Here is a 232989-nt window from a genome sequence, read left to right on the forward strand (position 1 = left end):
AGTGACTTTGACAAGCACAGAACACAAAATTGCTTTGCAATTGACCAGATCTGGGCTTTCTATGATGCGGATGATGGTATGCCAAGAAGATATGCCCTCATTAAGAATAACAATGCACAATAGATTATACGTTGAAAATCTGAAGAAAACGATTTAATTCTTCTCCTATATGTTATTATAAATGGAAAGCCGCTTAAAGTTGAATACCAATTTGTCCTTGAACATTATTATATGAAAAAAAAAGCATAATATTTTGATTATTTAAAAAATAAATTCACATTTCAATTACAATAATTAGGATAATTGAAAAGACACTGTACATTTAAATCACCATGAATAGGGTAAGTGAAAAGCCAATTCAAAGTAATAAATCCTTTTGAAGTAATAGAATAGTTAAACATCCAAGTGAATAATGACTTTTTTCAGGTTCTTTTTGAAGTAATAGCTTTGTTAAGCATCCAAGTAAGAAACTATATTTTATCTTTAAGAACTTGATGAAACATTTTATCTTCATACACATTTCAAAAGGCATGGAAGATAGGAACACCATTTAAGTTAAGAAACTGAAGACTTCTTCATCCCCGACCCTTCAATTTACTTTTATTTGTGTTCGATAAGTTGTCTCTTAAGGACATGAAAACTTGTAGTTGATCTATAATAGGTTGATCCTCATACTTCTTTATATGTTTAAAATGCCATTAATTTGTTTGTAGTATAAAAATAAATTTTCTTTACTAGAGATTTTGGAATTTTACTTGACATTGAAGATTAATTTGTTCTTTTTTGAAACAGGAAGGTTTCAAACTTCCAAAACTATTTCTTTATTGTTTTCTTCTAACACCGTTCCCCCCCCCCCCTTTTATTATAGAACATGCCTCTTTTTAGATTAATATATGATCCAATTTGCAGTATTCTTGGAATTCAAGGTAAATAGATTGATCCGAGGATTTATATAATGCAGTTTCAATCAGGATACTCACTGGTATTTTTTTCTTTTCTTTATTAATCTTTATTTGTTCATTTCCCTCTTTTTACTTTATTTTTTCTTAGCTTGTTTTTCATTTCTGGAAAGGTGAAATTTCAACAATAAATATGATACATGTAACAATAAAATAGATTTTATCTTTAAAAATCACACATGGTATTTTTCGTAGCTATTATTTTTTTTATGCAATATTCTTGTTCTCTTATTTTCACATATAAGCTTTTAGATTTTATAATTCATCATTTCTCTTATCAGTCTCTTTCCTTCACCTATTTAATTTTTGGGGGATTCTTTGTTTTCATGTTAATTATTCATGAAGATGAAGAATTTAGTTAGAGAACACATTTTAATCCTTTCTATGTCTTAGATATTTTATTTCAAACCTTTATTATTTTCTCTTGAGTTTGAATTTGTAGTTTTTTTTCCTTACAAATTATACATACTCATCACAAACATGTTTATAATGTTATTATTGGTTCGTCTTTTTTTCTTATTTTATTAATTTATTTTCTGTTTATTAAAAATTAAATTTGAAATAAAAAAGAGACTATTACTTTTACTATTATTTTATATGAATACAATAAAATATACTTATACGTAGATCCGTGGACTTATCACAAGTAACTGCATTCTCAAGGCAATCTTATCGTATTAACACTAAACTTCGATGTTTACGTGCTTTATAGAAGAATAAGTTAGTTATTTGCTACATATTTTAGGATCTTTTTTGTAATAAGTCAAATAAGTAGATTTATATTTCTAATAAATTTATCTCGTGCCTTGGTTATTTCATTAAAAACATTATATACGTTTATTATTATTTTTCAATCAAGAATTCATCGACATATTCATACCCTTAGAGACTATATTCTCTTAATTAGTTTCACATATTTTTTGTTTGATATCAAATGTACCACTCTATTTTATGATTATTTTTAATGAATAAAAAAAATAGAAAACATAATATTATTAATTTCTATATTTTTTGATCTTATTACTCACTTTTTAAATAAATAAACAAATTATAATAATAATAAGGAACAAACGTACAAAGCACGTTATTAGAAACTAGTAAGTAGAAAAAAACTTCACATACCCAAACAGGGGTTTTAGCTAAATAACCTCTTTTAGTTAAAATTTAAAACTATCTGTAGCTTTAGAGAAAGAAGAAAAAACTTCTACATATTTTTTTTTTCGTACAACAAAAAATTGAAATTTATCGCTTGGCTGATTTTTCATTCCTATATATCCTGTTTTTAGAATTTGGCTGTTTTTCAAGAACATTTATTTATTTATACTAGTTTTTGAATTCGTGCGTTGCACGTGTATTCATCTAAATTGACATAAACTAACGTATGTGTATTCATCTAAATTGATATAAATTATTTCAAATTATCGGTGTGTTAAAAATAGTTTTATAATTACATTACATGAATATCATTCATTTTCAAACAAAAATAGTTTAAATATTTGGAATCTACTCAATATCTTGGATATCAATAACAAATTTAAATATGATAGCAAAATATCTCTCCTCCAAATGAAATAAAAGATGGTAATAACAATAACACACAAACTCTCATTAAATAGACAACTGAGTCGACAAAAATTACAAAAATAACATTCGGCGTCATTATGACCCTCTCTTGTATCATTGAAAAATCTTCACGTTATTATCATTTCAAGTCAAACCGCCAAATACCACATATATTTTGAAATAATTTAATTTTTAGTTCACCGATTAATAATTAATTATAATTTTAATTCTTATATTTAATTAAATATATTTAATTTTTAACTCACTGAATTCTGCGCTTTTGAATTTTGATCTCTTTATATAGAAAAAGTATATAATAAAAACTATATTTATAATTATACAAGTCTTACTAATTAACCATAACAAGAAAAATCACTATATTTTCATTCCTATATATAGAGAGAAAAATCACTTAGCTCATGATTCATGATTTCATATTCATTTATTTTCTCAATTCTTTTGTTTTTTCCTTTAATTATTATTTCTATAGAACTTTATTTTATACTAAAGAAAAGTTTATACACATAACGACGTAGCCTTTTTCAATTTAGATTTCTAGTCATCTTTTATTTTTTATTTTTTTCTGTTTGAGGTAATTACACTCTTACTAATTAACCATAACAAGAAAAATCTAAGAGGCGTATTTCCAAAAAATAAAATAAAATAAGAAGAACTGAAAAATATTGTTAAAAAAATCTTAAAGGTAGGATCTTAATATTTTTCTTTTTAAAAAATCGAGGTTCTGAGGCTAATAATTGTGTATTTTTTAAAAATATTTTTTTTTTATATTTTTATTCAGCAAGATCACTAATTGCATTTGCATCAGATAATGACATGACATTACCATTTATTTTATTTGTATTTTTTAAATTGTATATTATAAGACTGTTAAAAAGTGTTAGAATTTATTTGAAGATTAAAACTAAAATATTATTTTAAAATATAATTAAGCTAATATGTTTTTCATATCGCGCGAACAGTGGCCACGTTTAGTAGCTAATAGTAATAATAATAATAATAATAATTAAAAAAAATTGTACATGATTAATCAACTTTTCTTCTTTCTCATAACTTTTTCCATAACTCCTCCTATAAGCAATATAATTTATGTTGATAAAGTATTATTCTTTATAATAAATAAAGAAATTTTATAATTTAAAAGGGTGCAAATCTGCAAATTAAAGACATACATTATTCGCTTTAAATATTCATATTCATAACTCATATTTAATTACCTTTTCAATTTTTTATATTTTTGTTATCCATATCTCCCATCTTTTTGTATTTATAACTTCTAAATATTATTCAAAACTTTAAGCTATCTTTTGGTATTCATTCATTTTTTACTTTATAAATTCAACTTTTCATTTCAGACCCTTTAACAAGGTTATCATTTTTATTCTATAGTTTAAGTAGATGAAGAAGACTCTTGAATTTTGATAGGATATTAGAGAAAGAGTCGATAAGAACTCGGAATATTATGTACTAATTTTGTATTATTTTTCCATATCTATATTATTATCGTTCAAAGTCTTATGAAGCATGTATATATTGTATTTTTTTCCTTTTCTATTTTTTTGTGTTTTTTTCTCTATTAAACTTGTTAATTTAGTTTTCTATGAATGCTTTATTGTCGTTAGCCTAAATACTTATTTCAGCTCAAATTAACAATTTGTGACTTTATTGAAAGTTTGCTAACTAATAACCAAAGTTCAAAAGTTATAGCAGGCTGCTTAAAAAGAATTAATTTGAAACATCAAAATATGCTCTTCATTTGTTTGTTTTTTTGTTATATTATTCATTACCTGTTGTTTGCATGTATGTTATCATAACATTTAGATCATTTTAACAAATCTATAAAAATTCAAATGGAACACACGTGCAAAACACGTGTCAAAAATTAGTAATTACAAAAAGAGTTCTTACAAAATTGATTTTGTGACTTTAAGGTTAGAAAATAATAAAATACTATGTAACTTGCAAGTAGCTATAACTTGTTCAATTTGTCCTGTTCAAATTTCGTTTCAGTGCGAGTTTTTATTTCCTCTATTCACCTTGTATTATTTTGGCAATGAACGTTAAGAGAGTAACTTTCGTAAGCTAATTCAAATGGACTCTTAGTTATTGACGAAATAGTATGATGAACCCTTATAAGTTTGTATTCTGAACCCTCTTAATTCTTTGTCTACTCAACACTCAAGTTCAAACAAAATAAGACTTTCAAACCCCTTCAATCATGTGTATAAATCACTCTCTCTTATAAAATGACACGTCATATACACATCAGATATATTAATGTCATGTCATAATGCCACATCAGATATTATCAACCAAAATGTTAAATAATAAATTTTCTATTTAAAAAATAAAAAAATGTATTTCTCAACTTCCCTTCACCTCCACAACCACCATTAGAGATCTCATCACCATCTTCATTCCTCTAATTTCTTTCGTTCATGGAAAAATGACAATAATGTTTTCTTGATCGATAGCATTTGACTAATTAACATGAATTAACAACATTTTTTTTAACATTGGATCTTGTGGAGGATTTTCAAGGCTTATATAGTGGCTAGGAAAGCTCCGGAAATTCTATGGGAAATTGAAAACGTCGAAGTAAGAAGAAGACCACGCAAATCAAACCACAAATTAACACAAAAAAAATAAAATCCATTTGCTCTCCTCTCCATTTCTCTTTCATCGTCTATGCTCTAACCTCTATTGAAAATCTATCACAACTAGAGCAAAATCGTCATTAACTATCTTCTTGTTCAACATCTAATTTTCATTGACACCACTTAAACTCACTTTAACGGAGGTCTAGTGGACAAAATGAGCGAAGATGTAGACGAAAACGACATCGTAAGGGACATCGAAATTCATATCATTACAGAAGAAAAGGGAGAAGTGAACCTCTTTTTTTTTTTTGCAATAACCCAAAAAGTGTATAACTCGATAGTAAAATCATAAATGAATTTTAGAGATCCTTCAACCATAGAAGAAAAATATTGATATCAATAGCACAAGAACAAAGCAAGAACAAGAAAGAAAAGAACAGTCAAATTGGTGATACTATTCTTATTTTGTCTAACCTATGCATATATAAGCCAAGAAAATTATATGGGGTAATCAAAATCGAATAAAATAATTGGTATCAACAAATTACCAATCTCAAATCAATACAAATTTAGTATCCACTTTCGCAATGAATTTGGCTATCAATCCAGATCTGCTCCTCTATAGTTGAACTTCTTAATCGTTCTCTTCCTTGGCTATCAATCGCAACATCAATGTCAACTTTCACCATGGATTCGGGACGGACTAGGGCTTAAGAAAGTGACAACAGCTAGAGTTTTGGGGACGATGATGGAAAGAGGGGTTGGGGATGATAACGATGACGAAAGGAGGGGTTGGAGATGATGTTGATGACGGAAGGAGGGGTTGGGACGATGACGATGAAGGAAGGAGGAGTTGGGGACGATGATGATGACAGAAGGAAGGGTTGGCGATGATGACAATGACAGATGGAAGGGTTGGCGATGATGACAATGATGGAAGGAGGGGTGAAAAGTTTTTGTTTCCTTTTTATCTTTATTATCTAACTAGTTCTCGAACACGTGCAACGCACGTGTATTGCAACAAAAGCTTTGCATAAAAAGATATTATACAAAAAGAAGTAAATATGTTGCTATCTTAGCAATAATACAAAAAGTGTTAGTCAATATTTGTAGCCAAATCAATTATATTGGAATAGATTTACACTCTTTTTGGAGGAGAAATCTAACCAAAGAAGGGAAATGAAATAATTGAATAAAATCACCTTATGATACACTTTATAGAGTATATTATAACGAATGTAAAAAGATTGATTAGATTAAATATCATTGAGAAGATTAAACTATGTACTACCAATAGTAACAAAGAAAATTTATATATTAAAATATGAGTGAAGAATGTAAAAAGAAGTTCCCATTGGAAGATGAAAGAAAGAAAATTTAATGAGTGAAATAAATTGAGAGTTCCGATACACAAGAATTGGAGGAATAGTAAATAAAAGTTTTTCTTGGAAAAGTTAAATTTATAGAACAAAATTACGAAAACATAAATAGATACATTAAGGAATAATTACTCATTTGTATTTTTTTAAAATTTGTGTGAGAAATTTGAAATGTCAAGATTTTGAAATGAAAATAAGATGATTATATATATATATATATATATATATATATATATATGAAAATTATAAAAGTTTTAATTTAGTAGAAAGGCAAAATTCAACTTTTACTTTGAAACTTCTCACTTACAATAATATATGATTAGTTTTCTAAAGCAAATTTATTGTTTAACTCTCCTTTAGCTAACGTTTGGTTATAGATTTTCAAATATATTGAACAAATATTATTTGGGTGAAACTACACCATGTGTTTGGCCATATTAATATTTCACTTTTGTAGAAAAAAAATATTATTTATACCCATAAGTTTTTTTAAAAAATATAAAAACTAACCATAAGTTTGTATTACAAGTCAATTGAATTTTCATTGCAACAAATAATGAGTGCCCATGACTTTGTTACCTAAGTCGATTGTTCATCATTTTCATTAACATACATCATAAAGTAGACCAAGCAGATGACTTTGTGACCTGAACCGACTGCTCATCATTTTCATCAACATTAATCATATCATAACTTTCATATTCACTTAATATTTCATCATTACTTTGGTGTTCACGTAAAAATAATATGTAATACAACGCAAACACTACTATAGAGAGTGTTTTTATAAAAAAATAAAAGTTTGGTGTAAGATTTCAGTTTTCAAAAGATACCAAATAATGAGATTTGACCTAATATTAGAAAAAACTAGTATTTGGAAATTTGTCAAAAATATTTGTCAAATAATGACAAATTGTATGGAGAAACACTATTTGCTAATTTTTTTTCCAAATATTAATTAGAAAAGGAAAAAGGGACAAATATACCCCACAACTATCATAAATGATATGCATATACCGTTCGTTATACTTTTAGTACATCAATAAAAAATCAGAACACATTTGCTCCTCACTCTAATGGAAGAATAATTAGTGACACGTGACGCAATCCTACGGCTCAACCTAATTTGACCAATTAATATACGAAATATTTTATTTCAGGAAGACATTTTTTTTCAAAAGATGATTTTTAATTAGAAAGTGCTTATCCTCTTTCAATTTGAAAAAAAAAATTAAAATATATCCTATTTTAAATATATCTCTAAAACCGATAGAGAGATTTTCTCATTGGTCAATTTAAACAAATAAAACATATAAACTTAAACTAAATTTTCATTTTTTACAATATGGAGGCTCCAAAATCGACGGAGAAATTTTTTCATTGGCCAATTTAAATAAATAAAATATATAAACTTAACTAAATTTAAGTCTTTTACAATGTGAAGACCTTTAAAACCGACGGGCGGATTTTCACATTGCCAAATAACTCCTTTTAACAAAAAATTCATCTTATAAACGGTAAAAAGAATATGGATAAAATAGATCAACCAATTAGTAATAAATGAAAGAAACATGAATTTACAGTACTTATAAAATGAAAAAAAATATATATGGCATCATCAACAGTAAAGAATTAAAAATATATAAATAAAATAAGATCATATATGGAGTGTTCAAGCAATACTAACGAAAAACATTCAACAAATAAGAATCACAAACACCAAAAATATAAACAAAATATAGAGGCAGAAGGGTCACCTAAGGAAGCATTTTCGGCCGGATCTTGTTGGAAACAGAGCTTGGAGCTCGCTAGATTGTTGTTTGGTGTTCTATTCTGTTAAAGAATGACAAAAGTCCCACATCGGTGGTTAATGAGATGGGTGGACTTTTTATGATGCTTAGGCAATCCTCCTCCCTTTGAGCTAACTTTTGCTGTGTGAGTTAGGCCTAAGACCTAATTTCCAGTCATGGGTGGACTCTTTATAAGGCTTGGGCAATCCTTCTCTCTTTGAAGTGTGAGTTAGGCCTAAGACGTAATTTCACATATTCACCGGAGTTGAAGCTCATTGGTGGTGGGGTTTCGTTGTGGTTGGTCGGCACTGCTAGTGCAAGCTGGAGCTTGCTGGTTGGTACATTAGAGCTCTTTACTCGTAGTGATTTGACTGAAAAAGGGACAAGGAGGTTGTTTTGGTTGCTGTTTTTTTGTGAGTTTCGGAGAAAAGGTGGGGTTTTAGAGGTGGTTTTTGGGTCGATTCTGGTTGGTTTTCGCCGGGGAAGGAGATGGGTGTTGGCATCTTGGTTCTTGTTGCCGGAAAAGGGAGAAAATGAACAGAAAAGAGAGGTTGTGGGTCTACTTGTTTGCTGGAAAAAATAATGGGTTTTGGCTTCGACGGAAAATGCTCCACCAATGTGGTGGCTGGAACTGAAGAAACATCTGAACACTTGAAAAATCTGAAAAGAATTACCCTTAGATTTTTATCCACCGCTACAACCCAATGACCCAATTATTCTATATATAGGAAATTATTAAAAACAAATCTAAGTTATGGGCTCGAGATTGTGGCCTAAAAATATTGTTTAATCGTATATTATTATAAGTGGGAAGCTCTATAGTGAAAAATTGAATTACTATTTTGCCCTTTTACTAAATTAAAATTTAATTTATTGTTTAATTAAATATAAATATTTTAATTACACAATGATATATATGTATCATATCCTTCTATTTTATTTTCCTAAGTATTTAAAATTACGCAGAAAGTTTTAATTTATCCAATCAATGACTTTCAATAAGTAAAACAAAGGACTCAATTTTCTAAAGTCTTTTTATTACTCCTATTTATTCATGCATCACTTAATTACTGAAGTTGAAAGGTTTTTTCAGCTTTAAATTTTGAAGACACTATTTAACTTACATTAATTACAATGAATATGGTAAATGAAAAGATGATTTTTTTGAACTTCATATGTTACTTCATCCTTTTTAATTAACTTGAATTATTTTCATCTTCCACATATTATTAAAATGTATAGATATTTAAGACATAGAGAAAGAAAATAACAACACAAATCAAGAGCATTCAAAAGTACAAGAATTCATATTTCCAACCCTTTTTTTGAAAATTTTCTTGGTCTTCTCTACTGCATGAAACTATATGATGGCACAATATGGTTCTAATACATTTGGAAGTGCTATTTTGACATTTAGATGAACGTATTATTAAAAGAGTAAGTCACAATTTAGCTAACATTTTTCCTTGTTGCTTTCCGTTTTAGTTTTGTTAATTATATTATTCTTTCTTCTATATTATTTTTTGTTATATTTAAATAATATATCGATCTATTAATAGAAAAAAAAAGTAAGGTGAACTACAATTTGATATATGTTGTTGATAATATTTTTTATATTTCTTTGATTTCCTGTCATTGTATAAAATAATTTAATTGTGTATGTTCTTTTTGGCTATATATGATAAAATCCTAATGCATAAATTTTCTTTCTGATATGGTGTCTTCTCTTCAATCTTTTGTTATATTACGATGTGTGATAAGATCTCATTGTATTTGTCCCTTTTTTTCCTATGGAGCTTTTTTTGGTTGAAGGATAATTTTTTTTTTTAAACAATAGAGTATAAAATTAGATTATCATTTTATCCTGTGTTAAATCAAAATATTATAAAATATTTATTTATAAATAGTAATCATTCTATATGTCACACTAAATATTAAAAAAATTGGTTAAAGTCAAAAAATTGAAACACAATATTCATAAATAAATATCAGGCATTTCTACCCTTTTAACGACTAAAATAGTTCAAATTTTTTGAATATTTTTCTTTATACTAAAACATAAATTATTTTATTATGAGACTATTGAGTTAAATCAATATATAAAATCCATAATCAATGGTCACTAAAGATTTGCAATGTTTCATAGATAATACTTTTGACAAATTACTTGATGTAACTTTAATTACTACTATTATTTTGAATAATAGTTGCAGTTATTGTATTTTTTCTTTTCATTGTGATAAGGAATAATATATATCTTTATAACTTACACCATCTAATTATCCTATTTTTATTCCATATAAATCTTTATTTGTTTCGAGTATCCCAACTAAGGTTATTTTTTTCATTCTATAGTTTAAATAGTGCCGCTTATATCATTATTGTTTTATTTGATTCATACTTTAACTAAATGAAGAAGTCTCTTGAATTATAATTGTTTATGGGATAAGTGTCTACAAAAATTTCAAAAAAATATATATAGATTTTGTATTTCTTTTTCCATATACATATTGTTATGACTAGAGCCTAAAAAAGAATGTGTATGTTGTCGCATGTTTTTTTCTTTGTTTATTTTATATATGTGTTTTATCTCTATTAAACTTCTTTAATTTGATTTTCCATAAATTTCTGATTGTTTTAATTGTATTTTTATTTAGGCTAAAGTTAATCTTTTGTGACTATATATAATGTGAATTGGCTAATTACAATCAAAAGTTCTAAATTTACGATTTGTTGATAAATTTTATACGTTAAAATAAGATTTCTCATTTGATGTTATTGTGATTAAACTTCTTTAATTTGATTTTCCATAAATTTATGATTGTTTTAATTGTATTTTTATTTAGACTAAAGTTAATCTTTTGTGACTATATATAATGCAAATTGGCTAATTACTATCTAAAGTTCTAAATTTAGAGTTTTTTGATAAATTTATACATTAAAATAAGATTTCTCATTTGATTTTTTGTCACAATTTTATAATTTTATTAGTAATTGTCGCATTTGTTATTCATTACATGCATGTACAAGTAGAATTCTAATTGTTATAATGAATATAAAAAATAACATGAAATACACGTGCAACACACGTATCTGAAACTAGTATATAAAATATATGTATATGCAAATTATATTCACATTTGAATGAATTTTTAAATTGTGCAAAGTATCAAAATTAATATTAGCCGATGTAACACATAAAATGAATTTTAAAAGAAAACATAATGAACGCAACTAATGACATGTAAAATGTAATTTTAAAATTAACGAATGAAACATTCTAAATTTTAATAAATAAGAATAGTTATCGAGAAACTTAATTAAAATTATAAAAAGAATTATTTTGAACCATTAAATAAATAAAGTTACGAATTTTAAAAATGTTAGGTCAAAATTGAGTGTCAACACAGATAACCCATCAAGACTATTTATAATAATTTACTATTTTACACGTACATAAATATTAATATTAGTGCATTATTGGTTATTACATTTGTCATTTAGCTTTTAAATCACACTTTCTAGTGACTTTGAGTTCACAATTTTACATTAATTAGAGTTGGCATTGGAGCGGAATGGGACAAATTTATCCTCAACCCATAAAAGCCCCATCCAGCATAGGATTTTTCATTTTAACTTTTTGGTATATCGAATATCGTTTGGTCATTTTAAAATGGGCGGGGTTTTTTTTATTTTTTTTCATCGTATATCGATTTTTAAATTTGCTAATCCGCTAGCCAATCTATAAGATATTTATTCGTTTGGCAACAAATTAACAATTATAGGGTGGTGTATAGGCAGGGGTGGCTCAAACTCGTTGGTGGCCTAAGGCCAAAATCAAACTAGAGGCCTTAAAAAAATTAAAAAATTATGTATGTTTAATTTTAGATCTATTTTTCTAGCTTTTTGAGATGCAAAGTTATTAATAGGCATAATACATAAACATGACTCTTACCTTGGTGTCAGCAGACAACTATGACCCTTAACTTTAGATGTGCACAAGTAGACACTTAATCTTGTATAAGATTGAACAAATAGACACATTCGTCATACATGACACTCTACATGTCAATTTTGTGTCCTATGTGGTCGTAGATGTATTATGCCATGTAGGACACATGTGTCTATTTGTTCAATTTTATACAAGTTTAAGTGTTTATTTGTGCACACCCAAAGTTGGAGAGCATACTTATCCGTTGAAGTCAAGTTAAGGGTCATGTTTATACATTATGTCTTGTTAATAATGTGTAGTCAATCTTTTCTAATAATTCTTTTTCAATCGATAATATAGCCAAACCACTTAATCTTTCTTGATTTTCTTAGGAATCTATATCCGACTTTTCACCAATTTCCTTTACTTCTTTTGGTTTATATAATTATCTAACTCAACTTCAAACTAAGTTTAATGACTTGTTCTTAAAAGAGCATTTCCCTACTTTTATTTTAACATTGTTTTCCAAAAAATTATCAAGAACATCTTTTTGAGATTTTATCAAATTATCGACTTTACTTTTTCTTTTAAGTTTTAAATGATCGGATTCATATTTTCTAGTTGACATATTAAAATATAACAAATATTTTAAACACTATTTACAATATCAAATAAAAAATATAATAAGCATAAGACACAAATAAAAAATAATATTAGAAATTAAAATGATATTACTTTCAAAAATGAATTGGACTACTACAATATATTTTTCTCCAAATTTAAGACATAATCTATATTTTTAAAAAATTAAAATTACCAATAGAATAAGTAAATTCTTAAGCTTTTAATAAGAGAAAGATGTAAGATTATGATTTTCGTTCATTAACAAGTTGATTTTTGATTTAATCAGTAAAAATATTCGTAAAACTTAACCCTAATTTGGGTGTTTAATTTAGGTCGATTATACTATTTATCGCAAATTCAAATTTTATAAGGAATTGAGTACGGAGAAGAGGAGAAACCAAAAGGGTAGAGATCATAGAACTCAATTTGTGCAAGATTTCTATTTATTGTAATAAAAGGATAGCAAATACTCACAATTCACGACTCTCGTCGCTGCTGTCGCCGCCGCCTTGGTCGTCGCACAGTTTACTAGTTTATCATAGAGAAATAAAGGAATAGGGTTTTTATGTTAGATTTTGACGTTTCGTATAGTGATGACTATGGGGCGGGGCGGTTTTAGGCTTGTGCGATTTGCGGAAGTGAAAAGAAATAGAAGAGATGAAGAGAGGAGTATATAACTTTTCATGGGAAATGTTAAAAGTAATAGTCATATCTATCACTTCATTAATGTTGTTTGAATTTGGAGTCTTAATTGTAATTTTTTTTAAAAAAGTTTAATCTTACCTATTAACTAAAAATTGGGCCCCCTAAAATTGTGAGACTAAGACCAAGATCTTTTTTTCAACTATACCCGTCGCCCATGTGTATAGACTAATTTCTAATCTCTATGATACATTTTTTATAAAAACACCTTACAAAAGAAGATGACGAGCGGTAACAAGATCAAATAGAAAAATTGATCTAGATTTTTCAACTAGTTGTCTCATTTTCATTGTTCCATGGAAGCATCTTTGTCAATGACTCGATATATAGATTCAGACTTCTCATGTACATATCCTCGGTGTTTTTCTAAATTTGCTGATTTTCTCTCTATTCTTTAAAGCATTATAGATAATTATAGAAAAGTAAATAAGTTTTCATGTCTTTACGTCTTTCGTCTTTTGAAGTTAGTTATAACAAAAGAAAAATATATAATTACTATTACCATGGTAAATCATTGAATAAGGCTAAGATGAGTAGAATATGAAATGTAAGTATGATAACTCTTAATGGGTTAATGATATACCAGATAAGGAAATTGAATAGTTAATGATAAAATGTTAATCCATTTCCCAATCATTTATTCTATAATTCAATACTAATAGTCAATTTTGTGGTTGATTTATCAGTTACGTTTCGATTTTGAACACCCTACGCAAACCCGCAAAGAATCTCTTTTAAAAAAATCAACCCACCCTGCCCCGCAAATCGCACAAGCCTAAACCCGCCCCGCCCCGCCCCATAGTCATCCCTATACTAAAATGTCAAAATCTGACATAGAAACCCTATTCCTTTATTTCTCTATGATAAACTAGTAAACTGTGCGACGACCACGGCGACGGCAGCGACGAGAGTCGTGAATTGTGAGTATTTGCTATCCTTTTATTACAATTAATAGAAATCTTGCACAAATTGAACAATTTGTTAACACCTCTTTTAAAAAAGAAAAATTATTTTTCTTCTTCTATGATCTCTACCCTTTTTTGGTTTCTCCTCTTCTCCGTACTTAATTCCTTATAAAATCTGAATTTGCGAAAGTATAATCGACCTAAATTAAACACCCAAATTAGGGTTAAGTTTTACGAATATTTTTACTGATTAAATCAAAAATCAACTTGTTAATGAACGAAAATCATAAATTGAAAACGAGAAGAAATAGTTTATTGATTTAGCATATTTAAATTATAAATCTAAATCAAACCAATCATACACACCCTTTTCTCTAATCACAAATATATGCAGTAGATTGATCCAACTTTTACTAGTACAAATGATGCGTTTTTGAAGTATAATAAGTTCATAAAAGAAGTGAAAAGGTCAAAAAGTATTGTTTGAATTGCTTGTTTCTTTGCTAATTTCATGGTTAACAAATACAAATAGCTTACTTTCCCATTTATATTGTCATGACATAAACTTATTCTATTGAGTCTATTTTGAAATTTTCTGATTGATGATAGTTTGAAACTTTTGCTTTTGTGGGCATAATAATATCTTGACCCTTTTGCACTTGATGAAAGTTTCCTTCTTTGCTAATATAATGTTTCACAACAAAAATAGTTAATATTCTTATGATTTTTTTTTGTATTAGGATTTATTTTGAACTCATTTTGGAAATTTCTGAGTCTTGGTTGAATTTCTCAACTTATTAGATTTGTTAGCAATATCTAATATTATCATTATTAAGATGCTTGTTTTATCCTCATTCTGTTGAGTCCTTTTTATGGATTGTATTTTGGTACATTCAGCTTTGATAAGTGATTTTGTTTTATTTTATTTTATTTGTTGATCAGGTTTTTTGTTTTCAAGATTGTTACCCTTATCTGTGGTCATATACACTAGTTCATGATGGGAATTGAAGACAAAACATTGTTTTGTTTCTGTCACTGGGGCAAAAGGAATAAGGTTCTACCAGATGGATCCATTTCGTATGAGGGAGGTATTACTGATCAGGTTATTGCAAAGACGGGCGTAAAGTATGATGATTTTGTGATTGCAGTTTTTGACCGCTTAGGTATTGATGCTTCAGATAAGATGTTATTTTTTACGGTGAAGTTTGATCGGTCAGAATTGATACAGCTAAGGGACCAAGCAGGTATCGATACTATGCTGCATTTTAACGATAGCTATGTTCACATTTATGCATCAAGTCTGGAGAAGGAGCCTGATTCTAGGCCTCCATCAGGTGGCACGAAAAACATTGGACATACTATTGCTTCTGATAAACAACCAGATTCTACTCCGATAGCTGATGATCCGAATGGTAATAAGTGTGGAGTTTTATCTGAAACTGTTGTAGGAAAGCTACCACCTCATCAAGAACCATTTTTCGGGCAAAACAATATTCAAAACGATCTCAATGATCTGTTCCGCAAAGGGTATTACCTTAGACAGAAACAACTAACTTCATCTGGAAGCCTGGAAACGTTCTGGAGAAAGTGTGACACTTGCGACACTAGGTACTTATGTTACAGGAAAGATGTCAACCATGCTCTGCGCTGCAAGACATGTACTACATTTGAGTTAGATCCCAAGGGTGCAGCTTGTAGACCGAAACAGAGTCAGCCTGGAGGCCAGGATAAGCACCTTGAATCTAAGCTCAACGAGCCTTTAAAGCAGACAGAGCTTCCTAACCAAGAAACCTTGAGAATGACTGGGGGCAGCGCTTGGTTTCAACCTACCCAAGAAACCTTGAGAATGACTGGGGGCAGCACTTGGTTTCAACCTACCCAAACAGGATCCCAACAGGTTGCTGCAACGACAATGGAGGCTTGCAAAAGCAGGAAAAGATATCGGAACCAGACAACTGAACCGAGTGAAAGTGATGATACTTCAATCAATGTGGATACGCAAGGTGCGAAAAGTGAAATAATTCGAGATAGTAAACCTTGAAAGTACAAGGTGGTGGTGGGGTGGGGGCGAGGGTGAAATGGTCCTTTTTTATTTTTTTTCTTTAGTCGACTAGCTATGCAAGTGCATAGAACGAAAGTGACACCAAATGTTTTTATACAGGTTGGGATCTGGAATGGATCATAATCCAGGCCCCTTGGGTTGCAAGGGCGTTCTCTTCTAGACGTGAGTATCTTGATTTGTAGACAAATGATGAGTATAGCTCCTATGTCTACACTCTGTTTTTCTCTGTTCTTTCTATTTAATAAAACGCCTTATCAACTACATTTTTTTTTCTCTTCTCGCTTTTAAGTACATGATAAAACTGCTAGGTAATACAATGCTTAATAAAATTAGAGAAGAGAATGTGAGATGATTCAGATGATTTGTATATGTTCTTCTTCCTTCAATGGCCTTATTACAGTAGTAGTTGAATGCTAAAGGTCTTTTGAGAAGAGCTTATAATTCAAGAGTTCTGATCCTCTGAAAAAAAAGATGATTGATCTTATTTCAAGAATATATAAGGTTGTAGGCTAATCAATCTCAGTGATTTCCATTGCTGCTTCGTTGAATAAAAAATTATATGCATGATTGCTTCCTTGTAGATAACATGCTTTTTTCCTTGAAAAGATTTTCAACTGATGGCCTTCTTTATCTCTTGTATCCTTTGGTGATTCCAACCAATTACAGATCTTAGGTGTTTTTCTTTCATAAGTAGCTCATTTTGATAGTCTTGATTTTGTTTCATTGAAAGGTGTTTTTTTTGTAACGTAGATTTAACATTACCGCTAATGTTGAAGATAATAACACAGAGTACTTTAGAAAAGATTGTTTTGGTGTTTTCTTTCCCCTCCTTCCAAATCTCAACTCAAAAAAGATTTGTCATCCCTCAAAAATGAGGACAACATGATTAACAGTGTCAAATGGAACACACGTGCAAAACACGTGTCAAAAAATTAGTAATTACAAAAAGAGGTTCTTACAAAATTGATTTTGTAACTTTAAGGTTAGAAAAAAATAAAATACTATGTAACTTGCAAGGAGCTATAACTTGTTCAATTTGTCCGTTACAAATTTTGTTTCATTATGAGTTTTTATTTCCTCTATTCACCTTATATTATTTTGGTGATGAACTTTAAGAGAGTAACTTTCCTAAGCTAATCCAAATGGACACTTAGTTATTGACGAAAGGGGGGTTGGGGATGATAACGATGATGAAAGGAGGGGTTGGGGACGGTGTTGATGGCGGAAGGAGGGGTTGGGACGATAACGATGAAGGAAGGAGGGGTTGGGGACGATGATGATGACAGAAGGAAGGTTGGCGATGATGACGATGACAGAAAGAAGGGTTGGCGATGATGACGATGACGGAAGGAGGGGTGAAAAGTTTATTTTCCTTTTTATCTTTATTATTTAACTAGTTCTCGAACACGTGCAACACACGTGTATTGCAACAAAAGATTTGCATAAAAATATATTATACTAAAAGAAGTAAATATGTTGCTAGCTTAGCAATAGTACAAAAAGTGTTAGTCAATATTTGTAGCTAAATCAATTATATTGGAATAGATTTACACTCTTTTTGGAGGAGAAATCTAACTAAATAAGACAATGAAATAATTGATTAAAATCACCTTATGATACACATTATAGAGTATATTATAACGAATGTAAAAAGATCGATCAGATTAAATATCACTCAGAAAATTAAACTATGTACAACCGATAATAACAAATAAATTTTATATATTAGAATATGAAAGAAGAATGTAAAAAGAAGTTAGTATTGGAAGATGAAAGAAAGAAAATTTAATGAGTGAAATAAATTTTAGAATTCCTACACACAAGAACTCTTGGAATACTAAATAAAAAGTTTTTGGAAAGTTAAATTTATAGAACAAAATTACCGAAACATGAATAGACACATGGAAAATTAAAAGGTCAAATACTATTAAAATAAATATAAAAAAGATAGAGATGAAATTTAACTTGAAAAGATACATGAATCTGCTCTAATTTCTTGTCTTTAAGGAATAATTAGTCATTTGTATTTTTTTTTTAAATTTGTGTAAGAAATGTGAAAGGTCAAGATTTTGAATTGAGAATAAGAAGATTAAGTATATATATATATATATATATATATATATATATATATATATATATATGAAAATTATAAAAGTTTTAATTTAGTAGAAGGGCAAAATGGTTATTCAACTTTTTACTTTGGAGTTTCTCACTTATAATAATATATGATGATGATTAGTTTTCTAAAGCAAATTAATTGCTTTACTCTCCTTTTTTTTTTTGGATGACAAGGGAAACCCACAGCCGCTACCCTTTGAGTGCACACATGGTAAAATTCCCGCTCCTATACAATAGCTCGCAAACCACATGGGAGAGGTAATCCGCACTAGGCAAGTATTGTACGACAAGTTCGACCTCCTTTTAGCTAGCCTTTAGTTATAAATTTACAAATATTCTTGACAAATATTATTTGGGTGAAACTACACCATGTATTTGGCCATAATACTTGGAAATATATTTCACTTTTTTAGAAAAAATATAATTTATACCCATATGCTTTAAAAACTATAAAAACTAAAAATAAGTTTATATTACAAATCTATTGAATTTTCGTTGCGACAAATAAATAAGGAGTGTCCGTGACACTAGAGCAATGTGGTAGTTTAGAGCGAGTACACCAAGCATCATTCCATACATCGTGAAGTAGGCAAAACAAATGACTTTGTGACCTGAGCCGATTTCTCATCATTTTCATCAACATTAATCATATCATCATTTTCATATTCATTGAATATTTCATCACTATTTTGGTTCTCACGTAAAAAAATTATGTAATACTATGCAAACACTACTATAGAGAGTGTTTTTGTAAAAGATAAAAATATGGTGTAAAATTTCAGTATTCAAAAGATACCAAATAATGAGAGTTGACCTAATTACTAGAAAAAAACTAGTCTTTGAAAATTTGAGATATTTGTCAAAAATAAATAATGACAAATTGCATGGAAGACACTATTTGCTAATTTTTTTTTTAAAAAAATATTATTTAGGAAATCTATTATCAAAAGGGTCCTTAGATTGTGGATACCACACTTTATACTGATTCAGCAAAGAAAATGTCTCATAAGTTCGTTCAATGGTCAACGGATTTTAAAAGTTTCATTTTAATTTGAGTTAAGCGTTCGATTGACCAAAGATTAAGTATAAGGATCTAAAATACAAAAGTATACAAGTATAAGCGTTCATTAGACCATTGCGCCCTTAGTTATTATGTGATGTTGAAAAAGACATAGAGTATTGCTATATACTTGTCGTCATTTTAAACAATTATTTGTAGGCAAATTTTTCTTCTTTCATAATTTACTTTAGCATTAGTTACATATTTCTCAAATTATTTTGAAAGACCAAACATTAAACTTTAATTAACAGCAATATAGTGCTGAAATAGTCATGACAATAAGTATTATTTTCTAAATAGCTATCATACAACAAAGGCTTGATAGGTTCACTCCCTCAATTAATTGGAAATTTGAATAGTTTATCGATTCTGCAAGGGTATTATTACATGATAAACTAACTTTATTTTTCTTTTTCATATTCTTCATTTATTTACTATTACTTTCTAAATACTTATTTAACTTTTATACACTTAATATTCATAACATCCAAATATTTAAACCAAACTCTTTAAGATATCTTTTGATATTCCTTCTATTCTATCTATATAAATTCAACTACTTTTAGGCTATTATTTTTATTCTATAGTTAAAGTAGATGAAGATAACTCTTGAAGTTTGATAGGATATGGAAAGAGTCGATAAGAACTCAAAGATTTATGTACTAATTTTGTACTAATTATTCATCTATACATACATCATTGTTATAAGAATAACGTCTACCTTGTTTTTTTTTTTAAATGTTTCTTTTTGTCTTTTTTTTTCTCCATTAGACTTTTTAATTTAGTTTTCTATGAATGTTTTATTGCCGTAAGTCTTTGTTCTTAATTGTTACATTTTATTATTCATTACAATTACATATATATATATCCATGAAATTTATTGATTCTAATTTATCTATAAAAATTCACACGAAACACACGTGCTCAGCACGTGCTTAGAAACTAGTTACAAAAGGAGAGGTTACAAAATTGATTGAAGGTTAGAAAATAATTAATGTAGTAATTTGCTGGTCCAAAATAATTTTATGACTTCAATATTAGAAGAAGAACAAATTTAATGGAAAATTGACTGCAGGATTAGATACCAGTAATTTTTCTTGCAGTGTGAGATGAAATTTATTTTGAAGAGCAGTACGCAGTAGTAGTTGATCATCTATTAAATGAAGATATAATGCAATTGAATGGCTTGTGGAAATTCATAAACCAAATTATCCATCTTCTTTGAAAGAAATTTATTATTCTAACTTTTTATTAATGCACAAAGATTATGTGTTGAAAATATGAGAAAAAAAATTAATTCTTTTCCTATATAAGGCCAGAAACTTCACTTAAACAAACAGGGGTTTTAGCTGAATAACCCCTTTTAGTTAAGAAAAAAGAAAAAAATTCTGCAACTCAAGGTAACATATTTTTCCCCTTGCTCTATTCATCAACTACTTGAGTTTTTTTTTTTTTTTGATGACCGTAGTCTCTAAGTCAGCTTTCGCTTACCTTGACTAATTTCCTATATATCCTGTTTTTAGAATTTGGTTGTTTTCCAAGAACATGTATTTATTTATATGTACTTAAACAATAAATGTTTGTAATCTGGTACCTCCCTTGTTATCGTGCTTAACACGTGTATGTTTACCCTTTGAGCCTTTTCAGGTACACTACTTCATGATGGGAGCTGAAAATAAAACACTGTTTTGCTATTGTCGTTGGGGCTGGACGGAGAAGGTGCTTCCAGATGGAACAACTTTATATGTGGGAGGTATTACCCGTCAGGTTACTGTGAAGACACGCATAAAGTATAACGACTTTGTGAACACAGTTTTTGACCGACTAGGCATTGCTGATCCTTCAGATAAAATCTTGCAATTTACTGCAAAGTTTTGTAAGTCTAGATTGATAGATCTGAGAGACCAAAAAGATGTCAATGCTATGTTTCAGTTTAATGATGGTTCTGCGGATGTTTATGTATCAAGTTTGGTTAAGGAGCCTAATTCTAGACCGGCATCAGGTAGTGGGAAAACTGTTGAACTTGCTGTTGTTTCTGAGTCAAAACCAGATACTCACGTGCGCGATGACGAAAATGATTTGGCAACACCTCTGAAGAAGGCGCGGTGCATTCAGTCAGCTGGAGATTCCCTGGAAAGATTAAATCAGAATGGAGCAGATCTTCCTGTAGGGGATGTGCAGAACAACAGTTCCAAACAGGCTTCTATACCGCCATCAGGTGATGGAAACGTTATTGTAATTTCTGATTCAGAACCAGATACAACTCCTGATGTTAACAAACAGGCTTCTATACCGCCTTCATTTGGTACATATTATGTAAATCCAAAAGAACTTTACAAGTTCCCTCATCGAATTCCCTCTTTCAAAATGACTGGAAATGAAGGAAAGGGTGTACCTGCAGGATCGTTTGAACTTTATCCTTATTCTCTTCCCCTCAATCCGAATGATACTTGGTACCCTGGGAAAGTTAAGGAAACTGCAAACTCAAGACCTGTAGAAGATGTTTCATCAGCAGTTCCCTCTGGAAGTAAAGAAAAGTCGAGCACCTCTGAGCATGCTTCGACATCTCAGATGACTGGAAACTTGAACGGTGTCCATGCTGCTAATGAAGAGCTCCCTATGACCTCTGATTTGGAGCTGAAATTATGGTTTGGTGAGACCAAAAAATGATTTGATCCTCATCAGTTTCTTGCTTGTTAAATTGGACTTCAAGTAATTTCGGATAGAGTCTTAGCTTTTGTTAAGATTCCTATTATATAAAAGTACTCAATATTGTATCTTTTAACCAAAAAACAAAAAATACAATAAAATACTATGTAACTTGCAAGGAGCTATAACTTGTTCAATTTGTCCTGTTTCAAATTTCATTTCCGTGCGAGTTTTTATTTCCTCTATTCACCTTGTATTATTTTGGCAATGAACGTTAAGAGAGTAACTTTCCAAAGCTAATCCAAATGGACACTTAGTTATTGACCAAATAGTATGATGAACCCTTATAAGTTGGTATTCTGAACCCTCTTAATTCTTTGTCTACTCAGCACTTAAGTTCAAACAAAATAAGACTTTCAAACCCCTCCAATCATGTGTATAACTCACTCTCTCTTACAAAATGACACGTCATATGCACAACAGATATATTAATGTCATGTCATAATTTCACATCAGATTTTATAAACCAAAATGTTAAATAATAAATTTTCTATTTAAAAAATAAAATAAATATATTTCTCAACTTCCCTTCACCTGCACAACCACCATTAGAGATCTCATCACCATCTTCATTCCTCTAATTCCTTTCGTTCATTGAAAAACGACAATAAAATTTTCTTGATCGATCAACAAAAAAAAAAATCCATTTGCTCTCCTCTCCATTTCTTCTCATCGTCTATGCTCTAACCTCTATAGAAGATCTATCACAACTAGAGCAAAATCGTCATTGATTATCTTCTTGTTCAACATCTAATTTTCATTGACACCACTAAAACTCACTTTAACGGAGGTCTAGTGGACAAAATGAGCGAAGATGTAGACGAAAACAACGTCGTATGGGACATCGAAATCCGTATCATTTCAGAAGAAAAGGGAGAAGTGAACCTCTTTTTTTTTTTTTTTGCAATAACCTAAAAAGTGTATAACTCGAGAGTAAAATCATACATGAATTTTAGAAATCCTTCTTATCAATAGCACAAGAACAAGAAAGAAAAGAACAGTCAAATTGGTGATACTATTATTATTTTGTCTAACCTATGCATATATAAGCCAAGAAAATTATATGGGGTAATCAAAATCGAATAAAATAGTTGGCATCAACAAATTACCAATCTCAAATCAATACAAATTTAGTATCCACTTTCGCCATGAATTCGGCTATCAATCCAGATCTGCTCCTCTATAGTTGAACTTCTTAGTCGTTCTCTTCCTTGGCTATCAATTGCAACATCAACGTCAACTTTCGCCATGGATTCGGGACGGACTAGGGCTTAAGAAAGTGACAACGGCTAGAATTTTGGGGACGATGATGGAAGGAGGGGTTGGGGATGATAACGATGACGAAAGGAGGGGCTGGAGACGATGTTGATGACGGAAGGAGGGGTTGGGATGATGACAATGAAGGAAGGGTTGGCGATGATGACAATGACGGAAGGAGGGGTGAAAGTTTTTGTTTCCTTTTTATCTTTATTATTTAACTAGTTCTCGAACACGTGCAACGCACGTGTATATGTTGCATGTGTATATCATACCATTTTAAACTACACGAATACACAGTCAACTATGAACCTATGTGCTCCAAACATAATCCATATCCACATTTCAATGTTCAAATATATATGCAAAGGCATTCACATATCAATTTATATCTTAGTTTGAGTTTTATTGCAACAAAAGCTTTGCATAAAAAGATATTATACTAAAAGAAGTGAATATGTTGCTAGCTTAGCAATAATACAAAAAGTGTTAGTCAATATTTGTAGCTAAATCAATTATATTGGAATAGATTTACACTCTTTTTGGAGGAGAAATCTAACCAAAGAAGGAAAATGAAATAATTGAATTAATTCACCTTATGATACACTTTATAGAGTATATTATAACGAATGTAAAACGATTGATTAGATTAAATATCATTGAGAAGATTAAACTATGTACAACCAATAATAACGAAGAAATTTTATATATTAAAATATGAGTGAAGAATGTAAAAAAAAAGTTACTATTGGAAGATGAAAGAAAGAAAATTTAATGAGTGAAATAAATTTAGAGTTCCTATATACAAGAATTGGAGGAATAGTAAATAAAAAATTTTCTTGGAAAAACTAAATTTATAGAACAAAATTACGAAAACATGAATAGACACATTGAAAATTGAAAGGTCAAATACTATTAATATAAATATAAAAAAGATGGAGATGAAATTTAACTTGAAAAGATACATGAATCTACTTTAATTTCTTGTCCTCAAGAAATAATTACTCATTTGTATTTTTTTTAAATTTGTGTGAGAAATTTGAAAGGTCAAGATTTTGAAATGAGAATAAGAAGATTATATATATATATATATGAAAATTATAAAAGTTTTAATTTAGTAGAAGGGCAAAATGGTGATTCAACTTTTACTTTGAAGCTTCTCACTTACAATAATATATGATTAGTTTTCTAAAGCAAATTTATTGTTTTACTCTCCTTTAGCTAGCGTTTTGTTATAGATTTTCAAATGTATTGACAAATATTATTTGGGTGAAACTACACCATATGTTTGGCCATAGTACTTGAAAATATATTTCACTTTTGTAAAAAAAAATATGATTTATATCCATAAGTTTTACAAAAATTATAAAAACTAACCATAAGTTTGTATTACAAGTCAATTGAATTTTCATTGCAACAAATAATGAGTGCCCATGACTTTGTTACCTAAGTCGATTGTTCATCATTTTCATTAACATGCATCATAAAGTAGACAAAGCAGATGACTTTGTGACCTGAACCGATTGCTCATCATTTTCATCAACATTAATCATATTATAACTTTCATATTCACTGAATATTTCATCATTACTTTGGTGTTCACGTAAAAAAAATATGTAATACAATGCAAACACTACTATAGAGAGTGTTTTTATAAAAAAAAATAAAAGTTTGGTGTAAAATTTCAGTCTTCAAAAGATACCAAATAATGAGATTTGACAAAATACTAGAAAAAACTAGTATTTGGAAATTTGTCAAATAATGACAAATTGTATGGAGAAACACTATTTGCTAATTTTTTTTCAAATATTAATTAGGAAAGGAAAAAGGGACAAATATACCCCAGAACTATCGTAAATGACATGCATATACCCTTCGTTATACTTTTAGTACATCAATACCCTTACCGTCCAAAAATCAGAACACATTTGCTCCTCACTCTAATAGAAGAATAATTAGTGACACGTGACGCAATCCTACGGCTCAACCTGATTTGACCAATTAATATACGAAATATTTTATTTCAGGAAGACATTTTTTTCAAAAGATGATTTTTAATTAGAAAGTGCTTATCCTCTTTCAATTTGAAAAAAAAATTAAAATATATCCTATTTTAAATATATCTCCAAAACCGACAGAGAGATTTTCTCATTGGTCAATTTAAACAAATAAAACATATAAATTTAAACTAAATTTTCATTTTTTACAATATGGAGGCTCCAAAATCGACGGAGAGATTTTCTCATTGACCAATTTAAATAAATAAAATATATAAACTTAACTAAATTTCCGTCTTTTACAATGTGAAAACCTTTAAAACCGACAGACGGATTTTCACATTGCCAATATAACATAAGACTTTTCAATACAAAATCACAAAAAAGAATTAAAAAAAATATGGAACTACTGACCATCGATAGCCGAAACAAGTCATCAAATAACTCCTTTTAACAAAGAATTCATCTTATAAACGGTAAAAAGAATATGGATAAAATAGATCAACCAATTAGTAATAAATGAACGAAACATGAATTTACAGTAATTATAAAATGGAAAAAAATATATATGGCATCATCAACAGTAAAGAATTAAATAATATATAAATAAGGGAAAAGGGTCAAATATGCCCCTAAACTATTCAAAAAGGTCTAGATATACCCTCCGTTTAAAGTTTGATTCACTTATGCCTTCGTCGTCCAACTTTTGGTCCAAATATTCCCTTATGGACGTTAGTTGCCATGTTGGACATATCTAACTCATTTTTTATTTCTTTAAATGCCACATGCAATTGTCATGTCATTTTGGCCTTACCACATAACATTTATATGAAAATGAAAAGATATTAGGAATCATAAACACCTAATCCGACCCATAAATAACCCCTTTTACATAAACTATCCGACCATTTTTCAACAATTTTGTTTTATTTTTATTTTTTTGATAAATTTCGAAAATGTGTAATTGATGAATAAAAATATAGGAAAATATGAAAAAAATATAAAATTAACGCCAAAAATTCATAAATAATTATAGTAACCTTATATTCAATTTAAACACTTCTTTATGTTTTTTTTTCGATAAATCCTGAAATGAGTAATTTATTAATAAAAAGTATGAAAAAAATATAACATTAATGCAAAAATTAAAAAATAAATACAATAACCCAAAAATGAGTTTATTAACAAAAAATAAAAAAAAATATAAAAATTACGCAAAAAAATCAGAAATAAAAAATAGGAATATATAAAAAAAAATAAAAAAAATTGTTGAAATTATTGAATCTAAGTTAATTATATTTATTTGTGAATTTTGACGTATATTTTTTATTTTGTTTTCATATTTTTCCCTTTTTATTATAAAATTACTCATTTTCGAGATTTGCAGAAAAATATAAAAATTTTATAAAAAATGTAGATTGAAATGTTACTATAATTATTTGTGAACTTTTGGTGTTAATATATATTTTTTTCATACTTTTCATATTTTTTATTAATCAATTACTCATTTTTGAGATTTATTGAAAACTAAAAAATCTAAAAAAAAGTTGAAATGTTAGATTTAAAGTTACTATATTTATTTGTGAATTTTTGGCGTTAATTTTATATTTTTTTCATATTTTTTATTAATCAATTACTCATTTTCGGGATTTATCGCAATAATAAAAATTAAACAAAATTGTTAAAAATATGTCGGATTAGATGTTTATGAATCCGAATATCTTTCCATTTCATATAAATGTTATGTGATAAGATCAAAATGACATGGTAATTCCATGTGGCATTTAAAGAAATGAAAAATGAGTTGGATATGTATAACATGACAATTAATGCCATAAGGACATATTTGGACCAAAAGTTGACGGCAAAGACATGAGTGAACCAAACTTTAAAAGGAGAGTATATCCAAACCTTTTTGAATAGTTTAGAAGCATATTTGACCTTTTTTTTTCTATAAATAAAATAAGATCATATATGAAGTGTTCAAGCAATACTAACGAAAAACATTCAACAAATAAGAAACACAAATATAAACAAAATATAGAGGCAGAAGGGTCACCTAAAGAAGCATTTTCGGCCGGATCTTGTTGGAAACAGAGCTTGGAGCTCGCTAGATTGTTGTTTGGTGTTCTATTCACCGGAGTTGAAGCTCATTGGTGGTGGGGTTTCGTTGTGGTTGGTCGGAGCTGCTAGCGCAAGCTGGAGCTTGCTGGTTGGTACATTAGAGCTCTTTACTCGTAGTGATTTGACTGAAAAAGGGACAAGGAGGTTGTTTCGGTTGCTGGTTTTTTGTGAGATTCGGAGAAAAGGTGGGGTTTTAGAGGTGGTTTTTGGGTCGATTCTGGTTGGTTTTCGCCGGGGAAGGAGATGGGTGTTGGCAGCTTGGTTCTTGTTGCCGGAAAAGGGAGAAAATGAACAGAAAAGAGAGGTTGTGGGTCTACTTGTTTGCTGTAAAAAATTATGGGATTGGCTTCGACGGAAAATGCCCCACCAGTGTGGTGGCTGGAACTGAAGAAACATCTGAACACTTGAAAAATCTGAAAAGAATTATCCCATAAATTTTTATCCACCACTATAACCTAATGACCCAATTATTCTATATATAGAAAATTATTAAAAATAAATCTAAGTTATGAGTTCGAGATTGTGACTTAAAAATTATTGTTTAATATATAAAATATATGTATATGCAAGTTATATTCATATTTGAATGAATTTTTAAATTGTGCAAAGTATCAAAATTAATATTAACCGATGTAACACATAAAATGAATTTTAAAAGAAAACATAATAAACGTAACTAATGACATATAAAATGTAATTTTAAATTAACTAATGAAACATTCTAAATTTTAATAAGGATAGTTATCGAGAAACTTAATTAAAATTATAAAAAGAATTATTTTGAACCATTAAATAAATAAAGTTACAAATTTTAAAAATGTTAGGTCAAAAGTGAGTGTCAACACAGATAACCCATCAAAAATATATATAATAATTTACTATTTTACACCTACATAAATATTAATATTAGTGCATTAGTGGTTATTACATTTGTCATTTGGCTTTTAAATCACACTTTCCAGTGACTTTGAGTTCACAATTTTATATTAATTAGAGTTGGCATTGGAGCGGAATGGGACAAATTTATCCTCAACCCATAAAAGCCCCATCTATCATAGGATTTTTCATTTTAACTTTTTGGTATATCGAATATCGTTTGGTCATTTTAAAAGGGGCGGGTTTTTTTATTTTTTTCATCGTATATCGATTTTTAAATTTGCTAATCCGCTAGTCAATCTATAAGATATTGATTCGTTTGGTAACAAATTAATAATTATAGGGTGGTGTATAGGCAGGGTGGCTCAAACTCGTTGGTGGCCTAAGGCCAAAATCAAACTAGAGGCCTTAAAAAAATTTAAAAATTATATATGTTTTATTTTAGATCTATTTTTCTAGCTTTTTGAGATGCAAAGTAATTAATAGGCATAATACATAAACATGACTCTTACCTTGGTGTCAGCAGACAACTATGACCCTTAACTTTAGATGTGCACAAGTAGACACTTAATCTTGTATAAGATTGAACAAATAAACACATTCATCATACATGACACTCTACATGTCAATTTTGTGTCCTACGTGGTCATAGATGTATTATGTCATGTAGGACACATATGTCTATTTGTTCAATTTTATACAGATTTAAGTGTCTATTTGTGCACACTCAAAGTTGGAGAGCATAGTTATCCGTTGAAGTCAAGTTAAGGGTCATGTTTATGTATTATGCCTTGTTAATAATGTGTAGTTAATATTTTCTAATAATTTTTTTTCAATCGATAATATAGCCAAACCACTTAATCTTTCTTGATTTTGTTAGGAATCTACATCCGACTTTTCACCAATTTCCTTTGCTTCTTCTTTTTGGTTTATATAATTATCTAACTCAACTTCAACTAAGTTTAGTGACTTGTTCTTAAAAGAGCATTTCCCTACTTTTTTTTAATTTAATTTTAACATTGTTTTCCAAAAAATTATCAAGAACATCTTTTTGAGATTTTATCAAATTATCAACTTTACTTTTTCTTTTAAGTTTTAAATGACCAGATTCAAATTTTCTAGTTGACATATTAAAATCTAACAAATATTTTAAACACTATTTACAATATCAAATAAAAAATATAATAAGCATAAGACACAAATCAAAAATAATATTAGAAATTAAAATGATATTACTTTCAAAAATGAATTGGACTACTGCGATATATTTTTCTCCAAATTTAAGACATAATCTATATTTTAGAAAAATTAAAATTATCAATAGAATAAGTGAATTCTTAAGCTTTTAATAAGAGAAAGATGTAAGATTATGATTTTCGTTCATTAACAAGTTGATTTTTGATTTAATCAGTAAAAATATTCGTAAAACTTAACCCTAATTTGGGTGTTTAATTTAGGTCAATTATACTATTTATCGCAAATTCAGATTTTATAAGGAATTGAGTACGGAGAAAAGGAGAAACCAAAAAAGGGTAGAGATCATAGAACTCAATTTGTGCAAGATTTCTATTTATTGTAATAAAAGGATAGCAAATACTCACAATTCACGACTCTCGTCGTTGTGGTCGTAGCACAGTTTACTAGTCTATCATAGAGAAATAAAGGAATAGGGTTTTTATGTTAGATTTTGACGTTTCGTATAGGGATGACTATGGGGCGGGGCGGGTTTAGGCTTGTGCGATTTGCAGAAGTGAAAAGAAATAGAAGAGATGAAGAGAGGAGGATATAAGTTTTCATGGGAAATGTTAAAAGTAATAGTCATATCTATCACTTCATTAATGTTGTTTGAATTTGGAGTCTTAATTGTAATTTTTTTTAAAAAAAGTTTAATCCTACCTATTAACTAAAAATTGGGCCCCCTAAAATTGTGAGCCTAAGACCAAGAACTTTTTTTCAACTATATATGTCGCCCATGTGTATAGACTAACTAGTCATGTACACGTGCGTTGCACGTGTATCTCATGTTAGTCCATGTTGACTCATTTGAATATATATATATATATATATATATACATATATATATATATATAAACCTAAAAAAATTTAGCAAGTTAAGCTAGGCTTGCACAATATTTAGATAGTCTACTTACTGTTTGTATTTTAAAGAATAAATATGTGGTATAGATGCAACAAATATTATAATATATATTTTATATTTAATATAATGTTTATTACGATTATGATTATATTTAATTTGTCTTTCACAAAATTATAATATTAGTATGTAATGAAATGATTATTGCTTTTGAAGGCCCTCAATATGATGATGGATTGCTAGAAATTTGATATTAAAGAATAATATATATACATGTGCATATAAGAATAAACTCTTCTTATCTATAGCAAATTTATAAGTGGTTAGATATCTGAAATGTGATTTCTCGTATACTCAAATATAAGATAATTCCTCATTTTAAATTGTAACCCCCTTCTTCTGTTCACAAAATTAAATCGTTAATGAGTGACACCCATTCAATATTTATGATGTCATAATGATCCAACTCTTGAAAGCGGTAAAATTTATTTAAAACTCTCATCTCAGGTTGCAGATTGTTAATTTGGAGAATCATAGTTAAAGGATGAATTTTAAGAAATTGTTAGACTAATTTAGTTTTTAATTATATTTCTATTTTATAAAGTTTGTATTAAACTACTAATAGATGTTAAAATTGAAACATGATTATCGTGTTAGATTTTGTAAGAACTATATTTAATCAAATAAAATAATTAAAGAATTCTTTATAATGAGAAAAAAGAATAATAGAAAATTTCAAATTGCACTTGAAAAAATCCTTTCTTAATCATGTATACGAGCTTACTATTTAAATCACGAAAGACGATTTCTCATTGCCTATTTAATAATTGATTTCTCAAATAGAAACTAAAACACATTACACAATCTACAAGCTATAATTTTCTTTAAAATGAAAATTGTTGAACCAAAATCAATATAACATGCAACCAAAGCTAAACAAATTAATTAACATTGCATCAAACGGTTAGTTAGATGTGATTTACACTCCTAGCGGTATATTGTGTTAACTGTTGCCTATATATATATTAGATCAAAACATCTACAATTAAAAACTTCGATTGCAATTTCTTAATAATCTCTTTTGATCTCATGACATGTTAAAAACAACAGGAAAAAAAAATATAATATTTAATATGATAACAATGAATTTTTTTAAATAAGAGTAATTATACATAAAAAAAAATAACTTATCTAAAGCATGAATATAATATGGAAATTAAAATTGATTTGAACCTCCGGGAAGACTTGAACATTCCTTCTCTCGTTGTAAACTTCATTAGAGGATCTAACAATTTGTATATATTTCCTTTTTGTAAACAACAAATGAAGATAAGAAGAATTAGTAATCAGTGTTATGAACGGAAGCTAAAAGTGATTTTACTATATACTAAAGGATAAAAACAATACAAATATAGACATTTTTTTTAATTTCTTCCAAACTGTACCTAAATATCTTCAAAGTGTATAGATTGTTGTGTCAAATACCACAATTTATAGGATATCATTGAGTAAAATCAAAAGGTCTCATAATTATGCCATCAACTTCTTAAGTGTGGGAAGATTATAAAGGTGTGAATATTAATGATGAGATAGTGGAGGTGTGGTATTAATACACATTATGACAAAATTACACCTCTAAAACTGATCAGATAGAGAAATGAAAAGTTTCTCTAATACCTTTTCGTAATAAATTTATAATTAATTATTGTTACAACTATTCATTCTCCTACTTTATTTTAACAATAAGTGAATCAAGTTAATTATCAATTTAAGCATATTTAATATTTATTTAATTAGATATTTTATAATATTTTAATTTCGTATAAGGATAAAATAGTAATTCAACTTTTCAACTTGAGGCTTCCCGTTCTAATCTCTATGATACATTTTTTATGAAAACACCTTACAAAAGAAGATGACACTAAGCGGTAACAAGATCAAATAGATAAATCGATCTAGATTTTTCAACTAGTTATCTCATTTTCATTGTCCCATGGAAGCATCTTTATCAATTACTCAATAAATAGATCCAAACTTTTCATGTGCATATCCTCGGTGTTTTTCTAAATTTGCTGATTTGCTCTCTATTCTTTAAAAAGCATTATAGATAATTATTGAAAAGTAAATAGGTTTCATGGCTTTACGTCTTTCGTCTTTTGAAGTTAGTTATAACAAAAGAAAAATATATAATTACTATTACCATGGTAAACCATTGAATAAGGCTAAGATGAGTAGAATATGAAATGTAAGTATGATAATTCTTAACGGGTTAATGATATACCCGATAAGGAAATTGAATAGTTAATGATAAAATGTTAATCCATTTCCCAATCTTTTATTCTATAATTTAATACTAATAGTCAATTTTGTGGTTGATTTATCGATTACGATTCGATTTTGAATACCCTACGCAAACCCGCAAAGAATCTCTTTTACAAAAATCAACCCACCCAGCCCCGCAAATCGCACAAGCCTAAACCCGCCCCGCCCCATAGTCATCCCTATACGAGAATGTCAAAACCTAACATAAAAACCCTATTCCTTTATTTCTCTATGATAAACTAGTAAACTGTGCGACGACCACGGCGACGGCGACAACAGCTACGAGAGTCGTGAATTGTGAGTATTTGCTATCCTTTTATTACAATTAATAGAAATCTTGCACAAAATGAGCAATTTGTTAACACCTTTTTTAAAAAAGAAAAATTATTTTTCTTCTTCTATGATCTCTACCCTTTTTTGGTTTCTCCTCTTCTCTATACTCAATTCCTTATAAAATCTGAATTTGTGATAACTAGTATAATCGTCCTAAATTAAACACCCAAATTAGGGTTAAGTTTTACGAATATTTTTATTGATTAAATAAAAAATCATCTTGTTAATGAACGAAAATCATAATTTGAAAACGAGAAGAAATAGTTTATTAATTTAGCATATTTAAATCATAAATCTAAGTCAAACAATCATACACACCCTTTTCTCTACTCACAAGTATTATTGATCCAACTTTTACTAATGATGTGTTTTTGAAGTATAATAAGTTCACAAAAGAAGTGAAAAGGTCAAAAATTATTGTTTGAATTGCTTGTTTCTTTGCTAATTTCATGGTTAACAAATACAAATAGCTTACTTTCCCATTTATATTGTCATGACATAAACTTATTCTTTTGAGTCTACTTTGAAATTTTCTGATTGGTGATAGTTTGAAACTTTTGATTTTGGGCATAATAATATCTTGACCCTTTTGCATTTGATGAAAGTTTCCTTCTTTGCTAATATAATGTTTCACATCAAAAATAGTTAATATTCTTATGATATTTTTTTTTTGTACTAGGGTTTATTTTGAACTCATTTTGGAAATTTCTGAGTCTTGGTTGAATTTCTCAACTTTTTAGATTTGTTAGCAATATCTAATATTATCATTATTAAGATGCTTGGTTTATCCTCATTCTGTTGAGTCCTTTTTATGGATTGTATTTTGGTACATTTAGCTTTGATAAGTGATTTTGTTTTATTTTATTTGTTGATCAGGTTTTTTGTTTTCAAGATTTTTACCCTTATCTGTGGTCATATACACTAGTTCATGATGGGAATTGAAGACAAAACATTGTTTTGTTTCTGTCACTGGGGCAAAAGGAATAAGGTTCTACCAGATGGATCCATTTCGTATGAGGGAGGTATTACTGATCAGGTTATTGTAAAGACGGGCGTAAAGTATGATGATTTTGTGATTGCGGTTTTTGACCGCTTAGGTATTGATGCTTCAGATAAGATGTTATTTTTTACGGTGAAGTTTGATAGGTCAGAATTGATACGGCTGAGGGACCAAGCAGGTATCGATACTATGCTGCATTTTAATGATAGCTATGTTCATATTTATGCATCAAGTCTGGAGAAGGAGCCTGATTCTAGGCCTCCATCAGGTGGCACGAAAAACATTGGATTTACTATTGCTTCTGATAAACAACCAGATACTACTCCGATAGCTGATGATCCGAATGGTAATAAGTGTGGAGTTTTATCTGAAACTGTTGTAGGAAAGCTACCACCTCATCAAGAACCATTTTTCGGGCAAAACAATATTCAAAATGATGTCAATGCTCTGTTCCGCAGTTGGAATTACCTTAGACAGAAACAACTAACTTCATCTGGAATCCTGAAAACGTTCTGGAGAAAGTGTGACACTTGCGACACTAGCTACTTATGTTACAGGAAAGATGTCAACCATGCTCTGCGCTGCACGACATGTACTACATTTGATTTAGATCCCAAGGGTGCAGCTTGTAGACCGAAACAGAGTCAGCCTGGAGGCCAGGATAAGCACCTTGAATCTAAGCTCAACGAGCCTTTAAAGCAGACAGAGCTTCCTAACCAAGAAACCTTGAGAATGACTGGGGGCAGCGCTTGGTTTCAACCTACCCAAACAGGATCCCAACAGGTTGCTGCAACGACAATGGAGGCTTGCAAAAGCAGGAAAAGATATCGGAACCAGACAACTGAACCGAGTGAAAGTGATGATTCTTCAATCAATGTGGATACGGAAGATGCGGAAAGTGAAATAATTCGTGATAGTAAACCTTGAAAGTACAAGTGGGGGTGGGGTTGGGCGAGGGTGAAATGGTCCTTTTTTATTTTTTTTCTTTAGTCGACTAGCTATGCAAGTGCATAGAACGAAAGTGACACCAAATGTTTTTATACAGGTTGGGATCTGGAATGGATCGTAATCCAGGCCCCTTGGGTTGCAAGGGCATTCTCTTCTAGACGTAAGTATCTTGATTTGTAGACAAATGATGAGTATAGCTCCTATGTCTACACTCTGTTTTTCTCTGTTCTTTCTATTTTGATAAAACGCCTTATCAAGAATATATTTTTTTCTCTTCTCGCTTTTGAGTACATGATAAAACTGCTTGGTAATACAATGCTTAATAAAATTAAAGAAGAGAATGTGAGATGATTTGTATATATTCTTCTTCCTTCAATGGCCTTATTATAGTAGTAGTTGAATGCTAAAGTTCTTCTGAGAAGAGCTTACAACTCAAGAGTTTTGATCCTCGGAAAACAAAGATGATTGATCTTATTTCAAGAATATATAAGGTTGTAGGCTAATCAATCTCAGTGATTTCCATTGCTGCTTCGTTGAATCAAAAATTATATGCATGATTGCTTCCTTGTAGAGAACATGCTTTCTTCCTTAAAAAGATTTTCAACTGATTTCCTTCTTTATCTCTTGTATCCTTAGTTGATTCCAACCGATTACAGATCTTAGGTGTTTTTCTTTCATAACTAGCTCATTTTGATAGTCTTGATTTTGTTTCATTGAAAGGTGTTTTTTTTTTGTAACGTAGATTTGACATTTCCGCTAATGTTGAAGATAATAACATAGAGTACCTTAGAAAAGATTGTTTTGGTGTTTTCTTTCCCCTCCTTCCAAATCTCAACTCAAAAAAGATTTGTCATCCCTCAAAAATGAGGACAACATGATTAACTGTGTCACAAATATAAGAGGATAGGGAACCCCATACTTGTATCCTATTACTGAATGCATTACTTCCTTCGTCCCATAATAACTGATCACTTTCCATTTTACATGCTACTTAGAAAATCATAACTAAAATGATCAATTTGATTAATTTATTCATCTTTTATCCATATTGATGGATATGTTTATATGACATAGGGCATACAAAAGATACAAGTATGAGTGAGAGCAAGAATACAAAAGAGTAATTAAGTATTAAATGAACTCTTTGGAAAGATATATGTTAGGAACTTTAACTTTGTTTAATCTTCTAAAGAGAAATTATTGGAACATTAAACATGATGATGATATTAACTACAGGGGTAAAATGGGAGAATTCAATGATTTTTATTTCGATCTAGTAAGTGATCAAATAATTTGGCACAAATATTTTTTTGAAAGATATCCGTTAATATGTAACAAAGGGAATACATTTTTCAAGAAATTGACAAAGTAACTATAACCGATAATTCATGTAATTATACAAGTTCTGATTGTGATCCTCCTGAGATCATGTATTACTATCCTAATACTGAATTTTGACAAGTATAAAACTGAAAACTGCTGATCAGATCTGGGCTGTGTGTGATAAACTTGACTCTACGCCAAGACTCTATGCCCACATTAGGAAGGTATCCGGTCCTGAATTTAAGATAAAGTTCAGATGGCTCGAACCTCATCCAGAAGAAGATCAAAGGGAGGAGTGCGCGTGGATCAGGTCAGAGCTGCCTGTTGGCGGTGGATAATTTAGAGTTGGGAATACTTATTAGACTAATGATGGACTTATCTTTTCTCATTAAGTGCAGTGCGTGATGGGAGCGAGAGGTATGAACATTGTATATCCTAGGGAAGGCGAGACATGGGCCCTTTTCAAAGATTGGGATATTCGTTGTAGGAAGTCATAGGAAGTACAAGTATGAAATTGTGGAGATTCATTCTGATCGTGTTGGGGATTTTGATATTCAAATTGGTTACCTAGATAAAGTGACCAAATTTCCTAGCCTTTTCCAGCGGACTGAAGTTGGTACATTCTTTGTATGACCAAAAGAAATTTGCATGTTCTCTCATCAAATTCCCTCTTTCAAAATGACTGGAACTGAACGAGAGGGTGTACCTAGTGGATCATTTGAACTTAATCCAGCCTCTTTACCCCTCAGTTCAGATGATATTTGGTACCCGGTGAACGTTAAGGAAGATCACAGGACTACAAATTCTGAACCTGTAGAAAATGTTTTATCTGAGTTTCTGCTGGAACTAGTGGTAAGTCTGATAATGTGAAGACATCTCTGAAGTCAAGGGACTTGGAAGGCATCCATGACTAGTCTTGTATGTTCATTGACTTGGAGCTGAAACTATGGTCTGACGGGGCTCAAAAATCAGAAACTTTCCTTTGTCAGTTTATGATCCATCAACACATTGTTCATATCAGTTTATTGCTAAACGTTGACGTAGCTATAGGCAGGACCAACAAGGCAGCAGACGCAGTAGCAGATATGAATCTATAGTTTTTGGAAGAAGTTGTGTATTATGATAGCCAAAACTATCAGAGGAATGAATTTCATGTTTGCACTAGCAGCTATTATCATAAATTTTCCCTATGCTATAAGTCTGGTGAATGAATCTGTTTCCCAGATGGATACTCAAAGCCTGGAACATGTCATAAGGATATTATAAACTGATAAAATTGGTCTTTTATAAGACATGTCTTACCAATATAAGTTTGGGGACGTATTTAACTTTAATTAGTCTAGTAGATGGTGTTTCAAAACTATCAATAATTTTTAAAAAAACGAATAATTTACCCAAAATTTAAAGAAGTTTTTAATACTTTTCTCAACCCAAAGTATTTAAGTCTTTAAGTTAATTAACAACCCCCCTCCATAATAATAATAATAATAATCATATCAATATATAATAGTAAAGAGAGAAGAAAAACGGCTTTCGAAAAAAAAAGAGGCGGCGGTCAGTAAGAGAATAATAAAAACAACGCTATTGCTCTGTGTTATTTAAGTAGAAGAAAAAACTAAAGCTAAAGACAGAGGTGATACACAAAATAGATACGAAAACAACAAATATATTTTGTGAAATTAGATCCGATAAGGTAGAATATACACAGACTTTAGAGATGGGCTCATATACATTCGTCAATTTTTAAATTTTTTCATATATATAGTCTATAAAACGATATTATATTTAATTGTATAGAAACTTATATAAATATACTATATTAAGAAAATCTTTACCATTCATGACAATAACATTTTTTTTTCATTTAACCATTTTAAATACATTTATAATACAATTTTGATACATATTACAAAAAACAATTTATTATTCACATATAATACAATGCAAGTTTTATAATGATTAATACATTTATCACACATTTTAGTACGATGTGTCAAGCTTTTACAAAACAAACAGAATGTATTTTTAAAAAACAGTTATAACACATATTTACAATATACATATATCATTAACTTTTAATATATATTGCAGATCGCTAAAATCAGTAATTAAAAGTATCAATCCAAGAAACCACCCTTATATCAAAAGCCGTTTGGGAGCACTGGTGGAAGTTTCACTTTAAAATGCGACAACATGGGCTTGAATCCTGCAAAAGGTAGTATTTTTTGGCCTTTAAAATCAGATTTTTCATCGGCCCGGACCCTTTACCTTACCCTTGAGTCGCTCTTAGTGGTGCCCTCATGTCCTTGGTAACCGGAAGTTCTCTTAATCATGTCTGTCTCACTTCTCTCATGTTTTCGACCACGGAAGTCATACTTTACTAACCAGAGAGAAAGAAAGAAAAAAGGAAAGAAAAGAGAGAGAAGTGAAGATAACTATTTTACTTTTTTCTTGGATAAATTAATCAGCAATGATTATGCTTTAGGGTTTAGAATGATAAAAACGATTACATTTTGTATATCAAGGACCATAACCGTTCACACCTCATACATTAATGTAATGAATGACTTAAAAGAATTGAGCTTGGTCTATTTAAATTAAGTTAATATTTAAATTCCTAACGAATTTCCCACTAATTACTTAATATTAAGTTAACATTTAAATTCCTAACTAATTTCCCACTAATTATTATTTAAAAGGAAAGGAAAGCAGCTTTGGCAAAAAGAAGAGGAGTCAATCAGTAGAGTATAAAAACAACGCTGTTGGCTCCAAAGTCCAAACCAAACAAAACAGAAACAGTCGAGGGCAGAATTGTTGGAAGCAAATTGAAATTATTCGGCAAAAGTATTGTGAGTCCAATTTTCAGCTATAGTCTATAGCATGTTTTAGATTTGTTTTTCGCATTGAAATGATTTTATCAACAAATTGTAGTATGATTGAATATTTGAAAAATGTACTGAATCAGTTTTGCCATGACAGTTACATACTGATTACTCTTGATTCTTGAAGTTATGCTATTTCAGAGTTATACACCTTTGGATTCAAATTTAACTCAAGAAGAATACGAATATATGTGGTAGTATGAATAACTATTCAGGAAGTTAACTAACTTATCATTGGATACTTTCTTAGACTTAGTGTTGTTGTTTATCGAATGCTGATAGATTTAGATTTATGGTTTGCTCCTGGTACAGAGGAAACTCTGCCAAATTTAGGCTTAGGCCAGCTGAGCGTCGGTTATGGCCTAAGTGGATTGAGTCATGACAATTAAGGGTATCATTTGGTTCATTCTCTCAAATTTTTTGTACAGAGTTCCCTCTGAACCCATTTTGAAAATTTTCTGTTTTTTGGTTAAAGTTTGAAACTTCCTGAGGATTATATGTTGACTTAGATGAAATCTAATCAGAGTATTTAGTTTCAAGGAAAATGTGCTTTTAATCTGTTATTTGGAGACGCGATCATCCTTTTGTTTCCTTTCTAATGGGTTGTTAAATTCTTTGCATTCAGCCTTGATATGTAACTCCCTTTAGGTTCTTTTTTTTTCTCGATCAGGCTTTTGAGTATTTGAGATTGTTACTCTTCTCAGATAAAGAGAAAAAAAGTTTGTAGATTGTTACTGTTTGAACCTCTGTGTTTGTGTGCACTACAGAACTGAAGATAAAATGCTGCTTTGTCTCTGTCACTGGGGCAGGAAGACAAAGATGCTTCCAGATGGATCCATTTTGTATGCGGGAGGTATTACTGATCAGTTTGTTGTAGAAACAAGCATAAACTACAACGACTTTGTGAAGGCAGTTTTTGATCGATTAGGCATTGATTCTTCCGATAAGATGTTGCATTTTACAGTGAAGTTTGATAGGTCAGAACCGATACGGCTGAGGGATCAACAAGGTGTTGATACCCTGTTACAATTTAATGATGGCTTTGCTCATGTTTATGTGTCAAGTTTGCAGGAGGAGCCTTATTCTATAACGCCATCAGTTGGTGCGAGAAAAGTAGAACTTGATGTTGTATCTTATTCAGGACAAAATACAACTCCTGCAGGTGATGATGAGAATAATTTGGAAAGCGCGTTAGAGAAGGCACGGTTCCAGTCAGCTGGAGATAGTAGTAAACCTCTGAAGGAAGCAATAGCAAACCAGTCAGCTGGAGATCGTGAACCACAGCAGAAAGAAGCTGTTGGTGTTGATGATCAAAAGATTGTTGGTACAACTAGGTCGTGCAGTAGTTCAAAATCAAATACAATTTCTGATAAAGACAATTCAGATTTCCTTCAATGTTGTCATCCTGAATTCAGTGATTTTTTCAAGCATAAAGCTGAAAATTGCTTTGCAGTTGACCAGATATGGGCTGTCTATGATGATGTGCACGATGCTATGCCAAGAAAATACGTCCGCATCAGCAAGGTATTTGGTCCTGAATTTAAGATCATGTTCAGATGGCTCGAGCCTCTTCCAGATGAAGACCAAAGGGAGTGTGCTTGGGTCAAGTCAGGCTGTGGGAAGTTCATTAGTGGGGATATTCATTCCACTTCTGATCGATTTTCTTTTTCTCATCAAATGCATTGTAAAGAGGGGACGAGTGATATGTACATTTTATATCCTCGGAAAGGGGAAATATGGGCGCTTTTCAAAGCTCAGGATATTCTTTGGAGTCCACTGAGTCATAGTGAACCTAAGTATGAAGTTGTGGAGATCCTTTCTGATTTTGTTAAGAATGCTGGTGTCAGAATTGGTTACTTAGATAAAGTTACTGGATTTGCTGGTATTTTCCAGAGAACAAAGCTGTTTGTATCTAGTTCATTCGTTATAAAGCCAAATGAACTTTACAAGTTCTCTCATCGAATTCTTTCTTTCAAGATGATCAGAACTGAAGGAACGGGTGTACCTGTGGGGTCGTTTGAACTTGATACTGCTTCTTTACCCCTTGATCCAAATGATATTTGGTACCCTGGAAAAGTCAAGGAAGAATTAGGACTTGCAAAGTTAGGCATCCGTTGAGTCTACGTTGTACATTGACATGGATGGAACTGAAATTTTCTGTCATTAGTTGCTCGATTAGTGGACTTTGTGATTGCAGTAGCTGCAATAATGGTTATGATTATGATGTTTCATTTGATTTCAGTAGCTCGAATTATGATTTTCGAATTAAAGTGTCTCTTGTGTTTGTAACTTAAAAAAGAGAGAAAAAGAGAAGCAGCTGAAAGACACCAGTAATGCTTTTATCTTTTCTAAAACTCTTCTGTAAAATTGAAGTAATGGTATAAGGATTTCAGTTAAAGCTGAAAATCTTTCTAAGTTTCACTCGCATTCTATTCTAACTGTTAATTGATGCAATGGAGGTCATTATGTTTAACAAAGCTAAAAAGGATTTGACTGCCAACATAATCAAATCTAATACACCATTCATATATTTTCATAGTTCAAAACGAAAAGAAATTATTCAATATTTAATTCTTTGAAACTTCTTTTCATATTTTTAAATAGTCATGATGAAAACTAACATCTTTTTTATGTTCTTAAATGTTTTTCTCAAAGCCATAAAACACCCCGTCTCAATTATAAGAAAGTTAATTGTTTTTTCTCGTTTTATCTTTTGTACTCCTGGTAATTATATTTGAAAAGTATAGACAACATTCACTAAAGTAAATATTCTCTTTTTAGTCTACATCAAGTGAAATTGTTGGGGCACGTAGGATTGTGTTGAAATTAGAAATATTAAAATGGATTGAAACAGAAATTGGATTGGTTTATGATCCACCCAGATTTTATTTGACTCAAATGGGCTAGAAAATGGTTGGGTCATGACCCGTTTAATTTGACCAGCTTAATCTCAATAGTTTCAATATATTGTTATTAAAAGATATAAAATAGATAATAATTCATATATTCAATATAAGAACATATATTATATCAATGCAAATAAAGAATATTAAAACTATTTGAAATTAAAAATTAAATAAGGTTCAATTGAAAATCCTATTAAAATGATTAAAATTTGAATGGTTTAAAATTGTGCCTAATTCAAATTACTTTCAGCCGAATCTATAAAATTTTGGACGGAATATGTTCAACTTTATTTTTGACAGCCCTAGGGCATGAAGCATACTTTAAAAATATATAGTTAAAAGCATAAATGAAATGCAAGCTTTTACAATTAGCCCCTTCTATTATGATCGATTCATTTTTACTTTGATATGTCTAATAATATTTTTTTGATTTATAAAATTAATAAATAATTTATCATTTTGAATAATGTTTTTATCATAGTTATTAAACATTATTTATATTTAAATAACTTATATTTAATAAATATAATTAAATATTTTTTTTATCAAATACGACTTCTTAATTTCAGAAAATTCATTTTAAAAGATTGGGAGATTCAAAACCATCTTCATTTTGAGCTTTATGCTAAAATAGTTTTCCACAATCGTACGTAGCAAAACCCGAAAAACCCTGGCACCTACTTCCTCTCAATTCCAACAAAAAAAAAGTTAAACAAGAAGAGCAGAAATGGATGTTAATGGGTCAGCAATGGAGGTTGATGTTGTCAATGTAAGTCCTTGTTTAACCAGCTTTGTTGATGATGGTACTGTTGAGAGTCACAGGTACTTCCTTGCACGCAAAACTATGCTCGAAATGCTCAAAGATCGTGGTTTTGCAATACCCAATTCTGAAATCGAAACCACCCTTCAAGAATTCAGAGAGAAATATGGTCAAAGACCTGATGTTGAGCGCCTCAGAATCTCCGCCATGCACAGAACTGACCTTACCAATAAGGCTAGTTACCCCTCTTTCCTTTCTTGAATCGCCTGTTTTTAGCTTCTTGTAGTGATAATTTCTCTTAAGTTTCAATATTTTGCCTCCTTAAAGACCGTATTAAGGAACTCTGAGTTCTTTCCTTTTGTTAGTGAGCAAAATTTGGGGAATCAGCGAAAAATATTTAAGTATCTTTGGTCTATGATCCAAGGAAATGGGGAGATCAATGATGATGTCACACATCGTTTTGGTGTGGCATGGATGGAGTGGAGCTTTGTATCCAGAATTTTGTGCGATAAGAAGTTACCATCAAAATTTAAAGATATGTTCTTTAGAGTGTGGTGGTTGGGCGGACTTTGTTGTATACGGCAGAGTGTTGACCCATCAAGAAATCCTATGTTGAGAAGATGCAAATAGCTGAAATGATGATGATGAGATGGATGTATAGGCATACTAAGAGCCATGAGATTAGTAATGAGGATATTCAAGAGAAGTGGGATTGGCCTTTGTGGTGGACAAGATGAGGAAGAGAGACTCAGATGATTTGGACATGTAAAGAGGAGATGTGCCAATTCCTAGTGGGGATGAGGAGAGACAGAGATAGGCCCAAGAAGTATGGGGAGAGGTGATTAGGTAGGATTTGATGCATTTTCAGCTTATCAAGGACATTACCTTAGAAAAGAGGGTGTGGAGGTTGCAGATAAGTGTAGAAGGTTAGTAGATAGTCGAGCGTTGTTGCAGTACTAGCCTATTCATGTAATCTGTGGCTTGGTGGTAGTCTAGAGCACTGGATGTGTCGTAGTATTAGCCTATTCTTGTAGTTTTTTTGACTTTTGGTATCTGATATCATCTGTTGTTTATCATGTTTAGGTGATCTCACCTTGTTGTTGATATGACGGTTCCTTCCTCTGCACTCTTCCCTATTAGTTGTCATGTTTTTTTTTTCGCTGTTTTTTTTTTCTTTGACTTGCTTCACTTGAGTACACTCTATCCTCCAAGACCCCACTTTTGGAAACAACAACCTCTCTACCTCCAATTAGTGGAGGTAAGGTCTGCACTCTCTACCCTCCCAAGACCCCACTTTGTGGGATTCCATTGGGTATGTTGTTGTTAATAAGAAAATGTTTTACCTTTTCAAAAAAAAAAAAAGTTCATCACTCAGCTCCATATCCGAATTTCTCCCTTTGGGGTTCATATATATTCAAATTTCTTGTTGATTATGCTAGAAGTGCATCAATCCTGTTCTGTCTAATGGAAATGTTTTATATGCTCCATAAGTCTTCTTATGGAAACTGGAGGCTCGGCTGAGTTCAATAAAACAAATTTTAAAGAAGTCAAGGAAGTCATTGCATTAACGGGTTAGAATACTCAGCATATTGGAAGATGGTCTCTGATGAAGAGGGACTATCAACATACATTCATGTGCTTCATAGATATACTAACTTCTTACATATTTGAACTTGTTGCAGGTTTTGGTCATCTTCTGTGGGCCAAATTCGGTGAAAATGAATGTCATCCGCAATATTTTATCTCAAATAATGAACAAAGAATCCTTGAGTCGGCTGATATTAATCATTGAAAATCCAATGACTAATCCAGCTATGAAGGTTGTGGAGGACTCCCCATTCAAAACTGAAATTTTCCAGGTAAAGTATGTGTTCTTTTTGGTGTTTTTTGGTGTGAACAGTTCCATTGCGAGGACTAAACATGGTACTTATTTGGCTATTATTAATATGTGTGCTTCATTTGCTTTAGATATGCTTGGCTAGTGAGTTAGATTTCAGAATGAATAAGGATTTGTCATTATTAGCATTTACATAAGACTGAACAAAAGGTGTATGTTCAAAAATGGCTTTCCCCATTTGAAGTCTCTTTTAGTTGCTTGATCATTCAAAAGTTTCTCTTTGGCGAATAAAGCATGCAACCCGTAAAGCGTTGCTGGTTTTCTATGAACTTCCATATCTTTCTACTGTTACCTGTGAAATAAGGAAAAAACTGAAATATTCTTCTGGCTTAAAAGGAACTACATTTACTTGGTTATTTGCTCCCCCTTAATTAATCTTTTGCCAAGACAAGTCCCAAGCTCTCTTTTTTTAAAAAAAAATAATAACAAGTCCCAAGCTCCATTTTTTCCATTTATTGATGGTTTTGTGGTATTGACCATTTGTAAACAATAAATGTTACATCTCAGCAATATGCTAAGTGTCTGGCTCCTCTTTGCAAACTCTTTCAGATCACAGACTTGCTTGTCAACATTACAAAACATGTTTTAAAGCCAAAGCATGAGTTGTTAACCAACGCTGAGAAGGAGCAGCTATTGAAGAAGTATAACTTGGAAGAGAAGCAGGTTTGCCTTTGAATTTGCAGAAACATGCATGTATATCTGTACACTGTGCATTCCTTAATCTATCCGTACAACAGCAAGTCTTTTATGAGTAAATTCATAAGAAAAAACAATGGATTAATTTTTATCTGGCTAAAATCGACCGTCTTGGAATCAAGCTTTAGTACTTGCTGCCATCTACTATGGTTGAGACACCAAGTTATTTGTCACAGTTAGGTAGTAACCCAGATACCATGGCATTTTGAGCCAAGACCTAGAATTCTTTTGCATCTCTTTTTGCATACAGTGTTGTCTTAGACGAGGTTAATAACAGGAACCTTCTAATACTTATCTTTTCATGAAAAAATTGTTAGTTTAATGTAGTAGACCAGTATTAGTGACTTCTATGCAGTACCTTTAAAAGGAGCTTTATGTTAGTCATTATCCCTTTACCGTGAGGGTGAAATGACTCAAATGCTGTTCTAAAGACTGCTGCCATTAGAACTTTACCTTTTTTAATGAATGGGAGACAGTACTTGCCCTGTCTCTCACACACTACTTATCAGACATTAACATCTAGGACCTTAGGTGAAGAGACATATTTCTGCCTTCATCTCATGCAGACCAATGGTATTCTTGCTGTGCATTCTCTCTAATGATCTCAGCAGAAATTCGTAGTTCTTATGTCTATCTATATATGCACTTCAATTGACCACTCTTTCTTCAAAAATTATCAATACAGTTTCATTTATCTATGTTTTTCTGAGTATTGTTCTTGTATTGATATTTTCCAGCTACCGCGGATGTCTCAAAAGGATGCAATAGCTCGGTACTATGGATTGGAGAAAGGGCAAGTTGTGAAGGTCACATACAACAATGAGATCATTGAGACACATGCTACTTATCGCTGTGTCTGGTGATGCGACTATGTAAATCCTATGTAGCAGTGTTGTTCTGTCGTACGTTGAGCGAGTCTGCAGCAGCCTAAATGAAGAACTTGTAGTAGTAATATGTTAAGTACATTATCATTGTTGCTATGTATTTTGTTGTATATCCAGATTGCCTTAACTTCATACTTTTGGGCTAGTAGGGGTGATGGTGGCTACTCTAATTTGCAAAATTTGACCATGTTGCTTTGTTAATCGGAGTTTAATAGCTATTATTGACTTGTGCATTTATCTATCTTCACTAATTTATATATTAGGGAAGAGCTTAACTTCAATACGCTAATATTTTGCACAGATCATTGAATAGGTAATTATGGATAACTTGAACAAGATTTTGTCTCGACTTATGACAGGAAATTAAAGTTCTGCTTGCCTTTATTATATAAGCAAAGCAAAATTTCATATTTAAAAATTATATAAAAGTTAAAAATCATAACATTTCATATTTTAAAATACTAAAGATATAATAGTAAAAGAAAATGTATATTATTGTATTAATTAGAATTCCAAAATAAATTTCGGATCTATTTTTTCATAAAAACATCAAAATAGTTTAGTACATGTACAAATATTATCTGACCGCCAATAAGAAGTCATAATAAAACCACACTAACGATTCAACTCTTCTAATATTTTTATGTAAAGAAAAAGTTTCAGCATTTCCATTGGAAGAGATTTTCCATTATCCAGTAAATGGTGAAGCCCTAGCTGAGAAATTCATCACTGCAACCTTTGGGGTTTTAGTAGAAACCCCCCCAATTTGGGGTTCCACCTGCAGTTCCAACTTTTAAAGGTAACTTTTTTTTTCCTTTTCTCTATTCACTATTCACAATATTTTATAGTATACAATATGATTCTGTAGACTTACAGAGGAACAAAGGCATCATGCAAGTGTTTATTAGTCTATTAAGATGTTTCTGGAGTAGTAAAATAGAAAGTGGAAAGGGTGAAGCTTGGTGCTCTGCATTTTTTTGTGTAAAGAAGTTGTTTGAACCCATATTTAAAATTTTCGAGTTTAAAGTTAAATATATTAGGCCTAAGGTTAGCTCATTAGGGGAGGTTTGTCCAAGTTCACCTAATTCAACCAAATTCTCATCCCCTACCGATGTGGGACATCTTAACCGTCACCAAATATAGAAATATTTTCTTTTTGGGACGGACTAAATGAAGAAAGATCGGCAAATAAATTGGGATGGAGGGAGTAATAATTTGTAAGTATTCAACAAGCAAAGGTATTGGGTTACTCTAGCTCAACCTTGTCCTACAGCCAAAAAATTTATTCACTGGCTGGTTTTTTATTTCTATCCTCTATTTGGAATTTAGTTATAATCCAAGATCATGAAGCTTGAGATGTTTTTATTTTAAATAGAAAAAAATGTTTTTCTTGAGATGCTTGTTATTTGTATTATCACTTTAGTACATTCAGCTACTAACTCTTCAAATTTATCTTCTTTTCTTGATTAGGTTTTTTATTTCAAGATTGTTCCCCTTCCCAGGGAAAAAGGAAGAAAAGTTTTGAAGATTGTTACTGTTTGAACCTCTGGGGCTACTTGCACTACTTCATGATGGCAGCTGAAGATAAAACACTGCACTGGGGCAGGAAGAATAAGGTGATGCCAGATGGATCCATTTCGTATGGGGGAGGTATTACTGATCAGGTTATTGTAAAGACCGGCATAAAGTACAATGATTTTGTGAATGCAGTTTTTGACCGATTAGGCATTGATCCTTCAGGTAGGATTTTGCATTTTACAGTAAAGTTCGATAGCTCCGACTTAATACGGCTGAGGGACCAAAAAAGCGTTGATACCCTGTTACAATTTAATGATGGTTTTGCTCATGTTTATGTATCAAGTTTGGAGGAGGAACTTAATTCTAGACCGCCATCAGGTCATGCGGAAAAAGTTGTAGTTGTTGGTTATTCTGATTCAGAAGCAGATACAACTCCGGCAGGTGATGATTAGAATGAATTGGCAAGCCCTCTGAAGAAGGAACGGTTCCAGTCAGCTGGAGATAGTAAGCTTCTGAAGAAAGCAACAGCTAATCAGTCAGAAGGAGCCAGAGATGGTAAACCTCAGCAGAATGAAGCTGTTCGTGGTGATGATCAAAATCATGCCGGTGTAACTAGGTCATGCAGTAAATCCATGGAAATATTCGATCAAAATGGAGTGGGCCTTCCTGAAGGGAGTGTGCAAAACAACAGTTCCAAGATTAAGACAGTTAATGAACAGGCTCCTTTACCGACATCAGGCTGTGAGAAAAAAGTTAAAGTTGGACTCATTGTTAATTCTGATTCAGGACCAAGTACAATTCCTGATGGTAATCCTCCCAAGGTGTATGATTATCCTGATCCTGAATTCCGTGATTTGGACAAGCATAAATCAGAAATTTACTTTGCAGTTGACCAAATCTGGACTTGCCATTATGCTGATTTCATGCCAAGATTCTATGCCTGTATTAGAAAGGTATCTAGTCCTGAATTTAAGATAAAGCTGAGATGGCTTGAGGCTCATCCAGAAGACGAAAGGGAGCGCGCATGGGTCAGGGCAGACTTGCCTGTTGGCTGTGGGAAATTTAGACGTGGGAGCTCCAAATATAATTCTGATAGACTTGTATTTTCTCATCAAATGCAGTGCGAAAATGACAAGAGAGGCCTGTACATTGTATTTCCCAGAAAAGGGGAAACATGGGCCCTTTTCAAGGATTGGGATTTTCGTTGGAGCTCCGATCCTAAGAGTTATAGGAAGTACAAGTATGAAATAGTGCAAGTTCTTTCTGATTTTGTTGGGGATGCTGGAATCCAAGTTGGTGACTTGGAAAAAGTGACTGGATTTATTAGCATATTTCAGCGAACAAGGCCGACTCCTGTTGGTGCATTCTTTGTAAAGCCAAAAGAACTTTACAAGTTTTCTCATCGAATCCCCTCCAAAATGTCTGGAACTGAACGAGAGGATGTACCCTACAAAGGAACTTGATCCTGCTTCTTTACCCCTCAATCCAAATAATATTTGGTGCCCTGGGAAATAGAACAATAACACAGGGCTGCAAAATCTGCACTGGTAGAAGAAGTTCTAACACACATGATTCTGTAGTTTTTGGAAGAAGTTGTGTATTATGGTATCCGGATAGTCCCTAAGTTTTTGTTTAGACTCTTATCTGTAGACATACAGATTCTGTGTCTTCTGCTTTGATGCAGTGAAAGGTGTTTTCTGCATGTTAATGAAGCTATGTTTTATTTTTAGGTCCCTTGACAAAACTTTTAACTAAAAGCCAAAAGGCTAATCAATTTATCGTTGCGAAAAGGGAAAAGGAGCAAAAATACCGTTAAACAGGCCTGAATCGTTTGGTAGAGTGTGTTGGATAGAATAATGCATGCATCAATTTTGTATATTATTGGTATCTTGTCTGATAAAATTCTCTAGCATATGTATTAGTAATGCTTACATTACTAGTTTACTATTGCATTTTATTTTGTATTGAGGTATATATTATTAATATCATGAATCTCTATACATTAGTAATATATTGAGTTTCAATCTATTCATTAGCATGGTTAAAAACACGATTGTCTCTCAAAAATTTTTATTTTTATAAACAAATATAAAAAAAATATGTATATACAATGCATATTAATTTTTGATCTATTAAATTAAATATTGTATAAGCAAATTTTCATCATAACTAATGAAGGCAAAATTAATACCCTTGACATTAACAATAGGCAAAATTAATACCATTGACATTAACAATATTCCGTATTACTTTTACACAATCAACTTTTAATAAACTCTATCAAACGAGAAAATTGATTCTTATCGGTTAGTCAATGCAATTTGACACAATTTTATTTGACAAAAGCTCGAAAGGATAAAATCATTAACTTTATTAAATTATATTCTCCGTTTCATTTCATATGTCATTATTTTTATAAATAATTGAATTACAATACTCATTATTTTATAACATTTATGTATAAATTATCATATTTTATCAATTATATTATTAATAGAATAATTAATAAATTTTCTCATTTATTGATAAAATTAACCTTAAAAAAAACATTAAATACGGATAAAAGATAAAGTTACATTATACATTGGAAAGTGTAATGTAAGTGTATTCTTTCTTACAAAAAAGAAAAATAGAGAGAGAGAGTACGTGTCCATTCCTCTTCTCTCCTTTCTCAATCTCTCACTCTCTCTTACTAAATCATGGATCTTCTCTCCCTAAAATCCACTGTTTTAGTCTTAAAAAAGCATGGTAGGAACTACCTCCTTGGGTTAAAATTTGACTATCTGCAGCTTCAAGGTAACCCTTTTAACCTACTCAGAGTATGTAGACTTGCAGTGAAACAAGGGGTACCAGAATGAGATGTTTATGAAGAATTGACTTAGAATGTGAAAAGAGTGAATCTTTACTCAAAATCAGTTTGCAATTTTGAGCTCTAATTAGAAAGATTCTGATTGTTGCTTCAAGTTTGAAACTTTTTGCTTTCCTGGGGGGTTTCTGTTTTGATCTTCTTTTTTGCATTTGAATGAAATTTTATGCTTTAGTATGAGCATCTTCTTAGCTAATTTCATGCTTGACAAACTAAAATAGCTAATCTAACTTATTCTTTGAGCTCATTTTGAGATTTTGTGATTAGTTGAAGTTTGAAACTTTTGCTTTCTTTACCTAATCTTTTTGCATTATTTGAAATTCTATAACTTGGTATGCTTTACTTATTTGCTCATTTCAAGTTTTACTGCAAAAGTGTTTAATAGTATCTAGTAAGTTCATGAGAATTTTTGCATAGAGACTTCTCTGAATCCATTTTGAAAATTTCTGATTCTTGGTTTAAGTTTGGAGCTTTATGATTTATTGAGGATTTTGTCTTGACACCCTATTGAATTAGATGAAGTGAATGTTTGGATAAACTTATTGCAAGTGTTTCTGCTTTTAATACTTTTAGGCTAAAAAGGAAAAAAAATAAGCTAAAAGCTAACAGTTGGGTATTTCCAACTTATGACTTTTTGCTTTTAGCTTATAAGCTATTTTTTAAAAGCCAATCCAAACGTCCTCGAAAATCTGTTATCTTATAACGTTGTCATATGTTTAATTTTCTGTTTTATGATGATATGACAGGGATTATTCTGCTTGAGATAAAATGTATAGATGGGTTACTTTTCTTGTTTTGCTGACTTACATGTAAATAGTGTTTTTCTTCCTACAACCAAAAATTTTGTTGATTGGCTGGTTTTAAATTCCTATCTTTATTTGGCAATGTTCCAAGATCATGAAGGTTGAGATATATTTACTTTAACGGAAAAAAAATGTTTTTAATCTTGTATTTGGGGATATGCTTGGTTAATGCTCATGATTTTGTGTCTTTCTTATAGATTATTATGTTAGTACATTTAGCCTTGATAAGTAACTCCCTTTTCTTGATCAGGCTTTTAGTTTTTGAGATTGTTACCCTTCTAGAAGAAAAGAAGAAAGATTTTCAGGATTGTTACTATTTGAACATGTACACTAGTGCATGATGGAAACTGAAGATAAAACACTGTTTTGTTTTTGTCATTGGGGTAAGAAGAATAAGGTGCTTCCAGATGGATCCGCTTCGTATGTGGGAGGTATTACCCGACAGGTTATTGCAAAAACAGGCATAAAGTATGAGGATTTTGTGAATGCAGTTTTTCACCGATTATGCATTGATCCTTCGGATAAGATCTTACATTTTACTGTAAAGTTTGATAGGTCCCAATTGATACAGCTGAGCGACCAAGAAGATGTCAATACTCTCTTGCAATTCAATGATGATTTTGCACATGTTTATGTATCAAGTTCGGAGATGGAGCCTCATTCTAGACTCCCGTCAGTTGGCGCGAAAAAAATAGAACCTGTTGTTTTTGATCTTGAACTAGATACTAATCCTGTACGCAATGATGAGAATGATTTGGCAAGCCCTCTGAAGAAGGCACAGTCTAACCAGTCAGCTGGAGATAGTAATCCTCTGAAGAGATCATGGGCTCACCAGTCAATTAAGGACAGTAAACCTCAGAAGAAAGAAGCTGTGGCCAGTGAACAGGCTTCTAGACTGCCTTCAGGTGGTGCTAAAAAAGTTAAACTTACTATTGATTCAGATTCTGATTCTGGTTCTGATTCAGAGTCAGAATCAGAATCAGATACTGTTCCTGATGGTAATCTTCCAGAGGTGTATGATTATCCTGACCCTGAATTTAGTGTTTTTGACAAGCATAAAGCACAGAATTGCTTTGCAATCGATCAGATCTGGGCGTGTTATGATACGGCTGATGGTATGCCAAGATTCTATGCCCACATTAGGAAGGTATACAGTCCTGAATTTAAGGTGATGTTCAGTTGGCTTGATGCTTATCCAGAAGATGAAAGGAGCAGAGCTTGGGTCGGGGCAGAGTTGCCTGTTGGCTGTGGGAAATTTAGACGTGGAAGTACTGAATTCACTTCTGATCGACTTACATTTTCTCATCAAGTGCAGTGCGGAATGGGGAAGAGAGGTCTATACATTGTATATCCAAGGAAAGGAGAAACGTGGGCCCTTTTCAAAAATTGGGATATGAGTTGGAGCTCTGATCCAGATAATCATAGGAAGTACAAGTATGAAATTGTGGAGATAGTTTCTGATTATGTTGTGGATGTTGGTGTTCTTGTTGGTTATTTAGATAAAGTTTCCAGATTTGTTAGCCTTTTCCAGCGAATGAGGCCGACTGAAGTTGGTACATTCTTTGTAAAGCCAAATGAACTTTACAAGTTCTCTCATCAAATTCCTTCTTTTAAAATGACTGGAACTGAACGAGAGGGTGTACCTGCGGGATCCTTTGAACTTGATCCTGCTTCTTTACCCCTCAGTCCTGATGATATTTGGTACCCTGGAAAAGTTATGGAAGACAGCAGGGCGGTTAATTCTGAACCTGTAGAAAATGATCTACCTGCAGTTCCACTTGGAGCTAGAGATAAATCAAGGAAAGCAACAACATCTCTGAAGTCTGGGGATGACATCCATGCTACTGATGGAGAGTCTTCCAAGGTTCAAATAACTCCTAAAAAAATGAACATCTCTGAGAAAAAGCGAACTCAAATGAGCTCTAGTTCTGCCGATGACAGTCCTTCCACTGACTTTGATGATAATTGTGTTAAAAAAAGCCGTCACTCAAGTCCCCGCATGCCAATTCATTTGTCATGTCAAGGTGATAGAGAGTTGCATTCATGCAGGAAGAGCTTTGGTCTCAGCAACTCCGTTGGAAGTTCCAAAAAAATATCAACTTTTTCAGTTGATAAAGGTTTTGAAGAAACTTTTTGTGATTTCGAGATGGACAGATCTACAGGGAAGTTTCAAGTAAATCAGGTATGGGCTATTTATGGTCAAAATAGTACATTGCCAAATACTTATGCACTGGTTAAGAAGATAGTTCCTGCCCCATTCAAATTGCATGTAGTCCTCCTTGAATCATGTGCAGGGCCTAAAAATGCTGCTCAGTCAGTTTGTGGAACGTTCAAAGTCCAGAATGAAAAACATCAAGCCTATGATTCTAGCTCATTCTCCCATGTGGTGAAAGCAATCTCTACTAAGAACAGGTTTGAAATCTATCCAAGAGAAGGAGAGATTTGGGCACTGTACAAGAGCTTGAGAAAATCAGGTTTGGATCCAGACAAGTTTGAGTACGATATAGTGGAGGTCATTGAGTATTCAAAAGAGTGGATAAAAGTTTCGTCCCTGGTTCGTGTGGATGGTTTAAAGTCTGTCTTTAAACAGCAAACATCGAATTCTGTTACTTTGGAAATACAAAAAGATGAGTTCTGGAGATTCTCTCATCAGATACCTGCATTTCAGCTGACTGGAGAAAAAGGAGGGGTTTTGAGAGGCTGCTGGGAGCTTGATCCTGCTGCAGTACCGTGTTCTCTGTGAAGTGATGCACCAGTTAGTGTGTGATGGGATCAGTTATCCTGGATTAACACACTGATGGCCTATTGTTCTTATCAGTTTCTTGCTAGATGATTACAAGACCGGAATGTAGCTATAGGGAGGGAAACAAGGTCGCACTCATGATTCTGTAGTTTTTGGAAGTTGTATATTATGGTGCCCTGCCCATCCCCCTCCCCCTTTTGTAATGGGTTTATACACCTAACGAAGGACTAAATACGGTAGGTAGTCACCACGTTATTGTAAAGATTAATTATAGAGATTATGTAGGCATGATGAATTCCCTTTTGTGCTTTACTCCAGTGAAAGGTGTTTTTAACCATAACTCACTGGTGGTGAGTTGGTGACGCCATAGTCTAGAAAAGCTGGCCTCCATCAATCGTTCAACTTGATTTGGAAATGAATGACTTCGTGACTTGGGTGAAATTGAAGGTTGATATCATACAAGTTCATTGACTGCATAACGCCACCTTCACAAGACCCCTCTCATTGGGGATCTCACTGGGTGTGTTGTTAATTTCAGTCGAGATTGTGAAACCATTGTATGTTTTCTAAAATGAAGGGTTTGAAGAGACCAAGAACACAACTTGAGCACAGTTCGCCAGCGTCTCTGTGACCTCCGTGATTATATCAATCAAGTCTCATGGTGAAATATCCAAGTTAATGTTAGAACTTCGTAATCTTAAAATATCTATTTGGCTTGTGAATTGTTCAGAAGAAAATCTTAATCTAATACCAATATTAAGTAGTAACATTTCTTGTCGATGAGCTCAAAACTACATATAAATGATAGCTCTGTATCTTTCCTTTCCTTCTTCGAAATGCTGAAACCTCAGTTACTAGACTCTTAATATAACTGTCGTGCAGAAAGCTAACAACCCTGCTTTAAGACACAAGCTATTAGAACAACAAAGGTTATGTCAATTGTTCGAGGGAACTAAACGACAACAGTTAAAAACCGATTACAAGAGACCTCTCCGTTGATATATAAGGGTGTGGTACAGTTTCACCAAGAAGGCACTTCCCCAGCTATATGCAAAGAACTGCAGCTATAATCCAGAAAAACAACAAACATATTTGGCATGGTAACCTGCAACATTAAGCCAGAACATATTTTTAGGTGGCTTAAGCAGGAGAATGATGGGTCCAATTTCAACAGGTGGAGGATATACTATTTCCACCAATTAAATAAACCCTCCATATGCAGATTCACGAAATCGGTGAAGTATAATTTAGGGCAAGCTTTAATGAAGCAAGTTGGCAGTGATTGAGAGCACATTCTCTCAGGCCGTTCCAAGCTAATGATGTCTACGACGATCCTTCTCCCGTGATGAATAAGACAGGTAATCACGATCTGCATACACAGAAAGTTGTCAAATACAGTCCATTAGAAGTCAGGACTAAAGATCAGACAAAAGTATATAGTTGTTTACCTCGAGAAGATTGATGTTTTGGTTTCTCTGAGTGACCTGCAGTATTTAGATTAGCTTGAGTAAGGCAAAGCAGAAAAACTGGCCAATAAGACAGAAAAAACTGGACATTAAACATTCAGAAATCTACATGAATGTCAAGAAGTCCGGAAATTAGACAATTGCAAGTCAACCAGAACTTACCTTTGTCTCTTGAACGATGACTCCTTTCCTTGGATTTTTCTCTGTCCCTTTCGAAGTCGTCTCTGTCCCTTTCCCTGTCAGATTCCCTTCCCCTATCACGTTCACGAGACTTTAGTCTTTCCTTATCCCTCTCCCTCTCCCTATCTCTGCCCCTGTCCTTCTCTCGATCCTTGTTCTTTTCTCCACCAGCATCTATTCTATGGTCAGTTCTTCCTGGCTCTTCTTTTGACTCCCCTTCTGAAGGCATGTTTTTCGAGTCATCATCACTCTTCTTTGAGTCCTTCAACTTATCAAGGACAGCTTTTGTATCTGCCTCCTTAGCGACTTCCTCAGTATCTTCATTCACTGGTGGAGCATCCAACAAACCTTCCTACAAAGAAAAAAAAGGAGGAAAGGGGTTAAATATCGAATCGGGTGTGTTCCATGGCAGATGGATATCAAATTGATAGACAGGTAAGTGCCTTTTACCTTAGATACAGGAAGCGACGGCGAGTCTCTTGATCTGTTTGATGTAGCAAAGGAACCTCCTTCCTTGCACACAGGAATGTATTTTGCTTTTGGAAGACTGTAAAGATGAGCAAGAACTCTGCAAACTTCATCTATACCAGCCTTGTCTGCATCAAATGCTTTCCACCAAGGAGGATTCTCAGGGAGGGGCACTTGAAATCTACGGGCAGCAGCATATACAACTCCACAGGCCACAACCTCACTCTTGAATCTTACACAGAGTGTTGTGCGCAAACTGCTCACAAACAAAAGCACCCAAGAGGGTTTATGGTTCAGAAACATTACAAATTTATAGGCAATGAGCTAACTAGAAGTTTTAGGACAATTAATTATTGATCACTGCCCTATTAGTTAAAGTTTCATCCAAGAGTATCACTACATCAATTAGAAGAAAAAATATACATCCCAAAAAAGATACACGATACCTTGATGAAAGAAGTACCTTCCCACTACATCTCATTACAGGTTTGAAAAAACAGAAGTGATACCATGGGCTGAGCATCAGCTTGGCATTTTAGATAATGATGATGATTGTTTCTGATTTTTCTTGTTGATTTGGTATACACAATATCTCTATGTCACCAAAGAGGTACTGTATAGCAGATACTATCTTATTTACATACTTCAACTATATGTTAATATACAAGGAAAAGGATGTAGGCATCACCTGGTTTAATTAAAACCAGCAATGGCATAATAAAACGAAAGAGATGGCTATATTTCCTTTATTAGGAAAAATGAACTGTGTAAGATGCGATTCCTCACAACATAGAAAGTGGGAACGGATAAGGGAAAGACGTTACAAAAGAAAAATAACCATCACAAAGCTTGTCAAACATATCGTTTTTAATTTAAGTAGGTTCCTTAAAACTCGAACATCTTTTTTTGACATCAGTTACATGACTTTCATTTTAAAGGACAGATATGGACCTTGAAAACTGCTATACATTCATCATGCCACACCAAAGGTATGAACTAAAAAATTTAACTAATTTTCAAGCTAATATCAGAGTTTATGCCGCCCAAAAAATAAAATGGCAAGTGTGATGGCCAAAACACAAATATAACTTAAATAATTTTAAACTACTGAGGCGTTAAATGCCTACATAATACATGACGGTGATCAAGTGCTAATATAACTAGTAGCATAACAAGAAATACTTTCTGTTGTCAACACTCAACACCGACATGAAAGAACATACTCAGATAAACATAACAACACCTAAACAATTTTTTTTTGAGAATGAAAACATAACAACACCTAAACAATACTCACCTGTCATTTGCAAGATTCCAAGCTTCTTGTCTCAACTCTGCAGGTGTTTCAAGAGTTGCAAGGTAGTTTGATATAAATTTATGAGGATGCTCGACATGGCAGATGAAACCCATCTCTTTTAACAGATGCCTCTCTGTTCTGATTAGGTCTGCTTTCAAATCAACATATTTCTGCAAAAAGAGACCAAAAATATTGGAAACGGAAGCACCAATGAAATGTATCAACTTGATGTTGTCACAATAAATAAAAACCCCAAACACCAATGAATGTAAGAAATGCAAACTTGGTGGGCACAAATGCATCTGAAGTAATAGCCCCTTTAAAAAAGCAGGGTAAGAAGGGAAGCTGCAGATAGATGATTTTACTTATGAATTAATAACAGGAGGCTTGCAGCAACACTATCAGCCTCTAATGAAGTCTGGTAACTTGCAATTGTATCGAAACTTTCATCTTACCATACTAGAAATATTATTGCAAACTAACATGTTGATAGAAACAAACTATTTTCTCAGGTAAATGAGACATCTAACCTTCGAAGATGTATCCAGATGTTCTATAGGTAAGTTTTCTCTCCTACATTCCATTCTGTGGAAAACAACAAGCACCTGCCTTGCTTTTCTCGGACTTTCTTCAAGTTTTGATGCAAGCCAAACACAACTAGCAGCAACCCTCTGCAAGTTAACACAGAAGAAGCACACATCAGCATGAATAAACAAAACTTTTGAAGGAAGTAGGAGTTGGAGCAAGAAAGAAACCTTCACATTAAAACGGGCAAATGATTTCTTGCAGTAAAAGCGATGAAATAACACTTGGCCAGTGGCCATTACAGCTTGAGGTCTGCAAATTATCATGTTAAGGAGACACCCAAAGCCAAATGCGATGAACTTTATTTCAGAAAAGTAAAAACAAAAAATCAACCCAGTTGTTATGATTCATATACCTTCATAATAACTCCATAAAAAGAAAAGGATACAATCTGAGCAAAATCCCACATTCTTGAACGAGATCACAACCATAGATTCGAAGCGCTGTTTCTGTAACATCATCGATTCCATCTTTCCTAGAAGGAGATTCTACAAGCTGCTCCTCTGCTAGATAGAATGTGTCTATTGCCGTGTAAATCATAGTTCAACTTCAAGAATCCCCTAAAACTGCAAAAAGAAATAAAAATTCGGTAACCCCACATAACCCAACTGTATAGTCAAACTTTACAGAACATTCACCGAATAAACTTTGAATCTTAATCAAATAAACCTAGATGTATAAACAATTCAGATCAAAAACACCCAACCCAGAAACAAGAAAGAAGTAAATTTTACGCCTATAAGCTGAACAAATCTATAAACAAAAGAACTGATTGTCGAGCCACTATACGATTTGTGATAGAAAAAGAAAATAACAAGATACCCACAAACCCTAGAATGCAAATTGTAAATATATACATACATACAAAGCAGTGTAGTAGAGTTTCAAAGATTCACTTACATGGGGTAACCACGATTGAGGAAGAAGAAGAAGAAATCGTTGAAGCGCTAAAAAATTTCAAACTAATTCTCTACTTCGGTTCCATTTTTTATAGGTTTTTGACTTTGGGGTTATTTGTTTTGTAGGAACATAATATTAGTATTCTTTGGTTCCTTTATTTTAATCCTTAAACACGACAGATTTAAAAATATCTCTTTCCTTTGATGTAGTCTGGTTCAGAAATATAAATGAATTTATTTTTAATAAAAGAAAAATATTAATTAATAAAACTGTAGGAAATAATATTTTTTTTAAAATCTGGTTTATCAACTAAAATAGAAAATTAACTCAAAAGACTAATTATATAGGAAAATTACACCTTTAGTTCACTTTTTAGAAATATTTATTTATTTTAATTTGATTATTATATTTCACATGTAAAGATTAATGAATTTCCCTCTTTTCTTTTTTTTTTTAAAAAAAGCATGTTTTATAGATCCAAGATTTTTTTAAAAAAAATAATGTTCAGATATTTTTGATACTATAGAGTTTGAATGTTATTGCTGATATTTAAAAACACAATTTCAAGTGAATGGTGAAATTTTCTTATTCAATATAAATGCGGATGATAGTTAATTTGATGACTTCATTCTTTCATTTCATTCTATTGATTGGCTCTAGCTCTAAAAAACATATACATGGAGTTATGTCGACTTACGTACGTCTTGTTGACTAAACGATCAGGTACGCCACACCACGTATCATTCACTCGGCTCAATGTACCTTTATTTATCTGATAATATAGGTTATATATCTATGTAAATTCATAGTTAAATTTCGTTTAAATAATGGTAAAAATAACTTCTAACAAAATAGAGAGTTTTATTTCTTAATTTTTTTAATTAATGGATAAGCATTTGCTAACAAAATAAAGTATTTCAAATTGGGCATTCATTTTTAGGAAATATTCGAGGACACTTTTTTGTTCTGTAAACCTTGCATATAGACGTCATTTCTTAATTTGTTTTAACTTTTGAGATAAATATAATGATCAAATATTGAGTTTACGGTAATACTTAATAGATAAGTACTACTAGTTATTAACATGATGATAATGATAATCTGCATTCCCAAACAGACACAGTGATAGCTCTCTGATTTCTTCCTTGCTGATTTCAGTCTGAAGAGCAATAATAAACAATGAATTACAAAAGGATGAAGTGTTCTAATTATGTAAATTTTACTATAATTTTTTATTGGGAAACAATAATAACAACACGAGTAATAAGTTGCTTGTACAAGCATATATTACTAATTATATATATTACAAAAAAGAAAAAGTTAGAAACTAAATTAAAATATTATAAATATTTATTTAATTACATATTTAACTATTAGCAATAATTAATTACTACCTTGAGTAAATGGAGAGATTATATGTTGAAAGAAGGATTGTTTATTCTTCTAGATTTTAATGGAGGCTCATTGCATATATATAATATTTTTAAAATTAATCTTTTTTTTTATTTTGGCTCTTAAAAATTACTGATAGTGGTGATTCACTTAAATATTACTTGCGATACTTTTCTTTATCTACATTTTTAAAAATATTATTGTTTTTGTTTTAAATATTTACCTTCATAACTTATATCTAACTTTCAAGTTCTCTTTTGTTCATACCTATCAAATATTTAATTTAAATCTTTAAGATGTCTTCTTTTGGTCTTCCTCTATTTTTGTCTACATAAATTCTTTTTTTTTTGTCCGACGAAACTCACATATAAGATTATCCTTTTTATTTTATAGTTAAGCTAGTGAAGCTCAACATCTAAAGTATATAATAAATCTACTTTAGTCTAATTATATATCACTTTATGAAAATGAAGTAACTTTTCTATTTAATTCGTGTTTTGATTTGACTCAATGGAGAAGACTTTTGTATTTTGATACAGGAGAAGATGTCGACAAAAACTCAAAAAAAATATATGGATTTTGTATTTCTTTTTTCATTTATTTGTTGTTAATTATGATTGAAGTCTTAAAAAGGTCGTGTATGTTTTTATTTTTTTCTTCTATATTTATTTTTATATTTTCTATCTATTAGTCTTTTTAAATTTAATTTTCTATATAAAAAATTTGTGATAACATTTATCTGAGATTTTTGCACTTTAATGTTCATTACACACATATTCATTAAATTTTAGTTATCCTAATGAATTCATAAAATATTACATTGAATACACGCATGCGCAACACACATGTCCAAAAACTAGTATACTAAAAACAACAATCTGCATGTTTTAAAATTATAAATAACTATTTTCCCAAGCCCATGCTCTAGTGGCATACTCTGACCTCTCTCTTGCTTCATACTTTTGATTTGCAATCTGAATAGCAATGAGTTACATCAGGATATTGTCTACACTTGCTTGATTTATTATTGAAAATCAAACAATCAAACAAATAAAGTTTCAACGTATTGAATAGCTAAGAAAATCTTTTGGGACTAGAGCTTGTGCAATAAAACAAAGTTTCCAATCTCATTAATATTAGGAAAAATATTCAAATATGTCATTTAATTTTCAGAAAAAATTCATTTATGTCATCAGTTAAAAATTTGACTCATTTATACCATTACTGTTAATGCATGCATTATTTCTTTTAATATACTCTGCCAAACAAGTATTGCTAATAAAATGTATGCTTGATTATGTAGACAAGAAAATAATGAATTAGTTATTAGTTATTACCTCAGAGATTTTCAGTGTGAAAATTGTACTATGTATATCATTTCATGAGTGATAGTTTCAAAAGAGTTTATGAACCATCTTGGCCTTTCAAAGAGGTATATGAGATACACTATGCCAAATCCAAATGTCAAGCCACAGCCATACCCGATTAGGACAGATTGCCAAGTCATTTCGCTAAGAAAACACTAAAGTCAAACTAGGTCAATCTTTTAATTATCATGAACTCATCTATTGATTTAAAGAAAACACCATAATTTTTTATTGGGAAACAATAATAAGACTATTGATTAATTATTATGAACTCATTTATTTTCACTGTCTAATTCCTCCTGCGCCTTTTACATGCTCTCTGTACTATGTATATCATTTCATTAATGATAATCTCAAGAGAGTTTATGAACCATCTTGGCCTTTCAAAGCGATATATGAGATACACTATGCCTAGTCCAAATGTCAATCCACAGCCATACCCCATTAGGACAGACTGCCAAGTCATTTCGCTAAGAATACTTGGTTCATCTTCAACTGGTGCTGATGCACTCTTATGCTTCCCACATTCATTTGACAGTGGTAATCCACACAAATCGGAGTTCCCAAAATAGGAATCATTTTGAAATGTATTGAACTGATTACTCTGAGGAATACGTCCAACAAGATGGTTGTGTGACAGATTTAGGACCGCGAGAAATGTAAGACTTGCCAATTCCTCTGGAATTTTGCCGGTAAGCTGGTTAAATGAAAGGTCTAAAGCTTCAAGAGTGCTCATGTTCCTCATTTCAACAGGAATGTGTCCTGTGAGGCTGTTGTGAGATAAATTCAGCAGCAGAAGTGAATTCAAATTCCCAATGAATTTAGGGATTTCTCCTTCCAACTTGTTCCTTGACAAATCGATTGTTGTGAACATCCTCAAGATCTTCTTGGATTCAATCTCTTGATTTTTCATCACTAATAGGATAGATTCCGCATACCATCCGCTATACAAAACCTCGTATATATTACCCAGGATAGAAAAAGTTTCCCCAAGATACTCCAATCCTGATTTGTGTGCGTCCATGTTCATCATGGCTTTGAAACCTTTAAGAACCTCCGTAGGTAAAGAGCCGGTAATTGAATTGTCGGAGAGGTCAAAGATCCTCATACATGGAAAGGGCGATTTCTTTTTAAAACCAACCATTGGTCCATAAAATCTATTAGTTTTCAGCATGAGAACCTCCAACTCTTGCAACGCCTCCAGCCAGGTGGGAAATGTTTCGCGTATCTTATTGTTTTCCAAATCAAGGATTCTTAAGGATGTACAGTTGACTAGTGATGTTGGTAGGGGACCTTCCAATTGATTTTTGCTCAAATCAACATGCACTAGTGTACTATTCTTTGGGAATTTATTTGGGATGGGTCCATGGAAGTTATTAGCTCCTAAGTCTAAGACCATGAGCCAGGAAAGAGTAAGCAAGCAATTGGGAATTTCAGCACTCAAATTATTGCAAGACAAATTCATAATATAAAGTGAAGTTGCTGTGCAAATGGGAGATGGCAAAGGTCCTGTGAGTGAATTTGATTGAAGATCAAGTATCATCATTTTCTCCCAAGGTATATGGTCTAAGCTTGTAAGGTAGTTGTGAGAGATATTAAGGACATATAATGCGCTGAAACCCCCAAACCATTTAGGTAACTGCCCGTGAATTTCATTTTCCGAGAGATCCAAAATCCGTATCTCCTTAGAGTTCAGTAAGAAATTCGGGAAATCTTTCACACGGCAAGAGCTCAAACCTAAAGAATAAAGAAGGGGAAAAGCGGTGTTGTTAATAATAATATTGCTACTCCATGATAAACCACTATGAGAAAGATCAAGATATTGAAGGTTTTTCATGCTTGAAAACGTTTCTGCTCCAATCTCACCGCTCAACTTATTGTGTCCAAAAAAGACATCAGCTAGGTTGAGAAGATGTGTAAGCGATTGAGGTATGGGACCAGAGAATTGATTATGAGACAAATCAAGTCTTTCTAGAGAGTTGGCCTTAAACTCTGGAAGTGGACCACTGAGTGAATTGTTTGTCAAAGTCAACACTTGAAGGTTTGTCAAGTTCACATGAGAAGATGGGAAGGGGCCAGTGAAGTTGTTGTTGTGTAGTAGTAAGTGTGTAAGCATTTGCAAGTTTGAAAAAATATCAGGAATTCTGCCTTGCAAATTGTTGTATGAAAGATCCAGTTGGGTGATTTGTGAAAAATTCCTGATGAATTCTGGAAAAGGACCAATGAGGTTGCACCCAGGAAGTAGCAGAAGCTTTAAGGATTTGTGAGTTCCGAGTGAATTGGGTATCCGTCCAGAAACATTATTATAAGAGAGGTCCAGCTCCGTTAGTGAATGAGTCTTGTTAGAGTACTCGGGTAAAGAAACAGTGAGATGATTTCGTGAGAGTCTGAGCGTTTCCAATTTGGGCAGGAGGAAAATGTTTTTTGGCAAGTCTCCTTGCAAGTTAGTGGTAGCAAGATTTAAATACCTCAAAGAAGAAGAGAATGATACATTCATTGGTATGCTGGATGAAATGTTCACCTCAGAAAGAGAAAGTAGTTCTAACTTGGTTAAGTTGTGAAAGAGCTTATTGAACCCTTCCTGACTGAACTGGACATTGATATTATTAGAGAGATCAACGGAAACCAAATTGGTCAAGTGTGACATTTCTAACGGAATCCTTCCTTTGAACCAACAATAAGAAAGGTTGAGATGAGCTAAGCTGACTAACTGACCAATCCCTTGTGGAAATTGAGAACCCGAAAAGCCATTAAGGGAAAGATCGAGTGTTTGAAGATGACGAAGCTGGAAAAGGCTACTATTTGGATGTAGAGTTCCTCCAAGTCTGCTACAACTGAGGTCCAAACCAATGACATGTCCAGTTAAGAGATTACAGGTAACTCCATCCCACTTACAACAATCCATACTAGTACTATTCCAAGACGTCGTCTTAGAATAGGGGCTACCACAATCATGGTAGTCTGTCAGGCTAAGTGAATGCTTAAACTGTAAAAGTGAAAGGGAATCATGAGAAGAGCAAAGTGGATCACCAAATGAAAAACAAACCACTTCACCTGCATACACAAATTGTAAAATTACAAGAGACAACAGTATTCTCTCCATCTCTCTCTAATTTCTCTTCTATGTCTAATACCAAATGTAACTGATTAATAAAATTGAAAGATGTTATGTCATTTATATAGACAAAAAAAAACATGTAAGTGCATGGTTCCATAGAATCTGTTAAAACTAATGTGAATATAATAATTGGAAACTGTTTATAACCAGGTGTGAATAATTTAGAGTTCAATTTTTATCAAGGAACTTGTTCAACTATAATATGAAAATACAAATTTATAGGTATAAGTCAAACATGGAAATAGTTTTATTTATTTTCAAACTAACCATCAAATATTAAATAATTAACTTATATAAAAGTAATTTATTACTTTAATAACACTATCGAACGATCCCTAAAAGCAGTACAGAGATAACTTTGAGTCTTCATCCTTTTTAGTAGAGCTATCAAAATGGATTTACTCAATCCAACCCAAACGGACTAGAGAGTTAATTGAGTTGGGACAGGCTGACCCTTTTAATTAAAGGATAAAAAAAAAAAAGCAATCCAACTAAGCACTAAGTGGGCCACGAGTTGGTCCTTCAATAAAAAAAGAGACAATATTTTTCTCCTAGAAAGGAAACGAATGTTGATGTCCGATGAACACGACATCAATACATACATAAATTCATTCATGAATTACAAATACTTCAATGAAAAATTTACAAAACAAATATATAATAACCAAGATACAACATTCAGATGATTCATCTGAGCGAAAAAACATTACATGATTACTATTTTCTTAAACAAGACAATAAAGGAGAATTGAAAAAATGAAGCATAAAAACAAAAATAAAAGAGGTCAAAGATTTGTAATTATAATGGAGTAATAGACTTTGGCTAATAAGAAATTTAGTCGGTTAATGACCCCAAAAAAATGTAAAATATATGTAAAAAATATAGTATTTGTTTATATTGATATTTTAAAAAATATTTATTAATAAAATCTTAAGAAGTGCAACACTATCTAAAATATATATAATAAATATTTTTAAAATTAACAGCATTTTTAAAATTCACAGCGAACGTGGCTGGCCTCTGAGACTTGCGAGATAGACCAAATGAGGCTTAACTAAAAAGCATTGTTCCTAAATGGATTGAAAAAATTAAACCCAACCCCATCTAATTCAAGAATTAGATTAAGCCGGCTTAGCGAACCAAATCCATTTTGACAGCTCTATTTTTTAGAGACATTTTCCAGCTCTGTCTAGACAATTCCAGTCAAATAACCTAAACTTAGAATTTTACGTATCAAAGTATGTTTCATGAGCTTTCCTACCGGACTTTGATACTTTTATCATCAAATTAAATGAGTGAAAAGTAAAACGATGACATTAGTAGCCAATGATAATTATATTGTTCCAACCTTTTTGGTTGATTTTTCCAAGTAACTATATTTACGTAGAAAGGGGGAGTGACGTGACATCCGACCCTGATGCTACGCTAGAAATTTCTATACCATCATTTTCTTATTTATCTTGACTAGATTAGATGTATTATATTATATTTTTGCTCCTTTGTTATATCTTCCGAAGAGATAGCCAAAATATTACTCCATTCAATTTGAGTTTAACTTTTTTAAATAATAAAAAAAAAATCTCTAATCTTTACTTGTGTTATTGATATTTATGTTGTCTTGTTTTTCTCTTGTAGAAATATCAATTAGTGGAAAATTGCTTATTACTCTAATTAAATTCAAAAGGGGTAATTCCTTATTTATACATTTATTGAAGAAAATATTTTACATTGAATATGGCCAAAACTTATTTTGGTGTCGTGATCAGTGATATGTATTAATTTATGAAGCAAAAATTTTATAAATTGAATAGAATTTACACAAAACAAAATGAACTGATCGGTTGATCTCTGTAATTAGTAGTAAGTTTACACGAAAAATAGAGATATCAGAACCTTCAAATTTTGAATCCACCTCTAAACTAGAATGCTATGTGTGTTTCTCGTGCCACTCTTAAATTCACATCCAGCATATACGGTGGTAGATTACACTGGCTGTCAAAAATTCAAAGCCTAGGAACTGCAACCAACTATAAAGAAACAAATACATGACAACTTAAGGGAATCAACACCTATAATATTTGGAAAATCAGTCACACTGACAAAATCCTACTCGTTGGATTCAGACTACAATCAAGAAAAGCAAAGCGGATAGAGTCTATAGTCCGCCACAGCAAGTGAATGCTTGAACTGTAAAGCTGAACACTTATCCACCAAAGGTCATCAAGGGTAGAAGAGAAATGGTCATGTAATAATCTCAACAGAAAAATAGAAAAAACTCGATACGTAGTGAATATTTTACTTGTCAAGAACATCGAAAACCTCCCATCTTCTAGTAGTACAAATGTAAAGGGAAGAAAAAGCATACAACAAGAGAAGCACACTCAATGCTTGCATGGAGGCTGGAGCTAAACCTACTAATCATATTATTTTGATTGCTGCATCTTAAGAATCATTCAACTCCAGATCCTAACCAATGGAAGGACAAAATCAAGAAAATTGAACCCACCATTCGTTTCTCTCCACCGACAGGTCTAAATGTTATACATCTTACTACTCCAGCATATGTAACTCAGCTGCTATCGCATGTTGCCCTCTCGCAGCACGTCGATCATGTCATATATCCGCTTCTCTTCTTTCAATTTCACCTATATTAGAATCATACATTGTTATTCTATTCTAACTGATTGTGTTCCTTGAGATACATAGTGAAACGGCAGTAATGAGAAGCTCTTGTAAGTTTGGTTTACCTTCTTAGCAAGGAAAAGTATAGCATCAACTGTTCCCTCTGCATAGATTGATCTACCACAAACATTGTGCTGAAATTCAAAAGAAACACTGAAAGAGAGAAACCAAATTAGTGTCTGTTCAATTATCAAAGACATTGGCAACAGCAAAAAGAAAGCGGATAGAAAGTATTACGTTCCGTCTGGTGAGGTCAAATGGTACATATGGAAAGCATGGCCTAACAAGTACTCTTCTGGTACACCAACCATCTCAACTTGTTGCACGGGGTCTCGTATTAGTTGTACCTGATAGAATATACATGAGGATAACTAGAATATTCTGAAGGGGATTTGAGAATATATTAACTTCAATGCATGTTATAGAAGAAGTCAATTTCAAGGCTTGACAGCAAATTGAATTTCTCTATATGCTCCAACTCCAATTTAATTTAATCTTTATATAATTCGTTTTCATTCTCTTTTCCTCCAAAAAAACAGAAGACCCTGAAAATCTATTAGACCTTTTATCTTCCATTTCATTCTCTTATCCTTCCAAACTTGAAAGATAGATTGGAAATATTCAATAACTGAATTGGCAGTCTGCACCACCACTTCAAGATGGAGAAACCACTCAGACAAGTCTAATGGAACATTTGTGCCATACAGGATATATAATCTACTCTAGACATTTTGCTGATATTGAAATAGTGCAATGGATTTAAGAGAACGTGGTGAGTTCTGCTAAATGAATGTCCATGAAAGAAGGAGAAACATAAATCTGCAAGTTACCTAGAAGAATGTGTGTCCCAAGAAATGGGCCGCAGCAGGGGTAGGTAAACCCAAAGCCAATTGGCACTATGGTAAGATATAGGAATTAGATGGAAAAAGATATTATATAGGAGCAAGAAGAATCACAATAAAGTGCCAGGGACGATGATAGCTTTGGAAGAAAAAATAGTGGATGTTTTTTTTTAACTAAAAGGAAAAAAAATAGTGGATTCTCTATATCTAACAGATCGGGGTCACCTTTTCAGAAATTTGATTCATTATACAGAAAATTTTTAGAGCAATAGCCCCCTTTCTTAAGCAATACACGGGATAGAGAGAGTGGTGATACATATATTGTACTAGTCTGATGGTTTTACCATCAAATCCTTTCGTGAAGTCCATTGCAGTTATTGAAAACATAGTTAAATAACTTATTTGTGGCAGTTATTGCCACTCAACTTGGCTCCAGCCTAGACCTGAAACTCCATCAATGACTATGCATTTAGATGCCTTTCACCTACACTATCAGATTCTTTCCCAGACAACTTATTTACACCGGACACTAAAGTTGAGGATAGTCAAGTTGTGCAAAGATGAACTCATGTTCATAAAAGCATGGAAGACCACAATCAAATTCGTAGAGTAGCATTTTCATAAGAGAGTTCACTATTTAGTGAAAAGGAAAAAGTCCGGACGAACTAAAATAGTAAAACTGGAAGGGGGAATGGAAATTTGAGGGTATGGAAGAACCATGATAGAACAATGTTTTGTCGTTATTGAATAAGCAAAGCAGTAGGCGCACCTTATCCAAATCAAAAGAAACACCTAGGTTCTCAAAGCAAGAGATAACAGCCTTCGCAGTTCCAGAAGTGTCCAGTTTACTTGCTTGATGAGACTCCATCACCTAATAGTTTGATGAAGAGGGTCAAAATTCAGATGACAATCACAAGATACTATAAATCAAACTAAATGTCCTGTTAAAAATTTGAGATGAATAAGACTATAAAATGATCGATAAATAAGGAAATAACAAAGGGTAAGCAAATAAGAAAACAAGATGCACTATGAATGTACAGATATATAGACAATTAGACATGGAAATAAGCATACATTGCATATGTGGTTGGATACCCAGATTTATCTCAATCAGATAAAATATCTTATTGTTAAAAAGCACAATCAGAAAGAATTCAGAATCCAATAATTCTTCGCAGACCAGTTACTTCATATTTCAGTGATATAAGCATGAGGTTTGTCCACTGTATCTCAAATTAGAAAATAGTAAAAGAAACAATCCTAAGAAGACGGTGAATTTGCTATGTTTAATCCAGGAGCATGCAAATAGCCAAACCATAACCTAAAACACAGGCACGATACCTTGTGGACACTAAATGATCTAGTAGGAGGCATTTGGACAATATCTGGTTGAAGTTGAACAAAAAAGAATTTGAAGATGAAGTTGAAAAGGAGTATTTTGAAGTTCAGACATTTGCAAGTCATTTAAGACCCCTTAATGCTCTGCCTATGTCTCTCCATCCATGAACTGCAAGAGGCAAACTGAAACCCCAGTTGTAAAAGGAACAGCTGCTTAAGAGCTCATAATTGAGTGAGAAACAGCCATTTTATTCGCACAGCAGTCTAGATTTAAAAACAACTTCTAGTGGCCCACTGGATCAATCACACAAGCAAACAACTGGTGGTTGGTCAGTCCATTTCTACTGTCCAATTTGCCCAATCACACAAAAAGTCCAATTCTGCTGTCCGCCAAAAAAACTGATTTTGTAGAGCACTTCAAAGAAACAATCAACGAGTTCCAGTTCTTCCTGGTAAAGTGTACTTCAGAAAGTAATTCCCAATAGCTTTAACATCTTCTACAGCAACATTAAATATCAAAAGCCAATATGCAAATATCCGGATGAACAGAATTTATGTTAACCTAGTATACATGTCAAGGAAAACATAAACTGACATATCAATGCAAGTAATGCAACTAAGAGCATTTTAAGGTAAAAGAATGGAAGCATGCACAGAATATAGTCAGCATTTCAAATCACTATGAAATACAAGAGTTTGGAAACCAACGGTCAACTAGCATGGCAAAGGAGACAAACCTGTAAACTGTACCCAGAGAAAGCTCCAGGGAATTGTTCTGCCATGATTTCCATGGCTGCGAGAAAAGCTACCACCTAAAATAGAGCCAATCATACAGGTATACCTCCTGTTAAACTACAGTCTGGCCCACAATAACAACAACAACATACCCAGTGACAAAAGAAGAGCAAAATGTCTAAACCTGCTTTCCCATTTGTGGGGAGATCACAGCATAAACTTTTGAGTCTACCACTGTTTTGTACAGCTTCTCCCTATCTCCACCAGTTGTTCCCATTACAAAAGGCACTCCAACTTTACAGTATAATTCAGCATTATCTGCAGGTTCATGGTGGAAACAAGAACATTACATGGCTATGTCAATGGAATCTCCAGCAAAGAATGCAATATATATCATTTTGGTGCTTTCGTATTTCTATATCTCATTGCACACCCTCTACTGTCCTCCACTAAAGACATGTGTAAAAAATTATCACAGAAGCCTACCTATGCTGGCTAAATTTTATTTATAAGAACCTCAGAATCAAGATGATTGAATTTACAGACAAACTTAAAATTTTAGCATTTTACAGAAAAACATTATAAAACTTCACCGGACACCAAAAATTTTAAGTTGCAAGGAAATCTACATTTTACAAGAGAAATAGTCTATGTTTTCCTCTCAACACAACTGTGGTTTCTTTCTAACAAAATCATCCAAAATATTAATAAAGGAATGGTTCTCCATTTCTGCCCATAATACTTAGCTTCTGTTGGTTCCAGCTAGCCACTGCTTGCTCACAAACATCATTCACTGAATACCATAAAGCTTCCAAAACATACACACAATTTGCTAAGTTACAATGTCGCAAGATATATCATACAGACCCAGCAGAAGCTTCACAAAAGAGTTGCGCAAGCTGCTTTATGTTATTAACCATGCCTCCTCCAAAAGCTAGCCATTAAAAACATCATCTCTGTTAGGGATTAGGCTCTCCAAAGAATTTTCAGTATCCGCTGAGTAGATTGGCCAATTTCGAGTTTCTGCTCTTGTCCACATCATTCAGCCCCCCTCGCCTATTCTTGTGAAGCCACAGTTCTTGTAATTTGTCTACTTCCATTCCCAAGACTAAATATCACTTTGAAAGGATATGTTAAGACTGCACTTGCTTCTTCTAATAAGCTCAACCAATGTTGCTAATCTTTTTTTTTCTCTCTTTTGATAACAGATAAATCCCGAGTCTAGTAGCACACGCTTTGAAACTTGGTGGATAGTGTACCCACTACCTTTCTCCACTTAAATATCATGATTTTGGTTGAGGCAGCGTTCAAAGATGTGATTCGTGTCTAACCAACATACACGTGATGAACGCTGCCACTAGATCAAAGCCCAGGGGCAATGTTGCTAACCTACTGTTTATGATAACACGTGGATATGCTTCTGTCAAGATTGTGATTCCACACCATTAATAACGAAACAACATTTATAAGTAACAAATCCCTCTCGGAAGGTCTAAAGTAGTTCATAGAGAATGGTTGACCTTATTTTCATATGATATGTCCAAAAGTATATGTGCATTGACATCAAACACGAAATATCAAAACAATAAGATCCATAAATCTATAGCATATCATAACAGCCTAAAGATATTGGAAAATGACAAAACTCAGCAGATTCAAACTGAATTGCTGTATGTCATTGGCATATCGCCGTAAAGTATCGAATCCTTGTCTTACCATTCACTGCAGCAGGCAATGTGTAGTCCACTACAATTAGATTAGGGTGTTCCTCAAAGACAGAGGACAAGAGGTTTTCTCTATCCGAAGGACCATGCACAATTATCTCTTTTCCACCCGCCTCCACAGTTTTTCCTTCATCTTGTGGACCACCAAAACATATAGGCACAGGTTGAAGTCCCGCAGCGATGGATGCTTCAAGAACTGCCCTCCCCATTTTGCCAGTACAACCATTCACCTTTACATCAAAATAAAACAAACCTAACTCAAACAGTATTACCTTGATAAAACTAGAAATCAATTAACAACAGTGTAATTTAAAATCATTGGCAAACATATTAATTAAAAAAAAGGAAGGAACCTACCATTATAGGGAGTGGCTCGATTTTTGATTTAACTAAAACCTCAACATTTTGTGCTGGAGCAGAACACATCTTCACCGAATATTTTCGACCTCGAACAAAACTATTGCAGCCATTTTTGCTGCTTGAACTGTAACGCATTCCTCCTCCATTAATGTAAAGTGGAACTTTGATGATAGCCCACATTGTTTTACTGCAATACAATGAGAAAGCGCACACAAATTATAAAGATTTTGACTCGTCAGCAAAGACACTCTAGGGTTTTAAAAATTATCGGCCAAGTGTAGGTGTTATTTTAGTTTTTAGGACATTGCTATAAAATTTGTATAAATGTTGTACTTCATTAAGTTTAATTTTACAAAATGAATAGTATTATGGAAATTGTAAAATATTTTTTGTAAATCAAGTTCTGTAATAAACGATAGTAATAGAATTATTGGAGAAAATTAAATTGATTTTTTTAAAATAATAATATAACAGTCCTTTTGATACTTTAATTTTAGAGATTATAAAAATAAGTACCTTGATTTTATAATCTCAAAGACTTGCTCTTTGATTTATGAATCAATAAACGTAATAAAGATAAAATAATTAGTTTAAAGAAAAGGAAGATGTAAAAGAGGATCTCGAATCATTGTTCTTTAAAATAAAATTAAAATTCATTTTTAAAAAAATGAGTGTGTGTATATATATATATATGGAAAGTGAGAATAAGTATAAAAAGGGAGAGATAAATGCTTTAATTAATTAACAAAAAAAAGGGAAATTTATCTAATTTGCTTATCCACTCTGAAAAATAAACCAAATCCAATTTTTTTTTAAAAAAAAAACAACATAAAATTAGTAGTAGTAACTTAGATTCGTGGGCCTTAATATATTGGGGCCTAAACCCAAGGTTTTAACAGCGTCGTGGTCTGGTTGGCCCGCTATACTTTATAACGGTATATTTTATTTTATTTTTATATGAGATTTTTTTTATAAAAAAAATATATGAGATTTAAAATACTAATTAACAAAAAATATATATAGATAATGTCTCCTTTTAATGAAGATTATCAAAATGCTACATTATATTAATAGTATTCAATATAATTTTTAAAAACAAGGGCTCTAATCATTGATTAGAGCCCTTGTTTTTAAAACTTGTGTTTATTTTGATTCGTGATTAATTCATACAATAGCGATCAAAAACAAATAGGTATTCAAAACAAGTAAATGTTTAATTCAGTTATATTTCTAATTATGCTATTTTTATTCATGAAGTTTGACCTTCTCTAATTTATCTGTTTTCTTTATTATCTTTGCATTTTCTTTGAAGACTTAAATTCAAATTTAATTTGTCTGAAGATCAGAAAAAATTATATCAAATACAGTATTTGAAATGCTGAATTTCATACGAAACAACCAACAAACGGAAACTATTCAACCCTACTCATAATCAACAACCCAAACGACCCCAAAATTGTTGTTTGATATATAGTGATCTTCTTAACATTTTGCAAACAAAAATATGGAATAAATATAAATAAATATGCGACTAATAATTGTAACAAGATTTAATCCCTAATTTATATGGTCTTTCACCATTGGATGTGGTCATTATGATCAAGCACTATTACAAGCTGGGAAAGGGAAAGGGACAATCGATGGATATTTAGTGAAAATATTACTATAAAAAAATATTTTGATATGACAAAAGAAACAACTGGCTAGCCTTATAGTATAATAAAGAAAGTAGATGATTTGACCCTTTCGTCATTTGTTAGCTAGCCCCACAAAGTTACGTAGATATTAATAATGTAGTAATGATAAAAGAAATAACTAGCTAGCCTTATAGTATCATAATAAAAATAGATGATTTGATCTTTCGTCATTCGGTAGTTAATCATATAAGTTATGCATATATTAGTAATGTATATTAAGTATTAGTTATATAGGGTTTAATTATGTAAGATTTATTTATACATACATATTATATAGATATTAGTTATCTAGAGTTTAATTATATGAAATTATTATACATTATTGAGCAATTTTTATTTCTTAATTCCAAAAAAAATTAGCAAGCTAATATTTATTATGACCATTAAAATAATCAACTATATGAATAACACGTTAAAAAAAAGGCAATTTTCACATATAGCAAACAAAAAAATCATATTTGTATAATATAACAAACTTTGCATAATTGCGCTCCATAGCAAACATAAAAACTGTATAATTCGCTATACATATAAAAGTGTATAATTCGCTGGCCTAAATTGTATAATTCGCTGGCCTATTTCGCTGCAATTGTATAATTAGCTTTGCATACAGTTAAATCGAATTAAAATGTATGTATATTGCATAATTATAAGTGTATAGCAAGAAGATATATGTTTCACAATATATACACTTCTGTTGTATAAAGCTAGAAAAAATTGTATTTCACTGCAATTGTATAATTCTTTGCTCTGCAATATTTGAAGTAAAATGTTTGTAAATTATATAATTAAGTGTATAACACGAAGATATACATTTTTGCATGTGGATATACAATTTTCTCTCGCTTTATACAAAAACAGAAACAGAAATTATACACTTCTGTGTATAAAGCGAGAGAGGCGAGAATGGGAGAGTGGCGAGCGAGACTTCTGGGAGAGAGACGCCTGACAAATTTTTGCCAACGTTTGCTATGGGGCACAATTAAATCAAACCCTAACTATTCCATTTAATTTAGGTTATTAGTTTGCTATTTTATACAATTTTCCCTTAAAAAAATACCAATAGCTAAAAATAATAAAAATAAAATGATAAAGGTAATTAAGTAATTGGTATTCAATATGATTAAGTATTTAAGTAATAGGTTATCTAAGTTATTTTTTTTAAAAAAAAAAAGAAACTAAAAAAATTGAAATGTGTATTGATGGTGCGTTGTAAAAAAACTATGCAGAGAAATTAATTACAAATAATAATCACTGCCTTGCCACCAAAGATAACAATTAACAAGAATTTAAGGAGATAAAATTATCAAGCAGAAAAACTCACAGTGCTTTTTTTTTTTACATTCATTAAATATTTGATTTGTTGTAGATTAATACATATTTAAAAGTAAATCGATAGTGATAGATATATTATTTACTATTTTAACACATATATAATTAATACACCATAACTTATTCCATTTTTCATCCCGCATAAGTTATATATAAATTTTTCATAAGTTATACAAATATTAAATATTGATTATGTAGAATTACAAAAAGCGCAAATAAACACCGTATGAAATTAATACATGAATAATTTTTATATAATATTTAAAAAACTACCAACCAAACATTGTATAAAATTAATACATAAATAACTTTTATATAATATTTGAAAACTTACCAACCAAACGTTAAAATTAATTCATGAATAACTTTTGATTCTAGTTGCAAAACAAACATTATATAAAAATAACACATAAATAACAAAGTAATTCATATATTAGATGTAGCTTAAGCCTGCTATCAAATGGCCCTTAATGTCTCCTTAAAATAAAGATATGAACCTTAAAATGGCCTCATTTTATATATATATATATATATATATATATGTTGGAACCAATAAATTTGTGGTGGAGTGATATATTTTTCTTTTATGTGTAATTAAAGATCTCAAGTTTGAGTTCAAGTTTCTCGATGTATGAAGTTGTAGTTACTTGTTTCAATTTTTGCCATTAAATCAATGACTCACCTTGTTAGAAATTTTCAATAAATATCTTTTATATATTTGATGAAATTTTCAATATAAATATAAAATCTACAGAAAAGACATTAATTTTCCAAAAATTCATAACCACTTGGATCCGCCCTTGCCTCATAGTTTTGCTAAGTTATTATAATAGTATTATTAACTTATATCTATACTTAATAAAAATTCATAAAATTCAAACTCCAAATCCATCCTAAAATCATATGCTAAATGGAGATCATAGAGGAGGAAACTTGGTGAGGAGACTAATAATTGGGAAGAAGGCAAGATTGTTTTAGAATGAATGAATGAAGTAAAAAGGATTAGGTGTTTAGTTTTTGTCCACAACATGAAAGACCAATATGAAGTACAGTGAGGTGCAATGCCACAAAAAAAATAAATTGAGTACTCAGTTATTTCCAGCTAGGAGCTTTAATGCCATTTGTACTTATATTCCATCAATCATTTCTACCTACTTCAACACTTATAATGAAACTTGCAACCTGTTTTCTTGTCTACAGGATGTTTCTTTGGCTTTTCCAATTCATTTATATGACATTTTGTTACAAAAAACTACACAAGAATCATATGCACAGAGTAAAAGAACTAGGTCATTTGCAAACAACTGAAAAGATAATTGTGAAGCAAGTTTCAAGTGAATTTACTATGAGATAAACACATGAATTGATAAATACAAATTCATCATGGCAATATTGTTATGCTTGCACAAAAGGAAAGAACTTTGAAATTAGGGAAAATTGTGTGAAAAATCGAAGTAAATAAAGGAGTCTTAGTCTTATTAAATTCGTTGACCAAATTTCAATGAGAGTTGGAGCAAGTCAACAGAATCACAATCATCACTACTCCTATATAAAACATCATTTTGATGCTACTAAACACATGTTATTTCACACAAACAAGGACTTGATCTTGGCAATAACAATTATTGTGAGAGATAGAGCATAATAATTCAAACTCATCAACAAGTTGTTGAGGTTGTTGAATCCATCCCATTTTTTAGTCAACTTTAACTATTCAATTGGCATAAACAATTGTTAAAAAGGAATAGTAATTGGAGTTGAAAAATAAAATATTTGGTAGTTGACAAATTGGTAAGGTTTGCAACAATTCTTGACTTTGTTATATTTACATATGTCATTAGTGACATAAGCATGGTTTTATTCTTCTATAAATAGAGCATTCTTGCTTATTTGTAGAACACACCAAGTTAGAGAGAAAAATCATTTTGAAAACAAAGTGAGGTATTCCATAGATTATACAAATAAATAGTCTATGAAAAAAAAAAATGTGAGCGATATTTTAGTAAGATGGAAATCAAAAGAGTACTGAACTTTTTGAGAGTCTTACCTTCTAGAATAGGAGGAATCATGTTGTCTTGAAAAAGGTTGATGCAATTGGTTAAATTGTAAAGGTAGTCTCTTTGATTATAAAGTTAATGACTTCAATTTAAGTGAATTTTAGAAGTAAATCTTAAGAAAGTAAGTTGTAATTTATACTTTCATAAGTAAAGTATTTTTTTTATCATAATGTTTCTTGTGTTATTTATATTTCATAATTTATTTATTATTTTGTGACGGAAGAGTCCAATTTTTTTTTTTAGCCCACTGAGTGGTTGCTAAAATAACAATATGTTTCCCAACTTGTTGATTAATTTTATTTTCATTTCTAGAGTTGTTAATGTGAACTATCATATTTTATCCAAGTTAGTTTATACATGTTTTAAAATATGATGATTATGTCAAGCTGGTTCATGTTTTTGTATGTCAGAAAATAGTCGGTCTATCTCATCAGTATGTGGATTGTGGGCTATGTCATTTTTTAAAAAAAACATATATTTTTTAATTAAATTATTAACGTAAATATCGATAAGATATTTTCATTTTAATCTATATTTTATATGCAAATTCAATTATTTAAACATTAAAAATACCTAAATTTAAGAACTACATATAATAATTAAATGTACACAACAAATATTAATAAGTTTGAGAAAAATCATATCACCGGTTCCGAGTACCTACAAATATTTGATTATTTTCATGATGAATGCATGGTAAGAACACATCTACCAATGCTGAATGATGATTCTGATGATACAATAGTAATAGAAATAGGTACATCACGTTTGATGATTTTAAATTTCAATATTTCAAACTTTTAATAGCGGTTGAGTTTGAACTTTTGCAATTTTTAATAGTTTATTGTATTTTTAATTTTAATCATCTCTTTATTTAGCTCACAGACCAACTCAACTCATATTACTTAACGCACACACACCAACATAATTATTTGGGTTGAATTAAAAAGTTTCTTTTTTTAAATGAATTCCCAAATTTTAGATCAATTCTATTGAATCACGAGTTAGATCAGATCAACCCAACATATCTTTCCTTTCATATTTATACTGACATATTTCCCCTCCACTTTAACTTAATTATAAAATTAAATTTTGTTAAATGACATAATCATAAAAGACCTATATCGGTCGGCCCCATACGAAGACATATTTAATGCCACACGCATACCCACCCCTCCGTTTCTTGTTTGCGGAAAGGCAAATATTTTTGGTAAAAAACGTAACTAATTTTCTCCCTTTCTTTATCCAATTTAGGCCACACCCACATTTAAGAAAACTCCATGGGTATATGTACTTCATTTTTCTCAAAAGGGATACGTGTACAATAACATACCAAATAATGCATAAAATGTATTGATAAAAATAGTATTTTAAGCCAAAATAACATAAACGTAACAAAAATAAGAAAATAACAAGATGATACACACGTGTCGCATCCGTAGGTCCGTTTGTCGTCACGTGCCTTATGGCGTTCCCCCCACGCTTTTGTCCCTCAAAGGACGCCGTTCACTACTTTTTGTCTTTTTTTTCCAACAATTTTGGCAATAAATCAACACTCTCGGGGCCATCTCATGAATACCCCATACTTTAAGTCCTCATCCCCGAAACCTAGCAATTTGCTAAATATTACTATCTGGGTCCTACATTCCTTACCCAAAACTTTATTACTCCTTTAACCCCTCAATTTGTCGTTTATCTACTCTACCACCCTGTGTGTACTTTAGTGTTCGCCCCTTTCTCATTGCTATTCTGCGCCTCGAATCCTTATCCTTCACCTCCCCCTTCATTTTCTTGTTGGTTCATACCCATTTATTTCTCTCCTTGTTGTTAATGAGCTGAAGGAACAGTGTGTCGAGAGGGAGATGAAAGTACTACTGACAAAGAAAGAAGCTTTATTGTTGTTGGGGTTTTTCATGGAAATGTTCTTTCTTGGTTTTGTTTAATCGCTTGTGCTTTTTTTTTTTTTTTGCTTTTCACCAAATCAAGAAAAAGGAGAAGCGGCTGTCTATGGCAAGAAATAATGAAGCTGTTGCGAATGAATCCAAGAGTGAATCTAAGGTACTCCGCTTTTTTCCTGTTTTCTTTCTCTGATCATCAATTTGATTTCTGTTGATTTATGGGTTGGCTTCAAGATTTTGGGTTTTACAGTATAGCTATGGTTTGGAGTGATTTTGTCATGCAGATTTTGAGGGGTAGGGTTGTGTTTTACTCTGAATTTTGAAATTTGGTACTTTTGAAAGGATGTTTTTTTTTGCTTCTATTTTTGGTCTATCAGTGCCCTGTACCCCACAAATTTTACTTGTTTTTACAGGAAAAATGAGTGCCTATTTGTGTAGATTTTGGATATGTATACCTTGGTGGTGTGGGTCTGGAGTTGCTCTAATTGTTCCCCTAAAATTTGAAAACTTGCCCTTTTGTATGATGGGTCTGAATTATGTTTAGCTATTCTTCTTTTAGTATGCTGCACTGTCTTGTGTTTCATGGCATATGTATAATAGTTTGGCTGATAGCAGCACGTTCTAGTGTTATTTACAGTAGTTCTGCTGTGTGTGTTAGATGTAATTATGTAAATTAAGGTTATCGTTATGCATATATCATGGCTTTTATCACTTCAAATTGTACAATTTCTGAAATTTTACCTCTGTTTTCTTATAGAGAGTGGTTCCGCTCAATACATGGATCCTAATTTCAAACTTCAAGTTGTCTTACAATCTTCTCCGTCGCCCTGATGGGACTTTCAATCGTCACTTGGCAGAGTTCCTTGACCGCAAGGTTCCAGCGAATGCAAATCCAGTTGATGGAGTTTTCTCTTTTGATGTTCTCATTGATCGTGAAATAGGCCTACTTAGCCGTGTCTATCGGCCTTCTTTTGAGGATGGAGCTTCACCGAATATGGCTGAACTTGAAAAGCCTGTGACTGCTGATGTTGTACCTGTCATAATTTTCTTCCATGGTGGAAGTTTTGCACACTCTTCTTTCAATAGTGCCATCTATGACACACTTTGTCGCCGCCTTGTTGGCATTTGCAAGGCAGTTGTTGTGTCAGTTAATTACAGGCGAGCTCCTGAAAACCGTTATCCTTGTGCTTATAATGATGGATGGACAGTTCTTGAGTGGGTTAACTCAAGGGAATGGCTGCGGAGCAAAAAGGACTCGAAGGCTCACATATACTTAGCTGGAGATAGCTCTGGTGGTAATATTGTTCATAATGTGGCTTTCAGGGCAGTAGAATCCAACATAGAAGTGTTGGGAAATATACTGCTGAACCCTATGTTTGGTGGACAAGAGAGAACAGAATCAGAGAAGCGATTGGATGGCAAATATTTTGTCACACTTCAAGACCGAGACTGGTATTGGAGAGCTTATCTTCCTGAAGATTCAGACAGGGACCATCCTGCATGCAACCCTTTTGGTCCAAATGGTATAAACCTCAAAGGCGTCAAGTTCCCAAAGAATCTTGTTGTTGTCGCAGGTTTGGACCTTGTTCAGGATTGGCAGTTGGCTTATGCTGATGGGCTTAAGAAGGCTGGACAAGAGGTTAACCTGATATATTTGGAGAAGGCAACAATAGGGTTCTACCTGTTGCCAAATAATGAACACTTCTACACTGTCATGGATGAGATAAGTAGCTTCGTGAGTTCTGACTCTCAGTAGATTTAACCTTGTCAAAAGTAGGATATGCTTTGAAGACGTTTGATGTTTTGTTGAAGTTAGTTCCTAGCCTGTCAACCGTTTGAAAGATTGTATAGCATCATCAATTACTTCCTTATTGATCATGCTATTGCTTGGATTCTGCTCCATTGGCTGGGTTGGTTATTGGTGGCGGAAAACCTCAATCATGTAGCTGGATCTGTGTTATATTTATTCCAGGTACAGGGAGTGTCTGGATATTGGTTGTATATTTTGGTAGCTTGCGCCAAAGGTTATAATCATCTTGTCTTCGTCTAGCAGATATGCTGATTTACAGCTAACCTTTCCCATGTTAGCCTCCGTAGTAGAGGGGGTAAGTCTGGTGCTGATCCGTCAGGGGACCAGTGCCTTGCTAATGTTATATAGCTGATCATACTATTATGCTTCACGGATGAACATCCTAAATTGTGAAGTTGTATAATATATCTATAATTATATAGAACTATGTTTGCTTCCTCGCGTTATCATGGTGTGTCGCCCTTTGGTTTGTTTTCTTTTTTATGTTCTTTGTCACTTCCTTGACCTTCAATATGTACATCCTTAGATCACTTATATTTAGAAGATATGTTTGCAAGTACTGTTTCTTTTCTCAGGGATGCACAATATGAACATATGTAATTCAACATGCTTCAATTGTTATAAGTGGAATTGTTGTTCTCTTGCACATGAACTGATGTGCTATGAGGTCTTTCTATATTGCAATGTTGGCACTGTCTAATACATGAGGTGACTTTTTTGTTGGTCAACTGGAAAGTGTTACTTATTATGATTAGTGGAGTGTAGTTCTGAAAAAATTATAGTATTTGAATGTAAGTAGCGCGAAGGTGGAACCTATTCATCAATTAAATGAGTGAAAATCATACTAAACTATATGTTTGGCCACAGATTTTGCCTCAACCAAAAAGATCTCAAAGAAGTGTTTGTCTATCAAATTAAACCATTATTTCAAAATATCGTTGGACAGGTTCAAGTCGAGGTTTGTGTAAGCTGATATGTCCTCAACAGAAAAAAGAAAAAGAAAAAAAAGAAGCTTAAATACATGTGTAGAAGCAGTGGTGATTTGAGAATAGAGACAAAATAAGCTGTCTGTCTTTTGGTGACCTTTATGAATCTAGTCCTATAGTGTCAAACTAGTGAAGAACTCACTGGCAAAACTGCTTCTTTGCTCCCTTCCCCTTTCTATTTAGTTTAAATTTAAATAAATTATATATGGCTCAAGATAGTGGCGTTTTCTTTTATATAATTTGAGTAAAACAAAAAGATTTTGCAAATATGTCATGTTTAAAAAATGCTTAAGAGGGATTTAACAAAAAAAAAACAAAAACGAATTGACTGGTCACAGACATAGATTTTGGAAATATGGATACAGATATTGACTTGTTAGGAGAAAGAGTCCAGTTGGCGGTGATTGCTATTTGGATGTATTGAAGGGGACCATTTTTCAAAACCAACAAAATCAATCAGGTGAACTTTTGTTTTTTCTTTTATTTTCTTAGAGACCAAAGTGGGTGAGCTCACTATTTCTTTAAGAAAAAAAAAACGTGAATCTGTACGCGAATCTTACTCTTATCTTAGTGAAGCTAGAGAGGTGATTAAGAAAAATCATGCATCAAAACTCGTATTTGTGTCTAGTCAAACAATGTCATAACACATAATACTCATATTTGTTTTGTCTATTTTTGTGGGTGTCATTTCATGAGGTAAATGTAAATGAATGAAAATTACAGTTTGTAAGAGTGGAAGTCATTGTCATATGGAAGAGAAAAGGTGTCTAATCATGGATAAGGGAATTCGAGTGCTTTTGCGTTAAAATAAAGGGAATAAATAATATTCTGACTATAGAAAAATGTTTGAAATTAGAAATTGAAAAACAGAATAATATTACTATAAAAATAAAAAAAGAACAATATTTGCTACTTCATGAATCATGAACAATAATATATATAACATATAGTATCAAGTTCATTTGATTGAATTGTACAATTTGCCCTTCAAATTGGTTGATGTTTAATTCTTGCCCTTAGCAATCGAGACATAAGTTCTTTAAAAGCGCGCAATAGAACAAGTGGGGAATGACTTTACAAAATCGTGACTATTTTTCAATTATAGACACGTATCGTATTTTTACCCTTTTTCTGGAATGTGGAGTATTTGGGCTGTGAAGATGTGGCCCAAGTATCCTCCACTACATGGTCCTAACTAGATCTAGGCCCAATTCAAAACGCATGAATAAAGGAGAAAATTGTGTATATATAATCAATGAAAAATAAATCAATTTATAATGAATTTTCATAATACATATTAATATACTCATATATCACATGTTATACCAACATGCATGCAGGTATGACGAAAATGACAAAAGGGTTCCATCAATATTCACACTTATATGTATAAAAAATAAATAAATAAGATAATTTCACTAACATCAATGTTCAGATGTATACAAAATAAAAAAAAAGGCCAACAAAGTCATCATTGTTTTGTTATTATTGTTGTTGTTATCGTTCTCCCAGAAAATTATACTAATAGTATAATAGGTAATGGATCACATGCAATTAATATTAGAAAATATATTGTTTGGCTGTACTTTGCACACACACCTAATAGTAGAGTAAGAAATCATCAATAGCCAAATCATAACTTAGTTGACCTTCAATTTTGAAACCACATATGTTCAATGAACCCACAAATAAATAAATAAATAAATATCAACTTTATTTATTTACTTTTAAATAATTTGGAGTAGCAAAATTCAAAGATAAAGAAAAAGAAAGTAGTGTTTCCATGAGTACAAGTGGTCCTAAGAAAAAGACAACATAACTCATAATCGTAAAGTAGAAGAATTAAATTTTATAGTAATGCCAAGGAGCAAGGACGGTGCATCAAATCGAGAATATATCTAATTTATAGCTTGATTTCTCACATTTTAACTGTAATTTTAGCTTAAAAAACTTATTTATAAGTTGATAGTTGTTTAATTATATGCTTAGCACTACAGATTTACAGACAATATTTAAAGAAGATAAAATAGTCTCTCTTTAGACTTTAATAAATAAGATTACTGAAGACATATACTATATCTTATATTTGTCTTCGAACTTGGTTAAGGATATGGTGCACACAATTTTATATTTTGTGTTTAACTATTTTTTTAGAGATGCGGTTTGTTTCTCGATAGAATAATTCGAAAGATTATTATATATCTGTTTTAATTTGACATCTCTAACATTTGAAACTATTCAAAAATTTTAGTGACATCTTAACTCGATATTAAATGTACACTGACCATGCATATAATCAAGCATTATTAAGTAGAGATTTAACTTATTTACAATAATTCTAACAAAATTAAAGATGATAGCTACACATAAACTACATTAATGAAGTCCTTCTCATCTTCACTTTCATTGCTTATACATTTGAAGCCAATATCATGAACACAATCTAAATTAACATATCCAAATAACTTCTAATTAAAGTTGCCATTAATTAAACATAATTAAATTCCATATATCTCATCAATCATTCACACCACTGGAAATGATCCTCCGGCATCCACGAATTGTTTCTCCAGCTACAAATTAATCAATTAATTGCAAAAATGAGTCCAAAACACCTCTTCCTCACTTGTTATACAATTAACTAATCATATATAGATGAAAAATGAAAATCACCTTAAATAAAGTTTCAAGCTTGTTCTTGACAAGGGTGTACTCAATTTTCACTTGTTGCAAACATTTTAAGCACCTGCATTCAAATGATACTATTTAGCTTTATTAATTTCAGTAACAACGTATCTAATACAATTTCATAAATTGAGTCCGCAGAGTGCGATATAAACAGATTTTACTTTTAGATTATATAAAAAATTGAAACGAAAACACCAAAAAAAAAAATTAATTTAAAACCTACCCTTCAACATTGCGTTCATCACAATAATTACGGAAGGAAATGCACACTCTTTGAACTCTTTGTGCCCCAATGCTGTAAATTAAAAATAAGAGTTTAAATTATGTACCCTCAACTAATTAGTTAATATATAAAAAAATTATATTATCAAATTTTATCTAATAGATAATTAGAGATACCGTGAGTTAAAATAGGTTTAATAATAGTAAAAAAAAAAAAAGAAAATCTTAATATACAAAAAAAAATATTTACCTAGAGCTGCTACCTTTCAGCTGATGAACATGAGCATCCAGTTTCTTGAAGTCTACATTAGACTGATTGCTATTTTTACAAACAAAAATTGAAATATTATGTGAGCTTGCTTATATTGTCGATCTTAAATACAAATAAATGCGAAAGCTTACATCTAGCGTAAAACTTGTCAGTTCATAATAAAACAGAGATAATAAGTTCATAAATATGTTTTTCCACCTACATCTCTTCCAGATTTGTATGTAAAAAGGGGAAATTAAACAAATTAATTACTCACAGAGCTTTTGCAAGTTCATTAAGAAGCCTTTCAGAATCTTCAAAGAAAAGGGATACAACTTCCACCACAAAATCAGGATTGCTCTCATCTTGCAGTTGCTGAAGTTGTATAAACTGTTCATCCAGAATTTTCTTCTCACACCCAAAAAATTAAAAAAAAAAAATCAACAAATCATAATAAAACAAAAAATTCAATGCACAGAACATTTCGCACATTGTTTTTTGAAAAGGGAAGTAGTTAAAACAATTTATTTTACTGTTCGAACTCGTAACCTATAGTTCACTCAATCATATGATAAAAAGTTTTATTTACAAATTTAGAGGTTAAGATTATTTTACCTCATTGTACAAGGAAGCAGTGTACTCAGCTAGTTTTCTTTGGATTTGTTCCATGATTTTGCTAAATTCAAGAGTGACTTTCACAAATTAACAGCTTGCTATGCTATTAATGAAAATTGAGAAGTTATATATACTCCTTATTTGTGCATGGAGTAAATTTTTTTTTCCTTGGAAAAGCTACAGCAGGGGCACTCTTTTCTATAACAGAGAAGACTAATATTCAATGAATTTTGCGCATTGATTCACTGTATTTATATTGTCACACTTTATTTTAGTAATTTTTTTTCACCCCCTCACTTTCTGCAATTGTGCTTTTGTTCCTTGTGCATCCTAAATGTCTCCCCTTATTGTTGTTTTTTTGGCAGTTATCTATTTCATTAAAAATATAGTAAAAGCTGTCACAAGATCCAAAATATTTTTTACCATACCCTATTTATTTGTTTCTTCTTTAGTCCTTTTTGTTTTATACTAATTCAATCTCGTATTTCACAGCTTAACTTATTTGAAGTTGAAATTAAAAAAAAAATCGAGAGTACGTCAAGTGAAACATAGTGAGATAATTTAATATTATTAAGTGAAAATCTACAATCAAATACAAATTTCAGATTTTTTATTCTTTTTTCTATTTCAATTTTAAGAGGGTTGATCCTGTTTGTTATTAATTTCTTTATAATTTTAATTAACTATCGAACAACTATCGAACAACTTCTATGTATTTATTTATGTGTATGTTTAGTATTGCTCGATTTGAGACTAATGAGAACGTCTTATATGTACCATCCAAAATTATGGTGAAATAGACAGAATCCCATTTATAACTATCTTTTTTGATGAATCTGAACAATTTGTAAAACATGTACATAGTAAACTATGGATGAATAAATTATTGAAATATGATAAAAGGAAAACTTATTTATTACATATGAAAGTGTAGCAGAATCCAATGTTGCACTGCAAATTGGAATATGTTTAGTTTTTAAGATGGAAAGGTTGCAAGTATGGGCAGGTCAGTATAAGGGGTTGGGGACAGAGAGGTGAAGCTGACCACCCATGTTACATCAATATCTCCAAGATTTAGTTGGTAGATTCTCTCTGCATATTCTCAACTACTATCAATTCTTCGATATTTGAAATTTACTGATTTGATTAATAAAAATATATTATATTAAATTTATTTACATTCAAATAAAAAATTTATGATTTATGATCCTAATCTGCGTCATTTGAAATAATATACTATATTGTGATGATATTGAAAGTTTAAAGTAGCGTGAAATAGCGTACTGTGACAACAAATGTGTCGTGTTTGACATGTGAAAGTGAAAGCCAAATGAAACCATCTTATCTTGGGATCAACTTGTTTCTAGCTAGGTAAAAGTTAAACAACAATCTTATCTAAATCCAAATGAAATATCCCTTACCTACTCTTTTCTTTTTTGTTCTTTTTTAATTATTAATATTCCCTCCGTCCAATATTATTTATCATGTTACGCTTTTTAAAAGTTAATTTGATTAATTTTCACGTTAAATTAGATTGCATTAATTCGATATTTTAGATAAAAAAAAATAGACATTATATGAAAAATACTATAAATTACAAATTTTTTACATGTTAATATGATAAAAAAATACATCTTAAAATATTAATTAAAGTTTTTATAATTTCACTCTAAAAATGAAAATCATGACAAACAATATCAGACGGATAGAATACTAAATAGAGGTGGTGATATAACTATATTAACCTTTGATATATTTCCTGGGCGCAATTTTACTTATTCAATATTGATCCAGCACATTCTCTGAGGAGTAACAAATAGTAGAATGGCAATTGTATTAACTAATGTTTGAGTAGAAAAAGATCAATATATTAAGAAAATAGTATAATTAAGGGATAATGCATAAGTATCCCCTCGACCTATACCCGAAATCTCAGAGACACACTTATATAATACTAACGTCCTATTACCCTCCTGAACTTATTTTATTAATATTTTTCTACCCCTTTTCGACTTACATGGCACTATCTTGTGGGTCCAATGCTAGTTGACTTTTTTTTCAAGTTAGTGCCACGTAGGACGAAAAGGGTAGAAAATTACTTCTAAAATAAGTTCAGGGGGAGAATAAGACCTTAGTATAGTATAAGTGTGTCTCTGAAATTTCGAACACAGATTGAGGGGGTAATTGTGCATTTTCCTATAATTAATAATAAGAATAAATTAAAAACAAAGTAATAAATTTAATTATCACTAGATTTTTTGAACTGGATAAGTAAAAGACAAATATTTATTTTTGGAATATAAAAGATTGGGAGTAGTACATTCGTATTTTTGGAATGATAATGGTAAATAATAAAGATAAATTGAAAAGTAAATGATGATTAAACTATTTCTTATTTTTAATTAAATAATAATAAATTATAATATATCAACAACTATATAAGGATTAAAAGGGAATCTGTTTCTGGTCTTTTTGTTTTGTTATGTTGTTGATATTTGGTTGGTTGGATCATTGTTTACTAACTTATTGTTATTAAAATTATCTTCGAAAGGGATGATTATAATTGGTCCCATATAACTATATGATTGTTGCCTCCACAACAATAAGAAGTTAAAATAATTACCTCTCTTTCTAATATAGTAACCCTCCCCACATATTCTTAGATCAATTTTTTATCGCAAGATCTAGCAAAACAAACAAAGTAACTCAACAGTAAAAAAGACATATTTATAATTTCTAAAACATGAATGCATGGCTCAAGAAAGGAGGGATAATTACGTGGGCTGGTGTTTTAAGTTTGTATAATTTGAAATTTGTATCACTATTATATAATATAAATTTATATAAATATTTAAAGCTTAGATGTTCGTGTTTGTATAAATTTATTTTTTAAAATTTATAAAGAACTAACTCAATTGTACAAACGTACCTGCGAATCATGCGGATATGACAGTTTAAACTAATACTACATTTTATAAATATGCAAACTATATGAGAAAATTCAAAATTCCTCAAAATATTTCATTCACTAAAATTTGAAAAGTTAATTCTCCCTTGAGAAGAGGAAGTAATTAAAAAACTAATATACATTTTCCATAACTCATAAGCCAAAAAATTGGTGTTTCATAGTTTTCAAATGGAGAAATGACATGGATTTTGTTGAAAGAGAATCATTATTTTTGTTATTCCATTAGTTTTTGGGTTTTATGCTATTGTGACGTGGATATTTCTTTGTACACATTTATTTGTGAACAATAAAAACAAAAACTCGTGTCATAAATGTTGATTTTTATTCAGTATTATTAAGGGGAAAAGGGGACAGGTGTCGCCTACACATGCTTGGGACACTACAATATTCTTTCTAGCTCTTAAACATTAATAAATATATTGAATCTAAATTCAAAAAGATTAAATTATCACATGTTGGAAGATAATTTTACATATCATTATCACATAGTTTTAAATATCATATTTTAAGAAAGTTCGTTTAAATGAGTTTATTGTCCAAAATTATTTGCACTAATAGTATAGACATGCTCATTGTTTCTCATTCTTTAATTTTGTTGATATATATTGTTTATGTAGCTTGATGTTGGTATTTTTTTTTTATTATTAATAATACTATTTTGTTACTATATGTTGTTTTGTATATTATGTACTATCTCTTGTATTTTATTACTTATTTTTAAGTATATTTTTATTTTAAATTAATAATTTATTAAAAATAACTTTTTACCTGACCTCTAAAATATATGTAAAATCTGCGTATATTGTTATAGTTTTCCTATAAGGATCTAAATTGTGCCCATATTGTTAGTGAATAATAATAATAATAATAAACCTCTATAATTGGGAGCACTTGCATTTTGTCCAGATCATTATGAAAGCTATATAGCATATTACATGAAGACAATTTTTTGTTCTCATCCGCACCCACCCCTCCTGCAAACTGCTTTTTTTTCTTCCATCAAATTTCTCTTTAACTTGTTCTTTGGATGTTAATGAGCTAACTTGGTTTTGATTAATTACTACTCTCCAAGAAAAATATAATATTGCAAATTATAGGAAAAATAATGTCATGAAATTTAAACTTTGAAGGAAGGTCTTTCAAAATTTACCTTATAAGTATGTAATATTTAATGAGTTCAAGTGATACGTAATAAAATACTTTCAAGTTAGAATGTGACATTTATACTCTTTGAAAATAAATTATACGATCCGCTACAAATATAAAGAAAACCTAACAATGTACAATATTTGTTATGCCAACGAGATATATATATATATATATATATATAGCCAAATCTCATATTTAATTTATCATCATATCACCACTAATTTAATTATTAGTAGTCCCTCATTTCATTTTATATGTCTTCCATTTCTATAAATAGTTGAATTACAATACTTGTCATTTTATAAAATTTAAACATAAATTACTATATTTTACCTATGACAGGGTAGTTAATTAATCAATTGACTTAAGAAAATATTAAATAAGAACAGAAGTGTAAAGTTACATTATTTCTTAATAAAAATTCAAAGTAAAATGTGACATATAAAAATACAAAATAAAACGAAGAGAGTATAAATTATCTAAACGTTGAAAATGTGAACAAGGAAAATCCACATCTACCATAATAAAATATATATGGTACATAGTGAAAGAGAATATTCGATCTCAAACATCTGTAGATAATAGCAATTTATTTTTTACGAAAACTACTAAATTCACCTTAGAAAATCAGGACACAGATAGAGATCAGATGGAGCTGAATATTGTCAGTTGGAGGTAGCACAAATTAAGTAGACATGCAGGAGCAGGACAACATCATATCACGTATGATTTGACCTTTTTCCTTCGAAGACATGTCATATATAAATATATATATATAAAAGTTGATTCGTACTTATCAATCACGTAACAAATTAAATGACATTATAATTTAATCGCACTATTATTTAGGTGTTATTCTCGACACCAAAATGATCCCTTACGGTTGAAAAATGTGACAAATTTTATTTCTAGTGGGATATTAAATCAAGGGACCACTTGGTTGAGGCACTTGCCAATTTGATCTCAATACTTACTCTAATATGCTAGCTAGCTAGCGTTGTCAAGACTGCACATTTTGGGATGATGTAGCTAGGTATCCAAAGCTTTATTCCAATCACAATTACAAATATGGATTTCTTACAAATTCACTCAAAAAGTAGAAATTACATTTAGCAGCCCAAGATCAATTATGAGATTGTAGTGCGTGTAAATAGAGATAGTTTTCTTTATTAGTCTCAAGCTAATTATTGATTGATCTCGATTTATAATTATCTTTTCTTCAAATAATATTTCAACCAAAAAAGTGAATGGTTTTTGTCACGATCCAAATCGGGCCGCGACTGGCATCCACACTTATCCTATTATGTGAGCGAACTAACCAATCTAACCCCAATCGTTTACCAATAATAACAGAAAATAATGCGGAAGACTTAAACTCATTAATGGAAATCAATTAAATAACTTCTAAAAACTCAACAACTATTATTATCCCCAAAATCTGGAAGTCATCTTCACAAGAACATCTATCCTCAAATTACTAAAGCTAAGAGCATCTAAGAAACTAAACATAAATAATAGCTAGTCTATGCCAGAACTTCAAGGCATCAAGACATGAAGAAGAAGATCCAGTCCAAGCTAGAAGCTTTAGCTCACCCTGAAATCTGGTGTGACGAAGACTAGCTAGAGTTGCGGTTGAGTTGAAGACGACGGCAAGTTTGTTGCACTCCACAAATAATCAAAAAGAAAACTTACAATTAGGGTTCAGTACAAAACACAGGTACTGAGTAGATATCATCGGCCAACTCAAAATAGAAAACAGTATATATCAGATAATATCATAAAATCAACTACAATACTCAACATGCGACATTTACAATTACCATAACCCTTGGTCACAACACCAAGCTCATCAATGAGGACTCACGCCTCCCCATCATACTCATTTGGGAATTAGGTTCATTAAATTGAGTATATTAACATATTTCAGGATTCATTCTCTTTGCTAATCCTGGTGCCGAAACGTGGCACTCCGATCCTCACATACTATCCTGGTACCAAAACGTGGCACCCGATCCATATACTATCCTGGTGTCGGAACGTGACACTCCGATCCTCATATATTATCCTGGTACCGGAACGTGGCACCCGATCCCCTAATCTCACTACTTTCGTTTATCAAGTCTTCTTTTATACCAAGACATCATCATTAACAAAGTAGATTAGGGTTTCTTTTTCAAGATTTAGGATTCAATAACTTCATCATGCTTATTTTATCACAATTATATAATCACAACATGCAAACACATAATTAAACATATAGAAGGGTTTACAACACTACCCAATACATATCATTCACTATTAAGAGTTTACTACGAATAGTATAAAAACCATAACCTACCTCCACCGAAGAATTCGTGATCAAGCAAGCAATTTCCCAAAGCTGCGTTCTTCTCTTTCTCTCGCCCGATCGTTTCTCCCTCTCTCCCTCTGTTCTTTTTCTTTTTCTTATTCAAACCCTCTTTCTATTACCCTAATTAACATATAATTAAGTATGGAAGATGACAAAATAACCCACTAATTAATTTAAGGTTATCTCCTTTAACCCTCAAGAAATTGGATTATTAATATTCAACCACCAACTTTATAATTATAAGCAGGAATAGTCCAAAACGTCCCTTAAAACATTTAAATAAATCCGACCCAGCCTGCGACGGTCCGTCCTGCTGGGTCGTCACAGAGTTCAGAGACTGAAATTTACTGAAGGATCTGTGACGGTCCGTCCTGCCATTCCGTCACGAAGTTCAGAGAGTCGATTTCAGTACCCAAATTTCAGAAATCTAAGTGTTTTGGAACGAGACCCCCTCGACGGTCCGTCGTCTCAGCCAATTTTTTCAGAAATAAAATCTGCTGCCCAAAACGACTAAACAGGTCGTTATATTTATGCTTTTTACTTCTTCACGAGTAAAATATGATTAAACTTGACATTTTAACTCTAAAATAAGTAAAGTCAAAGTTTCAAGACGAAGCGGCCACTTGTTTAATGTGGATGGGATACTGTTGAATTGGCACGCGAGACCAAAAATATGGGCTATATGTGACATATGTCGGTCGTACTAATTAAGCAGCATTGAGATTGGACTTGTCCTCAGCATGCATTCATTAGCCCCCACCCCCTACCGTTGAGTTGGCTACAACTCCTCAATTTTATCCTTAATTGTTGTAGTGAAATGATAGAATTGGACTACCTGAGAGACATGTAATGTGTCATGTCAAATGATAGAACCCCAATTCTTACCGTATTAATAGGTGTGTTTATGATAAAATTTAAATCGTTTTTTTAATTTTACAGTAAATTTATTTTAAAAAGGGTTAAAGATAAGTAGGGTAAGATCGCTATATTAAGTTCATATTTTATTGGGCCAACCTTCAAAGTATAAGATTATTATTTGCACAAAAGGAGAAAATAAAACACAAGAAATACCAAAGAGAGAGGTTCGATTGGTAGCACACGTTTTGGCTCAAGGCATGAAGGTTAGCGCTATACTTAAAAAGCAGTTCATCTCGATTACGTTGAGGCAAAATTGAACTTAATCATGTCGTTGATTCCAATTCAACTACATATCACCACTAGTTCTTTTTGTGCTATTTTTTCATAATTATCAGAATTTGATGACTCATATTGAGGGCAAAGGACATAAATCACATATTTTTAAGGAAAAATTATCATTTGTCTCTTATAAGTTTATAATTATAGAAATTACTCAAACTGATACAATAATATAAGCGCCTGATACATTAATCTAATGCTAATGCGTGAGATACATTCATCGTTAATTAAGATACATTACAATTTATACATGATACACTAATCTAATATACATTTTTTTCCATGATACACTAATCTTATGTGTAAAATGCTAATTTGAAGCGTGAAAATAATTTTTTTTAGATATTTATAAAACTAATAAGAGATAATAATAATATGATAACTTAAATATAAAATTCTGTCATTTTTCACTATTTTTAATACTTATTTTGTTTAGTTATGTGAAGTTGGGAAGGTGGTGTAGGTAGTTTAGGGCCGGAGATATGGAATGAGAGATGTCGGCCCATTAATCGCCTGTAAAACCGTATGAGTGTGGGCTTTGCCAATTTTCTCTTATACTCATCTAATCGTTTTTACTAATCCATTATGTTATTTTTAAATATTTAATACTTTTTTCATTTTATATTAATTTAATTTGTAAAGTGTTTTACATTTTTTAGAAAAACAAATTAAAATATAAATTATTAAATTTACTTTTTTATTTTTTTCTTTATTAATTATTATTAAGTTTACAATTAAAATAACTATATTAACAAATGAAAGATAAAATTGGAAGAACGCTTTACCATTATCATTATTATTAAACGTATTCTATATTTTATGTGTTTGATTACAAGCTTATCATTGTATTTAATGCTGACAGAGGCCGCTGGCATCTACTCCTACGATTTCACATTAAATTCTCCTTCATTATACATTGTTGACTTCTAAATTCTAGAGAGTTCTACCATTATTATTAATAAAACATTTTTTTTTCACCAATTCTATTAGTGATAATTTAATTGCATAGAAAAGTCAAAACATTACATCTCAAACAACGAAACACCAAGTAAAGATTTTAATCTCCAGTCTGAAAATAAAGATTTAGCCAAAGATTTTATTCTTTTCTTATTTTTTTCATTCTAATTGGGATTGTATGTCATAATCTCTTAATGTAGTCACCTTTGCTGGCATTTAATTTGGCCACCCAACAAGTCATTTAATTTTCTCTTCCCAACGACACGTCTAATTGCATTTAATTCAGTGCCTTCCCCCAAAAATATCATATGCACATTTCATTTATTTTGCATTTTCTCTTCTTATTAACTATACTTCAAATTAAAAAAATTCGAGAGATATATTTTAAAAATCACTTAATTTTAGTATAAAATTATTATCTATTTTCTTTAGTTCGTAATTATATATTAATTTCTTAAAAAATAATACAAATTAAATACATTAAAAAATATTTCAAATATATTATAATATAAACCATTTAAATAAATTTGATCAAATATGAATTGAACAAAATGATTCTAATCCATTTAAATAAATTTTTTAAAATTTACTCCTCCCCACAGGCACCCCCCTCACCCCCTTCCCCTCATCCCTCACCTTCCACCAACTACTCTTAATTTTTTTTTATTTTCTTAATTTTTTTTTATTTTTCAAAAACAAAAGTTCTATTTTAAAAAAATAATAATAAAAATTTACCCCCTCCTAGGCAACCTCCCCCCCCCCAATTCTTTTTTTTCCAAAAAAAAACATGTTTTTTCAAAAAATAATAAATTTACCCCTTTGCCCCCACATTCCATCAATCGATTTCTACATTTTTTTTATTTTCCAAAAAAAAGAAAACTGTTTCATTTCACCTCATGTTAGCTCATTTTATCTATATTTTTATGAGCTTAAATAAGTTTAAGACCATATATTTCTATTTAATAAAAGAAGAGAAAATATTTATGATCCATTTAATTTAATATGAGCAAAATAATTTTATTTTACTTAATTGTCAAATCTAAAGACATAGGGGTATTAATTTTATTTATCCACGAGTTACATTTAAGTCTCTTATTCGTAGAATTTAAAGGGATTTTCTAACAATTAAACTTTGAGCATCATTAATTAGCAGATGTACTCCGACAAATCAAATGGATATACGGGTCAACCTATTTGGTTATCATTGGTAATGAATCCTTAAACCTTAAATGTCAATATGTCGTATCTGGAAAATGAAGTTCATTTTTTTCTCTTATTGTTTGCTGAGGTAACTTCCTCTTTATTTTTTTCACGTCTGAGATAATGTTTTGATTTGACATATTGGTTGAGTTTTTATACCTTAAAATATTTGCAATCAACCTTTGACATGAGTGTTACTTCTCACAGGGTCAGTGAACACGACAATAAATCATTCTTAAATACGGCGGTCTTTAACACCAAAGAGTCGATAAACTCGTGTAATTCATTAATCCAATCTTTTAAATATTTACGTTCGAGTATTAAATCATGACTATGTTTTATCATAAAATAACATATTATGACGGCGCCGATAAACTATAGAGTTTTAAGGAAATATAAAGACCCTGACAAATGATTAATAGTGGCAGCTGTTTATTTCTGTTTTTGTTTACTTCATCATAAACAGAATATTCAAATGTCAACGTATTGACACTTAAATTGTTTTTATTGGCGGTGATCAACTAATATGAGACGAACGAATTAATTTGTCCAGTTGTTCTACCTAGATAATGAAGTACTTCACCTGCAATCAGTTGCAAAACTACAACCTTTTTTCTTTTTCTTTCAATCTTCAACAGAATGATATTCCTAAGAAGGAGATCAATAACAATCCTAGTCCTGATTTACTTCTTCTCAAATTGCACAACATGTTATTCCACTAGTTGCACAAATGGCTGTGATTTAGCTTTAGCTTCCTTCTTCATCTGGCCCGAATCGAATCTCCCTTTAATAAACCAACTATTTGACAACATCTCATACAGTGATATCCTTGAGTGGAATACTCAAATCACAAGCACGTTTATCCTAACCGAATCCAGAGTTCACGTTCCCTTTCGTTGTGATTGCCTTAATAATGGTGAGTTTCTGGGCCATGTATTTTCGTATAATGTTAGTGCCAATGAGACTTATGATCTCATTGCAACAAGGCGCTATTCAAGTTTGACGAATAAGGAGTTGTTGATGAGGGATAATAGGTATCCGGATAACAATATACCGGATCATGTGACCTTGAATGTGACTGTGAATTGCTCCTGTGGGAATAAACATGTGTCAAAGGATTATGGATTGTTTATCACGTATCCGATGAGGCCGGGGGAAAATTTGAGTTATATCGCGTTGGTGACTAATACTAGCTCCAAGCTGATAGAAATGTACAATCCAATGGTGAATTTCAGTGCTGGCAGCGGGTTGTTGTACATTCCAGGCAGAGGTGAGTTCAAATTAAAGAAAACAAGCATGGTAAAATCCTGTTTTTATGTTGGATTTTCTATTTGTAAATCTTAGTTTTTATTTGTTTTATGCAGATAAACTGGGGAATTATCCACCTATATCAACCAGGTAAAGATTTTCAGATTTTGAAGTAGTTATACATTGAGCACCTTATCTTTCTTAACATATTTGGGCATTCATGTTTCCCCTGGTTTGCAGGAAAGGTGGACTACCCTTTCCTTCTCTTTATTTTGTGTTGATTCCTCCGTCATCGCTTGTAATTGCTCTCAAATCAAGTTGTTGATGGAAGTGTTGTACAACATAAGCATATTGACTCTATTCTGTATGAGTGTCTCATCAGGTTCATCAGGTAAAACAATAGCTGCATTAGCAGTAGCTTCACTAGCTGGAGTTTTGTTATTGGTAGGCATCATTTATGTGGGAATTTATAGAAGAAAGGAACAAAAGGTTGCAGCAAATATCCCAGTATCTTCTGGTCAATGCTATCCACCTAGTCCTGGTAATTGTAAATCTCACTTCTTTTTTCTTCCTCTACTTCTTTGCTCTTCTCAAATTTCGAGTTCAAATCTCCTTCTGAATGAAACCTCCAGTTGAAATGTATATTGGTTTAACAAATAAGCATTTTCGTGATTCACAGCAAAAAAAGATAATTCATCTTCTGTCCTTTAGGATAGCCAATTATTCTAATTCATTATCAAATTTCAACTTCATGGCTGTATCCTATGCTAGATTTATTACTCTCAATGTGCTTGCAATATGTTTGATCCGTGTGAAAAACCCCTAAAACTCGCTAGTTTATTACTCCAAACATATTCTAATGCATGTGGCCCAAGGCACTGACCTTGTTGATGGTGCTTCAGCAGGCCTTTCAGGCATACATGTGGACAAATCAGTAGAGTTTTCATATCAAGAACTTGCTGAATCGACTGATAACTTTAGCATTTCGAACAAGATTGGAGAAGGTGGGTTTGGGGCCGTCTATTATGCTGAGCTGCGAGGAAAGGTCTGTAGTTCATGTTTTTGCTGAAATATATTACAAATTCAGCAAGGTGAAAACAATTTTTGCACTTTGTATCAGTCCTAGATTATAAAAAATGAATTATGAGGGACTTAACAGGAAAAACAAAATCTAGTTATAATTCCTTGTAATAGCTATATGATTTATAGGAAAATTGTTAGTCAAAACTCATAGAAACCAATTTTGATGTATAGATATCTGAGTTGTCTCAACTAAAATAATCGGAAAAAGTTGTTAAAACATTGTATTATTAAGGGTGGCATTGTCTCTGCTAATTCTACATTGAAAACTCTGATACAGAAAGCAGCAATTAAGCGAATGAACAGGGAAGGAAGAACAGAATTTCTCGCTGAACTGAAAATTTTGACGCGTGTTCATCACCTGAACCTGGTATGACCAATATCTTACTATCATTTGATGCATTTTGTTTATAAATTATTATTGTTTCTTTTGAGGAGTATAATAAGTATGAATGCCAGATTTTGAAAGTTTTTACAAAATCTCTTAGGACTTCATCAGCATTCAGCATTCCCATGCCTGGAATAGTTGATTGGTTAGAAGGAAATGTAAAGAGAGTGCTTCTCTCACTCAAAGTCTGTTGTTTTACTGATTTTCACCCCTTTCATTTTAGTCATAGGACTACTACTCTGTGTACATTGAGCTCGTAAAGCTGCAAGTTTAGTTTATCATATGAAGGTATAAACAGATCCGGTAGGAGTTTATTTAGAATTTACAGTGGGAACTGAATTTGAAACTATTTCCATGAAGAGAGGCATACCTAAGAATGTGAAGGATGTTTGCAGTTGGAATTAGAATGCATGTATATCATTTTGTTGATCTGGTGCGGAACTGATATGTAGTATTATGCTTAATTTATTCATGTGATGCTGAATGCATGCAGGTTTCCTTGATAGGGTATTGTGTTGAGAGGTCCCTGTTCCTTGTATACGAATTCATTGAGAACGGTAATCTAAGCCAACATCTTCATGGTACGAGAATTGTGATGGAATAGTTCATTCTTTATGATCTTCTTTTTATTTGTATTTGTGATGTTTATATGCTTACGGATCTATTAATTGTTTGGTAAATCTATTTCCAGGGAGAGACGTATTGACATGGTCAACACGGGTGCAAATTGCAATGGATTCAGCCAGAGGTCTTGAGTATATACACGAGCACACCGTCCCTTTTTACATCCATCGTGATGTTAAATCAGCAAATATTCTGATAAACAAGAACTTTCATGCAAAGGTATCTTTATAGTCCCTATTCTTTGCATTTCAACAACTTCTGCAGTCTCCTAACTGGTTAATCACTCACAGATTGGAGATTTTGGCTTATCAAAACTTGTTGAAAGTGGAAATCCAACTTTGAATACACGTTTTATGGGTACATTTGGATACATGCCACCAGAGTAAGTTTTTCTTCACTGTATTAAGCGTGTCTAAATGTAGGTGTAGCTTCAGCATTTCAAACACTGATTCATGTTTCTATGGTATTATCGACTTGTTATTATCACCACTTATAAATACAAGATAAACAAGCATTTGGCCCTTCAAAGATTTCCTGCGCATAACACAGAGAGCATATCTAATGTGTCATAAAGTAAAAAATAGTAAGGAATGTCAAAATGTGCAGGTATGGTCATTCAGGAGTTATCTCTCGTAAAGTAGATGTCTACGCTTTTGGTGTTGTCCTTTATGAGTTGATTTCATCCAAGGATGCGATAGTCAAGGAAGATGGTGTTGATGAAGCAAGAAGCCTTGTTGCTTTGGTAACTTTTTCTTCACTCAAATGTTACTCATTGGCATTGAGATGACGTTGACATAAACTTTACTCCTCTGCATTTAAAATCTGACACTTTTAGTTTGAACCAGATGATGAGCTAATTGTGATTGTTTCCGTGATAATTGTAGTTTGATGAAGCTCATAGTCATCCAAATCAAATTGAAGCCATTTCCAGATTGATAGACCCTAAACTCTGCGATGACTACCCCCTCGATTCAGTCTACAAGGTACAACTACATCTCTTTAATTACTGCACTAGCTTTTCTTTCTCATCTTCCAATTGAAGCAACACATGGTTTGTCTATTGCAGATGGCACAGCTTGCTAAATCTTGTACAGAGAAAAATCCTGAAATGAGACCTACTATGAAATCAGTAGTGGTGGCTCTTATGGCACTTTCATCGTCACATGCCTGACTATTTGATATGTTGCTTTCACTCTATAGAAATTAAGATCACAAGGCACAAAAACAAGATCTTGTTGCATAATGTTAAGTATTTAAAGGTGTTAGGGCCTCCTCAAAGTAATAGCAATTCCTTGAAATATAAGAGCTTAACTTCATCTTTTTTTTGCTATACGGATCAGTAGTGTCAGAGGAAGCGCGCCAAAACAGTTGTAAATATTAGGTACGTAGATATGTCATGGCAAAATACGTATGTTCTGTATTGTATTGAAGCTTCATGATTTCAATGTATTTCTGTTTGTATACTAAGAATAAGGCATTCTTAAATCTTGATTTTGGTACATGACCCAATGTAATGTGCAGTGCTTGTATGAGTTAGAATAACAACCAGTGATATGTCATGGCAAAAACAGTCTCTGTAAATGTTAGGTATGGGTAAAAAATTGATTAATAGGTTTTCACTTTTCAACAATAATCTTAAAAATAAATAAATTTAATGTCATCCTATATATAGTAAGTCCACATAGAGGATTTTTCTTCTTTTTGTAAAATCTCAAATTGTTGAATGTCATTAGTTTAGTGGTGACTAACCCCGTCAGTCAACAATTAACTTGGACCATTAACGTTCACTTCGAATCGAATTTATAAAGTGGCTTTTACTATCGAGTTGCCCAATATTTTGTACAACGAAAACCAATAATAATTGCTTAAAACTACATTGGATAATGCTAAATGGCCAGAAAATTTGGATTTTTTCCATTCTATGTGAGCGATGCTAAATGACAATGGTAATCTAAGCCAACATCTACGTGGTATGAGCTATAGAGATGTGATGGAATAGTTAATTCCTTGTATTTTTCTTCTTATTTGCATTGGAGATGTTTATAAGCTTAAGCATCTGTTAGTTACTTGATAAATCTATCTCCAGGTAGGGACACACTGTCATGGTCAATGAGGGGTGCAAATTGCACTAGATTCTGCCAGTGGTATGAATATATACATGAACACACCGTTCCTGTCTATATCCATCGTGATATTAAATCAGCAAATATCCTGATAGACAAAAACTTCCATGCAAAGGTCTTATTAAGGCCCCTAGTCTTTGTTCTTTGACAAATATATTTAAGTGCTCTCCTGATGGTAAATCAGTTACTTACAGGTAGGAGATTTTCGCTTGGTTGAAAAATTGAACAAAATGTGTTTAAACATAGGAAATAGCTACTGCTGAATGAGCTTATTTAATAAGCAACCTGGCAATAGGTGGTCTCTATGCCTACCGCTGCCTAGGTAGCGATTTGAATTTTTTTTTCACATTTTGGAAAATCGCTCCAGTAGCAGCGATTTTGCTTTTTCTGGTGGAGTAAATCGTTGTTGTTCCAGTGATTTTGCCGTTTTGGTTAATATAAAATTTTATATACCGTTTTGAAATTTTTGTTAATTTTTTATACCTTTTAGGCTCCGGACTCGCTAAAATAGATGTCTATGTTTTTGGCGTTGTACTTTATGAACTAATTTCTTCAAAGGAAGTGGTAGTCAAGGAAGATGGTATAGATGAAGTAAGAAGCCTTGTAACTTTGCATCAGCATATTTCTCATGGATTTTACTCTTTTCATGCTATCATACAAAAATATGCACCAGTTGATGAGCTAATGGTGATTGTCCTGTGATCATAGTTTGGAGAAGCTCATAATCATCCAAATCCAATTGAAGCCATTTCTAGATTGATAGACCCCAAACTCGAGGATAACTACCCTTTTGATTCAGTCCACAAGGTACAAATTACAACTCTTTGCTGCATTATGTCCCATTTTTTGTTTCTTTGCTTCCCTGAAGCATTAAACACTTGTCTATTACAGATGGTACAGCTTGCTCAAACTTGTACAGAGAAAGATCATGAGATGCGTCCAACTATGAAATCAGTAGTGGTTGCACTTATGGCACTCTCATTATCAACGGAGGGTTGATAATCTCATGTTCTGGTTTGGTCCAGCACTGTTTCTTGAAATCAAGAGCTTGCTTAGTTTGAGACTACTTTTCCTATTAAGATCACTTTCCAGTCTTAATAAAAAAAATCACAGACTACTGGTATCATTTTGTGCTTTAAACTGCATCTCTCATCGTGAAAACATGAAGACAAACATCTTCAATATAAAACAAGTAAAACGCTTAAGGTATTGAAATTTCTCTACCAAGTACTAATGTTGTTTGTTTGTTAAAGGAAGACGTATTTTTTATTTCTATTCCATGTAATGATAGTTCCTGTTGAGGCCTCTCGCGTCTAGTCCATTAAGAAGATAGTTCCATGTATGTTTCTTCCTCCCTTTACAATGTAGCCAAATCGAACAACAAAAATATAACAGAGTACATGAACAATTTAGCAGTGAGACGCAGTATTCAGGTCAATAGAACAACATCACCTAAAAGGGAGAAGTAGCAGTATACTTCGTCATACAATTACCAGTAGTATTGCATAACTACCAAATGCCATAGATTGAAAAATGAGAATTTTCAACATACTTTTTGGGTCAATAATAAGCAACTTCACAAGCCATTCGACATCAAGTAATTTCCCTATCATTCGGCATCATGTTTACACAACTGCCAACTTTGCCAAAATAACCCTGATAACAAATAAACATCGAACGACAAAGTATAGTGTTCCAATCAAAAACGGTATTTGAAACAAAAAAAAAAAAAAACTGTACAATAAATGATGATTTTCTTTTCATTTTGATTTTTTTTATTTTCTTTTTCTTTTTTTCAAAAAAGAACAATAGTTTTACACAGCATAGACTGTCATGTCCACACCAATCATTTGCACCATGAATTTTACTATACACCATATACAGGAGAATCAGACAGAAGAAACCAGGCATCTTCACTCCGGCAAAAAGGAAACACTAAAGTCATATTTCACATATCAGTCAGTAGGTTTCTTCTGAAATGTTCAGCTCTATTCAATGGCATATACGATATGTTCCACTGAATTGGCCAATATCCTACTACCAGCAATACTAAATGTCATCGAAATAAGATTAGGCTGGTATGACGCGGGAATCAGAGTCGGGCATCAACCTGCAACAACCAAAGGTAACTACATTACATACAGAAGAAAAATACCGTAGTTCCTTACCTAAGGTCAATCTGTTCCACTGAAAAAAGGTCATCTTTATACTAAGTTCTATCTGTTCTATTATAATAGACTAAATCTGCTATACAATTTTTTTGGCCTATACAGTAGAAGGCATTGCATGGAATCCACGGATTCATAAAAGCCTATGTTACGTAATAAAAGGAAAAGGATGGAGGGACAAAAAAATAAGCAACTCTACAAGACAAAACCCACTTAATCACGCACCTTCTTCGAAGAAGTCAAACACACCTCCCAGCATATCATCACTTTCCCCATCATCATCAGTTTTCTCTTTGTTGCAAGGACTACTACTGCTATCCATATCAGCAACCAGTTCAGTTACCTCCTGCAATTCATTGGTAGTTGAAGCCTTACAGTAGCCTTCTTGAAAAAATTGACCAAAATCTACAGGGTCGCATATATCTTCATTGACAGTTTGTTCGTCAATTATGTTCATACTCAAGTCGGAACGATTGGAACTTGAGTTTGAAGCTTCACTGGTAATGACACTGTTTGAGGACTGAACCTCCCTTGCACTGGTTCCTCCAGTGGAGAAGGATTCAATTTTGGGAGGAGATGGACTATTTACCACATAGCTTTCCTCAACGGAGCACAAGATATTTGGGGATGATTCCAGACCAGCAGGCATGTTTTTACACACTTGTGGGGCTGCAGTATAACTAGAACTTCTCGACCCATCACTTTCTTCCATAGAGAGTTCAATACATGGATACGAAATTGGCCCCATACCAACTTCATGTATACGGGCAACTTGTGAAGAACCTGGAAGCATATATGTTAGACAAAGCAAAAAAAATCAACCATAAAACAACTATTAATGCTTAAAAGAAAAGTCGAACGGTCCAACCAGAAGGAAAGCTTTTCTCAGAGAGAGAGTCTGCCCTGGATATACCAGTTGTGCCGTCCCCTGACTTCTCTTTACCAATGGAAGAGCTGAAGAATGGAAGGAAAAAAACAAATATTATTTAACTGAACAACACTAGTATAGACTGCATGAAGATGTACCCACTATTAAGAGCAATACTTGATAGAATAATGATCTTTAGGTCCTTCTTAGAAAACAATAGAAGTAAATATAATGATCTATATGTCAAGAGGTCCTAAGAAAATCCTGTATCATTTGCGTATCAGAATCTAAATGTGTCCAGAACGTTACATAACATTAAAAAACATGTGATGATCAGACTGCACAGAAGGTACAGATTCCAACAACCATGACAAACGAGTGAAACAGAGTTGTCAAATGTGGGGACGCACCAAAAGGCACAAAGAAAGAGCAGATGAAGAAAAATATCTGTGACAGAGAAAGTGAGAAGAGCTACAAGAAAGTATATGAACACATTACAATCATATGAACATATGAATTGAAAATCTAAAGATTAAGAGAAATACAGGAAGTAGAATCATGTCAATCAAGTTCCTAAATCAATACAAGTGTGATTCAAGTTCCGTGACAAATCACAATATATATGCATCAAACTTTTTATTCTCAATGAAATGAATGAATAACATATTCGTCTATGATGATTTCATCAACAATTAATATATCTACTATGTTTATCGTTGAGCAAGTCCATTGATGTTGGGAAGCATGTGCTGCACTGACATATTGTTTTAGGCATACCAGAAACCTATCATTTGCATCTAGTTTTAGGGTTTACACAAGCTGCAAACTATTGTTCAGACCACTGAAGAAGAGACCCACATTACTGATCTATGTAAAATCACAGTTCTCTTCAGAACTTTCAGAAAAAAATATTCTGCATACTGCAATTAAATGAGAAAGGCTAAATTGAGAATCATGACTAAGAAAAGCAGAATGCACGCTCTAACAATATGAACCAGTTGGCTCCATTGAGGAAGGACATGGACAGCCATTCAGAAATTTCCCACCAAACTATGTCAATAACAGTCTTCTGAACTTCTATTTTGTTTAAAGGTCTGGACACAATTTTTTAAATAAGAGTTGAAAAAGAGGCTTAATTTTTCGATAACACAGAGAGTGGTTGTAACTTCAATTTTCTCAAAATATGGTGCAGTATTACACAAGCGTGAGAAAGTATTGAACTGCCCCATACAGCTTCCATAATTAAACTAATCAAAAAAGAAACCAAGGGCAACTAGAAGCCCCAAGTTAGGTGTGAATTGAGTCCTAAAAACAGAAGTAATCTGTATAATGCAAGAGACATGGCGACTTATCTCTAAACAATCATCATCAACTTCTGTAGAGTCACTTAAATCACTTCAATACCTATACAACTCTCAGTGATGAATCAGAGGATGAACAGAATTCAAACCCCAACTGCATGCCAGTAGATAGACACTAGATTTCTTCAAAAGCACATGCTACAAAAAAAGTCACCCACTTATTCCCCCTATTATAAAACTTCTTGCACCCAATTAATGGTATCACTAGAATTGGACTCATGAATCAGCCAGCAATCAGGTTATAAACAAAGCCAAATAGAATTAGTTATTTCATGGATAAATCATGGCTGAACCTTAAGGGATAAAGAAAAGAACATTCTTATACACATTAGCAGACTAGTTGCAAGATGGTGGAAATAAATCCAACTTGTATGCACTGATTGGAAAGACAGAAATGCAAAGGGGGGAATTACAGTTGCAAAGAACTCATAGAATCCCATAAAACGGAATACAATATTACACAATCCTAAAGCAGTAGGCCTCAACGCTGGATCAAGCAGATAATGCGAGGTAAAACCCAACTTTCAGACACCTATATCATTAGGTCAGGATCAGAAAAAAACTTAGCAATATTAAAGTGCAAGTGCTACGAAATGAAGGACCCAGAATAGCTGCTGCATTACCTATCCTCTGACCACTTTGATGGAATCCTGTGGAAATGGTCAAACACAGGCAGCAGGTCTTTACGCCTTACTTCGACCTCATTGACAGGAATCTTCTCAATCTCAATCTCACCAGCAGCAGAACTTCTAGAGATATCCTGCTCTTCATATCCAGAAAGACTCATGGTACAGAAGTATATCTAGAACAGATACAAATGACATCAGTACATATTCAGAAGTATAGAGGAACAGACACAATTTCCACAAGAGACGATAACAACCTTGGACTTTTGCCAAATAGGTATCCTCCCAGACTTCAACTGCACCTCAGCATTGGAAAGGTACCAATGAGACCGATCACATAGTTTAGCCAAATCCTTTTCTCCTTTATCATCATCTTCAGAAAGAGAATCTTCCATGACTATGTCTGTAGGTTCACGGCCACCTAGAGTAATGCCATGAATACATTCCTCTCTTTCAGGCCAATCAGCTCTTCGACATACATCCCACCATTGAATGGGGTCAACTTTCACCCCAGTGTCCTCCTCTTGCATTTGAACTACTGAAACAGTCTCTGTTCTCAGATAAGAGTCACCCTTCTCTCCACCAAATGAGGGCATCAATTCATATTGAATTAAGTGACCAGATGGAGTATAAGCTAAAAGATGCTCCAAAGCATTTAAGCTTTTGGGTGCAGGTTGTTCCCGGCGTACGGAACTGTGAAAATCAGCAGCAAGAACACCAGAAGGCACAGAAACCTTTCCTGCTGCAGAAGATGCAGCATTGCTCACTGTATTTAGCCAACCTGAATTCACATTCTTTATCCTGTTGACCACAGAGAGTGTGATAGGTGCAGGCGCTGCCACAAAAGACTGCTGATTGACTAGGAAAGATGATGTAGACCACCATGGTCCTGAAAGAATAGGTTGAAGGATAGGTCCATCAACATAAGAATTTTGTAGTTGAAGACCAGCCTCACCGCCAAAAGGGGATAGTACAAAAAGATGGCAAGTTCCCCTGGATGAAATAATAGCTACCCACTGACTGTAGTGACTAAAACAAATGTCTTGTATCACCTATCAAATTCAGAATTTAGAGAAAAATTTAATGAGAGTAATTATAGGACTGAAACCTCAACGTTGTACTTGAGAAGAAAAATATAACGGATACGCACAGCTGGAGTTACACCCCGATGAAGCTTGTAGAGGTGGACATGTGAAGCTTTCCAGTCGCTGTTTTGACTTCCTGCTCCATTTGAGCAAGAAGGTACAATTCGAAATAGGTTTATATTATTCCCACGAGTAGAGGCAGTAACAAGAAGAGTGCCACTAGGATCAAAACACAGAGCAGATATAGGACTGGTGTGTGCCCTGAATTGTGATATAACTGCTCGAGAAACAAAATCTTTAATAACAACCTGCAGTAAAAAAATTGGAAGAAAAACAGATCTCATCACCACCATACTTTAAACAAAGTTTATGCAGTTACTCTCTTGCTCAAGATTACACCTAGCACAATTACCAATTTAGGAGCTAAAGTAGAGAGATAAATAATAGGGCATTTGAAGCAGTTGAACAAGATTTAGTAAAATCATGAAGTAGTCTTTTGTTCCTAGTTCCTTTTTGGAGTGCCTATGAGGTCCACCCTTCCCCCCATTTATACATCAGATTGGGTTTCTTTTCTTGAGAACGATAATTTGTTGTAGATCCTCTTCTTTTTGTTATACGGCTTGTATAGGTTTTACCCCAACTGTTAATAATATTCACCTCACCAAAAAATCAATTAGGAGCTAAAAAGAGTTTCTTAGATCTTAGTAGGGAACATATGTAGAACAAATTACTCTTGTTCAGAGAGAGAGAGACAGAGAGAGAATTGTCTTGCTTTTGGTTGTCATCTGATAACAGGTAGTATATGCTTCTTAGGAGTATAGAGCTTAATTTGAACAGTCCAAAAACTAAAATGTTATAACCAACAAGTCCGTTGTTTACAGCTCTAGAACTCGAATACAATGAATTGGCCCCACTACCTTCACAACTTAAAGACTTTATTCACCAATAAGGAAGTGCACTAACATCATATCTCTGGTACAACTTCTACATAAAGCTTGGGGGGGTTAAGAAAGGACAACGTACAAACTATTGATGCTTCTTTCGGTTTATTGAATTTACAGATAGAATCCCTCAGGTTCAAGATCTCAACTACAGCACATATTTATGCCCTGGCATCAGCTGAACTTGGAACATTTGAAGCCCCAGCAAAAAATGAATTCACACAGTGTAAAACAGAACCAACAAATAAAAATTGCAGATATCTTGTGCTCAACTATACCACACTTTAATCTTTTTTGGGATTCGGCCATCAAAAATGTAAAAATCAGCAGAAAAATCGACACGGAACCCTTCCTTTCCTTTCCTTATTAACCTTGGTTACAATTTCAACAGAACTGCACAATAAAGTTATTTTTCATTTTCATAAGCATATTAATAATACAAACAAGCTTTAAATAGAATATACCATGCCCGCAGCATCTGTTTCAGTTGAATGTGCTGGAACCCTCCCAACTTTCCAGCTAGCACTCGTTGACACAGGCGAATTACTCCCATCAGGAAGAAGTTCATGACAGTATTTGGACAAAGTTTTGTAGCCCATGTCTCCAAGATTGATCAACCCAGCAGCTAAATGTTTGCTGGACTCCATGGCATACCTAGCTACGAGATTTCCATTACCGGGTGATGTAGAAGGGCTAACACCTGGAGAAGGACTAAGACTTTGGGGACTCAAGCGCCCGGTGTTTGACAACAGTGGATTATTTGAAGCATATGCTAACCATCTCGGTCCTACAGCCATGGGACCATAACCAATGTTGACCCCAGTCACACCTTGCCCACCCAACTGAGGAACAGGATATGTGAGGACGCTAAACTTGTTCTCCAAGGTAAGAGCATCAAAACAGTAGATCTGCCAACACATCAAAAACATACAAGGGAGCATGAAGTTTCAGTGTAATGTTCAGATTTATGGACAACGGCATAATCCATCACTATAAAAATTACAAGATGTTTACCTGAGCTGCAAGACCAACAGCTACTACCTTTGGACTGCATCTAACCATATACACAGTAGATCGGAATCGCAAAACATGCACATAGTTGTGAGACCTTAAGGAGTAAAAACGCACAACTGTAGGTGAGTGTGTGATGCTTCCTGCCTGAGACTCAACGAAACCATCCCTCCCAGTTTGAGCTGGAACAGAATCTTTGGTGTCATCACATGCCACAACCAAGAGCAGTGGATGTGATTTCTTGTATCCTTCATTACCACCAGATTTTGCAGGGATGGGCTGCATCTGTAGAAAAGTTACTGGATCATCCCGCCTCGAAACTAGTTCACAAACATTTGAAGCATCTTCAACATCAAGAACTTGAAATCCATCTGAGTAACCAATAAGGAGCACTCGTTTGAATGAAGACAAACCAAGCTCTAGTCTGTCAAAGCAAGCCCATAAAACCTGTTGACAAAAAGAATAAACAACCGGGTCATGTACAGCTTATATCGACAAACTAGAGAAGTTGTAATGCTGTAATAAAGAAAAGACTACAGTATTCCATATCAGAACACTGTTAGAATATTTAAGTTCACTTGAGTATCTAAAAATTGTCCAGAACCAAAGCACTTCGCCAACAAACTTAGCAGTCAACAATAAACCTTATCCGAATTCCTGCTGCATACCTTTCTTCTATTTTTTTTCGCCTTTTTTTCTTTCTGTTGAACAGATATTTAAGACAGTGAGGGAAGGTAACCCAGAGGAGAAAAATTTCTCAAGGAAGTAAATAAGCTAAGAGAAATGGTACACACTGATACTTATCAAGCTAACATACCCATCGCGAAATTCCTTGGCTGATGAGAACCAACGATAAATAGTAATGGTAACATTTTCCATTCTAGGGTACCAATATCTCTCCTATATGTGGAATAGCTGAGGTGGTCTTCCTTACCAAAAAAAAAAAGGCGATGGAAGCTGAGACGAGGAGCTTCAAGAAGAAGATCTTGTTTGAACACATAAACAGTACCACAGATTTAAATGTCCAGAAGGAGAAGACCATGAACAGCTTCAACTTACAAAGCCCAAAGCAAGACACAACTGTTTATATAGAACCTAACTGCATATAGATTAATTTACTATCTGTTACATAGTTTTTTAATAAAAAAATCAGATCATTAATATGGCTAATTCCTTGGAAATTTACACAAAAAGTAGTTACGGGAGAACTAAAATTCCAATGTTCATCCTATTAAACTCCACCACACTCCGCCTACTACAAAAAATCAACTAAAATGAAGCATAAGCATCCTACGGCGAAGAGATATCCTAACCTAGTAAAATACGTTATATTTCTTTTGAAATTGATAAATTGTATTCCTTCAGCATCAAGGCTATGCTGGCCACCTCCAAAAAGTTTATAAATAAGAGATACTTACAGAAAACCTATAAAATCTATGTATTATGTTATGTAAAATATGTTATATTACTATCTTTCTTTTTTCAAAAAAGAAAAAACTGAATTGCCATTTTGCCACCATTTTATTTGAAACCAGATGCAGTAAAAAGATGTCATTCAATAAAGATGCAAATGGTTTTCTTTTGATATAATGGCTTATATACCATTTGTAGTTTGAAATATGAGCCCAAAATTTTATTTGCATTTCACAGTTCCAGACTGCAATAGGTTAATCGCACATTGTCCTCTAGGAAATCATTTGAGGGGCATACTGGTGATAGTTACACATCATTTACCCTCATGAGAAATTAGTAATCACATCGGCATATATTCCATCAAGAATTTGAATAACATTTTATTAAATGGCGATAACATTTCCTGGTAAGGAATTACAAGTTTATAACTCAGAATCATGCCTATATTTGTTGCATTTCCTTTCCAGGAATGAAGCAGGATAAAGAAAGCATTGGATCGACCATAAATGAAATGTCATTTCTAAAAGGGATTGAGTTATAAACAGGTCTATAAAAATGTGAGGATGGTTCTCAAACCACACTTCCAGTTTTTAAAAAAAAAAAAAAAAAAACCTCCAGGATTTGCATGCCCCATAACGTTGAGCATAAGGAAGAAGCTTAAACTGAAACACAAGATGCCTACAGGACCTTCTCCATAATCAAAATATTATGCACTGCCCTGTCTAGTCAAAAAATAAATAAAACAGCCATAATGATTTGACAATAGAAACAACTGAAATCTATATACTCTTTGGGTTGAATTATCTCCCTGCCAACTTAGATAGCATATATCAAGTCCAAGTCCAAATGAAGAATAAGAAATAGAAAACTGAACATCTAATTGCGTTCATAACCTCTTTAAATCTTACTTCCCCCTAGTAATGTAACACACTCTTCAATCAGATAAAATTAAAAGAGTAGAACACCAAAACATGCAGTACCAAAGCCTATTTAAGCTCCTGTCCTTAGACTGTGACGCCACATAACCTTGGTGGTAGGAGTTCGAGTGCAACATCCATCTGTCTTTTTTCACAAATATATATACACATTTCTAGCTATATAATATTGTCCAAAATATTCCTGAGCTCTCGGAGTAAATGATCTCAACAATAAATGTAGTTCCCAAGCCAGCTCCGTTTCACACAATGCTATATTCAAATCTCAAATCAGTTGATAAATAAAGAAAATACACAGTGAGGATAATAATTTTGAATCCTCATCCTAAAACACGCTCTATAAAAAGAACCAAGTTCAACCTACTGGCGAATCTCATTGTACTCAATACACCAAGCAAATCCTAACTATCAAAACCTTTCTGACAGCCAACAAATCAAGTTGCGTCATGCTAAGAATCAACAAACTAACAACCATCATCTATAAGAATGAAATGATCAACATTCGAAAGCATAAAAAGGAACAAAAACCCAAACCAGACCTGGTCTTTGCGGTGATCGTCGGAGGAGGAACCGGCGACAGAGGCACCAGCGGTCCGGACATTGGACGAAACCGTCTTGATGCAAGATGAGATGAACTTGAGAGAATTAGGGAGAAATCCATGGGTACTGGTCCCATTCTTCACCTTACTTTTGTTATTACTGTTGCTATTGCTGCTGTTTTGGCTTTTCTTCATAATAATATAATTAAATACGAAGTTTCTAGAATCTCACCGGTAACCAGCAAGTAACGACCGGAAAAAAGGATCAATATGCACTTCAACAACTTCCTTCAGTACTCCACCGCTTACTTCGGCGCGGCCACCACAAGCTTCCACCTCCGACACTGCCGCCGAGCGCTTACGTAATTTGACGATCAGATGAAGCATGAATATCGGAAACACTTCACCGGAAAAGAGGAGGAGATAACATCGGCGAAAACTTTTTGATATTGATGTTGTGTTTTGGTTTGACTCTGAGACGGTTCCCTTTCCTCTCTCTCTCTACCCTTTTTAATTTTTCATTGTATTTTCTACATCTACTGTTTCTGTTCTATCTCTCTCTCTCTTCATTGTTAACTGCGGTGTAAGCCAATCCAATTTTTGCTTATTTTTGCAAATGACCAACGACTTTTGTAAAGTGTTACTTGCATCCCACGAACTTTTGTGGTGAGTGAAAAAACTCCAATTGGGAAACAACTACTTCGCTATTTTGAAATATAATAGAACTCTTGTGTGCAAACAAAAGATTACCGTAGTAGCTGAAAAGATTGAAATGTTATACAAAATATGTATCTAATGATGTGAAGTCTTTAAGGAAAAACTAGTGTAGACTAGGCGCAAGATAGATAATATCACATCATGTTAACAGTGTTTTTTTGGTTGATTTAGCTTAGCAAAGCGGGATAAATAAAGTTCATATGGTAGAATAATGGGAGCAACGCTTGACTTTCTTACGATTATGAGTGTGGAGATACGTACGTAATTAGGAGCTAGTTGCAGGCTTCGTTTGCTATAAAAGTTATAATTTTGTAGATACGGATACCATAAATGAAATGAGAGCTCAATTTAAATATCAAATGATATGGGGCACAGTGACACACCGTAAATCTCAAAAATTGATCCATGGATTGTTGTAAATGTGGAATTTACTTTGAGGGAAAGAATGTTGGTATGTGAATAAAAGTTCAGTAGTACTCCCTCAATTCAACAATTATTGTTCATTATTGGCTTTGCACATTTCTTAATTTTTTCTTTATCATCTTTTGAATATAATAAATACTATGTTTTGAAAAATGTAATAGAGGAATGATCTTAATTAATGATTAAGGTAAATTATGAACTAACTGTAAAAGTAACCATTTATTAATATTTAATAAAGTAAACAAATATTATTTTGACATCCTGAAATAATATAGTGGACAACTATTGTTGGACGGATCAATTAGTAGAAAAGATTGAGAAGTTACCTATAAGGTGTAAGTAATCTTAATAGTTGTCCACTATATTATTTCAGGATGTCAAAATAATATTTGTTTACTTTATTAAATATTAATAAATGGTTACTTTTACACTTGTTGGACGGATCAATTAGTAGAAAAGATTGAGAAGCTACCTATAAGGTGTAAGTAATCTTAATAGTGTGATGCCTTGTGGAGAAAATCGTGTAGACTAAATTCAAAATAAATAATATCACATGATATAAAGAAGTAAATTTAAATTAATTCAGCCCAACATATATGATGGGAGGGTCAATTGGCTAATATTAAGTTTATTTTATAAAAGTAAAATAAAAAATACATATAAGAGATGTAAAATAATTTGTACAAGTTAGAATGGCGAAAAATAAAGGATATATACTCCTAGTAATTTTGAAACATTTTGATTTGCATTAATCTCAATTATAGTAGAATTTCAATCAATAGATTATACATATAAAGCAATGTGATGAAACGGAGACATGTGTTATATGGAATAAAATGTATACTTTTACCATGTCCACATATCACTGGAAAGCAAATAACAAAGATTTCAATGTACTTATTATAGAAAAAGTAAGTATATATAATATGCATTATTTGTTACTATAAACTATAGTAGACTCACTCGAAGATAGTTAGTTTCTAAAGGCTGGACCAATCAAACCATATCGTATCGAATCATAGCGGGAGCGAGGAGCACATATTCTTTATTACTAACTTTTCGTCCTTTTTTGTTTTGTGCTATTTCATTATAGGCTGTCGGAACTTGCTTCTTAGCGCTACGTGGGAAGAGAATTTCTCTATTCAGCCCCCCGACTTCAATTACAAACTCCATAAATACAATTGAATATTTACTTTTACCAATATAATTTTGGAGCAATTTAATTTGAGTATTTTTTATTATTATTGTGGTGTATCATCTTAATATTCCAATAATTACAGTCATGCTTTCACTTAAAGGAGAAGACATCAAAGGGATAAAAGTAGCATTGATAGGTTGTCAAACTTCAAACTACATTAAATATGCTCAAATAATCAATTGGTTACAAATATTGTTCCATTTCTCCAATAGATAATAAGGATAACATATATAATATTATCTTTTGACTTTATTAAATTTAATGCTTTGAGAAATATGTTAATTACGGAGATAACTAATTTTAGTATAAAAATTATTGTTGGGCATAGAACATATCAATAAATTAACATGTGTTTTATTTTATTAAATTACGTAATAATAAAAATTTATTTAATTTGATATAAACATTCGATGTGGGTAAATTTTTAATATATATAGAAATGTATTTGTATACATTTAATCTATATTTACCGATTACCCAAAAGAAAAAGGGTCGAGAGAAAATATAAATGACACTTCTACACCTAAAGAAATATTAATTCTACGTTTATTTGTTTCTCTAAGGGGAAAAGGAAAACATATTTTAATAACCATAGTCCATATTAGATAGTATAAGAAATTGTTATTGGTAGTTAAAAGAAAAAAATTATATATAATAGCAAACTAATAACCTAAATTAAATGGAATAGCTAGGGTTTGATTTAATTGTGCTTCATAGCAAACATTAACTAAAATTTGCCAGCGTCTCTCTCCCAAAAATCTCGCTCGCCTCTCTCGCTTTATACACAGAAGTGTATAAATTCTGTTTCTGTTTTGTATAAAACGAGAGAAAATTGTATATACACATGCAAAAATGTTAATCTTCGTGTTATACACTTAATTATATAATTTACAAACATTTTACTTCAAATATTCCAGAGAAAAAGGCCAACGAATTATACAATTGCAGTGAAATACAATTTTCTCTAGCTTTATACAACAGAAGTGTATATATTGTGTTTCTGTTTTTGTATAAAGCGAGAAAAACATATATCTTCTTGCTATACACTTATAATTATGCAATATACATACATTTTAATTCGATTCAACTGTATGCAAAACAAATTATACAATTGCAGCGAAATAGACCAGCGAATTATATAATTGTATATGTATAGCAAATTATACAATTTTATGTTTGCTATGGAGCGCAATTATGCAAAGTTTGTTATAGCATACAAATATAAATTTTTTGTTTGCTATATGTGAAAGTTGCCCTAGTTAAAACAATTTTAAATTCTAAATAGCTCAAAAATAATTTTTTTCCTTAAAATTTTGTCGATATAATACAAGAACTGTTGGGGGTGTTTCAAACATCATGTCAACATATTTACACATATAAATACACTGATTTCATAAAGGAAAAAATATTGTGGGTGAATATAGCATTAGTAAGAAGAATGGGGAGGCAAAGAGAATTAAAGCTAAGTATATAGCCGACAAAATAACAGAGCGAGAAAATAAGTTTACGTCACGACACCCGGATGAGAATATCTTAAATGAGATGCGGAAGCAAACATGGGATTCACGGCGAGTTTTTAGTTTATGCTGACCATGACTTCATCATTTTTCGAAAAATCTTAATAGTTTTGATTTATTATTTAAAATCTAATTAATACAAAATTTGAAATAGCAACGGATCGATTCATGAAAAATAGGTTTTTAATAAAAATGTTAAGTATCTTTCAATCTAAAAATGAATAATTATAATTGTTTGTTTTCTCAATATTTTAAATAGGGCAACTTTCACATATAGCAAACAAAAAATTCATATTTGTATGTTATAACAAAGTTTGCATAATTGCGCTCCATAGCAATCATAAAACTGTATAATTCACTATACATATACAATTATATAATTCGCTGGCCTAAATTGTATAATTTACTAGCCTATTACGCTGTAATTGTATAATGCGCTATCCTATTTCACTGCAATTGTATAATGCACAGTTGTATAATTCGCTGCAATATCTTTTTAAAATTTGCTTTGCATACAATTGAATCGAATTAAAATGTATGTATATTGCATAATTATAAGTGTATAGCAAGAAGATATATGTTTTTCTCTCGCTTTATAAACAAAACAGAAATACAATATATACACTTCTGTCGTATAAAGCTAGAGAAAATTGTATTTCACTGCAATTGTATTATTCGTTGGTCTTTTTCTCTGCAATATTTGTATAAAATTTGCATTTGTCTACAATTGAATTGAAGAAAAGTGTTTGTAAATTGTATAATTAAATGTATAACACGAAGATATATGTTTTTGCATGTGTATATACAATTTTCTCTCGCTTTATACAAAACAAAAACAAAATTTATACACTTCTGTGTATAAAGCGAGAGAGGCGAGCAGAGGGAGAGTGGCGAGTGAGATTTTTGGCACTTGACAAACTTTGGCTAATGTTTGCTATGAAGCACAATTAAATCAAACCTTAACTACTCCATTTATTTTAGGTTATTAGTTTGCTATTATATACAATTTTTCCTTTTAAATATTAAAAAAATTGGTGAAAAACTTATATTTTTGTAAATACAAACGAATTCTCATGATTTTGAAGATAAATAGTTTATACAAATTTTGGTAGATACTGAAAGTGGTAGGTGGCGGTTGAAGAGAAGCAAGGTCAGTTTCTAGCTTATTGCATCGTCATCTTTTTTGGGTGTATTTGGTAATGAGAAGATTATTTTATAATTTTTCATGTTTAATTTTCAAATTTCTTCTCTAATAAAATAATATCTTTAAAAATAGAAGCATTTAAACAACTCTACTTAACAGTTAGTAAATATAAACTAAAAAAAAAAAATCAAAATTTAAATGCGGCTCATAACTTTGACTACCATTAATTTCTCAATTTGGCTTGCATTTATTGATTATAATTTATAATAAATACATATATCAAAATTTAAAATAGTTGCTTGCTTTTAAATTGAACACCTACTATTATACAATTTCAAGCAATCTGTTGCGTCCAAGTTGAAGAGTAGAAAAATGAATGGTAACGTTAATCTATTAATAAAACTATATATTTTAATTTCTATTCTAAAAAAAAAAAAAAAAGATAAAACAAGAAAAAAAATAAAAAATAAAACACGTACTGTATGGTCACAAGTACATGATCTGACGTGTATTTAACATATATTCAGTTTTGTGGACAAGCAAGCTTATAGTAATGAAATCTACAAACACTGACAGGTTGTGGCTTATATGATTTTTGGGTCATACAAATACAAACCAGACATTTTTTACTTTCTTCTTTTGGCACATATATGCTCCTTCAAATATGTTGTAATTAAAACATTTATGATAAAATGAATTTTTAGAAGATCAATCGGAATATTTCATCCTAGAGTTTAGATTTATGTCAGAGTAAAATAAGATTGGTCGATTCTTTTGTTCTTTTTATATATACGTACGAATTTAATATTATATAAGTAATTGATTATAAGATAATTGATAAATATTTTCTTCGTTCTTATTTATATACATGTCAGTATTTTTAGATTTCATTTCTCTTAACAAACTAAGTAAATTTATTATTGTTACCCTTATTTTGTATTTTCTTGAAGTCAATTTAATGAATGAACATGAATTAATTTATTTTGATTAATGAACACAAATAAATATTTAGGAAAATTAATTGCATTATTTTTGTGAAATCATCAATAATTAACGTAATTACTTGTTTCCAATATATTCGAAACATAATGGAAGAATTTAGAGTCTCCAAGAATATATTTAATTTTTAAGTTAAAAGGGGTAAAAAGGTCAAAAAGAAACTATTTTGGTGTAAATTTTTTACCATTCTGATCAAATTATCATCAAATTTGCTGAATAAAAATATTCTTCCTAATAAAAATGACATATTTTATGTGAACGGAAAGAGTAAGGGCCCGTTTGGATGGACTTAATATAAGCAGCTTTAAAAAAAATACTTTTGAAAGTGCTGAAACTTATTTTTAAAATAAGTAGTTATGCGTTTGGATAAAAGTGCTGAAATTGCTATGTCAAACGTGAAAAGGGAAAAATGGAAGAAAGAGATGTTAGGGTTATGTGGGTAATTTGGAGATTGTATAAAAATATTAAGGGCAAAAAAAAAAATGTGATCAACTTAAAACAGCTTATAAGCTAAAAAAAAAAAAGCACCTCTATTCCAGCTTTTAACTTTTGACTTAAAATAAATTTTTTTAAACTTAAAATAAGTTATTTTGAGTATTGCCAAACAACTAAATAAATCAAAAACCAACTTTTAAGTCAATTTGATCAGCTTTTAATCTGAGTCAATCAGACTCGAACTCCTTGTTTTTTAAAAAAATAAGACACTAGTTTCTGACAGAGAGAAACAACACATTCACCTTGTCACATACGCATTCAATTCTATTTTTATTTTTTTTAAAAGAATACATATGTGGTCTAGTATTTTTATTTTTATTTTTCAGATTTTAGAGTAGGAATATTAAATGTGTCAAGGCTGGTAGAGTGTGTATTGCTCAAAAAGGTTTTCTACTACATCAAGCTAAAGAATATTATATGTTAATATGTTTAGTGTATTTCAAACCTAACTAAAACTTTGTTTACGTAATAATATTTGAATTTAAATACTGAATACAGGTTTATAGGATCAGAATTAATCTAATCCTATGTCCCTTAACAATTTTGTTCACGTAGTCTATTTTAAAATTCATACTTAACTAAATCTGTCTTTTGTTATGTCATTTTATATAAGAATTTTCATCGTCAATAATTTTTTTATTGGACATCATGTTCTTGTTTATTGTGTCTTCTAAATAACAACAAACGGCAACCAAAGTGTGACTAATTAGCTTTTTTCTAGTGGTAATATTAGGCTAATTACAATTAGTAAATTAAATTTAGATGTTTTGCTTTGTGGCCCTTGGAGATTTGGTTGCTATCATTTTCAGCACAGAGATGCGTGCAAAAATATCATTAAAAGACCACCTTGAAAATGACATAAAGTTTGATAATCAATTAACACACACATACTTATGCAACTAAAATTTTCTTTTTTTTTTAAAAAAAAACACCAAAGTAAAGTATTGATTCGTTGGTGTCATTGTTCAACTAATTTTAAATGCACTACTTTTTGATATAAATTCTTGGAAATTTCACATCATTAATTGGCATGCACAAATATTTCAAACTACAGTTATATGGATGATGGAACTGATTATAAAATTTCAATTGATATTTAAAAGTCAAAATATTTTAAAATTTTTACTTTAGAACACTATATATACAATATATATGTATTGGATTTTTTTTTGTCAATAGGCTTTTCATATATACACTTCATTATTTCCTTTCATACAATAATATATACACATTATATATATCAGTTTACTTATAATTTCACCCCAAATACTGAATACACTTTTTGTAAGCAATGTGAATATTTACTTCTTCTTTTTTATAAAAGACAAAATCTAGTTTTCCTTTATTTTTTGTACTTGTGATTACTATATTGGGCTTCTCGCAGATCTTAATTATGTTATGAGTTTGACAACAGTTCTTCTTGGGCCTAAGATATTGGTCTTTCATTTTAGCCCAATTGAAAAATAGCCACTATTAAATCTGTCCTTTCCAAAAAACAAGAAAACTGAGAAAAAGGAAAATGCAAATGAAAATGTACTACATAAAAGAAATGGGAAATTGTATATAATAACAAACTAATAACCTAAAATAAATGGAGTAGCTAGGGTTTGATTTAATTGTGCTCCACAGCAAACGTTAGCTAATGTTTGTCAGACGTCTCTCTCCCAAAAATCTCGCTCGCCACTCTCCATTCTCGCTCGCCTCTCTCGCTTTATACACAGAAGTGTATAAATTCTGTTTTTGTTTTGTATAAAGCGAGAGAAAATTGTATATACACATGTAAAAATATATATCTTCGTGTTATACACTTAATTATACAATTTACAAACATTTTACTTCAAATATCGTAGAGAAAAAGGCCAACGAATTATACAATTGCAGTGAAATACAATTTTCTCTAGCTTTATACAACATAAGTGTATATATTGTGTTTCTGTTTTTGTATAATTATGCAATATACATACATTTTAATTCGATTCAACTGTATGCAAAACAATTTTTATAAAAATATTTCAGCGAAATAGGCAGCGAATTATACATTTGTGCATTATACAATCGTAGTGAAATAGGATAACGAATTATACAATTGCAGTGAAATAGGCCAGCGAATTATACAATTGTATATGTATAGCGAATTATACAGTTTTATGTTTGCTATGGAGCGCAATTATGCAAACTTTGCTATAGCATACAAATATGATTTTTTTATTTGTTATTATATACAATTTCTAAAAGAAATTTAACCTCTTTCAAGTTTTATATGTTAGCTACTCCGAGCCGAGGTAGCTAATACCAATAGAATAGTCTAAGTGCGCACAAGTTGGCTTAGAAAACATCAAAACATTTAAAGAATAAATACACACATTGAACCATTTAACTTACAATATAGTTTCCATATGTCTAATATATACAAGCATTACCTAATGAGAGTTTACTCACTTCACTATGTTTCCCATGACATTTGAAAGAGTGAAGCCCTTTCTACCTATTTCCTCAAAATTCCATACAAAAAACAGAGATCATTATTTGAAAGTACATATATATGAGTATTAATAAAAAAATTTTCTCTAAGCTGTAACTAAGTTACCAATTCTAGCTAGGCTGCTGAGGTCTTCATGTTGTTATCAGAAACTGAACTTCTTAGATTAAGCTGTTTAAAATCATTCAGGCATTTCGTTGAGTTGTACTCAGCTGCATCCAAGAGTTCTTCTGAATATGTCCTCTTTCGCTGGAAGTTATGTTTGTAGCAGTCGTCTTCAGTCTTCATTAGGACGATAGCCTGCGATAAGAAAAAAAGATCATTTTTTCAATAGAACCAGGAAAACATGCAAAAATGAGTTGAATTTCCAAACTACAGGAAATCAAGGGTGACAGAAAATAACAACTTGCCTGATTCATTCTAGGCCGCATAAGTGGATTCTGTTCTACACATAAGCCAGCAGTTATTATAACGCGGTTCATCTCTTTTGGATTGTAGTTATCACCAAGAACAGGATCAATTAGTTCTTTGACATTGTGCTTATGGAGTAAAGGCTTTGCCTACATTTGAATACGTGTATGCTCGTGTAGTAAGGATGTATTCGTGAATTAGATAATAAGGAATATATGATGGAAGACGTGACACGAAGAATGTACCCAAATCACAAGGCTCTGCTGTGAATCATCTAGTGCTTGCCTTCCAGTTATTATCTCCAATAGCAGCACACCAAATGAAAATACATCAGTTTTCTCATCCACTGTGCCATGCATAAAATACTCCGGAGCAAAATAACTGACAATATCAAGAAAAAATGCATTAGATCTTCTTGCAAGGTAGATGAAGATATCAGAGAAGTTCTCTATGCTTTTAATGTAAGATTTCAGGACTACAGACCCAAATGTGCCTTCAAACTTGCCCACATTATGATGTGTCCACTCTTTAGGAAGCCACTTTGCAAGGCCAAAGTCACAAATCTGCATTCACAATACACATGCTCAGAATACGTGATAATCAAGAACAATTTGCAGCAAACACACGAATCATCGTGTCTACTATGTACTAATTTATATGGATGATGGAACTCAATCAATACTTTAACAACTAAAAAGAGAAGTAGAACCACTTTGCCTGTAATTTTTCTCTGTCATGATTCTTGGACCTTTCGAACATAATCCACGAGTATTACAACTATGATCGCATATCTCGGAATACCAAATGATGTCATACAACTATGAATATTATTTCCTAAAAACAATAATGAAGATGCAATTTTCTTAGAGAAGTGGACATGTGACCTTTTTCTTAAATGGTAATAATATTTTCCATAAACGACACAATAGTAGTCTAGGAATTTTCTGTACAAGTAAGCAAAACAACGCGTTTTAACCATTATACATGTGAAATATCACATGTATTTGATTTTTTCTTGACCGATAATGTGATTACATTCGTAAAGGACAAAAACGTAGGTGTGGAATTTTATGTGATATAATATGAAATTCCTTTTTCTTAAATGGTAATAATATTTTCCATGAACGACATAATAGTAGTCCTGGAATTTTCTGTACAAGTAAGCAAAATAATGCATTTTGACCATTGTAATTGATTTTTTCTTGACTGGCTATATGACTATATTCATAAACGGCAAAAAGTGAAGTCTTCTTCTCATGTTAGAGAAACCCTATAAATTCTAATGAGTTTCTCACTTATTTGCATATTCCTTCTTACAGAAAAAAGTGAATTACAGTCTTTATCCTCTTGACTGAATTTTGCTTGTCTTCAAAATATCTTGAGTTCTTTTCTCTTCAGATCACCCACCACCTACAAGGAGGAACTGTATGCTACATTTTGTTCCAATTATTGCCTGCACCAACAACTCTATAATCCTATTTATTCCCAGGCATGAAGCTCTTGATTCCAGCAAAGTCGAGACGTAACTAACATAGGTGGTCAGTAAAAGGTCAGTGCAAAACAAAGGGTGTTTAATGTTTTCTATCTGAAAACCATATAAATCGCATCTGTGATGTATACGCGATGTATCTCACATGATACATAAGCATCCATTTCTAACTCTTTCTATCTTGTTCTTTTAAATTTCCCTTCTCCTATATCTGTTTTTGTTGCTTCTCTAACTAGTCTACATCAAAAAGCTTGTTTTTTCTTCAAAAGGATGTTGAAACATGTGACTGAATCTTATACATGATATATCTCAATTCTCACATGATATACATCTATCTAGTATTAACTCTTGTTATCTTTGTTTTTCTCTATTTCGCTTTTACCAAAGATACACTACCTCTATATCCGGCATCTCCTGCTAGTTTCCGTTTAAAAACATGTTTTCCACTGTACATAGGATGTACCGCACATAAATATGTACTCATCCATCATTTACCTCAATTTCTATTTGTTCGTCTTTATATTCGGTTGCTCACTTAATTGCCAATCTTAAATGTAGGTGCTTTGTCCATAAACAAACAGAGAATATATTCTACCAAGAGGTGTCATTGAAGTTTGCATAAGAAGCTGGGTAATGACTCTAATCCTCCTAAACACGAATCCTCGGATTCTCAAATCTGCTTGTCGAATTCTCGGATTCCCTCACTAGGCATAAGTTCTTCAAAATGTTGAAAGGAGTTCCCATCAGAAGACTGCCTTCCGTCCAATCTTTTAGCTGTTCTAAGGATATCAAGAAGGAAAGGCAGAAGCGTGGGGAAAATGCAGCAACTGATTACTATCCCTTCATATCATCCTAGAAGGACTACCCTATTTGGCCGGATTAGTGGTGCCATCAATTTTAGCTAAAGGTATGTGATCTGTTTTAACGTCTCTATTCACAACATTCAGGCTTCTATGTTAAAACATATATATATATATATATATATATATATATATATGCATAACAACTACGACAACTATGTAACGCACCTATCTCAGCGTATATGTTAGATATAATCTTTTCTTCCCTTAATATTCAATCTTAAATGCAAGTGCATTTTAACCATGTTAAGAGAGACGGAGATATGCCCAAATTTGTATTCTTTTGAGTAAGGAGCAGAGGTTAGACAACTGTAGATAGTGTTCTAGCGGCAATCCAACTGAAGGAAGGTATATTGACTTTAAAATACAGTCAGAGAAGACCAGATTATTTCACAAAAATTGTGTAGATTATGGTAGATTTAAAATGCCAGATTGTATAGTACCTGAGGCACAAAATCCTCCGTAAGTAGAATATTATCAGCTTTAATATCTCTGTGTATAATCCGCCTTTGGCAATTCTCGTGAAGGTACATTAGGCCATTTGCTATTCCAAATATTATTTTGTACCTGGCAGCCCAATCTAGTTTTTCTCTTGAGCCTGAAAACAACAAAATACCTCGTGTTATAGAAGAAAAAGGCGGTTCATCAATTACAAACAGAAATATTGTCTTGTAACTAGAAATTTTGAGACAAACCACGAAGAAATGATCCTAAGCTCCCTTGAGAAGATAACTGAAGAACTAGGTATGTCCCTCCTTCCACTCCATAACCAACCATCCTTGCAGTATTAGGATGGTCCACGTGTGCTATAGTACCTATTTCACATAGGAAACTTTGTTCCTGCTGCGCTTCTGTACCCTTATTGAGGCACTTAACCGCGATAAGCTGACCATCAGGTAAACAACCCTTGTAAACTTCAGCATACCCTCCTTTGCCAATCAAGTTATCTGTCAAAGAAGGAGATCAACTCTATAATACACATATACTTCAAAATTTTCCAAAGTTAAAATAGATCAAAGAGTAGTAAAAATAAGCCCTGAATGCAAGAAAGAGAGACGTCAAACACGATTACCCACCTTTGCTAAAATTGTTGGTTGCGCTTTTCAGTTCAGATAGGCTGAAGTTCTTCCAGGATGATGTGAAGTGGTAGATTCCCGCTGCCACATTCTCCCTCGCACTTCGGCTTTTCCTTGTCGACATAGTTGGCACAGCTAACGGTGGAAAAGAAGGTAATCTCTTGACAGAACTTCTCTTCCACATCTTGAAGAACTTATGCCAGCGAGAAGACGTTCGTGGATTTGACAACCTGGTTCGAGAACCTGAAGGTTTGTCTGTAGGAGAAATGGAACCATTCTCTGTGTTTCTGATGCCCACTTCCATAACTCCTCCTGGAGAACCATCATCATGTTTCTCCCTTTCCATCTCGAACATTCTAAGGTCTACAACAAGAACATCATCCATCAAAGGCAAAACATAAAAAAAAAAAAAAGCCATAGTACACAATCTCAACTGATCTCACCTTGAGCAGATGCTGAGGTATGTTCTGCATTCATACTGATTCCCTTAGCAGATTTCCTATAAAATATCAACCAAACTAAATTATTCAAACATATTAAATCACACTTCCCTCTCATACATTCCTCGGCATTGCATCTAGGAAAGTATAACTAATCGCAAAGCATGGAAGAAATTTGGATTTTTTTTGAAATTCTATGATATTGTACCCCTGTTTTTTGTTCTATCATAGTATAGAAATGATCAGCATTCAGCTAGATAGATACTTGTATACCATACAAATCAAAGCTATGTAATAAGCATTTTTAGCAATAATTAGTTTCTTTTTGATAATACACAAGTAACATTTTGTATAAGCAATACAAACTTACATATTACAAGCACCGCAAAAGATGTTTCTAACAACCATCCCCTATGAAACGTCGATAATTTATCCTCTATTTTGGTGTGATGCAGCAGGTACTCGGATAAAATAATCAAAATGCACGCAATTTGGTCTAATCACCACCTTTTATCAATAAAAAAAAATCCTTTTACAACACAAATGCAAAGCCAATATCTCTACACAAGAACAATTTTGTTATCATTGATGAAACTATTTTTTTTTCTTTGACAACAGCAGCATTACACCCTAGCAGAACGAGAGGGGTTGGTGTTTTCTTTAAATTTTGACAAGTGGAGGGAATTTGAGGAAGAAATGAAATTGCTAATCTTGAGGTCCTAAGAATAATCGTAGCCTTAATTTTAGAGAGTCTCCGTAGAAAAAACAGTGATTTCTTTTTTTTTTTTGTAATTGAAAAAACAAGACAGAGTAGGAAGAGTTAGTTTGGATTTTGGGAATTTAAATGCATTTTTCTTTTCATTCTAAAACTTTTTTTGATAAAAGAACATACGTACATGAAAGTAATATATATAATTTTCATACGTAACTTATAATAATGATCAAGTTGTATATACTTTGATTTTATTTATTATTATTATTATTATTAGAGTAACGTTATTTAATTTGATATGAACAGTTCATACATGCCAGTAGGTATTTACCAAACTTTTTTTTTTTTTCATGAATCAAAGCTATCACAAATTTGCAGAAGGAAAAAAAATAGTACTAAAATCATCCTCAGTCAACAGTAAGTTCAATATAAAATAAAATAAAATCTGAAAACTCTAAACTATTCAAAATATTGTCCTATTTCTTTTATTTTTTTTTTATCAAAGGTGTATTTGGGATAGAGAAAATATATTTCAAATTTAGGTGATGGCAGTAGACTTGTAATAATGTCTGCAATGCAAAATTTCTCATTCAGAAATTTAAATTTAAGAAGATTTTCTATTTTTGTGGAAGGCAAAGAAAATCTCAGCTTAGAGTTTGTGTACAAAATCCACAGAGGTGTAGTAGGAGTTTAAAGATTTAATAGGTCATGTTTTAATATATTTAATATAATTTTAATTTTAAAATAAAATTATTTTATTTTATTATTTAAAATTTCGTATAAAATCACTAGATTATTTAATTTTATCACTGAGAACAATATTTTTAGTTGTCATAAAGATTAAATTCAATATATATAGTTAATGAGATATGATAGTTGGACTACTATATTTAGTTCGTTTTGTCCTGTCAAAAGAGAGTCAAATATTTTAAAGGAAAAGAGATGAATTTCAATAAACACGGGCAAATGTGGCAAGTTTTAGTACTTTGCCATTCTTTGTTATTTGTCTCTTATATTAAAATGATATAAAATTATCGTCTATCTTTTTTTTCTTGAGAGTCAATTTAATTAATTATTAAAATTAAATTAATTTAATATTTATAATTAAAATTAAGATATTCTAAACGATTCAACAATAATTTCTTATAATACGATATTGCCCAAGTTTAATTCAATATGCACATTGCTTTTCATTTTTCAAGTTATTTTTTCTTAGTGCCTTTTTATTTGTTTAAATTTAGTCATATCAAAAATTAATCGAAGGGACAAAACAAACAAAAAAAGGTCCTACGCAAGTACATTTTATATGCTTAATTATTTATATGGTGGGATATTTAGGGGAAGAATGTTGGTTATTATTGTCTCATAGTACATAATATTGGTTAAATCCCACTTGCTATTTTATAACAAATGACTTGTGTTTTATATTACTTCGAAAACAACCTTATTATTTTTCATGCAGATTATTTGAAAATTGTTGTCACCCTCATATTCAGTAACAAACTGTCATTATAATTATTGTAACTTAATTATAAATATTAGATATTGGCTAGTAAGTGAGATTTTGTGGACATATTGACTATTACTTTTTTCTAATTAATGCAATATAGACAAGGAACCTTATTTTATGGACAATGTTCCTTGTTCTTTCGTAATCTAATAATAAGCTTATATGGTGATTTATTTATTTCCACTAGTACCATTTTAAATTTCATTTGAATATATATATAAAACTCACACGTGATATCTTGTTATAATAAATTATTAATTTCGTGAACAATTAAGAAAACGAATCAAATATATACATAAATGCAAGTTATATACTAGCTAAACTATTGATGAAAAAACATTTTTTAATTGAATTCATATCACTGGACAAAATGTGTTACGTTATATATTTTTTTGGCCTTAATTAAAAATAAAAAATTTCAAACAAAAATAAATACAGGGTTTTTTTTACAACTATAGACAGGCTATTAGAAGCTCTAAAAAGTAAAACACTAGTGATTATTCAAATAAAAATTGTTAATTTGTGTGATTAAAAAGTCGGCAAAGTAATTAGAAAGACGAAAGTCATTAGATGAATCGTGTTAGGTGTTATTTATTTTCATGTATAGTCTTTTTAATGTCAGACTGAGATATACATAAATATGGGGTCCTTTATTTGCCGGTTGTTAACCATGCATTTTCATTCTTATTTTACTCAATTTGCCATTTGATATGTATAAAAATATGGCCTTTCATAATCGACTTATTAATATTATTTTTATTTAGTCATTTCATATATATTCAAACCGATTGATTCAAAATTAGTGTTAGGTAGGCTGGTCATCTTAGGAGAAATCAAATTGCTCTATGTTGAGAAGTTATATATTTTTAGGAATCAAACTCGAGGGCGAAGGGTTTTTAGCCATAACACCACACTCCTCAATGTTGCATCAAGGGTTATGGTGGTATGGTAAGTGTTTCTTCATTCTTAACCATAAGTCTCGAGTTCGAGTCGTTTTGGATATCAAATGCTGAGTGAGAAAAAAAGAGGTTTAACTTAGTAAGGAGTAAGGGTATAGTCTGTACATTTTATGGATACGACATTATTCAATAGCTTTGATTTTGACTCTACATTTATACTAAAAAAGTTGCTATATCATATGTATAAATAGTGTATCATAGTCCGATAAGCAGCGGTGTAGCCACATATTGGTAAGAGTGTCTACTTGGACACCCTTCGTCGGAAAAAAATACCATATATATAAGTAAAACGATATACGAAATGATTAAATAGCATATTTTGGACACCCTTAACATAACAAATTGTTATTTCTGGACACCCTTTGTTAAATTCCTGGCTCTGCCACTACCGATAAGATGATTTTTCTAAAATTCATAACTCATAAATTCAAGATACTGACTTTATCTTAATAGGGAACTACAACAAATCATTGTTGAAATATGATGGGTGGTTACACATTCTTGATTGAACCTTCCGACCTTTTGTCTCAATTATTTGTATCATGACACCAGAAAAAGCGTATCTTTAACGTATCATTAGCGAGTGTTTAATTTATGAGTCTTGACATACCATAGAAGATACATACATGGCAGACTCGAAAGAAATTAGATTCACAACTCTAATCAAGTGGACTCTTCAAACAAGTGGGCCTACCTATAATGGGGAGGCCAAATTTAGCCCCAAAATTATCAACTGGACTAAATTTTGGCCCATAATCAAGGCCCATAGCAATAATTTTTTTTGGGAAACTTTTATATATAGCCACTTAAAAATAATTAATTACTCTCCATAGCTATAATTTGATAATTACAATTTGTAGCTATATGTTATATGGAGGAGAGAGGCGAGTGAGACTGCGAGAGGGAGGAGATAGGCGAGAGAGAGGGGGAAAAGAGTGGGAGAAAAGTGAATTGTATATATATATATTGGTTAGAAAATTGTATTGTACATATGTATTTGTATATATGGCAAGAGAGATTGGGAGAGGAAGGAGAGAGGCGAGTGAGACTGGGAGAGGCGAGAGAGATCGAGAGAGGAGGAGAGAGGCGAGCGAGACCGAGAGAGGAGGAGAGAGGTGAGCGAGAGAGGGCATGGAGTGGGAGAGAGGTGAATTGTGTATGTATATAATTGTATATAACTGTATATTATACATATGCATTTGTATAAATGACAAGCGAGATTGGAGAGGGAGGAGAGAGGCGAGCGAGATTAAGAGAAGGAGGCGATAGTCGAGCGAGAGAGGGCAGAGAGTGGGAGAGAGGTGAATTGTATATGTATATAGGTTAAAGAATTGTATATTCTTGCGAATTATACATATACAAACGCGACTAATTATACAAATTCGAAGTCAGCCCCGTAATAATGTTAGTCACGAGTGATAATCATAACAAACTATAGCTATGATGAGTAATTAAATAGTATAAGTTTGTTTTGTTGCGTTTTTCCTTTTTTTAGCAATAAAAGTGTCACTAATATGAATTCGTGACATGTAAAGCTTAAAAAAACACTTTAAAAAGACCTGGAATTGTCAAATACTAATAAGGAGAAGTCTTGATTTTTTTCATGTCTGTAATAAATGTATAAAATTAGTATGAAATAAAGGAAAAATTATACAATCAAGCAAATAGAAATAGGTAAAGTAAGATTAATTACATCATGATATGTTTTAAACCTACTTCTATGTGTTTTCATTCATGAATATAAATTAAAAACTCCTCGCTGCCTTCCTCATAGAACAGAATAGCTTCCAAAAAGCTTAACAAATAACTATGTCATCAACATCATCATCGAATTCATTTCAGTTGTTACATCATCATCATCGATGAATTCAGATGTTGGCTGATCAAAGGAACTTTGTTGATTATATATATGATAATTCAGATCCGTAAGATTTGAATTGTGATATAATAAGTAGTAATTATTCGGTTGAGATTGAGGTTGATCAATAAATTTCCCTATTAAACAAATAATCAAATGAATTCACGATCGATAACTCTAAATTATGTATAGTAATCAATAAAAGTGTAGAGAGCAAATATTGTAACAATGAAGTAAGCAGTAGGAGGAATACGAGTTTATGTAGTTTTTTGCTGCTTACTAGGACTAGAAAAAATTATATTACTATATTTTATACAATACAAAGTACTAAATATGGAAACTCTCTAACTCAAAAGTTTAATTTACAATTTTACCACAAAATTAAATAACAATTTAGTCCTTTTACATTCAAACACTATTACCAAATATATCTAATCTCTTGGTTTCTAAATTTGACATTAAAGAACCTTTAAATATGAATTAAGTATTGATGATCTCTTTATGGAATATTATTTTATCTATTTCAAAATAAATGAATTGTTAAAATATTTTTCATAATTCAAATTAATTTAACTGTGCAACATGCAATAATAATTTTAAAATTTTCTTTCAGTTTTATCTTGAATTTGAATTTTCTATGCCATGTGTGGTAAACTTTAATGTCTTAGTTAAATTGGAGGGTAAGTAATATTGATCAATGTTTAGTCATTGTATAGAATAATCTAACAATAAATAAAAAGGTTAAAATTGAAATATTGTCTAATTAATATGTTTATATTTTTTTTTAAAGAGTAATGGAGAGAGACAGAGCAATCAAAAGATCTTTCAAAAAAAAAATTCAAAAGTTTTTATAATTAATTTTAATTACCATTAGACTTGTTAGTGTGACAACGATTGTCTCAAAATTTTGTGATTGCTATAATGAGGTGATGTTGTTATATATGTACAAATATTTGACGTTTGAATCTCATTTAGTTGTTGTAAACAAAACTGCAATTTTTTTTAATGATTTTGTGGATTAAAATGAAGAAATTTATTTGTTAATCAATTAAATAAAAAAAATTAGAATATATATATATATATATATATATATATATATATATATATATATATATATATATATATATATATATATATATGACACTACTTTTTAGATATTCCCACTTAAAATATTTATGATAGACATTATAATATTTAATTTGGATAAAGATGGAGTTTAATTATTGTTCAAAACTAAGAAGGAAATTTATTAATTTTTAAAGCAAACTTGAGGGGTGAAAACGATTGTCACCATTACTTTTATAAGTAAAAATGTTTTTTTTATATAATATTATTACATTATATTTGAGTATTAACTGTTGTAGAGGGGCGACACAAAGTTATTTTTTTAAATAAATGTTTTTACAATAAATGTCACTTTTTTGTTTGATTTATTAACCGATTTGATTTTTGCATATTTTAAAATAATTGATTTAGGAGAGTTAATTTTTTAAAACAATAAGAAATTTGCTATAATGAATGTCAATAGCAGCAAAATATAATATTATTATAGAGAAGTAAAAATAATTAGGAAAATAAATTTTAAAGAAGATCATGCCGTTGTAATAAAATATTTTATTATTACAAGGTTTGACTCCTCTAGATTGCAATTTGATAATTTTATCCCATAAAACATTTACTTCATCTTTTATTGAAATATTTTTGCTCTTTTATAAACTTAAAACTTTTTATGCTCTTATTGAACTTTTTTCTTTCTCCTATTTGGACTCAAACTTGTATTAGAAGATGAAGCTTTCTTTTAGACCTCGACTTGTTTTTAACTTGTTTTAAAATGTAAGTGAAATTGTCAATTTTATATAAGTTTTCAATTCAACAGAAAAATAGAGCAAAAAATATCAAATAATTAAAAGAAATTGCAACGAACTATGTTTACAAAAGTAAAAGCGAAGGTTCTATATAACACATGTGTTTATACTGAAGACCAATAAGTTGGACAATATCTTTTTCCCGTCAACAACCACTGCTTTAAACAATTTACGTGATATTCATGTTGCATAAGTATTAATATCTCTGAATAAGTCTCTCAGATAATCTGTCATCGAAATCATACCCAAGTTCACTTTCATCAATCATGCTCCTTGTTAATCGATAATAATAATCATCATCATAATAATAATTATAATAATAATCATCGTCATAATAATAATAATAGTAGTAATAATAATAACACTTCATGTGATAATTCATCATTGTAACATTGAAATCGCACGAGTATGGATCCTCATACCAATGTGGATGAGTGATGTTGCTTGAAACGTAGTAATTTGGCGGAGTATGATAATGGGGAGGATCATCAGACATGAATTGCCAAAAGTTATGTGAATTTAAACTCATGATAAATAACACTAAAAAAAGAAAAAAACTATGTATTTGCTTCTAAATTCACAGAGGAACTAATTAATTAGTATTACTAATGAATAAAAGTGAGTTAAGCTTTGTTGAGAGCAATTAGTTAGCAGCAACATGAATTTATAGATTAGAAAAGAGGGTTAAGCAACTACCTTTCCTTAACCGAACAGAAATAGGAATATAATATCCAATCGTGTTCAGGTAATTCTTTACTTACTAGAATTAGGAATAATAATAGTAATAATTGTTATAATATTACTATTTTTCACAAACTTTGTTTGGATGGTTGTTACAACCATTTTATATTTGTTTCATAATATATGCATTATTGTATTGTATTATTTTAATAAATATATAATGTATGGATAGATTATATCATTTTGTGTGGTTACATTTTGTTCATACATTCATATATGATAGAGCTATTATGAAAAATTATAGTAAAATATGAAATATAATTATTAAGTAATAAATAAAGACTAGAATGATAAGAAAATATTAAGATAAAAATGTCATTATTCTAAATCATTTGTTACATAAAATAGATTTTTTCATAACTGCCTAACTTTAAATTTAAACGATTATAACAATTAATACATACATTATATGATTGTTATTTTGTTGTCATATATGTACTACTAATATTTGTTGTTTGAATTTTATTTAGCCATTATAATATTAGTTACAAATGCTAATTATAACAAATTATAAATATGATGAGTAATTAAATAGTATAAATTTATTTATCGGCATAATTTCCCTTTTTTTCTTTTCTTCTATTTGGATTCAAACTTGTATTAGGAGAAGCCCTGGGGTACATATAGAATTTTTGAAATTTTCAGTTCTCCCTTTAGTTCTTCCGCTCTCGCCGCCGTTAACTTGCCGGCAAGAAAAAGAACGATGGATTCTTCCGACAAGTGGAAGGCTCTATGGAAAATATGGTCATCCTTTTCCTCGCCACTTCTCCTCTCGAATTCACACGAAGAGTCCTCTTCAAAACGGCGCCGGATTGATAGTCCAATTGGACCTTTGATTTTCAGACCATGTGAAGAAACGCTGACGCCACTCCTTCGCTCGCCATTGTTATCAACTCGGATTCCTTCTCCTGTACCTGACCTCTCTTTACCAAGATTCCTTCAAACTTCAAGTGGTATGCTTTTTTCTACCGCTTCTTCAATTGCTACAGAGTTTAGTCCACAGGTTTCTGACACAATTCACAACTTTAACTCAATCCAGTTTCTTCCTCTTCCTAATTTTGGTGAAAATAGCAAACCCAATTCAATTATAGGAATTTCTCCAACGGGAGAGAACTATGACCAAGTTGGGCTATTTATGCTCTGTTCTGAAGATACCCAATTTGTGGCTAAGAAATTCAAGAATGGTACATCTATTTTAGTGCATAATCACAAGTTGAATTTTAGAATTTTGAGGTTATTAGTGAACCCAGTTAGTGAAATTGATGATTCTTGTTCTTCTAGTTGTATTACTTTTGGGTATTTATTGGTTTGTACTTTGTATTCTGTTCATTGGTATAGTGTAAAGATAGGGGTTAAAGGAGATGAAAATGTTATGTTAGATTATGTGGGTAGTGCTGATAGAAACTTGTTCAAGGGTGGGATTGTTTCTCATGCTTGTTGGAGTCCACATCTGAGAGAAGAGTGTGTGGTGATGTTGAAAAATGGGGAGATGTTTTTGTTTGATATGGGTTCTTGCGGAAAGAGTCAGGCTTTCTGTGCTTCTGATGTATTGCAAGGCAAGAAATTGCAAGTTTTGTGGGATAAGTTGGATAGAGATGAACATTGGGTAACCTGTGAATTTAGCTGGCATCCAAGGATTTTGATTGTTGCAAACTCAAGGACTGTATTTTTGGTGGATTTGAGGTCAGACAAGTGCAAAGTCTGCACCTTGCTAAATATTGAGGCAGTGTCGTCGGGTAGAACTGATAGATTTATTGCACTTTCTAGAGTGGAGGCTGACGTCTTCTGTTTTACTGCTGTTTCTGGACGCTCCCTTCTTCTTTGTGATGTGCGGAAGCCATTGATGCCATTGTTGCAGTGGGTACATGGTCTGAATAATCCAGCTTACGTGACTGTTTTGAGATTGTCTGACCTGAGGCGACGTACTAGAGATGATAAATGGGCTTGGGCTACTGAATCAGGGCGTTGCATTTTGGTAGGATCATTCTGGGACTGTGAATTTGCTCTATTCTGCTATGGGCCGGACTACAATCACAGCCATAAATTTTCAGAAATTGCGAGGCTCAGTAAATCAGTAAATGCTTGGGGGCTACCTTCAGACCTCTCATTGTCTGGTCGTGATTGCTGTTGTGAAAGTTGTCTTATGAGAGCAAATTTCTCTGAAGATTTTCTTTCTGATTGGATTGATTGGAGGCAAAAGAAAGTCATTGTTTTGGGGTTTGGTATTCTCAACAATGGCCTTTCTATCCGATCAGATGATACTGATAGCTCTGCTAGCTTTTCCCTTGTAAGGTTAATGTCCTGTGGCAGTTTAGAAGCTCAGAGATACACTGCAGAATGGGACTCTGAGGAGAAGTCAGACGCACCTTATGGAGGAAATTCTCTGTGTTCTGAAAATAACCTTCTATATGATATGGGTGTTGAAGAATTGGAATTGAAGAAGAGCCACATCTACCTGGGCCTTGACTTTCTTAAAGAGTATCTGAATGGAAGTCTACCTAAATTCATTAGTAGAGTATACAGAGAGAATCTAAAGGATTCTGAAGAAAACCGGTCGGAGTTCCACCAGCAAATATGTCAGAAGATTCAAGAATGTGGCGTCGCAAGACTAAAATCATCTCTAACCGTTTCTGATGTAATCAAAGGTATCAGCTTGCCAGCAAGCATTTATGAGATTGCACTAGAAAGCATTAGCATCAGTTTGCCTAATAATCTTCTGGGGTTCACTTTCTCTGCCTTCTTGAGATTCCCTGAATTTCCCCTGAAACCGAAGAAACTTCCTCTAGAATTTTCTGACATTTTCGACAGACTATGTCCTCTGCCTTTTCCCTTGCATAAATGTTGTATTGATGAGACACCAGAAGAAGTTCCGTCTTGCCGTTCTTCTGGTCCCTTTCTTCCTCCTCCTTTTCTGGTAGCTCTTAATAACCTTCGAATTGCAGAAAGAGATATATTGCCACTTGATGCTGAGTTGAGGCTTCAAAGTGATAAAGTTATGAAGGTGGCCTGTGAAATCGGTTTGTCACACTCTGATAATGAGCCTGATGATGGCTATTCAGTTTCCCTTGATGCAGATACTGAGTGCCCTAGCGATTGGATGGAAAAAATGAGGCCTCTCTGTTTACATGAACCTGTGGCATTCTCAGACTGTTATATCTCAAAAATGGATTTGGGAGTAGAACCTGATAAAAGATTTACAACGTTCATCTATAAAAAACACGAAGAACCTATCTCAAATGCCAGCAAAGAGATGACAGGAGTGGAGTTGTTCGATGAGGGGTGTCCAGTAGAGCTTAAATTCAATGATAGTCTCGCAATGCTGGGGGCGAATGAGCTGCAAACTTTTAGATTGTTGAAACAAAAGGATTTAGGTTTCCAGAAAAAATTTCAGCTGTATCAAGAGTATTTAACTGGATGTCATAAGTGATGACAAGGTCCCGAGTTTTCCTATTTACTTCTTCTAAATTACTTGGCTATTTTATTTGAAATATGATTGTTTCAGTGAAGTACTGTTAGGAGTATCCGGTGTTCTCCAAGAAATACTACTTTCAATGAGGGAACCATGTGTATCAAAGATTGAAATGGAAGAAGCTGAATTGTACTCACTCAAGAATTCAAGACAGAATGGGCCCACGACAGTCAAAATTTCATTTCAAGTAAGAACTTTGTTAAATCTGTAATAATTTTTTCAGCCTTCATTTAGATTGTATGAGAGACAATTTAGCTAACGAAAATCCATAATTTGGCATTTTATGTTGTTTCCTTTATATTTGTGCAGAGATAATGGAACTGTAGTGGGTGATTTGATGGGAAGACCAAACCAATTGCAAGACAAATTATCATCAACTGAACAATCATCCATATCTTGAGCTGCATTTGCATTCTGGTAAGCGGCTTGTGCTCCCCCTCCCAGAACCTCTTTGTATCATTTTAAATTTAATGTTTATATTTTTGTGGCATCAGAAAGGTGCTAGTTAACTTATATTAGTATCAAACTAGGCTCATACTCACGGTTTATACAATTTTTTCAAATCCGGGTTACCTGTTATGGTTATGGCTTGAGGACCAGTAAATACTAGTAACAGAAATGATAAACTTGTCTACATCATCTATTGCAGCATCACCCTTTGTCACTGCCCAACTGAACAATAACCTACTGCCACAACGCCTTGAAAATCATCAAAGTACATCCCCTTTTTAGTTTGAATTCTCCCGACTCCCTACCATATTTATACAGAGTCAAGAGCATTTGGTAAACACAGGAAGACAGACAGAACTCTAAAACAATAAGCGCGTCTATAGAAATTTGATGTTTAGTTGAAAAGAAGCATACTCCTAGTTTATATCTATTAGAATAGGGGTAACTGTCCACTGACTTGCTTGTTGTTTTCTTCAGAAACAATCTGATCATTATGTACTGGATTGGCCATGGAAAATGGTATGGAGAACCAAAGCACACCCATTAAGGTGGCTTGTTTTGGATGGGTGTTATCAGAGAAGCTTGTTTAACTCAAGATAATCTACAGAGATCAGGTTTTCTCCTAAGCCAGAGGTCTCATCTATGTGTAGAAGGGTTCATTGTAAAGTTGCTAAACAGTGTTGGGAACTCTTCCTGAATCTCTGTGGTGTCACTTGGCCTATGTTTACAGATATTAAGAGCCTAAGGGATAGCTGACAAGGACAATATTGTATGACAAGTGTGTGTGTGTGTGTGTATATATATATATATATAGACTATATAAGAAGAGGGAATAACACACACGTGTGCTTCCTTGTAAATAACATTGAATTTGAGGGGCATTTCAGCGCTCATTAAATCTTCCCACTGCATCAGCCTTGACTCATTCTTCCATGTGCAGCACCGCCAAACGCCTCCATTTCCAGGCTCTATTCTCTTCAATTCCGTTTGTCTTTTAGCAGAGTCACCAACTGCATCCTTCACCAATTCTAACAACACCTGCTTCCTCAAACGTCTGCCGTCGCTTTGTCTTTTCTTGTTCTCAATTTGGTACTTCAGTGGCTACTACCTCAGGTAAGTTGTTTATGTTATTGGTTAGACATTTCATTTTTCTGCTTTCCAGAATCCAGCAAATATTATGGTCATCTGTTGCTTGTGCATTTAATTTTATTTTGCAATCGTTTTTTAATTTGTTTATAGCCCATAATTTTTGGGGTTTCTTCACTGCCTATTAAATGCACTTCCAGTTGCCATTGTCATCTTTAAAATATATAAGAGATCATATTTCTTCATCGTCTATCATTTAACTACTGAAAGGTTAAAGAATTTTGTATTTGCATCTCCCTTGAAAAGTCAGTGAAAACAGTTTATAATTTCCGGTAGTCTTTCTCTTATTTAAGAGTATTATTAAATTCTTTCCTTAGGTTTAATTTAAGGTTTTGGAGGAAGGAACTGGTAGGTAAAGCACTAGAGTTTTGTTCTTTCTGTTAAACCTTTCCTCTTGCTATATTTGGTAGTGCTAGTTGGAATATTGTTGCTTGTGAGTTTTGATGGACATGAAAAGCTTGTGACTGAATTAAACCAGTCAAACAGTTGTGCTCTTACCAACTCAACTATGGTTGAAGCCTGTCGAGATCCCAGAAACACCAACTGATTTCATCGATGGTTTGTATACTATATGCAGGGTTGCCAGCTCATATCTCCGACATGGTTTTGCAATTCACGTGTTATTGGTCTTTCAAACTTGCTCTATATTGTCGTCATTATGTCCTTCTGATGCAGTTCGGGACATAATTATTACTTTCTTGTCATGTTTTATTTTGTTAAATTATAGTAATTATGATTGAGATATAGTTGATTGCCTCAACCTATTGATTGTTATGCTCTGGATATAAGCATTGGGTTCAAATTCTGTTGTTATATGCTTTCAAGTCGAGAGTATATCGTATCTCCTTGACATAATGGACTATAAATCTGCTAAAATGAATTTCTCTTGTGAATAGACAACGATGTTTATGGAATATCAACTCGGCACAACACCTATTACAAAGTTCAGTAGATCAGGTGATATCTGTTTGTATTCAACATTGTAGGGCTGTGGATTACTACTGAATGCGGAAGATTGCAGGTTTGTCCTGGTGAAATTGTCATTTTGCCTCAAGCATATTGGTTTGCTATTGATCTCCCGGATGGACCTTCACGTGGTTATGTCGCCGAAACTTTTGGAACTCATCTTCAACTTCCTGATCTGGGGCCAATAGGTGCTTTCGAATGTGCAAAACTACTTGCAATTTAGACAACTGATGGTATGCATTTGAATATGTTATTTGTCTCATTTTGACTTGGCAAAATTTATAGCTAAATATTATGTCAGTTCAATTAATTCAAATAAAATGATTTTTTAAAAAAAAATATTAAGATTTTAAATGGAGAAAATTAAAGTATAATAATTAGTTTTTCTGCTATTTTATTATTGTCGATAAAATATTATAAGTGTAAATTAAATAAACTATAGATATAAAATTAATTTATTGGGCCTGTTATATATATGCAGAGTGTTATGTATCAATCCATTACATACATCAGTTATGTTAGAAGATTCTTTTTTGAAAATGACCAACGTTACATTTACATACACAAGAAAATTGCAGATTTAGAATATCGTTTAGGGTGTATATTGTGTATTATTTTGATTAAATCGAAAAACGATGGAATCGACCAAACCAAATCAACCTGCCACCTATCATCATGCATTAGTTCTAATTGTGATATGCTCACAAGTTCGAATGAAGATAGTGTAATTATTGCCTATGGGCAACAGTTAAGTTCTATTAATTGATTAACTTTGGTTTTAAACTATTCATAATCAAAATTGATATTATTTTTTGAATAATAAATTAGCAAAACACATTTTCAAATTAAAAAGTACTGAATATTATTTGGAAAAATTACATAAATAAACAATTTAGGATGTTAATTTACAAAATCTTTTCTCAAATACATTTTTATTCCCTATAATATATCATTTGCAATAATCAAACAATAAACTCGATAACAATGAAAAACTATCTTTTTTTTAAAAAAAATGAATATATGAAATTTCGGTCCTAAATAAATCACCCGGCCCATAACAGCACCCGACCCGACTTTTCATCAATTATTCAAAACAAAAAATATTCGCAGAGAAGATGGGATTTTGAGTTTTGGTATGCAATGGGGAGCAAGAAGAGGAAGAGAGAGAGAGCCACTACACATCCTCGTAACAAGTACTCTGATAACCCGCCAGATTTCTCCTTATTGGCCTCTAAATACTCTACCTTTGCACCTTACGTTTTCTACTCTGGAGATGGTCGACCTAGAATTGATTGGACCGATTTCAATGCAACACGTGAACTCACCAGAGTCTTGCTCCACCATGATCATGGACTCAATTGGTAAACACCCACTTTTATCTTTTTCCTTTTTCCAGGTTACTCTAATGTAAAAAGGGTATCCGAGTTTTATGTTTTCTTGAATACGGAGCACCTAAACCTTAACGCTACTTTTCTGTTTCTTTTTATAGATTTTTTAAAGATTCTTGATCCTGTGTTACTTCTAAGTTTACTATTCAGTGGATTGGCAATCAATTAGCTTTCTTTTTCTGTCCTTTATTATTCCAGTTATATACCCATTTCCCCTTTCTGGAAAAAAAGGTGTTTGCTTCACTGTATAGTATCCCTTGGTTTAATCTTGCATGAGAAGTTCGATTTTATATGCTCAATTTGATGTTAATTTAGTTTCATTATAATTTTTTACTGTGGAAAGAAAATATCAAATCTTGAATAATGGTTTAATAGATGAAAAACATTGAAATTTGAATAGTTAAGTTATACTCTATTATTCAAGTTTGTGTAAGTAATGCTAAATAGTACTCCGTTAGTAATGGTATTTAAAATTGTATTGTGAAGTTAAAACTTATATTCTTCGAGTTTGTGAAAGTGATTTTTTATAGAATTACTAATTATATAGTCTCAAAACATTTCGGGTTGGTGCTGTCATACATGAGGAATGAAGGAACACTAATAATTTTGAAGATTTTGGTCACTGCGTTTGCTGCTAAGTTTATTGTTAAAAGTATTAGCAATCTGAGAATTTCTAAGACAAGGTAGTTTTTTCCTTTACAGTTCTAAGTTGTTTCTTTAACTTTAGCTTCATTTTAATAGTTTTTTCCCTTTACAATTCTAAGCTGTTTCTTCTTTTAACTTCACCTTGCATGTCACTTTCATTCTATGGTGGCCTGGGAGAATTCAAGTAAAGTTATTTGCTTTAGAGTGTTGTCCACCTACTTGCCAGTGAACCAAGTCCCATATTGTTAAGTGGAGAAGGACAACAGAATGGACCTGTTATCATTGATTTCGAAGCCATAAAAAGCAGATTTCTTAGTTACCCCCAAAAAAGGAAAAGAAGCTGTCCACTTACCAATGATGGAACCAGAACCCTTGGCTTTTTTGATGTCATTTTCTAATCTTTTGATTGCTAAAAGTCCACAGGAGATGTCAAACCATAAATGTTAATCAAATAAATCTTTTTATGAATGAGTTTTAAGCTAGAGGAGCCTAAATATATTACTTAATTACCAGTGGCACTGTGCTTCCAAGCTGAATTGGAGCTTTGATTAGTTTGATACAATATAAGCTTGGGATAGAACCTACCTACAGTTTGGTGTATAAACAGTTAACATAACGTTCCCCAAAAAGGAAAAAAAGAAAAAAAAAGAAGAAAGGAGAAACCCTTTCTTGTCTATGTTTAGTGACCAGCAGACTATAGATGCAGTTTAGATGCAAGTGTATGTTTGTCTTTAGAGACCCCTTACATTCTAAATGATGCCATTCTCCCATCCGCATATGCCTGAACATGTTCTTTATGTAGGTGGATTCCCGATGGACAGCTCTGCCCCACAGTCCCCAACAGATCAAACTATATTCATTGGATTGAAGATCTTTTATCATCGGACATCATTCCTAAAGTTCAAGCTGACAGAAACACTGCTAAAGGTTTTGATATAGGAACTGGGACCAATTGCATTTACCCTCTTCTCGGTGCATCTCTTCTGGGTTGGAAGTTTGTTGGCTCTGGTAGCCCCCTCTAATTTGTAATTTTCTCCCTTAACTTGCATTGTTGCTGGTGTTTCACTAATAGAACTGTGCTACATATTTGCAAAATATTGATTCCTTCAGATCTTGCTGTATACAGATTTTACTGATGTAGCTTTGGAGTGGGCAGAGAAAAATGTCAAAAGTAATCCTCATATTTCTGAATTGATTGAGGTCAGAAGAGTTAATATGGAAAACCCAGCATCTTCCAGTGAGGAGTTGAATGATGAACCAGGAAAATATGGCCAATGTACGGACGCAGACTTCAACAATGGAAAGGCTGTTGTCATTGGGCCTTCACCTCCTGCTCATCTCCAAATGCCCTCAGGTATAGGAAAAGGTTATGGTGGACCACCTATACTTGTTGGTGTAGTCAAGGATGGGGAGAAATTCGACTTTTGTATGTGCAACCCTCCTTTTTTTGAGACGATAGAGGAAGCTGGATTAAATCCAAAGACTTCTTGTGGTGGGACTGTGCAGGAGATGGTTTGTCCTGGGGGAGAGAGTGCTTTTATCACTCGCATTATTGAGGATAGTGTTCAACTAAGGCAATCATTTCGGTAAGGAATCATTCTTAAAATCTGGTTTATTGCATTATGTGTTAGAGAAGTTTATCATGAAGGCGCAATTGTGAAGAGTCCTTATATTTCCTGACCCCATGTTTGCCAGGTGGTACACCTCAATGGTTGGAAGAAAAGCTAACCTAAAGGTACTGATATCAAAGCTTTGGGAGGTTGGAGCAACAATAGTAAAGACAACTGAATTTGTGCAAGGCCAAACATGCCGATGGGGGCTTGCCTGGTCATTTCTCCCTGCTTCCAAGAAGATTTTACCACCTCATGTGGCTGAAAAGAATAACATGTCATTCATGCTTGAGGTCTGATATTTACTAGCCTTTTATTCGGTCATCTGGCAATCATGGGGAAATTGATTATTCTGATAAAACAGAGCTCAAATATCATAAGATTGTCTGTGAAAATTAGAAGTGGACTTTATGTTCCAGGACCCAAGTATTTTCCTTTCATTTGATACTGTCCCTTCTTTCATGTGCAAGTTTTGTGTCTTTTGTTAGAGATGTTGCTGAGTATGATACAACCTGGTTGAAGTCTTTAAGAGTCTGGCGATGTGGCCCATGACTTCAGTTGCAAGTACAATTATTTGCAAATTGAAGTTTTGGATTTCTTAAATTGAAATATTTTTCAGTTGAAACAGTTGGTTTAAGGTGTATTTCAAGTTAAGTTTTTCAAGGCTTCAATTATTTATGAACTATTTTTGCAAGTGAAGTTCATGCCGAAATGCCCAAACACAATTCAACTCCAACAAACGGCTTTCCAACTTCAACTCCAATATTGTGTACGGGTTGAGTTAGTATTTTGAAGGTTTTGACTATTGTAGATGTGGAACTGGTTCTTCTTTAGTAAAACCTTTAAAGTACTAACTCAACTTCAATTGATCTTTTTTATTTTGCCAACTTCAACTCAAAACAAACTCTGTGCTCTGCCCTCCCCTTCCCCTCACCTGGATGCAGAAAAAAAGTCATCTGTCACTTGTGTTGACATTGTTATCCTTTTGCATTATAAATTGATTGTTGACACATTATGCATTCACCAAGGTTTTGAACTTCTACCATACATATGAGGTCATGTGTTCCTTTGGCAGACTAACTAGTTTTGGCACGAAGTGGTTGTACTAGCTCTGTTAATTACTCCATTGCTGGTGGGTCCAAGATTTCTTATTGATCTCCAATGTTTGTTTAGGGTCTGCAGCGCCATCAGAGTGCCTTCGATGTATTGCAATCAGTGGAATCCTACTTCTGCAATATTGGTGCATCCTCTAAATTAGACTCTGCCTCATTCAAAGTTGATGTATGCTCCATTTGTTCTTCTATATGATTATTACTGCACCTATTACATGTTTTTCCTGAATCTAAATGTTTTCTTCAAGGTAACTTTGTCAGCTGAGCAATGTAATACTATCCTGAAGACCCAAACACAGATTGGGACCGACCAGGATATATTGATATCTGCAAATTGTCCCTCTGACCAACTGAATGACATGCATCTCTGCGTTTCTGTAATTTTCTTATTGTAGTGATTTGCCTTTCGAACTAATGCCTCGTTACTCATAAGGTGGCTTGTTAGTCTCCTTATTATTTAGCATGATCTGGTCTAATGCCTGGTTGTATCTGTAGGTCTTCCAGCAGATACCAGGGACACTTCTGGTGAAAGGATTATTGCTCCAGAAAGAGATCCCTGTACCAGGTTTGTCCAAAACCATTTGCTCAGATCCAATCAGTGCAGTGATAGTTCATTTTCTTCTTTTCCCTGCTTCCTGAACTATTTGGTTAGATTTGGTTGTCTCTCATTTCCCTTCGACAGATTCTTTGATAAAGTAATTAGGTTAATAATTTAATTGGTTTAAGAAAACTCATGTATATAAACAGTACGTAAAAAAAATAGAGAGCCTACAGAAGAACCTGTTCCTATAGATAACCAATTTTCTATACAAATGGGAATATCATGGGTACACCAAAAGCTAACTAAAAGTGAGATGTTGGTCCTTGCATATACAGTCATTATCTATCTCCGTAAAAACTCTCCTATTTCTCTACTTCTACTGGACCCACATGACAGGCTAAAGCCGCTTAAAGGGGCAATAATGTCCTACGTCTTCTCTTCTTCAAAAAGGCCCAGCTATGTAGGGCATCATTCTCTAAACACACCTCGTCGGCTACACTCCAGACCAGTTCAATCCCCTAGATCAAGCTGATATCATCAGTCAATAAAAGGAAAGCTTCTTTCAAAGACAGCTTCATGAGACCTGCCTTCAATTACTAATTTCTCATCTTACACCTAGGAGGTGCTCAGTTGTGTACTGGTTGCTTTTTTTTTTTTGTAAAATACTAGTGTCAGCTATAACTTAGATCTCAAATCCCTTTTGGCTTACTAATTCTTCTATCGATGTGATTACCTTGGCAACCTGAATATTTTACTGCAGTATTCTGAAACAGCTAACTTTTTACTCTCTCTGCAAACATTTAGTTCCCTTAGTGATTGTTCATGGAAAATAGTTGTCAAGACTTGTCCCTGTCTCTAGTCATACTTAACTAATTTATTCTTATCTGTTTACTTAGTAGGTTCTATGTCAAAACAGTCTGCCTGGGTTAAGATACTTGGATCAACATATTCTCTTCGCCACCCTTGATGTTTCGTTCTTTTTTGCAGGGGTATTTTCTGTTATATTCCAGCAATTACAGGAAGACCTGAAGAGCAAATTTAGTAAAGGCATCAGATGATGGGTCCTTCTCTTGGTGCAGAAGATAACCTGCGTATGATCTGCAAAACTACTAGTGAGATGATAGCAGTATGACTTATGTGTAACCTTTGCCTTTCTTTGCTCTCCTGTTCTATGATAGAATTTCTTGTTGTTGATTTAGGTCAAAGCAACTTCACTGACAGTAGCACTATTGTGTAGAAAATCTTAAGCTTGAATGCTATCCAAATACTCAATGATCACCTCCCCAAATGATGTTTTACCCACTACTGAGCATTGTCATCATCTCTGTTGAATGACATCTTTATGCAACTGATAAATGTGTCATGTATTTTGCATTTCTCATTTGGGACAGGATTATAGAAGGAAGTTGCTTGATCAATAAGATAAAATAAGCTTTTCTATAAACCGCAACAATCGAAATGTAATCCCACAAGTGAGGAAAAAGAGCTTTTCTATCAAAGAAAAAAAAATGAAGTCATTGGTCTCTATGGAATGGAGATAACAAAAATCAAAATCCAGCAAGATTTAGCCATGATCTTTCAATGCAACAAAATCCAGCAGGGTCCTGAGTACCTTCCGGCTCTAAATCCCTGGTTCTCAATCACTAGGGACTTAGTGTGCTTCTATTTCAGGACTTGACATTGCTGTTGCTTCCAGGCAGGCAGGCATCTTACTGGGGAACGCCCACATCATCAGTCTTTTCCAGGCATAACACAACAAAAAAGTATTCAGTGGCCAAACTAGCACTTTTATCTGTTAACGTTCTTGGTATAGGAACTAACTTCAACCAGTCATTTAAATCTCGAAACAAATTACAGGTGATAATTGTGAAGCCCATGACAGCCAAAAGAGCATATACGAAGTTTAATTTCGGGTATGCTACACTTGAAAGGCTGGCCCTTGTACTTCACAGCAAAGGTTGCTACCCGTAGCATCACTCCCATCATGTATGAATGGATCGACAAAAATGGGTTTGCTACCTGTAGCATCACTACCATCATGTATGAATGAATCGACAGAAATGGGTACAAATCAGAGTCTGGCTGAATTCAGCAGGAGGAAGAGGACGCAGGACCAGAAAATATTAGGATGTGGTCCCTTAGCTGACATGATTGGAAGGGGATGAGCTGTGTTAAACAAAAAGAAATCAAACACGAAGTAGTATTAGCGACGATTGTTTCGAGTTCATTTCCAAAACCTCAATTTAATCTTTCAATCAAGGCATCTTTGCTATCAAATGATCCTCGCTGAAAAGGTATTATTATTCTTGAATGCATCCCAAGTGGAACTGATTCAACAATATTTGAAGTTTCACAAATTGACAGTTAGATGACTTGGTAAAAACAATCTTTTTCCAAGTTTGCAGGTAACATAACAAAAATCAACATCTAAGAACCTGTATTCTAGTATAAGAACTAAGACCAAGAGGGCACTGAAGGAAGAGATTTTGCTAGCAAAGGCTGAGAATGGAGGTCAAGCAGTGGTCAAACGCTGTAATCATGCATTATCTTGAAACAAGAAAAACGAAACATTCAGGTAAACTGAAATATAAAACAGACTATTAATCTAGTTCCTAACTGCAGATATTTAGAACAGACAAAGGTTCAATAAATTTTTGTTAGTGCAGCTAGATACTGTTCACATATTTCCACACAGGAAGATAAAAAGTTATGAGTAACTTGAACAGGCCATATAAAATAACTTCCTGTTTCAATTTTAGCCAAACATTTAGGTAAATGTCATAAATACCGTAACATGTGTTAAACACATTTATTTTGCAAAACAATTCAGTACAAGAAGCAAAAATTGAACAAAATTTACCTTTTACTATCATGTACTAGATCATCAGTGTTTGTCTGTCAGCTAGCAGTTGCAAAATAGTGTTTCCATCTTTCTCTAAAGTATTCAACTTATTGCACCCAAAATAAGGAAGCATTTTATGTTCAATCTCTAACCAACTAACAGCCTGCTCTTTCCTAACATGTCTCTCATTCATAAGCTGTCTCACTTTCTCTACATTTTCCCACATCCCAAGTACACCATAAATACTTGACAACAGCAAATATGCGGCTGGAGACTGTGGGTCCAGCTCTATTAGCAGTTCTGCAGCCATTCTACCCAACTCCACATTTCCATGAATTCTACAAACACCAAGTAAGGCATTCCAAATATGATCATCAGGTTCACAGGGCATCTTCTTTATCTGAGCTAGCACTTCACTAAAATGTCCTGCCCTACCCAAGAGGTCAATTATGCATGCAAAATGTTCTTGATCAGGAAGAACATCATAACTAGAGGTCATTGTCTCGAAAAAGGAAAGCCCTTCTTGCACTAACCCAGAATGACTACAAGCATTGAGAAGGACAACAAAAGTGATACGGTTTGGTTTCACTCCAAACTTCACCATCTTAAAGAACATTTCAGTCGCCTCTTCACCCATGCCATGTTGTGCTAATGCAGACAACATAGTATTCCATAATACTGCATCATGCTTGTTATATGCCGTATCAAATACCCTCCTTGCAACTTCTAAACTTCCACATTTTGAATACATATCAATGAGTGAACTCAAAACAATTGTATTAGGTCTAAAACCAGCATTCACCAGAAATACATGTATTTGCTTACCGTGCTTGAGTGATGCTATACCAGCACAAGCAGATAGGCAACTACTAAATGTAAACTGATCAGGTTGGACCTGAAGCTTCATCATCTTTGCAAATAACTCAAGGGCCTGAATGCTCATGCCACTGTGGGAATAACCAGCAACCAAAGCTGTCCAAGAAACAGGGTTCTTCTCAGGCATTGCTTCAAAAAGCTCCCTGGCTGACACCATATCGCCGCACTTTGAATAGCCTGAAACCAAGGTGGTCCAGGCAAGAACGTCTCTTACTCGCATTGCATCAAACAACCTCCTAGCATCGCTCATCTTCCCACATTTTGCATAAGCATCAACAATTGAACTAGAAAGAACTATATTGGATAAAAACCCAGCTATGAATACTTGACAATGAACCTGCCCTGTGAGAGAAAAATCTCTGGACTTAACACAAGCAGTGATAACCCCAGCAAAGCTATACTCGTTGAACCCAATACTTAACCTCCTAAATTCTCTATACAACTTGAGAGCCTCGTTGAAGTAGCCAGCCTGAGCATGGCCTATCACCATGGTATTCCAAGAAACCACGTCTTTCTCCGGCATTTGCTCAAACAACCTTTTAGCAGCCTTAATGAGACCTGACTTAGTATACCCAGAAAGCATATTATTCCAAGAGTACAAATTTCTCGAAGTCATTTTATCAAACACCTTACGTGCTTCCATGTGATCACCACATTTACTATACATATTAATTAAATGGTTAGCTAGAAATGTAGTGGGGTGTTTCCATCCAGTAGTTTTGAGATGCAAATGGATCCATTTTCCTTCTTCACGTGACCTGGAATTCGCACATTGTTGAATGATAAAAGCAAGAGTTTTACTGTCTAAGCGAATGCCTTTACGTGTTAGGATGTTAAGGTAATTGAAGGCTTGTTTAAGATAGCCTTGCGAAGAGAGATTGAGAATCTTTTGTACTAAGCATGAATTCTTGAGCTTCTTGTTTGTACCAAGAGTGAGAGCTTTGGAAGGTAAATAAGAAGTGGGCATTGCAGAAGGGAAACATGTCAAAATGGTGTTGCTTTATCCGGCAAAATTGGCAGTTTAAGTTGGCGGCGGAGATGGTAGTTCCGGCGTAATCAGCTCGTTGTGATGCATCGTTATATGGTGGACCAGCGTGGGGCCGGACCGGCGGGAGGGAATAAACAGGGTTATCCCAAGTAATTAACTTATTTGTCAAATTAACACCCACGGTTAAATATATTTAAAAAGTCCATATTTTCTAAAAAAATTAAGTTATCTTTTATCTTACCAATCAAATAATTTCTAAATATTTATTTTGCACAAGAGAAAAGATATTTCATGAGTTAAATATTAAATATCGAATATCTCATGGCATTTTCACGTTTCAATTAACATCAATAAGTTATGATTGGAGTTTTTGAATGTTTGATTTTGATGAGAAATAGTAAAGTATGAAAAGACTTTTAAAGTTGAATGTTAATATTTGTTTAATAGATTATAAGTTTTAATTATCAACACATAATTAATACAAGATTTAAAAATACAATTCAAGAACATTAAGAGTAAATATGATGGACTAAATAACTATAATAACTCAATTGCTCTTAAATATGTAATTTTTAGCGGCAATTAACATTTTTTGTAAATGTTTCTAAAGCCTTTACCGATATTGGTCTAATAACAGTTAACTAATGTCGATAAATACTTTAATACTCTTTATTAATACGTCTATTTATTGATGCTAAGTGTTATGTTGGTTGTAGTAAATGTAAGTATGCTAGAGTAATGTTTATTTCTCTTGATCATTCACTGTATGATTTCATAAAAGCTCTTTTGATTACTTCTAAGAAATAATGAGTAAAACCTATTTACTAAATTCTTCTTCTTTCGATTACATAAATTAATGATTAACTCCACAATATAATTCAAACCCCATAAAGTATATTAAGCATGAAACAAGAAAAGAAAAACGTCCACAATTATTATTAATGCACCATACCACTTCGTAATATAAGAAAAAAAGAAGTCAAATATAAAACAATACTACAATCGAATTATTGATGATTGTTTAAAACTATGGTATTGAATCGAATCGTGACGAAAAGTAATGAATTCTAGCTGATATGTCAAAAAATTCTTATCAATTAGTTAGGCTTACGTCCAAGTCAAAGTTAAGATCAATAATTGCCCCTTAATTAAATTAATGGAGAACTTCTAAGTGTTAACGTGCACGCTTTGATCCTTCAATGTCCAATAAATTAAGTTTGTTAAGACTTCAAAATCCCAAAATATTTGTTTTAGCTCCGAATTTGTTATTAGCCAAAGAAAAGTCTTATACAACAAAAACACATAATGAGTAAAAAAATTAGTAATATTTTAGCACAGATTCAATTAAAGTGTGGTAAATAAAAGACGAATTAGTGCATCTATAAACTCGCTTTTAACTTATGGCCTATCATAATAACTAAAATATTTAAAAAGTTAACAAGATTTACAAGAAAGTTACATTGTTTATCATAAATATATGAGGAAATGTAGTATAGTCAAAGAAGATCTAAAAGAAAGCTACATATACCATAAATAACTTACAACAAAAAGACCTCATTTATTACTAGCTTTTATATGTAGTATTATATTATATGGTTATCGTGGTATATCAATTACGTACTCCTACGAGTACAACAATAACTGATTTTTCAATAAAAATAAAAATATAATTAGGTCAAATAATGTTCAACGGCTTTATAGATTCATACTATGTGTATTATATAATAATTTATGGTTGAGATTCATTTATGTAATATACTCATCTTAATAATAAATTTAAATTATATACTAATCTTAATAATACAAATAACAAAGCTGTCAACTATTTTTATTTTTTTTGAAACTATCAAATAAAGCAATTAAGTGTACCCAAGATAATATTTTCAAGATTTTTTAAAAAAAATTGACAGGTATACGGATCGAGATTTGAAGATAAGACTCAATTTGATAATGAAAATACTTTCAATAAGGTATATTAAATTTCTTTTTTAATATTAATCTTTTTTTAAAAATATTAGCTTGGTATACACTTAATTATTTTATTCGATAGTTTTAATAAATAAAACTAGTTAACAACTTTGTTATTTTTATTATTAAGATGAGTATATAATTTAAATAAATCTCAATCATAAATAATCATATAATATATATGACATGAATCTATAAGGTCACCGTACAAATAGAAAAAAAGTCAAAAACTATAAGATGGATGGGTTTGGAGAAAGATTCTGATGGATGGTTGTAATAGTTTTCAATGTTTTAGTTTGGGTGACTAACTAACCATTTTTCCTAGTTAATATCATGTCAGAATATTCAATGAGCGGATTAAATTGCAATTTTAATCAATTAAATGAATTGAATTAATAAATATATTTATTTTACTCGATTTGAAATGGGCTAAGCAACGAGTTAGATGAGTCATACTATTAGCTAATTTTACCAACCCTAGCAGAAACTAATTATAGCCTATAAATGCAATTGCTCCGACTTCCCGTTCTTTTTGTATTTCATGGTAAGTATTTGTTTGAGTTTATTGACTTTTGCTTCTTATTTTTCGGTTGTCAATGATTAGAGATAAATGATAAAAAAAAATTTAATTAAGATTTTATAATAGATTTGTTTATATTAAATTTTTTTATAAATAATAGTACTTTTTTATATATATTTTTACATAAAATATTGAATTAATGTATTTTAATTGTACTAGTCTTTGCTCACATGCAATGCACGTGTACCTTTTTAATTAATATTTTATTTTTTTTAAATGCCACAAGTATAAAATATACAACTTTTGGTCTTTCCTCTTCTTGTAACTATTTCCCAAAAGAATTTGAACATGAATTTAAATAAAAAAAATATTATCTAATATTAAATTAATTATATATTAATATTTATTTAGTTTAGAGATAAAATAAGGGCAAAATAGTAATTCAACTTTTAAATTGAGAGCTTCATGCTTATAATAATATATGATTAAGAGAGTTTCACCTATGCAAACCTAAAGGGTAGTGGCAATGAATTTCCCCATGTCAAAAAAACAATCTTTAGAAATTAATCAAATTAACTTTCATAAAACGGTAACATAATAACTACGAAAAAGGAACAGAGGGGGTAATAATTTGGAATTTGAGGTTTCCTCTGTTCTATTATTGTTTTGAAAATAAGTTCGGCTATTTTGTGTGATGTTGTATCATCAATTATTTTTGGCATCTAAACTTGACTTCAAATTTTAACTTCGACCTCCAACTTTCATAATGCACAAACAGACACTTTGTTTTTCTAACTTTTAAATAAATAAACACATGAGTCCTACATGACACAATACACGTAGAACACCATGTAGGACAAAAAATGACATGTAAAACATATATTTCTATTTATTCAACTTTTTACAAGTTTAAGTGTCTTTTTATGCACATCTAAAATTGAAGTGATTTGAAGCCAAGTTAAAAGACACGCTTATATATTATGCCATTTTTTTTTGGTGTCAAATATGTCAAAGTCCACGACTCAACATAACCTTACATTCTAAATGAGGTATCCAATAAGTCATTGCTGCTACAGATATTGATGTTGATTTATTATGCTCTTACATTTGCAAAAAACACGCGTCGGATTTCGATGCAACAAAATGGAAAACGTATTTAGTGGGAATAAATCTCTACTTTTTTGGCTAAATAACACAATTCTAAAAAAAAAAAGGTGTACATAAACTATGGTGGACTTCTATTTATATGAAATAAAATAATACTCTTTCTACTAAGTCTTATTTTTATGTCATTGTATTCTTTGGTTTGAATTAACTCATTTTTCTCAAATAGCAAGACAGACAACATGGAAGAACAACTTTTAAGTAGTGAAGGAAACAAGTTCCCTATTAGCACCTCCTGTTCAGCGTCTGTTGTTCTAAGCACTTGTGTTGTTATGTGTGGTTCCTTGGCTTATGGATTTGCTGTAAGTATATAATAGGAATGAGAAAAACTCAATAGTTGAAGGAAAAATTCTTTAGACTGTCAGTGTATACGTAGAATCGCAGAGTTGTGGATTTGGAGTTAACAATAATACAAGAATAAAGTAGCAAATGTACTGTAATATAGAATTGGAGCAGTAGATATGATATTATTTGTTTTTTTTTCTCCATCTTAGATAAGTAAATCTTAATGTTGTGATGATTTACTTAATTAAGGTGTTTGATGAATTTTATCTTTAATGTGATGATTGTGTTATAGGTTGGCTACTCTTCTCCTGTCCAGTCAGGTATCATGGCTGACCTGGGGTTGTCCATTGCAGAGGTAAGAGTACACTTAAATCTGCATTTCCCTTATATATACTTGGAGTGTTTGTGTGTGATTGTTGTAGTAACAATTGGAGGCTGCAATAGATAACTAATATGCACTAGCAATGGTTAATTCTGTGGGCTGTGTAGGGGTGGCTTTCTTCAAAGTACGTGTTTGAGGAGTAGATAGTTTTGTGAACTATGCAATAACTAAGTGCTACAATGCCTGCTAATGTTACTGAAGTCCAAAAAGATAGTATTAGTTAGAGCTTTGGGGTTCTGATATCTGATATGTAAGCTGATTTTTTTCTTGTTCTACAGTATTCAACATTTGGAGCTATTCTGACACTTGGTGGAACTATTGGTGCCTTAGTGAGTGGCACTATTGCAGATATGGCTGGGCGGAAAATAGTACGTTTCTCTTTCAATGCTCGGCTTTCCCCCCTCATTTAATTTTCAAAATGATATACACTAATTTAAAAACTTCCTATCTGGTTTATGTTTTAATATAGACAATGTGGATTATGGATCTTTGTTTCATACTGGGATGGCTATCTATAATTTTTGCAAAGGTAGGTAATTCAATGCTCTTTCTGGACTTCTTCTATTGAATGTTAATGATTGTTCTTAGTCTTAAAAATCTTATAATATCTTTTATAATACTAACAGGCAATGTCTTTTCGAAATACATATAAACATTGTTATCTAGTAAGATATGGATGATTAAGGAATAAGAATTGTTGTAATTTAGCAGAAGGGAAAATGATTTTTTTAAAGTAGATAGAAAATATCAAACTAGGAAAGAACTCTTTCAACTAACATGACATCTTAAGTGTCTGTAGAAAGGGGTTGAGTCTGTTTTCCGAGTTCAACTCACTGATTATAACTTTTTTTATTTCAAGAGTGTGTGGTGGCTTGATATTGGAAGATTTCTAATGGGAATAGGAGCTGGACTTCTCCTTTACGTGGTAAGTAGCTAAAGTACAAAGCATATTTCAGTTTTCTCCTGTGTAGAGCATATTAAGAGCAGGTTCAAATCACAATGCAGGCTCCTATATACATTGCAGAAATCGCGCCAAAGAGTATTCGAGGCGGATGCACAGCTGTATTTGCGGTAAATGAGAAACAATTGTTTTCTGTGATTCAGAAGAGTTCAAATCTGCATATCTAATACTGCTATGCTTTTGCAGTTCATGCTATATTTTGGTTTTTCACTCATGTTTCTGATTGGCAATATCCTTACTTGGCGCACCTTGGCTGTAGTAGGTAGAGTGCTTCCTATATTATGTTTACTTCTCTATAATCATGTATGCACAGCTAGGCACAGAGATAGAGTAACTGCAGAGAAGAACTGATTTACCGTCTTTGGATTTCTTTGTTTCAGGAGTTATACCCTCTTTGGTGCAGTTACCAGGCATATTCTTCATACCAGAATCTCCAAGATGGTTGGTGAGTGAAGTGTTAACTTCTAAATATTACATGTTGTGGCATTTTTTCCTTCCAAAGAGGCAAAGAAGCAGTTTAGGACATAAAAATAAGCAAAAATTCCCAAGACTGACTAATATCAGTACTTCCTGCTTGGTATATTATAGTCCCTGTCATCTCTCAATGCTATATTCTCAAATTATACTGTAAAATACTTCAGAATTTTAATAAGAGATACAGTCAGGGACACTTAAGAAAAGAAACAAGTCATATTACTTTGATTAACAAACTAATGCTTGATGCCTTAGTTATGGTCTGGTGTTCACTTTCATATTTTTTCCATATTCCACTTTCATTCGAAGAAAGGGACTGGACTGTGTTTTGTTTTCTATACTGATGCTTCTGGAGTAGTTGGATTCCTAATTTACATAATGAACTGTTTGCAGGCCAAAATCGGTCTGGACAAAGAAGTAGAAGCATCTCTACAATATCTGAGAGGAAAAAATGTTGATATTTCTTTAGAAACAGCTGAAATTAAGGTAACTTGATTCTAAATGTCTTACTACTATCTTAATACGTACAATGAACTTATTGTCTTTCCTGATTAAACAATCTTCTCTCCATATTACATCGTGTAATTGAAATGAAACCTCTTCACAGGACAACGTGGAGTCATTTACGAAGCTTTCAGGATCGAGATATCTGGATATGTTTGACCGTAGATATGCTCATTCACTCATTGTAAGTCTTATCAGGTACGGAGTATATCAATACATAAGTTCATAGATATGCATCTCGCTTATAATGTTTTTCCATTTTTCATCACTTATTGATCTTCCTCTTGCTATGTTAATTGTACTAGGTAGGATTGGGAATAATGATTTTGTTGCAGTCTGGAGGAACTGATGCGATTTCATCTTTCGCTAGTTCCATCTTTGAAAAAGCTGGTTAGCACCTTATAGACTGTTTGTAAAATGAATTATACTTCAATAACTTTTGACAGAAATAAAGAGATTGTCGCTTTTGAAAAGGTTGCTCGGCTAGTTTTGCAACTACAACAATGGGATTCATCCAGGTTTTGACTCCTGAAACTACAATGTGACTCAGAACTATTGCTAAAACAGGATCTCATACTATCATTTATTGGTACTTCTATTTCAGCTTCCTTTTGCTGCTATGGGCATATTCTTACTGGATTCTGCTGGAAGACGGCCTGTTCTGATGGTTAGAAATTAGCATCTCTACTAATGTGTTAAATTTAGCGATCCATAGTGAGATGTATACACGGAAATGGTTTCAGGTTGCGTCTGCTGGGACATGCTTAGGAAACTTTCTTGTAGGTGTAGGCTTTTTGTGTAAGGTACTCAACACTCAACACACCCTTTCCCCCAACCTTTTCATAATATGAAAACAATTTCACTTGCTAGACTTGTCAATTTACACATGAATCTTATCAGGATTATGATCAAATGAGTCAGCTCACTGCCACATTTGTGTTAGTTGGCATACTGGTTTGTTCTTCACACTCTATTCCATAAATTCATTTTCTTGTATTCTACCAATTTGTAGCTCAAACTGTCCAGTAAATCCATTTACAACTACAAAAGTAACACGTCAACAAACGAAATGATTTGTTAACAGGTATTTGCTATATTCTTCTCAATGGGTGTAGGTGGTGCAGCTACTACAATCGTTTCAGAGGTCAGCTACTAGCCCTCAATCTCCATATATACACACACATTATATAACTCGAACCTTTTGGAGTGCTGTAGTTACTAACTAGTACTCATTACCATATCAGATATTTCCTATGAACATAAAGGGATCAGCTGGAAGTCTAGCAATTGTGTGCAACTGGTTTACTTCTTGGATTGTCACATATGCTTTTAACTTTTTATTTGAATGGAGCCCTTCAGGTATGTATGCATCTATCTAGAATTGCTCGAATCGTCGTGTTTGTTTGTTGTTCAAGGTTTAACATTTTAATTTAATTACCAGGTGTGTTCTTCATGTTCACATTTTTTTCCGGGTTGATGATCCTTTTTGTTGCAAAGATAGTACCAGAGACGAAAGGTCGAACACTTGAAGAAATCCAAGCATCCTTGACACTGCTTAACTGATACTCTGTTCGTCGTATATTAGATGAGTTCTCTCATATTATTTGATTACGTACCATATTAAGATAGAATTAATTATATTTGAATGTGTACAATTCTCAATACTAGCTATTTACGTACATTATACCCTATGCATATTTTTTTCTAACTTATTTTTATGTGAATTGATATCAAAGGAAAAAAATAGTAAAATTAATTAATTTATCAATAATTTCTTAATTATCGTGTAAAATAGAAAAATTTCATCTAATATTAATATGGAAGGAGTATTCATTTTTCTTTCAAAGTTAACCACATTTTGTGATTTATTGGTCAATAGATTTCTATTTTTTTCTTAAAGGTGAACAAAATTACTTTTTCTTTCATATTTGTATTTAAAAAAATCATGTCATTAGTTACGTATTTTATTTCTTATATTTTTATGTCAAAATAATCACCGATATCAATCAAGCCGAAAGTGATCACCTCTTAATAAAGTGACACTTGATTTTTAGAGTAAAAAAAAATAAAATTACTTTTTGATATTTTACTTAAAAATGGACATATATGATCACTTTTTAATGACATAACACCTAATTTCTAAAGTAAAAAAGAAAAACACAAACCTCAACACTTCTTAATAAGTAACCACGAGATGAAATGATAATTCTTTCTTACTCTATTTCAAGCATAAAATAATTGAAAATTTTTAAGAATCAATATTATACATACTGGGTTCGCGTGGACTATTATTATTAAAGAAAAATAAAACTAACACATAAATAAAAAGTTGTCAGAAAAATTAAAAAATACACATATAGAATAGTTCCAAATGTATGACACAACTTTACTTCATGAATCATAATAACTAATCTACAACTCAATTCTATTGGTTCAAAAAATAAATAAAGACGTAACAAATAAAAAAACGCATTTCTTAAATACACATTAACCCAATTTATTTTTAGCTTCGATTAAATTTTATAACTCTTTTATCGATTCAAAATACAAATTAGCTTAGTATCTTTGAAGTACTTTTTAATCAACTACTTATTCAACAAAATATTTTACATACAGCAGTAATTAATATGTAATAATTCCTGTTAGGAATCTAGTGAAGTCTCCTTCAATGAATTGGGATCGAAGTTTTTGTGATTCGCGGTATTTTATTAAATTTGTCGAGAAAAAGAAGCTAGAATGTCCTTATTTTCTATTTATTTTTGTTATGCCTCGTATTTTTTTTATACGTAGTGCGCATCGTGATCTAGAAGACGTAAAGAAATATTAGGCAAGAATGTTATTTCCAAATGTGATATTAAGTATGAGTTGGTTAATGTAAGTGCCATTAACTTTAAGTGAGGGATTAATTAGTGGCTAATTTGGATTGATTTAATCCAATGGGCCCCACCACTCAAGGCAAAAATTAAAAAGGGATCAGATTGTGGGCTGGCCTTAGTGGACAGGTGTAGAGGGGGGCTGCCTCCACTTCATACTATTAAATGAGGTGGAGAAATCCACTCCATGCTATATAAAGTGGTGAAATGCATTGCTGCATATCATCTTCTTCTTCACCACTTGTCTTAGGCAGCCATGGAAATGGAGAAACCAACCCTGCAACTCTTGGCCAGCAGCTGCAAATAATTTGGTTAGTAATCTCCTTGTTTGGTGTGTTAATTCTTTAGAATACCTTTGTTAATTACCCATTAATTTTAAGAAGGGGGCGTGACCAGTAGCTTAGGAAGTTTGTTTTAGTTATTGAATGTGCTAAGTATGAACGGAAACCATAATCGGATTATTAGTGGTGTCGTGTTGGTGCTTGGGCTGTTTTGATTAAAGCAAACTATGGGAAAATTCTGTTTTGGCATTATGTATATGTTAAATGTGATTATGAGTATATAATCCAAAGGATGAATACAATAAGGTAGATGTGTTGCGAATTGTAAAACGAATTATCGCTCGGTGTGTCGTTGCTTCGCTGCTATGGTTGCCGAGACAGAACTATTTTGGGAAGGAAGCTGTTTAATATGATTCGTTGGGTTATATGTGTTATTGGTATTGCTGTGGATAATTTGGGTTGTTGTCGGATTGGGACGAAGTAAGGAAAATAGGGGAGGTGCTGCCGAATTTTCGTTAGATTATTAGCTAGCTTACAAGAAAGTAAAGCACGATGTTTATCTAATTGCGGCACGATTGTTGCTTGTTATAGATTAATAGCTTGAGCAGTAAATATTGGACGTGCGGCTCAATTATACGGTATGTAACGCTGTCCCTTCTTTCTTTGTTTGGCATGACTTTTAAAAATAAGCGAATAACGGACAGGTTTGATACTTACCTCTAGAGCGTCTAGGTGACGTATATTCTTGCTTCCACAATTATTCCTCTATATATCGGCTATGTCTAAGGCTATGATGATCTCTCATATCTATGGTAGTGCTTCTTAGAGTCATTGAGATTTTACGTTTCCATATCGTATTGAAGGTTCATAACCTTGATAAAACATTAATCTTTGGTAATACTCCTTGCTGGTTCACGTTGATTGTTCTATTGAGTTATAAGAAATGATTTTAATTGCATATGGTTGCTCATAATATTCTGTCGTGCATAGAGTCATTTATCATTTCACCGAGTCCCGGGCCGGGTAATATTCGTGCGGAGTTTCTTGCATATGTCACCGAGTTCCTCACTAGAGGGCCGGGTATGTATATTATATATATGATTGGTGATGAGGATGGTTATGATGATGATGATGACGGAGATGACGTGATGATTATTTTGCCGAGCCCCTTACTAGGGAAGCTGGGCACCTTAAATGTTAAATATATGCATGATTTTCACTTAAAAGGGTATATGTGTAGAGATATTTTGTTTCGACTTGCCATATTGGTATCCTGTCATCTTTACCTTATGCTTTACATACTCAGTACATTGTCCGTACTGACCCCCCTTTCCTCGGGGGGCTGCGTTTCATGCCCGCAGGTGTAGACGCACAGTTCGGTGATCCTCCCGCCTAGGATATCTACTTTGCCGATTGGGAGAGCTCCACTGTTTCGGAGCCCAGTCGTTTTGGTACACAACTTTTTGTGTAGTCTTTTACTCGTCTATGGGTATGGCGGGGCCCTGTCCCGTCGAGTTTCATTACTGTACTCTTAGAGGTATGTGGACATTATGTGGGTTGTATATATATGTTTTGGATAATGGTCTGGACATGGTTTGTTTGGGATGTCCGCTTGTACAGGGGCAGCCTTGTCGGCTGCGTACATCATTATGCTTTGAATAGTGGCGGCCTTGTCGGCTCGCGTATGCTGTTATGGTTGAATGGTTATGACTCCTTATGAGATAGGTCCTCTTATATATATATATATATGACGTTGGGGTTGGCTTGATTTGATTAAATTCCATATTGTCTTAGTTTCAGTTGGTCATACTTAGCAGGTTTGTATGTTGGTGTCCAAAACGGGCACTAATCACGGCCTATCGGGTTGGGTCGTGACAAAGAGTGGTATCAGAGCGGTTCTTCCTCGGAAGTGTCTACAGACCGTGTCTAGTAGAGTCTTGTTTATCGGTGTGTTGTGCACCACATCTATAAACAGGAAGCTACAGGACATTTAGGATGTCATTCTTTCTTCTTATTCTAGATCGTGCGATAGAGCTATATTAACAGGATAATCCTTCTCTAACGAATCCGTGTGTTTTCAGCTATGCCTCCAAAGAAAGCGACAGCCGCCCAGAAGGGAAAATCGGTAGCAGAAGGTACTAGTCAGACCCGGAGAGTTACTAGGGCCGTGCCCAGTCTATGCCTGGTATTATGCTCCAGTCGGAGAGCTCTGCTACACCCCCACCGCCAGAAGAGCTTAGAGCAGCAGCAGCTCCAGTTCGGGGGACACCACCAGCCCCCGAGGCCCCAACATCTGAACCTCCAGCTCCTCAGTCAGGGGCGGAGGATAGGGCCATGAGAGATGCGGTTCAATTGCTGACTAGATTAGTGGCAGATCAGGCTCGCAGGCATGGACTAGGAGTTGATCATGCGGACAGATCTGATAGCTTAAGGGCTCGTGACTTCTTAAGTTGTAATCCTCCAGAGTTCTTTGGGTCAAGACCCCAGGATGATCCGCAAGAGTTTATTCGTCAGATGCAGCATACATTGAGGATAATCAAGGCTTTAGAGACTGAGTCTGTTGAGTTGGCTACGTACCGTTTGCGGGATGTAGCTATTAATTGGTATGAGTCTTGGGAGTTATCTAGGGGTGAGGGTGCTCCTCCAGCGGTATGGGATGAATTTGTGGAGGCTTTCCAGGGCCATTTCCTGCCTCCAGATATGAAGCGAGCTAGAGTCGATAAATTCTTGCGTTTGAAGCAAAATGGCAGGAGCGTTCGAGAGTATAGCCTCGAGTTTGATTCATTGGCTAGGCATGCGCCTACTATTGTGGCTGATATGGCAGACAGGGTACATCGTTATGTGATGGGATTGGATCGTTATCTGATTGACGGTTGTATGGCAGTGACTCTTCAGCCAGGTATGGACATTGCTCGGGTGCAGGCATATGCACAGGGGGTAGAGGATCGACACCGGGGACGTCAGCCAGATAGAGATTATAATAGAGGCCAGCATAAGAGGGCTAGATCAGCAGGTTATCCTGACGAGTTTCAAAGCGGGCAGTCTCAGCATAATGTTAGATTTTCTTCCCAGCCAGCACAGAGTGCACCCCCACGTTTCATGGGTAGGGGGTTCGATCGTATGGGATATTCGGAACCTGGTCAGAGCTCTAGGGCGTCAGGGTCACAGATGGGCAGGGGTTTGAGCCAGTCGAGGCCACCTTTGCCTCGGTGTTCTCGTTGTGGTAAGTCCCATCCTGGGGAATGTCGTTGGGCTACAGGTGCGTGTTTTTCTTGTGGCCGTCAGGGCCATACTATGAGGGAGTGTCACCTTAGAGGTAGTGCAGGTGGTATGGCACAGCCTACAGGGTCCGTTGCTGGTTCATCTTCTTCTGTGGCTATGCGCCCTACGGGGCAGGGTATTCAGGCACCAGCAGGCCGTGGTAGAGGACGTGGTGGAGCTTCTAGTTCTAGCGGTCCCTCAAACCGTATATATGCTTTGACTAATAGGCAAGATCAAGAGGCGTCACCTAATGTGATCACAGGTATATTATCACTATTCTCCCGAAGTGTGTATGCATTGATAGACCCAGGTTCCACCTTATCATATATATCTCCCTTTGTTGCTAGTAGGATCGGAATAGAGTCTGAGTTGATAGAACCATTTGAGGTAGCTACACCTGTAGGAGATTTTGTCATTGCTACGCGAGTATATAGGAATTGTTCAGTAGCTATATATAGTCGTCATACCGTAGCAGATCTAATAGAGTTAAATATGATTGAGTTTGATATTATCATGGGCATGGATTGGTTGGCTGCTTGTTATGCTAATGTTGATTGCAGAGAAAAGATAGTTCGATTTCAATTTCCAGGGGAACCGATTATAGAGTGGAAGGGAAGTACAGTATCGCCGAAAGGTAAGTTCATTTCATACCTCAAGGCTGGGAAGATGGTTAGAAAAGGCTATATTTACCATCTGATTCGGGTGTATGACATAAAGGCAGAGGCATCGACTCTTCAATCAGTCCCGGTAGTTAATGAATTTCCTGATGTATTTCCCGAGGAACTTCCAGGCCTTCCTCCAGAACGGGAGATAGAGTTTACTATAGATGTACTGCCAGATACCCAGCTTATATCTATACCTCCTTATAGAATGGCACCTGCTGAGTTGAAAGAATTGAAAGAGCAATTGAGGGATTTTCTAGAAAAGGGCTTCATCAGGCCTAGTATGTCACCTTGGGGAGCACCAGTACTGTTTGTGAGGAAGAAGGATGGGTCGCTGCGGATGTGCATTGATTATAGGCAGTTGAACAAAGTAACAATAAAGAACAGGTATCCCCTCCCAAGGATTGACGATCTATTTGACCAGTTGCAGGGTGCAAAGTGTTTTTCAAAGATAGACTTGCGGTCAGGTTATCATCAGGTGCGGGTAAAGGAGGCAGATATTCCAAAGACAGCATTCCGGACCCGATATGGGCATTATGAGTTTAGAGTGCTGTCTTTTGGGCTGACTAATGCTCCAGTGGTGTTCATGGATTTAATGAATCGAGTATTTAAACCATTCCTTGATATGTTTGTTATTGTATTTATAGACGATATTCTGGTCTATTCACGTTCAGAAAAGGAGCATGCAGATCATTTAAGGACGGTACTTAGGGTGCTTCAGCACCAGAAGTTGTATGCTAAATTTTCTAAATGCGAGTTCTGGTTGACTTCAGTGGCATTCTTGGGGCATATTATTGGAGCTGATGGTATTCGGGTAGATACGCAGAAGATTGAGGCAGTAAAGACTTGGCCCAGACCTACGACACCTACTGAGGTACGCAACTTTTTGGGGTTAGCAGGATATTACAGGAGATTCGTAGAAAAGTTTGCCTCAATTTCAGTGCCTTTGACAAGGCTAACTCAAAAGGCAGCCAAGTTCCAGTGGACAGATGCTTGTGAGCGAAGCTTCCAGCTATTGAAAGACAAATTGACTACAGCTCCAGTCCTAACTCTTCCAGAGGGACCAGACGGCTATGTTATTTATTGTGATGCTTCGGGTGTTGGGCTAGGATGTGTATTGATGCAGCATGGCAAAGTTATAGCCTATGCCTCCCGACAACTTAGGAAGCATGAAAAGAACTATCCTACTCACGATCTGGAGTTAGCGGTCGTGGTTCATGCCTTGAAGATATGGAGACATTATTTATATGGTGTCCATGTGGACATCTATACAGATCATAAGAGTCTCCAATATATCTTTAAACAGAAGGAGCTGAACTTACGACAGAGGCGGTGGTTAGAGTTGCTAAAGGATTATGATGTTGATATTTTATATCATCCAGGGAAAGCAAATGTTGTAGCAGATGCTCTTAGCCGTAAGTCCATGGGTAGCTTGACAGATGTACAACCAGAAGGGAGGGATATGGTTCGGGAGATTCAGCGGCTATCAAGCCTTGGAGTCCGTCTAGCTAATTCGGAAGATAGTGGAGTTTCTATTCGAGAAATTGCTGAGTCCTCAATCATAGATGAGGTAAAGAGACACCAATACAAGGACCCTATTCTGGCACAGTATAGAGATGCAGCTCTTCAAAAGGAAAAGACCCCATTTAAGGTTACACCTGATGGAGAGTTACGATATGAAGGCAGATTGTGTGTACCCGATACTGCGGGGCTACGACGGCAAGTTATGGGAGAGGCACACTCTGCCCGTTATTCTATTCACCCAGGGTCAACAAAAATGTATCATGACCTCAGATGCTTATATTGGTGGGATGGCATGAAAAAGGACATAGCAGAGTTTGTTGCTCAGTGCCCAAATTGTCAACAAGTCAAGATCGAACATCAAAAGCCTGGTGGATTATTACAGGAGATAGAGATCCCAACTTGGAAATGGGAGATGATTAATATGGACTTCATTACATGCTTACCTCGCACTCAACGGAAGTATGACTCTATATGGGTTATTGTAGATAGGCTGACGAAATCGGCCCATTTTCTTCCAGTCAGGACTACTTATTCGGCTGAAGATTATGCGAGGTTATATGTCAGGGAGATAGTAAGACTTCATGGGGTTCCCACGTCCATTACATCAGACAGAGGAGCTCAATTTACAGCCAACTTTTGGAGATCGTTTCAGAAGGGATTGGGGACACAGGTGAACCTTAGCACTGCATTTCACCCTCAGACTGATGGGCAGGCTGAGCGTACTATTCAGACACTAGAAGATATGTTGCGGGCCTGTATTATTGACTTCAAAGGCAGCTGGGATGACCACTTGCCGCTCATTGAGTTTGCCTATAATAATAGCTACCATTCTAGTATCCAGATGGCACCGTACGAGGCCTTATATGGGAGGAAGTGCAGATCACCTATTGGTTGGTTTGATGTTGGCGAGACTAAGTTAATAGGCCCGGATGTGATTCAGCAAGCTTTTGACAAGGTGAAGCTTATTCAAGAAAGATTATTAGCAGCCCAGAGTCGACAGAAGTCATATGCAGATAATCGGCGTCGAGATTTAGAGTTTCAGATTGGTGACTGGGTATTCCTGAAGGTATCACCCATGAGGGGTGTGATGAGATTCGGCAGGAAGGGGAAGCTCAGTCCGAGATACATTGGGCCTTATCAGATTGTTCGTAGGATAGGCAAGGTTGCCTATGAGTTGGATCTACCATCTGATTTGGAGGCGGTACATCCAGTCTTCCATGTATCGATGCTACGTAAATGTATTGGTGATCCTTCTAGAGTATTCCCTGTAGATGATATTCAGGTAACAGAGGAGTTGTCATATGAGGAGAAACCCGTGGCTATACTTGATCGTCAGGTTAGAAGGTTACGTACTAAGGATGTGGCTTCCGTCAAAGTGTTGTGGCAAAATAACTATAGGGAGGAGATGACTTGGGAAGCGGAAGACGAAATGAAGAATAAGTATCCTTACTTGTTCCCCGTACCTGCAGGTAATTCAATTCCTAGCTTGACTATATTGATAGATAATGAGATTATGTAGCTGTGAGGCATCTGTAAGTTACGGAATGCAGGTTGATAGGTATAACTTTTAGAGAGACCTCGTTGGAATTTGTTTTTGCAAGACGCTAACTTAACATTCGAGGATGAATGTTCCTAAGGGGGGAAGGATGTTATGCCTCGTATTTTTTTTTATACGTAGTGCGCATCGTGATCTAGAAGACGTAAAGAAATATTAGGCAAGAATGTTATTTCCAAATGTGATATTAAGTATGAGTTGGTTAATGTAAGTGTCATTAACTTTAAGTGAGGGATTAATTAGTGGCTAATTTGGATTGATTTAATCCAATGGGCCCCACCACTCAAGGCAAAAATTAAAAAGGGATCAGATTGTGGGCTGGCCTTAGTGGACAGGTGTAGAGGGGGGCTGCCTCCACTTCATACTATTAAATGAGGTGGAGAAATCCACTCCATGCTATATAAAGTGGTGAAATGCATTGCTGCATATCATCTTCTTCTTCACCACTTGTCTTAGGCAGCCATGGAAATGGAGAAACCAACCCTGCAACTCTTGGCCAGCAGCTGCAAATAATTTGGTTAGTAATCTCCTTGTTTGGTGTGTTAATTCTTTAGAATACCTTTGTTAATTACCCATTAATTTTAAGAAGGGGGCGTGACCAGTAGCTTAGGAAGTTTGTTTTAGTTATTGAATGTGCTAAGTATGAACGGAAACCATAATCGGATTATTAGTGGTGTCGTGTTGGTGCTTGGGCTGTTTTGATTAAAGCAAACTATGGGAAAATTCTGTTTTGGCATTATGTATATGTTAAATGTGATTATGAGTATATAATCCAAAGGATGAATACAATAAGGTAGATGTGTTGCGAATTGTAAAACGAATTATCGCTCGGTGTGTCGTTGCTTCGCTGCTATGGTTGCCGAGACAGAACTATTTTGGGAAGGAAGCTGTTTAATATGATTCGTTGGGTTATATGTGTTATTGGTATTGCTGTGGATAATTTGGGTTGTTGTCGGATTGGGACGAAGTAAGGAAAATAGGGGAGGTGCTGCCGAATTTTCGTTAGATTATTAGCTAGCTTACAAGAAAGTAAAGCACGATGTTTATCTAATTGCGGCACGATTGTTGCTTGTTATAGATTAATAGCTTGAGCAGTAAATATTGGACGTGCGGCTCAATTATACGGTATGTAACGCTGTCCCTTCTTTCTTTGTTTGGCATGACTTTTAAAAATAAGCGAATAACGGACAGGTTTGATACTTACCTCTAGAGCGTCTAGGTGACGTATATTCTTGCTTCCACAATTATTCCTCTATATATCGGCTATGTCTAAGGCTATGATGATCTCTCATATCTATGGTAGTGCTTCTTAGAGTCATTGAGATTTTACGTTTCCATATCGTATTGAAGGTTCATAACCTTGATAAAACATTAATCTTTGGTAATACTCCTTGCTGGTTCACGTTGATTGTTCTATTGAGTTATAAGAAATGATTTTAATTGCATATGGTTGCTCATAATATTCTGTCGTGCATAGAGTCATTTATCATTTCACCGAGTCCCGGGCCGGGTAATATTCGTGCGGAGTTTCTTGCATATGTCACCGAGTTCCTCACTAGAGGGCCGGGTATGTATATTATATATATGATTGGTGATGAGGATGGTTATGATGATGATGATGACGGAGATGACGTGATGATTATTTTGCCGAGCCCCTTACTAGGGAAGCTGGGCACCTTAAATGTTAAATATATGCATGATTTTCACTTAAAAGGGTATATGTGTAGAGATATTTTGTTTCGACTTGCCATATTGGTATCCTGTCATCTTTACCTTATGCTTTACATACTCAGTACATTGTCCGTACTGACCCCCCTTTCCTCGGGGGGCTGCGTTTCATGCCCGCAGGTGTAGACGCACAGTTCGGTGATCCTCCCGCCTAGGATATCTACTTTGCCGATTGGGAGAGCTCCACTGTTTCGGAGCCCAGTCGTTTTGGTACACAACTTTTTGTGTAGTCTTTTACTCGTCTATGGGTATGGCGGGGCCCTGTCCCGTCGAGTTTCATTACTGTACTCTTAGAGGTCTGTGGACATTATGTGGGTTGTATATATATGTTTTGGATAATGGTCTGGACATGGTTTGTTTGGGATGTCCGCTTGTACAGGGGCAGCCTTGTCGGCTGCGTACATCATTATGCTTTGAATAGTGGTGGCCTTGTCGGCTCGCGTATGCTGTTATGGTTGAATGGTTATGACTCCTTATGAGACAGGTCCTCTTATATATATATATATATATATATATATGACGTTGGGGTTGACTTGATTTGATTAAATTCCATATTGTCTTAGTTTCAGTTGGTCATACTTAGCAGGTTTGTATGTTGGTGTCCAAAACGGGCACTAATCACGGCCTATCGGGTTGGGTCGTGACAATTTTGTTTAAAAAAGAATGATTCTTTTTCTTTTTTTGATAAAGTTTAAACTTTAACTTTCCACGAGATTAAAAACATTTTGATACATTTGACATAACTTTAATTTAGATACGCAAAATTAAAAATCTTGTTTCTTTTCTTAAACTCCATTCCAAGTCAAATAGATCATCCTTTTTTAAACAAAAAAATATGACTGGAAAAAGTCAATATTAAAAATAATAATTATTTTTTATTTCTAATTTAAAACATTAACATAAAATATAAAAATTCTCGTCCTTATACGTTACGTCGTTACCTATTTGATAGGCTATAAATTCAGATACCAAACCTTTAGGCTTTATGTCTAGGTATCCATTAATTAAAAAGACGTGAAGGAAAAAGACGAGAAGTGACTCACCTGCCATTCGATTTCTTTTTAGAAGTAATAAAATAAAGAAATTCTAACTTGCTCTTTTTAAAATAAAGTTTTGGTCGTTCCTAATTATTTATTTATTATGAAAAATTGAGGAGAGGGAAATAAATTAGGAAGCGGGGAAGTAAATTCTAATTAACAAGATGAAAATATCAATTGAGTGGTTAAAATATTTTAAATTGTGAATTAAAGATTTTATGTGTCTTTTCATATTTAAAAACAAACTTCTTTATTTTTATAAGAGAAGGATGAGATCGATAGAGCTAATATAATAAGACTTTGATCTAAAATCAGATGTCGATGTAAGGTAAAGCATCCACTTCAATTTTACATGATAATTCAAAATTTTAAATTGTCTGTAAAGTAGAATTTTAAATTTCAAATTAAACTTTTATATACATTTAAAACTTAAAAAGAATAAATTTCATTTATACTTTACAGAAAGAAAGATCAACTTTTTATTTTATCCAATAAATTTTTGGAGTTTGAAAAAGTAACCATTGAATACTCAAAACAATTTTAAATAGGGCTTGTGCGAAGAAAGGTAAAAATTAAATAAGAAGCACGCTTCTGTCGGCGGATAAAAAGGAGGAAATTGCTCTGTATACTTCTCCAGAACGGCAGTCCCCTGAAATTGCTCTGTAGTTTTTGGTCGCGGTCATTTTCAACAATGGAGTATCGTACAAAAAAGAAGATTATTTTTGTGAGGAGCTTATTTGTTTATTATCCTCATGAATATGATCGATCATCATTCTTATTTATGGTGGGCCGTACCAATTATTGCTAAAATATTTCTATCCTCTTCTCTATTACTTCACTTAACACTCCCTTTGCCTGTTTTTGGGACTGCAATATTCGCAAAATTCTTCAAATTTTCTTCCACTTCACATTTTTTTCTTTTCCAGATTTTGAGCATAGGTTATTTTTAAGAATCAACATGTTTTTGTCTATTTGCTATTCTAGAATCAACATGTAGCTCTACTATTTACTTTTATTTATGTTCTCAACATGAAAAAAAATTGGTGCTGTTTTGTGATCCAGACTTGAAAGCATTTTGGCATAAATCATAATACACACATATTACCATTTATGGCTTCAGCAACATTTATGCCCCTCCGTCCTAATGCTCAAGTATACACTTAAAATTATATAAAATTGAATAATTAGACATGTATATTATATGTGCGTAAGGTATGAGATAATTTTTTAATTTTATATAAAATTAAAAGCACATAAATATTGATTAAAGTCAAATTAAAATTCATATTCATGTATTATGACTGTTTTTATATTTGGAACTTTTCTGACTTTGGGGTTCTCAGTTTTCTTATTTATGAGGACTGAATTTAAGGGTCATATAAGTAAAATGAAATAATTATGTTCATATTAAATTAAATAGATTATTTATATTTTTTTAAATGGGTTAATATAATGTTTAATTTATTTAAGCTTATGTAAATATAGTCAAAATGGTTAGCATGAGAATCTATATTCAGCCTATATAAGTGAGAAATGAAATAATTTTTTTTAATTTTTGAAAAACAAAAAAATATAGGAGTCCATTGGTGGAAGGTGAATACCGCATGGTGGGTTCCGAGAAAGGGGGTAAATCTTTTTTTTTGTTTTTGAAAAACAAAGGGATAATGGATAAATACCCGCTTAAAAAATCTCAGAGACACATTTATACCATATTAAGGTTCTATTATTCATCTGAACTTATTTTATAAGTAATTTTCTATTCCTTGGACCCACAAAATAGTGCCTCTGAGGTTTTGGGCATAGGTTGAAAGTTTAATTGTGCATTTTCCCCAAAACAAAAAAAATTAGAAGTAGGTGGGTGTGGGGGGGAGGGGGGGGGGGTTGCGGGGGAGGGAGGTGCCAGGGGAGGGGGTAAATTTTTATTTTTATTTTTGAAAGAATAGATTTCTTTTTATTTTTCGAAAACAAAAATATTTTAGGGATAGATTGGTGGAAGGTCGAGGAAAGAGGGTGCGTGTAGGGAAGGGTAAGTTTAAAAAACAAATTTATTTAAATGGGTTAGAACTATTTTCCCAAATTATATTTGATCAAATTCATATTTGTTCATATTATAATTGGATGAATTGCAATCCAAACCATTTATTTTCTCAATTCATATTCAAATCATCCAAATACAATCCAACCATTTGTCACTCCTAATCAGTATCATTGTTAATAGTAGAATTACCTGTTCAAATAACAGCTCCATAGTACTCCTGCTCGCCTTTTAATTTATTTGGTCTCTCAAGTTGTACATATTTGTTTATAATATATTTATATTATTTTAATGAATATAAGTAAATGATAAAGTAGAATTATAAGATACCACGAGATGATAAATTTAAATATTTGATATAATAAAATTTAAATAATAATTAAAAAAATATTATATTTAAACATAGTAACCGTACAATACATATTCCAAAGCAGGTGTTGTGGGATCTTCGTAATAATTAATTGTGGGCCTGAGGCATCAATTATTCCTAAGCTTTTGGTGTTGGAATAGTGGCATTATCTTAAAACCTTAAACAAGGTTTCCTTTCCTCTTCAAAATTTCTTCTCTGAGTTATAGAATTTTGTAAGCAATTCACCTACAATATAATAACTTTGTTTTTTCTAGATTTTGAGCATAAGCTCCCAAGAAAACTCAGTATTATTGTTAAGGGCGAAACACTTTCCCGTCAGTGCCAGTGCATCACAACCCATGTTGATATGAAGAAATAATTGTTAGAATAATTGTTAGCTAGTGATTACGTGTGACTTCTCGTAGCTAAAAGACAGACATAAGTTTTGTATCTAAGGCGTAATTCTTGAATCTCTGAAACTCTTACCCTGATAATACTGTGCATTTTTGCTTAGACCAATATCGACCATGTCAAACTACCACCAGAATATGTTGTATAAACTTCTACTTCATTCTTAACGGTCTCTTTACTTTTTTTCTCCAGGTAGCAACATACTATGACTGGCAGCATGGAAGATGGTTTGTTAGATGAGAATAGTATCAGAAAAGCAAGTCGGCAATTCCATGTTACAACAAATCTTGTTTTGAGCACCTCAGTTGCTGCCTGTGGTTACTTTGCCTATGGATTTGCTGTAAGTATTACTTGTCAAGGTACGGGGAATACATGAGATTTTGAGGTGTGTTTATGAAGGAACGTCATTTTTCAATTACTTTGGATAAGACTGAATGAAGCATCCATATTGTGAGAAATGCATAAGATTTGGTTCCTTGTGAGATCCAAGAGTCCTCAGTACATGTTTTTATTTCCACATATCTATGCGAACAAATCTTGTTCCTCATGAATGTATTTACAATTTAATGGTAGGACACACTGCATATGTTCTAAGCACTATAACATATTTCTCAAACTGTAGTGTAATGTTTAATGAACTCAGGAGATTAGGCTAAAGGGTTGTCACTGATAGCGCTTGCTGTCCGTGTGTCCTTTTCAGGCTGGATATTCATCACCTGCTCAATCAGGGGTCATGGATGACCTGGGACTCTCTATAGCAGAAGTAAGTATCTTACAACCTTTTTTCGTGTGTACGGAACAGCTCTCTCACACTGACCTGATTAGCTGTTCTCAACCTGTTCTGAGATCTTAGACATTGTATAAAGAGGTCCAGATTCTTTATCTAGGTGTTCGTTTTTCATTTATGTGAATGTACATTTTGTAAGTGAACTCATGATCCTCACTGAAGTCCCATTACCTGCTAGCCCAACAAAATGCATTTCTCATCAGGAGATTTTCTTTTCCAACTAAATAATATCAAAATAAATGGATACACAAAAAACCTAATACATCTCTTTACATAGTCTGATTTTTTCTTTTTGTGTAGTACTCAGTTTTTGCTTCAATCATGATATTTGGAGGAATGATTGGGGCTCTGATAAGTGGAAAGGTGGCTGATATTTTTGGCAGGAGAACTGTAAGTCTCTTTTCCTTTACTAAATTTATTGAACTTTTACTTGTAAAAAAATCACTGAACCTGAATCAACTTTTAAAGTTTCTAATTTGGTTTATAATTCATACAGACAATGTGGCTTTCGGATTTATTTTTTATCATGGGCTGGTGTTCAATAACCTTTGGCAAGGTACAGAGAATGTATTTTACCTCATATACACAGGGAAATTACTTTTCTCCTCTCTTTCCGTTTGTGTGTGTGCGCGCGCACCCTTTCCCTCCTCCCTTTATTTCTTCCAGTCAGGCCATGTAACCGTGTTAAGCAAATATGATTATCTGGTTCAACTTACGAGTTTGTGCTTGTTGAAAGAGAGTTTGGTGGCTTGATGCTGGAAGGTTGCTGACGGGAGTTGGTGCAGGAATCCAAATATATGTGGTAATTTCTTTTACATTTTCTGGATAACTTTTTTCTGTCCGTTGAACCAAGAAAGGTCTGATGCATGATATGACCAGAATTAAATTTCAAACAGGGACCTATATACATTTCAGAGGTCACGCCGAAAAATATCCGAGGGGGCTTTGTAGCAGCTGCTTCAGTAAATAAAAAACTTTGTTGATTTTGATTGGTTGGTACATTTTCTCTCTGTATAAGCCTTGATGTTTTTGCAGTGTACGCTGACTCTTGGCTTCTCACTGGTGTATTACATTGGGAATAACATGAGCTGGCGCACTTTAGCTCTTGTAGGTAAGCATTCAACAAAGAGAATTTCAAAAAGAAGATGCCTGATTATATAGAGGTTTCCATTTCTTGAAATTGGTTGAACTTCCAGGTGCTATCCCTAGCTTTATACAGGTGCTAGGTGTATTCTTCATACCGGAGTCTCCTCGGTGGTTGGTGAGTTAGTAATTTCCAAAGAACAAGCAGGTGGCATTAACTAATCATTGTGCTACAACTATTTTAAAAAGAAAGATAAAAGGGAAATATGCTAATCTATTGACAGTCGAAAATTGGTCTGGAGAAGGAGGTAGAAGCATCACTACAACGTCTGAGGGGAGAAAATGCTGATATTTCCACTGAAGCAGCTGAAATAAAAGTAACAAAATGATCTAAAATGTGTAACTTAGCAGTGTTGTTTACCTGTTTGTCTCTTTCACACTTTTCTGTTGAAGTCTAGTTTCCAGAAGAGCAGTTAGCACTGAAATCTCTCTATTTAACAGGACTTTACTGAAACAGTTCAGCAACACTCAGGATCCACATTTATGGATTTATTCAGTTGGAAATATGCTCGTCCACTAATTGTAAGCTTTACGTATAACCCCAAGTTGAAACACTTTAGGAGTCTGGATGATATGTCTGATACTTCTGCCGGTATTCATTATTATTAGATTGTAGTCGGGCTAATGGCTCTCGTGCAGTTAGGAGGGACCAATGCAATAACTTCTTTTGCCAGTTCAATTTTTAGAGCAGCTGGTAAGAACACTCAGAAATAAACTTCTGTTTTAAGTTGACAGCCTTTTGTTTATAGGGATATATCTAAAAGTTAAGATCACTTTACAAGGTTGTTCAGCAGACTCCGCATCTCAAGTCATGGCTGTTCTCCAGGTTCTCAACTCTTACTACTCCAGTTTAATAAAAGACTGCTAAATAACACTCAAACAATCATTCTTCATTTCAGCTTCCATTTGCAGTCGCAAGTATTATCCTCACAGAAAAAGCTGGGAGACGACTTCTTATGCTTGTAAGAATAATGACTGCAGGTTCATATCCTTTGCCGATAAAGTACAATTTTAATAAGCCTCAACACTTCGTTTTCAGGTTACTTCAGCTGGGACTTGTTTAGGGTGCTTGCTTGTAGCACTGGGGTTTCTTTTCAAGGTGCTAAACTTGGTGATATACAATCAACTTCTTCAGTTACGCATCTGCTTTTGCTACATTCATGTCATTCTGATTCTGCTTTATCATGAGCAGGGTTATCATTCATCAGCAGAGCTAACTTCTTCAATGGTGTACACTGGCATACTGGTTTGTTAAAACAACATCCTTTTATTTTTTATTCATGTCCTTACTGTTTTGAACACCTATACCTTGCCAAACCCCTTACATTCTCATTCCACCTCCATATTCTGTAAACAGCTCTTTTCTGTATCTTTCACAGTGGGAATGGGAGGTACACCCTGGATCATCATGTCAGAGGTGCGTCTTTAAGATGTCAAATTCAAATATCTATATATGTTATAGAGAGTCAGACAAACCATTAAGTGAATCTCCGTTTCAGATACTTCCGATAAACATCAAGGGTTCTGCAGGAAGTCTTACGGCATTGATCAACTGTTTTACTTCTTGGATAGTTTCTTATGCTTTTAATTTCCTATTCGAGTGGAATGCAGCAGGTAATGGCACTCTCCATCTGTTACTTAAGCTTGTTTGATGGTATCACTATTGATTTATTAAATTCTGTTGTAACTTGCAGGAACATTCTTCTTGTTTGCATTCTTTTGTGGCTCGGTTGTTGTATTCGTTGCAATGCTGGTACCAGAGACCAAAGGAAGGACACTTGAAGAAATCCAGGCATCGATGACATTACTCCAATGATATCATATGTTCTTTAACCTTCATTCCCATTTTGAACTTCATAGTTCAGACTACTTTATCATTCAGAACTGAAACACACGTGTATTGTGATTATATTGATGTTTGTTACGTTCCTATTTAAATCTTATCCAATATATCATACACATATGAAGCACTGCTTCAGGATGTTGAAAACCAGACCACTTTGCTTCAAGGATTTTAGTCTTCCAACAACTTCTGTGGTCGATTGAATTCGTTGGCTACTATAACCAAATTCTGGTCAGGCCGAAAAGGATAAGTTATAAATTGTGCACAAACTTTTGAAACATGACTATCTCCCCACAAGAGCACTTCACGATAAATTTACTAAAGCATTTGCAGGAACATTGTGAGGATCATAACTGTTAAGACTCCGGCAACTTTTCAACTGCTGTAAGGTTCCAAAAATTAGTACTAGTCTTGACCTGCACACCAAACTGATGGCCAATGAATTTCTTATCAACACAGCTATATGTGAAGGGAACATTAACTCTGCTTTGGAATTTAGTAATATCTGGATTGGTTATCTGAGGATTATAACTAAGAATATTCTTGATGGTGGTTGAAAAGAACAAACTCAATTCAACAATGAGAAAGAACAAACTCATTTCTACAAAAATAAATCCAAAGTCGCAGACTCATTTCCCGAACCTACAAACAACTAAATTATAAATGCCAACACAAAATCTCACAACCTTATATTCCACAGAGGTCTTTGAAGGCTCCAAAGTCAAATCATATAAAGATCTTGAGCAATTTAAGTTAAACCAAAACAGTGGATATATCGGAGATCTACTTTGTTGCTCAATGTCAGAACTCATTGCTATGTTATTAAGTAATTTATGTATTGGTCCTTTGGAAACAAATCTTGAGTAGATATCTGCATTACGAGGGTCAAGGAAAACAAAAACACCATAAAAAAAACAAGTATCCATATAGTAAATGTTAACCGAAGTTTAGTTTACTGTTTTCTTTGGACAGAAAAACATACTGAAACAAGTGGATACAGAAATATTGAAGGACCTGCAAATTAAACAGTGGTACTTCGGGAAACAAAGTGTAGAAAAGATAACTTATCACATCTCTTATCCATCAATTTGGGCCGGCATACCTCCACTGTGTAATTATCCTTAGAGCTTGAATGAACCATCACTTGCATTCAATTTATTAAGGGAACTCAGATGATTCCCAAATCCACTGGACAATAGCAGCAATGGGGAAGGAGAAGCACGTGTGCAAAGCAGTCGTCCTCACGGCATGCAAATGAAATCTGAGAAACCAGTTAGCTGGTATAGCAGAGACAGACCTTTCAATATGAACAATTTTGAAGGAGACACTGGGGATGCACAAGGGCGATTCTTAGTAGAGAATGCAAGGCTCTCTTTGGGCTTCCAGATTATATATGCAAACCAAAAGATCAATCAAGACGAAGTATAGTTTTATAGAAGTGAAGCAAGTAAATCAATATTTTTTGTTTGTTTGAATTGTGAGAAAACTACAAACACTTGGAGTGCATTTGCTTCCTTCAAACTGGTTGGTTGTAAAATACATCACGTACAATGACTGCCAAGAGAAAAATCCCACCGAAGTTCCTTATTGGCAAACATCAGTCAATTCTGTATCAGATAGGCTTATACCAAATTACCTGTTGTACCAACATCTTGTCTACAATAATTAATTCCAAGGTACAAACACTTGGCCTGTAAACAATGGCAATAACCAAGACCAAGTTAGTCATTTCATACCTATCATAATAGATACTACCAACTAAAACTCAAAAGAGCTTTACCTTCAAAACCTTACAATATCCATTTGGCCTCGAGTGAGTTTTGGTAACAATTTCCGACAAAGAAACGTCAGAAGTAGAGCTCAGAACCTCTCCTTAAGGCCAAAGCTTACTGTGAAAGCATGCATATCATCTGAATGACAGTATTTTGATGTCGCAGGTGTAAAGCAACCATACCAAACCACAGTTAAAATGGCCAGGCGAAAAGGAAGCACAACAGAAGATGAAAGAAACTTTGGAAGGGTGAATTAGTAAACCTAAGTGGTAGCTGCATCGAGGCTGCTAAAACCAACTCCTCAACAACCCTTGAGAAATCATACAAAGTTTTATTGAACTTCCACGGAAGACAAAACTTCCACATTCACATGGTTTATATAATGGAGCAGAGACAGTCATAAGAATAAGTAAAGAGGAAGGTCATGCGTAATTTCATGAAAAGGTTGGTTTGGTGGGGGGGAGGGGGGGGGGGAAGTGAATTTTGCCAAACCAAAACATGGAATCAGCTCAAAAGCTTTCAAATCTGTCATGGCTGCAAGTATCAGCCTTATAAGACAGAGAAGATGCATCATGAAATGGAACTTATTCTTAAATCTCATATACCCCACCCGAGGTGCCATGCTAAGCAACAGTTTTTCAGCTCAAGAGATAACATGTTAAATAGTTTTTTGAGTTATACCAGATAGAGTAATAAGAACAAAAAAGTAGAAGGCTGCGTAGTTTCACCAAAAAGGTGATTTAGTGACAAAAAAACTTGAACTTTGCGATGCCAAAATACGAATCTCAAAAGCTTTGGAATCCAGCATGGCTGCAAGCATCAGTTTGCCTATGAGCCATCAGCATGAATGGTTTACCATCTTTTGACTCCCCATCGCCTGTACTTGGGCACTCCCCTTAAGCTTGTAATTTGCTATTTCAGATGTTGACAAGTTTCATTTTCACACTTGGCCTAAAGAGAGAAACATTAGGTCGTGTGAGTAACTAATATATTTTATTGAGATAATATCAGAAAGACACCTACCCTTCCCAAGAAATTTGATAAACATTACCTTACATCAGAGAATACACTGTCACCACAATTTGGGATAGAAGATTGATCACATTGATGGGATGACAGCCATGGAAGCTCCGACCAGATAACTTCTGCGGAATGATGCAGTTTCCTTACAGCTCTACTTTGTGCATGATGGAAAAGAACATTAATTAGTAGCACACATTTCCTGTCATCATTGACTATTAACACATACAAGCACAAACGGACAAATTACTTGGCATGAGTGGCACATCATGAACAGTCTTAATATTATTGTACGAGTTGTGTATAAGAAAATTTATTTGAAAAAAATTATGATACTAGAATGGATTATCGGAGGAAAAATAGTATCAATTTTCATATAAAGCATAAGGTCTTATCGTCAGAAGTAGCAAAGAAACATAAGAACTCAATGAAGACCCTCCCGGTCACTGCCTATTTTGCAAGCAACACACAGGTGCAACTATAGTGTCAACGATTAAGTCTGCATGAAAGCACGACTTTCCATTTACTGATTCTCAAAACATTAACAAAATCAGAAAAGACGAACCATATAATTCCCCATTCTCTTAGACTTTTACCTGGCACAATTTTCCATTTTTAAGAAACAATCAAAGTAAAAAGGTGTAATGACCATGTAAAGGAATATGAGCACTGAGTGCATTTACGAGAGTTTGTCCAATTGAGTGTCTTCATTTTAAAATAATTAAATTACTTCATCCTTCAAGAACAAATCCACAACTTTCCATTCAATACCCTTGAAAGGGTAAATTAGTATCGACTCTGTTTAAAAACAAAACCTCAACAAGCCTTGCGAAATCATTCAAGAAAACCCCGACAGAAATAGCCTCCGGCATTCATCCCCATCTCCACTGAAAAAGTTAAACAAATTCTTGATTTTTTAAAGAAACAAAAAAGATTTCTTGAATTTCCTGTACTCATATTCTTGAAAACTACAATTTCTTTAATTTCCTTAAACATGCATATAAGAATACCAAAGTAACTTCAAAAATCCAAGAATGCAGGCAAGAATTTCAGGAAAATCTTGCAACACCAAGATAATGGGAAAAGATAAAATATTACTCGATGGCGGGTTTAGGGGTTTTCATCCGGTTGCGTACTCCGGTAGCGTTATGAAGCCTGAAGAGTACAGAGGAGTCGCATTTGAACACGCGGAAAAATATAAACGCGTTAATACAAAATATATTATTTTTTTATAGTAATTTTTTCAGTAGTACTTATTTATTCTTTTAATTAATAAAAAGAGTTTATTCCATTGATAATATATAACTTACATGGAATTTGTTGTTATCATTTATAACTTAAAATTATTTAACTTAGACTATGAAATTTATAATTCATAACTTTTATCCTACTTTATACATAGTAAATAGACTTTTTAAAAATTATTAATATAAAATTTAGCCCAAAATAATTGTAATTCAAATTCATAGTCGAACTATGCATCCATTTCTATTGACCATAATCTCATAAACTTTCAACATATTAATATTACTTTATTTCAAAAATAACTCACTCTTCGTGCAACAACAAATTAAATATTATTTTTGTATACTTGAGTATTACAATTATTTTAAATGTTAATACATATTTTTAATTATCTCAAATACACCACAAATTAGATTATACAACCAAATCAAATAATTGTCTAATAAGTTATTCTGGACATGATTACAAAATGATGTCTTTATACATAAAATAAACAAAAATAACTCACAGTTTAGGTCTGGAATTTTCTAAAAATAAAAGATTAGCCTTCAACAAATAAATGAGAGACTAAAACCTCCATTGCTTTAATTGCTTCATACAATTACTAATTTTAAATTAACTCCTCAATTAATTATAGCATTGAGATTGGATAGGTAAAACAAAATGACCATGTTTCAGGAAGGAATTAAACCCATGTGTAGAGTTTTGTTAACCACCTTACTCAATAAACATGGTAGAATATCTCTAGATATAAGATTTTGAGCAATAAACATGGTAGAATCCATAAGCATAAGAAAGTAAAAAATAAATAATAGAAATTCAGGGTGGTAAAACTCGAACACGCTATAAAATAAGTCTTACGAGAAATCACTTAAAAATATGATTCAACAAATTGTTGGGTAAGAGCTCAAGCTTGAACAATGAAAACGGTCCCTCCATGCTGGAAAATGTACCAATTTCATTCACCAAATATAGTGATCAACAACAGAAAAAACCTGCAGTGGTGGGCTTGTAAATCAGAAGTCATGTCTAAGCAAATTAAGAAAATTAAAAAACGAGGACTTAACAGAGGGGCTTCTGAGTCCAAGATACCTGCCCATGTTTCAGGTCTTATTTTGCCCGATGTGTCATACCATGGAACGGCAAGAAACAAGGGAAGAAGGGACTTCATAGAAGCGCTTGGTTCTAAAGAGAGGCTCATTTATGTCGCAATATCTCGTTCCAGGACCACGTTCAAGTTCCCTCAAGGCAACTTATGAGAGGCTTCAACTCCCTTGGTCACTTCAATTAGTGATCCATCAGGTGGCAGCGTAGCCAAGAGAGCAACGGTCTGCAAACTTCCCTTCTTAAGAGCGCTTGCATAGTCGGTGGAATTCCACTAGTCGGGTTGACAGGTTGTGAAGCTATAAATTTTTACTACTGGGAGGGGAATACCTAATGTTACCAGATAAAGAGAGGTGCCTGTTCATTTCATTTTGGATTTTCAAGCAACTACTCCACATAGAAACTAATCCAAGCAACCTGCTCACGAAATAACAACCAAAAACTTGCTCCTATAAAGAGAAGATACGCTGGAGGGACAGAGTAGATATGTGAGTAGTATAATTGATAGTTGATACATATACCAGTCTGTATTCAGGATTAAGTGAGTCTATATCTTTTGCAATTAACAGTACTGCATTTATAAAAAAAAATCGCATTGCAATGTTAACTCCATAAAAGCACCAATGTATAGAATCTCTACACTAAGCCATTAAAATAGCTACACAGATGGGCAATAAATCAAAAAATATTCCAGCACCTGATCCATGAGCCAGTGAGGTTTCTGCTCCTTCCTTTCAATGTTAGAGAATGCTGAGGATTTCTCCATCCGTGTACAAATCATCCATATTACATTCAACCTGGAGAGGACATGCTATGTCAACCAACTTAAATAACGTGGAGAAGAATATAATGATTACGAATGCAATATAGTGATTCAAATATAGGATAAACACAGAAGGAACAACATTATTTCTTGAACCTCAACATTCATCACTACAAAACACTAATATTTATCCAAAAAACTAAGAAAGGTAAGACCATCAATGTTTCTTTTTCTAGAAAGAAATTGAATCCTTTAAGCTCCTAATGACAAGCATAGTAACTGCTAGCTTTTAATAAAGAAAATAGCATCTAAGTTTGCAAACTTCCAAAACTCTTGAATTTAAACAAAAGAGACACATATGAACTTTCAACATCATCAAAAATCACGTTGTTTGTACGTTTTATCTTTACACATACATTTTTGTAAAGATCACTTCAATTTAAGAGAATAAAGTTATCTTTTTGATCTGAACAATTGTAGGAACTTCCTATCAGGTTATTAGAATTAGAACATAGAAAAGTAATGTATTCCAATCACCTTTTTAAATTAAGCAAAACAGAAAACACCCTATATATCACTCTATTTTTCTTCAGTAATATCACAATTGAAATATAAGAGAGTAAGACATTATTTGATTAAAGTATTAGTTGTGCAATCATGTGGTAAATGATAATGTGGGGATTATTACATGGTGAAAATAAATGAGTAATGCTATGCAGGGACCATCTACATTAAAGGGAATTTTTTTCCTGTAAATACTCATTCCATGCATTATTGACAAATGTTATTATTCCATAAGCAATGCCCGCATAAAATAATACATAGATTCTTGCATAAGTCATGAGGATATTAATAATGACAGTTAAATACCACAAACCAAAGTTGCATTAGTTATCTCGACCTTATTTTTCTTATGTGCCTAATTGAGCTACATACTTATGCGGATATTACTTTTTCATAAGCGGCCCACAAATATTAATAGTAATATTTATGTGGAAGTTATGTTACAGCTCTACTTTCTGCACAATTGGAGGAATAATGCACGATTGTTCCTTACAGTCTGAACGATTGTAGGAACTTCTAATTATGTAATCAGAATTAGGAAATAGAAAATAATGTAAATTAATTACCTTTACTGATTATGCAAACAATTTCTCCCATCCTTTGTGCATTTACTATACAGTGTATCTTTATTCCCAATAATGCCTAATCTCAATTCTTATGTCCTAATAGTTCATGTCACTTCATAATCCTGTATTAACAACTTCAATCAACACTATATTACCTTTCCCTTATAAGACTGATTTGCAAATGGTTTACATGTACTTTAACTTCTTGAATGTATAATACGATAGAGGCAAGTATTAGAGAATGTTACCACAAGAAATGAGCCAGATGTTGGTTGCTTGTGAATCAGATTTAAGTTCCCGTTTTAACCTAAACATATGACTTTATTCTAGAGTTAGTGTTCAACTTCAATGAATGTTGCAAAATTTAGTGGAACGGAATTTCAGGTAAATGGCAATTTTATCAAGTTCCATAGACTGGTTGGTGATGAAAATCTAAACAAAGAACCGTAACTTACCTGGTAGATGATATTGAAGCTTGAGAATGAACTTTGCAGATCAAACTCCAATTTTGAATTTGGTCAGTATAGTTGTGTAATAATTGGTAACCAGTTTCAGGCATGATCTACAAAAGCATGGTAAAAGACTCAAAATCAATATTACCTATGACAAAGAGTTTCAAGTCTTCCCCACAAGACAAGTGGCACAAGGCAAATCTATTTCAAATTAGATGACCATAAATGTACTGCTTCATGCTCGAAATCAAGATAGGTGGTTGTCCTCTTTTGTCCAGATAAGACCTGATAATTCACTAAGTTACAGACTCCATGTTGAAATGACACATCAATGAGTTTTTAGACAATCATTACCTTCTCATGAAGTTCTTCCAAACTGATTCGCTCATCTGCAGCATGCTGTAGAACATGCCAATGAGTGTAATGCTCAACAAAGATAAATACTAGAATTAAACAAAACATTATAATTCTTGACTATGTAAAAAGGCACGCACATTTATTATGACATGGGAAAGCATGCATAACATCTGAATAGCAGTATTTTGATGTTGCTGGAGTAAAGGAAGCATACAAAACAATAGTTAATTAAAATGGCCAGACAATAAGGAAGTATAATAGAAGTTGAAAGAAACAGTCACAAATGTTTTCTTCATAAGCTGGGCTAAAAGTACCTAAGCACGAACCTGTATGTTCTACCTCAACTTCAGCTAGAATAAACAATAAAAACATCTCTACATACAGAAGTGATCAACAAAAGTTATATTTCATCCCCTGCCCCTTCTCTTTTGGGGACTAAGAACAGGTATAGAGAGTATTTTATTGCAAATGAAGAACTATACAAGCGATGTACATGAACATCTTACAATAAAAGCAAATCTAAAGTGTAAGCATCAATATTTTGTGGTGCACGGCCATACAAGTTTGCCCAATTACAAATAAAACCACAAAACGATAAATAAAACATCTGTGAAAAAATACTAATGAGCACAAACCATCAAACAGCCTATCAGTTGAATAATGTATGCAATCCTATAGACTAGAAGAATCATTCAAAGTTACAAACATCATAGTTATCAGGCTAAAAAAATTATGTACAGCACTATCAATACAATACAAAAGAAAAAGTCAGTTCAACATTTTGCAAAAAGATCATATCTTTTTCCCATCAGCATCATTCCATCTCGTGAAACACCAGATCCTTCAAAGGAAGTACAACTTCAGATCAAAAGAAGGTAGAACTTCAGATGATGAACTAATATAATAAATTGAGCAGAACTTTCTGCATATCAAATACGTTAGATCAATGTCAAAGAAACTTATACTTACCATTGTCATCCACCTTAACATAGCAAGTCCCAAAGCCTATAGAAATATATACCTGGAGGAAACTTGGTTAAGTTCAAACAAAGAGTACACTATTTATAAGAAAAACAAACATAAAAGAGAAGTACTACAAGGAAGTAAATCTCATGGAAAAATTAAATAATGTTGTGATATAAGAATATTCATTAGGATTTTTTTTTTTTACTTGTGATGCAGTATCATACTAAGAGAAGAAAAGGTACATCAATTTTCGTATAAAAGTCTAAGCGATTAAAATTGTATTAAATCACGACATACCATATTCTCAGCAGCCCAGCCCACCTCTACTGATCCTCAAAACATAAACTTAATCTGAAAACATATATCCCCGTTCTTTAACTTGAATCAATTTTCAACTTTTATGGAACAATCAAATACAAAAGATCGAGACCATGTTCATTTCAAAGAAGATAAAAAGTTTAGACCATGTAAACGAAAATGACCTCTGAGGGTGTATACGGAAGTCTGTCCAATTGAGTGTCTTCATTCAAAATACTACAAATCAAAACCTTTTATAACTAAACTACTAGTTTCTAGAGTTGTGCAAGTGGGGTCATCAACAAGAAAAACCCCAAATCTTTCCATTCAATGCATGGCTTCATAACTCAATTATAATAAAACCAATAAAAACACTACGAGTATCTATCATCATGACTTCATAATTCAATTATATAAAATGTTCACCTCCATGAGGCGACCACTTTCATCTTTGCCGGTGAAAGAAAGGCCAGCATCTTCAAATATCTGCACAGTATCAGGATTCGCTTATAAAGCACATGATAAAGTTTTACCATGCATCCCTTACTAAAAATATCACATCTTATCATCCATATATAATTATTAAATCAGTCCACCTAGATGAGAAATAGTTACACCACAGTTCCAAATTTAAGGAAAAAAAAGTGTTGAACCTCATATCTATGACGGTGCCTCTCATCTAGAGAGCTCTAGTTGACAAATCAGAGAAAAGATATAGTTTAGCCACTTGGTAATATCAATGAGAGAAATCCTCCAGAATAGTGAATGGCTTCAGATCAAGATACATCCAATGCAGTGAGGATGGAGGAAAGGAAGTACTTACAGTTTTGCAGATTTAGAAGCTTCGACTTAATATGTTCTTCTTGATAGAAGACACATGGTACCTCTCATATGTGCTTTTGAACCCTGTGAACATGGTCTACAGATTAATAGAGCCACTACTAAAATGAGACCTCATGAGGATCATGAGGGAAATTCATGTTGAAGGAGAAGTATCTGAACTTATCTTCCGGTATAAAAATTACCCAAGGATTGTCGGTGTTGGGATCAAACTCTGTACAGCTCGCATCTTGCAACCCAAGAATGGATCTATCATACTCGATAACAGCAATTTGCATGCATAGACAGATGCCAGGTAAGGAATCCTGTTTACACAGGCATATTTGACAGCAAGTATTTTACCCTCTACATATCCATCACCAAAATCCTCCAGGAACTAAAACAGCTTCCACCCCTATTAACAGATGACACCGTTAGGCATCACAAGAGTACATAAGATTAAGTAGGGGTACAAGGCGAGAAAAATCAAACTGAAAGTCTAAACCATGTAAAGGGAAGTGGCCAGTAAGAACGTTTATAATCAAACTAATATTTTTTTTAAGTCGTGGGAGTGGAGACTTCAAGAACAACTCCACAACATACCTGCATAGAGGCTGTTGAAAACCAACTCCTCAACAGCCCTTGTGAAATCATACAAGTTCTTGATTTTTTTATAAAGAAAACTACAATCTCTTTGATTTTCTTAATATATGCAACGAACATGTTTATTAGTTTCAGAGGCGTAAGGTGGACTATTGCCTAAAAGGGCAGGTCAGGCTTAAATAAGCTGGAACTATGAGGAGAGTGGTAGCACAGACAAAGATAGATGGAAAACTGTCCCAGCAGTGATACGGTAGACCATTTGGAAGGAGAGAAATTGAAGATGTTATGGAAGTATCAGTAGTCCTCTAAATAGAATTAAAATGAATTGCATCATCACTTTTTGCTATTTGTGTACTTCGAAATATATAGATGATCCTGTAGAAATTGTAAACATCTTAGGATCCTTCTAAGATGAGATCGGACCTAGAGATGGGTTTTATTTTTGGGGGGTTGCTGAGCCTACTCAATTCTATGTAGCTATATGATGTAAATTTTTGGGATCCCAGCCTTAGTGCTGAAGATTTATATACAAACTTGTTACTTTTGTCAAAAAAAAAATGTCGAGTGCAATTGCTCTCACCGACAGAGTTACTTTCAGTCCAGAGATTAGCGAAAGTATCCTCAATAAAGAGAAGGATGACGCACCAACCCTACAATTAATATTATGAATCAACAAATCACCATAAGAGATTCATGAAAAACACATCAAATAGCTTTATCACACTAACACAAGCAGTATCAATGGTACCAACCAAGGGACTTAAATGCTGCACATCATTTCTGGCAATTTGATTGCACTTCTAACATGTAACAAAAATGAAAAAGTGACATGTTCTAATAGACAAACAAGAGCCACACACACACACCTCTTTTTCTTTTCCTTTTTTGAGATAATAATTCAAACTACTCCTCTTAACCTACATATGGTACACAAAGTAGAAATTCTGAGCTGGTGATGACCAGCATTTCTAACAAATAAATAACATGGCTAGAAAATGATTTGGTGTTTTGAAATATAAATTCACAAAAAACAACCCAAGTAATTCTCACAAAACAAAACATAACACAAACTCAATTATACAAAAATAAAACCAAAGACTCAGATTTGTTTCCTGAACTCCATCGATTTGGGCATGTATACCTTCACTGTGTAACGATCAGGACCTGAGATGTATCCTGAAAGCTTGAATGCACCAATGATTGCATTCAATTTATTAAGACAACTCAGATGAATCCCAAACGCACTGGACAGCAGTGGCAAGGAGAAGGAGAAGCACGTCGGCAAAGCAGGTCATCCTCATTCGTCACTGCATGCAAATGAACAAAATCAGTCTTTTTGAGTATCAAAGACGGACATTCAATATCAACAACTTTGAATGAGACACTGGGATGGTCAAGCAGAGACTCTTTTGGAGAATGCAAGACCCTCTTTGGACTTCAAGATTATATATGCAAACCAAAAGATCAATCGGATTAGAGAACAACTTCAGAAGTTAAGTATGTAAATCAATATTTTTTACTTCATATCAGAGTACAGCTTTAGATGTAAGTATGTAAATCGATTAGAAGTAAAGTATGCTTCAACTCCTCAACAATGGGAGAACATTCTGAAGGCAACAATGCATCTCCAACCATAATTGCACCTACGAAAATAAATAAACAAATAAATAGAATGGCAACATCAAGAATCAATCCATCAATTATGCTTTACTCCCAAAATTAGTTTGGCCTGCTTTATTGATCCTCATTCCTCTGTATCTGTTCCACTCTATCAATATCAGAGTTACTGTTCCAACACAAATAAAAACAAAGACATCGGGAGTAAAGAAAAATACCTTAAATCACTTTTTGTTCTAACTCCCTGTTCTTTCTTTTTTTTCTTATGTGGGGATAGGTGAAGGTTAGAGAGCATCAAGGTAACTCCAAATTCATAAATGAAGTATTAACTTAATCTTGCAAGTCTTGTTATTCAGGACCTGATTCACTAATGGGGTACTATCGATGATCCATCTATATCGGCAAACTGTGGGTTGCAAATATATTATTCAGAGAATATGAAACAGCGTTTAAGTAAGAAACCATGAGAAAGACTAGACTAAAATGGAGTAAAATATATGAGCTAGTTCGTGTCGATGGACTAACCCATTGAATAAATTCAAACAGATCCGCATCAGTCAAATTAACGCGTAAAATACACAGAACCAGTATTATCATGAAAACAATCATTTTCTTATGAAACACGTTCAAGAGAATCTTGTTAGCTAGTGGAGTATTTCCTAAAACATGAATGATGTCATAAACAGTGTTCAAATTAAATTGGACGATATTAAAGTTTCAAGGCCTTATAATTGAAAAAGAGAGAACCACTAGTATTGTTTTGCTACAGATGGTATTAGAACAAAAATTATTTTCCTTACAAGTTAGAATTCATAATTCACCTGCTATAATCAACCCAATAAAATATAAAATAGACCTTAAGAGACAACGCAAAGATGACACTAGAAAGGATTAAACCCTCAAAAATCCTTCTTGCTTTCAACAAGACGGAGCATAGAACATATATAAACTGTTATTGATACCTCATAATGGAGTTACTAGCCTAAGAAATGATGCTAATTAACTAGAAAAAATCAGCTCTTATTCAGGTCAGGAACAAAATGGTAGGAATAGTTTACCTTCTTTTGACTCCCATTGCGTGTACTTGTGCACTCCCCTTGAGCTTGTAATTTGCTATTTCAGATGTTAACAAGTTTCATTACCACACTAGACCTTAAGAGAGAAACATCAGGTCGTGTGAAAACTAATATATTTGATTGAGATAATATCAAAAAGAGACCTTACCCTCCCAAGAAATTTGATAGCAGGTCTAGTTTCTGCACAATGGAAAAGAACATTAATTAGTTGTACACATTTCCTGTCATCATTGATTATTAATACAAACAAGCACTAAAGGACAAAATTACCTGGCATGAGTGGCACATAATTTATGACGGTGCCTCTCATCCTACAAAGCTCCGATTACCAAATCTGAGAAAGATATAGTTTATCCACTCAGTAATATCGATAGCAGAAGTCCTCCAGAATGGCTTCAGATCCTCAGATCAAGATATAGCCAATGCAGTGAGCTTGGAGGAAAGGAAGTATTTACAGTTTGCAGATTTAGAATCTTTTGACTTGAAAATAAGCTCTTCTTGATCCAAGATGCATGGTACCTCTCATATGCGCTTCTGAACCCTGTGGACATGGTCTACAGATTAATATAGCCACTACTAGAATGAGACCTCAAACACATGAAGATCATGGGGGAAATTCATGATGAAGGGGAAGTATCAAAACTTAACTTCCGGTACAAAAATCACCCAAGGATTGTCAGTGTTGGGATCAAACACGGTACTGTTCGCATATTGAAACCCAAGAATGCATCTAGCATGATCGATGGCTTCATAGTTCAATTATAATAAAACCAATAACAACACTACGAGTATCGATCATGACTTCATAATTCAATTATATAGAACGTTCACCCCCATGCAACAACCACTTTCATCTTTGCCACTGAAAGTAAGGCCAGCATCTTCAAATTGTTACATCATATCAGGATTCACCTACATAGTACATGATAAAGTTTTAGCATGCATCCCCTTGCTAAAGATATCACATCTTATGGTCTACATATAATTATTAAACCAGTCAACATGGATGAGAAATAGTTACACCACAGTTCCAAATTCCAAGAAAGAAAGTGTTGGAACTCATAATTTAGATAGCTCTAGTTGCCAAATCAGAGAAAAGATATAGTTTGGCCACTTGGTAATATCATTAGGAGAAGCCCTCCAGAATGGCTTCAGATCAAGATACAGCCAATGCAGTGAGAATGAAGGAATGGAAGTTCTTACAGTTTTGCAGATTTAGAATCTTTGACTTGAAAAATACGTTCTTCTTGATCCAAGACGCGGGGTATGTCTCCTATGCGCTTTTGAACCCTGTGAACATGATCTACAGATTTATATAGCCACTACTAAAATGAGACCTTTCAAACACATGAAGATCATGAGGGAAATTCATGATGAAGGAGAAGCATCCGAACATAACTTCCAGTATAAAAATTACCCAAGGACTGTTGGTTTTGGATCAAACTCTGTACTGTTCCCATCTTGCAACCCAAGAATGGATCTATCATACTTGATAACAGCTATTTGCATGCCCAGACATATGCCCAGGTAAGGAATCATGTTTTCACGGGCATATTTGGCAGAAAGTATTTTACCCTCCACACATCTAGCACCAAATACTCCAGGCAGCTTACACCCCTATTAACAGATGACTCCGATAGGCATCCCAAGAGTATACAAGATTAAGTAGGGACACTAGGCGAGAAACAATCAAACTCAAAAAGTCTAGACCATGTAAAGGAGAGTGGCAAGTAAGAACGCTTATAATCAAACTACTAAATTTTTTTAAGTTGTGGGAGTGGAGACTTCAAGAACAACTCCCAACTTACCTGCATAGAGCAACAGCCCTCGTGAAAATCATACAAGTTCTTGAACTTATCAAGAAACCTACAATCTCTTTTACTTTCTTAAAATATGCATCCAAGCACACACAATGAGAGAATGACAACCTAATTTATTGAAAAAAAGAAAAGATTTGTTGATATTGCAATGCTAATACATTCTTGATAACTATAATTTCTTTGTTTTTTTAACATACGCATCTAAGAATGCGAAAGTAATTTTAAAAACACAACAAGTTCTTTGATTTGTTTTTCTTAAATGAATGCATGCAACGGCAAGAATTCCAAGAAAAACCTGACATTATCAAGTTCTCCAATTATCCTTTTTTTCCTTCTTAATGGATGGATGAAGCAGATAACATCGGCGGCAAAACTGATTTGTGGTTTAGGGTTCTAATTGGACATCTATCCGGTGGCGCAATCTAAGATGCGCCGGTAGCGCCGGTGTATGTGATGCTGGTGTCTGACTGTTGAGTGTATTTATAGCGTTTGGATCACGCGGAAAAATAAAAATACGCGGAATAACAAAAAAATAAAAATACGCGGTAAAAACAGATCTATTTTTTAATTATTAAAATATATAAATTATTTATGCGCTTTACGTTGAATTAATAATTAAAAAATAAGTATTTAATAAAAACGATTAAATAGGAAAGAAAATTATATTAAAATTGATAAGTAAAAGTAAAATTTAAATAAAATAAAAATTATCTGTTTTAGAAAATTGTATGAAGTAAAAATAAAATGAAACTAAAGTTATAATTACTGCCAAAGCGTTTGACTTATGTCCTGTTACAAATATATGGCTTTTTGGATGAGTAAAGTGTAAATTAATGAAATTTCTCTACAATATTATTTTTGGAAAGTTGATCGCTTTCAATTTTCTTCTTTCCTTCTTCGTTTCCAGTGCCGCCCGGCCCCGGCTGTCGGACTATTTCTCCGATCAAATTTCCGGTAAGAGTCATTGATTTATAATCTCTCATCGCGGTGGTCTTCAAACATATGACTGAAACAAAGTGAAAAAGAAAATAAAGAAGAGATGCTAGGAATTTCATACGGAGAGCTTTTTCTCTTGCTTGGCGCTACTGCTGCTCTTATTGGTACTTTCCCCTCATTTGGATTTTCCGGAATAATATGCTGCGGCTTTATAATCGAATTTAGACGTTAATTTGACCATTTTTAGGTGATATCTTCACGTAATTTCTTTAAATTTTGAAAAATATTTGTAGGTGATAATTAAAGTAGATTACTAATTATCTATTGAGTGATTAAATTTTGATAGCAAGGGTATGCAAACCATCAATTATGCTTCAGTTTCAAACTAGTTGAGCTAGACTATATAAGTGTCCTGTATCAGTTTTGCTTAATCAGTCTCAGACCTTATTTCATTTGATGTGGAGTATGAATAAGTTGATGGTTAAAAGTCTCTTAATTTTGACCTTAGAATTGACAGTTTAAGAAGGTATTGATTGCTATAGCTGTATTATGGAATTAATCACTTTGTTCGTTGTAATTGCTACCCGTGGTTGTTAATTTCTGCAAATTTTAATGGGAAGTATCTTGTTCTTTATGGGTTTAACATTTTCTTAATAAAATAAATTGTGAATTTAGGACCTAAAGATCTGCCAATCATAGCAGGAACAGCAGGCAGATTTGTTGGGCGTGCAATTGGTTATGTTCAATTAGCCCGTGGTCAGTTTGAAAGTGCCATGCAGCAGTCGCAAGCTCGCCAGGTTTCTTACTGCCTGAATCTTCCCAACTTCCTTTTTTGTTTTTAAGCTTTCCTAGTGTTAGAATGCATTGGTATGACTAGCTAAAACTTCTATGCTGCTTCATAAATTTCAATTTGCAATGATGACAAGTGTTTCGTGTCTATGTAGAGGTTTTCTCTTTCTCTTTTAAAAGTTGAGTTTTTTGCTTCATAACTTAAACTGATGGACTTTGTTTTTGCTCTTAAGCTTATTGGCTAAATTATGCTTTGTATCAGAATTGCTTGAAATGAGATGTAACCACTTATTCTTTTGTCCTTCATCTCAAGTTGTTTATCAGGTTCATAAGGAACTGCAAGATACCATGGCTCAACTGGAAGCCATACGTCATGAAATTCAGACAATTTCTTTTATGAATCCTGGTCCATTGACATCGAGGCTTGTAGACAGCATCAACACAACAACTGCAAATAGTGCTGGTATTTCTTTATTTTTGACTGACATGATTGATTATAGGCTTTTCTTTACTAGTTTCTCATTTGTTCTTCTTTTAACAGTTGAAAATGGACCTCGAAAATCTGATGAAGAGAGCATCATTGTTGAAAAGGGACCTCAAATATCCGAGAAGGAGCGTACGGTAGCAACTGTCACACCTGAGGTTTTGTGGTTTCCATGAATATTATTTTCATTATCTTTTCCTTGCTTTTCAAATGGAAATGTTTATATAATTAATAATTATCAGGATCATCGTTCAAGGAGAGCTTTGACCGACATGCACAGCCAAGCCGCTGCATATGCTAGATTGGCTGAAACGACACCTTTGAAATCCATTTCTGTAGATAATGAAGGTCTGAGAGAGCTGACTGATGAATCTGGCAATATTATTGTGCTCTATGTCTCTGCAGAGAGTGCAGGGTTGTTGCCAAAACGTAATTGTAAGGAACCATTTTTGAGATTCTGATTGCCTAATGCTTCTTTTTAGTATATGCCCAGTTGGTCCTATTATCCTGCATACAGAATAGTTTTCTGCTCTTTGGTTTATGTACTTGCTACACCATAAGACTTGAAAATGATGTGCATTTCTAAAGGTTCTAGACAGAATCTTTGCAGAAATTTTATTGGCGTTAATTATCTTACAACTGCTGGTTTTGTCTGCTGTTGCCATTTGCTGTCTACTGAAAAGATATGTTTAAAGATGCTGTAAAATTAAACAATCTCTAAGATCTGGTGTACAATGATGGTACTGCCCCAAATTCTGATATTTGGTCTTGTACCTGTAAAATAAAAATTACAGCCAAGTTGACATATTTACAATATATGGTTCAATATTATCTGATTCTAGTGGAACTTGTTGCTAACTTTGCTAGAGATGGCGGTAGTGACAAGGAACTGCCCTCCTTGCAGAAGCTAAGGTTCAGATTTGGAACTTTAGGATTAGAGGTCACATTAGATCCATTACTCCTACCTTGTCGCTGATATCTTCGTTTTTAATCTTATCTTTCCTAGTAATTATTTGAAATACTTGAACTAATGTCCTTCCAAAGGTACAAGTAAAATTGGATGAGATCAGTATTGCGGTCTTTGACTTGGTATTGCTGAAGTGAGGATGTCTTAGAAGAAGGAGATTAGGTGTGGTTAGATTAAGTCACTACCAAAAAGTTCAAGTTATTGTGATCAGAATTAGAATTAGCCGAAAGCACATTCCAATGGCCATTTCTGCATTACAAATCATGTTGTCTTATATGTGATGGGTGATAAGGTGGCAGCTGTCATATGTATGTCAATCTGTCATATTGTTTGAATGGGTTTCCGATCGAGTTGATGTTCTGACATCCCAAATCGAGGTGGCTCTAAACTCGGGTTGTGTACCTCTCTAGTTACAGAGAGAGGAGAGGGGCAGTGAAGCCTTGATTCGAGCTAGAAATCTCGCAAGAGAACTAGCCATATCGATCTAGATGGTGTAAATACTAGCTTGTGCGCACCCTGAGTATTCCACCAGCTACGTTCTATCTTCCAACAACATAGATACTAGGTAACTCTTCCTACCAAGGATTAGATATAGACAAATGGAAAGATATCACCTAATATTTTTTGCCTATGTTGGTTGTGACAATCTTATTCTGCAAAACTAGATATTGGGTTTTCTAGAACGAAGAAGAATCAGACTTGCGACTGCCCCCCAAAAACTACCATGTGAATAAGCCCATCGATCTAGATGGGATAGTTTGTTTTTACATGCATTTTAGCTGCAAAATGAAGAGTCAAATTTTCTTGACAATCAACTTCAATCTCCCACCCATGCTCTGTGCGCATACAACAGTTTGTTTAATAATTTGTTGAGATTTATCTTCTTTTGTTAATAGTTTTGGTTCTTCCAGATGAAGCAAAGGAGTCTGACATTGTGTTGGAAGCGATACTGGAGGCAGAAGTGGCAAATAATGCCAAAGAGTTCTTCTCGCAGCCACCAAACCAAGTAAAAAGTGAATGAAGAGGTTATATTTCCTTCCCTCTGCATGAATAATGATTGCTTTTTATTCACGAGTACACACATATAGTTCAGACATAGTCTAATTAACTAACATGTATGCGCATTATGTCTTTGCAGTTATGTGAAAATTAACTTATAGGTATGATCTTTGATACGTGTATGCTCTTATTCCAGGTACATCTGAAGAAGATTTACGCCATTAGAGGTCAGAAATCAGCTTCATGCCAAGGGAGCCTGATGAAAGATTGCTAAAGACTCAATGAATTTAGCCCATTCGAGTCTCTTGTTGTGGTTTTGGAGCCATGATACCTCGTTTGTTCAGATATCATAGGCATCTAAAGAACATATGACCCGTGTTGCCACAAGGGAAACTACTAATATTGTTTGACAAATGGTTTTCTGCAACCAGTTCTACCTATTTCTTAACCTTCTAATCGTGTCCCGTGTTGGCAGATGCTTGGATTTTTGGAGTTCTTTCATGGTATATGTACAGTTGCAGATGAACTTCTTTGCATAATTGGCAGAAAACTGTTGAAGTAATATAGTAGTGTAATCCCTTAATACTAGTGTCAGGTATAACAGTTAGGTGGTGTAAATAATCGAAGGTCAAAAACTGAAAAGAATGGCTAAGAGTTCTGTTATAGAAAACTACAGAAGTTTGTTAGTTAAGGGGGAAGTTCCGTTTCAGTGTTTTAAGAAAGACGTATGATTGCTGTGTTTATGAGAGTTGCTCTTATTTCATGTTCGCATATTTATCACTTTATAACCAAATCATGGCTGTTGATGGTCAATAGCGGTGGAGACTAAGACTAAGCACTAAACAGTCATTGTATTGACTTTCGAAAATTGGTCAAAATGATCATAAAAAAACATATTAATGAGATTTCACTAAATTTTCAGCTTTCTAATGGCCATGATAAATTTTCTCCATGTTGAATGCCTTGAATTGGGCCCTTAATTATATGTCAATTCTGTATGTTCGGCCCAAGCCTGTTAGAGCCTAGCACTATATATAGACGCTATGGCAAACCCTATTCTGTAATTTTGTTTTTGCCTCTCCATAATAAAACTGCTCCCCCTCTTCCCGTGGACGTAGCCAATTTATTGGTGAACCACGTAAATTTGTTGCTTTGATTTTCGCATTTATATTTTCTCGTATTATCTCGAATTCCGCATAACAAATTGGTATCAGAGCCTCTCGGTTAATCGGTGTTCTTGGAGAATTCGAGATGTCTGCTTTGAACGTGAAAATCGACAAATTCACAGGAAGGAACAGTTTCAATTTATGGCAGATCAACATGCGGGCTTTGTTGAAACAGTAAGGCTTCTGGGCGCCGTTGTCGAAAGACAAGAACGCCGTCGTTACTCCTGAGATGACGATTCTGGAGGAAAAGGCGCACTCGATGATCATGCTGTGTCTCGCGGATAACGTCATCACAGAGGTCTCGGATGAAGAGACTGCTGCTGGTCTGTGGTTGAAGCTGGAGAGTTTGTACATGACAAAATCTCTAACCAACAAGCTGCTTCTGAAACAACGTCTATTCGGTTTACGAATGGCTGAAGGTACACAACTCAGGGAACATTTAGAGCAATTGAATACTTTGTTATTAGAATTGCATAATATCGATGTGAAGATCGAGGATGAAAATGCTGCCCTGATTTTGTTAGTATCTCTCCCAATGTCGTTTGAGAATTTTGTTCAATCGTTCATTGTTGGAAAAGATACTGTGTCGCTGGAAGAAGTCAGATCGGCCCTTCATAGCAGGGAATTACGGCATAAGGCTAACGGCACAAGTACGGACATACAACCTTCCGGTCTATTCACCAGTAGCGGAAAGGGAAGGAAAAACGGCGGAAAGAAAAATAAGCCGATGTCGAAGGGTGCAAAGCCGGATGATGTTTGTAATTACTGCAAGGAGAAGGGACATTGGAAATTTGATTGTCCAAAGAAGAAGAAGCAATCGGAAAAACAATCAGTTTCTGCTGCTGTTGCTGAAGAAGACACCAATTCTGAAGAAGACATTGCCCTAGTTGCGGATGAGCACACTCATCATTCAGATGTGTGGGTTCTCGATTCTGGAGCATCTTATCACTCTGTCCTAGGAGAGAGTGGTTCACGACTTATGAGCAGGTAGACGGAGGCAGCACCTCGATAGCCAACAGTTCTGTCTGCAAGGTGGTTGGGACAGGCTCGATCAAGATAAGGACACATGACGGTAGCTTCTGCACATTGAACGAGGTCAGGCACGTTCCATTGATGACGAAAAATCTGATATCTCTCAGTTTTTTGGACAGCAAAGGATTCAGCTGGTCGGGAAAAGATGGAGTCTTACAGGTCTGGAAGGGTTCAAATCTGATTCTGAAAGGTGTCATGCGTGGTACTTTGTATTTTCTACAAGGTTCCACGGTTACAGGTTCAGCCCATGTTGCATCGTCAGAAGTTCACCAGAAGGATATGACTAAGTTATGGCACATGAGACTTGGTCATATGGGTGAAAGAGGGATGCAAATTCTGTCAAAGGAGGATCTTCTTGCTGGTCATAAGGTTAAGAGCCTAGAGTTTTGTGAACATTGTGTCTTTGGAAAACTACATCGCAACAAGTTTCCAAAGGCCATTCACAGAACAAAAGGCACACTTGATTATATCCATTCTGATTGCTGGGGTCCATGTCGTGTTGAGTCCTTGGGAGGCTGCAGATTTTTTGTGTCCATTATTGATGACTACTCAAGGATGACTTGGGTGTACATAATGAAGCATAAAAGTGAAGCTTTCCAGAAGTTCAAGGAGTGGAAAATTTTGATGGAAAATCAAACAGGGAAGAAGATCAAGAGATTGCGAACTGATAATGGGCTGGAATTCTGCTGGTCTGAATTTGATCAATTCTGTAAGGATGAAGGGATTGCTCGACATCGTACAGTCAAAAATACACCACAGCAGAACGGTGTAGCTGAGCGGATGAATCAAACACTTCTGGAGAGAGCAAGGTGCATGCTCTCTAATGTTGGGCTAGATAGAAGATTCTGCGCAGAAGCGGTTAGTACAGCTTGCTACTTGGTTAACCGCAGACCACATACAGGCATACAGTGCAAGATACCTATGGAGATGTGGTCAGGAAAAGCTGCTGATTATTCAAATCTGAAAGCTTTTGGTTGTACGGCTTACTATCACGTCAGTGAAGGTAAGTTAGAACAAAGAGCTAAAAAGAGAGTATTTGTGGGCTACGGAGATGGAGTGAAAGGTTTCAGAATCTGATCTCTAGCAGAAAAGAGGGTTATTATGAGCAGGAACGTTGTCTTTGATGAAAGTTCTCTTCTTAGAACCATTGTGAAGCCTACAACTACGTCAGAAACTGGGAGTCTTGATAAACAGGTGGAGTTTCAAGTCATTCAGAACGAGAGCGATTTAAAAGAACCTGAAGAGGAGGATCAAGAGCCACAGACAGAAACTGATATCCCAGAATCTATGCCATCAGATATCCATCGGAGTATAGCTCAAGATCGGCCAAGGAGGTTGGAGTTCGGCCACCTACGAGGTATGGTTTTGAGGACATTGTGGGTTATGCACTGCAGGTTGCTGAAGAGGTAGATACATCTGAGCCGTCTACTTACAAAGAAGCCATTTTAAGTCCTGATTCTGAAAAATGGTTTGCTGCTATGGGAGATGAGATGGAGTCCCTACACAAGAATCAGACATGGGATTTGGTCATACAGCCTTCGGGGAGAAAGATTATTACTTGCAAATGGGTTTTCAAGAAGAAGGAAGGGATATCACCAGCAGAAGGAGTCAAGTATAAAGTCAGGGTTGTTGCCAGAGGTTTCAACCAAAGAGAGGGAGTGGACTACAATGAGATCTTCTCACCAGTGGTCAAACATGCTTCCATCCGAGTGTTACTAGCGATAGTTACACATCAGAATCTGGAGCTTGAACAACTTGATGTGAAGACAACGTTTCTACATGGAGAGTTGGAGGAAGAGATATACATGACTCAGCCGGATGGTTTCCAAGTTCCAGGGAAGGAAAATCACGTCTGCAAGTTGAAGAAGTCCTTATATGGACTTAAGCAGTCTCCAAGGCAGTGGTACAAAAGGTTTGACAGCTATATGGTGAAGTTGGGCTATACTCGGAGCTCATATGATTGTTGTGTCTACTACAATAGGCTCAAGGATGATTCATTCATCTATCTGGTGCTTTATGTAGATGATATGCTGATAGCTGCAAAGAAGAATTATGACATTCAGAAGCTGAAGGGTTTACTTAGTGCTGAGTTTGAGATGAAGGATCTGGGAGCCGCTCGGAAGATTCTAGGGATGGAGATCATTAGAGACAGAGAGAGAAGGAAACTTTTCTTGTCACAGAGAAGCTACATTCAGAGGTCTTGGCGAGGTTTGACATGTCTTTATCTAAGCCTATTGATACCCCCAGTGCTGCCAATATCCATCTCACTGCCATGTTCGCTCCACAGTCAGAAGAAGAGAAGGAGTATATGTCACGAGTCTCTTATGCCAGTGCCGTAGGAAGTTTGATGTATGCTATGGTCTGTACAAGGCCAGATTTAGCACATGCAGTTAGTGTAGTGAGCAGATTCAGGGGACAACCAGGGAGAGAACATTGGCAGGCTGTGAAGAGAATTTTCCAGTACCTTAGAGGTACATCTGACGTTGGTCTCATTTATGGAGGTGATACTCAGTGCTTGGTTACTGGCTATTCTGATTCTGACTATGCTGGAGATGTTGACACAAGAAGATCGATGACTGGCTATGTGTTTACCCTTGGAGGATCTGTCGTCAGTTGGAAGGCAACTTTGCAACCTATAGTGACTTTGTCTACTACGGAAGCGGAGTACATGACCTTGACAGAGGCTGCAAAAGAAGGGATTTGGCTGAAAGGGCTGGTTAGTGATCTTGGTCTGCATCATGATCAGGCTATGGTGTATTGTGACAGTTTGAGCGCAATTTGTCTAGCCAAGGATCAAGTCCATCATGAGAGAACCAAGCATATTGACGTGAGGTATCATTTTCTGAGAAGTGAGAAGAGAATCAAGGTGAAGAAAGTAGGAACTGCTGATAATCCTGCTGATATGTTCACAAAGCCGGTTCCACAGAGCAAGTTTCAACACTGTTTGGACTTGCTCAACATCAGAAGCTGTTAATTGCCCTGCGGGGCAATTCTGAGGAAGAGGGGGAGGCCTGACACCATCATAGTGCGTCTGAAGAATCTGTTTGGAGAATTCAAGTCAATGTGGAGATTTGTTGAATGCCTTGAATTGGGCCCTTAATTATATGTCAATTCTGTATGTTCGGCCCAAGCCTGTTAGGGCGTAGTTTAGCACTATATATAGACGCTATGGCAAATCCTATTCTGTAATTTTGTTTTTGCCTCTCCATAATAAAACTGCTCCCCCTCTTCCCGTGGACGTAGCCAATTTATTGGTGAACCACGTAAATCTGTTGTTTTGATTTTCGCATTTATATTTTCTCGTATTATCTCGAATTCCGCATAACACTCCACATAATATCTTCAGAATCCTAGAGTGCATTCAATACAAAATACAATTTCATAAATTGTTAGAAAATGAAGAGGACATGTTGAATGTAAAATGATATTATATTTCTTTTGTTCCTAATTATTTATTCAATTTTTTTTACTTGTTTATCATAATTAGAAGGGGTAAAATAATAAATTTAAGGGATCTTTGGTTTGAATTCGAGTTATGATGCGATTAATTATGATTAAATTAGTTATGATGGAATAAGTTGTGATGAGATTATTATTTATTGACTGTTTGGTTTGTTGTATTCAAAATAATAAATTTTAAGAACAATTTATTTGTTACAAAAATATCATTTATGAATATAAAAAGTGAAGTAACAAAAGGATTGAAAGAGACATTTTTGTTATTTATCTATTTTATCTCGAGGTAACTATACCATCTAAAAGAAGAGATAACTTATCTTGATACTAATTATTAATCTCAAAATAAGTTATCTTGAACTTGTCAACCAAACAACAAATTAAATGATACTGTAATATAATCTCAGGACTATTTTGTATTATCGTTCGCACCACACAACCCCTAACACTTTATTTGGATCGTTGTTACCCATTGTATTGTATTGTATCGTTATTATACCTACAATGTTTGTTTTGATTGTTACTTAAATGTATTGTATTGTAATGTTAAATTTCATTATTACGTAACGATGAAAACCCCTATTTTATAAAACAACTGATTTAGTGTGTTCCCATTGTTACTTAATTTTTTTTTCAATTATATCTTTACATAATATTTCAAAATACTATTTTACCCTTTACCCTATATTATTTAATTTTATTCAAACCTCTTACACTAGAATAACTAAAAATATTTTAGTAAATTTATAAATTACAATACAGTACGATACAATCGAACAAAACAATTAAAATGTTATTAAACAACAATAAACAATACAGTCTATTCAAATATTATATCTATCATACAATACAGTACAATACAATATAATATAATATGAAACAATGAGTAACAATGATCCAAACGAAATGTAAGTATCTAATAAATAACAACCTCCGTGGAGTTGCACCCCAAAAATATAAGGGGCTGAAGTGCAAATAGTCAAATTTGCCTTACCCCTCAATGTCTTTTCATTCTTACACTACAGTTAGGCCGTATCTTACACCGAGTCCCAGTGCGTCGCCGCTTTTTCTCCATTTTCAAGTAGAAAGAAGGTTCGGTGATGGTATGGCATCTTTTCTGAAAGCAACCCACTTTATTCACTCCAGTAACAATCATCAAAATCATCCATTTTCTCAGTCCTATACCCAAACAATCAAAATTTCAACTTCTCGCAAACCTCTAATGGCTGCCCTCAGCGCCACAGCAACAGTTGGACTTTCTGAGACTTTCACTCGATTGAAGGAACAAGGCAAGGTATCACATTCCACTCCTCATTCTTCTTCTTTCCTCACAAAAAAAAAGGTTCCCCCTTATCTTACTATCACTTTTATTTGTATTTCTTTTACCATCTTAGTTTTAGAAGATTAATTAATGTGGGTATTGATCAGAATTTGGTGAAATGATTGGATAATGATGGAAAAAGTGTAATTCATACAGAAATATTCTCTTCTTGTGTGTGATTTAGTTTCCTTTGGGAAAGATTTTATATGGAACTATGAAATTTATTGATTAGGGCAGTTTATCCCAAAAAAAATCCAACTTTTGTTTTATAGAGGTCGAATTTCTATTTTGAACATTGATTTAGTGGAAAGTAACAATCAAGTGGAATGTTTTCATGTTTTTTCACAATGATCGACCATAGCTTTATTATCTCTGATTTTTTAATGAAACTCACATTTTTTGTTGCAAAGGTGGCACTTATTCCATACATCACTGCTGGAGATCCTGACCTGGCAACAACTGCAGAAGCACTGAAAGTGCTGGATAGATGTGGTTCAGATATCATAGAACTAGGAGTACCTTACTCTGATCCATTGGCTGATGGACCAGTCATCCAGGTTTTTTATAAAGGAATTAGCGCATGTTAGTCCTAATTTTTGTCCTTTACTTCTTGTATTCTCATTCTTCTTTACTTAACTGTCTTCTCAGGCTGCTGCTTCACGATCACTGACTAAAGGAACCAACTTTGCCAAAGTTATATCAATGTTGGAAGATGTAAAACCATAGCCCCTGTTAACTCTATAGTGCAGTTGTAGGGTCTAAAACACTGTACTGAACTCACTTTATTAATGAGCCCACATGACTTATGAAGCTTTTGATTTGCTTAACTTCTGTTTTTTGCTCCAGTTTCTTTGTTTATTTTGGCCTATGATGTCAAATGTCCTATATGAAATTTTAACCTCTTTCCCCAACATTTGGCAGGTTGTTCCTCAGTTGTCCTGTCCTATTGCTTTGTTCACCTATTATAATCCAATACTCAAGCGCGGTACTGAGAAGTTCATGGCCACTGTAAGGGATACTGGTGTACACGGTAATCTTTAGTTCAATGTTAAAATTATTAGTGCTACAATGTTTCTTACCAAAAGATATGCATTGCCCAAATAACATGAAACATTCAATGACTCTTCATGTATGCCTTTCTTTCCATTGTGAATTCAAACTTCTACTGGCATGGAGTTGCCCTTGGGATATGGCGTCTTATATTGGTTCTTTACCGTTTAATATTTCAACTTTGTGCATGAAGGCCGGATTAATCTTCTATCACAACGCATAACCTGCATTAGTTTCAGCAGGAATACTTAAGCCATAAATGGAGATGGACGGTACTAGATTTTCTAGCATATGAAGGATCTGTGAACTGGTGACCATTATTTTATAATTCCCTTCTGCAGTGGAGTAGTTCTTTTTATGCTTCTGACCAGTGTTGTCAAAGACGCACTTTAGTGCTGAAGTGATGCACAAAACATGTTGAGTGCTCCCCCTCGCTTAATGGGCGCTTCAATTTCGTCATAAAGGCTCTGTGGCTAGTTTTCCTTGCCAATGAGTGTATTCCTGAAGAGGCAACTCTAAACAATTGATATTTCATTCTCAACTCTATTCCTGACTGGGTCTTTGAATATTTTTTTTCAATTTCTTTGTCCATGTATGTGTTATTCATGCTTAAAATTATTAGTCTTGAACTACACCCTACATATTTGTGGTCTTTCTCTGCTTGGAACCATTTTTCCTATAAGCATTCATGTGTGTGCAGGTCTCAAATCATGAATTGGTTTTGATTGGTGTGTATCAATGTATATTAGTTTTACCTGGAAACAATTGCAGATCTGCTTTGGTTGAGTTTTCCTAATATTTGTTGTTGCATTTTCAATTGGTGCTGATAATGAAGTCTTCTTTCATACCATTGACCTACCCTGATTTGTACATCATTCTGAATTGTCATGTCTCATGGTTATAGATAATTCTGTGTTTTTCCAGGACTTGTTGTTCCAGATGTTCCTCTAGAGGAAACTGAAATGTTGAGAAAGGAAGCTGCTAGGCATAATATTGAATTGGTTAGTTTTTGTGCCAAATATCTATTTTAATTTTCAACACACCTGAGATGCCCCTTTGGACTTCGGTTTTGGCTCATCATTTTCTTGATTAATCTGTTTAAAGAAGCAAATCATTTACCTCAAATATGCAGTAAGTTTCATCCTGCTATATCTCCTTCATGATAAGGTGGCAATTTGCTTACTCTGTATTCCACTCTGAGACATGAGTAAGTGCTTGTCTGTGATTTGCTTATGCACGTCCTTACATGTGTTTAGGAAAATAGCATGCAATGATTTACTTGAAGAAACATTCACAATCTGAATCTATGCATCTGATGTTTTTGGAATTTAGAAGCGTTGACATTTTCAATCAAATTATGAGACTCTTCTATGTTTTATGTTGCATGATTCTTGGAGTACATAGGATTATGTACTTGTAATTCTGTTGTTGTAGAGAGTGGACTTTATATCTATATTGATGATATATATTAAAAGGAATGATCCACATTTCAACGGGTTCATCCAAACTTACAAGAAATTTCAATTTTGTTTCATTGATTCTTCTTCTCTTGTTTTTATTTCACGTCTTCTTGTGTGCTAATGTATAGTGATCTCTATGTGAATGCTTACTGATATTTCTAGACTTGTTTTCTTGTTTGGCTTGACCGTATAGTAAGATCATTCACTTGCTTAATTTGCCTTTTGGTTTAGGTATTGCTTACAACACCAACTACTCCAAAAATTCGCATGAAAGCGATAACTGAAGCTTCAGAAGGATTCGTGTATCTTGTAAGATATTCTCCTCCTCTTTAAATAAAGCATCTTTACCATTACTACTTTTGCTAACTGAATGGAGTAGCAACATTTTGAGATTTTGTTATATGTCCTATCCTCCCTTTTTGTTTCCTGGGTTTCAAGTGTAATTTATTTGACTTACATTTATACACACGTGGTAGTATTAGTCCAGATTCTCCTTAGTCGGTGGACACTTGCTGACTTGCATATCAAACCTCCTTTATGTCTATCCCTATACCATGTGTAAGTACTATTGTTATGATTTTTGCTTCAGTGTTAATAAAAATATATATGTAGTAAGGTAAATATGAATTTAGCTAGTCAATTACAAACAACGGATTGAACAGGCATGATATAAATGTACTTTTAGCAGGAGAGATTTTTCTGAAGAGCTTCAGATCAAACTTCCTGATCTTTATAGTTTCAGCTTCAAAATTTACCAGGGAACTAAATTCCACATGTACTAATATATGACATGAGAACATGAATGATTGAAATTCTGTTCATGGATTTTTTGTTGTATCTTTTCCTTGTTCACTTGTGATACGCTGGTGTAGATGCTAATTTCTTAATTTTACTTCTTACAAGTAAAAGTTAATATGTAGTCTTTAACTTGCAGGTAAGTGCAGTCGGAGTTACTGGAGCTCGTGCATCTGTGAGTTCTAAGGTTCAGTCTCTCCTACTAGACATTAAAGAGGTGTGTTTTAAGCTTCTTATATTTCCCTCATTGATCCTTCATATCCTTAATGCCTAAGCTGATATATCTTAAACTCTAATATACTCTGGATGGGCTTCAAAATTGGAGTGGTATATTGTGCAAAGATACAACTCTCAGCATGCTAAACCTTCCCTCAAATTATGCCAAGAACAATGACGAAAATTAGAACTCTTAATTTTCCCGTCCATTGAGCTTCACTACCTTTTCCGAACTTCAGATATTTGCCTCTCTTTTCTTTCTTCTGTTATTCCATCCAAATGATCAGGATGTGCTAACATTCAATTAGAATCCACAAATCCATCTTTGGACTCTTTAAGTGTCAGTTGAGGGGCTACATATTTGGGATAATTATAGAGACCTCCCCTCTAGCTTAACTTTGCTACTCTAACCTCTCTTGTGGTTTTGGATATTATGTGTCCCTTATTTTATTTTTCAATTATTATTGATATCTATATATACTAACATAAAACATTTACATTATGGAAAAGTTAACCTTACTAATATAAATCTCTTTTATTTGACTCAAAGATAAATATTTTATAGGTCAATAAATTAAAATTGGTATACGGTCAGTTCCTCCAAACCCTGCACTATCTGTAACACCTTCCATCTTGATATTTTTATCACCATCAGCGCCGTACGCCTTTTTTATCCCCTCAAATAGCCCCTCCCAACTTTGAATTGCTCATTTTTCACAAACAAAAGAACAGACTTCATACACTCACATGTACTCACACCAACTTTATTTTCAGAAACCATCAACTTCTTTGTTATTTGACTATTTGTACCCAAACAAATGACTATACAAAGAAAAGACCAAAAAAGGAGAAGGATAAATATTACTTCTTTGATTTGCTTGTTTATCTTCCACCTGCGCAAGAGGAGTTCTCCATTGCATCTTGACCTCTTCCATCCTCATAATCCATGATCTTGTTTTCATGTAATCCACTCCATCATGCCTCGGTTGCGGCACCATACGAATCCCCTCTCCGTCAATTCATTAATTAACCGTATGAATATTATAAAAAAAAGCTTTAAAATAAGGCTGAACTTGTCCTATTGTATTTTATGTGTATATTAGTAAGTAATCGAAAAGAAAATTGTTATAGAGAAGTCAAAATAAGGGGAGCTAGGTGTAATATACCTAAACCACAAGCGAGGTTAGTGTTACAAAACGTAACCTGGGGTAAGGTCTCTAAAATTATCCCTTAAGTACACGACTTTGTACTATCTTATGTTGATAACATATGAGAACAAATTAAAGGTCAGAAGGCTTGGTGGATTTATAAAAAAAGAAAACATGTTTTTGTCTGCTGTTTCGTACAATGGCACATTCACGACCATTGGGTTCCATAATGTGTGTCAGGCCACTTGGTAAGTAAGTCGATCAACTATAGTTGCTTTGGTTATCATTTTCACCAGGCACGTGTGTAATTATAAAATGTGCTTTGAGCTCGTATGAGTTTCTTACTCTTATTTGTACTCCCAAGTTTCAAGTACTAAATTATTAGACCTGTAGGGAACTTCTCCTGTGCTAATCCATTTTTTGACAGGCAACGTCTAAACCAGTGGCAGTCGGATTTGGCATTTCAAAACCGGAACATGTTAAGCAGGTCAGTTTATCAATGCCTTGAGCAAAGTGACAGAGAGGTGAGAAATGGGTTTTTTTTTACAGTAAACTGATTTGCATTAATCATGTATTGCAGGTGGCGGAATGGGGAGCTGATGGTGTCATTGTTGGTAGTGCAATGGTAAGAATATTAGGTGAGGCAAAATCGCCTGAAGAAGGCTTGAAGGAATTAGAGGTCTTCACCACATCTTTAAAGTCTGCACTCTCTTGATCAGTGGTAGCATTGATGATTTTGTTTTCTCAAAGTTTCGGCCACCTCAATTTTTAAACCTCAGCTCTTAGAAGCAAGTGGATCTTGAAATAGATTTGTCTGATTTAAGCTTTAGAGTTGGACATTCATACTCTAGCTTGTATTAGATGCAAAATTGTTTTCTATGGTTATTTACCTTAATCAGAGGTCCTGAGATTGAACTTTTTAAAATAATTTTTTTTTCCTTTTGTTGTTGAAAATGCCTCCTCTGAAAATAGGTTCTATAATTTGAATTTAATGTGAATAAAGCAATCTATTCAGTTTTGAATCATTCTTTATTAGGTTGAGTTTCATACTTGATGGATGGAGATGCAAAACTCCCTTTCATGACCAAAGATTAATGGGAATAATTAGTTGATTAGTAAACACTGCACGGTTTAATAAAGCATGATGGATGATCATATATAGTACTACTATTCTTATCTTAAATTCGAATATAACTTTAATATCTTCATAAGACAATTAATAACATTCCTTTTTTTTTTTTTGTAAGTAGACAGAACTGCACTTAAAAGAGAGTGATTTAATTTCCTGTTTGAAAGAAAACAAAAGAAAGAGAGCTTTCAAGAAAATAATAATCAATAATTAGAAAATTAACTCAAAAATCAATTTTTGAGGGAAAAAAAAAGAATATAAATAGTAATGTTTTCAGTGCACATAAAGTGCTCATCACAGAATACTCACCCAAAGGGCAGAGATTGTAACGATTGCGAGTTATCTTCAGATTAATAAAAAATGTTACGTCAGCTCACTTTTTATTACCTAACTTTTATCTTATATTAATTAGATAGACATATTCCAGCAATGAGCTCCAATATAGATAGAAATATATCACCACCCTAAGTATATGTACATATTAACGTGATAGAATGAGAAGTAAAATTTTATGTACAAACAATTTTCGAATAAAGTTGATTTGTGATTTTAGTAAAGTAATCTCTTCATAACTATCATGATATATTATTCATTCCATAACAATTCTTATATTATAATTTGTGCATGATTAGACCAAAAAAAAAAATCATATTTTCAAATAACAAACTTGACTGATTTTTTTCGAATAGTGCATTTCATCCACCATCTTCTTTCTTTAAAAAGTTCATTTTTTTTCCAACGCGATCGAAATAATTATCTACCTAAAAAATAGATACCCAAAATTTGACTTAATTAACAATATGTACTTTACTAAGAAAGGTCTCTTTATGTTTTAGGCAAATATGATTGCATGTTAACACATCCATACAATAAACCTTTTTTTTGTTGTGAAAGATGGTACCATTATTATACTATAATAGACATTTTCTTATTATAGATCGATCAATTTTAATATTCTAATATTTTAGAGCAAAATGAGAAAATAAATATTTAACTGAAAAGTAATATCTAAGTACGTCCATACGTAACTACCTTGGTATCTCCATTACTCTTTGCATGCCTTCTCATCAAGAACTTGGGAATTGAGTGTAGAAATTTTTAATTTGTTATACGGCATAAAATGTAATTATATAAACAATAAACGCATGTTAAGAGAAAAACATAATCCTTAATATATATGGGGTAAATTTTTTCGTAAAGTAACTGCAATTTGATGCTGAAAAGTATTTTTAAAAAAAGTATTTCATACAATTAAACACAAATCAATGTGCTACACATATATAAGTGAAAATATATATATTTTTTAAAATAATATGTTTGATGATAAAAATAAAAGTTAAGGTGAGAAAAGTATATACTGTAACAACAATATGATAGATTACATACAAAACTGGATCTGCACTTGAAGTCATGGGTTTATAACCAAGACTCGATAGCTATAATAATTTGATCCAAATTCTATATTTATATGAAAAAATTCACTTAATATATATAAATAATTTAATTTAAAACAAACCAAAATGCAAAAACAATTCATATATATTAAAGTTGAGAACTGTAAAAACAACCATAACACTTCGGTAAAACAATCAACAATTTCTTTAGAAATTCATTAAGGAAAAATTTATAATAAAACTATAAAGTTAATTAAGAAATTCATGGATCAGCTTTCTTTGGCTTTTTAGGCATTACAGACGTTATTGGTGATCCCTTCCTCTTTGCTTCAACAGTCCTGTAAAAATTAAAGTACCAAAATAATCAACAACAACATAAAGAAAAAAAAAATAATCATAAGATAAATTATTTTTAAAAAATTTAAGACGCAAATCTTAATTACCTTGATGATGACGCAAGTCGGTGAGATTCAACATGACTTGTTATTATTCGATCAATTTTTTTACTAAGCTCAGGAACTTCCACGAGCAAGAGGTGCGTCAGGACCAACCCACAGAATGGACAAGTAACAAGTACCTATATGAAGATAAAAAAAAAAAAAAAAAAGTCACAAAATTCTTCATTTGTACTATATATACATTATATGAATTTAATTTAGCTAGGTTTTATAAATGTCTTTTTCTCGATATGTAATTGTTTTTATACTATTTAACGAGGTGAGGATTCTATATCAACCTCTTCTTTTTTCAACACCACTACTGATAGGTGAATGACTTTTAAGAAATAAAAACTTGACGAATTCATAAATTATTGCTACATTTAAGTTTTTTCTAGCATACAAAATATTAAGACGACTTAATTTGAATACTCAAAACTTTTATGTAGATTTTTTTCATTCACTTATATAATTAGCACACAATAATCATACAATTACTAAATATATATATATTTTAAGCAAGACACAATTAATTAACAGGAGTTTGAGTCATAGTATATAATATAATAACCCAATAGACTTACCTTATTGTCAACAAAAACAGTTGTCATCTTATAAATATTTGATGAATCATATTCGAAGCTTTCAAAATCGCTCGTCGAATCTAACAATGACAAAAATAAATGTTAAAAATTGACAAAATTATCTAAATTTTGCAAGCAAACAAGACATTTTCTTATTAAAATTACATTGAACTCTTTGTATGATATTGAAACGTAATGTAATAATCTAAATTATTTAACTATGTGTTTATGATAAATAATTGTATCTACGAGAAAAACGAAGAGTAGAAAATCTAACAAATTATTAATATTCATCCACGTATATAACAAAGAAATTTGTATACATTTTTTAATGATATCCACTTTTAAAAAGAAAATTAAAAAAATTGAGGGATATATTATTTGTCCCTTTCAACGCAATATTCTTTTATGGACAATTTTAGATCTACGGATCGATACATTTATATTCAAATAGTAATAAGAGTATTATTTCTCAGATTTAATGGTCGGGTTAAAGTATTATGTGAAATTTACTCTTTTAATTATTTTTGAGAAATTCTTTCACCTTGCAACCATTGAATAATAAATCACTTCATCAATAAATTGTAAATCCTTAGAACCACGGTCTCCATACTCGACCAAATTTTGTTAGACATTTAATTTGATATATGCAATTGAAAAAAGACCTAACTAATTTGCAAGAGTAGAATAAATAAACGTGATCGCAAAAAAATAGAATGAAATCACAAAATTAATTCCACAGTTTATAAGAATTTTATGTATTAAAAACGAATCCTACATTGTTTTAAAGATTAAGATTGATAACTTTACCTCGAACAGGACTCCAATCCATAGATATACCCATTTCCAAATGAATTATGTTGGCCTAATAACAAAGATTTTATTTAGCTTGATATTGAGAGAAAATAATATATAAATACACACAAATATTTAATTAATTTCACTTTAAAGTTTGTAAAATAGACAAATAAAGAGAAGCAGAGGAGAATATACAATTGAAAATATTGGAATTACCTTCACAAAAAAGTTTATTGAATAAAGAAAAGTGAGTTACATATTCACGAGCTTTATATTAAATAGCAGTACTTTATATTTAGTCAAAATTATACTAATTTTAATGATTACAAATGAAATACATTAAAGGAATAATCATTAATAAATGTATTGCACAAAAAATATTAGTAGATTCATCTAAATATAAATTTGAACAAATTAAAAGGCATATGATGATATGATAAATCAATTATATTTTTACCATTTATGGTGTTTTAGTGTGAACACGTTATTTTAAGACAATTTAATTAAATGGATTAGAGAATTTGGATTTATCTACATATAGTATTAGACATATGTAATTTATGAGGTTTGACTGATTTTTTTAAAAACTTGACCAATATATTCAACGTATATATTTAACTTTTTATGTTATAATATAATGGGAAATTGACGTGAAAATGGGATAGTTAAAATATATATATTTTAACATAATAACGATTAATCAAATTATATTTTTTATTTTAAAAATTTAAAATATAAAGAAGTTAATTTACGAAAAAGATAAAAATAGTCATTTTTTTTATTACTCAATGAATTTTTAAAAAAATGTTTAGTTTTTATTTTATGGAGAGAATATTTATTTGTCTTATCTTAGATCTAAATCTAAAAGCATATTATAGGACAAACCATTTTGAAGAAAGTGATTTTTTTTAATGTAGTATTCTTTTCAAATACAGTATCAACTTCTTACTATTTTTTTTAAGTGATAGTAATGTTTGATTCATTAATTAGTTTGTTCATATTTTGAAAATTTTATAAGATATTTATATAATAATGGGTATTAGTGTTGCAGGAGTGTGATTGAGTGATTGGAGGTGAATCTCCTAAGTAAAAAATTTAGAATCGAATTTAGACTTTTTTTACATATCAAAGCTTATCGTATAAAATTTTTCTAAATTATCATTTTATCAAGACATTTGATTAATTGATTTTGATTAGTTATCAAACTTAAATAATTAGAGAAGACTTTAGGTCTTTAGCTTATACAATCATATATACAAAAATATAAAAAAATCCTTTTGGAAACGAAGGGCCGTGATACTGGTGGTCACATGTCTATTTTTTCTTCCTAATAAAAATAATAAATTGTTATATATTAAGTAGAATTGCTAAAAGTTATTTAATTAACATAAAAATAAAAAATGTTAATAAATAGTATTATTATATTTATTATTTACGTAATTTTTAAATATTATTCTATTTGTCTCTGCTTATATGACACATTTTAAAATTCAAATAAATTTAATTTTATATATATCTATTAAATATTTTAAATTATACATAATTTATAAATATATAAATTTATTTTTAAAAAAAATTCAAAGTAATAAATTCTCATTCGGAATCAAGCCAAATAACATATGGAAAGAGTGACTAAGCAAATCTTGGACAATAACTGACGTTTGATATATATTGTATCCGTGAAGATGAACACAACCAAAGAGAGCAGCTGTACTTTTATATAGGATGATTCATCTTGACAAAAAAAATCAAAATAATATATTTTTTGAGAAATTAAACTTAGTTTAGTTAAGTATAAGGTTAATTCGATGGAGAGGCCAGAAAGAATAGAAGATGGATTTACAACCACTGATCCTTTGCTTTCTACTGGTGGTGATACTCCGGCGCCGCCCACACTCGCCGTCGTATTCAGCACCTTGGTTGCCGTCTCCGGCTCCTTTGTTTTTGGTTCTGCGGTAAGTTCAGTTATTGCTTTTATGACTTTAATTTGGAAGAAAAAATGTAATTGGAAGTGTCATGATTGGCAAAAGAAAAAAAACTTAATTGAATAATTAAGTATTTCTCATTTTGAGTCACACCGGAGGATAAATGAGAATATTATCGAATCGATCCTGCTTAAGATTATGTTTTTGAACAAATTAAAAAGTAACACACTTGAGTAAATGTAATAGAATTTATCAAATGTAAATTTGTAACACTGTTTTGGATGGAAGGGTCCACTCTTTCACTGGTTCTACTCAAATTATTCTACTTTTTTGTTCTTGTTTTTTATACCCCTGGATTTTCTTATGGTATAATATGGACCCCTGAAGTTTTTGAGTATTACACCATGCCTGTGAAGTTTTTGATATGCAAGAAGTTAACTTGATTAAGGTTTTATAGTTTCACTGTTGTCCTTTAATATGTTGTCTGTTGTTTATTCATATGCAGGTGGGATTTTCTTCACCCGCTCAGAATGGGATAATAAAGGATCTTGGCCTCTCTGTGGCAGAGGTAAGTTCTAACATTAGCCAAAGAGGAAATTGTGTGTGATATATATATATATATATATGTGTGTGTGTGTTTTTACGCGCGCTGAGACAACTTTTTTTGCTTACTTATCAAATGGAGTACTTAAATGAATTTATGGTCTTGTATGTACTCTTTTACAATTTTCAGTACTCTGTATTTGGTTCAATATGGACAATTGGAGCGATGATAGGTGCTGTAATGAGTGGGAAACTAGCTGATCTTTTCGCCCGTAGAGGTGTAAGTTTTCAGTTTGTTGGTTAAACATCTTCACTAAGTTTAGTACATTTTAATTATTCATGTCTGATCATGCAGGCAATGGGCTTCTCTGAGTTGTTTTGTCTTTTGGGATGGCTTGCAATTATTTTTGGCAAGGTGTATATTCATCTTAACCTGCGTTTCCACTTTTATGATATAGTTGTTCTGTCTAGATCAATTTTATTTTTATATTGTTTGTGATCATCAATAGGATGCTTTGTGGCTTGACATTGGGAGGTTTTTAATGGGATATGGAGTTGGCATTATTTCTTATGTGGTAAATATTTATACCGAGCGTTTATTGAACATGTTTAATATATTACATTATAAATGACTCTGCTGTTGTTTTCCACGCATAGGTACCTGTATATATAGCGGAAATAACACCTAAGAATCTCCGAGGCGCATTCACAACTGTTAATCAGGTAATCCAACAGTTCTGGTTTTCATTTTTTGTTTTATGGTGACAGCTGATCGTCTATGTATGCTTTTGATGCTTCAGCTAATGATATGCTGTGGAGTATCACTTATGTATGTTGTTGGAGTAATCATCAACTGGCGTCTATTGGCTGTGATTGGTAAAAAATTTTCTTTCTTTTTCCCTTTGAAATCCTCTTGCTTTGGACATGTTTATTGATCCAAAGTAAAACATAATTCCAGGAGCTATTCCCTGTATAATACAGCTTTTGGGCCTGTTTTTCATACCGGAGTCTCCGAGATGGTTGGTAAGATTGTATAACTTAATGAAAGTATTTTCACAATCAGGTTCCGATGTATTCAGAATGATAAAAATTGCATTTCATGAAGTTGAAGCTGGTTGGAGATGTTTTTGTTGACAGGCTAAGGCTGGCCAGTGGAAAGAGTGTGAAGCTTCTCTTCAGCGCCTTAGGGGGAAAGACGCCAATATATCAGAAGAAGCTGCTGAAATAAAAGTAAATTCCTGAATTTCCATAAGTGAAAGCATTGTATTATCTTTTATATTTTGTTTCGTTGCTATATTTATATGATTGGTAAGATAAATAATGCTTAATTTGTATCATCTCACGACTTACAGGAGTACACAGAAACACTTCAGAAACTTTCTGAGGCTAAGCTAATTGATTTGTTCCACAAGAAATATGCACATTCTCTTATAGTAAGACAACGTAACCTTCCGTTTTCTCTTACTGAAAACAACTAATTTTTGAACCTATTTGATTAATAATGTTGTTATTCTTGTCTGTCAATTTATCCAGGTTGGAGTGGGATTAATGGTATTGCAACAATTTGGAGGGGTGAATGCTATTGCATATTATGCAAGTTCTATTTTTGAGTCAGCTGGTGTGTCATGTTCCTATACAGTTGGTGTTTCAATAGTTGCTTGTTAATTAAAGATAAAATGAAATTTCAGTATCTGAATTGCAAAATATATCAGGTTTTTCTGGTAGGGTTGGTTCAATTGCAATGGTAGTTGTACAGGTAAATAATCTCGACACACTAAATCAATTATGAGTTTGCTCCATCAGATTTTGAGTCTTTTTGTGATCTGCAGATCCCAATGCAAGTTTTAGGAGTACTGTTGATGGATAAATCAGGAAGGCGTCCACTACTTATGGTAAACATTAATTACTTGAAATCCTTTTTTATTAATGTTAAAACAATTCCTATAACGATTAATTGTTATTATGGTTTTCTTCAGGTATCTGCTGCAGGGACATGCTTGGGTTGTTTCCTTGTAGGATCGTCATTCTTACTACAGGTTTTACATTTAAAAAATCCATATCTTACATGTGTTCTGGTTTGGGTTCATTTTCTGATAAAACGTAGTTCTTCACAGGATCTTCAACTTTGGAAGTCTAGCCCCTTTTTGGCACTTGTTGGCATACTGGTAATGCAATTTCATCTTTTTATGCGTTTACCCTGGATGATTCTGTATGTAACACTATTTGGATCTACCTGAAAATTACCCTGCTGCTTTTGATTATCTTCATTACTCAAAATCATTCAATCAACTATATATCTCTCTATTGCAAATTAGTTGAGGTTGACTATGAAATATACTGGTATGCAATTTTCATTCTTTTATGCGATCATGCTGGATCCTTCTTTACGTAACATCATTACATCTGCTGGGAATCAAGTCTAGCTTTACATCATGCTAGATTAATGTTGTGAATCAAATATATATGTTTGGTAACTGCTGCCAGGTCTTTACTGGATCGTTCTCATTAGGCATGGGAGGTATACCGTGGGTAATTATGTCTGAGGTTTGTATACTTACCTCATTAGTTCTAAATGTCTACAAAATAAATCAACACTAACTTAAGCTTCTTACTGATTATATCTCAGATATTTCCCATAAATGTCAAAGGTTTAGCTGGAAGCTTAGTGACAGTAATCAACTGGTTTGGTTCTTGGATCGTCTCATATTCGTTCAACTTTCTTATGCTATGGAGCTCTGAAGGTACTGTGTTGTCCATCAGTATCCATTACTGGAATCCTGAGTATGTTTGTCACAGTGGTGCTAATTCAAATTTATTGCTCAAAGTGTTATGTTTATTGGTGTTTCAGGAACATTCTTCATATTTTCAGCAGTCTGTGGTGTAACTGTTATGTTTGTGGCAAAGCTGGTTCCAGAGACCAAAGGCCGTACCTTGGAAGAAATACAATCCTCCATGACATGACCAATGAATTCTAATGATTTATTATGTAAGAAACTGAGGGTCTTTGGATCGGCTTAAAAGATGGTCAAACCTATTTAAAGTCAGTTTTATATTATCAGTATCCGATCGACATACATAATAAACATCTCTTCATACAGAAAACCTAATACTATAAGCCCCGAATGTTTTAAATATAATAAGCGGATAATATTGTCTCACAAATTTCATTAATATGAAATATAAAAAGTATGAAGTAGGTTGTAGATTTCGATGTATATCTATTAGATGTATTGTTCGAGGTCAACATTAAAGCTCAACTAAATCTAAAATCGCCCGGAGAGAATAAATTGCTTCATAATAAAGTGAAGTGTGTTTAGCATGGGGTGAGTTATGATCAGAAAAATCCTAAAATGTCATCAGTAAAATAAGTCACTTTTCGGAAAATATTGATTCTTATATTTATTCAGTACTGATTCTTATATTTATTCAGTACTTCACTATACATAAGAGTATATACAACATAGAATAAACATTTATTAGTTCAAAATTGCATCTCTCTAATCTAAACTTCATATATTTAAACTCATTAAAAACTTAAAACCCATGATTTTAAGAGAAAAAGATAAAAGAGTGTTGTAAAACTTCAGAACAAAAAGAAGAAGAGAAAGAAGAATATAAGACAATAGAGGAATAATATAATCTTTCTTTCTTTCGAGTGTATTAATATTATTCTTAACACCACTATATATAGAATTATATTGATAAATATTAAAGGGTGTCGTCATAAACATTATATTAAATCTTGAGAATTACTACCCATTTTGAAGGAAATAAAGTTAGGAGTTGTGCTCATCCATTTGACCACATTATCAACAACATTACTACCAATAAAGGATGAAATTAACCTAGGAGTTATGGTCATCCATTTGATCACATTATCAACAACATTACTGTTCTTTACCTAAGAGTTATGATCATCTATTTAACCACTAAATTTACGACAAAAATAACTCATGAGGCGTATAATATATACATAATAGTGGCTTGAAGAGCCATGCTAGAGGTGACGAAAGGGGAAGTGGATATTATATAGGGAGGAACTTAAAATAGAGGTACACCATACACGAACACAAAATGTGTCAACTTGCTCCCTATTTTATTCCTTATTATATAATACTAATCATATTATTAATCAATATTATCTTAATTAATGAATGTATGGTCACTAATTACTATATTAGCGAACTTCAAATTAAAGATTTTGAGTGCATCAATATCAATATTATCTTAATTTAGACATGCTCATTAATGGCTCAAATATACTCTAAGCTTTATGTTCCCTATTATCTTCCATAAAATTTATATAGTATACTATATCAATATTAGAGGTAAATTCAGAATTTTATAATTTTTTGTCATAATTTACGTAATACACTAGTATTAATTGGAAACTCAAAAATCTAAAGATTGTGGTGTATCAATATCGATATCATCTTAATTTGGTATAGATATTAATAGCTCAGACTCTTATCAGCTAAATTTAAAATAATAATTATTTTTAAAAAAAAAGTGAAATAGGACTCTAACTGAATTCAAACCTGATTCACAGATATATCCTTGCTTTTACCAGCGACAATACTTTCTACCTGTTTTCCAAAATCAATGTTTTAAAAGGTGGGCATGTGAGGCGAGACGTTTCATATAGTCCGAGGTTAGATATAAGTCTCGCGGCACGGGACGTAAGTTTCATGAATTTATCGGGCGTAATCTCATGTATATTCAATTTTATATTTTTGTTATTAATAAAATAAGCAAAAATAAACTTTTCAATGATTTATGATTTTTATTTGAGATAAGTATTAATAATCGATGATGAAGGAAAAAGTAAATATTATTATTTGAGAAATATCATTACATCAACAATGAAAATATTATTTAAAGTAAAAAAACTAAAAAAAATTAATTTAAAACGTTCGAGCGTAGGTTTTTACACCCAGAACTTATATTTTTATGTTCAGGACTTGTGTCTTATGATCTACGTTTTTAATTTACACTCTAAAACATTTTTAATACACTCCACCTCAAGACTCGCTTTAAAAATATTTTTAAAAATATTGTTCAAAATAATTAATTATATACAATATATTACACATAATATTTTTCAAACTTAACGATCAAATCACATGAATCTGCAATGGGACCCAAATTAAAAGAGAACCGAATGGTAACCTCAGCATCCTGATTCCAGCTCATTTCTTCGTCTTGCTGGCCCTCTTCCCGCCACATTTTCAGCTTCTCACCAATTTATCCTCAATAATATCATACATTATTTATTTATTTATATATAAATGTTTTATCACAATTTTTGTTCTTTCTTTTTCAAGAATGTTATGTAACGCTTTCTCCTACCATTTGTTATGTTTTTTTTTTTAATATGATTATCTAAGTTGAGTTTTTCCCAAAAATAGTTTATCTATTTTCAAAAGATAATGATTAGATGTATGTATCAACCAATTCTGAATCATATCTCTGGAGTTATTATTATTATTTATTAACAAAAGAAATAAAACTGATTTTTCCTTTTTAAAGGGAATCTGGATAGATTATTCGAATCTTGGAGAATTTGTTTTCAAAAAATGGGGAATTTATACATGCAACTGGTAGTACAACAGTCAAAATTATTTATATAATAATAATAATATGTTGTTACAAAAATATTTCCATTGTGGATAATAATTCCTGCGAGTTGTAGTCTTCACCTAAATTTACAATTATTTCCGAAACTACATTTAAATAAGGTTCCTAATTTGTATGTCCTAAAACACGGACAGTGCCCATGGGAACAATTTTTCCGCTCAATTTTAATTATCATGAATTTTTAAAAGTTAAGTTATAAAAATTTTGAGTAATATTTTATAATATATATTTTTTCATATTGATATTCAAAAAATTATAAAATTATAATGCTTTTCATATAATATTTAAATATTTATTATTTTTTAAAAAAAATTAACATAATTATAAAAGCTAATCAAAATTGATTTTTATAAAATAAAATATGATAATTAAAACTGAACGAATGACTGGGCACATAATATACTTATTTTCTAATTGGTTCAGAGTCTGTGTGGCTATGTGGATTCCCAAAAATCAATAATTTGTTAGGTGAGATTTTTTACAAAATTATATTTATTTAGTCTCTCAAAAGGACGGACATTATTTGCAATCGTCACTCCCAGCTGTAATCGATGTTTCATTTTTTTAAAAAATAATTTCCCATACACCTAAATAATAATATGGAAAGAGACTATTCAAATTTTTTTTCTTTTCTTATTTCATAATGTTGCAAAAAGATTATCCATGGAAAACCTAAAACAATATTAGTATTGTACTCTTCATGTAAAATGAAAAGTTTTATGAAATGCTAATATAGAAAAATAATTTTAGGAAAAAAATTTATTGTTAATAAAGAGATAATTATAACATAAAATGTTATGATAAAAATTGTTGTGAAGGAGAGGTCATCCTTTTTTTAAGATAATATTTAATAGAAATTTGTATGGCAGGAATTGTTGCAGACAAATAAACTGAAAATATTGGGCTAATAAATTATTAAACAAGTTCCAAGTCTCGATGCCGTTACCCTGCCACAAAATTATAGACATCCTTCTCTTTAGCCATATCTATACTGTGCGGACGTCCATAATAGTTCTTTTTATTTTCTCATTTTATCTTCACACTATATGTAAAACATTTATTTATTTATTCTACATATTAAAAGTAAACAGAATATCTATACTAAAAGTTTAATGACGTAATATATATGAAATGAATATAAAAATAAGATATGCAGTGGCAGAGTTCATAGTTTTATTTAGAGTGTCTAAAAATAATAGTACATGAATATCAAAAGAAAACAAAAAAATATAGTGTAATTTGAGATTCAAATTAAAAACTTTTTTATTCAGGTAAACATTCATTATCATTGCGTCAAAGATATAGTGCTTATTAAGGACACTTTTAAATATATATCATTCAAATAGATAATTTGATATATATATATAATGTAATTTTTTAATATAGAGTGTCTAATTCGACAGCGAGGGTGGCTATAGCTCTGCCCTGTTGATATGCATGTCATTTTAAAAAAAGAAAGTTTGAAGTATTTTGTGTTTATTATTTAAAAAAAAAAAAATTGACCATGATGTCACTTGCTGTATTAGTGCAGGCAAAATAAGTGAAAGATAGTATATATATGGCTTCTTGTGTGGTAAGAAGGCGCCGTTAAAATTTAATAATTATATTTTAAAGAGTGATAGTTAGATTAACTATATTTTACAAGTTATAATATTGACTACTATAAAAAATTGCGTTCAAGAGTTAAAAATTGCAAAAATAAGAATATTGTTGTGATGAATGTGCGTCGTAACTAGGAGATATAGAATTAAAAATGAATCATATTTGAGTTGGTGAAGAAAAAAATATGTAAAGTAAAATTGAAATGATTCAGACACGTATAGAAAAAATGTCCAATGTTCTAATATAAATGTGTGAGAAACTGACTATAGATGCTTACAAAAGACGTAAAATTAGACTATTTTTCTTTAAATATGAGTCAAATACATAAACAGATTCCTAAATTTGTTTGAGTTTTTCTTTTGAGGTATCTCAACTATGACATTTTCCTATTGAATCATTGAACAACCCATAATTTGTTCCTTTTAAACAAAAACCGTTGGCTGATGTGGAATCAGATTTTTGAGAGTTATTGATAGATGATACATATTTGTTCCAAAACTCATTAATCCAATTGATAGTGAAAATGTTCTAGAGTAATTATATTTAACTTCAAGTCATTTCAACACATTAGAAAACAAATGAGATTAACATAGTTTGTTTTCTTTCTTTAATAAAAAAACATTACAATACGAACACAATCAAAGACATTTACAATAGAAAAGTCTATCAAAATCAGTTAATGATATTTAAAAGGAACAAATTATGAATCGTTCAATGATTCAATAGAAAAATAACGTAGTTGAAACACCTTAGAAGAAAAACTCAACAAGTTAAGTGATTTGTTTATGAATTCGACTAGAAATATAGACGAAGTTTATTTGCTATCATATCCTCTTCAAATTGATAATTTATATATGCGTATATGAAAAATAGACTAGGTCATGAAACACATGGAAACTATGGGAATTTGAAGTAGGAGTTATGAGGATAAAAAATATGTGGTTTAGTAAGGATAATTATCGTCATTAAAAAAATGTCACATCCCTTTATTTATACCAAGTTAGTATACGTGAAAAGATTTCATCATAAAAAATATTCTCATCTTGAATTACATACTCTATTCTTTTAGTGGGAAAAGAAATAAATCTCAAAACCCCTTTATATATATCCAAAATCTTCGAAGCTAAAGGCATATGATGACGAGCTTTTGCAGCAGAAAAGTCCACCCTTTCTTGTGTTTATCAAATTCCAAACACAACGGAACACTACTAGACTTTTCCCTCCCCCGCCTAGATATTTTTGCCGGCGCTTCAATCGGCGGCGATAACTGTGACCCTCAAAACACAACCAGTTACTCCATGATCCCGCTAGCCGCCGCAGAGAAAAAGGATCCCGGCGGAATTGGGTTCATAGACGAAGTTGGAGGGAGTGTTGATGGATTAATGTCTTGTACAGAGAGTCTCGGTTTCGAGAGTTGTGATGAGAGGACAATAGATGATCAAATTGAGGATCTAGGTTATCGTGATGAATTAGCTTTGTATTCTAGGCAATCAAGTTGTAGCCATAGTAATACTTCAAGGTGCTGGCAAAGAAGTAATTTGGGGGAGAAGAAAGAGAAGAAGGAGTTTCCACCACCATTGTCGTCGTTAAGTCAAGATGGCAAACCCAATTTCTTCATGCGTGCGGTGAGGAAAGATGGACGGTTAGAATTGACAGAGGTGAAAATTGATCGACCCGAAACCCTCCGTGCTTCCCGCCAAGATGGACGGTTGAGATTGCATCTAATTCGCGATCTCGAAGAAGAAGCAGAGGAGGAAAACGAAGATGAAACAGAGGATGAAGATGAAGAAGTAATTGAAACAGATGACGAAATAATTGAAGAAGAAGAGTGGAAGTTCCCGGTGTCAGGAAGTGGAATCGGAGATGGTCATCGGAGATGTTACGACGGTCATGGTAATAACCACCACCACGATTTACATTTGTGGAGGCAACGGTGTGTGACAACTAGGTGAATTTTCATTGAAGTAGGGACAAAGCCATCTGAATCTGTTTCTCGTTCAACTACATACTCTGCCATTTGAAAGGGAATCCCAAAAAAAGAGTGGAAGATGATGACGACCCAATGAAGTTGGAATTAAGAATCTGCCGGCGGCCGCCACTGAAAAAGCATTGGGATTCTGTTTTGCATCAGAGAAGAATCAGTTACCTAAATTTCCGAAAAGACGTACAGTACAGTACAGTACAGTCCCTACATAGTATAGAGAAATTTTTTATCTTTTTCTCTAAATTTTGCAGCATTTAGCCATACTATCTTATGTAAGATCAATTGAAAATTAAATTATATTTAATTATATAATAAGATAAACGAATTATAATTCAGTACTATCTAATGAAGAGATTGTTTCATAGGTTCTGGCGGCGATGATTTTTTTAAAAAAAATTATTTACTTGATTTGCACACCTTATCAGATAAGCAAAATAATAAAATACGGCAGTGTCAATCCTTCTGAGATTAAATTTACGGAGAGAACAGAACAGTATATGATTGGTCTAAACATCACATTATAGCCACGCTTAATTATTGCGATAGAGATACATACGAGATAATATTAAGTGGTAATAAGTATATCCTAAACTTAATATCTATATAACCTATTAAATTTTTATTGGCAGCGTAAATGTATATTAAGCCTAAAAATGAACCTTGTGCTTTTTTTAAAAAAAAATAAAAAATCGACGGTTGTGCTTTTTATCAAGGCACAATAATGTGTGATAGAATCTACATAAAATCTTGCTTTACGTAGGAAAAAGACTTGGCAAAATAGATGTCGAAGAAGTAAATATATATATATTCATACGATTTGTGGTAGATGAAAGATTGGACAGATGTATAATTGCAGTTGAAGTTGGGAAATTATGAGAGCAATTGTGGACAAGTGTGTGGGGACTGAGAAAAATACATCTCCAAAAGTAAATGAAAAGGACGTAATGTAAGCTCATGGAAATGAGACTGAATAATTACACTTTCAATCGTGATAAGAAGAATAAATATCAAAGCAGATTCATTGAAATTTCCTTTGCCATTTTGTACCAAGAATATACACCTACGATGTTTTCATCCAAGGAAAAGACACTTATTACTTCATTCGTTTATTTGAAATATCGTTTTTTTTTAGTTCATTTCATATTTAAAAATTAAAAATTGAATAAGCTATCTTGGGGAATATGAATCCCCCATGATGATCTATCCAATGTATCAAATGCAAGCACACACGGGAACTTCAATTTGAAGTTGATGCATGGTAGCTAATACATTTTGTGTTGTTGTGCCATTTCAGTCTCGAAATTTATTTTGTTGTTCAACAAGAACAGATTCAAGCACATGTCTGCTATCCATTTTGTAATACCTTACAACTCTATTTTAACAATCTGAATCGCTCGATGTACTTATGAGCTTGAAACGGGTGATGTCCTATCTGCTCACGTGTTTTAAGGTCCTTTATCAAGTATATGGAAAGTGATTTATAATCATAAGGGATCTCTAACACCAAATCAAGTTCAAAATATTTCTATCATCCAAGTGTGACACCCCAACTTTAGAAGTTGTATACCAGTAAAAATATTAGGTATATAGTAAGGAAAAATTATATGAAATGACAAACATTTCTATGTAATTATTTAATAAGGGTATAGTTTAATCTATTTACTATCACTAAACATAGTTTCAGTTGTTTTGTCATGATTAATGGTACCCACTATCTATTTGTATATGAAATAAAAATAGTCAGAATTTGTATATAATTTTAATCAAAATCAAATTTATTTCTCAGATTCTCATTCCATATCTTTCTTCTAAAATCACTCTTCCATTCCAATTTTGAATTTCGAATTGAAATTTTTTTGATCTTATCCCTCCAATTGTACTTCCACTTTTTGCGAGTAGCTGCCAAATTCGTGGATTTCAATTTTTTTTTTTCTCTTTGATTCCTTCTTCAACAATTGTATAGTATGCTTGTTAGTTTTTTCATATTTTTTAAAATTTTTTTATTACTTATCATATACAAGTCTTTCAAAATCAAAATGGATGATTCCTTTCCATCTATGAGAATTACGAGAGGCATGTCATTGCATGCCAATGTTGCTGATAATCCACCTTCGTTTCAATTGGATAAACTCATAATTTTGAGGTTAATGTAGCGTTTATGACGAAATATAAACAAGTTCAAATTGAACAATCTATTGAAGAATTGTGATCCAAGAAAATTAAAATAACCCAATGTCAATTCAGAAAGTCATCAACAATAGAAAACCAACGGCATTAAGATCATTGAAGGTGAAAGTAATAGAAAAGTCATAAACATTGATTCAGAGGAGATTGAATCTGCCTCATCAGAACTGGACAAATATGAAGATCATCAGGAACATCAAGTAGTGTAATTTATATACAAATTACTAAAGTTATGTATATAGTTGGCTGTATATTAAAATAATATATACAAAATATTATGAGATAATTGTTATTTATATATTCTATTAGTTGTATATCAATTACTAAAGTTATGTATATAGTAGTTTATATATTAAGGTAACATATACAAAGTCTTATGAGACAATATGTATTTGTATACAAATAAATCAATTACAAAAAGTTAGAGCACTATACAAATTCGTCGATATATACAAAAAAAAAACATGAACATAATAAAATATTGTGTATATAAACATTACACACTCAAATATACAAATAAATTTCAAGTTTACACATATACAATTGACAAATGAATATCATACAATCAATTTAATTATTAATTTTTGTAAAGAACACGAAATTACATATGCACATATACAAATATGATACACATACACAAAATTATTATACATTATATAAATTCCTAGATATATACAAAAAAAAAAAAAAAGAAGGAATAGAATAGAATAGAATATTTTATACAAACAGACTACACAAAAAAATTAAAAACAAATACATATTATGATGGTCACATATACAGTTAGTAACACATAATCAATTAAACACAAATATTATATATAAAATTATATACAATTTCTCAAATATATATAATAAATGGAGAAGGATCTAAAATATCCTTCAAGTACATGGAGTGATAAAAATATCTTTCATCCACCTTTGAGCTCAAAAATATCCTTCAAGTACAGGGAATGATAAAAATATATTTCATCCACCTTTGAGCTCAAAAATATTCTTCCTTCCACCTATAAACCTATATTACCCTTTCACTTAACGGACTTTATGAATAATAATTAATCTTTTTCATTAATGATGTAACAATATTTAATTAGCTGGAATTTAAACTAAACAAAAATAATAATTTATCCAAATTAAACCCTGATCTATCTAATTTTTATCCGACCCACTTAAAATCTTATCCACCCATATCTTTAAAAAACAAGGAGAACCGAGTGTATAGCACCCATTGCCTTTTATAATAAAAACTGTTATTTAAATAATAATTAATCTTTTTCATTAATGATGTAACAATATTTAATTAGCTGGAATTTAAACTAAACAAAAATAATAATTTATCCAAATTAAACCCTGATCTATCTAATTTTTATCCGACCCACTTAAAATCTTATCCACCCATATCTTTAAAAAACAAGGAGAACCGAGTGTATAGCACCCATTGCCTTTTATAATAAAAACTGTTATTTATCCATCATACTTAATTATTTATTTAAATATATTAACTAAGCACCCATTACATATATAAATTTTCAAACTAAAATAATTGAACACCCATTATATAAATTTTTTTTGAATCCACCACTAATTACTCTTTTCAACTTTTTTTTAAAATTCACAATTAAGATTTCCATAATGAAAATATTGAATATAAAACGTGATTTTTTTCTTCTTAGATCGAATTAGAATGAAATAGATTCTATAAGTTCATCAAGAAAAATCAAATCAAATCACATGAATAAGCGTTTCGCCATAATAGCTTTGGTATGTATTATTGCCGTTCATTATAATAAACATATTCATATAAATAAATTATTATATGTACGCCATGTTATTTTGTTAAAAAGACCTGTGTGTTTAATGTTAGAATATAACTAAATTAATCACAATATAGTATTTTTAAAGTTAAATTTATTTTGGTACAAATTTTTGGAATTATAATGGCTATTGATGGAGATGGAAGGAGTAATTTTTGAATGACATATCTTTGAATAAGAAATGCGAAAGAAATATTCGACCCTAAATAAAGAGTAAGAAAAAAAAGTACAGATTACTTCTACGTGCTATTAAACTTTCAAAAAGGTTTATTTACGTTATCAGTTAAAAGTTTGGGTCATTTATGTTATTACTGTTCAAGAAAAGACTCATTCATGTCATTATTTTTTAATAGTAATTTTGTAACACCATTTTTGACGCGTGATCAATTATAATTCGTCCACGTCATCGATTTTTTTAATTAAAAAATAAAAAAAAATTACAATTATTATTCAGAATTTTGAGTTTTTTATTTAAAAAAATTGATGATGTGGCCAAATTATAATTGACCACGTGTCAAAAATAATTTTTATAAAACCGCCGTTAAAAATAATGGCATAAATAAACTTTTTCTTTAAAGATAATACATAAAATGAGTCAAACTTTTTCTTTAAAGATAATACATAAAATGAGTCAAACTTTTAACTGATCACATAAATAAGTCTTTTTTTAAAGTTTAATGGCATATTCAATTTTTTTTCACTTTAAAAAATATCACTAATAAGAATATGATCTATAAACAAAGTCGATTAGTCATGGCTGTCTTTGAATGATTCTTTATATAAAGGGAAATAAAGAAACTTATAATGATTCTTTATATAGCACCATTGTTGTAATAAGTTTCTTTTTTTTTTCTTTATAATTCACAAAAGTAAAAAATTAAATATAGTTTTCTTAATGAAAATAAGCTCTTATTGCTAGTTTTAAATTAAATTAAAAATGACATTTTTAAATGTGTAAAATTAAAATTCCAGATTGTTCATCAACAAAATTAAAAATAAAATTTATGAAAGACTACAAGACTATACAATTGAAAATTAACCCTCAATATTGATGTCTTTCACTTACTGTTTTTGAGAACTATAGATACCCATTGTTGACAAATTAAAAATTGAAGATTCAACTTGAAATATGATTAACATTATAATAACTTCACATTTTATATTTTGTTTTGACTTTGACATAATTCGTGTTTCTTAAACTATATATACTTTTACTTTAATTTTTTTTTTACGAAATGTTCCAATTGAGCAAATCTTATCCTCTTTTAATTTCTTCAGTCTTTACTTATTTGTCTTTTCCTAATTTATTTTTAATAAATTAAAAATGATATATTTTTTAATTTATTATATTCTTAATTAATTAATTAATTTAAAAGGTTAAATTTTTAAAAAAATTAATTTTTAATTTATTCACTTCATAATTAATTAATAGAAAGTAAAACAAAAAATTCTTTAATTAATATATTAATGTAAAAATAAATAAATAATTATGGACAGATGCAGTCTTCTAACTAGTCACTATTCTCATTCTGTTTTTTTATGCCCCCTAAAGTTGCAAATTATCCATTATTTTTGCACATATTCATTTGGTCAAAATATCTAGAGTTTTGACTTTTAATTATTTTTCATCATCTAATGAGAAGCTCCAAAATATTCTACTTTTTGGTACAGTTTCACATTTTTGCTTAATTTAATAGACTACTTTTAAAAAAATGATTTATTTATTTTTTTTCTCGACGTGTTTTTAAAAAAAAGATTTTTTTAACAATAATTTAGTTTTAGTTTTCGACTATTTAAAGGTATACGTAGGGTTGTCAAAAATGAACCTAAATATAGGTGATTTGTTTAATTTATTCAAAAATTTAAAGATCGGATTCAAGATAATTTGAATTGGATTCAATTTCAATCTGTTCTAGCATAATCCATTTGAAGCTACTCAACTCTAAGATTCTTGGAGGCTACTCAACTCGAAATTATAGTTCACGCCTATATAAAGGATACTAAACTAAATTCCTTTAAAAGACATCTCTAAAATTTTATAAAGAGATCAAGATCTCGAATATTTCACAAAAGTCATGGAATATTCCTATAGATATCAAATCCAAATCATATTAGTTCGAAAAATACGCCACTAACGCCCTCGAATCATGGATAAATCTTAAGAGAGTAGAATCAAGGAAATTGTACCGCAATCTATCTTGATCGATAAAATCATGTTTCTTCAGATTTTATTTGTGTGGTTTATTTATTTCAATATGTTTAAAATTTATTGCAAACAAAGCACGCCTAGTGGGACTAAATCTGTGTTTCATATCTTCTCTCTTAAATCAAAATGAAAATCTGAATCTGCAAAGGTGGAAGAATAAGTACTTCAAGCCTCGTCTTTGAGTTTCATCAAGTCTACACTCCGTCAAGCCTTGAAGTAGGGGACATTTTTAAATGTTGAAATTTTATGAGACTCTACAACATGCGTTCAATTCGAGTTGGGACTCTATAATTGAGTCCGACCCAGATTAGGATCTTAAAGACTACTCAATCCTAAACTCTAGTTCATCCTAGTTCGACCTTCGAATCAAAAATAAATTTTAAGAAAGTAACATCAACCAACCCACTCATTTAACACCTCTAGATATATTATTTTATAAACATTGTAGTAACATTTAAATTTAAAAATCTTACTTATTTTCTTAAACTTTATGTAATTCCAACTAAATGAAGAAAAGTTACCCAAATCACAATCTATTTTATTTATAAACATTTGACCATATACTTTTGATTAAGTTTTTGTGTGAGTTTTGAATACACCCTCTTCTCAATATTTATAATATGACTCGCTTTTCTTTTTAGTTATTTTTAAAAATCGCATCTTTGTTATCTAGAAATGGCAAATAGAACGCCAAGTTGAAAAAATCCCACGTTCAGAAATTCAAATTCAAATGTTAATGAAGCACGTTCCCATTTCCAGCAATAAACAAAAGCGGCTCCTCAGAACTCTATAAATTCTTAACCAATCACCATTAATGGGGATCCATTTCCAAAAAACCTTCAAATTCAAGACCCACAATTTCTTTTACAAAACAATCAAAGGAAGACGAACCATGATAAACAGCACAACTGAAAGCACAGACGTTCCAACACAAAAGTACCACCTACCAAAGCGTATAATCTTGGTCCGTCACGGCGAGAGCCAAGGGAACAAGGACGATGCAGCATACGGCGTAACCCCAGATTACAAAATCCCTTTGACGGCTCAAGGGATTGAACAAGCAAAACAAGCTGGCTCCCGGATTCTTGATGTTGTTTCCGGCCATGGGTCGTCGGACAACTGGAAGGTTTACTTCTATGTCTCTCCTTACGTGCGCACGCGCTCCACGCTCCGGGAGATTGGCCGGGCATTCCCGAAGAATAGGATGCTTGGGGTTAGAGAAGAGTGCAGAGTTAGAGAACAAGATTTTGGGAATTTTCAAGTCGCTGAGCGTATGAAAGTGATTAAGGAAACTCGGGAGAAATTCGGGAGATTCTTCTATCGGTTTCCGGAAGGCGAATCGGCTGCTGATGTTTATGATCGAGTTTCCCGTAAGAATTTTAATTACCCTAATACTCTCTCTTTGATTTTGCAATAGATGGAATTTTTATACTTTGAAACCCTATAATTTTGCTATTCTCATTAGACATGATTTTGTGGCAATGCTACAAACTTCTGAAGGTGTTTCTTATAAATCACATATATCTAGTTCATGCCTTGTGTCTTTTGTTCTGTGTTTAGTGAAAGTCTGTCATATGAAATGCAATAAGAGGGGTCTAATTTTAGGATAGTTTGGAAACCAGAAGATTGTATAAGAACAGGATATATTGTGGAACTTTAGGGATGAGTAACAATGGATGACGAAAAAACAAAGAAGCTATAATGGATCCTTTAGTTCTTAGTTTCAATCTAAGAATATTTGAGAGGGGTTTCAGAGATCTTTCTGACATTTTATTTTGCCGCAATTTTGTTACTGTGTGGGGGGATATGGGTGGATACTGGTGTGAGACATTCTCCTAGAAATTACCAATTTGTTGGGGGAAAACCTCTTTTACTTGTGTGCATTTTGTTCTAACGAAGATGTCTGTGGTTTGGCTTAGACCAAGATTAAGTCATGATATAGGTTTTATAATTAGTTATAATGTTAGGTTGTTATGAGATCCATTATCTTTTGTCGCCACTCAAAGGCAAGATGTCTTTCAGTGTGTCCTGGATCTTGAGATTTGTGTGTTACACTCTATTGGTGGTAGTAATCTTGCCTTCTTGATGTCCACATAGAAGTAGTTTAACAACATTGGAGTTTTAAGCTAGCATTAGAACAATAAATCATACTAAAAGTTAAAGAAGGTGCAACTAACTGCAGCCAGTGCCCAATATGTTGTTCATATTGCTGTAAGAAGGCCAAAAGACTTAATTTGCTGCAGTTGGATTCTTCCTTTGGTCACTGGTCTGCATTCTCAGTTCTCACACACCTTTCGATATGATTGAAGCTTGGGATCTTGCCACAACTTTGCTCTTGTCGTTCAATTTTTCAGTTTTTACTATTGATTGACATAAACTGTTATCCCAATTGAAAGTAAGATGCAATCTTTCAGTAATCGTTAATTAAATGGATAGAACTAACAGTCTGAAACTTCAAGTTAGGATAAGAATAAGATCAAGTAGTCTGCTTTCAGCATAAGCAAGTTGGTAAAACATGATGACATACTGGAAGTTTTAGTACTATTTTACATCAGGACCGAATTAAACGTGCTCGTCTGATTTTTTTTTCTTTTGAAAGGGATTAGAAACTCACATAGCAGTTTGCTCTTCAAATCTTAATTTTTGAATTACCATTAATCCTTGGAACAGGATTTATATTGAATCCCATCCAATATACAGAAAGAATCAAACCTGTTTCTGCTTTATATCTACTAGGGTAGTAAGTATCTTTTCCAAGGCAGTAGTAAACTCAATCTTATGCTTGATGACACTCAACACCGCCGAAGAAATTCATATCTTCATGGCAACAAATCACTAATATTTTTTACGAGAGAGAAATTCTGAAGGGTGACTTGAACTTATAATACCACCTCTTAAAGGAAAGGAGTGTTTTTTCTTCATTACTCAATGCTGGAATGGTTTCCCAAGCTTTACTAGCTCATAGGGGATGGATTTGAATTCGGTTTTCTGATCCTTGTTCTGCTTATCAAGGGAGGATCCATGTCTAGTTTAAAACTAAAGTTTGGTGTGTTTATAGCCTTAATCTGAATTATAAGATCTTGTCGGTTAAAACTAATTCAAAAATTTTGAGACCAGAATGAATTTGCTGACTTGAATGGATGATAGTGATATGACTCAAATAATTATTTTATACACACTTGTGATGTAATAAAGACTGATTTCTTTTACATGTGTCCACCAAAAATCCTTCTGTTATGGTAGTAGTTGGTTTCTTTAATTTGTTATTTGAGCAAAATGCAACTGGTTTGTTCAGTGAATTGAATAAATGAGGTTACATTTGAATTAAGCTGCAATTCAGAAGAGTGAAGTTTGATACTTATTTTCATTTGAAAATTTTTGCAATGCAGATTTCCTTGAAACTCTATGGAGGGATGTTGATATGAACAGGCACCATCACAATCCCAATGAGGAGTTGAATCTTGTAATTGTATCCCATGGTCTAGCTAGTCGAGTTTTTCTAATGAAGTGGTTCAAGTGGACAGTGGAACAATTCGAGTACCTAAACAATCTAGGGAATTGTGAGTTTCGTGTTATGGAATTAGGCGCGGGTGGTGAATATAGCCTAGCAGTCCATCATACTGATGAAGAGATGCTAGAATGGGGTATGTCCCCTGAGATGATCGCTGACCAAAAATGGCGAGCTAATGCTAACAGGGGTACTTTGAATGATCATTGCCCTTGGTACCTTGATGCTTTCTTTGACCATTTAGTGGATTCAAATGACAAAGATGATGAAGATGTGAAGTCAAACAACTCGTATCTCCCCTTAGCATGACACCGTTAACATTGCATTCGTTCCAATTCTGCTGTACTGTTCATTTGGCTAACTGATAGAAATGTTTGTAAGCTCTTTTCAAGTTGTTGTTACAATTTTAGGCCCGGAGGCATTATCAGTGTCAATTTCTTGTAAATTTGAAACTTCCAATCGTATAACAATCGTTTGATATCAAGGATGAAGTATGAATTTTGTTTTTGACTGGAAAAATTATGGATTTTTAAACAAGATGAAGATTGATTTTAGTTTTTAGAAGGTCAAGTTACAAGTTTCAGACCAGTTTTCACTGTTTGAGGTCTGACGAATAATGGAAGGTGATTGCAGAGTTGAAAGGACTTTTGCATTGAAATTCACCTTATCGAGTTCTCGAGAAGTCTAATGCTGAAAACTTTGACCAATGACCATTATTTTGACATGGAATGAAAAATTGTCGGTTATAATTTTTAAATATTTAAATTTTAATTTTAATTTTAAGAGATTAAATAGATTCAAAGCTTATGATTCGGTTAAA

The 232989-nt window shown here is 32.9% G+C and overlaps 26 protein-coding genes and 2 long non-coding RNA genes across 110 annotated transcripts; 20 read left to right on the top strand and 8 right to left on the bottom strand.

The window, feature by feature from the left end:
- The first annotated feature begins 14408 nt into the window (after positions 1-14408).
- LOC104644338 (uncharacterized) lies at positions 14409-16792 on the top strand. Its single transcript, XM_019213297.2, has 2 exons — positions 14409-14486; positions 15414-16792. The coding sequence occupies exon 2, from the start codon at positions 15466-15468 to the stop codon at positions 16510-16512; it is 1047 nt and encodes a 348-aa protein (XP_019068842.1). The 5' UTR covers positions 14409-14486; positions 15414-15465; the 3' UTR covers positions 16513-16792.
- A 16471-nt stretch (positions 16793-33263) lies between these two features.
- Positions 33264-35642, top strand: LOC104644391 (uncharacterized). Its single transcript, XM_010314023.4, has 2 exons — positions 33264-33388; positions 34301-35642. Exon 2 carries the CDS (start codon positions 34353-34355, stop codon positions 35349-35351), a length of 999 nt encoding a protein of 332 aa, XP_010312325.1. The 5' UTR covers positions 33264-33388; positions 34301-34352; the 3' UTR covers positions 35352-35642.
- A 3800-nt stretch (positions 35643-39442) lies between these two features.
- On the top strand, positions 39443-41992 carry LOC104644393 (uncharacterized). The gene is made up of 2 exons (XM_010314029.4): positions 39443-39544; positions 40345-41992. The coding sequence occupies exon 2, from the start codon at positions 40358-40360 to the stop codon at positions 41693-41695; it is 1338 nt and encodes a 445-aa protein (XP_010312331.1). The 5' UTR covers positions 39443-39544; positions 40345-40357; the 3' UTR covers positions 41696-41992.
- Positions 41993-43058: 1066 nt separating this feature from the next.
- On the top strand, positions 43059-46953 carry LOC101252227 (DNA-directed RNA polymerase V subunit 5A-like). Its single transcript, XM_004230102.5, has 4 exons — positions 43059-43477; positions 44926-45102; positions 45690-45803; positions 46574-46953. Exons 1-4 carry the CDS (start codon positions 43211-43213, stop codon positions 46697-46699), a joined length of 684 nt encoding a protein of 227 aa, XP_004230150.1. The 5' UTR covers positions 43059-43210; the 3' UTR covers positions 46700-46953.
- A 1738-nt stretch (positions 46954-48691) lies between these two features.
- LOC104644398 (uncharacterized) lies at positions 48692-49836 on the top strand. Its single transcript, XM_019211234.3, has one exon. The coding sequence runs from the start codon at positions 48871-48873 to the stop codon at positions 49699-49701; it is 831 nt and encodes a 276-aa protein (XP_019066779.2). The 5' UTR covers positions 48692-48870; the 3' UTR covers positions 49702-49836.
- A 985-nt stretch (positions 49837-50821) lies between these two features.
- LOC104644401 (uncharacterized) lies at positions 50822-54962 on the top strand. Of its 2 annotated transcripts, XM_010314046.4 has the most exons (3): positions 50843-51034; positions 52158-54089; positions 54202-54962. In XM_010314046.4, exons 2-3 carry the CDS (start codon positions 52245-52247, stop codon positions 54295-54297), a joined length of 1941 nt encoding a protein of 646 aa, XP_010312348.2. In that variant the 5' UTR covers positions 50843-51034; positions 52158-52244; the 3' UTR covers positions 54298-54962. The 2 variants fall into 2 exon arrangements, with proteins under 2 accessions (XP_010312343.2, XP_010312348.2); XM_010314041.4 differs by having other exon boundaries at positions 50822-51034; positions 52158-54962.
- Positions 54963-55565: 603 nt separating this feature from the next.
- On the bottom strand, positions 55566-59745 carry LOC101252821 (cyclin-L1-1). 2 transcript variants are annotated; one of them, XM_004230104.4, is made up of 9 exons: positions 59547-59745; positions 59035-59212; positions 58817-58898; positions 58592-58732; positions 58062-58231; positions 56747-57020; positions 56279-56648; positions 56099-56134; positions 55566-56019 (listed from the first exon to the last, which is right to left on the bottom strand). In XM_004230104.4, exons 2-9 carry the CDS (start codon positions 59184-59186, stop codon positions 55964-55966), a joined length of 1281 nt encoding a protein of 426 aa, XP_004230152.1. In that variant the 5' UTR covers positions 59187-59212; positions 59547-59745; the 3' UTR covers positions 55566-55963. The 2 variants fall into 2 exon arrangements, with proteins under 2 accessions (XP_004230152.1, XP_069148452.1); XM_069292351.1 differs by having other exon boundaries at positions 59002-59212.
- A 2737-nt stretch (positions 59746-62482) lies between these two features.
- On the bottom strand, positions 62483-65909 carry LOC101260486 (receptor-like protein 9DC3). The gene has a single exon (XM_004231209.4). The coding sequence runs from the start codon at positions 65406-65408 to the stop codon at positions 62595-62597; it is 2814 nt and encodes a 937-aa protein (XP_004231257.2). The 5' UTR covers positions 65409-65909; the 3' UTR covers positions 62483-62594.
- Positions 65910-67670: 1761 nt separating this feature from the next.
- On the bottom strand, positions 67671-73394 carry LOC101253321 (4-hydroxy-tetrahydrodipicolinate reductase 1, chloroplastic-like). The gene is made up of 8 exons (XM_004230105.4): positions 73106-73394; positions 72741-72978; positions 71209-71342; positions 71027-71101; positions 69718-69819; positions 68344-68453; positions 68172-68259; positions 67671-68069 (listed from the first exon to the last, which is right to left on the bottom strand). Exons 1-8 carry the CDS (start codon positions 73286-73288, stop codon positions 68001-68003), a joined length of 999 nt encoding a protein of 332 aa, XP_004230153.1. The 5' UTR covers positions 73289-73394; the 3' UTR covers positions 67671-68000.
- A 6401-nt stretch (positions 73395-79795) lies between these two features.
- On the top strand, positions 79796-82578 carry GID1ac (gibberellin receptor GID1ac). Its single transcript, NM_001365651.1, is given in 2 exon segments — positions 79796-80252; positions 80850-82578. Coding segments are annotated over 2 exon segments (1050 nt in total). The 5' UTR covers positions 79796-80201; the 3' UTR covers positions 81849-82578.
- Positions 82579-85151: 2573 nt separating this feature from the next.
- LOC101253938 (histidine-containing phosphotransfer protein 1) lies at positions 85152-87065 on the bottom strand. Its single transcript, XM_004230107.5, has 6 exons — positions 86664-87065; positions 86326-86456; positions 86049-86117; positions 85800-85871; positions 85562-85634; positions 85152-85461 (listed from the first exon to the last, which is right to left on the bottom strand). Exons 1-6 carry the CDS (start codon positions 86715-86717, stop codon positions 85414-85416), a joined length of 447 nt encoding a protein of 148 aa, XP_004230155.1. The 5' UTR covers positions 86718-87065; the 3' UTR covers positions 85152-85413.
- A 9800-nt stretch (positions 87066-96865) lies between these two features.
- Lyk13 (LysM receptor-like kinase 13) lies at positions 96866-101309 on the top strand. Of its 3 annotated transcripts, NM_001247801.1 has the most exons (12): positions 97124-97754; positions 97849-97882; positions 97973-97977; positions 98115-98273; positions 98638-98777; positions 99093-99182; positions 99694-99781; positions 99892-100043; positions 100115-100206; positions 100431-100566; positions 100709-100807; positions 100891-100995. In NM_001247801.1, the coding sequence occupies exons 1-12, from the start codon at positions 97124-97126 to the stop codon at positions 100993-100995; spliced, it is 1731 nt and encodes a 576-aa protein (NP_001234730.1). The 3 variants fall into 3 exon arrangements, with proteins under 3 accessions (XP_069147488.1, XP_069147664.1, NP_001234730.1); XM_069291387.1 differs by lacking the exon at positions 97973-97977 and having other exon boundaries at positions 96866-97754; positions 97978-98273; positions 98635-98777; positions 100891-101309; XM_069291563.1 differs by lacking the exon at positions 97973-97977 and having other exon boundaries at positions 96866-97754; positions 97978-98273; positions 100891-101309.
- A 696-nt stretch (positions 101310-102005) lies between these two features.
- On the top strand, positions 102006-103178 carry LOC138340557 (chitin elicitor receptor kinase 1-like). Its single transcript, XM_069292371.1, has 4 exons — positions 102006-102141; positions 102438-102538; positions 102656-102754; positions 102839-103178. Exons 1-4 carry the CDS (start codon positions 102120-102122, stop codon positions 102944-102946), a joined length of 330 nt encoding a protein of 109 aa, XP_069148472.1. The 5' UTR covers positions 102006-102119; the 3' UTR covers positions 102947-103178.
- Positions 103179-103684: 506 nt separating this feature from the next.
- Positions 103685-113605, bottom strand: LOC101254240 (autophagy-related protein 18h-like). Its single transcript, XM_004230108.5, has 9 exons — positions 112895-113605; positions 110011-110454; positions 109461-109904; positions 108121-108363; positions 107228-108022; positions 106968-107146; positions 104984-105069; positions 104341-104898; positions 103685-104057 (listed from the first exon to the last, which is right to left on the bottom strand). Exons 1-9 carry the CDS (start codon positions 113087-113089, stop codon positions 104053-104055), a joined length of 2949 nt encoding a protein of 982 aa, XP_004230156.1. The 5' UTR covers positions 113090-113605; the 3' UTR covers positions 103685-104052.
- Positions 113606-121730: 8125 nt separating this feature from the next.
- Positions 121731-127064, bottom strand: LOC101254533 (receptor-like cytosolic serine/threonine-protein kinase RBK2). 2 transcript variants are annotated; one of them, XM_010314079.4, is made up of 9 exons: positions 126513-127064; positions 126146-126201; positions 125703-126065; positions 125322-125573; positions 125070-125224; positions 122761-122840; positions 122523-122658; positions 122277-122426; positions 121731-122166 (listed from the first exon to the last, which is right to left on the bottom strand). In XM_010314079.4, exons 1-9 carry the CDS (start codon positions 126548-126550, stop codon positions 121984-121986), a joined length of 1413 nt encoding a protein of 470 aa, XP_010312381.1. In that variant the 5' UTR covers positions 126551-127064; the 3' UTR covers positions 121731-121983. The 2 variants fall into 2 exon arrangements, with proteins under 2 accessions (XP_010312381.1, XP_019066792.1); XM_019211247.3 differs by lacking the exon at positions 126513-127064 and having other exon boundaries at positions 126146-126273.
- Positions 123465-126532, top strand: LOC104644412 (uncharacterized). The gene is made up of 3 exons (XR_738279.4): positions 123465-123826; positions 124325-124673; positions 125734-126532. It is a non-coding gene; the product is annotated as an uncharacterized lncRNA (long non-coding RNA).
- Positions 127065-134356: 7292 nt separating the features above from the next.
- LOC138340559 (uncharacterized) lies at positions 134357-138631 on the top strand. 4 transcript variants are annotated; one of them, XM_069292375.1, is made up of 4 exons: positions 134357-137221; positions 137290-137443; positions 137566-137673; positions 138184-138631. In XM_069292375.1, exon 1 carries the CDS (start codon positions 134491-134493, stop codon positions 137212-137214), a length of 2724 nt encoding a protein of 907 aa, XP_069148476.1. In that variant the 5' UTR covers positions 134357-134490; the 3' UTR covers positions 137215-137221; positions 137290-137443; positions 137566-137673; positions 138184-138631. The 4 variants fall into 4 exon arrangements, with proteins under 4 accessions (XP_069148476.1, XP_069148487.1, XP_069148490.1 ...); XM_069292386.1 differs by having other exon boundaries at positions 137295-137443; XM_069292389.1 differs by having other exon boundaries at positions 137304-137443.
- Positions 138632-139911: 1280 nt separating this feature from the next.
- LOC101254840 (uncharacterized) lies at positions 139912-146419 on the top strand. Of its 3 annotated transcripts, none has more exons than XR_011213167.1 (9): positions 139912-140051; positions 140929-141179; positions 142654-142859; positions 142978-143437; positions 143547-143754; positions 144635-144701; positions 144822-144950; positions 145069-145138; positions 146102-146419. XR_011213167.1 is itself a non-coding variant. In XM_069292395.1 (9 exons), exons 1-9 carry the CDS (start codon positions 140049-140051, stop codon positions 146170-146172), a joined length of 1506 nt encoding a protein of 501 aa, XP_069148496.1. In that variant the 5' UTR covers positions 139912-140048; the 3' UTR covers positions 146173-146419. The 3 variants fall into 3 exon arrangements, 2 of the variants coding, with proteins under 2 accessions (XP_069148496.1, XP_025888291.1); XM_069292395.1 differs by having other exon boundaries at positions 144635-144742; XM_026032506.2 differs by lacking the exon at positions 139912-140051 and having other exon boundaries at positions 140944-141889; positions 144635-144742.
- A 113-nt stretch (positions 146420-146532) lies between these two features.
- On the bottom strand, positions 146533-149987 carry LOC101261076 (pentatricopeptide repeat-containing protein At2g21090). Of its 2 annotated transcripts, none has more exons than XM_004231211.5 (2): positions 147975-149987; positions 146533-147280 (listed from the first exon to the last, which is right to left on the bottom strand). In XM_004231211.5, the coding sequence occupies exon 1, from the start codon at positions 149797-149799 to the stop codon at positions 147991-147993; it is 1809 nt and encodes a 602-aa protein (XP_004231259.1). In that variant the 5' UTR covers positions 149800-149987; the 3' UTR covers positions 146533-147280; positions 147975-147990. The 2 variants fall into 2 exon arrangements, with proteins under 2 accessions (XP_004231259.1, XP_025888293.1); XM_026032508.2 differs by having other exon boundaries at positions 146533-147661; positions 147975-149974.
- A 3544-nt stretch (positions 149988-153531) lies between these two features.
- Positions 153532-157769, top strand: LOC104644300 (sugar transporter ERD6-like 5). The gene is made up of 18 exons (XM_010314129.4): positions 153532-153774; positions 154050-154112; positions 154418-154507; positions 154609-154668; positions 154999-155064; positions 155145-155210; positions 155287-155362; positions 155481-155545; positions 155968-156060; positions 156182-156262; positions 156384-156468; positions 156553-156596; positions 156683-156745; positions 156822-156881; positions 156979-157032; positions 157163-157222; positions 157323-157437; positions 157520-157769. Exons 1-18 carry the CDS (start codon positions 153655-153657, stop codon positions 157639-157641), a joined length of 1383 nt encoding a protein of 460 aa, XP_010312431.1. The 5' UTR covers positions 153532-153654; the 3' UTR covers positions 157642-157769.
- A 9465-nt stretch (positions 157770-167234) lies between these two features.
- On the top strand, positions 167235-168695 carry LOC138338097 (uncharacterized). The gene is made up of 2 exons (XR_011211392.1): positions 167235-167359; positions 168083-168695. It is a non-coding gene; the product is annotated as an uncharacterized lncRNA (long non-coding RNA).
- Positions 168696-169519: 824 nt separating this feature from the next.
- SFP5 (sugar-porter family protein 5) lies at positions 169520-175717 on the top strand. Of its 16 annotated transcripts, none has more exons than XM_069298050.1 (19): positions 169520-169723; positions 171987-172153; positions 172495-172557; positions 172882-172971; positions 173078-173137; positions 173318-173383; positions 173478-173543; positions 173617-173692; positions 173778-173842; positions 173949-174041; positions 174166-174246; positions 174334-174418; positions 174507-174550; positions 174624-174686; positions 174764-174823; positions 174917-174970; positions 175082-175141; positions 175224-175338; positions 175419-175717. In XM_069298050.1, the coding sequence occupies exons 3-19, from the start codon at positions 172528-172530 to the stop codon at positions 175538-175540; spliced, it is 1230 nt and encodes a 409-aa protein (XP_069154151.1). In that variant the 5' UTR covers positions 169520-169723; positions 171987-172153; positions 172495-172527; the 3' UTR covers positions 175541-175717. The 16 variants fall into 16 exon arrangements, 13 of the variants coding, with proteins under 13 accessions (XP_069154151.1, XP_069154013.1, XP_025887547.1 ...); XM_069297912.1 differs by having other exon boundaries at positions 169570-169723; positions 171987-172134; XR_003247294.2 differs by lacking the exon at positions 169520-169723 and adding an exon at positions 171457-171616 and having other exon boundaries at positions 171987-172134; positions 175104-175141.
- Positions 175718-176117: 400 nt separating this feature from the next.
- LOC101261669 (DNA mismatch repair protein MLH3-like) lies at positions 176118-191208 on the bottom strand. 50 transcript variants are annotated; one of them, XR_011211379.1, is made up of 22 exons: positions 189992-191208; positions 189437-189700; positions 189244-189329; positions 189059-189122; positions 188937-188968; positions 188771-188864; positions 187237-187402; positions 185497-185907; positions 185100-185159; positions 184380-184431; positions 183548-184268; positions 183408-183452; positions 183057-183163; positions 181406-181505; positions 181230-181279; positions 180697-181125; positions 180466-180599; positions 179458-179514; positions 178391-178513; positions 177348-178290; positions 176566-177258; positions 176118-176438 (listed from the first exon to the last, which is right to left on the bottom strand). XR_011211379.1 is itself a non-coding variant. In XM_069288665.1 (17 exons), exons 11-16 carry the CDS (start codon positions 184398-184400, stop codon positions 181271-181273), a joined length of 339 nt encoding a protein of 112 aa, XP_069144766.1. In that variant the 5' UTR covers positions 184401-184431; positions 184674-184727; positions 184859-184910; positions 185100-185159; positions 185497-185907; positions 187237-187402; positions 188771-188864; positions 188937-188968; positions 189059-189329; positions 189437-189700; positions 189992-191063; the 3' UTR covers positions 181085-181125; positions 181230-181270. The 50 variants fall into 50 exon arrangements, 4 of the variants coding, with proteins under 4 accessions (XP_069144766.1, XP_069144764.1, XP_069144765.1 ...); XR_011211378.1 differs by having other exon boundaries at positions 176118-177258; XR_011211385.1 differs by lacking the exons at positions 176118-176438; positions 176566-177258; positions 177348-178290; ... (2 more) ...; positions 180466-180599; positions 180697-181125 and adding exons at positions 182602-182723; positions 182850-182908; positions 183274-183338 and having other exon boundaries at positions 181263-181505; positions 183548-183604; positions 185497-185579; ... (1 more) ...; positions 189992-190078; positions 190206-191056.
- A 212-nt stretch (positions 191209-191420) lies between these two features.
- On the top strand, positions 191421-195546 carry LOC101255736 (uncharacterized). 8 transcript variants are annotated; one of them, XM_010314178.4, is made up of 7 exons: positions 191421-191708; positions 192244-192341; positions 192658-192796; positions 192875-192975; positions 193060-193252; positions 194696-194809; positions 194980-195546. In XM_010314178.4, the coding sequence occupies exons 1-6, from the start codon at positions 191648-191650 to the stop codon at positions 194803-194805; spliced, it is 702 nt and encodes a 233-aa protein (XP_010312480.1). In that variant the 5' UTR covers positions 191421-191647; the 3' UTR covers positions 194806-194809; positions 194980-195546. The 8 variants fall into 8 exon arrangements, with proteins under 8 accessions (XP_010312480.1, XP_010312476.1, XP_069144744.1 ...); XM_010314174.4 differs by having other exon boundaries at positions 191422-191708; positions 192220-192341; XM_069288643.1 differs by having other exon boundaries at positions 191422-191708; positions 192220-192341; positions 192875-192954.
- A 5841-nt stretch (positions 195547-201387) lies between these two features.
- LOC101255433 (tryptophan synthase alpha chain) lies at positions 201388-207355 on the top strand. Its single transcript, XM_004230112.5, has 9 exons — positions 201388-201731; positions 202169-202315; positions 202407-202472; positions 202680-202788; positions 203733-203809; positions 204500-204577; positions 205203-205280; positions 206855-206914; positions 207008-207355. The coding sequence occupies exons 1-9, from the start codon at positions 201438-201440 to the stop codon at positions 207140-207142; spliced, it is 1044 nt and encodes a 347-aa protein (XP_004230160.1). The 5' UTR covers positions 201388-201437; the 3' UTR covers positions 207143-207355.
- Positions 207356-212348: 4993 nt separating this feature from the next.
- LOC101255139 (sugar transporter ERD6-like 5) lies at positions 212349-216339 on the top strand. Its single transcript, XM_004230111.5, has 18 exons — positions 212349-212724; positions 213200-213262; positions 213428-213517; positions 213593-213652; positions 213747-213812; positions 213895-213960; positions 214038-214113; positions 214196-214260; positions 214375-214467; positions 214590-214670; positions 214771-214855; positions 214950-214993; positions 215067-215129; positions 215214-215273; positions 215352-215402; positions 215722-215781; positions 215864-215978; positions 216086-216339. Exons 1-18 carry the CDS (start codon positions 212578-212580, stop codon positions 216196-216198), a joined length of 1398 nt encoding a protein of 465 aa, XP_004230159.3. The 5' UTR covers positions 212349-212577; the 3' UTR covers positions 216199-216339.
- A 5023-nt stretch (positions 216340-221362) lies between these two features.
- On the top strand, positions 221363-222795 carry LOC101256329 (protein FANTASTIC FOUR 3). Its single transcript, XM_004230114.4, has one exon. The coding sequence runs from the start codon at positions 221610-221612 to the stop codon at positions 222426-222428; it is 819 nt and encodes a 272-aa protein (XP_004230162.1). The 5' UTR covers positions 221363-221609; the 3' UTR covers positions 222429-222795.
- A 6509-nt stretch (positions 222796-229304) lies between these two features.
- On the top strand, positions 229305-232688 carry LOC101256628 (phosphoglycerate mutase-like protein AT74H). The gene is made up of 2 exons (XM_004230115.5): positions 229305-230031; positions 232051-232688. Exons 1-2 carry the CDS (start codon positions 229476-229478, stop codon positions 232476-232478), a joined length of 984 nt encoding a protein of 327 aa, XP_004230163.2. The 5' UTR covers positions 229305-229475; the 3' UTR covers positions 232479-232688.
- The last annotated feature ends 301 nt before the right edge of the window (positions 232689-232989 follow it).

The sequence above is a fragment of the Solanum lycopersicum genome, chromosome 1 (genome assembly GCF_036512215.1).
Source record: "Solanum lycopersicum chromosome 1, SLM_r2.1".
NCBI lineage: Eukaryota > Viridiplantae > Streptophyta > Magnoliopsida > Solanales > Solanaceae > Solanum > Solanum lycopersicum.

Coding starts and splice junctions, on each gene's coding strand:
- LOC104644338 (XM_019213297.2), top strand. CDS start 15,466: ATGATGGGAATTGAAGACAAAACATTGTTTTGTTTCTGTCACTGGGGC.
- LOC104644391 (XM_010314023.4), top strand. CDS start 34,353: ATGATGGGAATTGAAGACAAAACATTGTTTTGTTTCTGTCACTGGGGC.
- LOC104644393 (XM_010314029.4), top strand. CDS start 40,358: ATGCTGCTTTGTCTCTGTCACTGGGGCAGGAAGACAAAGATGCTTCCA.
- LOC101252227 (XM_004230102.5), top strand. CDS start 43,211: ATGGATGTTAATGGGTCAGCAATGGAGGTTGATGTTGTCAATGTAAGT. Junction 45,103..45,689: donor TCAAAACTGAAATTTTCCAG/GTAAAGTATGTG, acceptor AAACTCTTTCAG/ATCACAGACTTGCTTGTCAA. Junction 45,804..46,573: donor ATAACTTGGAAGAGAAGCAG/GTTTGCCTTTGA, acceptor GATATTTTCCAG/CTACCGCGGATGTCTCAAAA.
- LOC104644398 (XM_019211234.3), top strand. CDS start 48,871: ATGGAAATATTCGATCAAAATGGAGTGGGCCTTCCTGAAGGGAGTGTG.
- LOC104644401 (XM_010314041.4), top strand. CDS start 52,245: ATGATGGAAACTGAAGATAAAACACTGTTTTGTTTTTGTCATTGGGGT.
- LOC101252821 (XM_004230104.4), bottom strand. CDS start 59,186: ATGATTTACACGGCAATAGACACATTCTATCTAGCAGAGGAGCAGCTT. Junction 58,899..59,034: donor TGTGGGATTTTGCTCAGATT/GTATCCTTTTCT, acceptor GATAATTTGCAG/ACCTCAAGCTGTAATGGCCA. Junction 57,021..58,061: donor TGGAATCTTGCAAATGACAG/GTGAGTATTGTT, acceptor GTTTGTGAGCAG/TTTGCGCACAACACTCTGTG.
- LOC101260486 (XM_004231209.4), bottom strand. CDS start 65,408: ATGGAGAGAATACTGTTGTCTCTTGTAATTTTACAATTTGTGTATGCA.
- LOC101253321 (XM_004230105.4), bottom strand. CDS start 73,288: ATGTGGGCTATCATCAAAGTTCCACTTTACATTAATGGAGGAGGAATG. Junction 69,820..71,026: donor TCTCTGGGTACAGTTTACAG/GTTTGTCTCCTT, acceptor TCAAACTATTAG/GTGATGGAGTCTCATCAAGC. Junction 68,070..68,171: donor TACTTTTCCTTGCTAAGAAG/GTAAACCAAACT, acceptor ATTCTAATATAG/GTGAAATTGAAAGAAGAGAA.
- LOC101253938 (XM_004230107.5), bottom strand. CDS start 86,717: ATGGAACAAATCCAAAGAAAACTAGCTGAGTACACTGCTTCCTTGTAC. Junction 85,635..85,799: donor GATGAACGCAATGTTGAAGG/GTAGGTTTTAAA, acceptor ATTTGAATGCAG/GTGCTTAAAATGTTTGCAAC. Junction 85,462..85,561: donor AGCTTGAAACTTTATTTAAG/GTGATTTTCATT, acceptor ATTAATTTGTAG/CTGGAGAAACAATTCGTGGA.
- Lyk13 (XM_069291387.1), top strand. CDS start 97,124: ATGATATTCCTAAGAAGGAGATCAATAACAATCCTAGTCCTGATTTAC. Junction 99,183..99,693: donor GTGTTCATCACCTGAACCTG/GTATGACCAATA, acceptor GAATGCATGCAG/GTTTCCTTGATAGGGTATTG. Junction 100,567..100,708: donor CAAGAAGCCTTGTTGCTTTG/GTAACTTTTTCT, acceptor TGATAATTGTAG/TTTGATGAAGCTCATAGTCA.
- LOC138340557 (XM_069292371.1), top strand. CDS start 102,120: ATGGTAAATCAGTTACTTACAG. Junction 102,539..102,655: donor AGGAAGATGGTATAGATGAA/GTAAGAAGCCTT, acceptor CTGTGATCATAG/TTTGGAGAAGCTCATAATCA. Junction 102,755..102,838: donor CTTTTGATTCAGTCCACAAG/GTACAAATTACA, acceptor TGTCTATTACAG/ATGGTACAGCTTGCTCAAAC.
- LOC101254240 (XM_004230108.5), bottom strand. CDS start 113,089: ATGAAGAAAAGCCAAAACAGCAGCAATAGCAACAGTAATAACAAAAGT. Junction 110,455..112,894: donor ACGATCACCGCAAAGACCAG/GTCTGGTTTGGG, acceptor TTTTGTCAACAG/GTTTTATGGGCTTGCTTTGA. Junction 108,364..109,460: donor AAACAGATGCTGCGGGCATG/GTATATTCTATT, acceptor TTTTTACTGCAG/GTTGTTATTAAAGATTTTGT.
- LOC101254533 (XM_019211247.3), bottom strand. CDS start 126,260: ATGAGAGGGAAGTGTGATTTAATATGTTTGAATAATTTAGTTTGGTTG. Junction 122,659..122,760: donor AAGTTTGAAGGCACATTTGG/GTCTGTAGTCCT, acceptor TGATATTGTCAG/TTATTTTGCTCCGGAGTATT. Junction 122,167..122,276: donor TGCGGCCTAGAATGAATCAG/GCAAGTTGTTAT, acceptor TTCTTATCGCAG/GCTATCGTCCTAATGAAGAC.
- LOC138340559 (XM_069292372.1), top strand. CDS start 134,491: ATGGATTCTTCCGACAAGTGGAAGGCTCTATGGAAAATATGGTCATCC.
- LOC101254840 (XM_069292395.1), top strand. Junction 143,438..143,546: donor CAACTAAGGCAATCATTTCG/GTAAGGAATCAT, acceptor CATGTTTGCCAG/GTGGTACACCTCAATGGTTG. Junction 144,743..144,821: donor CTGCCTCATTCAAAGTTGAT/GTATGCTCCATT, acceptor GTTTTCTTCAAG/GTAACTTTGTCAGCTGAGCA.
- LOC101261076 (XM_004231211.5), bottom strand. CDS start 149,799: ATGCCCACTTCTTATTTACCTTCCAAAGCTCTCACTCTTGGTACAAAC.
- LOC104644300 (XM_010314129.4), top strand. CDS start 153,655: ATGGAAGAACAACTTTTAAGTAGTGAAGGAAACAAGTTCCCTATTAGC. Junction 153,775..154,049: donor CCTTGGCTTATGGATTTGCT/GTAAGTATATAA, acceptor ATTGTGTTATAG/GTTGGCTACTCTTCTCCTGT. Junction 154,508..154,608: donor ATATGGCTGGGCGGAAAATA/GTACGTTTCTCT, acceptor GTTTTAATATAG/ACAATGTGGATTATGGATCT.
- SFP5 (XM_069297912.1), top strand. CDS start 172,000: ATGACTGGCAGCATGGAAGATGGTTTGTTAGATGAGAATAGTATCAGA. Junction 174,551..174,623: donor AAGTCATGGCTGTTCTCCAG/GTTCTCAACTCT, acceptor TCTTCATTTCAG/CTTCCATTTGCAGTCGCAAG. Junction 174,687..174,763: donor GGAGACGACTTCTTATGCTT/GTAAGAATAATG, acceptor CTTCGTTTTCAG/GTTACTTCAGCTGGGACTTG.
- LOC101261669 (XM_069288663.1), bottom strand. CDS start 184,400: ATGTTAAGGTGGATGACAATG. Junction 181,506..183,056: donor GCTTCAATATCATCTACCAG/GTAAGTTACGGT, acceptor TGTCCTCTCCAG/GTTGAATGTAATATGGATGA. Junction 181,126..181,405: donor CTCACTGGCTCATGGATCAG/GTGCTGGAATAT, acceptor TTTCGTGAGCAG/GTTGCTTGGATTAGTTTCTA.
- LOC101255736 (XM_026032515.2), top strand. CDS start 191,442: ATGAAATTTCTCTACAATATTATTTTTGGAAAGTTGATCGCTTTCAAT. Junction 192,955..193,059: donor TATCCGAGAAGGAGCGTACG/GTAGCAACTGTC, acceptor AATAATTATCAG/GATCATCGTTCAAGGAGAGC. Junction 193,253..194,695: donor GTTGTTGCCAAAACGTAATT/GTAAGGAACCAT, acceptor TGGTTCTTCCAG/ATGAAGCAAAGGAGTCTGAC.
- LOC101255433 (XM_004230112.5), top strand. CDS start 201,438: ATGTCTTTTCATTCTTACACTACAGTTAGGCCGTATCTTACACCGAGT. Junction 203,810..204,499: donor CTAGGCATAATATTGAATTG/GTTAGTTTTTGT, acceptor CTTTTGGTTTAG/GTATTGCTTACAACACCAAC. Junction 204,578..205,202: donor CAGAAGGATTCGTGTATCTT/GTAAGATATTCT, acceptor TTTAACTTGCAG/GTAAGTGCAGTCGGAGTTAC.
- LOC101255139 (XM_004230111.5), top strand. CDS start 212,578: ATGGAGAGGCCAGAAAGAATAGAAGATGGATTTACAACCACTGATCCT. Junction 214,671..214,770: donor AATATGCACATTCTCTTATA/GTAAGACAACGT, acceptor CAATTTATCCAG/GTTGGAGTGGGATTAATGGT. Junction 214,994..215,066: donor TTGCAATGGTAGTTGTACAG/GTAAATAATCTC, acceptor TGTGATCTGCAG/ATCCCAATGCAAGTTTTAGG.
- LOC101256329 (XM_004230114.4), top strand. CDS start 221,610: ATGATGACGAGCTTTTGCAGCAGAAAAGTCCACCCTTTCTTGTGTTTA.
- LOC101256628 (XM_004230115.5), top strand. CDS start 229,476: ATGGGGATCCATTTCCAAAAAACCTTCAAATTCAAGACCCACAATTTC. Junction 230,032..232,050: donor TGTTTATGATCGAGTTTCCC/GTAAGAATTTTA, acceptor TTTGCAATGCAG/ATTTCCTTGAAACTCTATGG.